General features: G+C 32.5%; 28 protein-coding genes, 2 long non-coding RNA genes, 2 other non-coding genes and 2 pseudogenes across 45 annotated transcripts; 17 read left to right on the top strand and 17 right to left on the bottom strand.

Moving 5' to 3' along the window:
• Positions 1-4,583: 4,583 nt before the first annotated feature.
• LOC11422391 (uncharacterized) lies at positions 4,584-5,142 on the bottom strand. Its single transcript, XR_003010312.2, has 2 exons — positions 4,982-5,142; positions 4,584-4,879 (listed from the first exon to the last, which is right to left on the bottom strand). It is a non-coding gene; the product is annotated as an uncharacterized lncRNA (long non-coding RNA).
• A 2,833-nt stretch (positions 5,143-7,975) lies between these two features.
• Positions 7,976-8,453, bottom strand: LOC11416298 (uncharacterized). Its single transcript, XR_003010313.2, has 2 exons — positions 8,293-8,453; positions 7,976-8,190 (listed from the first exon to the last, which is right to left on the bottom strand). It is a non-coding gene; the product is annotated as an uncharacterized lncRNA (long non-coding RNA).
• Positions 8,454-10,816: 2,363 nt separating this feature from the next.
• On the top strand, positions 10,817-14,935 carry LOC11420307 (pentatricopeptide repeat-containing protein At2g13420, mitochondrial). The gene is made up of 2 exons (XM_003598155.4): positions 10,817-12,438; positions 13,869-14,935. The coding sequence occupies exon 1, from the start codon at positions 10,897-10,899 to the stop codon at positions 12,406-12,408; it is 1,512 nt and encodes a 503-aa protein (XP_003598203.1). The 5' UTR covers positions 10,817-10,896; the 3' UTR covers positions 12,409-12,438; positions 13,869-14,935.
• A 1,098-nt stretch (positions 14,936-16,033) lies between these two features.
• On the bottom strand, positions 16,034-19,354 carry LOC112420432 (60S ribosomal protein L23-like; annotated as a pseudogene).
• A 1,974-nt stretch (positions 19,355-21,328) lies between these two features.
• Positions 21,329-21,973, bottom strand: LOC112420516 (uncharacterized). The gene has a single exon (XM_024780292.1). The coding sequence runs from the start codon at positions 21,971-21,973 to the stop codon at positions 21,329-21,331; it is 645 nt and encodes a 214-aa protein (XP_024636060.1).
• LOC11411787 (uncharacterized) lies at positions 21,677-23,090 on the top strand. The gene has a single exon (XM_003598153.4). It carries the CDS (start codon positions 22,122-22,124, stop codon positions 22,842-22,844), a length of 723 nt encoding a protein of 240 aa, XP_003598201.1. The 5' UTR covers positions 21,677-22,121; the 3' UTR covers positions 22,845-23,090.
• Positions 23,091-26,827: 3,737 nt separating this feature from the next.
• Positions 26,828-31,064, top strand: LOC112420341 (CHD3-type chromatin-remodeling factor PICKLE-like). Of its 3 annotated transcripts, none has more exons than XR_005645122.1 (7): positions 26,828-27,728; positions 27,901-28,033; positions 28,130-28,230; positions 28,349-29,027; positions 29,402-29,532; positions 29,924-29,997; positions 30,136-31,064. XR_005645122.1 is itself a non-coding variant. In XM_039831280.1 (5 exons), exons 1-4 carry the CDS (start codon positions 28,709-28,711, stop codon positions 29,952-29,954), a joined length of 384 nt encoding a protein of 127 aa, XP_039687214.1. In that variant the 5' UTR covers positions 28,245-28,708; the 3' UTR covers positions 29,955-29,997; positions 30,136-31,064. The 3 variants fall into 3 exon arrangements, 1 of the variants encoding a protein (XP_039687214.1); XR_005645121.1 differs by having other exon boundaries at positions 26,829-27,728; positions 28,124-28,230; XM_039831280.1 differs by lacking the exons at positions 26,828-27,728; positions 27,901-28,033; positions 28,130-28,230 and having other exon boundaries at positions 28,245-28,853; positions 28,951-29,027.
• Positions 31,065-33,382: 2,318 nt separating this feature from the next.
• LOC11410519 (uncharacterized) lies at positions 33,383-38,319 on the top strand. The gene is made up of 13 exons (XM_039832458.1): positions 33,383-33,804; positions 33,886-34,010; positions 35,013-35,291; positions 35,384-35,464; positions 35,566-35,666; positions 35,758-35,839; positions 36,050-36,154; positions 36,258-36,386; positions 36,503-36,784; positions 36,882-37,017; positions 37,621-37,742; positions 37,831-37,949; positions 38,043-38,319. Exons 1-9 carry the CDS (start codon positions 33,618-33,620, stop codon positions 36,599-36,601), a joined length of 1,188 nt encoding a protein of 395 aa, XP_039688392.1. The 5' UTR covers positions 33,383-33,617; the 3' UTR covers positions 36,602-36,784; positions 36,882-37,017; positions 37,621-37,742; positions 37,831-37,949; positions 38,043-38,319.
• A 2,017-nt stretch (positions 38,320-40,336) lies between these two features.
• LOC25490353 (uncharacterized) lies at positions 40,337-46,738 on the bottom strand. Its single transcript, XM_013603756.1, has 3 exons — positions 46,574-46,738; positions 45,523-45,733; positions 40,337-45,090 (listed from the first exon to the last, which is right to left on the bottom strand). The coding sequence occupies exons 1-3, from the start codon at positions 46,736-46,738 to the stop codon at positions 40,337-40,339; spliced, it is 5,130 nt and encodes a 1,709-aa protein (XP_013459210.1).
• A 3,258-nt stretch (positions 46,739-49,996) lies between these two features.
• Positions 49,997-53,032, bottom strand: LOC25490352 (F-box protein At5g07670). The gene is made up of 2 exons (XM_013603755.3): positions 51,736-53,032; positions 49,997-50,800 (listed from the first exon to the last, which is right to left on the bottom strand). Exons 1-2 carry the CDS (start codon positions 52,905-52,907, stop codon positions 50,527-50,529), a joined length of 1,446 nt encoding a protein of 481 aa, XP_013459209.1. The 5' UTR covers positions 52,908-53,032; the 3' UTR covers positions 49,997-50,526.
• Positions 53,033-56,796: 3,764 nt separating this feature from the next.
• LOC25490351 (zinc finger protein ZAT1) lies at positions 56,797-57,624 on the bottom strand. The gene has a single exon (XM_013603754.1). It carries the CDS (start codon positions 57,622-57,624, stop codon positions 56,797-56,799), a length of 828 nt encoding a protein of 275 aa, XP_013459208.1.
• A 2,408-nt stretch (positions 57,625-60,032) lies between these two features.
• Positions 60,033-60,105, bottom strand: TRNAA-CGC (transfer RNA alanine (anticodon CGC)). The gene has a single exon. It is a non-coding gene; the product is annotated as a tRNA-Ala (tRNA).
• Positions 60,106-63,620: 3,515 nt separating this feature from the next.
• Positions 63,621-67,116, bottom strand: LOC25490349 (pentatricopeptide repeat-containing protein At3g18970). Its single transcript, XM_024778336.2, has 2 exons — positions 65,033-67,116; positions 63,621-63,892 (listed from the first exon to the last, which is right to left on the bottom strand). The coding sequence occupies exon 1, from the start codon at positions 66,915-66,917 to the stop codon at positions 65,481-65,483; it is 1,437 nt and encodes a 478-aa protein (XP_024634104.1). The 5' UTR covers positions 66,918-67,116; the 3' UTR covers positions 63,621-63,892; positions 65,033-65,480.
• Positions 67,117-74,999: 7,883 nt separating this feature from the next.
• On the bottom strand, positions 75,000-75,809 carry LOC25490348 (zinc finger protein ZAT1). Its single transcript, XM_013603752.3, has one exon. The coding sequence runs from the start codon at positions 75,807-75,809 to the stop codon at positions 75,000-75,002; it is 810 nt and encodes a 269-aa protein (XP_013459206.1).
• Positions 75,810-90,032: 14,223 nt separating this feature from the next.
• Positions 90,033-95,568, top strand: LOC112419947 (QWRF motif-containing protein 7). Of its 2 annotated transcripts, none has more exons than XM_024778273.2 (5): positions 90,033-90,701; positions 93,605-93,841; positions 93,926-94,015; positions 94,285-94,395; positions 95,299-95,568. In XM_024778273.2, the coding sequence occupies exons 1-5, from the start codon at positions 90,072-90,074 to the stop codon at positions 95,362-95,364; spliced, it is 1,134 nt and encodes a 377-aa protein (XP_024634041.1). In that variant the 5' UTR covers positions 90,033-90,071; the 3' UTR covers positions 95,365-95,568. The 2 variants fall into 2 exon arrangements, with proteins under 2 accessions (XP_024634041.1, XP_024634042.1); XM_024778274.2 differs by having other exon boundaries at positions 90,040-90,701; positions 94,288-94,395.
• A 7,184-nt stretch (positions 95,569-102,752) lies between these two features.
• Positions 102,753-107,242, bottom strand: LOC25490345 (cell number regulator 6). 2 transcript variants are annotated; one of them, XM_024780226.2, is made up of 5 exons: positions 107,116-107,242; positions 106,925-107,028; positions 105,955-106,069; positions 105,262-105,530; positions 102,753-103,188 (listed from the first exon to the last, which is right to left on the bottom strand). In XM_024780226.2, exons 2-5 carry the CDS (start codon positions 107,024-107,026, stop codon positions 102,961-102,963), a joined length of 714 nt encoding a protein of 237 aa, XP_024635994.1. In that variant the 5' UTR covers positions 107,027-107,028; positions 107,116-107,242; the 3' UTR covers positions 102,753-102,960. The 2 variants fall into 2 exon arrangements, with proteins under 2 accessions (XP_024635994.1, XP_013459202.1); XM_013603748.2 differs by lacking the exon at positions 107,116-107,242 and having other exon boundaries at positions 106,925-107,109.
• Positions 107,243-111,801: 4,559 nt separating this feature from the next.
• Positions 111,802-115,356, top strand: LOC25490344 (derlin-1). The gene is made up of 7 exons (XM_013603747.3): positions 111,802-111,913; positions 112,331-112,466; positions 112,596-112,669; positions 112,942-113,035; positions 113,294-113,422; positions 114,118-114,278; positions 114,774-115,356. The coding sequence occupies exons 1-7, from the start codon at positions 111,897-111,899 to the stop codon at positions 115,003-115,005; spliced, it is 843 nt and encodes a 280-aa protein (XP_013459201.1). The 5' UTR covers positions 111,802-111,896; the 3' UTR covers positions 115,006-115,356.
• Positions 115,357-120,056: 4,700 nt separating this feature from the next.
• Positions 120,057-120,884, bottom strand: LOC11415208 (zinc finger protein ZAT4). Its single transcript, XM_003598143.1, has one exon. The coding sequence runs from the start codon at positions 120,882-120,884 to the stop codon at positions 120,057-120,059; it is 828 nt and encodes a 275-aa protein (XP_003598191.1).
• Positions 120,885-136,608: 15,724 nt separating this feature from the next.
• LOC11422389 (U-box domain-containing protein 35) lies at positions 136,609-142,234 on the top strand. Of its 3 annotated transcripts, none has more exons than XM_039831802.1 (10): positions 136,609-136,795; positions 137,039-137,275; positions 138,120-138,241; positions 138,324-138,445; positions 138,686-138,876; positions 138,962-139,284; positions 139,644-139,745; positions 140,010-140,438; positions 140,744-141,496; positions 141,813-142,234. In XM_039831802.1, the coding sequence occupies exons 2-10, from the start codon at positions 137,071-137,073 to the stop codon at positions 141,993-141,995; spliced, it is 2,430 nt and encodes an 809-aa protein (XP_039687736.1). In that variant the 5' UTR covers positions 136,609-136,795; positions 137,039-137,070; the 3' UTR covers positions 141,996-142,234. The 3 variants fall into 3 exon arrangements, with proteins under 3 accessions (XP_039687736.1, XP_003598188.1, XP_013458812.1); XM_003598140.4 differs by having other exon boundaries at positions 137,010-137,275; XM_013603358.3 differs by having other exon boundaries at positions 136,610-136,795; positions 137,010-137,251.
• Positions 142,235-143,772: 1,538 nt separating this feature from the next.
• LOC11420306 (U-box domain-containing protein 35) lies at positions 143,773-150,480 on the top strand. 3 transcript variants are annotated; one of them, XM_039831801.1, is made up of 10 exons: positions 143,773-144,013; positions 144,480-144,668; positions 144,969-145,090; positions 145,183-145,304; positions 146,235-146,425; positions 147,019-147,338; positions 147,716-147,817; positions 148,025-148,453; positions 148,960-149,712; positions 149,990-150,480. In XM_039831801.1, the coding sequence occupies exons 1-10, from the start codon at positions 143,941-143,943 to the stop codon at positions 150,161-150,163; spliced, it is 2,475 nt and encodes an 824-aa protein (XP_039687735.1). In that variant the 5' UTR covers positions 143,773-143,940; the 3' UTR covers positions 150,164-150,480. The 3 variants fall into 3 exon arrangements, with proteins under 3 accessions (XP_039687735.1, XP_003598187.1, XP_024633541.1); XM_003598139.4 differs by having other exon boundaries at positions 143,776-144,013; positions 144,448-144,668; XM_024777773.2 differs by having other exon boundaries at positions 144,002-144,146; positions 144,448-144,668.
• Positions 150,481-151,074: 594 nt separating this feature from the next.
• Positions 151,075-158,959, bottom strand: LOC11409122 (ceramide kinase). 2 transcript variants are annotated; one of them, XM_003598138.4, is made up of 12 exons: positions 158,553-158,959; positions 157,178-157,336; positions 156,928-157,095; positions 156,733-156,825; positions 155,534-155,626; positions 154,719-154,944; positions 154,192-154,285; positions 153,882-154,031; positions 153,627-153,728; positions 152,525-152,908; positions 151,644-151,710; positions 151,075-151,572 (listed from the first exon to the last, which is right to left on the bottom strand). In XM_003598138.4, the coding sequence occupies exons 1-12, from the start codon at positions 158,733-158,735 to the stop codon at positions 151,435-151,437; spliced, it is 1,857 nt and encodes a 618-aa protein (XP_003598186.1). In that variant the 5' UTR covers positions 158,736-158,959; the 3' UTR covers positions 151,075-151,434. The 2 variants fall into 2 exon arrangements, with proteins under 2 accessions (XP_003598186.1, XP_013458811.1); XM_013603357.3 differs by having other exon boundaries at positions 157,178-157,317; positions 158,553-158,691.
• A 3,606-nt stretch (positions 158,960-162,565) lies between these two features.
• LOC11420305 (prohibitin-3, mitochondrial) lies at positions 162,566-167,226 on the top strand. The gene is made up of 4 exons (XM_024779941.2): positions 162,566-163,048; positions 164,184-164,358; positions 165,749-166,035; positions 166,936-167,226. Exons 1-3 carry the CDS (start codon positions 162,670-162,672, stop codon positions 166,029-166,031), a joined length of 837 nt encoding a protein of 278 aa, XP_024635709.1. The 5' UTR covers positions 162,566-162,669; the 3' UTR covers positions 166,032-166,035; positions 166,936-167,226.
• Positions 167,227-178,981: 11,755 nt separating this feature from the next.
• On the bottom strand, positions 178,982-179,621 carry LOC120579766 (uncharacterized). The gene is made up of 2 exons (XM_039832488.1): positions 179,466-179,621; positions 178,982-179,364 (listed from the first exon to the last, which is right to left on the bottom strand). The coding sequence occupies exons 1-2, from the start codon at positions 179,526-179,528 to the stop codon at positions 179,113-179,115; spliced, it is 315 nt and encodes a 104-aa protein (XP_039688422.1). The 5' UTR covers positions 179,529-179,621; the 3' UTR covers positions 178,982-179,112.
• Positions 179,622-186,399: 6,778 nt separating this feature from the next.
• Positions 186,400-190,515, top strand: LOC11406972 (probable isoaspartyl peptidase/L-asparaginase 3). 3 transcript variants are annotated; one of them, XM_003598132.3, is made up of 7 exons: positions 186,400-186,543; positions 186,708-186,879; positions 188,217-188,281; positions 188,394-188,780; positions 188,868-188,926; positions 189,767-189,871; positions 190,140-190,515. In XM_003598132.3, exons 1-7 carry the CDS (start codon positions 186,490-186,492, stop codon positions 190,357-190,359), a joined length of 1,062 nt encoding a protein of 353 aa, XP_003598180.1. In that variant the 5' UTR covers positions 186,400-186,489; the 3' UTR covers positions 190,360-190,515. The 3 variants fall into 3 exon arrangements, with proteins under 3 accessions (XP_003598180.1, XP_024635520.1, XP_039688176.1); XM_024779752.1 differs by having other exon boundaries at positions 186,488-186,543; positions 188,383-188,780; XM_039832242.1 differs by lacking the exon at positions 186,400-186,543 and having other exon boundaries at positions 186,812-186,879; positions 188,217-188,282; positions 188,385-188,780.
• On the bottom strand, positions 190,490-193,369 carry LOC11410517 (hexose carrier protein HEX6). Its single transcript, XM_003598131.4, has 2 exons — positions 192,581-193,369; positions 190,490-191,971 (listed from the first exon to the last, which is right to left on the bottom strand). The coding sequence occupies exons 1-2, from the start codon at positions 193,034-193,036 to the stop codon at positions 190,895-190,897; spliced, it is 1,533 nt and encodes a 510-aa protein (XP_003598179.1). The 5' UTR covers positions 193,037-193,369; the 3' UTR covers positions 190,490-190,894.
• Positions 193,370-197,445: 4,076 nt separating this feature from the next.
• Positions 197,446-201,011, bottom strand: LOC11418396 (hexose carrier protein HEX6). The gene is made up of 3 exons (XM_003598130.4): positions 200,816-201,011; positions 199,683-200,005; positions 197,446-198,925 (listed from the first exon to the last, which is right to left on the bottom strand). The coding sequence occupies exons 1-3, from the start codon at positions 200,946-200,948 to the stop codon at positions 197,852-197,854; spliced, it is 1,530 nt and encodes a 509-aa protein (XP_003598178.1). The 5' UTR covers positions 200,949-201,011; the 3' UTR covers positions 197,446-197,851.
• An 8,100-nt stretch (positions 201,012-209,111) lies between these two features.
• Positions 209,112-212,164, top strand: LOC11410516 (eugenol synthase 1). Its single transcript, XM_003598129.3, has 5 exons — positions 209,112-209,354; positions 209,454-209,585; positions 210,511-210,739; positions 211,390-211,593; positions 211,932-212,164. Exons 1-5 carry the CDS (start codon positions 209,166-209,168, stop codon positions 212,126-212,128), a joined length of 951 nt encoding a protein of 316 aa, XP_003598177.1. The 5' UTR covers positions 209,112-209,165; the 3' UTR covers positions 212,129-212,164.
• Positions 212,165-218,121: 5,957 nt separating this feature from the next.
• LOC112420508 (uncharacterized) lies at positions 218,122-219,825 on the bottom strand. The gene is made up of 3 exons (XM_024780263.1): positions 219,702-219,825; positions 219,344-219,611; positions 218,122-219,133 (listed from the first exon to the last, which is right to left on the bottom strand). The coding sequence occupies exons 1-3, from the start codon at positions 219,823-219,825 to the stop codon at positions 218,122-218,124; spliced, it is 1,404 nt and encodes a 467-aa protein (XP_024636031.1).
• A 3,829-nt stretch (positions 219,826-223,654) lies between these two features.
• On the top strand, positions 223,655-227,903 carry LOC11422388 (eugenol synthase 1). Its single transcript, XM_003598125.4, has 5 exons — positions 223,655-223,907; positions 224,192-224,323; positions 224,617-224,845; positions 227,151-227,354; positions 227,440-227,903. Exons 1-5 carry the CDS (start codon positions 223,719-223,721, stop codon positions 227,637-227,639), a joined length of 954 nt encoding a protein of 317 aa, XP_003598173.1. The 5' UTR covers positions 223,655-223,718; the 3' UTR covers positions 227,640-227,903.
• Positions 227,904-243,188: 15,285 nt separating this feature from the next.
• LOC11409120 (F-box/LRR-repeat protein At3g26922) lies at positions 243,189-244,401 on the top strand. The gene is made up of 2 exons (XM_024780255.1): positions 243,189-244,142; positions 244,237-244,401. The coding sequence occupies exons 1-2, from the start codon at positions 243,189-243,191 to the stop codon at positions 244,399-244,401; spliced, it is 1,119 nt and encodes a 372-aa protein (XP_024636023.1).
• Positions 244,402-250,210: 5,809 nt separating this feature from the next.
• On the top strand, positions 250,211-252,229 carry LOC11420303 (protein TRIGALACTOSYLDIACYLGLYCEROL 1, chloroplastic-like; annotated as a pseudogene).
• A 1,924-nt stretch (positions 252,230-254,153) lies between these two features.
• Positions 254,154-254,240, top strand: LOC112420540 (small nucleolar RNA Z221/R21b). Its single transcript, XR_003010720.1, has one exon. It is a non-coding gene; the product is annotated as a small nucleolar RNA Z221/R21b (small nucleolar RNA).
• Positions 254,241-256,505: 2,265 nt separating this feature from the next.
• Positions 256,506-263,533, top strand: LOC11411786 (8-amino-7-oxononanoate synthase). Of its 3 annotated transcripts, XR_005645486.1 has the most exons (12): positions 256,506-257,051; positions 258,379-258,521; positions 258,643-258,750; positions 259,581-259,819; positions 259,917-259,958; positions 260,668-260,755; positions 261,055-261,188; positions 261,346-261,434; positions 262,000-262,150; positions 262,288-262,356; positions 263,129-263,400; positions 263,517-263,533. XR_005645486.1 is itself a non-coding variant. In XM_003598118.4 (11 exons), exons 1-11 carry the CDS (start codon positions 256,820-256,822, stop codon positions 263,253-263,255), a joined length of 1,422 nt encoding a protein of 473 aa, XP_003598166.2. In that variant the 5' UTR covers positions 256,506-256,819; the 3' UTR covers positions 263,256-263,467. The 3 variants fall into 3 exon arrangements, 2 of the variants coding, with proteins under 2 accessions (XP_003598166.2, XP_024633456.1); XM_003598118.4 differs by lacking the exon at positions 263,517-263,533 and having other exon boundaries at positions 263,129-263,467; XM_024777688.2 differs by lacking the exons at positions 256,506-257,051; positions 263,517-263,533 and having other exon boundaries at positions 258,498-258,521; positions 259,603-259,819; positions 263,129-263,467.
• A 1,434-nt stretch (positions 263,534-264,967) lies between these two features.
• LOC11406971 (7-deoxyloganetin glucosyltransferase) lies at positions 264,968-267,108 on the top strand. Its single transcript, XM_003598117.4, has 2 exons — positions 264,968-265,546; positions 265,997-267,108. Exons 1-2 carry the CDS (start codon positions 265,033-265,035, stop codon positions 266,929-266,931), a joined length of 1,449 nt encoding a protein of 482 aa, XP_003598165.1. The 5' UTR covers positions 264,968-265,032; the 3' UTR covers positions 266,932-267,108.
• The last annotated feature ends 15,733 nt before the right edge of the window (positions 267,109-282,841 follow it).

Genomic DNA, 282,841 nt, shown 5'->3' with positions numbered 1-282,841 from the left:
GTGTAACAAAAAAAATGATTGTTCCTTATCCTAAAGAAATTTGTTAATTGTTGGTTTGGAGAGTGTAACAAAAAAAAAAAGGATTGTTCCTTATCAAAGAGTGTTCAAATGAGATAACGCATCTTTTTTAAGATAATCAAGGTTGTGGGTCTCTTGCGCATGCAACATGGTTAAAACTTTTAGCGAAAGTTTCTCCTTTGTTTGGATTCCACAAGACTGATGAAATTAGAGTAGCGTGAAAGAAACCTAATTTACACTGAAAATGATAAAAAGATATTGTTCGGAGATCATCATATTGACCACTAGAGTTGAATCCAACTTTACTTAGTCCACTGCTTATCAACTAAAACAACATTTTTTTTTTTAATCAGCAAAATATTATTAAAACCGAAACTCTCGCAAGACGCGTAGAGACGGTGGAAGCGAATAACAAAGATGCCGCCTATATACGTAACATCCAAAACAAAACCCCGAAGCACTATGGGTCTATGGCGTAAGCTATGACACTGAAATCCGATAAAAACTACCAAAATTCAGGCCCATAGCCAAACCACCGCCTGCTAAACAACACTGCATCAAAAGGAAGTCACTAAAATGCAACTAACAGCGAACAAGGCAAAAAGCAAAGAAAAAACAGCAGCTATACGGTGCCAAAACAGCAATTGTGCAGAAAAAACAGCAGCTCACAACTGCTATCTGTCATGACATCATCTCCTCCGGCAGCCCAAAGCACCCCTATACCCACCAGACCGCGCAAAGCATCAATGGACAACCAAACCTTACCTCAACAAACAATCTTGGGGGCACCAACTCCATTCATAAAACATACACGCCGGAACATTGAATCTACCTAAGAGCAACCTTCAAGACATCACTTTTACCTCCTCCACCAACTCATCCCACCTCGCATTTTCATTATTAAAAATCCGGCCATTTCTCGCCTTCCAAATCACCCAAATTACCACCTCCCATATCATACGCAATCCCTTCCAAATTTTCTTGTTAATAGATCCCCCACTCCAACATTCCCAATGAATAATTAAATTCGGTGGCATTACAAAATTCAAATCTAACCACAACATCACATTCAACCAAACATTCCTAGCCATGTCACAATGAAGGAAGAGATGCGATGAGGTCTCGACTACCTCCACACACCAAACACAATTATTGCCAATATCATTAGGTAGACAATTTCTTTTCTCTAAATTAGAACGTGTCGGAATACGGTCTAAAAGAACCTTCCAAACGAAAGCCATCACCTTTGTCTTCCAAATTTGCCGAAATACTCTTCTCTCACCATACGGTCTAAAACAACATTAATTGACGATTTTGTGATTTGATTTGTTAAGGTTGATTTGTTTGGGGTTTTTCATTATGAAGGGTGTTAAATTACTTCGAACCTGGTATTATAGACATTGAATACACATTACTGTTGTAAACTTGATGGATATATCGTTGGTAGTCATGATTAAAACTGGAACAAGCAGCTATGACATGTGAACAAGGCTTATGGAAAGTCTGAAATTTCCCACAATCACACCACTCTACATGCAAGTCGACCTTGAAAGTTCCCTTTGGCCTTCCCTCCCTATGGTTGATAGTTTTACGGACAGAAAAAGTATACATTTCTCGATAGTTTCGTGAGTGTAAAACTTAATCACTCCGACTTTAAGTGTGTTTATGAGTCCATCATTTCAAAAAATAAGGGAAAAGGTCATCACGAGTCCGTCATTTCAATTGGCAAACTCGTTGCTACATCACCTTTGAGTGCGCCATTTGATTTGGTATATTCATGCTTCAAAATCTCACCTAAAACATATTGGTATTTAATTTTTCAAATGGGGCACATTGGTAATAAAAACTCACAAGTGGGGCAGACATAAAAAAAAAAGCCTGATTTTTTGTTGTTGAAGATTTGGGATCGTCCGTCATTCACGACCGTTGAAATAATTTGTAGTACGATGGGTGAGTTTGCAGCAGCAGCCAAACACGTGTCTTCATAGTCACGGACTATTTTATTCTTCTTGTTTTTTGTCCATTCAATGAAATTGGCCGACTCCATTTTTGTTTTTGGTTAAATAATTGGTCGACGTGAAGCAAAAGGTGAGTTGCTTTGGTAAAAACCTGAAGTGATACTATATAATTATGTAGACATAAATTTATAGGAGTTCCACCCAAGGTTTTAAGACTCCTGAGTTGCCTCAATTCGTTTGACTTAAATAAACTTGATTTGTGAATTTCGAGTTTTTGTTTTTGTTTGGTAATCCAATGGTTAGAGTTCACACAATTTAATATGGGGTTTAAACTTCAGTCCCTGTATATAATATGTAATATCCATATTAACTGAGTTAAGTTCACGTGGATAAAATTTCGAGTTTATCTAAAATTAAAAGACTGGTGCTAGTCACACCAAAAAAAAAACAAGTTACACCCAAATTTATTTAAAATTTTACAATAATATCAAAATTGCCCTCTTCATGTAAATTTTTAAAAACCCATCTTTTATGATCATTCTGAACCCTTACCCCCTTTCATCCACAAATCACCATAGATGTGCAACCAATATCTGAATCAACATCTTTGTTATTGATCTGTACTATATTCATAAAGGTTAGTGAATTTCATGAATTTCATTTTCGATGAGTTTCTATTTGTTTATTGTTTGTTTTGGTATGAGATATGTCTGTCAATTTGATTTTAAGTGAGAGGTTAGTGTAAATTAAGTTTACGTGTATGTATATAAAACGGGTTAGTGTAGTTTACGTATGTAGGTTAATGTAAATTCAAGTTTACGTATGTTCAATTTAGATTAGTGTAAAATTCAGTTTACTTACATTCAATCTAGGTTAATGTAAATTAAGTTTACTTATGTTCAATTTAGATTAATGTAAATTTAGTTTACATATGTATATAAGAGGTTAGTGTAAATTCAGTTTACTTACGTTCAATCTAGGTTAATGTAAATTAAGTTTACTTACGTTCAATCTAGGTTAATGTAAATTCAGTTTACTTACGTTCAATCTAGGTTAATGTAAATTAAGTTTGTAAATTTAGTTTACTTACGTTTAATCTAGGTTAATGTAAATTAAGTTTACTTACGTTCAATCTAGATTAATGTAAATTAAGTTTACTTCTGTTCAATCTAGGTTAATGTAAATTAAATTTACTTACGTTCAATCTAGGTTAATGTAAATTAAGTTTGTAAATTCAGTTTACTTACGTTCAATCTAGGTTAATGTAAATTAAGTTTACTTATGTTCAATTTAGGTTAATGTAAATTAAGTTTACTTATGTTCAATTTACGTTAATGTAAATTTAGTTGATTTGAAAATTTTATTTTAGTTAAAGGGTATATTAGTCATTCTGGGGTGTAACTTGTTTTTTTTGGGGTGTGACTAGCACCAGTCAAATTAAAATTACATATAATTTATTATATGCATGACATATGTAAGTTAATATAATATTGTAAACAGATGGCTTCGTTAGCTTAACTCAGTTGGTAGGGACAATGCATAAATGCAAGGTTTGAGGTTCGAACCCCGACCACCACAAAAAAAAAGTGTCCAACTGAGTTGGTACCCTGCTCTAATCTTTTGTCAATTGCTCATATATATTATTCAAAAAAGGGAAAAATGTGGGAACATAAAACTTGACCCAGTAAATTCATGTGAATAAACTCTAACGGGCAATACATCAAAAAAGAACAATGAATCGATCGTCAACATGAAAATCGGATCACGTACCATCAACTCCCTGGCGATCACGAAGCACCACTATTTACAATTGATGATAGAACATCAGCGGTAGAAAAACGCCGACTACGATCTGAAACCTACAGTCACCATCCACCATAAACCATAGGGGGAAGGCGGTGATGTGTCGAAGACAATCAAAGAACCACATGATGTGCGTGTATGCGGAGGCGACGACAAATCTCAACAACCCCAACGATTGTTTGAAATGCGTGTCAGTGGAGATGTATTCTCCCAACCTGCGCACCCTTGTTGAAGGCTACATCTTGAAACAAGGGTTTGGATGATGGAGGGGAGAGAAAAGGGTGGTGGTACTCAGTTATTCTCTAGAGAGATGGGAGAAATGAAAAACACAAATGGGAGAGATGAACTCGTTTAGAAAATGAATTGAATTTTAATAGAAAACTGGCCCAAAACAGGTAAACTCGTAAACTCGAACTTTTTTTTTATAATATCTATATTAATTAATATATTAAAATTTACTTTTAACTAGTAAAAGACTTGACCATTAAAGAAAACAGTAAAAGACTTTTGTGTGTGTTTGTGTATTTTTATGAAGTAATAATATATGTTTTAATAGTACTATATATGGATATATGATTCATTGTTTTGTTTATCATCATGTTAATTTGGTATATTATTCACATTAACTGTAGCTTGTATTGCATACAACTCTAAATCAGTAACAATAATGGAGTACTATATGCCAATAATTTTTTTTTTATATTATAATTGTGACATATTTAAATATTAATAGTTTAATTATTGATTAAAATCCAAGTACACAATAGAAACTATCTCTTCATTAACTTTCTAAGTCTGTAAAAGAAGTTCAAAGGCCAACCAAAGTGTAAATTAAAGTGTAGACAAATTATTAAAGTAATAACATTATGACATACAAATAAGTTGCAGGCTTAAAAGCAAAATATATTTTATCAAAATTATTACTATTTTGATTACTTTCATCATCACTAGCATGATATAGATTTTGTCCGTTGAAGTTACAATGTCAAACTCTTATCACAGAATACAAAAACATTTGAACCTCCAGCATTTTACTCTAAAACGACTAATGCAAAAGTTTTCTCCACAATCAATAGCTTCTTTGCAACTTGGCCACTTTCCTGTGATATAAAACAAGAAGAAACAAATATTATTTAAAGGGGTGAAAGATTTTGTATAAGATAAACAATAAAGTTAAGAAAAGAAAACATAAATTGATTTACCATTAACGTTAGTTACAACAAAAAATAACAAAATAAAGAGGACCATCACATGAACAAACTTAATAATTTTAGTCATATTTTTCTCCTAAACTTGCAACAAATAGAATTTTATTTATCTCTTATGTTGTAAGAATTACATGCTTTGTTTATTTGCTTAATAAATTTTTGCACATATAGATTATAAATTTGTCATGTTTGCCCCTTTTCCTCGCTCGATAAGGTAAAGTATCCATTATTTTTCTATTTGTTAAATTTCTAACCTTTTATGATAGGTAGGGGCAAAAATTGAAAAGGAGCAAAAATAAGAATAATAAAATACAAAGTTTTCTGAAGATAAGTTCACAACAGGCAGGGCCGTATTTGAGGAAGGCGAATGGGGAACTGCCCTAGGCCCCAAAAAATAAGTATAAAATTTAGGTCCCAATTTATTTTTAGGGGTCTATTAAGCCATAAAAAAATTGCTTAGTTTTTTATCAAATTTAATGTTTTTATATATTTATTAGTTAGGATTCAAATTGTAGGTTCGCTTTAGACCATCAAAATCTCATAAACGGCCGTGACAACAAGATAGGCCTTGAAGAAGAGATACTTCACTCGGTTAACAATAATATCTAATAAATGGATGAGATAAAGAATAGATACATTCACAATAAAATTTTATGTTCATATCTCACTCAGTCACTCCATTAGAAATTCAATTGAGAGAATTGTTAGGGTCATGACTTCACTTGTAACTTTGATATCCCAAATCCTTTTTCTTGAACAAATTTTTATTTGTTCTCTCAATAATAGGTATCTCTTTTGAAACTATTAACAAAGTTTTACTAGTTCTTTTCTCAAATCAATACCTTGTTCTACTAGTTAGTATTTATCTCAACTCATATAGATTAATAGTTAGTATCCATGAAGAGGGAAGAAAACGTAAATGTGTCTCTCGTCCGTAAGCCCGCCACACAAAAACCACCAATTATAGCTTGCTTTGCATAGTCGATAGTACCACGATGGTGGTAAATTCATACAACACCTAACTATACATCAAAATCAAATTCCCTACAATCACGTTGTTGTCGTAATCACATGCATTGATAGTCGTTCAATTTTGATCGGATGATCCAAATAAAAATAAATATTTAGTTTTTATATTTTAAAATACCTAAGCTTAAATTTGGATCGTAGATCAATAGTTTAAAATGATGGCTTATTGTTTTTTTTTTTTTTTTTTATTGTTTATTCTTTATCTTTTTAACTTGAAGTCATTTCCCCACATATTTTTTTGAGTGAATAGGTTACTTAGACCTCAAATTTGTACGCATCGATCAATTTGATCCTTAAATATTTTGAAATAGTCAATACGTCCCTAAATTTTATGAATGTCAGTCAATTTAGTCCTTCTATTAAGTCTTTCCGTTAACAATGTTGGTGTGTCACTGTCAGGATAGACGCTAATGTGAAGTTCCAAGTCAGCTTCCACGTGTACATGGACGAATTTGATCGAAATTTTTTGATATTTTTTTTCTTTTTAAATGAAAATCATTACAAATTGTTACAATATCAAATCAATCCCTGAATTATGTCACTCAATATCAAATCGATTTGACAATGTAACAATTTGTAACGACTTTCGTTTCAAAAATAAAATTCAAAAATTTTCGATCAAATTTTTCCTTATACACGTGGAAGCTGACTTGGAACATCATATCAGGACTTAATGTGACACGTCAACACATTAACATCTATACTTAATTGAGAGATCAATTTGATCGACGTCTGTAAAATTCAAAGACATATTGGTTATTTCAAAAAAATTGGGGACGATAAAATCAATGCATACAAATTTAGGGACAAAATAGGCCGTTGAGTCCATATTTTTTTATACTTCATCTTCTTGCTCGTGCTTTAAGTCTCATTCACTCAAAGATTTGTCGAAACAACTCGATGATGGTGTTTCTTCTCAAATCCTCACAACCCAATTTCACCTCCTCGATTCACTAAAAAAGACTTGCAGATTTTTTTATGGCAACCTTAAAATTAACCTCCCACCTACCAAAGACAACCTGTATAGAGGTCACATCTTGGCAAATACATATATTTTATGTTCGTTTAGTTGTGATATTGTGGAAAACCATAAACACTTATTCTTTCAATGTAACTACTACAATCAACTTTGATATTTGACTGCAGGGTTGCTAGGTATTATTTTGTATCATAGGGTAATCTACAAGTTCATTCTATTCAATTTAGTGGGATAGAGGATTCTCTAAAAATTCCCGCACAACTTTTAATATTCTCTGAATTTCGGCACTATTCATTATTTTGAAGGACCACAATGAGAGAATTTTTAACAACAGGACATCGACTCTTTTTTCCCTATTGAAAAAGTTAAAAATTCAAATCTTCTAATGGTTAAAATCAAATTACAATTTGTTTTGATTTTGACTACCCTACTTGAAAGTCGACACCTTTGCTTTGTTTAAAGAGAGTTTTTTTTTTTTTTCTTTTTTTTTTCCATTATGTTTTTGGCTACTTGTAATAGCTTCGATTGTATGATTGTATGATGTAATTCTTGAACTTTTATGTTTCCTTTAATACATCTTGTGTTAGACACTTATTTCTTTTTAATATATACTTTTTTAACCTTTTAAAAAAAATGAAGTACTCTATGCCAATATTTTTTTTTTATTATAACTGTGATTTTTTTAAGGAATATAATTGTGACTTTCATTAATATTAATAATTTAATTATTGATTAAAAACCAAGTACACAATAAAAACTATTTATTCATTAACTCTCTAAGTCTGCAAATCAAAGTGAAGACAAATTATAAAAGTAATACTCCCAAATTGTATGACGTTTTGGACATTTCACACATATTAAGAAATGTAATTAATATTGTGTGGGAAAGAGATATTATGAGTTGGTTTACAAAATTATCCTTAATAAATGATATGAGAAAAATAAATGAAAGAATTGAAAAAAGAAAGAGTAATAAATAGTTAAGGATATAATAGAAAAGATAACACTAATATTTCATTAATATTCTAAAGTGACATACAATTTGAGATAAATATTTTTTCTAAAGTGACATACAATTTGGAACATCATGGATTTTGAACACAAAAACAAGTGAACATCATGCATTTTGCTTTGAAAGGACGAATGCAAAAGTTTATTCCACAATCAATAGCTTCTTTGCAACTTGGCCACTTTCCTGTGATATAAAACAAGAAGAAACAAATATTATTTAAAGGGGTGAAAGATTTTGTATAAGATAAACAATAAAGTTAAGAAAAGAAAACATAAATTGATTTACCATTAACGTTAGTTACAACAAAAAATAACAAAATAAAGAGGATCATCACATGAACAAACTTAATAATTTTAGTCATATTTTTCTCCTAAACTTGCAACAAGTAGAATTTTATTTATCTCTTATATTGTAAGAACCATATCCTTTGTTTATTTGTTTATTATATTTTTGCATTTATAGATTACCAATTTGTCATTTTTTCCTCTTTATCTCGCTCAATCGATAAGGTAAAATAAAAATTATTTTTCTATTTGTTAAATTTCTAGCTTTTTATGATAGGTAGGGGCAACATTTGAAAAAGAGAAAAAATAAAAATAATAAAATATTAGAATTTATTTTCTTAAGATATGTTCACAACAATAATAAAAATAAAGTGATTTCTGTAATGCAGAAAAGCAACACCACATCTGAAATTATTTTCACTCTGTTACAAGAGCTGCCACAAGGCCAAGCATAACAGATTACAACATTATTGTGGAGTGTTTGGAAAAGCCGTAATTTACGTGTTTGGGAGAATGTTACGGACATTGGGCAGGTTATTGTTGAGCGCGCGAAGCAAATGCTACAGAACTGGAATTTCGCAAATTGTAAGAAGCAAATAAGTGGGGCTGCTGGAGCTGCACCACATACTACTGCTGTCATTAGTGGAGGATCTTGAACTTTTTTTCTGAGGGTGCCAAATATGTTTAGAATATATATAAATCCGTTTTAAGTTATTGACAAAATTATGAATTAGCCTAGTGGTTTATTTTCCTGAAACTACCATAGAGAATGTGGTTCAATTCCCATTGGAACCTCTTTTTTTGAGTAAAGTATTAATAATACAATGGATAATATAAAAAAAGAAGCTAACGAGGATCAAACATACGCCCTTGGGGGGTTTCCAAACTCGTCAATCCACTGCAACAACAATGTTCCGTTGGACATATCATGCATAATATGATAATTATAGTAGAGTTAGGGGATGCAGTGGCACCTGACACCTGCAGGTCACCACTAGCTGTCATGGCAGATTTTGCAGCTACTGTCATGATAAATTCTGCAGCAACAGTAACGCTGTCAGTTCAGTGCAAATGGCTGAAACCGCACCAAGGAAGGTTAAAATGCAATGTCGATGCGTCTTTTTCGGAAGCATTGAATTGTGTTGGTTTTGGGTTGTGTATTAGAGATGAATACATGAATTTTATCAAAGCTAAAACATTGTGGTCGATTCCCGTTTGCTCTTTGGATGTAGGCGAAGCATTAGGTCTTTACCATGCTATTCAATAGGTGCGAGAATTACAACTTTCGAATGTAGATTTTGAGTTGGATGCCAAGAAAGTTGTGGATTATTTCAATAAGGGCGGGAATGATATATCCGAGTTTGGAGATATAATGGATGAATGTAGGAAGAATTGCAATGATTGTTTTGAAAACTCTAAGGTGGAGTTTAGTCGGAGACAAGCGAATATGGTCGCTCATACTCTTGCTCCAGAGGCCATTTCCCTAACTAGTTCCCATGTTTTTGATGATGTACCTCTTTGTATCTCGACTTTGATTTTTAATGAAAAGTTATAAGCTATTTTCTCTATAAAAAAAAAAACAAATATAGGCCTTTAAGAAGTGAAACTTCACTCAGTCAACAATTCACAAGCTTACAACTATAATCGCTAATAAATGAATGAGATAAAAAAAAATTGATTCATTCACAATAAATTTTGATGTTAATAGTCTCGTGAGCATATCTCAGTTGGTAGACATGGTGCATAATTTATGCAAAAGCAGGGATTCGAATCGTTGACACTCCACTTTTCCACATTTAAAATGTATGAGCTCTAGCCACTAAAATATTTGAAGAAAAAAAAAATTGATGTTAATAACTAACTCATTCACTCCATAGGAATTCAATTGAGAGAATTGTTAGGGTCATGACTCATGACTTCACTTGTAACTTTGATATCCCAAATCCTTTTTCTTGAACAAATTTATATCTGTGCTGTCAATAATCGGTAATCGGTATCTCTTTTTTCCTTAAAAATAAATAAATAATCGGTATCTCTTTTGAAACTATTTACAAAGTTTTACTAGTTCTTTTCCCAAATTAATACCCTGTTCTATCAGTTAGTACTTATCTCATCTAATCTCATATAGATTAATAGTCGGTATCCATGAAGAGTGAAGAAAACAATGCAAATGTGTCGGTATTAATAGTATTTATTTTTTCCGCACATATTTCTTTAATAAATAGGCTATTTCGTCGACTAATTTCATCCCTGAATATTTTGAAAGAGGCGATATGTTCCTGAATTTTATGAATATCAATCAATTTAATTCATCCGTCAAATGTCTCTGTTAACAATGTTGACGTGTCAGATTAGACGTTGACGTGAAGTTCCAAGTCAGCTTCCACATTATATATACATAGACAAATTTGATCGATTTTTTTTTTATGAAACAAAAATCATTACAAATTGGTAAACCGATCCCTGAATTATTCATTAAAAATCAAATTAATCCTTAAACTATGTAAGTCACTATAATTTGAAACGACTTTCGTTCGTCCATATTCAGTCCATATTTTTTATACTTCATCTTCTTGCTCATGCTTTAGGTCTCATTCACTCAAAAATGGCGTTTCTTCTGAAACCCTCACACCGCAATTTCAACTCCTCCATCACACGCTTCTTCTCTTCAATCTCTTCACAAACCCAAAACGACGCCGAATTAATCTCCAAAATACTCCTAACACACCACAACCCTTACCACTTCACAGAATCTTCCCTTCAACTCAATGGCATAACCCTAACCCCAATTCTCTTAACCCAAACCCTAACTCTCCTCAAACACCACTCCAAAATCGCTCTTTCCCTTCACAATTTCTCCAAATCTCTCCCAAACCCACCTCTCTCTCTTCAATCCTACAATCTCCTCATTGATATTGTCTCCAAAGTTCATCAATTCGACCTCGCTTCGCAACTCATTGTTGAAATGGACCAAATTAACCTCCCTCCTACACCCACCACTTTTTTCATCCTCATTAAAAGACTTATCTCTGCTAATTTAACCCGTCAAGCCGTTCGCGCTTTCAATGAAATCGAATCGTATACAGATACTAAATTAACATCAGACCATTTCACTTACTTGCTTGACACGTTATGTAAGTATGGTTACGTTAAACACGCTTGCGAGTTGTTTAACAGAAATTCTAATAGATTTGTAGCTGATGTCAAAATGTATACTGTTTTGATATATGGTTGGTGTAAGATTGGAAGGTTTAAGACGGCATTGTCGTTTTTGAATGAGATGAAGGTGAAAGGAGTTGAACCAAATGTTGTTACTTATAATGTGATATTGAATGGGATATGTCGAAAGGCAAGTTTGCATCCGGAGGAGAGATTTGAGAGGACTATAAGGGATGCAGAGAAGGTGTTTGATGAAATGCGTGAGAGTGGGATTGAGCCGGATGTGACTAGCTTTTCGATTGTTTTGCATGTTTATAGTAGGGCGCATAAGCCGCAGTTGGTTTTGGATAAGTTGGGTTTGATGAAGGAGAAAGGGATTTGTCCGAATGTGGTCACTTATACGTCGGTGATTAAGTGTCTTTGTTCGTGTGGGAGGATTGAAGAGGCGGAGGATTTGATTGATGAGATGGTGAGGAATGGTGTGAGTCCTTGTGCTGCGACGTATAATTGTTTCTTTAAGGAGTATAGAGGGAGGAAGGATGCAGATAAGGCTTTGAAGTTTTTTAAGAAGATGAAGGAGGATGGGTTGTGTGAGCCGACGACACATACCTATGGGGTTTTGATTGCCATGTTTTTGAAGGCGGATATGATTGGTGTTGTTAAGGAGATTTGGAATGATATGATGGAGAGTGGGGTTGGACCGGATTTAGATTCGTATACGGTTTTGATACATGGGTTGTGTGAGAGCAAGAAATGGAGGGAGGCTTGCCAATATTTTGTTGAGATGATAGAAAAGGGGTTTCTTCCTCAGAAAGTTACATTTGAGACACTATATAGAGGTCTCATTCAGTCTGATATGTTGAGGACTTGGAGGAGATTGAAGAAGAGGCTTGATCAAGAGTCCATAACATTTGGTTCAGAGTTTCAAAATTATCATTTGAAGCCATATAAGAGATGAGCTACAGCTACTATTGTTACACATGAGGAGGTACTTTTGACTTTTGAGACTTTTTATGTCTTAACTTAATTATATATTCTAGTGTTTAGTTTTGCTGCATATGTAGTGTTAAGTCACTTCTTTGGTCCAGATGAATGGGTTGTTTAGGTTAGTTGTATCTTTATCATAGAGACTCTGTGTTTATATCCCCTAAAAGCTGTAAAATGTGGAATGTCAATACTTCAGCAATAAGTTGTATTGTTTAATAATTGAGGGTTATTCTATTTGTTGTCTGTCATTACTGTAGTATGGGAAACTTTTGTTGAAATTCGGATGACACTTCTTTATCTGCATGTGAGGTGCCTTTTGGGTCAAGCGAGAGTGTGTTTTGCCTTTGATGTCTCATCGTGAATAACAATTGGTCTGACCTGTATTTATTTGATGATTTACTTTTTTTATGACAAAGAAAGCAAGGAAAAGAAGTAGGAAAACAGCTAAAAAGTACAAAAGAAAAAAAAGAAAGAAATGAAAACCAAGGATAAGGCTGGAAACAAATAAATATAGTATTAACTTGAGAATAAAATACTTGTTATGCTTTGTTTCTTGTCATAACAACACAATGAAGTTGCTTTGGTTTTTGTCTCAATTAACAATTTGGCAATGTTAAATACTATAAATTAGGGGTGTCACTATAAATTAGTTGGTGTTTAGGGATATAAACATAGAGATAATTTGTATCTCCAAAGAAAACTAATCTATCAGCTATGATGACAGAGGCTCAACCCGTTGTCATCCACTCTTATGATTTGATTAGGATTTAACATCACTTGCTCTGATTACCTTTATTTATTTATTTTATATAATTTTGATTTAACTCACCCTCACTATACTAGGAATCAACCACACCCCAGACAATATATTTTTTATATGTAAATTTTTTTTTCATATCCAACATAGAATAAAGATAGAGTCTGATTAGAGTATATAAAGAGTGATACCCCTCCCTTCATATTCTCTGCTAACTATTAACTTGAGAATGAATACTTGTTATGCTTTGTCTCTTGTCTCAACAACACAATGAAGTTGCTTTGTTTTTTTGTCTCATTTATCAATTTGACAACGTTAATACTATAAATTAGGGGAATCACTATGCGGTTTGTGTATAGTGTTAATAGCTTCTTTGGTCCAGATGAATGGGTTATTTAGGTTGGTTCCCATAAAAGCTGTGAAATGTTGAATGTCAACAATTTAGAAATAAGTTGCAGTGTTTAATTATCAAACGATATTCTATTTGGGGAATGTGAGTGTGTTTCACATTTGATGGCAAAGTAAGCAAGGAAAAGTAGGAAAATAGCTGAAAAGTACAAAAGAAAAAAAAAATGACAATTAGGAATGGATAAGAGATTAGGCTGGAAAAGAATATAGTATAATTTGAGCGTGAGTTCTTTCTTTGCTAACACTTCACCTATTCCTACTGCTAGGTTGAGTCAGAGAAGAAAAAACACATAATGGGATGGTTCTCTGTCTGAGGTGTTTTCATGGTTGTGCACTTGTGCTGTTTTATTAGCTTTTCTAAAACATTGAGATGGTTCTATACCGATGGGTCTGGGATCCTCACATATACACATACTACAAGAATAAATGGAGTTGTATTGAAAGCAAGGCACAAACTTGTCATCCACATAACTTATTACTCCTTCCCAATAACTTACAAGCTCTTCCTTTTATAGAAAGAGTTACAGATATTGACAATTGTTAAATTATACAAGATTCACGACAAATTTTTAGTTTCATGGATTTCAAGATACATCAATATTATGTCTAGTCTGCAGTCAAAAGATTGAAAATTATGCTTGTAGAATATTAACGTGTCTTGAGACCCACAGAAAGTCTATCAGGTTGTCACAATATTGTATTATGAAGTATTGTTGGTATGCATAACTCTTCCTTTAAGTGCTGGTGATCCACGGTTTGCATTGGATGGTCTACCTTCAAGAAGAACAAGGGTAGGGATTGTGAGGGGTACATTTTAAGAAAAGAGGATAAGGTGTCATTTGGAATGAGAAAGAGAATTGGAAATCTCTTGAAGTGAGCACAAAGCATGATGTTTGAGGAGACGAAGCATCAATGAAAAAGAGGCATTCTAAAATAAGAAAATCCAAGTTCTAGCTAGTTTGACGAAGGCTGAGCATCGAAAGCCCCCTTGCAATTGGAAGGCTATGACAACAGAACATACTTGAAGGATATTGGATATCTGAATTGGTTGCATGAATTTAATACTCGTTTGGATTTAGGTTTTATGTTTGGTTGATGATGGCCATGTTTCTCTGAATGTTTATCCATTTTTGGCTCTATGATGTCTTCATTAGGTTTACTCTTTTTGAACTTGTGTTCATATTTTGTTTCGTGTCTATTTTGTAGTCCTTGAGATCCTTTACATATCTGATGTATATGGTAGGGGGAGCTTGGTTAATTTGCCTTGTTAACTTTAGAAATATCCACATTATATTTGGCCGTGATAAATACATATGATATGCCTTTAGCCTGACTTCTTGTGGTTTGATTGAATGAAATACCTAATTTTGGAAAGAAAAATATTAGTCTAGCAGCTTGTAAAGTTGATAGCACCATTCTGGAGCATATGTTGGTCAGTTTTATGAAACTCGATGCAAAGAAACAGTTAAGGCATTGATCACTTTAAGCTGTGCAATACTTCCAAGTTCCAATTATGACAGTAGCAATTGTTATCAACACATCAAAAGGTTCATTGAATAACCTGATGAATGAAAGCCATAATGTGTTGTAAAAAGTACATAGGAAAATGATGATTCTCTCATATTATTTTTCTCTTATGTTTCAGATCTCACTCCTTATCAAATTCTCATTTCAACAATGAAAAATAAGAATGAAGTGTGTTTTTCTCTATTAAAAAAGCAACATCAGATCTAGTATGTGATAGGTATATAAGTTTTTCGACTAACCTTTTATACATTTCTTTATTAACTGCAACATTTTATTATGCATTCCCAACTTCACATTTGGATCAATTGGGGTACTTGCAAGCTTGCATGTTGTCTTGCCAATCTCTTGCAGAAGATCTGTAATGTATTTATGTTGAGATGTGAAAATTTCTTTCTTGGAGTGAGCCACTTCAATTCCCAAAAAATACTTTAATTTTCCCAAGGTATTGATATCAAACTCTTCGGCTAAGTGTTGGCCTAACAGTTTTTACTTCTCTTACTAGACTTTTGACCCGTGTGCCGCACGGGTCTGATGTGCTATTTAATATTTGAGTAAATTATTATTTATATAAATCAACATATATTAAATAAACTTTCTATCACATAAGAAAGAGATCCATGGTTCAATTAGTAAGTAGTTGAGTAGAAGTGTATTTAGACCATCCACAATAAGAGAATCTTGCTCTGTAAGTACCTATTACGGAGACTTGGTACCAAATAATATGATTGTGTTATCGAATAATTGATGATTTCTTGATATAGTTTAACTTGTAATATTTCAGCATAACTATAGTTTACATTAAAAGAATAGTTGATAATTTCTAAATTCATACTTGCTAGTGTACTGCACGTAAACTAAACTGAAGTATAACTTTCAACAAAAATAATGTAGTAATTCATCTTGAATTAATGGAAAATCATCCATAATTACATCAAACTCAATAATCCAAGGATTCATCAATCTCTTAAATAACTTACCACAATACAAATATACAATTGAAATACATTAGACTACCATTTTTGCTATGAAGTTATTCTTAGATGGAAAATTGACACCCTGTTAAATAACTTTCTCGTTTTGATATATAGTTGTCATAAACACGGCAAGCAACTTTCAAATCTCTTGCAAATTCCTTTAACAAAAGCTAGGGGCATTACTTGACATTATCATCATCCTTTACCAATACCTGCAAATTCAGCCAAACAGTTAGGATCAAAAGTTGTCACACTTAGACTTTGCCTAATTAGCTTTGTGGATCACATGATACTGTAAAACAAAAATAAAGAAATACTATTTAACTTAAATTATGTGTTATAGATCTATAAATAAATTATCATATTATAATAGATTATAGTACTAAGCTAGTAGATCAAATATGAAGTAGACACAGTTTCTTAGTTTCTGTCATTCAACTAAGCAAGTAGATCTTTCATTGTATATAAGGTAAAATGACCTCTCTTATAACTCAGTTCTGTTAATTCAATAACAAAAGAATTAGAGCACATTGTTCTCTAATCTTTACCAAATGTTCGCTTCAAATTTTAAATGAAATAGCATATGTGACTCAAGTATAAAACAACTCACTTAATGAAAAAAAATAAAGCCAAACTGCTACTTTTAATATTATACCTCATTCTTTACAGTGTAAACATGGTGTTCACCAAGATAATTTCAATAACATTTGTAGTGCCACAATTTTTTTCCAAGCAACCAAAAAACAAATTAACAAACGTTAACAACATGGGTATTATATTTGGCAGCAAAACATGGGAAAACAACTGCACAGTTTATGATAGACTCAAGGAATAAAATGTTATCGATGAGTAACCTATCTGAAACACCTGAACATCTCAAAAAAAAAAAGGAAGATCGTGCTAAGCGGAAAGAATTATGATGATGCAATTGCTGCCTCTCAACCATGTATCTACTAAACCATCATGAAAGGAAATAATTTGCTAAAGAAAATAGTGCAGAACATAAGTATTTGGAATCTTCAAATTCAATAGACAACTTTTGCAGAAAATGCATACAATCTAAAAAATAAAAACAATTTTTGTTCCGCATTAAACCATAATCACTCAACCCCAGACATTGAACATATTTTTACCAACTATAAATAAGTACAAATGCAACTTCAATCATTTTTAACTTGTATTGCAGGACTCTCAAACCGTTTTGTTTAGTCATTGGTTCAATGACAGATAAAAAATTCAACGTCAAAATAGCACAAATAAACCCAATAACAAATTCAAGTAACCTAAGAACATTTAACCTTTCTCTACGTTACAATTCCGTCAGCAAAATAAAATTTAAACTATGCACTATTAATTCTATACTGACATAGACTAAAGATTAGGACAATATAAACAAAAAAAAAAATACCTTTAGAGTGGGCCTTTTACTTGAAAAGCAGCAACATAAAAAATCTGCAACTTCAATTAAAGAGTTTTTGTAATTCTTCACACCCCTGGAACTTGAAGCTTGATTGACTTATTCAAAAGTGATATTCTATTACATCAAAAGCAGAAAAGTTATTATTCTAAATTTGCTCCAATAGACAGGTGCCTAAGTAGCATGACTAATTAACCCTACACATGAAAAGGAGAAAGCATGAAGTATACCCAAAAGTTATTTGAGTTCTTCTGATGGCCAGTAACTAAATCATGATTGGCATGCATCTTCTTTGCATTGTCGGTTGAGTTAGAAATCACAACCCACCACATTATCATATACATTCATATCATCTATTTAGATTTGTATTAAAATTTCCACAAAATGGCATCAGCACTACCTGCAATCTTGAAACATAATCCACACTCATACAATGGCATTGGCAGCACTTGCAATCATAGGCCAAAGCTCAGCACACTCGTTACCAATTGGTCCAGTGATAGCATAATCTTTCATTTCTCCCTTAGGATTCACAATAATGCCGTCATTATCTTTGAAGTACATGAAGACACGATCCTTTTGGCGCCAAGGCTTACGCTGACGAACGATGACAACTGGCAAAACCTTCTTCCTGAGATCAGGTTTCCCCTTCTTCACAGTAGCCATCAATCACCATGTCACCAACACAAGCTGAAGGAAGACGATTCAATCTACCCTTGATTCCCTTCACGGAGATGATGTGCAGATTCTTTCCTCCGATGTTATCAGCAGAGTTCACCGTTGCCGCCACTGATAGACCCAATGACATACGGATGGTGCATATTATTCTGCAAAAATTAGGCCAAATTGAAATGAACATAAATATAAGAATAGTGCATATTATTCTGCAAATCCATCCTAACTAATTCATAATTAATCAAACAATCTATTCCTCCAACAAAAAACACTACTTTTCAAACCAGTACATATCAATCAAATACCAAATTCCAAAAAACACAAATTATATACAGCTAAAAATAACTAACATCTCAATAATCAATCACCATTTCACCACTCAATAGAATCCAGCAAATTATCATCAAGCATACTCAGAACCAAGGATCACTCTGATAAATTAAAAAAACAACAATCATTAAACATGTTTAAATAGCAATATTTATCAAATTCAAACTACTATTCAGATTTCAACAAACCCAACAAAAAAAACTCAATTTTTAGCACATAGATCAAAAGGGGTTTTCAAATAATCATTAAAAAAAAAACTGATTAAAAAAAGAAGAAGAGATACAATGCACAAATCGACCTTGAGATGAACATAAGTATCAATATTAGAAGATTTCATATAACCAAATAATTAGAAGGTTGCAATTTTAAAATTAATTTAGGGATTCTTGATGTTGTAACAGCAAAGTAATGAAAGAATAGACTCACCTTTGAAGCAAAGAGCAAGGACGACGGAGAAACGATTGTCGGCGCAACACATGTTGTCTCAGACGAAGCAAAAAACTGAATGAAATGAAGAAACGTGAAAGAAAATAAAAAATAAAACAAAACGTTATGCCGAACATGGCCGTCCCGGCGAGGTTTTATCTGTACATTTTTAGATGGCGAAACAGTGTAGATAGTGCCGAAAATAGAGGCGATAAGGGTGAATGGGTTGCTGTTCTATGAGAGATGAAATTTGTGTGGAGAAGAGATTGTAGATCTGTAGTGCAGAATTTTGAGAATAGGTGAGAGTAAAAGAATGTGATCTATAATGCATTGGAAAAGGCAAAGCAAGTTGTTAACAGAACATACATGTAGATAGTGGCATGGGAGGCACATTGGAAACAAAGAATAGGTGAGACGCTATTTAATGCAATCATCCATATGCCTTAGGTAGATGCATCGGCAGACTCAATTTTTTGTGGGAGGGAAATTTAAAATTTGAACTTAGTTTGATGAGTAGGAAAAACATTAACGAGAATTAATTGCTTGTATGATGGAGGGAAAAAATTAGGTTAAGAATTAGGGTTACTAATAGCTTGACCAAACAAGCTTTAGTAAGAAAGATGTGAAGCTCGGATACGAGATACGATACGGATACGATACTGCACCGATACGTCGATACGGAAAAATTTCAAAAATCAAGATACGATACGGCTGGGATACGTTAATAAAAAAAATTATATAATTAAATGTATTATATAATTATAACCATTTTTTTATTATGCAAGTATATTAACAAACACAAGAAACCATAGCACATTAATATAAATATAATATTGACGATTAAGAGAGTGGTCATTAGGTAATTACATACACAATATATACCAAAAAGAGCACCAGCAGTGTTATGCATCAATGCTACACTATAAAATGAACTTGTTAGTGCTATACTATATCGATCCAAAAAAGAATCACTATATCCAAAAAAAAAATCATTATATTCAAAAAAAGAACACATCAATACCAAGAGTTAACACTAACAAGTAACCAACGTTTATAATGTTTTTATTCTTATTTTTTACACAAAAAAAAAAAAAACAGAAATCAAAATAATATAAAAAACACAAGTATCCGTGCGTATCGAGATATATCGGAAAATATCGGATAATTATTTTTTTAAAAATAAAATTTAATATTTGGATACTCTCCGGATACGTATCGGGCAGGTATCGATGCATGATACGCAGGGGATATGATACGTCATCCATTTTGAAGTATCGGAGCTTCAGAGCTCCTCTTCATCATCATCTGTCACTATAATCTCATCCACATATACCAGCAACACTGTTACTCCCCTTGTTTCGGAGTGTTTGATAAATAAAGTATGGTCTCCTTGGCTTTGTTTGAAGCCTAAATCTACCATAACTTTGATGAACCTACCAAACCATGCACGTGCGGCGATTGCTTAAAAAAATTGTCAAGGTTATGAAGTTTTTCTGGTTTAAGAGGAAGTAACTTAAGTGTGTGTTTGGTTCTGAGGTGTGTAGAATTGATTCTGACAGAATTGATTCTGAAAGAATTGATTTTGACAGAATTGATTCTGACAGAATTGATTTATGTTTGGATGCAATAATGCAGAATTGATTAAACAGAATGATTGTTGTTTGGATAGTTTTGATCAAAATTACTTTTGAATGTATAATTACCAAAATAGACATAGTTAAATACAAATAAATAGAAATTACTAAATTAAGATAATTAAGTGCAATATAGTCCTAAAATATAAGGTATTACAATACTAACATCATGAAAATAAAAATTACAAATAGATAATAGAATTTAAAGTGCAATAGAGTATTAAAATATTATTACAAAACTAACATAATGTGTATTATAGTACTAAAATATTGATATAATAATTTAAAGTACAATACTAATTATTTTGCCTGTGCTCAATAATTTCAATAAATGTTATTCTCTTCACCAACATTTATTTTAATAAGACTGCAGAAAGAAAAAATTCGGTTGGAGAAGGGTTAGAAAAATTAATGAGGGCAGGAATGGAATTAATAGAATTGAGGGTGTAGAATTGATTCTAGGAAAGTAAGAAGCTAGGAATTGTAGCTTCAACTAGAATTGCTTTCGGAGGATAAAAGCTAGTTTGAAAAGTCAAACCAAACATGTTAAATATTGCAGAATTGCTTTTGAAATGCTCCAGAATTGATTCTGGCTTTGCAAAAGCCAAACCAAACAGAGGCTAAAATGAGTAGTATAAAGGTAGGTGAAAAAGACGCGCATGAGACAAAATAGTAAATTAAAAATGCAAAATGACAGTTATATCCATTAGTGAAAAGTTTTTTTTTTTTTGACAACAAAAAACTCATATCATTTCATTCATCACACAATTTGGAATACAAGATGGAATCAAATCAAAGACTTGGTGACGAGCTTGAAATATTGACACCCTAGCGAAACTATGAGCGACAACATTCGCTTGTCTCCTAACAAAACTTATCTTAAAGTTTGTAAATTGTTGTAATAGTGACCTGCAGTCATCAATGATACTACCAAATTCTGCCTGGTTGTTATTCTTATCATATATGCTATCCACCACTAGTTTACAATCTAGTTCTAATTGCACATTTGATAATTCTAACTGTCCAAGCCACAAAATGGCATCGCGTAATCCAACTGCTTCCGCTTCTTGAGGAGGAGGACAACCTTCATACCAATTTGTAGCAGCTTTTAAGAACCTGCCTCGCTGATCTCGAACACACATACCTGTCCCAAACCGGTTCTGTTCACTGAAAATGGCTGCATCTACGTTACATTTCAGAAATCCCGCGGCTGGTGGCTGCCACGCAATTGTATCTTGCGGTGATTGCTGAACTTGTGTAGTAGCAGAATTTCTAGCAGCTTGCCATTGAAATAACAACTCGCGCGCTAGCTGGACTGCTATGTTACTCGGCTGCAGCTGACCATCCCATACCTTGTCATTACGACGTCTCCAAATACACCATAACATCATCGCCAAGTCCTTGCATTCTTCAACTGTCAGCCTGCACAGTAAAGAGAAAATACAAGCTGCAAAGCTCTCGGCAACAGCATTAGTGAAAAGTTTTTAAAAGGTTGAATGTGGCCTAATTTTTTAACCAAAGTATCGTAGCAAAGCAATGGTATTCATTGTGCCACCGAGCGGCGAGAAGTTTTCCTTAGACGTAAACCCTAACGCCACCACTGTCCATCAGTTGAAGGTCGCGATCCAACAATTCAACGGCATGCCTGTTTCCAATCAGCGTCTCTTCTTTTCCGGAAGCCTCGGACAAAACGATTCCGATCTCATCTCTAACCTTGGAATTGGACCCTTCTCAACCCTAACCCTGCACACCCCCTTTTATGGTGGTGCCGCCGACGACGACACAATAGGGGCAAACTCCAGTACCACAAAGGAGGAATTAGTCAAGGAGACGGAGGTGGAGTCTGATTCTGAGTCTGACAAAGAGGCCGAGGCCGAGGCCAAGGCCAAGGAGGAGGCGTATGAATATTTCTTCAAGTACGCAGATCTGGAAAGTAAGATGGAGTCGAATTCTGATGATGATCGCATTTTTGAAAGCCGTAGGAAGAGACTTGCTGCCGAAAATGAAAAACAACGAACGCGTGTCATAATTGACAGAGATCTGAAGAAGATCTTTACTGAGTTGGATCATGAATTGGATCAAGAATATAAGGAGGGTTTAGAAGAAGACAAGAAGGTCATGGAGGAGTTGCAGAAGGCCGAGGAGGCTTGGAAGAGGACCAAGGCCATGGAGAGGGAGAAGGCTAAGAGGAAGGCTAACAAGAAAGGCAAGAAGGAGCTTGACATGAAGATCAAGGAGGCCGAGGCGAAGGAGGGATGAATATTTCAAGAATTAGAGAAGGACTACTAAGAAGATTTGCACTGTTATGTTTTTAATAATTATTATTAATATTAATTGTACCAGCTATCCTTTGTGTATCTCTCTTGGAGAATTTTGATATGTTATCTCTGTTCTCTGGGTTGTTTCTGTTTTCCCAAAATACTACCTTCATAAGGATTTATAACTATTTTGGATTCATTTTTTTACCATGCTTTGAATGTTTAATGTTAGTGTTCATACCTTCCACATCAACTGCATTGGTTCTTATATGAAAAAATTTAGACCCCGGAGAGTCTTCTGAATGAATCATCTGAGGTTTTTCCTTCATACATTTCTATTGATTGATATATAGTTCTCATGGAGACACAACTTTAACTTGAGTTCTGTTTCCATATTCTGTTTCCATGCTGTAGGTTACTGAAACAACAAATGGACTCATAAGAAACTTTTTCAGAATTTGTTTGAATTGACTTTTTAGGTCTGCACTTACTTGAAAAGTTATTCTATGCAATGTGATGTGGATTTTAGTCACAGATGAAGATTCTTAACTCTATGCTTCTGGTCTTCACATACATGGTATGATATCACATTAAATTTAATCTACAGCAATTTCATGCCAGAACTGTCTCTGCAAAGATTGAGGATATTAACGATCCATTCAGTGCTACATGCTATGCCCTTTGAGAAGAGATCATGATTTGTAAATATCCGTCTGCTCATTGGGATAACGTTAATAATGAATGTGGAAATGGTCAATTTTTTCCCCCTTGTCCTGAAGGTAATCTAAAAATCTCTACCATCACTCTTGTTGGATGTACCCTAACCTTGATTTTTCGTATGCCTCATCTCGCTCATTCTGTTAAAAGAAGGTCCCTGCTCCCTAGATCACTCTTGAGGCATCTAAGGGATTTGTTGAAACAAAAACTCCCTACTCACCCCTTTTTATGGCGCCATTCCCACAACACTTTCCTGTGTTGCCCCTGGTCGATCCATGGACGACACAATCGGGGCAACCTTAGTGCCATGACAGACAAGCAAGAGAGGAATTAGACAGGAAGGCGAAGGAGGAGGAGGAGGAATTAGAGAGGAAGGCGAGGGAGGAATTTGACATGAGAAGTCTGAATCTGATGAGGATGTAAAGCTGTGTGACACCAGTTTCAAACGTGCTGTCAAGAGATGTCCTGCCAAAGCGACGAAAATCATAGAGGGCCGACATGAAGCTGGAGCTTGAGTTTCATGGGAATGAGATTAGAGAAAAAGAATGTAAGCATCGCCGCTTGATGATAGAACAAGCACTTAAACCAAATACCTAGTTTATAAAAATGTCTTGTTAATTTGCGTTGCTTCAAGACAAATTGCTTATGTTTTCATAATTTTAATAACTGTACTAGTATGTTCTCCTTTATGTACCTATCCTTATCTTATCTCTGTGGTGTGGTGTCTGGATTATTTTTCCCTTAATACTACCTTTCTAACTAATTTTTTGTATTCATTATTTTTCTAGTTTTTACCATGTCCTGCATGCTTAATGTTGGTTAGTATTAATACCTTTCATATCAACTGGTGCTATTCCGTGAAGGAGTCGATAGACAAGGAAGCGAAAGAGGAGAATACAGGTGTTAGTTGCAGATGATGATTCTTAGCTCTATGCTTGGTCTATGCCTGAGGTAATCTAAGTCGCTGCCATCGTTATGTTGGATATGCTCCAACCTTGATTTTCCTGTGCCTAAGTTTTTTGGAAGCCAAGTCTCTCAGAAATCATATATCAGACAACTAATCCTATATGGCATTTTCTCTTCATTTATCTGAAAGATTAATGTTCATGCTCATGTTCCAGTTTTACTTGAGAACAAGTCATGTCCTTGATTTTCCTGCAAAATAACTTAAATATTGTGCTGCATGTTTCGAACAAAAGCAATCATGTCTTCAAAAAGCTGTTTACAAATGTGTGCATGTAACTTGGCTAAACTAATTATTCTGCTGCTCGATATATAATTTAATTGAAGTCTGAACGTTTTCTGTTTGTACTTTTAGGCTGCTGAATCTATATTATCCTCTACCTTTAGGCTGCTCAATAAGCTCCATAACCAATGTATCTCACTCTGTTTTGTCTGTTGAAAGGACTTCCTTGCTCCCTAGGTCATTCTTGGAAGCTTCAAAGGGATTTGTTGAAACAAATCTTCAGGTTTCTAATTGCTCCCGGAAGACTAAAAATAGGAGTTCAATTAGTCTAAAAGTGTTGCCACTGTAGTCTAAAAATAGGATCTGCCTCACTTGCTGACCCTGCTGGGTTATAGTGCGAAAACCCAGAATTGTACTTGGCTCATATTTTTTTGTTCTTATTGCCACCTTGTGAAATACAAGAGATGTTATTGTTAAGTCCATATTTTTTGTTCTTGTACCAGTTACATTTTTAATCCCTTGCTTGTTTTATGTGTGATTAATTATCTGGCATTCCTGAATTTTGATTGATGTTTTATCAAAGAGTCAAATCCATCCACAAAAATAGACTAACCATATTTTTTCTTCTTCAATATAAGCAATTAAGGTATTCATTTGCAAAAAGTCTCAGTCTATTTTGATTTTGAACATTGTCTAGACTACTTTCTTTGCTGATAAAGTTCTGTATGTAGTTGTAGAGTTCATCGAATACTTGCTTGCAGGTTCAGCTATTAGGTATATTTCTCTCTCCTTGCTTAAATGAAAAATAATATGAGATGATTATGTTACTGGTTACGTTAAATGTTTTTGAATGAATAATCTGAGGTTTTTCCTTCATACATTTCTATTGATTGATATATAGTTCTCATGGAGACCAAACTTTAACTTGAATTCTGTTTTCATGCTGTAGGTTACTGAAACAACAAATGAAACAAATGAATTTATCATCAAGTAATAGTTTTGACTTGAATAGTTCAAATTTGGAGCAGGTACTAGAGAATCTACACGAGTAAAATGAACACCACATATTTACTCAAAATTTAAATAGCAGATATATCGATTCTCTTACTTATATGGTTCAATATCCACTTTTTCATACACAACAATTGATAATAGGCTTCCCCAAAGGCATTGACATTAACTTTGACAATGTTGGGGGAACATGCATAAGGAAACCCTTATTAACACGAGAAAATGTTGTTGAAGTACCAACTGTAATTAAATATAGATTAGTGATGTTGTAACCACATAGTTGAGTGCTTTCAAACCCACCTCTTTGTCACACAACACCATCTCAATATGCTGTTTCTTCTTTGAATTTGCAACAGTCCACATGTCAACAACTCGAACAACAATTTTCCAGGGATTTGGAATCATTGAGGTTCTTGATCTTTTGCAAAGGCCTAGCCATTGTTTCTATCAAAACAACATGTTATTAACAACAAGAGTATCAGGGACATAGTTTAAAACATAAGCATGTAAAATACCAAATGTTTTTCAGTTGACAAAAACATAATGTTAGACACACAACTCAAATTTTTTGAAAGTTAAACATGAAACAAAACCTAACTTTGACTTACATGGTGATTAGTGATATTATTTGCATTATTTTTTGAAGATGAACATGTAAAACAACCAAACTTTGACTTTTACATGGTGATTAGTGATATTATAAACATGTCAACAACACAAACTCCTCAAGCATAAATGATGAATGATGAATGCACTTCAATAGATCTATGATATGGTTTGTTCTTAAAATCACTTTCCCGAAAATATTACTTTGGGAAACTGATTTCATGCAAGCAGGAACCGATCTATGGAAGTGTTGTTCTCAAAAAAAGTTTGAACAAAAGTGAAAATAAGAACATGATTATATACAAATTTCAAGCAGAAAAGCAAAAAGATGTTACTGTAAAAAAAAGATAAAATATCTACCAGGATGAAGAATGCTTGAAGGAACCTGCAAAATGAAAAAATCGGAACAAAACAAAATGAGAGAGAGAGAGAGAGAGAGAGAGAGAGAGAGAGAGAGAGAGGTACAACCCACTTCCCCCAAGGAAGTGACATATGCTTTTTCCAAAGCCATTTCAAAATCTTTCTGAAGATTTCCCTCTTCACGACACAAACAACCTTTTCTCTTTGGAAGCAAATGGTTAAAACCCAACTGGACACGAGGCATGAATTGAAGCTACCCACTTGTCAACCAAAGGCGCGGCCAAATGACACACACACGCTGCCAGAGGTCAAGCTGTGGTTGAGTGTGCACTCCTTTCTTATATTATAAGAGATTACAAAATAATGCAAACTAAACTATAACTCTATATATGCATTCCTTAAACTCACAGATTTTCCATACCCCCCTGAAGTTGGTGAATAGGTATTCTAAACTCCCAGATTGGATATTTTTGTTTCAAAAATTGGGATATTCAATCAATCCTTTAGCGAGAATATATACAAGCTGTCCTATTTCGCACATATAGAGTACAAATCAAGTAACCATTCTGCTTCTTTATGAAATATCTGTCAACCTTGACATGCTAAGTTCAATCACGCTGAATTGGATTGTGTGCTGAGCTGTTTTCTTATTTATTTTCTCATTAGAGCTTCATAGTCCTTCCCATTTTATCTTCAAATCTTCTAAAATAATCTCAAGTCAAAGTAGTTGCACAATTCCTATAATCTTAATTAAACATCAACTTTTTCTTTATAAAAGAAAGTAGTTGCACAAAATCATTTTGCGCTCATTATTTAGGTTCTGTTCTTTTCATTTACCTGATAGATAATATGTTCTAGGTGGCAAATTTTGAATACATTGATAAAGTTGAGGCTTCAGAAGGAAAAAACTTTTGGGAGGAATTGCTAAAAGACAAATACCAAGAGCAAAAACTTGAAGTGCAAGATGCCTTGGGTAAAGGGAAGCGAAACCGCACAACATTACTGGTATGCCACCGTGTTATTTACTTGTATAACTTGTATTAGTATACAAGGGAAATTGTTTTTGTTCTTGTCTACTATGCGTTTGTGCTAATGTATATTTTTGCTCTCCTTTTGATTGTGTTTTTGTTGAGGTTGTAGACGTGATTCACTGACTTTCCAGATGGTTTCTTTTAAGGGGGAGAATTTTGCTCCTCTAGAAGGTGTAGGCTCCGACGGCGAAGATGATGATTGTGAAGTGGATCTTACCGACGTTGATTCAAATTCAACAAGAACCACTACTTCCAGAAGACCTTCCAAAAAGAAAGCTCGTAATACATATCAATTTTCACTTATCATTTCATTGATAATATTGGAATTCATTTATCTGTCTTTAACTGTGATGTTAATTTATACATTAGCTGCAGATAACACAAATCCACCACCTTTAATGGAAGGTGAAGGAAGATCGCTAAAAGTTCTTGGTTTTACTCAACGTCAGAGAGCTGCTTTCCTTCATATTAACGAGGTTACATTCTAGTTGTTAGTTTACGATTAGGTCTAGTCTTTCCCTAACCCTTACATATTAAAGAGGGTTTTTTCATGGAAATATTTGCAGTTTATCTCATTTGTTTAGTCAATAACAGGTTTGGGGTCGGCGATTTTGATTGGAAGGATTTTATTCCCCACATGAAGCAGAAGACTTATGAAGAAATCAATGAGCAGTGCTCTTATTTTCCATGAACATGTCTCACATTCTAATTTAGTTTTATTTTGATTAATCCAATTGTTATTTTATGCCAGAATTTGTAGCTTTTCATATTAGCTTTTGTTTTGTTGGGGGGAGGGGGGAGGGGGCGGATTAGAGGACATTTGGGTACAAATATGACCAATGAGAACATTTAATGTTATAGTTTATTCCAAATATGTCACTAAATTAAATACTCTTGGGGAATGGTGAGACCCCCTTATATGGGATAGATGCATAATTAGTTGTAGAGTACAGTATGATATGGTTTTACCCATTACATGGTTTATTGTATCTTAAATCATTATTTGCGAGTGAATTTGATCTATATATTTTGAACAGGCATGGAACCCTTTTCTTGTCTCATATTGCTGAAGATATAAATGATTCCCCTACATTCTCAAGTGATAGATCCCTTATTCCTGTAGTATTTCTCTCAGTACCATCTTTCCAATATTTTCAGTTTACTTATTTTTCCCTCCTGTTGAAATGTGTCTGTAGATGGTGTTCTGAAAGAAGGACTTCAAATAGATGAAGTACTTGTTAGAATATCGGTTTTGTCATTGATAAGGGAAAAGGTAAGTTCTTGAAATAAACTTGCTGTATATTTGTTGCTTGTTTTTTGTATACTATTGTGTCATGATTGCTTTCTTTCTTCCCTCTCACACTTGGTTTAACTGTTCATGTGTCCAATTGTTTCAAAATTAGAAAACTTTTACCTAGAATTACTTTCTTGAAATGGTCATAAACTTTCAGGCATAAGTTATATTTCATTAGCGTCTGTTCTATTTACATTATTTTTTACATGACACCCATAACTATTAAATTATAAAGCTACCATATTTACATCACACTAGTAACCCATAACTATCCTGTTTACATTATTTTTTACTATTAATATTTCCTTTAGTTGATGAATATGTTCTCCTCGTCTTCAAATATGGAATGACAGGTGAAATTTGCATCAGAGAATCCTGGCACTCCACTTTTTTCAGACGACATCATGTCACAATATGCAGGCTTGAGAAGTACAAATAGAGGGAAGGAGGAGAATGATTTAGTCTTACTGCATGCAGTTTTGAAGTATGTCCTTTTCTTTCTTTTTTTCTTGACAAAGTGTCTTTTAATAGATATATAGATAATTGCATTGCATCTATCCATAATGTCTGTGTGTGTGTGTGTCTACGTATGTTACCTTCCATTTTATGTCATTTAATGAAAAACGATTTTGCATGTTTTTGCTTTTTTGTAATCTTTATAGGTTATGTAATCCTCTAACATACATAGTTCTTTTCTATTAAGGCATGGATATGGAAAGTGGCCAGATATTGTTGATGATAAGGATCTGAATATGTTTTCTGTATGTCATTTGGTGTTTTTTTTCTTTTTCTTTGAAGACCTTTTCTCACATTTTTCCTTTGTTATCAGCATACCCAACTCAAAGATTTAATTCTAATTCTTCCATTTTTTGCAGTTTCAAGAGATTTCTCTATTTCTGCTTGTGACAATGATCCTAATCGGTCAACGCTAGCTCATCTTTACAATGAGGTAAAAATGTGTTTGTATTTGTCTCTCTTCAGATGTGCTTTATATATGAATGATGGCTGCATGATACAATAACGGTAGGAGCTAGGAAACAGTTATCTGCTGAGCAACTTTATCAATTATATTTCCCTCTATTCACAGATGTGCAATGTTGTGGAGAAAAATACTGAGGATTTGGTTCATACATCGATGTCTAGAGAACTGACAAAACTAGAAATCATTGTTGGACTTGTCCACAATCTGACACCAAATCAATCTGCTCAAGAGCCAATAACAAATTCTGATAACGGATCAGTTATCATACCACAGACTCAAGTTTTGGATTCTGAATCCATTTCATCATCCCTCAAGATGATGCAAATCTAGATGTAATGCAGTTGGAATCCAAAAAGTAAGCTCGCAGCTCGAGTCTGATGGAGAGAGTTATGAAGCAGTATGTCTTCCAGATATAAGGAAAAGAATGGTACCAGTTTGATGTCATGACATACCTGATGCGGCGGTCATTTTTTTGGAATGATTAAATGCAATACCTAATAGGCAGATATTTTATACATGGTTGTATTTTATATATACTCACTCTATTTCAAATAGTTGGTTTTTTAAATATTTTAACTTTGTTACAAAACTTTGTCTGTTTTAGATATCCAATATATATTTATCATTTTTCTTTAAAGTATCCCTCTATTAAAAATTGAGGATTCAATTCAATACAAAGTTTCTAATAGTGCAGAATGAGTCACACTATTCATTTTATGGTAACACTACTTGTAATAAAGTTGGGAAAAGATGAAAGAATATGGAGACAGTCACCTCTGATCATCCCAAAATCTCAAACATAGAGTTTAGGATGATTAACAGTTAGTGCCACAATTTGGGAATGAGCGACTTCAAATAGGTTCATTGCTCCGGCCCAGAATACTATTAATCCGGCATGGGCTACATGGCCCCCCAGTAGTTTACCGGATAAATTGATAAGTCGGGCATTCCCGGCCCACCAAGCAAAACCGGTAGTTTCTTGGTCACGGCCCGTTAAAGCTAAAGTTCCATTAAAGAGCGTTTCCACGTGGTAGAACCTCCTCAAGGAATATAAGGTTTTCATGAGGCTGATCTTGAGCCGCCATCCACGCACGAATACCTTCATTTAAGAGAATATTTTTTGTGTAGAAAGTCTCAAATTCAGGATCTTCCGCTGCGCGGATTTCTTGAGAACGAAGTCATAGGCACGTAGGTTCAGGGCCATACCGACTACTCCAAGAGCACTCATCCATAAACCAGTTACTGGTACAAATAACATAAGGAAATCACTTTCAAGGATAACCTTAGAATAGCCTGCTTCCACAATTAGGAGATAATAAGGAAAGTATTCGATCCTAATAGAAATAAAGTCACCCAATCATGATCCCTCAAACACATACCAAAGCCTGTACGACCATCAGAAAACACAACATCCATGGTTTAAAGTTGGGTTATGGTACGTCGACTATTGTAACATGCACGATAGAGAAACAACTTAAGACAAGGTGGAATCTGCAAATTCTAAATAAGATTCCAACACCGAGCAATATGAAGTTCACTTGTGTCCACAAGATGAGCCGTAGCTAGCCTATATGCCGACTTCATCAAATAAGAGGCGACAATCTCAGGATACCAAGTAATCCTATTTTTTTTAACTGGGAATATAGCAAAATATCATTAATATTATAAGCCATAGTGGTATGGAACATACCTCAAATCACTTCAACATGCCAAGACTTGGAATGGTGATGTAGCAAGTCTTCGACACAGATCTGACCATGATGGAGAAAGATGAGCCGAGCACTTAAGAAGAGAACCTTTTCGAAGCCATGGTGCCTTCCAACCTGGAATCTGATCGCTCCTTCCAATACTCTAAGGAAAACCTTCTTTCAAGGCACTTAGTCGACCAGATACTAGACCATGCATAAGAAGAATGATGACCAAGCTTGCGTATCCAACATAGCGAGTTTGAAAGCATAAATATTACGAAAGCCAAGATATTTAAACTTCTTAGGCACAATAAGCTTTCGATAAGAAAATACCTATTTTTAATATTAAAAAAAAAGAAAGATATCATGGTATTGACACCTTTCGAGAAGTCTCTCTAAAATCTTGAGACATGTTCTATCATCATCGACGGCAAGAACATACATTCCAGTAAGAAATTGATCATTCATCTTATGAAACAAAAGGAAAAAAAATGTTTTTTAAGAAAATTTTCGTTGACAAAGAGAAAAGGAATAATTCAAAGAAAGAATAACTAAAAAGATTTGAATGATAATTGAGAATGTTAAAGAAAATCTTGAACTACATATATATTAGAAAAAGAAAAAAGAAGGTACCATGAAACTATATGGAGAGTAAAAAGTGAAATAGCGTGACAAAAAAGATGAATTATATCGGTGATTATAAGCCTTCCTTTCTTGTTAAATACCAATCAAGGAACAAAAATCATCAACTCAAAATTTTATCTGAAAATTGAAATTTAGAGAAACATTAGTCACCTAGGCCCATTTAGATTAACTTATTTTAGAGCTTATACAAAATAACTTATTCAAATAAATAACATTTATGTATTATTTATAAGTTTGTTAAGGTATTTTATGGAAAATCAGTTTATAAAGATACAATTTTCATTAGTGAGAACTTATAAATTAAAATAAAAACTTATTTATTTACATAAGCTCAATCCAAACGGGACCTAATATGTAAAATTGACTGGCTTATTAGAGTCGACATTAGAGTTGAAAAAGAAATATTTTATTTTATTTTCAGTTTAATATGTGTAAAGTCTATTTATTTATTTATTTAATGTAAGTATGATATTATTTTTGCAGATTAAAAAAATATAAAGAAAATACAATAATTAAGTTGAAATTGAGTAATAAAATAGAGTTGAAATTGCATAATAATATTTTTGTTTGTACAATTTAAAACATTAATTAAGGTAATTATTATTATTTTTTGAAATAATTAATTAAAATATAATCTTATTCTTAACTATCTTCTGCACTTTTAATTAATTGTCATTTACCTCTATTTGTTGGTACAATTTAAAATAATTAATTATTGATGATTTAAAAAATTGTAATTAAGGTAATTTGCTTATTTACATGTAAAATACATTGTCACATGTGTGTACACATTTGATGTATTGGAGAGGTAATTAATGCTAATAAGAAAATTAGAAAGACATGTGTAATTTATAAAATCAGCTAATACTACTAAATAAATAATTTTAATTTTTTTTATAAAAAAATATGAGTAACTAAATTAATATATATTTATTAAAAAAAAAAATACTATATATTTTTGGACATGGTAATCAATCATACAAGGGTTTTTTTCTTAAAAAAAGAAAGAAAAGATAATCATACAATTACAACCAAAAAAGAAATAAGATAGAAAGAAACAGAGATTGTACCAAAAAAAGAAAAAAAAGAATCAGAGAGATAGCGAGCGACGAGGTCAAAGCAAATCGTGCAAAGAAACCCTAATTTCTGTTTCTTTCTATCTTAGGCAAACCCTAATAAGATAGAAATTAGGGTTTCTCAGCAAATCGTCTCAGGCAAACCCTAATTTCTCAGCAAATCGTAAACCCTAATTTCATGGCTTCGAGTTCCGTGAAACGGAAATTGGACGGCGAATCGTCTCATTCACGGAAACGGAAAAAGGCCGAGGTCAAACTTGATGAGATTTTGGCAACTTTGAAAGATGCTGACGTTAAGGACGACGCCGCATACATGTCAAAGTTGAACAGCTACAGAGAAGCTATGAATCTTCTCCTGCTTTCTGGTAAAATTTTCTTCAATGTTTTCTTCAATTTTTTCGTATAAAATTTTGTTTAACAATGCATGTTGTTTTATGGGTTTCTAGATACTGCAACTCTGAACTTGATTGTGGATGAAGGGTTACTAAATGTAATAGTAAACCACATCAATGGGCCATCTCCGCTAATGTGTAGGCTTTGCTGTAAAGCTCTTATGCGGTTCCAGTCTGAGGTATGTTTATATAATTATGGTGCTAGCATTGGTTCATGTTCATCGATCAACGGACCCCGACACTTATAATTACACTAAATTATGCGTTTCTTTCAAATTATTAGCGGTGTCGGCGTGTCCGTGTCATTAAGGACTGTATCACACTATTAGTTATAGGATAATAAGTGTGCGAAATATTTTTTCGCACAATCCTCGCGAATGAGATGTAGCAATAATGCCAGAAAATGAGTCTTTAGTTGCAATCCATGGGAATATTATATTTTGAACATGAGTTTGTAGTTAGCACTGCTGTTAGTTATATACCTTTGTATAATTAGTTTGAAACAATTAGAGTTAACTATTTTATTCTCAATTGTAAATAGGGGTATATATATTAGAGCACCATGCTTTTTTTTTTTGAACTTCAAATGCTAATATTATAAGCAAATAGCAAATAAAAAAGATGGCCAGTCCAAGGCATATAGGGCATTCCCCACCCATGAACGGTTACCACAATGTTTTGCAGCCTGTGCCAAGACATGAGCTGCTGAATTACAATTACGGTTCACAAAATTAACAGAACTACATTATACTAAAGATAACAGGTTCTTACAATCTAAAATAAAATGATCAATAGCAGCTATGCTATGCAAACCATTCACACAGTCAACCGCCAGCTTTGCTATGCAAATTACCTTGGGAAGATGATGCTTCAGGTTGATGAAGGATTCTTTGAGTTGTTTGCATATGATAAGATGAGCGGACCGAGAACATACCATCTTTGTCACTATGCCAAAGTTGTTTATTATCCGGATGGCTCCAAGGGAGAGGAATGCTAAGAATTTGTTGCGCTTCGAAACTGTTGAAAATCTGATTGATCAAAACCGGCTTCCACTTCTTTAAGTCCACATCTATAAGCTCACTTGCTAACGCATTATTAGAGCACCATGCTGATTGTACAGTAACTTGAATATTTTTCTCATTTCATCTATAATGAAATACCCTTTTTTTTTTTGCCAACAGGAACATAAACGGCTAATTTGTGATACCAATGTGATCAATAACATCATGAACGCTCTAAAGAGGAATCTACTTGTGGAACCCACAACTGATGTTACCAAAGCAGTTTGCATAATGATGGATGCAGTTGGCCATCTTGCTGATATCCCAGAAAGCTTTCAGATAAATGGTGTGGTTCAATTATTTCACAAATCTTTTGAAAATTCAGTAAATATAAAAGAGAAAGTATCTGCGTTGCGTGTGCTAGAAAAGCTTTCATCTCACGATGCCAATTCCAAGGAGGTAATGTACCAAGTTTCTTGACAAAAAATAATAAAATGAAAGATATTATATTATATATTTAGTATCTTAATATCACTATCTACTATATTCAGATTATTGCTATCGCTCCGAATATTTTTTTGCCTTTGGTTGATATGTTGGTGTGTAAGGATGAAGAAATTCATCGTTCCGTGGTACGTTTTGAATTATTAATGTCACCAAATTATCCCTATTTCATTAAATTTATTTTTGACCGTATCTTTTTTAACATGTACATTAACTTGTTTTATTGCAGTTTCGGTTGATTGTGAATCTATTGGTCTTTTCTCCTGATTTAGTAAATTGCGAGGGTTTTCCAACGATCCAGATATTTCAACTTGCTATTAACCTAATCGGGTATACTAAGAAAAGCATATTAATTCCTTTTCATATTTGGATTATAGGATTATTTATTTTTCCCAATAACGATTGGTATTTTCTTTTACAGAAATGTCAAAACCTCCGAAGACACGGTAACTTTGGGACTGAGTGTCATTTTTCAGATAATCAAAAAGACAGGAGAATATAAGGTTCATTTTATTTGGCCTATTTTCTTTATTATGCAGATTTACTCTCTTCATATCTAAGAAACTAAAACCTATAACTTTAACATGGCATTAGAGCCTAGTTCAACGGTCTTTTGTTTCTGTAATATGTCGTGTTACTATTCATCTATTCATTTGCCATTGTGTTAATATCCATTTTGAGGGTAACAAACTGTTTTGTATATTTTTTTTTAGAGTGTAGCACAGCTTGGACTTATTCCATTGTTGATGCAAACACTTAAATCTGGTAATGAAGAGATCAGACTATATACTCTCGGGTTATTGTGGATGTTAGGAAAGGTAATTTTGTTCTTTTACCTCTCTTGTGTTTTTAATTAGTAATTCCAAAACCAATATTAGATTGAAACGATAAATGTTATATTATTTTTCAATTTAATTTCAGGATTTTCTTAACCAAGTAGCAATCGTAAAAGGTGGCGCCTTAATGGAATTTATCAATCTTTATGGCGCAGAAGATGAGCTTATGCGAAGAAGAATCCATGCGCTTCTCTTTTGTTTGGCCAAGAATGAGGTATTTTTATGACTGAAAATTTAAATAAACTATTTTTTTATTTTGATTACTTTAACTACTTGCAATTTCAAAGCAAGGCAAGTGATACCAGATTTTTTTTTTCTTTTTCCGTGTAGGTTATCATATCATACTTCGTTACTGAAGGTTGTGTTGAGAAACTTTTGGAACTGCAAGGAGGGGTTTACGGTGATTTTGTTAGTATCTCATACACCTAGACTCATCGTTTATACTTCTATTCCTCAGATACCTATAACAACCAATTTATCCCACTAAGTGGGGGTCGGCTACATGGATCAAATTACGCCAATAAAAATTAAAAAGTGGGGGTCGGCTACATGAATTTTGTGAAGAGCAATGCTGGAAAGGTGCTTCAAAGGCTGCAGTTCTACCACCATCATGTATGTCTCGACACGAATTAGTATAACTTGTATACAAACATAAGTTTCTTTTTTTCACTTGTTCAAACTTTTGATTTATTTGTTTTTATTTATTTAGGTGTTGTGGAAATTGTTGCATTTGATGAGAGAATCAAAAAAGCCATGCAATAAGCATCTTCGACTACGAATTGCAGTGGCTCTTGCTCACTTTTGCCGACCGATTGATTTCAAGCTAATTTTTATTGACAGTCTAGGTAATATATTTCTGCTCAGTACTAATAGAAACTAGGAGTAAAATCAAAAGAGAAGATTTAGGCGAAGAAGTAGCAGAATTTGGTGAAGCAGAATCTGTGAACCTTGTGTGATTTTACTCTTTTTCTGGAAAAAAAAAATAGATAACATAAATAGATAACATTGTTTTGATCTACCCTCAAATACTTGGGGTCTGTTTGGTTCAACGGAGGAGAGGAGAGGAAAGGAGGTAGAATATTTTAACTAAATATTTTGGGAAATGTTAACCGGGGGCACTCTTTAAGACCTTTAAAAGGTAACTTTTTTTGAAAATTAATGTAATCAATGCATTGGAAATTGAAATCTTTGACATTTTTGATGGAATAATTTCTTCTTTTGGCATGCTTAAAGAGTGCCCCGGGGTGGGTTGGTAATTCCACCTTAAAATTGATTGTAGTTTTTTTTGCTTCTTAGCATATATGCTGAGATTTGTTTTAGTTGAGTTTGGTCATAGTTGGCCTTCATGCCTACTCCTGCTTTGCATTTTAATTTTTCTAGCTTTGATAAAAAAAAAGTATACACTAGATTTATTTAACTGTGCTGGCATTGATAATTTTATTATGTAGGTTTGGAGTTTCTCACTGAAAGCCTTCTTAGTTCTGGACAAACTAATCATATAGCTATGGCATTACACAAGTTGGCAATTAAAGTCTTGCGTGCAATGAATGTTCAAGCTCCTCCAACACATGTAAAATTTAACATCCCCTTAATCTCTATTTTATCTTGCCTTCAATTTTCATTCAATTTTCATAATGTTATGAAACAATAATTTTCAGAATATCACGGTGGAGAATGTTTACGCGCAATTGAAAGCTTCCATAGTGAATTCTGACCATGGAGTTACAGAAGCATGCATGTATTTTGGGTTAAGGAACTTTAGAGAGCTTGCTATGAGGTATTGGAATTATATCTTAGTAATGTAATTTTTTAAATTAATTTTTAGAAGAGAAACATTGCAATGCTGTGACTGATATCTATTGTTTTGTAGGGAACCATTTTTTGTTGAAGAGTTATGTGAAGTGAGCAGAGATTACTTGGAGCGGTGCATTTTACAAATATAAGAGAAGTTGGTATTGGATGAAAGCAAACTCTTGTTTTGTTTTACTTGCATTTACTAAACAATTCATTTGAGATTAGGTCTAAGGATTAGTTCTTGAGATTATGCCTTTAGTTTTCTATGATAATTAAAAATTTCTGACTTTTGAAAGTTGCAATACCAATTAAATTTCTGTGATTAGTAAACTGTAGGATTTCTTTGATTATTACTGACTTTAATTAGTACTAATTTAAGTTGTGACGATATTTGTAGTAAGTTTAAGATTTGTCATAAACTTTAACTCCTTGTGCAAGCATCAAGCATGTCTCTGATTTTGCTCATTCCTGAATATTCATGCGGCAAGTAACTTGTGGATGTTCTTCTGCATAAAATATTTTAGGAAGCTTATATAGTATACCGATATTAATCGTAGATACGAAATGTTTCAGACCAATAAATATACATGCGTTATTCTTACAGTTTATTGTTATTGCAATAAGAAATGTTTCAAAATTCAACCGTGCTGAAAATAATAAATATTTGTTATATATGTGCTAAAAAAAATTACGTGAGTGAGAAACTGCTGGAATTTAAATGAAAGAGTTTTTAAACACTTAATTTTAGCGCCAAAATTTTCAGCACAAAATCAGCTCAAAGACAATTTTCCGAACATTTTCTTTTAGCTTCATTAGAACACCACTATAACTATGATCCATAACACACACCAAGTCACCAAGACACCAACTCTAATTTTGTATAACAAACTAGAGGTGTGTTGTGTGTAACTGAGGGGAATTTAGTGTCTTACTGAATTGCCGTTGCAATTACACAATTGAAGTGCAGTAAAATACGGATAAATGCGACCGCAACTGTGTTGTGATACCACTGCATAAACTTCTAAAACCTTATATTTATGATTGCAATTGCATACCGCAATTTAGAACTATTTGTTTAAGTATACCTAATAAGCACGGACACTCCTCCGATTAGGCGTGTACCGGTGTCGGACACTCCTCCGATTAGGCGTGTACCGGTGTCGGACACCGAAACGACACCGACACTTGTAATTACACTAAATTATGTGATTTTTTCAAATTATTAGCTGTGTCAGTGTCCTGTCTGTATCCGTGCTTCATAATACCATTCAACTCTCAAGGGAAGTGGATGCAATTCCCCCTTACGATGAAAAAGAAAGAACGGCCAAACACAAATATAAAGTGAATAATAATACATACCATCTTGAAGCAACATTAAGGGTTTGTTTGGTTGGGAAGAGAAGTTGTAAAGAGAGAAAAAGGTGAGCGAGAACAAGAGAAGAGAGAATTATGCGAGAAATATAGTAGATTTGATGGGTGGTTTGGTATAAGAGAAAGATAAGAGAAAAAATGCCATTGAAATATATAATAATAATATGATTAAAAAAATCTCCACCCACTTCCTTCTCAATTTGGAGAGAACTCAAAAAGGTATGGGCTCCACAGTATTTTATTCTCTCTTCACAATTTCATTGATGTTCCAAACAAGAGAAGTTGCCTGTTTCTCTTCAATTTCTCTCGCATGTCGGTGTTTCTCGCCTACCAAACAAGGCCTAACAATCAAAAGAACCTTCCCCTTGAATTTGCTAAGAGGCACATCCTTCTTATCAATATCCTGCACTACATAATAATAACATGATCGTCTTATAACAAATAAATTAACATTTTTTTCTTCAATTCCAAAAAAATTGTTCCCCCCTTCAACAAAACTATGTGCCCGTTCCAATTGGCTTATCTACACTCATCTACTAGCATAAACATTGTGAGACTATTTGGGAGAATTCACAAAAAAAGCTTATGACAAGTTCATAACCTGTTTTCATATTATCAAGGGTTTGGAAAAACAGCTTATTTGCAACTTATAGCACAAGTGCTTATCATGATAAGCGCTTATGTATAAGCTTGCATAAACTATTTTTTAAAGCAAAAGATAAAATATTGTTAAATTATATTTGTATATTTATAGAACATATTTTTCTTCAAAAAGCTTTGCTAGAGGAATGCTGTCTTACAAAGTGCAACAAGTGCACATCATACAAAAGTAGGACAAGCAGAACATTGTAAACATGTAGTTCAGTCATACAATAATAACATGTTATATGTCTAAACATCATCACATATCCATCCATTGAGAGAACAACTTCAAAATTACATAAACAAGTAAACTCAAAAACAAACATTCAGAAAACACAAGCAGTTGCAATATAAGACTTAGTTAGAAGGGAAGGCAGAACTGAGGAACTTCTCATCCTCAGGGTCGATCTCCAGATACTTGGATTCCATAAGAAAATCAATTTCTTCATTCTTGAATTTCAGAAAAAACCCTAATGTGATTAGTTTAGATAGTGCAGGAACATGATCATGATTTTCATGCAAAACACCCTCAGATATTGCTTCAGAGAAATTTGTAACATATTTCAATGAATCCTCACCATCCATCTTCTGGATGATAAACTTGGAACTTTGACTTTCCCAACGCACCCTTTTGTTTGCTTTCTTTGTAATGATGTCTCCGGATGATAGTGGCAGACTATAGCTTACATTGATTGGTTCCATTGTCTCATGGAAGCTTAAGTTGAGAAGAGTTTGAACAGCTTCATGTCTCTTACTTGGTTCCATTTTAAGGTTAGAACATGCAAGAAAACCAAGAATAAGCTTAGCCAACCCCTTTAAGTTGAAAATATTGTTTGGATCGACATGCTTCAGTTTAACGCCATCATTCACCAAGGATGATTCTTCTTTGCATAATGATTCAGAGATATTTCTAGCACCAATTTTTCGGTAAATTTCAGATAGTTCACCCTTGGACAATGGTGTCATGTTATGATGAGGATACCAGACAAAAATTTTCTCCCTCTCAAAAAGCTTCTTCATATGAAAGTTATCAGGAATAAATGCATCTTTCTTATCTACCAGAAATATTTTATTATTTCCTGATGTTGCAGGCAGTTTCATCAAACTCTCAGCAAGTTTTTTCTCTTGTTTTGTGCTTAAATGTTTCGAGATAGACATCCAGAACCTGCAACACTCATCGTATGACAATTGCTCCATTGAATTCCCCCAATCATTCCAAAGGTCAACATAGTCTTCTAGTGAGGGCTTGTTCTTGACTTCCATTGCAAGATACAAAAAAACAAGAATATTGCCATCATAGATATCTTCAAGAATATAAAATTTTGAACCGAAAAGTTTAGCAGGGTCGTGTATGACACATTCCTCAGAATCAACCCACTTACCACCACCTTTATCTCCATCAAGAATCCAAATCTTGTTTGCCTCTCTCTTCTCAGGTTTCCAATTGTGTTCAAATAAGTAATTATATATTTTCACAATGGTACCATGATCAGAGAGAGAGTTAAGGTGGTCGGCAAGCAAAGAGCACCCCTTCTCAACTTCACTAGTGACCCCTATTGCATTGAGTTCTTTCTGGTAAATTGCAATTTTAGGTCCGTAGAAATACTCATTGATAAAAGGCCCATCGGTTGGATTCAAGAAAGAGCTCCACTTTGAATCAAAGAACAAACATTTGTCTGGAGGCCTATAACCAGCATGTGTCTTCAACCAATTTTGGGACATTCGTTTTCTGAAATCATCATCTTCAATTGTAGGCGTGTGATTTTGCATTAGAAGTTGGATCCATTCCAGCAAAGAAAACACACTTTCAGGAGTAATGGTGGAAGGATTGGAAGGAAAACTCAAACATTCAGGCAAAAACCTCGCTCCATCTTTCAATTCAGTAACAACACCAATGCTCTCCAGCTCTTCCTTGTACTCGTATATTCCCATACCAGACTGTTTGTCACTGTTATAATGAATGAAAGGGAGACAAGTTATGGAAGATATTGATTCCCACTCTGGACCATATAAAATGCACTTTGTTGGGCACCGAAAATCACCAACCTCGGTACGCAACCACTTCATTTTCCGTATGATGGTTGAGAAATCAGAAGGAAAACTGTAGTCAGTTCCTTTCAGCAGCCTGCAACAAGAGAGAAATGAGATGACATGTTGTCCGTTAATTGAATTTTCCAATGCCTTTTGTTCAAATAGCCTTTCAATTTTTTTGATGGCATCCTTAAAATCAACCAGCACCCCTACTTGCATCAATTCATCTTTGTAACTGAAAATTTTCTCCCCATAAAATTCATGATCAATAACAGGAAGACCATCGAACACCTCTAAAATGCAGCCCCACACTGGATCATACAAGAAACATTCACCTGGTGTTTTGAAACCCATGTTTGTCCACAAACAGTCCGTTCTCTTTAGCGAACTTAAGAGTTTAATAGGGGAATTCGAGTATTTGATGCATTCCATTATCAAAAGAACAGCTTCAACCGTCAAACAGGACAATCTTGATGGTGACTTTAAATGTTCAATGACAACTTGGTAATTTTCACTTAAGTCAGCTATCACTCCCAGCAACTTGAGCTCCTCTTTGTAATTATGTATTTCCTCACCATAATAATCATTATCAATGATAGGGATATTACTAATCTGTGATGCAACTTGCCAGCTAGAATCATTCAGTACAGATCCCACAGGAGACCTAAGACCACAAGATGTCTTTAGCCAACTTTCCTTTCTTATGCAGTTGACAAAGTTGTCCAAAGGAAGAAGGCTTTTCCTAAGATATTGGATGAAGTTAAGCATCAAAAGAACATGACTTCCTCTTAAAGAGAAAGAAGCAGCACGAGACATTAGTTCTCTTGCAATGAAGTCACATGCTTCCTCATAACTGAACATAACTCCGACTATTTTCAACTCTTCTGTGTACTCATTTATTCTATTCCCGTAGAAGCTCTCGTCAATCAGGGGAATGTCAACAAGAAATGAACCACTTTGCAAAATTTTCCGCAATGATGAGCCAATTAAGAATGACTTTGAGGGAGGCATGTATCCATTACTACATGTAACTTTAAGCCAGTTGCCCTTTTTTATGCATTCCAAGAACCTCTGTGGTAGGTGCACTCCCCTATACTTCAGATTCCGAATCCAATCCAAAAGCAAAAAGGCATTGTCTTTGGTAAGTGGTGTATCTGCGGCTGAAAACCCAGCATTTGGAGGAGATATGTAAGGTACATCGGAAGCTCTAACATGGGCTTTGAGGAAATCAATAAGCATCCTAGAGCTTGAATTTTGACCTGCATAAGAAGATGCATTTAGGTACGCCTTTCCTAGTTCAACATAACCTTCATTTCTCCATGGATTAGAAACAATCAAGTCAGCCCATTTGCTCACATTTGCAGGCAGAAGAACTCCTTTTCTACTTCTAGCTATACATCCATAATTATCCACAAGTGGCATAAAACTGCATAAGCCATCAACTTCTCGACTCGACAAGTAACCCTTTGACAAAGAGTGGTATAAGAAATGAGCATATGCAATGGCAAGTTTGCAGTTATTATTAATAGAACTGCGGAGGACACTAGCAAAAGTGTAAACATTCGTAGTAGCAATATTAACATCTTTTGCTAACCAATCCAATAAAGTATACTTATTGGGCAATTGAGAGATAGCTTGTTGAGTGCTTTCTGGCATAAAAAACTGCTTTGTCTCACATGCGAAGACATTATTCCAGTTGATCAGCCAAGAACAAGGACAAGTTTGACTTGAGGCTGCTAATTTTACTCGCTTGGCACCTGCAACTAGCTGTCTGCATTCATGAAGACTGAAAAAAGACGGAATCCCGTCAGCAGCCATATATTTAATCAATGGAATATTAATGATGTTGGAGCCCTTAAACTTTGAAGACCAGTGTCTAGCAACAAACATTAAAAGCTCAAGATAAACATCTTCTGATACTTCATACACAAGATTAGAACTCTGGATACACTTTGCATACCAATCAATATTCACCAGTTTCACCCCTAAAAAATTGAGTATCCCACGGTACTCCTTTTTATCGAATGAAGAACTCAAGATTTTCATCTCATCATGAGAATTTAAGTCAAGCAAGTATACTCCTTTCTCATGGGCCTTTGTCAAAATCTTCCAAAATGTAGGCAGTAGCCTGCTAACTTCACGAGGCTTAAAGAAGTGCTTCTGATTTGTGAATGTCTCAATAGGTACAATTTTTTCTTCATGCAGTTTTGCTTTGATTTTATTCCTCATGTGATTGAAGCTCTCAAAAGGAGAACTTTCAATTGGAAGGAACTTGAACAAATTAGGCAAGCTGGATGCTGGAGCTTCATCTGATCCTGCGAGAAGTGTTTTGAATGCATCTATAAAAGCTGACGGAACATATTCAAGTATCCCTTGATTCCACTTATTATCCAACATAATTGTCTCCCTTGATGAAGCAAGGAAAAAATCTGCCTGAATTATGAAAGGAAAATTAGTGACCATTTCTGTAGGAAGAAATGCATAGACCCCTGGCAAGGTCTTTCCCCTGTAAAGCCTCTCCTGATTTGGGAATGCCAATGTCACAACCCACTCCTCGACATCCTTTTTTCTTTCGACTAAATTTTCCAACCTGACCGGAAACTTTTGCTTCCACATGTAGTAGCTGCATTCCTTCCCGGCTTCACTATTTTCCTCGGCGGAGAGATGGAGTGTGTAAGACTCAGCATTAATGTTTTTCCTAGTCACAAAATTAATCTCGCTTGAAATAGATACGGCAGTTACGGTATTCTGTTTGGGGTCCTCATTAACTTCTCTGACAGAAAGGTGTCTGATTTTAGTAAGAAACAAAAGCACTTCTGGATGAATGCTTGACAGTTGATGCTTAACAGGTTGGACCTTCTCCGGCTTAAGTGGTAAAATGACTATTGTAGTTGGAAGGGAATTACAAGCACCATATATATTCTTTATGTCAGCAAGGGTTGGCTTCTCCTCAACCCACTCAGGAACTATATAGCCAATACTGCAATGTGGACATGGCTTCTCATTGAACCTTATCTGATATCCATTGCTAAAAATATAAGGTTGAGCAGTAACAAGAAACACACTCTTGAAACCAATTCCTGAAATTCAATCATAAAAGAGATTCTGTCACATATTTGCATCATCTTCTTCAATTTGGCTTACTATAATCAATGGATATCCAAAGTCAAGCATAATTTATATCCCTTGATTACCAAGGATTTCGAAAAGAGACAAAGTTGTCTATTGCTACCGAAAAGCAAACATGCTTAAACTTTATAAATATAAATTTTGCACAAGAAATATAGCCAAAGAAGCACAGTTTTATAATAGATTGAAATGCCATCTTTACAAATAAGATTTATTCAAACAAATCAAATACATATACTGAATTATTTACAACTCAGATATTAGAATACCAATGAAAACATTCAACTAATCTTCATCAAAAGTGAACATATTAGCACAAGTTCTTCTTGAGTCAAAATTACATAACACTTAAAGAAAAATTTAAATATAAAAATGTAATGTACCTTTCTCTCCTATGTAACCACTGCTCCTATTGCCTTTCTTTGTAGATCGTCCAACACTGCAAATGGACTCGATGTTTTTGGGAGAGAAACCCTTTTCATTATTGAAAATAAGTAACGTGGCTGGAGCACCAGTAGCAGTTATGTCATCAGAAGTTATAACAAACTCAAGTGTTGGATTCTCTCCTTCAATGTAATGATTGTCTTCTGCATTCTGTTGAAATTAACAAGAAATTAACCATGATGATAATTTGACGGCATGATTGCATCATTCTGGATAGAAATAAGGTAAAACTACACTAGGAACTCAACTGTCTTATAATGTCCTATGTAGCCATTTTCTACATTAACCCAAATCAAATTGGAAAACAAGAAAAAAAATGAGAATAATGGGTTGTTCATCAAAACCAAGGGAAATTCCCAATTACGAGTTAAGTGGAAGCCAAAGCAACTGGTCTGGATTGTGTCCAATCACAACCATGTGATCGCATTGACGGTCCAAATTTTAAGCTCGGATTTTTAGATTTAAAGAAAATCAAAACCTATGTAGCACCGACACTTCTGATAGAAGACGTGTTCTGTGTCCAACACAGACACATGTGATTACATTCAATTATGTCATTTTCTTAGATTATTACCAGTGTCGTGTCAGTTTCATGTTAGGTGTTCATGTCAATACTTCATTTATCCAAACCACATTTAAAATCTACATGTGAATGTGAGGCATGCATGGTCTAGATTTTAAGCTCGATTTTTTAAATTTAAAGAAAATCAATACCAGCTTTAAAATCTACATGCAAGACATGCATACCGTCATCTCAATCATGCATATTATATCCAAACAAAATAATGAAAAAAATTAAAATAAAAAGTAAATTAGAAGAAAGAAAATCCATCTTCTCGCTATATGTAACTCAACCTACACTACACCAAAAAAAAAAACACAATGAAATAAATTTTCATAATACTAAGTTTATGAGTTAAATTTTTGGATTTAAATGACATGCATGCATGTTATAACATAAGAAAGAGGTGAAACAGAAGGTAACTATACTTGAATAAGCTCCATAAGAAAATGAACATCTTTTGCATAAAGTTCAGCTGAGAGATTCTTGACAGCATTATGAAGATCCTGAGTCAAAAGATTAGGTTCCCCTCCAATAGAGAACTTTGTCCTTCGTATATCTTGAATGTGTTCCTTCGGTGAACGTGTACCCATTCTTGTTCTATACTTCAAAATGAACTAGCAATGACTGAAAGTGAACATACTTGGTGTGAAATGAAATGTGTGAAGAGAAAACAAGAAGAAGAGTGTACTAATCCTAATACGTGTTGGCTTACTTGAAATGTCACGTCAAAGCAAAGAGAAGACTCCTTCGAGAAGTAATGTTGAAAAAGGTAAAAAGTTGATCATTATATATAGGAAAATAATCAATAAACATCCAAACACTCATTCTATAACTTGAAAGAGAAAAAAAAAAAAAAAAAAATAGAGAAATTGATATGATATATTTGTGATGCCATAAAAAAAAAATGAAAAATAGATGTTAAATAAATGTTGAAAAAATTGGGGTGTCCAAACATAATTACCATTATATATATAGTCTGTTGCTTCTTAGTTATGCGGGAAAAAAAATTCAATACACAGTTATTTTTTTAGGAAATACATAGTTAATATTGTTTTATCTTTTTTTCTGTGGTGTTCAGTGTTCGAAACTCAGACCTTATATATATTATGCATTGTCTTTATTAACTGAGCTAAGTTCACATGGACTAATTATTGTTTTTATCAATAATATACCTAGGAATTTATCACTACTTCAATATATATATATATATATTTAAGAATCTATCACGGATACAAAAATAGGTTAAATGTGATAATAAATATCTTCTATGTCTCAAATTATAAGTCATTTTTAACTATTTCATTTAAAAAAAGAAATGTAATTAATTTTGTATGAGAAAGAAAAATTATAAGTTATTTTACAAAATCATCATTCAATAATGATATGAGAAAAATAAATTAAAGAATTTATAAAAAAAAAATAATAATAAATTGTTACTGGTATAGTAAAAAGAATAACATTAGTGTTTTATTAGTATTGTAAAACAATTTATAATTTAGAACAAATTTGTTCCTAAAACGGCTTATAATTTAAGATGAAATGAGTAGTTGAGAGTATTATTCCAAAGAGTAAAATGATTCCATCAAAGATATATTTTTGTAGTTTTTATAAATTAAAAATAACTCTGTCAAAAAATAAATTAAAAATAACTCTAAAACACATTTAGAAGGGAAACGAGAGAGTTGTACTCCCTCCGTCTCAAAATCAATTATTACTCCCTCCTTTCATTCCGGTCAATATAAACCAATTGCTTAACACTATTTTCTTTTTTGCATAAATCAAGTTTTAATCGCGTCTAATTGTTGAGATTAATTCATCGAGCTTTGTATGATTCAAATAGACGACCAACTCTCTCTCTAAAAGTTTTAACGTTGTTGCATACCAAAAGTTGTATTCTACCATGTAAAAAATAAATTTTGATAGAATTGATTAAAAGTTAGTTGAAATATTGACATGAATTATATTTGTTACATTCATAGAAAGAGTATAAATTTATGTTGTAAATAGTTTTGATCAAAATTACTTTTGAGCATACCCTAACTTAAATCATATAAGAAAAACAAAATAAAAAAACTTAATCAGATATTTTTTATTTACCTCTTTTGGAAAGGGTGATTTTTATTTATCTTTGATTATTTTGCTTTAAGTTTATTTACTAAATAAGAAGTAAAATCCGATTACATTCAGCAATAAAAAAAAAATCCTATTACTATAAATTTTTTATTTATATATTAATAATAACCTGTTCTAAACAAAAATTAAATATGAAGATATTTTTTAGCTTTACTTTATTATTTTTCCCTACGATGTTTTTTTGACTATGTGTAACTCAAGACGACTGCAAAGGTAACCGCAACACATCGCTGAAAGGGCAAAGCAAGGATGAGAAATTAGAAAGTGAAGTTATTTATGAGGAGTTAAGGATAATGAAAGAATGCACCATGATAGCACCATAAATAAACACACGTTAATTAATTAATTATAAAGTTTGAGATAAAATCGATTTTCCTTTCAAACAAACAACCGAAACAACTTGGCGTCATAGAACATGTCATGCATTAATGGTTCTTAACGCACTAACAAGTCTTTTAATAGTCACTCCTTTACTTTTTCCATCTCATAATAGTGTTGTTAACAATAAATAAATAAAAAAGTGAGCTTCATTCATATATCGAAAGAATCATTACACCAAATTTATTGTGCAGTATAAGTGCATTCCCCATTCCTTAGAAGGATATGTAATTAACAGATAAACTAAATAAATCAACTACACTCGAAATCATATAATGAGTATAGAGCCTAGGGCATCAAGCCAATTTTTGTATCTAGCATCCAACAAATCAATCGCTTCCTCAGTCGATCTTGGACATAGAAGAGATGAGACGCCACAGTCGTAAAACTTATTCAGTTATGACAAATTGTATTCGTTGCAAACACGATTTGACTTTTAATGGTTTTGCAAAAGTCCATCTTAAACCTTTGATTAGAAACCAATTAATTGTAGGAGAGTAACCAAACAAAAGGATTCGCTCACAAGATTCTTTGCGCACACAATGGTTTGTCGGTGTGTTGATTTTATGGCCATTTCCACAAACAACTCAAGAGCATCCTTCACAAAATGAGAAAAAACACGAACAAATGCAATAGATCTCAAAATATGGAAAGATGAAATAATCAAAACACAATGTTGCCATGGTGGTTTCTGAGAGGGGAGGGGGCTCGGATGTTGTGTCAGCAATTGAGATGGCAGCCCTATGAATAAGATCCGGAGGCAACGGATGAGATGAAAGACGGCCAATCAGAGAAATCTTAGGAAAGGTACAACTCCACAGCGGTGAAAGCTTTTTGGGGGAGAATCTGATTTTAGGGCGGAAGTGATTTGGGGTTGAAAGCAATTATTTTCAACTTAGATTACAGTATTAGGAGTATTAATTTTTGATACAGGAGAAAAAGAAAATGAAATTAGGCTACAACCTTGCACTTATCATTAAGTAAATCTTTCAAGTCCGGGATGGAGTTCTTATAAGTAGTTTTTAATACAACATTAATTATTTACTTTTTATATAAAAAAAATACTCTTGACGTTATTTTCAACTTATTACATTCTACCAGTGTATATTTACAATAATAATTAATAAAAAAAAAAGTATAAAATTGTTACACTCATTCATCTATTCAATATTTCTCTTAAATCGTAAAAGACGGTTAAGAGGGTGGCAATTAATAAGCACAAACTGCTAAGTTATAGCATTCAAATGGACCATAGACCCAAGACAGCTGCAGCAATGGTGCTTTTTCTACCATGAATAATAAAGAAAAAGAAAAAACAACAACTACTACTACTGCAGTAGCAACAATAAAGTGCTGCATAACATAGGTACCATAGTGAAATGGGTTATTCTTACACATAATTACATCTCTTATTTAGTCCCTTATTCAGATGGAAGACATCAAAGAACAATAAAAAATGCTGGGAGTAAAGTCACTCAGCATGGAGTGAGCTGGATTATGCTAAACATAATTACATCTCTAAGTGAAGGATACAACCTATAATAGTATCAGATTACATCTCTAGGTGAAGGATACAACATATAATTTTGTCGGACTCAATGCAGTCAGACAGAGATCGGATGACTCACTTTGTGTCTCAGTCAAATACGACACTATGAATTTCAAACGTATGATCTCCATCAATGGTCAATCAGTATCAAGTGACTGGTGACTGCTTCGAATTCATTTCCAGTAGTCGTCAACTTTCAGTATCTAATTAACCATCTAAACTAACTACATGATTACGTAATGGTACAACAAGTTTCACTGTGTCAATGTGTATCTGTTTCTAGATTGTGTTTCTAGATTCTGACAGTATATAGCAAGTTCAGGCATGAGTCCACTTGAAAAATTTACCACCTTTTTTTCCCATGTTTACTTCCCTAAGACTTGATGGTAGAAGATGTTTTGTATCAGGCCTCCATTTCAACTCTTTAAGCGTGGGAAATAAGGTCGCGAGTGCCGGAGAGATATCGCTATCCTTTATATTTTTACAAGAGACAACTCTAAGGCACTCGAGATCCTTCCATGATTCAATCACTGACTCTAAACCTTCGGTTGAAAGCAACGAGCATCCTTCTATGTCAAACAGTTTTACTCGCCTGAAAATGAAACAGAGCAACAACAACCATTAAGTAACTCATAAGTCATAAGTAACTCATAATTAGTCCAAAAAAAAAAAGTAACTCATAAGCTACCCCCAGAGATTAGACACACTTTCATATATCTAGATTGTCAATTAAGAATACCACAACCACCTTTAAACATTTGCCACAACATGATTTTAACATTTTTCTTCTCATCTATATATAAAGAAAATTCCAAAACTATCAACTTGATCGGACTTCTTGCAGCACAAATTTGTTTTAACAGCATAGTAATTATCGAAATTTAAATTTAAAAACATATGATATGAATATTAAAACTGAACTTAGATAAATTCATGTAACATAGATATTATCATATGAATATTGAAACTGAACTTTAAATAAATTCATATAACATAAATATTATGAAATTGAAACAAGCAAATTAAAACTAAAACCAATATTATACAATTATATATATAGACACACACACACACACAACGAAGCGTAGTAGAAAAGCAATTAGACAGACGCATTAGTGCATGTTTTTCCGCTAATATTGATAAACTAAGTAACTCCCATTTGAGCACAGAAACTGTCAAGCATAATCAATAAATAACTCAAACTAATGATAAAATAAGTTTAGTATGGTTTTTAAAGTATTTTTTATAATTGTTTTAATTTTAATCAGGTGTGCTTTGCCTGAATACACGGTGCTTATAGGTTTAATTCCTAACAGAGTACGATCTATTTGATCTTGATATAACATCGGAAGATGTTCTCACAACAACAATACGATCTATCAAAAAACGTGTTTTTCCAATGTGAACGGACCAATAAATAAACACAAGCTAGATTGTCAATGCATGCGAAGCTATCAGACAATTTTATAAATCTCAACAGCAACAACATCACTAACCAATTCAAAATTTCAATAACTTTCACATTACCTGCAAACAACCGCCAAACCGAAAACGCCATCATCCAAACCCCAACAATCCTGAAGAACAACCTCCTTAGCAGCTCTACAAACCGAAAAAACAGCTGACATTGCATTCTTATCCCTTAATTGACATTTCTGAAAATGCAAACTTTCGAGTGCAACACAATACCCCAAATGTTCCTCCAATCCAGGATTACCATCAATCACCTTACAAGACACAAACCTCAAAGTCTTCAAATTCTCACAAAACGAAACACCAGCTAACCACCCATCATCCATCCTATGATCAACAAAAACCAACTCTTCCAACATCAAACAACACGCCCCAATGGCTTTAATCCCATCGAAACTACCTTCACAACCAACAAGCTCCAATTTCACCAACCTCTTACACCCTTGAGCTAAAATAGTCAACCCAATATCCGAAACCACAGATTCATAAAACCCATCAACACTCCCAATTAACTTCACCACTTGCAAATTCTTACACGCCGCTACACCACGTAAAACATCGTCGTTACACTTCTGCAACTCCAATTCCATCAATGTAACACACTCTTCCCCAATACTAACCAACCCCTCTTCACTCCCACCTGTTACCTTCAACTTCCGTAAATTTGGACACCCTTTTGCTACTTCTTTCAACCCCTTATCAATTGCTTCAACCGGTAACAAATTTTTCCCTTTCACTTCCTCAGAAAAACCGAAACACCACTCTGTATCAACCCGCATTGAAACTACACGGTGTGTGATTAAAACGACACCGTTTTGAGGATGAACAACGAAAGTTGAAGGAACTAAATCAACATGAGTAAGATTTGGAAATCTATAAATTAACCTACCTGATAAAACGAAGTTCAAATCAAAGATTTTTAACGAACGAATCAACCTTCCTTGAAGATTCAACCACCGTTTAGAAACGAGGAAATTTGATTTGGATTGTGAATTGGGAAGCTTGGAGAGGATTTTGAGGAGAATTTCGTCGGAAAGAAGAAGAGTTAGGTCGAAATTGGGGATCAGGGTTTTGGAATTGGGGTCAGTAAGAGAGTGAAGTTGCATGGCGAGGACCATATGGTTGAAGGATTCAGTGGTTTTGGAGTTCAGCAAGGTCTTCTTCAATGGCGGAGAAGTGAAATTAGGGTTTTTGTTTTTGTTGTTGTGGAAGGGTTGAAACGACATCGTTTGGTAGCATTCCCAGTTTTTTTGTATATATGTAAGAAAGTTCAGTGAAGATGAGTCTCTTGTTGTGTTTGTGTTTATGCTTTCTTCTGCATTTTCTCAATAAAGGGTTCAAAATTGATTTGTATTAATTTTTATTTTTATTTTTATTTTTGAGGTTAAAGTAAATTTTTTGAGTTTGATAATGTTTGATAAATATAGATGTGGATTTGTGTGGGTCATTTTTTTGTATGAAAATTATTTGCAATCATTTTATTAAATTTGCTTTTTGTTTTTCTTGGTAAAAAGGTTTGGACTAGATGCTACAACAAGTGCTAGATGGCCTATTGAGATCCACTTGCTGACAAAATTTATCCTTCCACTTTTTATTTGTTCTTTTTTTTTAAGGCTTGTATTATTTTTGTTTGTTTTGTTATGTTTCCTTTTGTTTTTATTGTTTTAGTTTTTCAAAATGTTTTGATTAAATTTTAATGTGAGTAGATAGAGGACACTCTCATCGCATCAACTAGTAAGGTTGAGAATAGACATGGTAATGGTTGATGTACCATCACAAGAGACTCTGAATGATTAGCATCTAATTTTGTAAGTATATCCGCGCAAGAGTTTTCTTCTGAAAAATATGATGAATGAAAATATTCCACTCCTTATCCAAATACATCCAAATGAACTCCAAAGAGGTTCGGATAGTGAAAAATGTTATTTTGACAAGTTTTTAGTTGTTCAATACCATTTATGTATACGATTAATTTACAAGTTATTTTTTAATTATTTTTCTATCTTTTCAAGTTACATTAGCAGTTATAAATGATATATTTTTATTTAGTGTTAAAATCTATTGATTTTTAGTTGTTCGAATAACATTACTTTATGTATATTTTAGATGATTTTCTTTTTACAAAATGTATATTTTAAATGATAAAATCTAATTCGTTTCATTTAAAATTAAAGAATCAATACAATCTTTTATGTCAAAATAAAATTGATAACTAACGTTATATATGGTCACCTTTGCATGGTTCTCAGAAGCCATATCAGCCTATCTCCTAGAAAACTCGACATCAGAGTTATTATAAATAGAACATAACAAAATAGATCATAGTTTAGTATTTTTCTTGCACAATCATGTTAAAAAAATATAACATGTCTTTATGGTCTTTTTCGTTCAATAAAGGAAAGGGGAGGGGAGATGATTTTTTTTAATTACATACATGTTTGGTTTAAGAGAGGGGAGTTTAAAATTAGTTTATCATTTTATCCTTATAACCTTATAATATTAGCATCATTTAAAAGTATTGACTTTTTAATTTCAGCCGCATTCAATGCATAATCATAAATATACTATTATACATGGTTCACGGCTCTCCTTTACCATTATGGAGGTGTACCTGCGAAGAAACTTCAACGCTTAAGTCAGTGAGGTCTTAAAGTGCTTTGAGTTGATATCTCAAAATGAAAGTCTGTACCTAATTTTTGTCTGAATCAATTTATTGATAGACCCGTGAGATGATAAGTTATTTTTACCTTTATGGCTCAATGTCTATGTGACTGTTTGATTAGACAAGGGGCTCAAGTGTGCTATGAACTTATTATCCAGTGCAAGTGTGGATAGACACCTTATTAGCATAAGATGGGATAACACAAAGATTAGGTATTGGCATGGTCCGAAATAGTAATCCCCCAAGCCGTTGTCTCATTGCTCAAGGCGAGGACTTTGAAGTGTTGAGGAACCTAGGGTATTCTTGATGTCAATGGTCAATGTCAAGCGAATAATATTTCGCTCTTTGTTCATTTGTTTACAAAAAGGAATGCCAAAAATGTGTAGGTATAAGCGTTGGTAAGACAAAGCTACCAATCTATTTATGTCTAAGAGTATATACTAGTAGTCTATAGTAGTGAAAAATTAGAGGGCTAACTCCTGAGACATAAGTTTTATTGGACTTGCATGTTCAACGACTCTAAATTCAAGGTTTATCCTATCTTCACAGAAGAAAATCATTATGCTAATAAACTTTTTAGTAAAACAAACTTTTTCTAAAATAAATTTAGTCTTACTTGCTTTTCATTTTTTATCTCTTCCTACAAGTTTAGTTTTTATTCCTTTTTGTATTTTTTTTTCTTTCTTTAAATAATATTTGAGATGTATGTAATCACAGTGTTGATCTTACATGTCTTATGTTGCTTACATGACATTAGATAGAACAACACTACAATTTTAATATTTGGATATTTATATTGAAAATTTCTGGCAAAAGAATGTCAATTACATGAAATGGAATGAAGTGCATTCCATCATATATCAATGACCTATGGTCTTTAATCCCGTAATAGACCTTCAAAAGATGTTAACCAAATGATTGGAAATATATCAACACTCCTGCCACTGTGTTGCTTATATCATAATATTTGAAACAATTGAAGCAATAGATGTTAACCACATGGTTGAAAATCTACCAACATGTTTAACTTCTTTATTCATAACTTTTATGTCCGGTATGATGCAGTTTATTTAAAAAAAAAATATATATTTTTATTAGTAATTTTATCCATTTATTATAAAATTAAAAATTGCTTAAAATAAATTACTTTCAATTGTTTCTCTTAATTTTTTTTTTCAATAAATACTATTTTATTCACAATTTCCATTGTGATAAACAAACAAATATAAAATAGCATATATTTTTCTTAAAATCTCTAAAAAAAAAATAAGATATAAATTATTGAATCCTAATTTTTGATTTTTTAATCTATAACAAACTTGCCTTAAGTATATATCTTTGGTGAAATGGTATTATGTGAATAAAATAGTAGCTTTGGTTCTATTCAATCTACTGATTTTAAATTTTATGTTATTGCAATTGAAACTTGTTGTAAGCATGTGTTCAAATATTTTTTTTTTAGGAGTAGAATCATGAAATGAAATGAAACTATTACTTTGTGTTTGGTTCTATGATGATAAAAATTGATTTCTACTAGGTTTTAGTTGAAATGAAAATAAATTATGTTTGAACTCATTCATGTAAAAGTTAGTTGGACAATAAAATCAAAATAAAATTTAGAGACAAAGCTTTGAATTCTTACTTACAATTAGAATCGATTCAAAAAGCCAAATTAATTATAATTGAGAATATTCAAACATAAATATCAAACATGTATTAGTTGTGTGCTACCACATGATACATTGCTAATTTATTGTGATTCCAAATCCAACAAAAAGTTTACATGCCTCACATCATAGGGAAGCAAGTGTAGTTTTAACATCATAGGGAAGCAAGTGTAGTTTTATTGCGAGTGCTCTTTGAAGTCTAATGTCTTTCTTACCTTGAACTGTGGTACCGATGATCGTAAATTTTTATCATAAAAAAGCACTTCTTCTCACTTGGTCACTTAGTTGACATTAATAATACTTGAATATACATGAACATTGATAGAACTCGACAAAGGTTCGATATTAATTTTAGCTATGTTAACCAACAATTTCAAACTTTTGTATATAAAAATTTGGATTTCGACCTGCAACTATGTCAGAATGTTATAGATCTTGATCGTCTAATCTAAAGTCAATAGTTGAGATTGTTTAACATTAGTTTACTAACGGTGTAATCTACACCATATAACATTAAATCAATGATTGAGATTGATTACTGTTTGTAATTGCATGATAGTTTTATTGCAAGGAGTTAGTGTCTAAAATTGAAACGTCAAAACCAATAGAAAATTCTTGCGGCCAACAACAATAAGTAACACTATAAAGATAAAACTTACCAACAAGAATTCTTACATGATAATCAAATGAAGTAAATCCAACTATTTAACATTATTCAAAACAAATAAAATGCAATTACATTAAAACCTAAACCAATGAATACAATCTCAATTTAAAATCATGTTTCTATGGGTTAGAATCAGAAAAATTGGATAAGTGTACCGTTTTGTGTTCCTCAAGTACATGATCAAATTCAAAAAATTTCAAGCAATATGTGCACTTGTGAACTTCTTCATTTACAACATCATATTCCTTTCCACTTATACCAATTTCTTCAGATAGATTGTTATTTTTCTTATGGATTGCTTCATGTCTAACAAGATCTTTGCAATATTGAAAAACTTCATGACAAATATCGCACTCAAACATGATGTTGCCATTTTCACTAACCTTTTTCTTTTCAATATAGTATTTCTCCTCAACTTGTTTCCATTCGTTCACACAAATAATAGCCAATGTTTCAGCAGCTTCTGTATCCAAATCACTATACACTAATTTAATTTGTGTATTAAATCGTGTATCCTCTTCATTTTCTTCAGCCACGTTAAATCTTGTATTTTCTTCTTTCTTTTTAGCCACATTGAATATTGTATTATCTTCAGCCAAATTAAATTGTCTACGACCACGTTTCGATCTTTTTCCAGTTGGGTTTTTTGGAAAAGAATCAAACACACTATTCTTACCGAAGTTTAAAAGGGTATGATAAAAGTTCCTCTTCAAAGCTCGGAGATTATGTATAGGGTTTTTTGGATTGGAAATTGATGAGGAGGATGTAGAAATAGAGTGAGTTTGATGTTTGGTGGACTCAACTGAGTGTTCAGGTGCTTGGTTGTTGATTGGAGATTTTAGAGGAATTGGTAATTTAGCCAAGTGAGTTTTCATGTGGCCTCCCAATGCTTTTCCATTAGAAAATGACTTGTTACAAATGTGACATTCTCTTCTATTGTTCTCCATAGTTGGAGAAAATCCTACACACTGCCTACGCTTCTGATATCTCTTTCTTTTGTGAAAAGCTCGGAAGATTTTGACCTTTAAAAGACAAAATGTATAAGCAGAAACCAACTATTAGGTGCAACTCAATGTAGACCGTTCAATTAAACGATGTTGATTCCTTAACAAAAAGGAAAAATATCAAACTTGCAAAATATAAAAAATGGTATTATGTTATTGTTTTAGCATATGAAGTTTTTCTTCGCTAATAAAATAATTTAACATTTACCAATTGATGATATTTATACGAGGAATCTTTTTATTCAACTTTTAAGGTATTATATTACAAGTTTACATATCTTTTTAACATGGTACAATGTATTTTATGTTTTTACTTACTAATATTTATTTATTTACCCATTTACTAATTTCTTCATTATATGTTTAATTTTAATTTTAATTTTTGATATGTATATCTATTGATAGTGTAAACATTTTTACATTCTTACTCAATCATATCTCACCATATAATATAGAAAAATGATATAATGGTGAAATATGATAGGTTGATATTGTAAAATATTACACTCGAGGTGTTAGCTCAGTACTAAGAGGTAGTATTGTAACCTCGAAGTACAAAGTTTGAATTACTTCGAAAACAATTGCAAAATAGTTATTTGTGTAACTTTTTCGTCTTCTTTTGTATTTTTGTTTTGTAAGTGTAGTTATAGAAATTTTGACTAATTCAAGCAAGGTTCTAAAATTACAATTGTAATCTTTATATGTGGTCAAATTATTTTTAAAACTTTTTAAGGTTTGAATCTCAAATTGAAAGATATCTATATTTAGTGTCTAAAACATATTAACTAAGATCACATTCGGTGAATGAAATCTTTGGAAAACCAAAAATAAAGTTACAATATTAAATCAAAACATATATTGATAAATACTGATCAATCATAATTTTTTCGGTAATCATCTAGGTCATTTATTCAACTTATTTATTTTTATTTTTTATAAATCATAACATCTATACACGTAGCGGTAGAGATTAATACATTTAGATAATTGTGATCTATTTAGATAATTTTTGATAAATCCTAACAATTCTAGCCAATTTTACATCGTTCTTCATAGTTTTCTTATGGTGCTTCCATAGAACCTCCACACTCTAAAGTCTAGCTGATCCATCAACATCTATTAGGCCTTCTTGATTTTCTCTATATTATCTTATACCATTAGTTGTAAAATAGGACCAGGAGAATATTTTATTTTGATTTGAGTTTGTTTTTTTTCTTCTTTTTTTTGAAGTATTGATTTGAGTTTGTTGTCGTTAATTAAATTTAATAAATAATATTTTGTTAATAACACACACACACACACATATATATATATATATATATATATATATATATATATATATATATATATATATAGAGAGGGCATATCAAATGAGAGGGCTTTTTATTGTGAGAGATGAGAGGAGCTTTTTACAACCGTTAGATCAAAATCAATGGCTTATATTAAACCTCTTAATTTAAGAACTCGCACACTTTATCTTTCAGCACCCTCATCTCCTTACATGACTTTTCCCTTCATCACAACAAGATTTTTCGTCTTCTCTCCCATTTGGTTGTGAATGGTGATTCTTTTATTTCAAATTTAACAATTTGAGTTCTAATTAGGCAAGCTATTTTGTTAAATCAACTCTAATTTTGCTATATTAAAAAAAATGCTTTTAGTCCAACATTGAAAGAGAAATTGGGATTATAGAATATTTTTGATGTTCATCTTTTAACTATAGAATTCAGAATACATCTTTTATATATATATATATATATATATATATATATATATATATATATATATATATAAGTTAGGATCCGTTAATACCAGGTGTAAGTAAAAAGACTTATATCAAATTTGAACGGTTGAATCTAATTAATCCAACGGTTTAAAATACGGAAACTAATTATTTGAAATTTGTGTGTATCACATGATAATAATTTGGTGATATAAGTTATTCCCTGAAACTTTTTTGCTATGGATCACACATATCACCAAATGTATTGAAACTTTTTTCCCATTTTGGTCCAGAAAAAAGAACGAATTAAGTTCAGCATAGAGGAATTTCTATCTCAATATATTGGGGTGGGAATCAAAAGGGTAGTCAAAGTGAAACTTAATCGAAGCACCTTACTGGTCGATTGAAATTTGGAAAGGAATAAAATAAATCTTTTGACTTACACCTGGTGTTAACGGATCCTGCCTCATATATATATATATATATATATATATATATATATATATATTTTAAATTGTTGGGAACCCTCTTGGTTAAAATCAGAAAAGATAAACAATGGGTCAATTGTAACATCTTAAAATCTTTCACAAAAAAAAAATGTTAATTAAAAGTTAAATGAGTATTTTGTTGGAGGTGCGGGGAATCGAACCCCGTGCCTCTCGCATGCGAAGCGAGCGCTCTACCATATGAGCTACACCCCCTTTAATAATTAATATTTGACTAATTTAATTTTCTTAAAAACAATTCTAGAATAGTAAAGAAAATAAAATTTTAATTTTTTTTTTCTTTTTGAGTAAAATTAAATTTTGTTATCATGTTACGATATAGTATTTTTCTAATTTTTAATATTTATTTTCCCTAAACAAATTAATATTTATTTTCTCTTCTATATATTTTATTTTGGTGGTGGCCGCAGTTCGAACGGAGGATCTTGCATATATTATACATTATCCTTACCTACAATATAGTTTTACAATATATTTTAATTAATATTTAAATAACTTTATTATTATTTATTTATATTTGAGTTTCTTTGCTTGCTAAAGTAAAAGCACAATGACATCAAAGAGAATAAAAGAACTCTAATGCTTGGAAAATGCTCATATATATTATTAAGGGTTAATTAAGTTTTTGGTCCCTATAAATATCTGCAGTTTTGTTTTTGGTCCCTATAAAAATAAATCACACTTTTTAGTCCCTACAAATTTTTCTGTTAGTGTTTTTAGTCCCTGTTAAATTAAAATTTGTTTAATTATGCTTAAACTTCTAAATTTTTGAAAGATTTTTTACATACATGTTCATAACATCATAAGACACTCTTTTGTAAAAAAAAAATATTTTTTTAACATGTAATGAATTAAATATAAATTTTTCTAAAAGCCAAATTTTCAAGATTATATTTATGAAAATTTGGACCAAATAATAAAATTTTAAGTTACTTTTTTGCGGAGGAACTTTGTATAATATTCTAAGTAAGTATGTGAAAAATATGTTACAAATTTAAAAGTTTAAGCACAATTAAGAAAATTTTAATCTTATAAGGACTAAAAGTATGTGTTGGTCCCTGTTAAATTGAAATTTGTTTAATTATACTTAAACTTTTATATTTTTAAATGATTTTTAACAGACATGCTAAGAACATTATAATAATCTCTTTTATAAAAAATTAGAATTTTTTAACATGTAATGAATCAAATATAATTTTTTTAAAACGCCAAAAATTCAAGATAAAACTAACGAAAATTTGGACCTAAAAATAAAATTTTGAATTAATTTATTGTGGCAGAACCTTTTATAATGTTTTAAACAAGTATGTAAAAAATCATTAAAAAATTTAAAATTTTAAGCATAATTAAACAAATTTTAATTTAACAGGGACTAAAAACACTAACGGAAAATTTTATAGGGACTAAAAAGTGTGATTTATTTTTATAGGGACTAAAAACAAAACTACAGATATTTATAGGGACCAAAAACTTAATTAACCCTATTATTAAAAACATTAAAAAAAAATTAGAAAAACACAAATTCTAACCGAGTAAATCAACAAAAAAATGTAGGTCAACTCAAATGGTCATTACAAACATTTTAAACCACACAAGTGGATCCAAGTTAATCCTAACAAACACTAATCAAAGGTCTGCATATTGGTGTGTGGAACGACTGCCAACACGGAGCGAGTCAAAGAACCAAACTCCCTACAATGACGACAACAAGCATTACCGACTCTTTCAAGCCCAATTTGTCCTGTGTTAATTATGCAGATGACTAGGATATTAAAGCAGTCTGAAGTTAGTCACAAGGATTGAGACAAATATTCAAACAACAGTGACGCATAACCTTATCCTTGGAAACCTACATATCTCACTAGATATGGAAAATAATCAGGGAATTTCGGGGGAGGAACAAGCGTAGCCTGTAGCAATGATGCAAGCTACCCCACCTTCCGGTGCAGAGGAGACAGTATCGAATACTAGTAGAGAGACCACAAAACCACCACCAACCATCCAGATTCAGAAAAATCCAGATGCATCACTAGAGACCCGACCATTTACACACCTTGTAGAATGACGACAACCACGAGGAAGACATTGCCGAGAGGTTGGGAAAACAAGTTGGGGCTTGGACCATCAGAAAGGGAAAGGGTCTTAGAGAACAACCACCTCCTTATAAGGGTCAGCGAGAACAACGAGAAAACAACACAAACCACAAGCGAGGAGATCTAAAACTGTCGAGATCAATGAAGTTCACATATGAATCAAAGTAGTCCTGCTTGTCTATTAATTTTTTTTACCCAGGCCACTTTTATTTAGCAACCAAGTGTGATCCGATAAACAAAAGGTAACAATAAAGGAAGACCTAAAAAAATAGTTGCATTCTACAAACGTTATTAATTTTACAAAACTGCAGTGGCGGATTTTCAGATTATAGAATCCGAAATGAGTTTTCCCCCTGTTTTTGGATGGAAAATGAGTTTTTCCATCTATTCGGATTATACAAGCGAAACACAATAAGCAATTCAATTTTTATAACTTGAACACCCAAAATAATAGGGCACGTTCTTTGTTTTTCTTCTTCCAGATTATAAAATCGTAACACCTCATATACCCCCTCTTGTGTCAAGAATTTAGGGGAAACCAGACAATCCGAACTATAACAGCACAAAGATCGAGTATGTTCGTAACAGGGACAATCAAGTTAAGAATCATACTAAACATCATAACTCATATTATTGTGTTTTAGGTTATTGTTAGCTGTTTCCGTCGTGACCTAGTCAAAAATCCAGTTTTTGAACTCATCGGATTGCTCCGAAACTTGCCCAAAAAATCAGAAGAAAAAAAAATCTAAGACCAAATGCCCCCTAAAAGGGACCAAGTATATACAAACAAAATAACTCACATAAAAACACCAACCAAGCTTACACTTTTCACCTTGAGTAACCTAAGCAATGATAACTTTACGAGCCAACCGCTCTGTCCCTCTACACTCTCTTAAACACTCACTTCTATTTCCAGTTTCACTAATGTTTCTTGGCATTGCAGATGAAGGCACAAATCATCTCAATGACCGAGCTTTGGAACCATCCGTTAAGAACTCATAAATTGTATTGAAATAGAAAGAACTTTGTTTGCAATGTTTGCAGATCTGAATGCTACCTCCCCTAATCATATATCCTTCTATTTATACATGATAGCTCTACAACAACTTCATTAGTCATTAATCAATAACTTTCCTTGCTAACTCCTCCTTATCTCATATCCTAACCTATATCCCGACAATACACTTATCCTATATCCTAACACCATCACACAAGAAAATGTCTCAGAGAATATAGAACAGAACAGATGAATTCACCAAAAGAAATTAACACAAACAAAAATTCATCCAACTCAGCTTAGAATTGGTATCAATTATTTATATCTAGAATTCACCAACTATCTCGTTAACTAACTCATGATGGATTAACCGATTCTGAACCTAAACTAACTTAAGTAACCGAATAACTTTGTAACAAACCCCAAACTCTGCACATCTGACACTTCAATAAACATGATAAAAAAATGGACAAGACAAAACAGTAAATCAATAAAATTTTAAAATTATTGATTCAGTATAATTTGGCACTTGGAGGCAGAAAGGTGTTGTCTGCATAGGCGTCCTACATGTCCAAGGTAACACAGGGATCTTAGCCCAAAGGTATAGGACAATAATTCACTATCAAGCAAAACTCCAAAATACATTTTACTCTTTTGGATGTTAACAATTGTACTTTATAGAGTCTGCATTTCTAAATTAGTATGCTCAGTGTTGTTAGCAGAAGAGGATTCAGGACTTTTCTTTTCTTTGGTAGACTTCATTTCTTGAATTGGAGTAGCATTCATTTCTGAGGCAATACATTTCGAGAGCCGCCCCTTCATCTCCATGTGCTCTTGACAAGGTACGCCAGTGCAAGCAGCAGAGTACACAACAAGGATCACCAGGGGAATTCTGGAATCATCAAAAGAATAAGACACTTGTAAAGAAAGACAGGGTTTTATGTTCTCTGTAAACCAAACCACAAAAGCTGGAGGAAGTCATATCAAAATAATACGCAATACAAGTACAAGTTACTAGGAAACACAGGTAAAATGCTTTGATTTACACAGAATGCGTGTGACACTATGAAATTTTAAAGCAGCCATTAAACCTTTGGCCACCACCTTGAACGTGAAACTCTCATTTTGATTTATAAACGGAAGATGCATTAGTAGCAGGTTATCAAACAGAATAATTGATTATCAATTTTGGTTTGGCTCTTCACCTAATTTTAATTGTATGAACCGAAACCACTCCTCCTATTGGGAAACTTTAGGGGAGACTATACAAGAGTGAAGATGATATGCAAAACAATAAGGTGTAGACGAAGGCACCAAAACTTGCTTTTACTTAGGTGAGGCAAACATGTCTAGCATTTTCGCCATATAACAACCGAAGTCTTTTCTCACATGGAGGTGTAACATAGATATCATCATCATGATGCCATAACTTCATGTCATGAATAACGTTGAGATATGGTAGGAGTGGGGATCCTCTTCAATTATTGTGATAATCCCTTCTTTTTGTTGTTGTTATAAAAGTTCAAAAAATGAAAAGAATTATAAAATGCAACCAGGAGTATCTGAGGTGTCCAAGAAGTGTGTAAATACAGCTACTATTTTGAAGTTTCTGAACTGTGCTCCTAGCAGCGAGCAAGCAGCTTAAGACTTTATAAATTGGACATCATAATCATTTATAAGCTTTGAAAACAGGTCCTTTTATTATATATTTCCCTTTTAAGATCTTCTCTGAGCTTCTTTTCTTAAACTTCCAATAGAAGCACCAAAACAATTTTATTCCGGAAAACCTCATTATTCATTAAATAGCTCTTTTAACATGTTTTTAGACCAGTGGGTACATTCTTGTTAACTTTCAAATCTAGAAGTTTAAGATATGCATGTATTACAACATACTGACAAGGTTTGATAGTAGAAAAAACTCCTACAGAAGGGACATTGCTTTTAACATCTAATGAATTCTACATTACACATCAGCAATAATCAGATCATGCAATATTTACTAGTACAAGTGAAGAAGAAATTCAACACATACCTTTAAATGATAATTCTTCTGTAAGGATTGCCGAACCTGACCAGAGTATATGTCACACACATCGACCAATTAAATATAAACCCTAAAAAATGAGAATGATGTCCTAGGATCAATGCTACAATTAATAATTGCAGTCACTGTTGCAAGAGCAATATCACCCTCAATAAAAATGGCATGACAAATGCATGGTGTAATCCAAGGAGCGTCTTTATTCAAGCTTTCTATGTAGCGTCAAAATAAAAGACAGGGACAAAACAGTCCTGTCCAACTTGTAATTAAAAAGCAAGTGATTTCTTGCTTAATCATTACAGTAATGAATCATACTAACATAGTCATACAAATAAGTACTTTATGAAGTGTGTGGCACCGTTCAACCATAAATCGCGAAATGCAGAAAATAACAATTTGTTCAAAATTATTGTCTTGCTGTCATACTTTTCTTTGTTAATTACAATGTATCATTGCTCAAAGTTTGAACTGAGCTAAGACCAGATTGATTACAAATACCCTTAACCTTCATTTTCTTCCTTACAACTTCAACAACATCCCATCTTCCTGCTGAAGCATAGACATTTGACAAAGCAACATAATCTTCACTCTTATGAGCCAACTCTTCAGAACTCTTCTCTTTAAACTTCAGAAGAAACCTACCCACCTTCTCTCCCATCACAACATCCCCATGAATCCTACAAGCACTGAGCAAGCTCCTCCAAATTAAAGTGTCAGGACTAATCGGCATTTCCATGATAAAATCATAAGCTTCATTCAAGTTTCCATTTCTTCCAAGAAGATCAACAACACAACCATAATGTTGTATCCAAGGCACCACACCAAATTTCCCTTCCATATCACGAAACAATTGAAGCCCTTCTTCAACAAGCCCTGCGTGACAACAAGCAGACAACAAGCTCGTAAAAGTTGTTTCGTTCGGCTTCACACCATCACTTCCCATCTCATACAAAATTTTCAACGCCTCTTCCCCTCTCCCATGAATTGCCAGTCCCGTAGTCATCGCAGTCCAAGTTAAAACATTCCTCCATTTCATCCGCCGGAAAACAGACAAAGCACTCTCAAGACACCCGCATTTCGAGTACATATCAACAAGTCCCGTCCCTATAAACACATCATCTTCAACCTTACACAACACCTTCACCGCAAACCCGTGTAAGCAAACACCAATTTCCACCATTCCCAACTGAGAAGCCGCGGAAAGCAAACAAACCACGGTAGTATCATTTGGTCTAACTTCACTGCCACCAACCATCAACATTTCCTTAAACAAACACAACCCATTCACAGCATTCTTTTCATTTCCATCTTTTAACGAACAATAACCGGTTATCATCGCATTCCACGTGACAACATTTCTGTCAGGCATTTCATCGAACACCTTACGTGCAGATTTAATATCTCTATTGTTAGCATAAAAATGAATTAACGTAGTTGGAACTAAAACATTGGAACCAAACCCTTGTTTTATAATTAAGGAATGTAACTGTGTTCCTAATTTTAACGTTGGATATGAAGGTGAACGAGCACAAGCACCAAGGATGAAATTGAAAGTGTTATGGTCAAAAGGAATGAGTTGTTTTGAGAAGTGGGTTTTGAAAATGTGAATGGAATGGTTAAAGGGGGTGCATTTTATGAGAGTGTTGAAGAGGAGTAAATGTGGGGGGTGAAAGTAGTAAAAGATGGAATTAAGAATGTTAGGGTTTGATGAAGTGGAAGAGTAATAGTCTGTTAGTTTGGAAAAAAGTTTGGGGGAATTGAGGTTGTTGGTGATTAGTTGAGCATGAATTTGTTTTATGTTGTTGTTTGTTAGGGTTTGTTTGGGAAAACAATTTAAGAGTGAAATGCATTTGAGTCTTGGAAGAGTTGTTGGCATGAGATTAATTGGAAAAGCTCTTAAAAAAAAATATAGAAGAATGAATGAGTTTCTGTGAATGTGGAAATTCTTTCTGTTTTCAATTAGCTTATTTGGAAATTGATTTTCACTCTAAGCGTATCACGTTTGAATACGGAAGTTGTGTCTTGTTTCATTGTTTGGCAAAGGTTGCATTGGAAAAATGCTATTTACCATGTTGCAGCCATGAAACCAAGTGATATCATCATATCTCATTCATTGATTCATTGAAACTGTCAAGAATAAATTTTGGTCTTCAACAAATAAGGTTGACAAAAACAACTATTATTTTTTGGCAAAATTTCAGATTATGTAATCCGAAAATACCTTTTTTTAAATTTTAAATATACTTTGCTTTGTTTTATATTATTTAGATGCCAAAATCATAATCATAAAATAAAAGAAAATATAAACAGAAATAAAGGAACAAAAATAATACACTAAATCTCATTTGATTAATATAATTGATATAAGTTGAAGCTTAAAGCTTATTACATAGAATTATTAAAACACATAAAGTTTAAAACTAAATATACAACACAAGAACTTGTATCGGGGAAGCTAAACCAGTGGGGCAAGCTGATGGGGATGAAATGGGGAGGGGAAGGAGGGGGAGAGTATTGGGGTAAGGTTTGTTTCCGGGACAAAAGAGACCTTGATGGTCAACCTTGCACCTAGACAGATCAACCTGACACCCAGACAAACCGTGCTTCTTTGCAGCGCGGTGCCATCCCCATTGACCGTTGTGCTCCCCGATTTTCGGATATCAAACCATTGATTGATTTGAATCGTCAATCTTTGAACTCTCAATTTTTATTCGTGGGAAGGGAAAAAATGAGTAAAAACCCTTATCGAGACCTTGGATTCGGGGGTTGGTTTCGAATAGGGAAGGTGTTAAGCACCCTAAACGACTTCGGTACTCCGAAGGAACCGCTTACCTAGATTATCTTGTGCTAAATTCATTTGCTTACTTGAAAAATTATTACCTAAAAATTTATGTAAAAGAATGGAGGGAGAATAAATATGTTTTGGTTATTTTTATTTGATTTGGAAGGACAAGTCCTCTGCCTACGTACCCTTTTTGGGAAAGGGATCAAAACCGACGTAGTTCCACAAAAAATTCTTTGGTGGGTTAGGTTGATTTTAAGATTTTTTTTTGAAAATGGTTTTAAGAAGGTAAAGAGGCCTCAAGGCATGAGATAAACGAAATGAGTGAGGTTAATTGAAAGTTTGATTAAGAAATAAAGGAAAAAAAAGTTATTAAGAAAATGATTTTTGAAGTTTTGCATATTTGATTTTTTTTTGAGAAAAATGATTTTTTCTAAACTAACGGTGAAAACTAACGTAACGTCGTAAAAACGAGCGGAAAGCGGTAAATAAATTGTGGTAGTGTCGGTGCAAGTGTCGGTGCTTGTGTTACCTACATTATTACATCAATTCCTAAATACAACCCTAAGGCCTTTATGCCAAAATAAAATGCAAGAAATAAAATTACATCAATTCCCTATTTATACACACTAAGTCAATGACGAAATAAGATGATGAGAAAATTAAATGTGCATGCTATGATTCAAGACAAAAATTAAATCGTTAGTAAGCATAAGAAATATCATGGTGAATGAGACATAAGAAATAAAAAGCAAGGAATAAAGACAAGCAACAATTAAAATCATCATATAAGAAATAAATAAGAAATTTTTAAAAGAAAACAAATAGGATGGATTTTTAAAATTAGAGAAAATTAAGATGATAAGAACAATATTTTTGGAATTTTTAAAAGCATTAAAATGTAAAAAAAAAAGTGTAAAAAGTATTTAAAAATGATAAAGAACAATTAAAAAAAGAAAATACAAAATTGGCTCAGCAGGATTTAATCTGGACCGTTGGATGAATCCAGAGGTCCAAATCTGCATCCCAAGATCTCATCACAGCCATAGGATCTAAGATCCAATGGTTTTAAAAATAAACAGAAAAAAGGAAGGATATACTGGAAGCACAGTGACCGTCAGATCAATGATCTGACGGTTCAATCAGCAGGCACGCAGTATTCCACACAAAAGAAACAAACACTTAACCACATACGAGATGCATCATAGGCCGTTAGATCTACGATCTGACGGCCTAGCTATAATCATACACGGTAATACGATGGAACAACACACATGGAATTAAAATAAAATGATGAGGCTATATAAATGGTTTCACCAAAAAAACAAACATAAAACAAAAAACCTTCTCTCTCTAAGTTAAACTTAGAGAGAGAAGCTCTCCCTTCTCTCAAGAACAAACCGCCGGAGAAGATGAAGAGGGGCGGCCGGAGTTCCTCCGGTGCGGTGGTGGTCCATGCCGCCGCCGCGCCGGAATTTTTTTTACTTCTTTTTCGAAAACAAATACTCCAAACTGCTCCTCTTTCCCTTCTCTAAACGAATCCACACTCAAAATTTTGAAAACAAACCACATAAACACTAGATCTAGAAAAAGCTTCATCAACAAAATTTTTCACAAATGTTTTCAAACAAACACGAACCAAGCAGATCGGAAGGAGAGAAAGAAGAACGTATTACCTCTGGTTTCAAAGCTGAGAGGAAGGAATCTACTACTTTAAGCTCGGATGCACCTCTTTCTTGCTGAAATTCTCCGATCCGACTTGAATCCGGTCTGATTGGCTTTCTTTTTGCTCCGGTTCAGTTCGTTTTGCTTAGATTTCGTTCGGTTTTCTCTCTTTGATTTTGGTCCGATCTGAGTTGTTGCCGTGTTTGTTGTGGTATTCTGAGCTGTTGTTGTTATGCGATTCGGATTTGTAGTGATACAGATCCGGATTTGTGTTGTTGGGTTCGGACTTGTATTGATTTGAGGTGTTTATGTTGTTATTGTGTGTTTCTGGAAATGATTGAGGTTCATGTTCATGATGAACAGCTATGAACATTCATGATGATTATTGTGTATTTTTTATTTTTGATCTGAAAAAGTTGAGAGAGATGAAAGATTAGGGTTTCTGATGGTGATTGTTGCGGCTGCTACAGTGATTCTCTCTGACTCTCTTCCCAATGATTGGACAGTGTATTTATAGTGACAAAATAGGGTTGGCTCTAGTACAGATCAAAGACCAAAATACCCCTGCAGCTGAGACTTGGAGAAAAAGACTAGACAAAAAATAAAAATAAACAAAAAAGCAAAAATAAATAAAAATAAAAGTAAACAAATAAAAAAGAAAAAAAAGAGAAGAAAGACCAAAGTCACTTACGTGACTGTCTTCTCTTTTTTTTGAAAGTAAAATAATAAAATAAAAATAAAAATAAAAATGAAGATTAAATAAAAATAAAAATAACGTCCCTTCGGAACCAAATGAGGTACTTCAAAGTAACCTCCCTGCCGAAATTTTGTCTGAAATGATAAAAATAATAAAAAAAAAGACGCGACTTTTAAAATATGGTTAGACCTTCTCTTTTTTTTTTTTTATGACATGACCGTTACGATTAAAAAGACTATATAACAAAAAATGCGTCATAAAAAAGAAAGTGAGACGGTTTTAATTGTTGTGAAATGCAAACGTTGATTTAAATGTAAAATAAAAAACTTTTTGAATGACTAAAGACAAAAAACACGAATTTTAAATGGTAAAAAAAACGAATAAAAGGGAACGTGAACCATTTTAAAATACGGACAAACGATCTTAAACGGTCCAAAATTGGGGTATGACAACCGTTCATATAATCACTGAGTTTCCAAAGGAGCCGCATTTTATGAAAGACCAACGATGGAAACACATTGTGCATAGAATGAAGAGGATGACAGGGATGAGAGAGTATGAGATGATGGTGTGAGAAATGTGAAGGTTTGAAGGCTATTTATAAGAAAAAATTTGCTTGTAACCCCCATTATGTTGGTCAAAAAACGTGTTGAAAGGGGTTTTACCAGCCATTAATGCTAGTGAAAACCTTTGAAAACGTGTTTCTTGTGGTGCAGGCCACCATCCAAAAACAACTGACTCAGTTCGGATTGTATAATCTGGATTCCTCTCATGGATTCCAGATTATGTAATCCGAATTTATATGATACTGGGCAAAACTGAAGGAAGCCGCGCACCTTATATGGGGTGAGGGACATTTCGGATTATATAATCCGAAACATGAATTTTTTTTTTTTTGTGGTGCACATTGCACCCACAGTTTCTGTGGTCCAGGACGCCAGAGACCTCTATAAATAAGTGTCAAAATCACTTTAATTTTAATATGTAACAAACGGGCCTCTAAAGATTATTTTTTAGTGATGTTTACAAAAATCAGAATTTATTTTGTGTTTGCTTATAGTAGTAATAATCACTTTTTATTAAAATATAATTTAATTTGTTTGGATGCTAATATGTAAAAGAGATTTTTTGTTACAAAATTATCTAAATCTTTTGACATTTATTTTCTCTCTCCTCTAAAATAAAAGGATAAAACTTAGGTACAATTCCTTAGGTGCTTTTCATATGGTTCTTAACTAAAAATACAATTTTTTTAGAGATAACAAACTTTGAGAGAATTATGGATTTAAGGAAATCATGGTGAATTTAGGTTAGAACCATACCAAAAGCACCTAAGGAATTGTACCTAAGTTTTTTCAAAAAAAAAATCTATTTTTTGAGAAGGTGCTATTAGAGCCCGATTTTTATAGAATTTTTAAGAAAAAAATAAAATCACTTTTAAGAGTATTGCACTTGTTTGTTACAACTTTTTTAAAAAATACGAATCTAAACAAAATTAAAATAACTTCAAATGAGAATATGTTCCGGCTATAAAGACAATCTAACGCTGACACGTGGGCAAGAAACCCACCGAATCAATTCACGTCACTTGGGTGAACACCCTAACTCTGTTGCACACCATCACACCTAAGCACACCTTCGGGCATCTAAAAAAAACTTCAAATGAGAATATGTTTCGGCTAGAAAGACAATCTAACGCTGACACATGGACAAGAAACCCACTGAATTCATTCACGTCACTTGGGTGAACACCTTAACTCTGTTGCACGCCATCACACCTAAGCACACCTTCTTGCATCTTAAAACAACTTCAAATGAGAATCTTAAAACAACTTCAAATGAGAATATCTTCTGGGTAGAAAGACAATCTAACGCTGACACGTGGACAAGAAACCCACCGAATCCATTCACGTCACTTGGGTGAACACCCCAACTTTGTTGCACACCATCACACCTAAGCACACCTTCGTGCATCAAACAACATACATGTGTCCTTTAACGGTCTCCTGATGAGGCTCCACACTTCACTGAGACGGTTATTCTCACATATGCCTTTATAAGGATAACTTAGTTTCATCCCCAAGGTACGATTCACTTTCCCCACACATTTCATCTCATTTCTTACACTGACTTGAGCGTTGGAGTGCTAGCATGCCTGCAGACACCTTTCGTCCCACCGTGAAGACTATTCGCCACCGTACCGGAGCGCTTTCTGCAACCGTTGCCTCCATCAGTTTCTCATCGTACAGATCATAGAAGATGTTAACAGTAGCTTATCAAATAATAGATTTTTTTAGAGGAGAAAAGATAGGTGTCAACATATTGAAAGAATTTTGTAACAGAAATTCCCTTTTTTATAGTTATTTTGTAGTTGATTTGACGGTGGAGCTGTTGGGGGTTGATATGATTGAGGCTGAGTACCTGGTGAGAAAAATGAATGGTGCTTGATGACATAGCATCATATGACATTTTGGCTATGTTTTTAGTACTTTTTCTTTGCATTTGAAGTCTAATAAGATGAGAGTTAGAGGAGTTTTCAATGGTTTGAGGAATATATTGTATTATTTTCACTCGAGTCGTTGTAATTCAATTATATCCTAGATCATGCAACTCCATGGGTATATTTGAGTGTTTCGTAGTGAAGAATAATGTAAATCATCAAATCAAGACATCATGTGAAGGATCAAGGATGAAGAGTTGAAGATCAAGAGTTCTTAGAAGGTTATTGAAGATAATACAAAGTGAAGAAAATTTATTTCAAGTTCCTAGGAGTTTTCAGACGAAAGAACGATAAAAAATGGACAAAAAACGCAAGATATCGCACATGAGGGGCTGCCTCAGCTCTTTCAAAACAACATTTTTCTATAATCGGACCATTTAGTGATACAAACCTATTACTTTGTGTTTGGCTATGTGATGATAAAATTGATTTTGATTATATTTGAGTTAAATGTAAAATGAATTATGTTTGAATACATTCATGTGAAAGCAAGTTGGACAGTAGAATAAAAAATAAAAACCAATTTTATAGATAAAAATGTAGATCCTTGCTTCAAATTAGAATCAATTCTAAAAGAAAAAAAACTTGTAATTGATAGCATCCAAACATATAACATCACACATGTATTAGATGTGTGCTACCATGTGATAAATTTCTACCCAATTGTGATTCTAAATCCAGCAAAATGTTTATACAAAGGTTTTTAAACTTTATTTTTTACATAAACTCGTCTTGCCTAGGTGGAATCGACTCGTAAACTCGTACGAGTTTAACTCATGTTAAAATAACTTTAAAATTATTATACAATGACATATATACTTATATAATACTACAAATGCATCAATAATCCAAAATTCAAACTTAATTATATATAAAAAAAACATAAAAAATAGCCATAAGTGTCATGTTTTTGTCATATAAGTATTTTGTCATATAAGTATAACTTAGTTTGGTAGCTGCAAGGACAATGATATGCAGAGGCTTAGACTCCATGCTTCTCCGTATTTAAAATGTGTGCGCCTCAGTCAATAGATTATTTGATCAAAAAAATTTCATGTTCATAAACTTGCATCAAATATCATAAATTATCCCACCAAATCATAAAAAAATTGCAAAAAACCTATCGAAAAAGCAAGAGTTTAATAAGTTTCCGAAGTTATTAAAAGTTAAAATAAACTAAAGAAAAAGATTAGAATCTTTCTAAATCGTAAAAATTGAAATAAATTAACTCAATTTCACCACAATTTAAATCTCTTAAAATCAGGTTAAGTTCCGATTTCACTTAAAAATGGTTTTACTTCCGATTTAGCGTGAAATTCACAACTAAAAATAAAACTATCGGGTAATTTTACGTTTTAACGTGATTTTGACAACATTCATCCTCCTCACATAATTCTCGTTTTAAAAAAAAATGAATGATCTATTTAGAGAATAGAAAACAATATTTTATCAAAATATTTGAACATATGACCAACTTAAGTTGGACTATGATCCAAAAATTTCAATGTTATTTTTTGTTATGCTAATGTTTAATTTTGACTTGAGATTGCACCAACATAATTTTATATTAGAAGTTTAAGTCATCACATGTGTATGAAAATGAAATTTTCCAACTCGTCTCAGGCCTAATATTCTCATCACAGTTTGTGAGTACTCTCGAAGTTTTAATATCTTCCTTACCTTGGACCGAGGCATCCCTGACCCTAAATTTTTATTATGAAAAAAAATATATTGTTTATCTTCACTTGGTCACTTAATTGACATGTATACTTGAATATACATGAACATTGATACACCTAAACACAAATTCAAAATTAATTTAAGCTATACTAATCAATAACTACATTTTTTTTTTGTATTTAATACTTAAAGGTTTGTTAGAAATTTGGATTTTAAGCTGTAACTGTGTCAAAAAGAAATAGATCCTGCTCGTCTGATCTAAAATCAATATTCAAGATTGTATAACACCTATTTACGAGTGGTGTAACCAACACCATCCCATATCAAATCAATGAGTAAGATTGACTACTGCTTGTAAATGCGTGATAATTTTATAATAAGAAATTAAGTTTTTTTTTTTTTTTTTTTACAAGAATAAGAAATTAAGGTTGAAAATTAAGATGTCAAGCTCAATATGACATTCTTGTAGAAAACAACGATAAGTAATATTCATAAATAAAAAAATTACCAACCAAAGTTGTTACATGATAATCAAATGAAGTAAACCCAAATGTTTAACATTATTCAAAACTAAGAAATGCAACAAAATTTGAAACTAAACCAACGACCGCAACCACAATTTGAAATCATGTTTCTATGGGTCAGAATCATAATAATTGTATAGGTGTACCTTCGTGTGTTCCTCCAATACGTGACCAGATTCAAAGATGTCAAAGCAATATTCGCACTTATGCACTTTTTCATTTACGACATCATATATGTTTCCACTTCTACCAATCTCTCCTGCTAGATTGGTAGTTTTCCTATGGATCTCTTCATGTCCGAAAAGATCTTTGCCAGATTGAAACACTTCATGACAAATATCACACTCAAATACGGTGTTTCCATTTTCACTTGCTTTTTTCTTCTCAGTGTAGTATTTGTCCTCAATTTGGTTCCATTCTTTCTTAAGAATAACACCTAGTGTTTCAGCAGCTTCTATATCCAAATCACTATACACCGATTGTAATTGTGTATTATCTTCTTTTTCTTCAGCCATGTTAAATTGTGTGTTCTCTTCTCTTTCTTCAGCCATATGAAACTGTCTTGGTTTGCGTTTTGATCTTTTTCCAGTTGGGTTTGTTGGACAAGACTGAAACACACTATTCCTACCAAAGTTTGACGGGGTACATTTGAATTTCACTTTCAAAGCTTGAGGATTGTATGTTGAGTTATTTCTTGGACTAACAATTGATGGTGAAGATGTAGAGATAGAGTGAGTTGGATGTTTGGCCAAGTCAGCTGAGTATTCAAGTACTTGGTTGTTGATTGGGGGTTTTGGATGGATCGGGAGTTTTGGATGGATTGGTAGTTTGGCATAGTGGGATTTCATATGTCCCCCCAAAGCTTTTCCATTAGAAAATGACCTGTTACAAATGAGACACACTCTACCATTGTTCTCCATAGTTGGAGAAAATCCTACACTTCCACCCCCTTTGCTTTCTCTCTGTGTTTTATGTCATTGTGGTGAAGTTGTAACATTTTGGACCTTTATAAAGACAAAATGGATCCTTTGCATCTAAATTTTTAATATAATTGAATACAATCCGTTGGATTAGGTCATGTGTCTTCTTTGACTAAAAAGAAGAAAAGCTTGGACAAAAAATTTAAAAAATGGTATCGCGTTATTACTTTAGCATATTTGAAACTTTCCTTCTCTAAAATATTATTTTACATTTACCAATTGCCGATATTTTTATATAGGAAAGATTTTTATTTAATTTTTAAGTCATTTGATTATGCATGTATATAGTTTTTTTTTTTAACTTGACATAATACAATGTATTTTATGTTTTGTTAATTTTCTTCATTTCTTTACTATATCTTTATAAATTTTAATTTTCAATATGCATATCTAGTGATATCGTAAAAGTGGAGACCCCAAAGATTTTTTTCATAATAATAGGATAGCATTAAGTTTCAACATTAAGGGTGTGTTTGGTTGTGAGAAGAAAATGAGAAGAGAGAAAGAGGTGAGAGAGAGTATGGAAAGAGAGAAATAGATAAGAAATAGAGTAGATTTCACATAGTGTTTGGTACAAGAGAGAAAAGAGAGAAATAGAGGATAAAGAAGTGTGATTAATTTTTAAAATGACTGAAATATCCTTATACAAAAAACTTAATATACAAAGTTATTTTATTTGAATTTAACTTCATATAAAAATAATGTAAAAATAATAATACAAAAATAATTAATTTCTTACATATAAACTAATTAACTTATTTTCTTAATTAATTATTTAAAATATTTTATTTTGGTCAATTAAATCAATTCATAAGCTAAGTGGTGAATTTTAGTAGTTTAATTATATATATATATATATATATATATATATATATATATATATATATATATATATATATAAAATAAAAGAGGGATAGAGTTGCGTTTTGATTTGCTTTCATTCACGACCAGCTAAACCAAAAAAAAACTTGAAAACATAATTGATAAAATAGTGGCTGCATGTGATCAAAAGCAAGGAGAAATATGGAAAATAAGAAAAAATTAGCGGGTCCACTCCATTTCTTCGCACATGAAGAGAGAAATGCAAAAGGCATGGGTCCCATCAAATATTATTTGTCTTCCTTGTCTCTCTTCTCAACCAAACATGAGAGATTAGCTATATCTCCCCAATTTCTCTCTCCCCTCTTTCTCTCTTTCTTATTTCTTCTCTACCAAACACAGTGTAAGAGCTCATGTTTTCATTTGAGTTTTGAAATTACTTACGGAACACATTCAAGAGCGAGCACAAAGTTGTATGTTTTTCACAGAAGATATAGTCCTACTTGGAGAGTGTGGAGAAGAATTCCTAGTGAGGTTAGATACTTTTAGAAAATTCTAAAAAACGTTTGGGTTTCGTATGAGTAGAATAAAGACAGAGTATATGAAATAAAATTTTAGCAAGAGGTGAATCATTTATTGCTTAGAGGTGAAAGTTGGAGATCATATCATACCAAAAGTTGCATGGTTTAAATATTTTTGGTTTATAGTGAAAAACAACAAATGAATAGAAGGAAATGTAAATCATCAAACCCTAGATGGGTGGTAGAAATGGAGGAATGTCTTGTGTATTTTATGTGATGCAAAGCACCACTCACATTGAAAGAATTTTTTTTTTTTTTTTTATCGAACATTAGTAAAACCAACGATGTTTGGTGGTAAGCAACCAACACAAACATAAATTAAGCATAGTAGAGATACAAAAGTTGTGTTGGGTATGTTGTAAGGCTAGACATGATAGAATTAGACCTAACATGAACATAAATTTATGGGGCAATACTACTTAGGTTTACTTGATGACTGAAGATTACTTGGATCTAAACCTAAATCAAGACCTTATAATACTTCCATCAAGTTATATAATGATGATAATACACCCATTGGTGATATTCCTACTTACAAAAGACCCCTTCATTGAATTCATTATCTCAACACCACACATCAAGATATTGTTTAAACAAAATGAGTTTAACAATGCCTCTTAAGTTTTGATGATAACATGGTATTAAAAGTTCAATTGGATATGCTAATATTTGTTCAAGTGTACATGATCATATACTAAAATTTATATGTCATAAAGCAAATCATTGGTTTTGGAAGAACAAATTAGAGTAAAGGAATTTACAAGAGAAGCTTAGTTGCTAGTCAGAAACTGAAGAAGTCAGAGTCTGAAGTTTATCGAGAAGCTGAGTGTCAGAGTCTGAAGTTTGTAACGCTCCTATTTCTATTAAAGCAATTAAACATGCGAATAATACATTTATTCAAGAAATAGAGATTACGTCTTATTCAAAATTCAAAAACCGATAGACATGTACGTAAACCTCAACAGTTACAGCGGAATATAAATCAGAGTGATCAAATATATACATGCCATGAGCAAATAAATCATATCCAAAAGATAAATCTCAAAACCCAAACATCGGGTAGTCATCAACAAAATAATAATCCCAACGAAAATATAAACAACCTAATCTAGACCGACACGACAAGCCTAGTTCAGAGCCGACACGACACCGATATCGGAGGAAGCTCCCGATATCCCAAGCAAAGACTCACCGAGACTACTCCTGCACAACGTCTACTCACCCATACAGGCAAGTAGGCGGTTAAAACCACTGGGGGTAAGCATTACATTATCATAATCCAGATAATAATCAAATCAAATAATATCATGTACTTGAATAATAATAGTCATGCATAAATACTTATATCACAACTTGATAGTTCATATCCACAGATATCAATCACATGAATAATTATCCAATCATAAATGTTCATTCACAACATCAATCACGAACAATCATTATCAACTTTCATTCTTCTCTATTCATCACCAATCACATATTTCACATAGGACTCATGCTATGATATGCACTTATTGACACATAAATGCATGTGGTACCAAATCTCAACAAGGTCGTCACCTCCGATGGACAAGTCAACATCGCATGTAAGGCTCACCTCTGCCTTACAATAATCTCGAAGTAAAAGATTCATCCCTTTTACAGCAACAACGACTATGATGCATGGACATGTGTAAGGACTCGATAATGCGACAACAAATCACAATCTCAACTCAATATATAGGACAACACCCAATTATATTGATTATCTCCACAACATTGCATTATCAAGAAAACATGCCCACACAAATAAATCATAGTATTCATCATCACACATCAACATATTAGCAATAATCAACAATGTCATTCAACATCAACTATATCATATAGTTTCACCAATTCAAGCATTCTCATATTCCAAGTAAGATAGCAAAATATATCTCATGATCATTATCACATCCAATTACATATTTACATACTCAATTATTCCCTCTAAATACTTCATTAAGCCCAATATCAAGTTCGGAAAAGTTTCACGACTTATAGAAAAAGTTATGCTAAGTTTTCACAAAAATTCACATGACCCATGTGTAGTAATTTGATCATAACTCGAGTTCTAAAAATCATTTGGACCTGAAACCAACGCCATTAGAAAGCTAACAAAATTATCTAAAACTTTCATGTTTACACCAAAGGCCAATTCGAAACAGAAATAGGTGAAAAAGACGCAAGAACGCGAAACAGGAGATGCTGGAACTGGCCTGCTTCTGAAGTGTGCTTCTGAAGTATGCTTCTGAAGTGTGCTTCTGAAGTTTGCTTCTGAAGTTTGCTTCTGAAGTGTGCTTCTGAAGTGTTCGCTTACAGCTTTTCCAAAAAGTGCGTTTTTCACTATTTCGCGCGTAAAATGCAAACCGTTAATCGGATTTTGATGCCGTTTTCACCTACACGATCCTGACACTTGACTCTAACATAATCTATAAAAAATTTCATGTTTCAACCATCCCAAAAGTCATTTTCCAAAACCTCACATAATCACTTATTGGCGAAAACGCTTAAACATCGACATTTCACACGAAAAACCCGTTTTCTCCCAAACGACTCAACTAACATAACCACAACATGAAAACAGAAATTCTCATAGGTTCAATTCATCCAACAATAACAAAATTTCAGTCAACAACCATATATATATCAAAAAGTTCATTTTGGTCCTTCACATGAACACTTAACTCAACTTCACCAATTTCACAAAACCATCAACAACAATTTATTTCTCATCATCAATCCACAATTAAGTATACCCAAATCATAATTCACTTACAATAGCATCAGTTAACAATAACCACATTGATGGAATATGAATCACATCTCTTTTCAATCAAAACATATCAAATTTCATCAATTAAGCATAATTTCATAACTTAACATTTATACATACTTTGAAACATGTAATTTCACCCATAAACATACCATAATCATCAATTCAAGCACAAGAAAATAGCATCACAGCAAGAGCACGAATTTAACAACAATTGTTCACCAACCCATTTTCATACGACATGAGAAAATGCAAAGATTGTACATGATTATGATAATAACTAACCCCCTTACCTTTGAAGTTGATTATCTCTAACCCTTGCTTCAATTCAGCTCCTAGGTCACCCAAATTGATTCCCCAAGCTTTCCCTTCAACACTCTTGTTCTTCTCTTCACCTCTTTCTCTCTCTATCTCCCTCTCTCTCTAGGAAAGTGTTTTGTGAAGTGAATGAAAGATATTTTCCTATGACAACCCTAATGTTATCTCCCTTAATGGGCTCAATTCCAAATTCTAATGGGCCTAACTCATCCTAACATAATTCCAAAAAGTTTCTATCCACTCAACGGTAATTACTAACAACGGTAAAATATAACGAACGGTCACTAACGATAAAAACTAATCATTACACTAGTAACTTGGTAAAATAAGGGTTCTCATTAAATATTAAAATGATTCTCACCAAAATTACTATTTTACCCTTACCCGTCAAATGACTAAAATACTCTTCTAATACGGTAATCCACGTAAATGCACCCGACAACAATTAAATACACACAAGCACAATTAATCACCCACAAACACAATTAAAAGTAATTAAAATAAATCTAGCTAAAAATTGGGCTGTTACAAAGTTCACCCATAGTTTGAAGATTCATCAGAAGCTGGAATGAAGAACATGAAGTTAGTTATTATGGATATTTGAAGACACAAATACTGAAAAGGAATAGAAGACTGAAGCAAAGGATATTTTAAAAATTTGTAATATTTTGGCTGCTTATTAACATAGAAAGGACAATGAATGACATAATACAATACAACCACTACCTCCACTACTCCAACATTTCATACACATAGTGTAACACCCCGTTTTTTCCAACTTAAAAATTTCAAACATATTATCAAAGTAATCAGCATATAAACGGAATGCTACACTTCTAAAAATCATAAATGAGATAATTAACTAATTATACTTCAACATAATTCAATTCCAAAACATTGCGGCAGATTTAATTCAACATCATAAATAAGTCTTGGCACGCAGGCCTCATCAAATATCTCATAATTATTCAGTTAAACAACTTAATCATAAAATCATAATCAAATACGTAAAGGAATAGAAAATAACCACAAAAGATTCCATCCCGTTACGTATCAGAGCACCTAAGCGACTCAGTGAGGGATAGCCACTCACGACAGCAAAACACAACAACCTAAACTCGATCACCTGCAAGTTACTCATACGAAGAGCAACATTTCCAAGCAGAAGGGGTGAGATTTCACAAAACAATAATATCAAGCATATAATTCATTAATTATATTTAACAACATAAATAACTTCATCTATTAGTAATAATAATCCTTCATGTAATAATTCTTAATGACTCAACCAACTTCTAATCAGCATTAACTTCATACTCATCACATTATACACCTTATCATATAGCACATAACAACCAAATCATAACCAACATAGATCATCACATCATAAATATCATCTTTAACACACAACATAATCATCATCTCATTAAACACAATATAATCATCACCTCATAATAACATAGACAACATAATCCTCACTTCATAATCATATAGACAACAACATATTCATCATCTTATAATAATATAACAACAACACAACAACATATTCATCATCTTATAATAATATAACAACATAAACATCATAATAATAATACTTCATAAAATACTTCATTAACAACTCATTGAAAAATGTCAACTTAAAGACAACGACAATGAAACTTCAACTTGACTATGCAACTTCAACTTCTTCAACTTGACTATGCAACTTCAACTTCTTAGTCATGCATGTGGTACCAACCAGGGCATCAAGCCCCCAACGTATTGAGCGTAAATAGGCTCACAGAGCATCAAGCCCTCTCCCTTCACATATTATGTATAAATATACATTACAGAGCATCAAGCCCTCACCCAACGTAAATGAGTATGCAATGGACTCAACATCTTAACAACTTAACAACTTAGACATCTCTTATGACTCCAATAATTTGGATCAACATCTTACAACTTAAACAACTTAGACCAACATTAGATCTTCATGATATTAATACGCCACAACCACAAGGCAACACCATTAAATAATATGCAGCAAGTCAACATCAACAATAATCGTCAAATCCAACCATTACGACTTCATATAAGCATCTTTCACAATTATATAAATATTCATCAAAGTCAATCATATTCATCACGGCAGCAAGACAACATCATTTAAACATATAGAGCAAGTAACCATCATTAATAATCTTCATGTATAACAATTTCAACTTCATATCAACAACATCTCAAATATCAACATAATTCATGTAATGTATATACAATTGTATAACATTATCATCAACATTAGAATAAACAATCCAGGCTTACTGGAATGACAGCATCAAGGTAAATAACTTAGTTTCTAACCTCCAAGATCAACTCACATCAACTCGTGCGACAAAGATTACTTTTAACCTAAACAAGGCATTCTGTAACTGGTTAGCTCGCGAGGCGAGAGCCTCTACTCGCCATGGCAAGTTCAGGTGCAACTCACACAAATTCGTTCTTAAATTATTCCAGGTTCAATCTCAATCTACAATCTTTCATAATCATCATCATACAAGTTCAGGCACTCAAAAACATCTAAGGTTCGACTTAAAGGTCAAAACTACAAAATCATGTTAACATTCTGGTCACACTCGCTAAGCGAGTTAATCTGCTCGCTATGGCGAGCTGCAAGGTATGGCTCGCGAGGCGAGCGATGAAGTTGCTCACTCGCTATGGCGAGGATCATAGCTCGGGGGGCGAGTGATGAATGTTGGCTCGGGCAGAATCACAATTTTCACGAAAATTCATCTAATCACTTGGTTTAAACCTTAAAACTGATTCCTGTAATCACCCTATGGATTATCTAAGGTCTGTAAACAGTTTCTACATCAATCTAACCATTCTACATCAATTAACCCTCAATTTTCCTCATTAACCCTAGTTTTCCAACTCCTCTAATTCAATCCTACACTTGTTAAATTTAACCATCAGAATCATACCGATTAATAAAATTGATTGCTAGTCTCACCCTTACCTTAGAATCAGAAATCGCAGCACTCTAGATCACTTTCTCTTCTCTTGGCTTTTTCTCCCTTTTCTCCAAAAACTGATCGTACGTATTGTTTTTTTCTAAACTAGGTCTCTCCTATTTATATCACCTCTATCTACTTTATCTTATTTCTCTTTCTCCCCCAAAACTCTCTAAAATCTCAAAACAACCCTTCAACTCAATATTTATTTTATTTTCAAATCTTATTATGTTAAATACTAAAATAAGCCTATCAATAAAATATCAACACATCACCTAATCATATAAAATCACGTAAATCATCAAAGTGGACTCTAAACTCAATAAAATAATTAAATAATTAAAGAGGGCGTTACACATAGTACAAGCTAGAACTGTGTCTCTGCTAGATTGGAACAGTTAATTCCCTATCAAGGAATGATTTTCAAATTATTCCCTCCTAGGACATTAACCAAATCAAGCAACAAATCAATGTTGATTGATCAAGCTTCTACAACGACTCTTTGATGTGCTGGCACCTCTACAACGTCTCTTTCATACCTCCATATAAAGAAATGAAGACTTGAAGACATATTGAGACTCTGAAATATTTTACAAGTGCCAAAACATTGTCAAAATCATTGTTCATCAAATCACTTAGAATTTCTTATCAACTTTCATATCTTACAAATTCTTAAGTCTTAGAGTCTGAACTGTTTTATATTGTGAACACCACTGATTGTATATCAAGTGTTCAACCAAACTTATTCTTTGTAATTTGTTTGTTTAGGAAGTCTCTTGCTTGTGTGCTTGAGCAATTGTAATCTTGCATGATTATAGTGAAAAATATCTTTGGAAGTGCAAGGGGGACTAGACTAATTCTTGATTGTGGAAGAAACCATGATAATTGCTTGTGACTTTTTCTTCTCTATCTCTCTATCTCTTTTATATCCACTGCATTTGACTCTGAAATCTATCAGATTTTGAACTTTGGACTTAGTTAATATTGAAGAAAAAGCTAACACAATCCAACCCCCTTCCTGTATTTGTCTCACCTTCAGTTGGTACCAAAGCACCAAGTTATGTTGTTCTAGCACTTAATAGTGAAACAGAAAAGATCTGAGAAAAACATGTGTGCTAGTGCTGATTCTAAAATTCCTGGAGCTGATGTATCATATGATTATGGTACTGATGATAAGTCATCTAGTTCCCACAAGCCACCTATGTTCAATGGTGATCCTGATACATTTTCTTGGTGAAAAAGCAAAATGTACAGTCACATTATTGGCATAAATGAAGAGTTATGGGATATTCTCGAAGATGATGTTGATCTTACTTTGGATGAAGAAGGTGTAGCTATTGATAGAAAGAAACACAATGTTGCTCAGAAGAAGCTCTACAAGAAACATCACAAGATCAGAGGAATTCTTGTTGTTGCATTACCTCACAAAGAATACTTGAAGATGAGTGAAAAATCTACTACTAAAGTTATGTTCAAGTCCTTATGTTCTAACTATGAAGGCAATAAGAAGGTTCAAGAAGCTAAAGCTACTATGCTTGTTCAGCAATATGAAATGTTCAGAATGAAAGCATTGAGGTTATGTACTCAAGGTTTCAGACTCTAACATCTGGACTTTAGATTTTGAAGAAAAGTTATGTAGGTGCTGATCATGTGAAGAAAATTCTAAGGAGCTTACCTGCTAAGTGGAAACATAAGGTGACAACTATTGAAGAAGCTAGAGATCTAAATACACCCATTCTTGAAGATTTTATAAGTTCTCGTCAAAAGCTCTCAAAGCTGATGAATCTGAAGACGAGTCTTCTTCTGGAGGTTCTGAAGAAGATCTAGAAGCTGAGGAGATGGCTATGCTTTCCAAAAGACTTTAGTATCTTCTTGTTTTGGCGAAAAATACGTTATTAGAGGGGGCGATTTGCAGCTGTTAGAAAACTAGCTCAAAGACTTCATAAAGGCATAAGAGTTCGAGTGCAGTAGGGAAGGGGACAATTTCGTCCATCAGAGCACACTCCGATGAAAGTTGGAAAAAGGGAGTTTGAACTCCATATCTTTGAAAACCACTTCGTACATGGGAAACTTATTTTCTGGATAAGGCGAACACACTAGATCTGAAGTGCTCGGGAGAACAAATTCCACGTCCTTACTCTTCCCCACAAAACTGAAAGGAATCTCTGCCATTCTGTTCGACGCAAACGACTATACTGACTCCAGGGGCTAATCTCTTATCTAGGAATGGCCGGACTCCACAACCTCATCTCCATTGGGATTGTTAGCCATATCAAACCTGAAAGAGAAGGAAGAGAAAAAAATGAACCTAACATTTAGATCCTTCCTTTGTTCACCTGTCAGATTGATCGTGACAAGGAAGGGATCAAGCATCGTCACTAATGAAACAGATCGGAGAAAAATAATAAAAGTTGGCAGCTTTCTAAAGAAAAAGAAAAAAAATGGTGAAACCCACCCCTTCTACGACGGTGCAACATCTTTACGGTGGCAACAATGTGAACTTATTGATAAGTCACAACCCATCACCAGTGGTTTCCCAAAAACAACAAAGCATAGACTCTAAGTCCTAAAACTACTTATGTACAGTGGAAACCGTCACCACTAAAGGCGGAAACCACCGCAACCGGAGTAACCATAACCATAGCATGCAATTTACAATTTTCAACAAAACAAAAACGATCAAAACACAGGAAATAAACAAGAATGTTGAGAAAAGCAAACCTGTTATGTGTAACACCCCGAATTTTATCAAGAACATTACTTCAAAACATTAACTCTTTTGAAAAATGAAGCTTTTAAAAAAAAATTGTTATGTGTAACGCCCCGAATTTTATCAAGGACATTACTTAAAAATATATACTCTTTTGAAAAATGAGGCTTTTAAAAAAAATTGTTTACTCAAATTCTTAATGGAATAAATATAAACTCTATAGTAAATTTCTAAAATATTTAAATTAAAATTACAACTAAATAAAAACTAGTCTTCTTTTTCATTGAAAAATTCAATGTTCCCCGTAAGCGTTTTATCACACATCAACCTTCATATTTCATCTTTGGTACTTACATCATTATATTAATGTAAGAGTCAATTTCCTTATCCAAATTAGTTCATACTCAAAGCACAAGAAACAATGCCCTAAAATAGATAATAAAAAACCTCTCGATTAAAAAGAAATAAAAATACATTCAAGCCATATTATAAGAAAAGAACGCAAATAAAATTATGCATTAGATGTATGCTCTTAAGTACTACATGATCCAGATATAAACAAGCCACATAGGCTAAATGAGCCACATAGGGTAAAACGAGTCACATAGGTTAAACAAGCCACACATGCTAAAATGAGCCACAAAGGCTAAACAAGCCACACATGCTATGCAAATGTATGATAATGAAACCAGCCACAGAGGCTTTGAAATATAATGAATTTCAAAATATATATTCTAGCCACTTAGGCAAATGCAAAATAAAACTCAACCACTAAGGCAACCACACAATTAACTCGTAAAACAAATTACATCTTTTTATTCTCAAACATCACAAAACATATAAAACATAATAAATATCAAATATCACAATCTTATACAAAAATATCATATGGGTCATGATAAAAGTCTTAATTAAATATTTTAATTATTTTTCTTTTCAAATATATCATGGACGTATGGAAAAAAACTCTTACCTTAAACGCTTTCCTTCCTAATAGTACATTGCAAAGCCGCACTAAATGTTGGGTTCAACATTTAAAGCTACACAAGTTTGGAACAAGACTTATAACTTATTTAAAGAAGGGTTTTAAAGGAGATGAGAACAAACATAAGGAGAAGTAAAACCGCATTACACACTAAAGGAAATAAAGTGGAATTAGTAGGAAATTAAACTGGTGATTATTGTGGAGGACAAAAACGAAATGCAGTTTTAAAGACGTATTAATTTAGTCAACCTATTTATCTGAAATTATGGGTCGTACCGTCGTAGAGGAACCAAATAAGGAAAGGCAGGTAAGGCAACTGTTTGAAAAGACGCTATGGAGAGGTACTGTAACGTGCAAAAATAAAGGAGAATAATTTTTTTTAAGAAATAATAAAGGAGAATAATTATAATTGCCTCTTCTAGTAAATACACCCAGAACACAAGATAGGATTAGACCCCATTTTGATATAATACTGATTTGAACATCAGAGTGTCTGCAGGTATACACCTAGAGCTGTCAAAACGGACCGGGCCGTATGGGCCGGCCCGTTTAGTCTGATTAAATATAGGGCTTGGGCCTTAAATATTGAGCCCGAATTTTAATAGAGCTTTTTAGCCCGGCCCTAAAAAGCCCGCTATCCGTTAGGGCTAGCCCGAACGGGCCGAGGGTAGCCCGCTATCCCGAATAACAAAAAAAATCATATAAATTAGATATATTTTTTAAATAATTCTTTACTTATTTGATTATCAAAGTAATAAATAAAAGTGAAATTTCAATAAATTAATACAAATATACATGTAATATAAAATTATATTTACTCGTTTCGTTATTTATAATTTTAAAGATCGAATATATAAATATCTATAACCATAACGTATCTAATTTATTTTAAATTGTTTTCCTCGCCGTTTTAGTTTACGACGTTTGTACGAAAATGTTTATGATTTATTTTTGTTCTAGGCATTATTTAAACATATTAAAAATATTATTTATAAAAAAAATTAATAGGAGTATTTTATAGTACTTTTTTAAAAAAAAATATATATAATTTTTAATACGGGCCGGTCCGTTAAGCCCGCGGCCCGTGTAGGGCCGGGCTCAGGTAGCATATTTCAAGCCCGTTTTTCAACTGAGCTTTTTGGCCTGGCCCGATAAAGCCCGAAGCTCGTTAAGGCCGGCCCTAAACGGGTCGGGCCGCCCGTTTTAACAGCTCTATATACACCCTCCGCCGTTTCAGTTATCATTGAAACATTCCACCACTCACGACAATCATTTTATAATCAGGTACGATTAAATTATTAAAGAAAAAAAAATTGTAAACCAAAAGGCTTGAGTTGGGCGGGCTCTTTAAAACAATTATGGACAGGTAATGAAAGAGAATGGATGAAAAATAAAAAACTTCATTAGACTCGGCATATAGAGACGGACATAGTCAGAGATGAATTATTTCCGTCATTATCAAAAGTTTGACTATTTTAATAATTACCTGACCACTTAGTGACGAAAATAGCGACATAATATATTTGGCACGGAAAAAATCTTCTTCAAATTCCGTCTCGAAATGTCCTTTTGTACCAATAATTATAAAGCTAGTTATGTTGAGACGGAAAATATTTGAGTCCGTCTCTAAAATCGTCACAAATACTTAAATTATAACTTTCATCTCCCGTTGCTAAAGCAGCATCGGGATCAATTCGGGATGTTTTTTCTCGCAATATATTGCATTGCTGTTTATTAAAATAGGAACATATGTGTACACAATAGTTGTCTTCACCACCAACTCAAACACCTTTTATATCTATAGTTACGTTCATATCACATCACCAATCTATCATATATCTATCACAAGGGTCTCTATGAAAATTTTAGGTGAGTTGGATTTCGGAAACTAACCAAGTCAGACATCAAGGTTAAGAGAGCACTTAATTACAAAGATACTTACAAATCATCGACCAAAGAGATCCTCGTGCTAAAAGTAGAAGTTGAACTGGTCACCATTGTAAAGTACGAGTCAACTACTTACCAGTTGAACCAACGTTCACCTACTCCATTTCAAGGTGCTGAAAATGGCGTACAAGTTTTCAAAAACCAAATAATCCATTTTAAATTGTTGTTAATAACCACATTATTACCGTAAATATTGCAATAACAAATCTTTATTTTTAATTTCTTATAGACTCTCTCAGATGGTATTCGAACCTTGTCGTATTGTAGTCTTTTTCTTTGCATGCTATATATATTCGTTGAAGAATGCTAACAACACACATTCTAACAAACACTTTTCAACACACTCTTCTTGATTGGTTTAAATTCATATGGTTCCACTAAATTTACATGGGTTCCACCAAATCATGTGGGTCTCATATGAATTTCAACCAATCAAAGAGTGTGTTGAAAATTGTGTGTTAGAATATGCGTTGCTGACATTTCTCTATATTCGTTAGTCGGTCTATAACCAAGTAACAAGTAACACCTACAACATATAAACAACATTTTTTTTTTTTGATAAATAAAACGTACAAACAACATAAAATCTCGAATTCAAACCCAATTTAAGATGTCCAATCTAAAAACACCGGCATTGCAAGTTGGCGTTAGGGACTCTCTCATATTAATATATATGCACATTATCACTAGAATTTTTTTTTTTTTTTTTTTGCATGTAGTATTACTAAAGTTGTTAGTATTATATATATATATTCAAACTTGACTTTAATAGGTAGAGAGAGTTAGTTAGAAATTAGTCAACAGTTAATTGTCACTTAAGAATACTACCCACCATTAACAGGCCACATGCATATAAATATCTTTAGCAAATAAGAAAAGACATGTCCCGTTGAACTTTCAACAAATACGTGCTTACACTTTTTGCATGTATATATGGCGTGGGGTCAATTATTCCATTTCCTTAGTGTATCCTACGTGCTTTCAACTTCTAAACCCTAACTCTTATTGTCAAAATAAGAAAGAAAAAAATATAACTCCTACCTCTTCTCTTCATGTATATGTATACCGTTTCCTATCTAAGTCATACACATTTATCATTCATGGAGAAAAATGCTCGCACTCTTTCCGGCCGCAGCCAACTCACGGTGGTGCCGCCATCACGACGGCTTGTCCGTACTCAAAGCAGTGGGAGCCTTGCGAGTATAACCACCCCAGAAAGAACCTCACGGAGGTTCAGCTCTGGTGAAAAATTAACCAATAGTCACCGTTCAAAATCAACATCGAAAATAAGAACTGAAAACAACGAAGGGAATGCAAAGTTTCTTGATAAGAAGAAAAGTAGCAAGTTATTACAATACGGGGTTAGCCCTGATCGTAATGGAGCTTCAAAGAGGACCACATTGCCTTCGGCGTGGGCGCTTTCACCGGGAAGGAAATCCCTTGGCTCTCCGATTTGGTCAGAGTCACCGCCTAAAGCAGTCGGAAGCAACGGTGGCAATGGTGGTGGTAGAGTTGGTAATAGTGTCAATAAAGTCTTGAATTACTTCAAACAAAGGAAAGTGTCATCCATGCAAGAAGAAGTGTATCATAAGTTCAAGATTTTGCATAACAGACTTTTGCAATGGAGATTTATTAATGCTAGAGCTGATACTTCCATGGCTAGGGTAAAAAATGCAGCTGAGGTATTTTTTTTTCTAATGAAAAATATTAGTAATTTTTTGTTTGAAATGTTAGTAGGAAAATTGAAGTATAATATTATTTCTTCCACCCTTATATTTCTCTTTTTAAACCCTCAATTCGCTTTATCACTATGTTTCATGAACATTTTTTCTATTTTCTCAACGAAAGAAATTGGTTAAATACATTTCTATGTTTTTTCACATTATAGAGGCCAACCATACAAACATATTTCTTATAAAAATCATATACAAATTAAAATACTAAGTTATTACAAATTTTGTTTAACATATATATAGTAGTCTCTATATTATATTATCAGTTATATATGAAAAATGGCAACAACTTGTGTCCCAAAGTCAAACTTTTGCCAAGAGCCAAAACCACATGGGCAACAAAGAAAAATGGATATCGTTAACAAAACAAAAACTAGTATGGTATTTGAGTGTTAAATAAGTAGAGACAATCTTCCTTTCTTTATGTTTTTTAAAATGAAGATTTCCATTATTAAAATTTTAGTATATAAATGATATTTGCAAATGGAGCTAAAATCCATTTCAAACATTTATATTCCGAGGTTCGAACTTATTTTCTTCAAAGGAAATAATTTTTTTTTTTTTTTGTGTCCAAGGTTCGAACCTTGTATATATTATGAGTTGTTCCTACCAAATGAGCTAGGCTCATGAGGACTTCTTAAACTTATTTATCATATTATTATACCGTATTTATATTCAGTTGATAGGGACAATGTATAATATATGCAAGGTCTGAGGTTCAAAACTCGGCCACCACAAAAAAATACCGTATTTATTTTTTATTAAATATTTAATTGTTCTAATAGCTCTTATTTATATTTTATGATAAGCTCTTTAATTTTTATTTTTTTTTAATTTTCTCTCTTTCCTGGCCTAGGTTTATGTGCCTAGTTTTTTTCTTTCTTAAATATTTTTTTAATCAGAAAAAAAACTTTAAATTGTAAAGAAAATACCGATAAATTTATGTACAGGTGCAAGTGTATATATATATATATATATATATATATATATATATATATATATATATATATATATAATTTTACAAAATCTTTTCTCTCAAAAAAAAAAAATTTTACAAAAACTTTCAATTCAAAGTTAATTTAATTTTAACTATATATTCATCTTTGACTAGTTTAATGCAATTCCTCAAAACAAATTGTACAGATGCATGAATGGGTATATATATAATATATATAGTATCAAATGATTATATTGAAATAATTTTTCTTTTACAAATTGTACAGATGCATGAATGGGGCATATATAGGTATTTTCTTTAATTCGTTTTAATACATAAAATATTAATTACATATTGAAACATATATTATAGTAGATAATAAGTATTTGACTTTAGTCAACAAAAGTATTTGACTATATTGAATGTGATTTTAATATTTTTAGAATCTTTTTGGGTCAAGTTATTAGAATATTTTTTTAAAATAGTTTTTGAAGGAATATTTTTATAGTGTTTAGAATATTTTTATAAATTATGTTTTGAAGGAATATTTTTATAAAATAGTAAAAGGTAATAAAATGTAATTAAAGTTTAATCATATTTTTATGATATACTATTTTTATAATACAAATATTTTTTCCTACTATTTATTATTTATATTATATTTTTACTATCTTTTTTGAGACACGTACATTTGATAAATAATATTTAGATAAATTAAAAATGTACACTTGTTTTCAACATGATGATCAAAGAAAATACTAACACAACTATGTCATAAAAGGTTAACGCAATCCAACGAAAGATGATTAAAGTAAAGGATAGTTGTAGGTAAAGAAAAAGCATAACATGCACGATAGTCGACAACCTTGTGATTGATACTCTTTCTGTTTCATAATACGTGTCGCATTTGAGAAATTTACACATACTAAGAAATCAAATCAAATTTACACATACTAAGAAATCAAATAAATTTTGTTATTTTTGATAAAATTATTTGTGTTTCTTCTATAATTCTCTTCACCATTTATTATTTAATTATATAATTTCCCTCTACGGTAGATAGGTAAGGATGTTATTGACAAACCAATAATTAATGTTGCATTGAAATTGGAAAGTGACAAGTAAAGTAAAACAAATTTATTCTAAAAACGACAAATATTATAAAACAGGTGGAGAATACATATCCACGACTCTCTTATTTTAAAGCGATTGATAAGAGAGGCAATAAAACACAACAAGGAGATGGAAGACATCTCTTATTAATAAAAGCTACACAAAGACTTAAAATTGTACACTTATTTAGAATTGGGAAATTTGTATATTATTATCCATAAATTCAATGTCTTAAGATTTTGGGTAAAGATGTTGTGTTCAATCTCACTTGTGTTGTTGTTTTTAGTCCATTGTGAGGATCTAATCCAGTGAGACTCTCCCTCATTGCCCGAGAGTTGAATCAGAACCTTGCTTTGACTTGATGAGGGAGCGGGAGAGGTTCTTGGTGTTGGATCAAAAACGTGGAGAGTCTCACACTTGAGGGAGAGATGTTGTGATGTGTCAAATGTGTGAGTTAAAATCTCACACTGAACAGAAGACTTGAAGTTGAGCAAGATATAACCGAGAGGACCTATAAACCCAATGTCTTAAATTTTTTGGGTGAAGATGTAGTGTCCAATTTACTTGATAGTTACTTTTAGCTCAATGTGATGATTCAACGCAGTGAGACTCCCTCAGATGGGCCAATGATAATAGATAGTGAATGAGTTTACTATTGTTTAATTAAGACTTTTAAGAGTATAAATTAAATATTTAAAAAACTCATGATAATAAAATAGCATGTGTTATCCTTCTTCTTGGCACTTTACTCTTTCTAATCGAGTTTAATTTTCTCTACTGTTACTTTTTCCTTAAATTTCAGATAAACTTGTTTTCTGTATGGCTTGGAATCCTAATGCTAAGAAAGATCATAATACAAAAGAGAATAGAAGTACAAAAGGTCAAACATACGATCAAGCTTCAACATATTCTGATTGGTCAACTCTCCCTTCTAATTGAATGGAAAAAATTGGAAAGAAAGAATCAAGAATCAATAGACAAATTAACAAAGAAGTTGTTAGCATTATCCACCATCGTGCCCTTAACTCATGGTCTCAAGGTAATGCTACTATATTTGTGTACATAACTCATAAAAAAGAATAAAAAAAATGGATACTTTCTTCTAATTTAATTCTCTTTACAGGTAGACACAGATGCCATCTCTGAAGCCTTGAACACAGCCACTAAAGTCATGGATAGTTTTGAGCCATTGATCATGAAATATCAGCCTCAGGTTCTTTTTCCCTCATTTTAATAATTTTAGCTTATGTTTTGTACCACCAAAAACCTATATAGTGCTTAGTTTTCAATTTTTCCTATACGTCAAAGTAATACATTCACAAAAAAGAATGTAGGAAAAAATCAAATTGTAAATCATAGTAAAGAAGTTGTACCATACTAATTGTATGTAAATGTAAATTTAATATTAATATAATAATATTGCATGTCTTGATTAAAATAAATTGCAATTTTGAAGACAAGTAATGATTGATGCTACTTCAGCAGGTTGAGAGAATTCTTTATCAAGTTACAGAACTAACCACCACATCAAGACAAGAAGAAGAGTGCTTGCATGAACTTGTGGGCATTGTTCCTATTATTACTTATTTACTAGTCAGTCTTCCTATTTCCTTCTTTCTCATTCAATATTATTTTCAATTTTATTTTTAATTAGCATCTAGAACGAATTAAATTTGAGACTTATTATTCTCAAAATATTACTCCCTCCATTTCAAATTATAACTAAATTTAATTTTTTAGGTTCATTCAATTAATATTGTATGTGAACCACATACATCATTAATCGAATGAACCTAAAAAATCAATTTTGCTTATAATTTAGAACGGAGGGAGTAATATCTAGAGGTATTTAATAATTGTATACTTGTGTGTGTATGTATAATTATATATATATGGAGCATATCTAGTGAGAAAGAGTGTCCATATATGAGAGTGAGAGGAAGACATATCAACCGTATGATTAAAATGAAGGGATGAGATTAAATGATCATCACGTGCTCCTCTTTTCAATCATTTTACACAAACTTGCAGAACTCGTCTTTGTTTCAAGTCATCTAACCGGACGCCGCATCGAACTCATCTCCTCAAATCATCCCACATATGATGTGTAAATTGAATGTTCCATGGTCATGTTTAGAAACATTGTGTTTTCACAATTTTTTTTTCCACTAAATTAGAGAAATTTTATATTATGAAGAAAACTAAACCGCTCAAAGTCCTCTTCTAAAGCTCTCTATTCTTTCCACTTCTCCTTCTTTTTTTTAAACCCTTCCTTCCCCTCCCCCTCTCCTACAAACTCGCAACTAGAGCCCTAGAGTATTTTTTTTCTTCCCCTTTTAGGGGAGTTTTAGAGTATTCTTTTGTTAAAGTACAATTACACACTCAATATTCTATCCATCTATTCACTTAGTTGTTTTGAAGTTTTATATTCTAACTTACAAATGTAGCATTTTTTGCTAAAAGATAAACAATAATTTTACATATACTTAATTGCAGGAAAAGGAAATTGGCATTCAAGTGCATCTTATTCAAACAAACATGGGGTCTGATGCTGGCAACTAAACCTGTAGCATTGTTCAATCATGTATTTGAAATGAGATCTTATTTCATGTGTTTAAGGACAAATATTTTTCTAATGATCGATAAAAATGTGTTAGGTAGTGTACCAAAAAGAATGTGTTAGGCAGTAGTGCTACAATTCTGTGAATAATCAAAATGTTGTGAGCGCACCCTACAATAGTTACATGAATTTGTGGAATTTAACGACATTACTCTCAAACATTCTCATGACAAAGATGAAAACTAATACGGAAAGGCTAATGCTTCCCATAAAATCGATTGACTTCATAGTCTAATTTCTTTTTTTAACAACTTCGTATTTAAAATTTGACTTGATTATATATTTCATCTCCCTATTTTTACTATTTTGCATATTTCTTCCCACAATTTTAGAACAGGGTTAATACATGTTTACTGCTGTAATATTAATGTTTTCTAGTTTACTCTTCTAAAAACAAATTAATTCTTTGGTTTTAGACCTTCATGAATTTTTACATTACAAAATCGATGATATCACATGGGGTAAATCAAAATTCGCTCAAATTACAAGGGGTGAAAACACCTTAAATTTTGAAATTCCAAAACTAAAAAATATTCAAATTACAGGGTTGAAATTTAAGAAATTAGTAAACCAGAAACCACTAGTATTATAGGGAGTAAACATACATTAACCTTTTAGAATATGACAATATATTGGTTCTCAAAGTATTTCGTTTAAAATATGGTGATACAAAATGTTTTAAATGAAGTTTTTAAGAGAATATTTTACAATTTCATCGATCTTGATTTTTCCATCATCATATCATATATTACGTCATTTGAAATAGGCTAAATTGTTGTTTTGGTCCCTTAACTATTTTTAAGGTTTCTCTTTAGTCTTTTAACTAGTTTTAAATATGAAAATAAGAGTAAATTTAAATATTAAAATAGATAAGAGTAAATTCAAATATTAAAATAAAAGTGTAACAAATACGATATGAGTGTGTGTGTGTCCTTTTTTCCTTATCCTTTAAAAAGTGTAATAAACTAAATCAGTATATTTATACTTATTTTTTCATTATTCCAATTATAACATTAAACAATTTTTTCTATAATGAAGATTATTGTTAATGTCATTAAAAAAATAAGAATAAATATTTTTTGTTATATTATTGGTGTCATTGAAATAGATAATCATGATTAGTTTGATTTGTGATAATTTGAAAGCAAAAAGTATTTATATTTTTATATTTAATCAAAATAAAAATTTTATAAAAAAAAAAAACCAGTTCAAAATTTTTAAATGTTAACGCAATAAAAAGAGCGGAAAGTCGAGCACGTGAATTCCCGTCTTTTCGCTAGTATGTAATATCACCACCTAATTTTATTTCACTTTTCTTCTTCTTCGTGTTTATCATAAATCTTCATATAATCTTCATGAATCTTCAACACAAAAACCAACCAAAAAAAACTGAAAATCAATGGCATAACATCGTCAATAGCCAATTTTCCACTCAAAAATCACCATTTTGATCTCAAAAAACACAAGTGCTCAAAACCCAAGAACCAAATCAACAGATAGCTCCACATTCATTTCTCAGTTTTCATACAAACTAAAGATCATGGAGGTTTTAGCTTTCATCTGCTTTTGCGGCGTCACCTATTTCTCTTGCTCATTTGCATTAGGTTTCACCAAATTAATAAAGAGCTTCATTATCTATTACCTGAAACGCAAGATTTCTACAAAATTCTTTTTGATTTGATGTTATTGTTGAAGTGGATATCTACAAGAGCGAACATTATTAGCCTTTTTAGTTGTAATCTTTTTTAAATTTTTGTTCAATAAAAGTTTGATTTTTGATAATTATTGTTTCTGGGTTATTTCTGGGCTGGTTTGGTTTAGGTTTGTATTAATGGGGTGGGTTTTTTTTCCTTCAATTTTTTTAAATTGCTATTGTTTTTCTTATTAATTTTAAAACATTTTATTGAAAAATTGGCTATTGATTGAGTTATGTCATTGATTTTTCACTGTGTTTTTGTGTTGAAGATTCATGAAAGTGAATGATGAACATGAAAAAGAACAGGAATGAAGATGAAGAAAAGGGGAAAGCATTAGGTGGTGAATGTGCACTATTACATACTACATCTGTCCCTAATTATAAGACCCTTTTGAAAAAATAACGGGAATTAAGATAGTGGATATTTGTATTAAATATGTTTGTAATTACTATTGTTTTTACAATTTTAGCCTTTAAGAAAGAGGGTTGGCTTATGTTTTCAACATTCTATTTATTGCTGATTGAAGAAAAAGATGTATAATAAATAGGGGCATGTATGTAAAGAAATAATTAATGTAGTTGGAAATAGAAAAGGGGTCTTATAAAAAGGGACAAAAAAAATTCTCAAAAGAGTCTTATAATTAGGGACGAAGGTAGTATAGTAGACATCTAAAATCCAATAGTTTCTTTTTTCATAAATAGATCAAACGGTTAAAATTTAAAAAAAAATAATGAGGTCTTTGGTGCACCACCTACAATGTTGGTCTACCTTAAACACGTACCTTCTTGAGTAACAAAGATATAATTAAGTGACTCAAACAGAGCAAAAATAAGTTATAATCCGAGATTGTATACCACTTATTTACGAGTGGTGTAACCGACACCATCCGATATCAAATCAATGGGTGAGATTGATTACTGCTTGTAAATAACCGGTACCATCCGGCACCATCAATTGTTAATCCAACTCTCTAAATTTAACACTTACTGTTGATTCCATTCTTTCTTACAAATAACACTTAGTGTTTCAGCAACTTCTATATCCAAATCACTATACACTAAATTTAATTGTGTATTATCTTTTTTTTCTCCAGCCACATTAAATTGTGTGTTCTCTTCTTTTTCCTCAACCATGTTAAATTGTGTATTCTCTTCTTTTTCTTCAGCCATATGAAATTGTCTTGGTTTGCGTTTTGATCTTTTTTTAGTTGGGTTTGTTGGATAAAACTCAAACACACTATTCCTACCAAAGTTTGACGGGGTACAATTGAAGTTCCCTTTCAAAGATTGAAGATTGTGTATAGAGTTATTTCTTGGATTAATAATTGATGGTGAAGATGTAGAGATAGAATGAGTTGGATGTTTGGCCAACTCAAGTGAGTATTCAGATACTTGGTTGTTGATTGGGAGTTTTGGAGGGATTGGTAATTTGGCATAGTGGGATTTCATATGTCCTCTCAAAGCTTTCCCATTGGAAAATGACCTCTGACAAATACGACACACTCTACCATTGTTCTCCATAGTTGGAGAAAATCCTACACTTCCACCCCCTTTGCTCTCTCTATTTTTTTGTTTGTGTGGTGAAGTTGTAAGATTTTCAAACCTTTATAAAGAAAAAATGGATACTTTGTATCTGACATCTTAGTATACCTGAATATAGTCCGTTGGATTAGGTCATATGTATTCTTTGACTAAAAGGAAGAAAAGCTTGACAAAAAATTAAAAAAATGGTATCGCGTTATTACTTTAGCATATTTGAAACTTTCCTTCTCTAAAAAATTATTTTACATTTACCAATTGACGATATTTTTATATAGGGAATATTTTTATTTATTTTTCAAGGCATTAAATTATGCAAGTATATAGTTTTTTTTGGTCAAATGCATCTAAAGGTCCTTTAAGTTTTCCGTTTTTCCCAAACAAGTCCTTTAAGTTTTAAAAGTCTCAAACAAGTCCTTTTAGTTTTTGAATCGTTTCAAACAAGTCCTTTTAGAGGATGATGGTGATGATTCAGATGATAGCAACAAAGAGCATTATCCACCATTTGCCATGCCTAAAAAGATGACTAATTTTAAGTGGGTGTTAGGAGCCAGATTTGATACTAAAGATGAGTTCAAGGAAGCAATTACCAACTATGGTAACAATAGGACTTCTTTGAAACGATTCAAAAACTAAAAGAACTTGTTTGGTACTTTTGAAACTTAAAGGATCACTTTGAGAAAAACGAAAAACTTAAAGGACCTTTAGATGCATTTGACCTTTTTTTTTTAAACTTGACATTTTATGTTTTTGTTAATTTTCTTCATTTCTTTGTTTATAAATTTTAATTTTCAATATGCATATCTAGTGATATCATAAAAAGTGGAGACCCCGAAGATTTTTTCATAATAATAGGATAGCACTAAGGTTCAACATTAAGACCTCATCTTTTCATCTTAGTTTTGGAATAACTTACGAAACACATCCAAGAACGAGCACAAAGATGTATGCGTTTTGAAGATATAGTCCTACTTGGAGAGTAGAGAGAAGAATTACTTTTGAGGTTAGATACTTTGAGAAAATCTTAAAAAACGTTTGGCTTTCACATGAGTAGAAGAAAGACAAAATATATGAAATAAAATTTTAACAAGAGGTGAAACATTTCTAGCTTAGAGGTAAAAGTTGGAGATCATATCATATCAAAAGTTGCATGGTTTAAATATTTTGGGTTTATAGTGAAAAACAACAAAGAAATAAAAGGAGATGTAAATCATCAAACCTTGCATGGGTGGTTGAAATGGAGGAATGCCTCGTGTGTTTTATGTGATGCGAAAGTACTACTCACGTGTTGAAATAAATTTTTATCGAACATCAATAAAACTGATGATGTTTGGTGGTAAACAACCAACACAAACATAAATTAAGCATAATAGATATGAAGAAGTTGTGTTGGATGTGTAGTAAGACTAGAGGGGATAAAATTAGAGCTAACTGAACATAAATTTATGGGACAATACTACTTAGGTTTACTTGGTGACTGAAGATTACTTGGATCTTAACCTACATCTAAACCTTCTAATACTTCTATCAAGTTACATAATGATGATAATACACCCATTGGTGATATTCCTACTTACAAAAGACTCATTCATTGAATTCAGTATCTCACATTACATAACTAGATATCACCTTCATCAGTTAACAACTTAGCTAATTCTTATCCAAACCCACAAATATTCATTGTAGTACTGCTTGTAGAGTTTTCAAATACCTTAAGCATTGGCTAGTCGATGGTCTTTTTTTTTCCACTAGACTATTGTATACAGTTACATGGTTTCTCAAATGAAGGTTGGAATGTATGCATTTATTATACGATATATTTCTCGGGCTCATGCTTCATTTTGGTTCTTATCTCATTTCATAGAGAACCAAAAAGTAAAATACCATTTCTAGATCATCATTTGAAGTTGAATATCGGACATTAGTTGCTGAAACGTGTTAACTTATATATCTCTTACTATATTTACTTGTTACTTAACCTCGTCCTCTCGTTCTCTATTGTGATAATCAGAGTGCACTTTATATTGCTGCCAAACCTGTTTTTCATGAGGACCAAACACTTGGAGATATATTGTCTACTTGCATGTGACAAAATTCAAGATGTCACGAAGATATAAAAAATTCAAGATGTCACGAAGATATACAAAATTCAAATAGATCAAACGGTTAAGATTAAAAAAATTAATGAGATTTTTTGGTGCACCACATATAATGTTGGTCTACCTTAAACACATGGGGTTGAAAGGACCTTCTTGAGTAACAAAGATATAATCAAGTGACTCAAACAGAGCAAAAGCTAGTTAAGGGACCAAAGTGAAACCTCAGAAATAGTCAATGGCATTGTTCGGGAACCATCATATACCATGGGCAAATGCGAAAATCTTAGAACTATTTTTCATGTTTCTTTACCATAACAAACTAATACATTTTCACAGCAAATTGTTACAACAACAAAAAAAAAACCAATACTTTCTTCATACATGGGTCATATGATGAATATGAAATATAAATCAATTCAGTCTTTTACCTTTTTTATCAAGTCAGTATGTTGCCTTTTTTCTCAAGTCAGTATGGGAAGAAAAGTGGAACGAAAAATGGAGAAAGAGTGTGCTAAGATATCAATGAAGATTCTTAGAGCCAAGAGATTGAACCAGAAACTTGTGATACAGGTGGAGCGACTCACTGATAATTCAAAAGATTTACTAACAGGGTCTTGAAACATTTCAAGTCTTATCGGAGATATTATCTCTCTTATCACGATGTAAGACATATCTTTTTTGCAATAGAGAACTCAACTTTGTGCAGATTAGGAAAAACTTGTGCAAAGAACATACATATGTAGAGCAAGATACGTCGGATCTAGCTCTCGAGTTAGATTAACACAAAGTTGGTGCGATGTTGCCCATGCGCAATCAAGATAAGAATTGTGGTACATGTTATGCAAAGGAATCAATAACTTTCATTGAAAGCTTAATCAAGATATCTACGGGCTCGTGGGCAAGGTTGTCTCCAGAAGAGATTGTAGATTGCGATGACCAAAACTCAGGGTGCGTAGGTGTAATGACATTGCATTAGAGGACCACAATTCTTAAATCATAATCGTGGTTATTGTGTAATAAAACACATCCCCTCTTGGTGGTAGTACATGGATCTTTTGGTGGAAAAGACTTCTAGATCATCCATAATGATATTGAATAGGACGACGGCCACCATGTCGAAAGAGCAAGTTACATGTATAATTCTCACAAGGGTGATGATGTAACATGAATTCTTTGGACTGAATGAATGGTCCTATTTGTTCTCTCTGTCTTCCTCCTTAACACAAAGATTACTGACTGTTTCATTCTGGTTGGTTTCTTGTTGCTTCCAAGTTGAATGAATTTATCAAAGCCTTCTACTTCATTGTCATGTGAGCACTCCTAAACGACCAAGTATACCAACCAAATAACTCACATAACATACCTACCAAAATAGTTATTGTTGATTTCCTACCACTAACAAGTAACAACAATAGCACACCACTTTGTCCCTCTTAGTTACATATGATATAACTATCCATTCTTCCATCACCTTGTTGAAAATCAATCTTAATGACTAAAATATGAAAGAACCTTTTTATTGAGAAAATATGGAAGAATGAGAGGAAACTCTCCTCCAAGGGTTTCCCTTTTACAAGCCACTACGCTATTCACAATGTTTACAAATTTGAATGATATTCATATTCCCCCTAACCATATATCCTTCTACTTATACATGATAACTAAAACAAAACCTCACTAACCACAATACACTTATCCTATGTCCTAACAGCATCACACAAGAAAATGGTCAGAGAATATAGAACAGAACATTAACTACACAAGAAATTAACACAGGTGAAAATTCATTCAACTCAGCTTGGAATTGCAAAAGATCAATTATTTATAACCAGAGTTCTGTCAACTGGATCGTTAACTAACTCATGATTAACCGATTCTACATCTAACGCACTTAATGAACTGATGATTAACTGCTTGTAACAAACCTCCAAATTCTTCACAATTGACATACACTTCAATAGAAATAATAAAAATAAAAGATGGATAAGAAAACGGATTAAAAAGCCCAAAAATCAGTGAAGTTTTGAAAATATTGATTCAGTATAATTTGGCATTTGAAGGCAGAAAAGTGGTGTCTCCATATGTGATCTACATGTCTAAGGTAACACAGGGAACTCATCCCAAAAGGTATAAGAAAATAATTCTCTGCCAAGCAAAATTCCAAAATACATGTTACTCTTTTGGATGTTAACAATGTTAATACTCTATAGAGCCTGCATTTCTAAATTAGTGTGGTCACTGTTGTTAGCAGAAGAGGATTCAGGAGTCTCCTTTACATCAGCAGACTTCATTTCTTGAATCGGAGGAGGATTTACAATGGTGGTTTCTGAGGAAATACTTTCCGAGAGCCGTCCCTTCATCTCCCTGTGTTCTTGACACAAGGCACACCAGTGCAAGCAGCAGTGAACACAACAAGGATCACCAGGCGAATTCTGGAATCATCAAAAGATTAAGACAGTTGTAAAGAAAGACATGGTTTTATGTTCAGTGTACACCATAAAAGCTAGAGGAAATAATTTTCAAAATATTATGCAAGTACAAGTTACAAGAAAACACAGGTAACATGCTTTAAATGAACATAACTTGAGTGACACTAAAATTTTAAAGCAGCCAAACCTTCGGCCACCACCTTGAATGTGAAAATCGGCTTTTGATAAAGGGAAGAAGTATTAGTAGCAGGTTATCAAACAGAATAAATGATTATCAATTTTAGTTTGGCTCTTCTCCCAATTTTAATTGTTCTAACCTAAAACACTTCTCTTTTTGGGAAAAATAACATCTAGCAAAGGAAAAATAGCCCTGTTCCCACAAGGATTATATTTTAAATGTTTAAATGAGGAAACTTTAGGGGACGCTATACAATATGGTGTGGACAAAGGCACCAAAAGGTGTGCCTAAGGCAAGGCACCAGATGAGGCCAGCCTCTTAGAACAGTGCCTCTTGCTTTTGCTCGGGTGAGGCAAACATGTCTAGCATCTTAGCCATGCAACAACAGCCAAAGTCTTTTCTCACTCGGTGGTGAAATATCGATAACATAATGCTATAATTTCATGTCATGAATAATGTCGAGATACGGTAGGAGTGAGGATCCTCTTCATATCTCCAAATAAATGAAAAACTCTATTATTATAATATTAGGTGTATAAAGACACGCATTCTAAGAACTTGACATAATTATGCTTTTAGACGCACCCAAAACTACAGTAAGCAAGGCCTCCATTTCTTTTGAGAAATGAAGAGTATCCCCTACTCATATAGTAGACCTTTACATCCAAATCCTTAATAATTTGGGCATATAACTTTTCTGTCTCTCCGGATCCCTACCTAATGGAATTGGACTATCCTTCATATGGTTTACCCTCCTTACTGATGCTTCTGTGGGTCTTTTCTTCGATGCTCAAACCACCTAAGCATCTTATCTATATCACTATAAGGAATCTCTAAAAGCTCAGCCATAGAACATGCAAAGCGAGATGCTAAAAATGTAATATATAGTCAGAGTATTAAAAGACTAACGAGCCGGTGGTGTTTGGGGTTCTTAGCCTAAGCACAAATACAACATGAGACACAAATACAATTTGAAACAAGTATATGTCAAAATTAAAAAAATACAGGACACATCACAATTATAGTACAACAACAAACAACAATTATAATACAGCACATACTATTTTTTAGCAAAATATGCTCAAAATATTAATATAAAAACACAAATCTGTTTTTTTAATAATTAATATGAAAACACAAATCTTAAATCCAAAACGAGTGCGGATATAAAAGTTCGCATCAGTCATTGCAAACAAAATAAAAATACCATTGTTTGACTAATTATTGTGATAGTCTTTATAGATATAAAAGTTCAAAAAATGAAGTAAAAAATTCAAAATGCAACCAGGAATATTTGAAGTGACCAAGAAGTGTTTGACAAAAATACATGCTAGACACGAATATGGCTACTATTTTAAATTTTCTGTACTGTGCTCTTAGCAACAGCAAGCAGCTGAAGATTTTATAAACTGGACATCATAATCTTTTATAAGGTTTGAAAACAAGTGCTTCTATTATATATTTCTCTTTAAGAACTTTTCTAAGCTTCTTTTCTTAAACTTCAGATAAAAGCAGTAAAACAATTTTATTCCAGCATGTACATTAAACAGATATTTTAAGTTTTAACATATTTTTAGACCAGTAAGCACGCCTTTGTTAAATGATTAAATTAAGAAGTTCAAAATATGCTTGTATTACAATATATATATATATATATATATATATATATATATATATATATATATATATATATATATATATATATATATATATATATATATATATATATATATATATATATATATATATATATATATATATAGAGCCAACGCTTAATAGTATGCAAATTCGTACAGAAGAGACATTGATTTTAACATCTAATGGATTCTACATTACACATCAGCAATAATCAGAAGTAACATTTACTAGTACAAGTGAAGAAGAAATTCAACACATACCTGTAAGTGATAATTCTTTTGTAAGTTTTGTCGAACCTGACCAGTGTATATGCCACACATCCACCAAGTAAAAAATAAACCCTCAAAAATTAGAAATGATGTCCCTGGGTCAATGACACCATTCAAGATTGCAGTTGCTGTTGCAAGAGCAATGCCACCTTCAATAAAAATGGCATGACAAATGCATGGTCCAGTCCAAGGAGTGTCTTCATTCAAGCTTTCTACATTGCGGCCAAATAAAACACAGGGACAAAACAGTCCTGTCAAACCTGCAATTAAGGTGGAACAGTAACAAAAGCTAGTGATTTCTTGCTTAGTCATTACAGTAACAGATACTGCTAATACAATCATACAAATAAGTCCTTTATGACGTGTATGGCACGGTCCAACAATTGTTCAAAACCGACACACAACAGCGCTATAGCACTGCTATTTGACAACATTTCAACTAAATAGCATATCTCAGAACAAAAGCTGTTTGTTAAAATTCCGCTATGATATAGCTGCTATTTAAAAACACTGATTTTACATATAAAGCATGAAGAGATTTTGAAGGTAACGATTACTGGTCAAATGAAACACAGAAAGTTAGATCACTTTCAGTACAAAGGCTCAAATGACCAGTCCAATATAGATAATATATTACACCCTAATTCAAGTAAAGTTTGACAGCTTAGTCATGCAATAACTTACAACTCTCCCTATCTTCAGCACATCCAAAGATCCCAGTCATCCAAGGCTCGTCAGCAGGAGGTGCATAGCTTTCGGGTAGTGGTTGTCCACATTCCATGCACTTCGGAACGGCCAACTGCAAAGTATTATTGAAATGAGTAATTACCCAGATACTAACAAAAAAATCAAAACTCACCCAAAAAAAGCACAATCACACTTTTTCAAAATTAGCATTTTGCTTTCTGTTGCAATGTCATAAAATCACAATTGTTTTTATCTCAGACAAAAGCAGGTATATTGACATTGGTATTAGAGTCAAGATCTGTTGACATTGGTATTATGTGAAAGTATTAAATAAACAACATATAAAGTATTATCAAGATCCATAGTGAACACTAGATTTGGGTTTCCCTTTCTCTCATCTTCGTAAAAAAATATTGCAAAAATCAAACCAAACAAACTAGTTTTTATTGGTTCGGTTTTTTTCTCCCAAAAATCGAACCATTTCAACCTTTGACACCGCTAACCCCAGGTACCCCCACATGCTTCGTGTATGTTTGGTTCCACTTTTGGAGTAACCAAAATTATTTCTAGAGGTGTAGAATTGAGTTTGACATGTTTGGTTTCTTTTGAGTAGAATTGATTTTGTCTCTATAATCGACTCTACTTGAAACTAGGATTTGTAGCTTTTGATTCTAGACACAAATCACTTTTACGTGAATGTATCTAAACACAAATCACTTTACGTTCAACTCACTTTTAGACAGAATCAATTTTACAAAATTAATTCACTCAATATAAATTCTTGCCACCGCAAAACAAACTATCTAATCTCTAGTCTAGGGTTTGCTCACACTAAAAGCACCTCACCCCTCTCCAAGGACGTGTTTTGTGAGAATCAAACTCATTTAGTGTCTAGTATCTATCATAAGTTACAGACATTGAAAGTGAATTCACTAAACAACACATAACATTGTTGAAAATAAAAAACCTGAGGAACATGAATGGGTTGATTAAGTTCACCAGGCTGGATATCTTGTTCAACAGGTTTCTGATCTTTAGTCAGTTTCACGTAACGGCTCCGTTCATCCATCTCTGATCCAAATCAACAGTTAGTTACTTTCTTTTATGCTGAGAAAGAGAAAAATATCAGTGCCAAAAAACACGCAAAGAGAAGCGTACGGTAGATCTAAATTAATGAATAGATTGCGGTGTGGTGGGTCACCAAAATTAAATATAAGATCTGAAAATGAAATTTCGTCGCAAAGTGGATTATGGCGTACTAGGAACGTTATTAAGACAAAAGGTTATTTATAAGAATGTGGATGAGGCATATGTCCCAACTCATAGTCAATTTTTCACTATATACTTTCTTTATTTTACCATTTTAATGAAACTTATTTTGCTGTAAAAGAATTAATACTATTTTATGTAATTTTACATTTATTAGTTACTTAACCGCTAATTTTACTGAACAATTTAATTAACTTATAAGTAATTTGTCATAAACTATTCGCTATCAAATATCAACCATCAGCTACCAATTTATGATTTTATATAAAGGCAAGAGTTAAAAGAGGGACATGCATTATTATATGTAGGGGTCGGGTTTCGAACCTCAGATACCCCCACCTTAAAAAATGTGAATTCTAACCACTAGACTACCTAAAAAAAAAAAAAAAAAAGAACATACATGTATCTCTAGACACTTCTTTAAAAATAAAAAATAAGTATCTCTAGACACTTAGGGCGTATTTGATATTCTTTTCAAAAACTGTTTTTGAGTTTTTAAAAGAGAAAAACGGAAACATTTTTAGATATTTTTTTGTTTTTTATTCCAGTTTTTACTCTAAGGGGATGTATTGGGTCATGATTCTAAGAGATTTTAAAATACTTTTTATCATGAAAAAGTCTTGTGGTATTCAATCAAGACTATTTTCAATTTAAAAAAGTCTTGTGTTATTCAATCAAGATTCTTTGTCATTTAAAAAAAAGTTTTGTGGTATTCAATCAAGACTCTTAATCACTTAAAAAAAGTCTAGTGGTATTCAAAATCATTCAAATTTGGAAGGATTGTTTAATAAATCAGATTTTGATGGATTTTATGGGATTTTCTAGAAATTTGGAAGGATTGTTTAATAAATTAGATTTTGATAGATTTTGTGGGATTTTCTAGTAAAATTTTGGTATGAAAAAGTCTTTCACGAAAACATGAGATTTTTTAGGATTGTTTTTTTCTTTTTAAGATTTTACTATCTCTCCCTCTCTCTCCTCCCTTATCTCTTACTCTCTCTTTTCCTCTCCTCTCCATCTCTCTCTAGCTCTCCCGTAAAAAATAATGTAAAATAAATAAAAAAATCTTTATTGAGATTTTGTGAAAGAGAATGTGTTATGATATTTTTTTTTTCAATTGTTTCTTAAAATTCATAAAATTTGTTGAAATCTCTTGAAATCCATAAAATCATTTCAAATCCTTTAAAATCTTATAAATTAAATACATTGAAATCCTTAATAGTCTTTTAAAATCATCCAAATCCTCTAAAGTCTTTTAAAATCCTTAAGATTTTTTTAAACAAAAATTGTCCTTTAAAATCCTAATCCAAATAGACTATCCGAATAATCTCTACAAAATTGATGGCAGTTTCGATCATCAAGTGGATTTTAATTTAATTTTTTTCTTTCTTAAAAACAGTTTTTAAATATTGGTTTATAAATAGTTTTTAAAAACAAAAAAGCAAAAGTCAACCAAACAACCCTAATTTCACTACTTTACCTTTTGACCCATGTGTTAACCCTTGCTAATGTTTACTCCATTAGTAAATCTCAAACTAAAACTCCACAACAAAAAGGAAATCATAATAACTAATCAAAAAAAACATGAATAAAAAAGGACATTTAACAAATGTCAAAGCACACACTCAATTTCTACAATCTCTTGCTCTTATTTCTCTCGATATGATCTGCATATGGTGTTCAAAATATTGAGTAGATTAGGCTCAGTATCCTTTAACAAAGTATATAGAACTTTAGATAAGAAAACAAGACACACATTCTAAGATATTTGGCAGAAACAAATACAAATAGTATAAAATGAGTGTATTATTTACAAATGAGAATGATTACAAGAGTTTGATACAGAAACCTAACTCCACCTCAAAATGTGCAATCTTTGACTATCTCCTTTATCACAATGTACGAAGCATAAACACATCGAATTAAGCGTGTCCTAGTATCGGGCACGCATCGCGTACGACACTGACATACATCAATACATATAATTATACTGAATTATGTGATTTTCTCAAATTGTTAGCGATGTCGGTGTGTCAGTGTCGTGTCCATATTCGTGCTTCATAGAAATATGAATGCAAATGTAGACCAAACATCAGTACGCAGATCAAGCTTCCCTTCCTTGATCCTCATAAACCTATATTGTTGAGGACCATCTTCCCAAAAAAAACGATGACAATAGGGCAGCAGGTTCCATCTCACATCACAATTCACAACAATAAAAAAAAACATAAATTGAAACATAACCATACCTGTAAATGACATATATAGTTGAGCAAATATAACAATAAAGGACCTCATCATGCTAACCAAGTACATGTCTAAATTATCCTAATATCAATTGGATCCCAATTTGAATTACTTAATTGTATTTACCAATCTCATAAGGATTCCATCAAATTTTCATAACAACGGAAAATTTCCAACCTAAAGATTCCATCAACCATTAATTAACAATAATTCAACAATACATGCAAAAATAAATAACATAAACATAAATTAACCATATTTATTTTGCAGTTGAATCTCATGCTCAAGTGATACAGCATAGCATCAACATCTTGACATTAAAAACAAGGTGATATCAAACTCTCAACGTAGACTTCTGGTTCAATCCAACGAAATATGTTTTGATTTTTGGGAGTCTCCAAAGTAGCCTATTTGAAATCGTACAACACCAACGTCAATTTAGGATTTCCCAACTCATTAAAATCCATTAACAATCATCCTCAGAAATATATAAAGTCCTCGTATCCAATTTCACCATGTAACCGTAAGAAATATGGTACAATTTAATCCAAGAGTCTTTATTTCCATATTCCTTCATAACCAAACATCCAGAAACATACCACTATTTGCACAAATACTCAAGCAATTTTTCAACACCCCCAGTGTCTGCCAACTCATCTCCAAATCAGGCGGCTGCAAAAGCTTTTGATACGTCTCCTTCTCTAAATCAAGAGAAACAATAATACTCAAATCACCATTGTATGACAACCAATTAACGGTGCCGCTTACAAATACTCAATACCTCTTTTGTATCAAGAGATGAAGCTACATATATATATATATATATATATTTTTTTTTAAGAGAAAGAGACGAAACTATATGTAGGTATATATCAACAACAGCAAAAAATAAAGTAATCGAACGGGTAATACTACTTTTTTTTCTTCTTGAAATTAACTATTATCATTAAGGAAATTGCTAAGTACAGCGAAAACATTTTCACGAATTTATCCCCAAGTATGTTTTTTAGCTTCACATGCACTACCCACCTGATGGCCATAAAAACCGGAAATAAAGTAGAACAAGTTTTTGTTGCTTTAAGTCTTCTTTAACTACAATAAACCATCGTGGGATCTCGTGAAAACATAGTTCGCATCTTATAGCATCACTTTATCATTAATCAAGCAATGTTCAATACAAAAAGGATAAGAATAAAAAATAGGCTAAAATTGTACGTTTCGTCCCCTAAGTTTCAAAATGCTGCGATTTTGGCCGCTATTAAAAAAACTGGCAAATTGGGTTTTGCCCAAATGTTTTTTAGATGCTCTGGCTTGGCTTCCGGGAAGTGTACTTGCATCGCGTTGTTCCGTTATAGTATAATCATGTCGAAAACCTACAAAAGGTGCGGGAAATATAACGTAATATGTTTCTTGTATTATTTGTAATAAAAATTATATTTGCATATAATTTGGGGTTTTATACTTAGATTACTTGCAAAACAAGTCGATAAATGTTAGAGATAATAAGTAATTGTTGTTTGACACTTATCATCTCCTTAAGAGAAATCTTGAATTACACTTCATCCATCTCTTATTTTAAGATAGAGCAATGTTATTTGAACATCAATTTGGTTTACAACCACATTGACAACCATATTTTTACAAAGAAAAGTATGTGTTGGCACAAAAAATAAAACAATAGAGAGAGAAAGTAAAAATATAATGTGAGTATAAGAGAGAATGTTGTCTCAAAAGTTATTAGGAAATGGTTGTACAAATATCATTTTTCTTTAAGATATACATTTTTCTCTCTTAAAAGTAAAAGCCTAAAATAAATTATACTCTCATCCCCCCAAAGATATGTTTAGATTACAATCACCTCACTTAAGAATTAATTCGCATTTCAATAAAAAAAAAATATTTCATTCCTTTTTAATTTCAATGTCAATGGTAATTAAATTTGATTATTTCACTATTAACTTAATTATATAGAATATAAAATACATTTTAAATACCCATATTTTATTGAACTGCTATTATACAAACTAAATTTATAAAGTTCTATGTTAATCTAAAATATTTTATTATGTGATTTGTATTATTGTATATGTCCATATGTATTTCTTTCTTATCACAACCTTTAGTGGGAGAATGAGGACACAACTATTTGACGGAGTAAGAGTAGTGGCAAACTATGCAAAGATTATTTCAAAGTCAACCAAGTCAATTTCTATGATACCAATCCAGAAAAAAGACATTGGAGTGTCATTTGGTGCTAGACTTTTTTGAATGTGGAATAATCTCTTCTTTCATAATTACCAAATATATAAACTTATCTTCCATTGCCATTCAAAAAATAAATAAACATATCTTCCTTTAATTTCTTGTGCTTCATATTGTTCAACTCTCTTTGCACTACTAACACCTAGCTATTTCGTTCAATAATGTCTACACCAGCAGAGTAATCTCTTTCTCACTCTCTCAACACAACAAATTAATTTAATGATTATTGATAATTCATAACATTTATATGTATTTTCCTTTTAGTTGATTGCATATATGAAATATAAATGGAAAATTATGTATAGAGTTTTTATAATCAAATGTTATTTATATACTCAAAATTTCACCAAAATTATGTATTGGTTATGCATCAATTTTGCTTATCATATATCTTATTATAATCAAATGTTATTAATTTATTATCCATGATATTGAGACATGCTTAGTATGGCTGCAACTTAGTTTTTAGATTAATCATGAAGTTTGTGCTTAGTTTTAAATATAATATTTACCTTGCTATACCATATATTTTGTTATATGAATTTGTCTAATTTTCTTAGACAAATAACTAATGAAAATTTCTTTAATGTTTCAGATACTTCTGGTCTTTACCTCCAGTGAGCAAGACTTTTGGAGTGGCATGTTTCATGACAACTGCTGCATATTATCTGAATCTTTATGATGCAGAGAGCATAGCACTATTTTATGGCTTAGTGTTTAAACGACTTCAAGTTTGTAATCCAAACACTTTCCTTATCCTTAAGCATAGCACTACATACTAATACTGAAAATTCATTTTCTGATTCATTCATCATTTAGTTTTCTTGATCATGTAACATTTTTGTTTATATTTTTTGCAGGTTTGGAGGCTTATCACAAATTTCTTCTTTCTTGGACCATTTTCATTTCCATTTGCAGTTCGTCTTATAATGATGTAAGTAGCTTATGTGACTCACTTATACATCTCATTCTGCAGTATTTTTGTGAAATAATGATCATAATTCATAACCATGTTACATTCTCTTTAGTCCATGTAACATTATTTGATCACAATTTCAGGGACTAAATTATCATTTTGTAAATTTGAGGGATTAATTGTCCAAACTTACCATGTCAAGGAAAAAAAAATTGATTTACTCATCATATTGCAATATATATAGTCTCAATTATTTATCTTTTTGTAATGGTCTGAATAATGAATTGCAGAGCAAAATATGGTGTTTCATTGGAAAGAGGTCCATTTGACAAGAGAACTGCAGATTTTGTTTGGATGTTGATATTTGGCGCACTCTCACTTTTGGTACGTGCGAACAAATACAATTTATTCAACTCTTTTTTTAAGCAGATTAGTGGTTAAAAGTTCACCTCTTAGGATGAATAAATAGGTGTTTGAGATTCAAACCTCGACCCATGTATATGTTATGTAATGTTTATACCAATTGAGTTAAGCTAACAAGGACAGCTTATTTAACTTTTTTTTTTCAGTTGGAGAAATGAAAATGACTTTTCTATTGCTCCCTCTTTTTGTTCCGTTAATTTAGTTTCATCCTTTTCTTAGGTGATGGCTGTTGTGCCATATTTATGGTCTCCATTCATGGGAATTTCTTTAGTTTTCATGATTGTCTATGTTTGGAGCCGTGAATTTCCAGATGCAAGAATCAACATTTATGGTTTGGTATCATTGAAGGTAAGATGAATTTCCAATGACTCTTTTGTTTTGAGAATGAGCTAGTTCACCTCACATATATAGTCTTAAGTATTTGTCTGGCTTCTACATTTCTTGCATCAAAATCAAATATGTTTGATGAATGAGCATATTGTAAGAAAGGTTTGTAACAAGACTTTTTCTCTTGTGAGTTGAGAAGAAAAAAAAAAAAAAATTAGGATTATGCACCACCAATTTAAGAATATAAATGCAAAATATTAATAATGTTAATTAGAGGGTGCAATTGAGAAAATAAAAGTGTATTGGGAACTAAAAGTGACACTCTTTTCAAAATATTTTTGTGTGCAAATGTCACAATAATTATAGGACTGATCGAGTAATATTTTTAAAAATATTTCAGTTTTTTTATCAACTCTTCAAATTTTGAGGAAAATGGATATTGGTAATCTAGTGTTCAATCATAAGATAAATAAAATCTAATAAGTAATTGTTTTAGTTAAGATTCCAACTCGGTTAGTCTCGACCCATTTGTTCTTCACAAAAACACATCAATCAAATGAGTCCAACCAATTAGTTTTAAAAATATCTCAACTAATTTTTTAATATTTATGCATTTAAATTAATGTGGTGCAGCATAATGTCACTCATAATGTTTTCTTTAGCAAAGAACCATAAATGAATATATTTAGATTTAATTAATCATTTTTCTTCTGTAGGGTTTTTACCTTCCATGGGCTATGTTAGGTCTTGATTTGATATTTGGAAATCCTTTAAAGCCAGACATTCTAGGGATGGTTGCAGGACACTTATATTACTTCTTAACAGTGCTTCATCCTCTTGCTGGTGGAAAGTTCAAGTTCAATACTCCTCTCTTGGTGTATCCTTTTCTATTACTATATATATTATATCAGCTTGCAATGATTATATCAAATTGCTCTCATTTATTTTTTTGTCCACACTTACCATATTCCCTTTCAAAATATCACTATGAAAATTTAGAAATAAGACACTAAGATCATTGAAGAGAATCCCTGAAGCACAATTTTATGATCTTGATAATTTTTTAATCTCTGATTTTCAGGGAAAGTGATCTGAATGTAAGTAAAGTCTGACTATATAATTGTTCTGATCAGGGTTTAAACTCGGGTTTTCTCTATCGATTCGAACTCAAGAGTCAAAATCATAAACAAAGCATATTTTTCAACACTAAGATCCATAAAAAGTGTTACTCAAACACAGTTCTATGCTAAATTAGCTTATAATTTTACAATAGGTTAGTACATTCTTATAATATCTTACATATCATTTATGATTGTTCATATGTAACATGTTGATACATTCTTAGACAATCCTTAACTTATGTAAACTATAGTCACAAAATAGTGGCATATTGGGGAGAAGGTACCCAAATAAATGCTCCAGTGCAATCTAATCCATCAGCTGGAATTATATTCAAAGGAAGAAGCAACCGTCTTGGTGGAAATCAAACAACAACAAGAAGCACTTCACAGGAAACAAGCGGCATTAATGCTTCTTCACCTCAGCAGCAAAATCAGGGTGATGGAATTGCTTTTCGTGGAAGAAGTTACCGTTTAAATAAATGAATATATGCTAATATGTCTTATCGATTGCAGTTTTATTCCGTTTCAGACGGTTTAAAGCAGTTGAACTATAACACGAAGGCCTCATGAGTTAGATGTCTGGTTTAGTTTTTAAAACATTGTCTATCGTTTTATGTTAATCAGTTAGTGTGCTACATTATGTTAATCATCGGAATTAAATAACAAATGATTTAGAGAATCATTTCATCAATAGAAGGTGATGTTCTTAACATTTCTTGGGACCATGAATTTAATTTTCAATGTACTTTATCTCTTTTTCTCCATTGGGATTAACGTCTTAAGGAATTGTATCGGATAATTGAACAACAGCTAAACTTCTTTAATTATTGTGCATATCCAGTTTATTGAAAATGAAATTCTGATTCTTTTATGCCACCTAACATTTAACGGTGTTGTCGAGTGCGTTCCTCTTCAAGTCCTCAGTTTCGATTCTCTCCGATGCTGATTTAGATGAGTTAGTTTAACTTCTTAAAAAAAAAAAAAAAAAAAAAAAAAAAAAAAAAAAAAAAACATGTAAGTCAGATGGGTAGATCTGAAAAAAAAAATCATGGTTATTTTTGTCTCCAAAGTGATTAAATCTGAAGAAAAAAAATTGAAGGAAAATCTGAACAAAATTTAAATTGTGTTTTTGTCCTATATGAATGTGGACTTTATGTAACCAAAAAGAAAAGTATGTGGACTTTCAAATGAAGGAGGGAGAGGGGGGTTAAAAGTATAAAAATCCTCACACAAACTGGAATATATGTTAGTGTTGATGTTTTTTTATATTATAGGGAAATGTTAACGATTTTTTTTTTCCAATGTTATTTTACAAGTGTTAAAGAGTTGAAGTTGGATCCATAAAAATTGTTGGACTCTTATTTACGGTTGTATCGATGCTTTATTTTTCTTAAAAATAGTTAAAATGTATTTTTTTTTTTTAATTTCAACATATAGTCTTCATTGCACTTTTCACCTCCAAGTTTTACAATTATGCTTGTTTTTTCTTCTTGGCAGGGACAAGCCATGTGTTAATATTGGAAGAAAAACTGCTACATGTTAAGGGTAAATCTCCTATCTTTTCTATGTATTTGTTCTCTCTATTTTGTGTTTTCTTCTCTTAATGTTGCTGTTATTTCTCTTTTGAAACTTTGTAATTTTAGGGCTTTTGTTGAAACATTTTAAAAGCTTTTCCATTTATCATTTTTTTTTTTTCAATTTCACCGCCTCTGTCATAATAGTTTTCTCAACTGCTTCTTGGTTTCCCTAGATGTTTCTCAAGTTCTACAAGGTAAGTTTAAAATTTAATATTGATCAATTCGTATAGGATACTAATTAGTAGAATTTTCTATTTAAATAACTTATAATAAATTACAATACAGTGCTAATTTAGAAAACCTTGGCTACACTGCCTCTACTTTACTTTCATATATCTTTATTAAGAGATGAAAAAACAAATAGAATAAGAGATGAAAAATATCGAGTACGTAAACCACTAAATTGGTTCCTGCATCTGTAATTCACTCTCAAATTAGTCCTCAATTCTATTAATATCTCAAATTAGTCACTGTCTTTGTCAAACATTTTTCAGTTAGATCTTTTTCTTATGTTTTTGTCACTAGACAGATACTAACAAAGGGACCTAACTGAAAAAAGTTTGACAAAGAGGATGACTATTTTGAAATATTAACAGAGTCATATACTGATTTAAGAGTGACTTAAAGAGACATCGATCAATTTATTGATTTACTGAACAAATATCAAAAAAAGAAATAGAAATAAATTGCAATGGATGCATACGTCACAGTTGTAGGAAAATAACACCATATATTCAAGCTTATTAATAGTAAAGTGACTATATCCAAGAACGCGGCTAGAAATTAAATTTAGAGGGGACCGAATTAAAAGTATAATTTAGTAAATAAAAAATAAATTTTTAAATGCACAAAGTATATAAAATATTTAAGATATATTCATATTAATGTATACCCAAAATTATAAGAAATGTCAAAGATACAAGCGTTAGCGCAACAAGTGTTTCTTGCTTCACAAGGAATCTATTAGAATGAATGAAGAATGAAAAGAAAGAATGAGATTTAACAATGAAGATAAAGAGAGATGAAAGTTTGTTGTAATTGTGATTTCATTGGTTGATGAAAGTTTAGAGCTTACAACTTATTTATATACAAGTAACTTGTTGGTCAAGTAACTATAGAGTTAACCAACTAACTAGAGTTCAACAAAAACTTAACAACTTTTTAACAAACTCTTATTCTCTATTATGGATTAACTAACTAACTAACAATATGAAAGTTAAGTACATTATGGCTTCCCAAAAACTGTAGAACTAAGTAGAGAAAAATATGAAACAACAAAAATGCAAATGTAGGAGGATGAATTCATGATGAAATCGTGTCCAATGAATCATTGGTGGTGGGCTAGAGTACGCAAACAAAATCGAAGGTAATGATTCAATATGAAATTGCAATGAGAAATCATAAATTGGGATTGTCGTTGTTGAGGATTAGTGCAATTAAGCTTATAAACATAGTTGTTGAAGGTCAAATATAATGAGTCCAAAAAAAGGATTGTTATCCAACATCAGTCCCTACTTAAATTTTATTAAATTTTTGGTCCCCGACGTTTTTTTCCGTTAGCAAAATAGGTCATCGCTGTTAATTGTTGCTGATTGAGCAAACGGTGAAGCACACATGGATGCCACATCTGACCTTTTTTTTTTTGGTTAAATATGTTTTTAGTCCCTGTAAAATTGAGGCATTTTAAGTTTAATCCTTACTTAATTTTAATAGTTGTTTTAGTCCTTTCAAAAATACTATGCACTCAGTATTAGTCCCTGCTCAATTCAAATTTATTCAATTTATGCTTTAACTCTTGTATACTGCCACTAATTTTGCATGAAATGAGAGCATATGAGTTGGTTCAAATTAATATGAAATTATTTTCCCACGCTTATTCAGTATTTTGCCCCTGGTTAATGATATTAGGTTCTATTCAAATGACCTATGCTGATTCAACATCTTTTGGTCAACATAATTTTAAAAAAAGAATAGCGTATTCTTCGATATCTCATATGAGTTTCATAATTCTAGGAATTGGTTCTATAAGTGATATTGGGCTCAACGGGACTGTTTTACAAATAATATCTCATGGATTTATTGGCGCTACCCTTTTTTTCTTGGCAGGAACTAGTTATGATAAACTACGTTTTCTTTATCTTGACGAAATGGATGGAATAGGTCCCAATGCCAAAAATATTCAAGATCTCAAGTTCTTACGATTTAAATCGTGATTTTGAAAACCTTGATATCATGCACAAATTCAAATTGACAATGAGAATGTTATGGTTTTTATGTTTTATCTCTTGCTTTTTGATAGTGTTTAATGGATTACAAAATAACCTATTTTTTTAAATTTTTTGAAGTTATTAAAATTTAGACTTAATAACAGTTTTGACCCTCTAAGCATCATGAACTTACGATTTTGGCCTCCTAAGAAAAACAATTACAATCCAGCCTCCTAAGTATAAGCCATTTTGCAGTTTTGACCCCCTTGCAAATTTTGACCAAGTCACGCAGCCACATGTGTAATTTCAATTTAAAAATAAATAAAAATGTCACATGTATAATGCTTTAATTAAAAAAAATAATTTAAAAAAAAAAACTCATTTCTTTTCTCTCTCGTATCTCTTCTTCTTTCTCTTCTCTAATCACAACAAATAATTAGAATTGAATTCACAAACCCTAATACCGAAATCACATTCACAATCCAATGTCAACTTCTTGTCGCTGCACAAGGTGCACCAAAACCTCATTCACCCGCCACGATGAAACCGGCGGATCATTCTGCTCCTGCTCCTCCTGCGGCGCAGAACAACCCTTCGATCAATTCGAAGTTTACACGGGCGGAATCAACGGTCCACAAGGGGATTCGGTCAAGGGGATTGGTTTCAGGTTTTGAACCCATACCCAAATTCACCAAAGATTAAAAGCCTCCCAACGATTATGGCGCAAAGGGTTACAATCGCAACAGCAAAATCATGATCTACGCTAAAGTCCTTCTCTTTTTCAACATCATTTTAATGCTTTGTCTCCATATTTATGCTCGTTGGTATCTTCTCCAATCTCGCCACCGGAGAAACCGTATCCGTCATCGTGCTCAGCTGGTCTTCTTCACTGATGATCAAACAAACGTCGTCGTCACCACCGTTACATGCAGAATCGATGCCACATCATCGCTTCTCTTCCCTTGTTATTTTACGATGCGAAGAATCACCTGAAAAATGCACCATAATGTGTTGTTTTTCTGTTTGTCAAAATGTGCTGGTTTTCTGATATCACTGATCTTTGAAAAGAGACAAGACAAGAGAAAGAAGAAGAGATTTGAGAGAGGAGATGAGAGGGAAGAGAAAGAAGGAGTATTTTTTTTTAACTATTATTTTTTTAATTAAAGCATAACACATGTAGAAAATATATATATGAATATACATTGTTTATGAGAATTTTTTTATAAAATACTCCTAAATTTTTCCTAAATATATATTGTTTATATTTACTTGGTCACTTGATTTTCTCCTAAATTTTTATTATGAGAAAATATATATTGTTTATATTTACTTGGTCACTTGATTGACATGTATACTTGAATATACATGAACATTGAGAGTATTGAGACCCCAAACACAAATTCAAAATTAACTTCAGCTATACTAATCTATAACTACAATTTTTTTGTATTGAATAAAAAAAGGTTTGCTTAGATATTAAATCAATGAGTGAGATTGATTACCGCTTGTAAATGCGTGATAATTTTATAGTAAGACATTAAGGATGAAAATTGAGATATCAAGCTCAATATGAAATTCTTATAGAAAACAACGATAAGTTATACCCATAAATATAAAAATTACAAACCAAAAGTCTTACATGATAATAAAATGAAGTAAACCCAAATGTTTAACATTATTCAAAACAAAGAAAATGCAACAAAATTTGAACCTAAACCAACGACAGCAACCACAATTTGAAATCATGTTTCTATGGGTCAGAATCATAATAATTGTATAGGTGTACCTTCGTGTGTTCCTCCAATAGCTCACCAGATTCAAAGATTTCAAAGCAATATTCGCACTTATGCACCTTTTCATTTACAACATTATTTATGTTTCCACTTCTACCAATCTCTCCTGCTAAATTGTCAGATTTATTTTGGATCTTTTCATGTCCGAAAAGATCTTTACCAGATTGAAACACTTCATGACAAATATCACACTCGAACACTGTGTTACCATTTTCACTTGCTTTTTTCTTCTCAGTGTAGTATTTATCCTCAATTTGTTTCCATTCTTTCTTAAGAATAACACCTAATGTTTCAGCAGCTTCTATATCCAAATCACTATACACCGATTGTAATTGTGTATTATCTTCTTTTTCTTCATCCATATTAAATTGTGTGTTCTCTTCTTTTTCTTCAGCCATGTTAAATTGTGTATTCTCTTCTCTATCTTCAGCCATATGAAATTGCCTTGGTTTGCGTTTTGATCTTTTTCCAGTTGGGTTTGTTCGATAAGACTGAAACCCACTATTCCTACCAAAGTTTGATAGGGTACAACTGAATTTCCCTTTCAAAGATTGAGGATTGTATGTTGAGTTATTTCTTGGATTAACAATTGATGGTGAAGATGTAGAGATAGAGTGAGTTGGATGTTTGGCCAACTCAGCTGAGTATTCATGTACGTGGTTTTTGATTGGGGTTTTTGAATGGATTGGTAGTTTGGCATAGTGGGATTTCATATGTCCTCCCAAAGCTTTTCCATTGAAAAATGACCTGTTACAAATGAGACACACTCTACCATTGTTCTCCATAGTTGGAGAAAATCCTACACTTCCACCCCCTTTGCTCTCTCTATTTTTTTGTCTGTGTGGTGAAGTTGTAAGATTTTGAACCTTTATAAAGAAAAAATGGATCCTTTGTATCTGACATCTTAGTATACCTGAATACAGTCCGTTGGATTAGGTCATATCTATTCTTTGACTAAAAGGAAGAAAAGCTTGACAAAAAATTAAAAAAATGGTATCGCGTTATTACTTTAGCATATTTGAAACTTTCCTTCTCTAAAAAATTATTTTACATTTACCAATTGACGATATTTTTATATGGGGAATATTTTTATTTATTTTCTAAGGCATTAAATTATGCATGTATATAGTTTTTTTTTAACTTGACGTAATACATTGTATTTTATGTTTTTGTTAATTTTCTTCATTTCTTTACTATATGTTTATAAATTTTAATTTTCAATATGTATATCGGAGAATTAGTCATTTTAATCCCTGAATGCAGAGAAATTGCAAAACAGTCACTGAATGTAGACTTTGTTGGTCAATTTCAGTGACTAACGGAGTCTACATTTAGGGACTAAATTGACTAACGGAGTCTGCATTCAGGGACTAAATTGACTAACATAATCTACATTCAGGAACTATTTTGCAATTTATCTGCATTCAGGATCTAAAGTGACGACTCATTTCCTATTCAGAGACTAAAGTGACTAATCTCCCTATGTATATCTAGTGATATCGTAAAAAGTGAAGGCCACAAAGATTTTTTTTATAATAATAGAATAGTACTAAGGTTCAACATTAAGACCTCATCTTTTCATCTTAGTTTTGGAATTACTTATGAAACACATCCAAGAGCGAGCACAAAGGTGTATACTTTTTGCAGAAGATATTATCCTACTTGGAGAGTAGAGAGAAGAATTACTTGTGAGGTTAGATACTTTGAGAAAATCTTAAAAACATTTGGCTTTCACATATGTAGAAAAAGACAAAGTATATGAAATAAAATTTTAACAAGAGGTGAAACATTTCTAACTTAAAGGTGAAAGTTGGAGATCATATTATACCAAAAGTTGTATGGTTTAAATATTTTGGGTTTATAAAGAAAAACAACAAATAAATAGAAGGAGATGTAAATCATCAAACCCATGGATGGGTGGTTGAACTAGACGAATGCCTCGTGTGTTTTGTGTGATTCGAAAGTACCGTTCACGTTGAAAGAATTTTTTTATCGAACATCAATAAAGCTGATGATGTTTGGTGGTAAACAACCAGCAAAAACATAAATTAAGCATAGTAGATATGAGGACGTTGTGTTGGATGTATAGTAAGATTAGACGGAATAGAATTAGAGCTAACATGAACATAAATTTATGGGACAATAATACTTGGGTTTACTTGGTGACTGAAGATTACTTGGATCTTAACCTACATCTAAACCTTCTAATACTTCCATCAAGTTACATAATGATGATAATACACATTGGTGATATTCATACTTACAAAAGACTTATTCATTGAATTCATTATCTCACATTACATAACTAGATATCATGCAACAACTTGGCTAATTCTTATCCAAACCCACAAATATTCATTATAGTACTGCTTGTAGAGTTTTCAAATACCTTAAGCATTGGCTTGTTCATGGTCTATTCTTTCCACTAGACTATTCTATACAGTTACATGGTTTCTCGAATGAAGATTGAGATGGATGCATTTATTATATATATAGGATATATTTCTCAGGCTCATGCTTCTTTATTGGTTCTTATCTCATTTCATAGAGAACAAAAAAGTAAAATACCATTTCTAGATCGTCATTTGAAGTTGAATATTGGGCATTAGCTACTGCAACTTGTTAACTCATTGTTAGTATGTAATTTTGACAAGCTCAGTTAATGCAGTCAATGAGGTTTCACTTTTGTTCATTCAAAAATGAAAAGTGTTATCTTTAGCATGAATATTTCGACATGGTCTAAGACTTAGCAATTGGAAGAATTCAAGAGCTTTGAAAAGATAACACATCTTTGTAATATATAATGATGATTAAGAGCAATATCTGGACTTTCAAATGTTGCCTATCAGGGCCGTTCCTAGAGTTTTATAGGCCTTAGGCATGATATGAATAAAGGGCCCCTTGCATATTATATTATAATTTTTATTTAGCTCATTGTTGTGATTTTATCAGGTCTTTTCGTTTTTTTCCCCGCTTTTTACTACCAAAAAAAAATGAGTGGGCCACATGATCCTAAATGTGTCCCACATGAATGCGTATCGCATGATTTAGCATTATCAAATTCAATTTTGCAATCCTTTTTATCAATTCTAGAAAGTTGACATTACTATAACGATATAATTTAATTTTTTGGAACCTTTGATAGACAACATTAAGATTAATTTCTCTAGTAGGCCTATTTTCAACTAAAATATATTTTTTTTGTTATAAAATTATCCCAATTTCTTGGATAATAAATACGACTAATATATAATATTAGTGAGGCACATTATTAGGAACAAAGGGTCCCAAAAATATCATAAATTTCTTTGATAATAATTTTTTTGGCACATTTTTAAGAAAAACCAATTTTTTTATGGGGAGGGTGTATATAGAAATCTTTGTATATACGAGGGTATATATAGCAAATTGAGACAGAAGGGCAAAATCATCAACAGACTTCAGCTCAGCCTTTCATCATGTCAATGTTTGGGCCTTTTAGTGAACTTTACTATATACACCCCGTAAAAACCAAATATTTCGATATACACCGCCCACCATAAAATTTTTTTAGGGCCCCCTACCGGCATGGGCCCTAGGCCGTCGCACCCCCGGCCTATACCTAGGGCCGGCCCTGTATGCCTATAGCTTAGATTGGCGATTGTGTTTTTCAGGTAATTTTGATCTTTACAACATATGACCTTGAAATTGTAGAATTTTTATGTAGGAGCTTTTCTTTAGTCCAAACAAAACTATAGCTTGACATGGTTACAAGAGGTGAAGTCAACATCTAATAGAGCACCTAACTATTCTAATGTGGACTAATATCGGCACTGATATTTTAAGTCAAAATATTATATATGACTAATATGATCGGCACTGATATTTTATGTTGTAAGATCCTATGCATGATGGACTTCTGCAAGTGGATCCTTTCCGAGACAAGCTGGGTATCACGATGAGGTGTTGCTAGACTGATTGATTGTTGCAATTATAGCTAAATACAAAATATTACTTTTGGAAGCATTCTATTTGTATTTCTCTCAGAAATTCCTCATATGTAAATTGTTCTAGATATTTATATAATCACTTTGGTGATTTGGATTTCAGTGTTATAACATAGTGTTGTTTTGTTTGTGAGTGAGTGCTTATAAGGTAGAAGGCAACTTATGGACATACTGATACAAGCCTAATAAGGTTGTCGAGGTCAACTTTTTATAATCAATCTTGTATTTTGCAATTTGAGAAAATGCAGCTTAGCATTTGTGTTCATTGTGTTTTTAAAGTTAATATGATATTCTAATATATGTTATTTTAACAGTTTTTTAGATATTTGGAGACAAACTCAGTTATGAAGTTACAAATATTCAAGAACACTGTTCATGTTTGATTCTTGAGAGAATGTAATTTGATTATGTGAAACAATGATGGTTAATGTTTAGTTTGTCTAGTTTTATAGTATTAATTAATGAATGATTTTATAACTCTGAATTTGTTCACAATTTAATATGAAGTTTGGTTCAATGATATTTTATAGAAGTGGTTGTGTGTGAAATTTTAGATTAATTTATGAAATTCTGAACCTTTTTAAGTTGGATGATCCCATTTAATTAAAAGCTTTTAAATGGGGTGACCCGATTTAAAAAGTGTATTTTAAATCGGATGAATCATAAGACTTAAAATCAAAAAAGTTATTAAATCGGCCACCTATAAGTCGGATGTACAACCGATTTAAAAAGTCATTTTCACCCCATTTAAAAAGTGATTTCTGTACTAGTTGGGTATTCAGAGAGAAGAATGGTCGAAGCCTCGGAAGGAAAAGAATTCAAATTCAAAAACAGCAATTTAGATCAAATGATTTCAAATTGTACCTTCCATTGTAACCAAAAAAATAAAATAACGATGAAGTATGAAATGATTAAAACGTTCGATGATTGTTTTTTTTCTAATAATTATTTGTTATGTTTAGAGAAAGACAATGTAATCAATAATGATAACAAAGTTTGTTATGATCTAGTCTATCAATAATAGAAATATAGTTTTTATGATCTAACAATTATAGGGAATGCAGTTTTTATATTTTATGTATCAATAGATCTATGATGCTTTTGAATAATCAAGAGTAACTAGTGAATAAATTGTGGATCACACTTACTAACACCTATTTTGTTCAATAATGTCTACACCAGCTGAGTACTCTCTTTCTCACTCTTTTAACACAACAATTATTTTTTTTTTGGCTATAACATGTGCATAATTCACAACATTTACATAGATTTTCCAGTATTATGGATTTTCATTTTTGTTTAATGCATATATACATATGAGTTAATATAAATGATTAACTATAGTACTTTTTTAATCAAATGTTATTCGTATGCTCATACCGAAAATCTCATCATATTTATGTCTTGATTATGCAACAATTTTGCTATTGGAAACTTACTAGTTACTATTGTAGGTTATTTGGAAACTCAAAATCTCAATAGTTCGATCATGACCAATCGATTGAGATGACTGACTTTTGTGATAACTGACTGCAAGGAATCTATTTCATTCATCTTTTACTATACTGAAATGCATAACATAAGTTAGCTTATATTTTTACAATAGCTAGGTGGATACATTCTTATAATATCTTACGTATCATTTATTATTGTTCATATGTTGATGCATTCTTAGATAAACCTTAACTTATGTAAACTATAGTCATAAAATAGTGGCATATTGGGGACAAGGTACTTAAAGAAAAGCTCCACTGCAACCTAAGATGAAATAATTGGAATTTGTATTTTTTGTGATGATTTGTACAGAACACGACATACACATATATACAACATTGTCTTGGAAGACATAATCCTAGAATCATAATAGTCATGATGAATATTTGTTATACATTAATAACAATTATGCTAGGCTATAATTAACAGATAAATGTTATTATGGTATATGATATGTTATAATGAGTTGACCCTAGTATCAGAGAATTATGTTTCTAACTACCTAATCCATCAGCTGGAATTATATTCAGAGGAAGAAGCAACCGTCTTGCTGGAACTCAAGCAGCAAGATGAAGGCGAAGTACTTCGCGGCAAACAAGTAGCAATGCTTCTTCCGCTCAGCAGCAAAATCAGGGTGATGGATTACTTTTCGTGGAAGAAGTTACCATTTAAATGGATAAAAATGTGCATATGCTCATATGTTTTAATCAATGTTTTAAAAACTAAATCGGACGGTCCAACAAGTTGAACTGTGAATGGTGCGGTTTACATTATTTGAGCATATTGATTACAGTTTCATCCCAATTTGGGTGGTATAAATCAACATAACAATTTCATTAACTTGATGTCCGATTTAGTTTTTGAAGTATTGGTTTTTAATTTTAGGGTTAATGGTGATGTACCCCCTGTAATATAGGTCATTTTTTGTTTTCCTCCTGTAAAATATTTTTTTGATTTCCTCCTGTAAAATATTTTAAAAAAATATTTAAATATTTTACAGGGAAAAACAAAAAATGACATATATTACAGGGGTAAAGCACCATTAACCCTTAATTTTATGTTAATCGGTTAGTATGTTACATAATGACAATGTGCTTAAACCCACGAATAACAAATGATATAGAGAACGTTTCCAACAATAGAATGAGATGTTTTTAACAATTCCTAGGATGGTCCAAGAACTTCGTTTGGTAGTTTATCGGATGGTCCAAGTCTTTTACCACGAATAGAATATAAATCTCTCATATATATATATATATATATATATATATATATATATATATATATATATATATATATATATATATATATATATATATATTTTGTTACAACTTTTTATCAAATGATGAGTCTTTTTTCTTTTCTTGAGAAAATCAAATGATGAGTCATTGTTTGATCTATAAAAGTCTATTTAGGGGTCTTAATGTTTTCCTATATACAATCAAAGAGATTTTAATCAAGTATTTTTCGCAACAAACATTGAGATAAATCATACCCTGCCTCTACAAGGCAATATATCTTTCAAGTTCCTTTTATATAAACTATGAGATAAATCGTTCAGCCTCTACAACAAGGTACATTTTTCAAGTTCATTCTCTACTTGAACTTTGACACCTTAAACATCACAAAAAAATAAAAAATGAAGTAGTATAAGGTGTGAAAAGACATCAAGATCCAATTTTTCATCTCCATTCTTCAATTTCCTCATGTAACTTCAGAAATAATCGCAATTTATTTCGTTATTCAAAGATTAAATCTCATATACTTTTTTATTTTGATATTTACAATAGAATGGACATATTCCTTTTCAACAACAAAAAAAAAAGTAAGGAAATATTCATAAGTTTGAGTAGTTGAGATGATATATATATATTTATAGCATCGAATATATATAAAAATTCATTTTTAAAATCATAAACACACGTCAAAATTGTTCTCTACAATTTTATATATAATGATAATATGTAATGATTTCCTCATTTTAATTGTCAATAAAAATATCATTCTATATTTTTAGATCCATTAGCTTCCTTTGATACACCTTGTGCTAGAGGAGCTTAGTTTTATGATATATTTTGTTTAGTTTCTTCAACAAAAAAAAAAACTAAACATTCACGAGAATGAAGAAATTTGCAACATGAGTTAATTTTTCATGCGTAAACAACTTAGTCAATTAGTCAAATTATCTTTATGTGCGATCAAGAACGGATGGAGAGGGAGGCAACAGGGCCGGCCCTAGGCATAGGCTGCGAGTGCGACGGCCTAGGGCCCATGCTCGTAGGGGGCCCTAAATTTTTTTTACAGGGGGGGTGTATATAGCAAAGCTAAGGAAAAAGTGGGGTGTGTATAGTAATTCGTAACAGCAGGCCTTCTGAATCAATTTTTGGGCCCATTAGGAATAAAACAGAAAAAAAAAGTGGAAAGGCCCAATAAAGAGGAAAATAATGGAATTGGCCCAACTAACACACAAACAAAAATTTCTTTTGAACAATTAGAAAGACAGATGAAAAAAGAAACCTAAAAAGAAAAACCAAAAGTTCCAAAATCAGTTCTTCTCTCCAGGTGAATTGTTTTAGGTTTATTTTTTTTTTTCTTTCTTATTCCAATTCTATTTGATAATATTGTTTCAATTCTCTAATTGCTTCAAGTGTTGAATTCTAATTATGTTTTTTTTCTTATTCCAATTCTCTTTGATAATCATTGTTTCAATTATCTAATTGTTTCAGGTGTTGAATTTTAAAATTCTAATTGAATGATTTATGTTTTTTCCAATTGAATTTTTTATTTTTTCATATAACATGATTTGTACTGTACACCAAAAAGCTTAAAAGCATATAGCATGATATTGATTTAAGAATTCTCTTCACGTACTGTACATATAACAGTCATTTTTTATTTTTGATATATTTTTTTAATTAATTGTTTGTACACTGTACACGTGATTTTTGTATTTTTTTTTTCAATTCAATTCTTGATTTTTGCTTAATTAAGTGTTGATATATTTCTTTTTTTTTTGTTGCACTTTTATTTTCAGGTGTTAAAACTTCGGTCTATTTTAAGGTGTTATTGCTCTCTACTTCACTTACTACTGGTACTAATATGGTTTTTCTTTTTTGTTTGTTTGTTTGTATTGGTTTATATTGAATATCTGATTTATTTAAAGATGTTGCCTAAAAAACATTTGTCAGGTAGTGAAAAACGAAAAAAAAAAAAAAAAAAAAACGAAATGAAGAGCTAATAAAATTACAACAAGGAGCTCTTGATAAATTTGTTTTCAAAAAGGTAGATACCCAAGAAAATGTTCCTAATGATGTGCCAAATTTGGAAAACAACAACAATGAAAATTTGGATCATGAAAATGAAAATGAGGAAATTGATGATAATTCAAATGTTCATAATGATGTGCCAAATGCATATAATATTGAAAATTTTGGTGATGATCCTCATTTTGATATTTATGATCCAACAAATTGGGAGAATCTTGATAACACCTCAAGGGATATTCTAGTTGAAAAGGGACCTATTCGAGAAATGAATCTTAATTTTCCCAATGACAAATACTCTAGGCATTTCTCATATGCGAATTATTCAAGAAAATTAAGTAATGGTGAGATTAGTGATCGAAAGTGGCTGGTTTATTGCAAACATGTTGACAAAGTATATTGTTTTTGTTGTAAATTGTTTAAATCTTCTACCTCTAGTAACTTGAGTTTACTTGCAACCGAGGGTTTAAATGATTGGAAGCATATTAGTCAAAGACTCAAACAACATGAAAATGGTGTCGAACATATGACTAATATGAATACTTGGAATGAATTGAGAATGAGATTTGATAAAAATCAGACAATTGATAGACACTTGCAAGAAGAAATTGTGAAAGAGAAAGAGCGTTGGAGACTAGTTTTACGTAGAATAGTTTCAGTTGTGAAATGTCTTGCTAAGAATGATCTTGCATTTCGAGGATCCAAAGAAAAATTAAGTCAAGATAGTAATGGTAATTTTCTTGGATTAATTGAAATGATTGCGGAATTTGATTTGGTAATGCAAGATCATGTGAGATGCAAGATAGTAAGGCTATTTCTTTCTTTGGAGTTATTCAGCGCTTATATTCAGTGTTTTTGGGATCTACAAAGCATAGCTGGGATGTCAACCACTATAACTAATACATGTCTCATTCATCATTTATCAGAAGAAAAAAAAAATGATGTAATACAAAGGGCCCTTTTTTCATATTATGCCTAAGGCCTGTAAAACTCTAGGAACGGCCCTGGGAGGCAAGCATGGGCTCAAGCCCCTCCCTCCCATCCCACCTTATTGTATGTGTGTGTCTTCTTTAGTTAAATCTCTCATGTATATATTCTTGAATTAATATACACTTCCTCATGGTTTTAAATACAGACAAAATAATGTATTTGCTCTAAATTTATATATAGGTAAAATATATATTTTTTGCTTATTAAAACCGGAGTGAATACTATATATAATTTAAATATGTATTATTTAGAATGAAATTTTGTTAGCCTCCGTCTAACACACTTTTGAATATGTCCATGAGTGCGATCCTTTTTTGAAAGTATGTAATATTAACATTTTTTCTCCCCAAAAAACATGGGGGCTCTAGCACATTGTAAATCTAGGTCCGTCCAATGTCGGTTTACTCCAATGTGCATCTACTGTAGAAACTGGAGGTGGATGGACTTGTTGTCAAACTGTTGTGAATTTTGGACAAAATCACACCAATGAAAAACAAAGATGTGTGGAGCAAAGGAAGTGGTAATCAATAGATAAAGTGTCTTCAAGCAACAACAACAAAACATACATAAATCTAAGTGTAGAGTAACATCACAAGCATAATCAAAGCAATAAAGATAAGCAATGAAAGAGAGGAACAAACACACCAAGATTGTTGACCCAGTTCGGTCCAATATGACCTAATCTGGGGGAGAGAGCATCCCTCCAATCCACTAAGAAGAAAGTGTTACAATGAGTTATAAGAAATTAGCTTATAAACTTACAAAAGAACAAGTCCTAATTTCTACCCATTTTTCATATCACCCACACTCCCAATGAATCCTAAGAGAAAACACAAAAGAAAACTTTTTGATCCTTTCAATGGTGAAATCTCACTACCTAAAGTGTTTACAATGTTTCCCAACCCAAGATAACCTCACTACAAAGACACTCAACCCTAAAGTTACCTCCTTTGTAATTCAAGTTTTTCTCTCTAAAAACTCTTTTTTTTTTTTTATTGCTTTGATTATGCTTGTGATGCTACTCTACACTTAGATTTAGGTCTGTTTTGTTGTTGTTGCTTGGAGACACTTTACACATTGATTACCACTTCCTTTACTCCACACATCTTTATTATTCATTGGTGTGATTTTGTCCGGAATTCACAACACTAACCTCTTAAGCGTTGTTCTTGGAGGTGATCCAATTTCTCATATATACATATATGATTATTATTATTAACAAAAATTTATTTTGACTAAATTAAAAAATGGATTTTTGTTAATAATAATGATCATAGGATAGGATGTAGGTCATATCAATCGATCTAGTTTTTGATTGATTTATAGTTTTTTGGTTGATATCAATCGATCTGGTTGGATATTAAAAGTCAATTAATCAGAACTATGAGACTGCATAAAAAAAAAAAAACCTAGAAGACTGTTCCTGGAAAATGCTTAAATTAGGAATTTTGGACTACCATGTATGTAAGTGTCCTTACTTCGAAAAAAAATGTATGCAAGTGTCCTCGCAAACATTTAATAGTTTCAGTGTCCCACGTCATTTTTAAGTGTTCTTTTCATTTATGTCTTAAACGTCATTAAACCATTTCAATAATCTCAATTTGATTTAACCCAATATATAATTGGCTCATTAACAACATAATTCTCAACTAACCTTGTAAGAAAGTACAAAACAAAAAACATGTTCTCAACTAACTTTCAGCCTTCTTCTAAGTTGGGCCACCAAATTAGGTGGTCACAAAATATCACTTTGCAATTTGTTTTAAATTATATTTTTTTGAGAAAATTTTGTTTAAAATTATTGATTCTTGCAAGTCTATCAAATTTAATAATACACTCCACCTTCCAGCCAGCTTCATCTCTTTCAAATAACTAACTTTGTTTTTCTTTTTTAATACAATGTAAACCAGATATTCTATATGCGGAACTAGAGAGATAAATATATCCATCAGAATAGAACTATAATATCAGATAAAATTTACTTCAAAATTTAACACTGCTACGTTTTCATGTCTATATTCGAACCTAAATCTCCTGTTTAATTTGAAGATATCTTTTACCATCTCATCAATATTTGATTAAAATAATTAACTTTGGATTTGTCTATTATCTACACTAGATTATTCTTTATATTAAAATTAAGTGATAATGATGAATTAAAATAAAAAGTCGTTGATTTCTTGTTGCTTTACGGGAGTTCCAAAGCATGCAAGCAAGAACAATGTAAACGCAAGCATTATTATCATTTCTAGTTGACCATCACTGAACCATGAGGTTGAAATATATAAAATTGAATAAGGATATACCCCTCAAGAAGAAGAAAAGTAAGGTGTTAGGAATATTCTTATTCTAGAAGCAGACTAAGTAACTATGAGTTTACTTTTTGTTTTTATTTTTATTTATTTATGAATTAACATTCTACCTTTATTTTAATTGTAAATTTGAAGTTAAATATTAAGTAACTTTCCGAAAAAGAATAAAGAAAGTATTAGTTGTGCGTTGTTTGATTCTGAAAAGTAAAACCGGTCATGGATGGAGTAGGCAAAACAAGAGAGACAATACAAATCCAATACTTTCTTCCACTATAGTTTCCCCCAAGCATGTGTTTTCACCTGCTATACTCGATAGGATCTCACTCCTGCTCTCCCACTAAGTAGTACCCATAGTCTGAGGTCGGTGGGTGTTTGTTAGTAGTCTACGTATTTTAAAAATGTGCATATAATGTTTGGAGAAAGATGTGATGTCTCCATCTCTTTGGTGTCGCGGCAATGACTCGTTGATGCTTTCTAAACTCCCTGATGAGTGGTATTAGAGCATGGTTAGGCTCGACAGGATAGCAGTAGCAAGATCCTAGTGTGGATAAGACTAATGATGTGGTTGTGTAACACTTAAGGGAGATATTATTTGAATTTAATTATATGAATGATTAGTTTCACACTGAATGACGTCTTTAGGTTCTATTTTACATGGTTTGTTTTGTCTAAAGTCTAAACCCTTTAATATTTTACATGGTTTGTTTATGTCATAACTAATTTCAAATTTGGCATGAAGATAAGTAAGATTTGCTCTATAATTAAACTTGATACTGGTTAACAATTCGACATTAACAAGTAAATTAGGTTAATTCGTGTATGGTCATAACCAAATCCATATTATTAAAACCCACATACAAAAATACACACACTATTTAGTTCTTGCAATAATAATATTAATGATTTTTTTATCTTTCTATCTTTTTTCTATTTGTGTGTATCTAAATAATTTAAGTTTGTGTTGTGAGTTGTGACCCTCCATGGTCTTTTCAACCATTATTGAGGCCTAAACCAAAGTTTAAGAATATTGTCTTTTAAAACAAATATTTTTTTAATAAGAATGTTTATGTAAATTGACTTTTTTTTATACAAAAATTGTTTATTAATTATCATAATAAATTTCATTTTACATTGTTTTTTCAATAGATAATTTCATTTTACATTGTTTTTTCAATAGATAAAAAAGCCAAATAATTTGATATTTGTTGCGACATTGTCAATCTTATAAGATTTATTAATTTTAGTTTTGAAAAAACTACATTACACAAAAGCAACAGTTACAAAAATTATTTAACTATTCTATAAGCAATATATTCATTGGGAAAGAATCAATTATTTTTACATAATTACGTACGTCAATTGGTGTATCATTTTCTACTTGTAGATTTTCACTTAAGATGTTTATTTCAGTATATAAATATAACCTATCGATGTTCAATTGTGAATTGCAAAATTGACCATAGAAAATTGCAATGTATAGCAAAGGACACACGTTTGTTAAAGCAATACCAACCATAATTAAGAGTGTTATTTATGTGTTAAAAAAAATGGTGGCTTGTGAATCACAAAATTAATACTTTCGTGGCAACAACAAACGTTATAAAAAGATAGTTAGTATTTGAAAGTGTAATCCATTAGTTAGTTAGATAGTTACCTTGATTAATGGAGTTTTAGAGACTTTACTTATGTTACAAGTAATTGCCTTGTTTGTTAAAAAGTTTGTTATTTTTTGTTGTATAAATAAGACTTTCCCTTCTTCTCAAACACCATAATTTCTCATTGTAATAATAATACAAACATATATCCTGAGTCTAAAGCAAGAACTTAGGGTCATTAGAAATGCCAACACCACCAGTGCCTATATCGATGTTAATGCGTCGGCTTTCATATTTCTTACCTTTTGTATCCATATTCATCTCTCTTATGCTCCAATATCACTGTCGTCAATGACAACTCCATCCTCCTTTTAACTTCTCCCTGCCTATTTCTCTTGCAATTCTTTTCGTCGTTGGTTTGCATGATTTGAAAGCTCCAAAGAAAACTAAACATAAACATAGAAGTTTAGTTGTCGTGTCTCTCTACTCCGGTGGTTTTAACCCACAATCCAAAACTGAAACTTAAGTTGGACAATAAAATGGTAAAACAGAGTAATAAAAAGAGTCACCTCTGATTTCACCATCCATACAAATAGTCGAGTACCCAATGTAGAATAAGTAGAAATGGACAATATTCAATAATTTTAAAAAGGAAAATGGAAAGAAAATGACCATGGTGAAGGTCGTTCATTACAAAACAACTTCCTACATATTATTGTTAGTGTTTGTGTGCTTCCAAATTGAAAACAAAATGACTACAAACTGGAACTTAAAAGGAAAAGGAATCATGGGTTTGTTCCTTTTTATTGTTCCAAAAATTACTACATATGTATGGCAGTGGATTTTGTAGATACTTAAAAAGCAAATTCAAGTATGAAATGACAACCAACTTTTAAATTACTTTAACTATATTAATTTCATTTTCAACTCCTCTCTTATCTTTATTTTTTTTGCTTATCAATTTTAGTTTTAGATAAAAAGTCTAAATCTAAATAGACATGAATGTAGATTTTTAAAAATTATAATGAAGACCTGCTCATATTGCACCTTGTCGTCGCAACATACATATCTGCCTTTACCTATCTCTCTCTCTCTCTCTCTCTCTCTCTCTCTCTCTCTCTCTCTTCCTCTTTTGTTCAGATCACTCATATATGTTTCATCCATTTATTTTATTTGATTTGATAGTGCACTCCCTCACCACAATTATGTATGTGCAGAGTGTTTATTGATGTCGGTCTAGTTTTTCACATTTGAAATAACCACTATTAGACATAATAAACTGTTAACTTGTAAATGTTGTACTTCTGGTTCTTTCAAGGAAAATTTTGGAGCAAAAACAAGCCATACCAAACTTTATGAGCACTATTTCAACAATTGTATTCTTTAACGATCCCTTTCCACAACTGCTTTCACTTTTGTTGAGTTTGGTGCAAGTATGAAATGAATTAATGAAAATACACAATAATGATTAATAATGAAAGGTAGAACACTAACAATAAAAAGAAGGGTTCCCTAAAAAGGAGGGAACAAATAGTCTTATAAATTACGGTGTTCATTGAAGAAACATGAGAAAATTATAAATAGAAAACAAAAGGATAATTGAAATAAATGATAAAAGCAAATTCAGTACGCATGAAACTGCCAAATCCATAATAAATAAAGTATTAACTGCAAACAACCTCATATAGAACCTACAAAAACAAACATAAAAAAATAATCAATGTTCAAAACCTTGTAAATTCTCTTCTCCCACGTGCTATCCCCCCTGTATCTACCAAAAATAATGGTCATCATCAATCAAAAGAGAAAATAAAAAAAAAAGATTGAAATAGAAAAGAAAAAGAAGTTGGAAAGAAGAATGTGTAGCCTGATCGTAAGCATTAAAAAACATAGAGAAAGAAACTTAGTTTGGGGACAATGGAACGGAAAAAAGACTAATAAAGGGTAAGACTGATTAGTTACCGCCGTTTTTGGCAAGATGTGGTGCTTCTCTCACATATTACTGTCTTGCTATTCTCCCTTCTTTTTCACATATCCATTTTGAAAATAAAAATCTATGTATGTTATAACTGCTGCCAAGGAGTTATATTTTTGTTTTTGATAAAACTGCTAACTATTATCAAGTAAAGGCATTTTGGGATTTAAAAAAAAAGTTACGCCAAAAAATATCATTGTATAGATATTTTCATGTCTAAGTTTAAACTTCTATTATTAGATTTTTTTTTTGTTGAGGAAATTCTATTATTAGATTGTTATTATCACTATTCACGAATAAAATACAAAGAGATTGCCACTGGCGGCTGGCACTTTGACTGAGTTGAAATGTCATGTGACAACTATTTTCAAAATTGGAAGCTCTTACCACTGATGCATCCGTCCTTTCTTATAAGTCAAAAAAATACTTTTTAAATTTTAATACATTGATTACACAACTTTCAATTCAAATATTATTATATTTGCTCTCTTAATTAGTGTTCCGAGGGTCCAGGACCCTGGTTAACATTTCCCATGAATTATTTGTCAATTTTTACATATATTAAAAAAATAGTAATATAATAATTACCACATACATATAAATATTACTAAAATTTTCAAACACAAATAAAAAGAACACAAACAATTTCTAAAAATCAACAATAAAAAAAAACATAGAAGTATTGATAATTGATTTGAAAGAGTACTTATATTTAGACATATAAAATTTTATCAAATAGAGATGGAGTGAGTATGAAAGAAAGAAAATGATATGAAAATAAAATAGCTGCACTGACTTGACATTAATGGAAGTAGTTGAATTATTTAATCCCCACAAGCCATTGCCATTAGTTGAAAAATTTAATTTCAACGTAAAGCATGATGGAATTGTGGGGTCCATTATTCACTTTGTCACGTTTCACATTGTTTCTTGTCAATTTCCTTAAGACTTTTTTTTTAATATCAATCCAAACCTTGTTTCATGTTTTGTAGTTTTTATTTGAAGCTGAGAGATAAATGGTTTCATTCAACACAAATTTTAACCTCTTGGTTTTTTCCAACACTCAATAATTTCAAACCTGGTATGTTTGTTTTGTTAGTTAAAATTCTGTTAAGGTAGTTATTTTTTCTTTTTGTAGTAATTTTTTTTGCATTTTAGGCTTCTGAATCTACCTACCCTTCTTTTCTGAGTGCTTTGTGTTCATCAAGTTCAGGAATTCAATTATTTGAAGTTGAAAGTTGAAAATTGAAACCATTGTCCTTTATTTAACTGTTTATGTTGTATGTTATATGTAGCATCGACGCTCCAGATTAAACTGTTGCAGATAATTCAATTTGTTATACTTAAGGAAGAGAGATGGATAGGATTCAAAGGATTCAAGAGGGAGATGAAAGTAAAAGGACTCGGCATTCATCGTCTTCGGTTGTAGCTCTAGCAATCAAGGGTAACAAGAAAAGCAAATATGTTGTACAATGGGCACTTAACAAGTTTGTTCCAGAGGGAATGATTATCTTCAAGCTCATACATGTTCATGCTGGTATAGTTGGCGTTCCCACACCAAGTAATATCATTGTTTATTGTGTTTAACAAATTAACAATTTTTGTTTTTCTTTTACAATACAAAGTAACAATTTTATGCATTTAAAAGTTGAAAATTACTTTTTTGTTAAAGGCTTTTTAAGTGTCATGATAACTGCAAAAACTTGCATTTGTACCTTAAAGAGATTGGTTAATGAAGTTTGATATATTTCCAAAATATTCTGTTGAGTATGGCTTAAAAAGCTTGTAGTCTGTAACCCTAAGCATCGCCTAATAGGAAAAACTATAGCAGCCATTCTATTGTCGAAGACGTAGGAACAATTGGCTGAACTCTATGATCAATTTTTGTGTTTTTTGTGCATTTATTTATATGTTTACTTAGAACCAAGTGTGCTGATCCAATGGCCGAACTCAACTCTGATCAATTCCAGGGCTGTTATGACTTATGATTGGCAGTCCTGCATTCTGTGTCAAAGTCAGGGAACTTTTATATATCCGTTACTTTTGCTAACATGACTCAACCTCACAAAAACCGACTTTTAAGGTGAGGAGAACTGTCCAGGCCTTATAAACGCTCCATGCGCCCAACATGTTCTGGGCCAAACATCTGAAGCGTGAAATAATGTGCATGGAATAAGAGGATCTCAACAATGATAAAACTGTAGAATATGTCTTTGGCCATGTATAAAGTTATCACTTATCAGCATGACAGGAATAGTAATTACATGGCTTAACTCTAATATTTTCCATATAACAAATGATTTTATTATAGGTAAGTGACTATAGCTGCTTGTTATGATATAGCAATGGAAGATTTTACAAGATTATTATTTCGTTATGATAATTCAACATTTTTGTACTTGCAGTGGGAAATATGCTCCCAATTTCACAAGTGCGTGACGATGTAGCAGCTGCGTACAAAAAAGAAATAGAGTGTGAGACAAATCAAATGCTTCTACCTTTTAAGCAAATGTGTGAGCAGAGAAAGGTAAGATATTGTTCTTCATGAAGATTAATTTGAACAAATAGTGCACTATAGGAACTGCATTCTTATACTATTGTTGAAACAGGTGCATGTAGAAGTTGTAGTGATTGAATCAGATGATGTGGCATCTGCGGTGGCAGAGGAAGTAACCAAGTATGCTGTAACGAAATTGGTCGTTGGAGCTTCAACCGGTGGCTTATTTAAAAGGTACTAATAAAGATTTATTATCACCAATAGTTCTAAGATCAAACTGCATTCTTCCTCAAATAATTTGTCATTTTTATCCTTTAGAAACATATATTTTTTATCATATATTTTTTAGTATGACTATCCAACGCAAATTCTCATCTTCTCGACACCATGTTTCATATTTCTCTGCTTAATGCGTACACTCTTCATCTGGTCATATACTCCTTTTGATTTACGCCTTCATTGCCTTTCTTTCAGTAAACATAAGGGTATGTCTGCAAAAATCTCAGTATGCACTCCAAGATTTTGTACGGTTTATGCTGTTTCAAAAGGAAAGTTGTTGATACGGCCATCAGACGTGCAGATTGATGAAAGCATTACAGATGACACAAGTGAAATCAGTTTTTCCTCAAGCAGCTCATCGAACTACACTTCTACCACTCAGACAGGTATATAAGTAGGAAGTTTTGCAAAACTGGTTAAAAACGATTTACGCGCCTTTTATAGAATAATTAATCCGTCGATGTGTATCAGACTCTGGCTCGGTTGCATCGTATGCTGCTTTACATTCCTCTTCCTTGGCAACACAACGATTTCAAGCTCTTTCAAGTATGAATCAGAACCTTCTAAGCACAAATCCTAGTTTGAATGAAACTAATCATTCTAGAGGTCAGTCCATTGATCTTGGAAGAGGTAACGTTGCTACAAGTTCTGCTAGAAACTCAGATTTTGATCGTGGTCTGAGTCGGGCCTCTAGTTTCAGAAGCATCGTTTCAGACACTGATACTTGGATTTATGATCAAATTTCTTTAAAGGATGCTCCACTAACTTCTAAACTTGCGTCACCTAATAGGCAGGTAATTGAAATTTCTTTCTTTCTTTAGACTTGATGAATAGTCCTTATTATATATATTTTCGCGGTTAGAATAAACTTTCAGATAAATAAATAAAAATAAAAAAAATTATGTTTTTCACTGTGTCACATAATTGAAAAGAATTCCATACAATAAATTTTCTTCTTAACTAGAATCATTGTAAAAGCCCTTTGGAAAATATGTTTTTTATGTTTCATCATATCAGAGTATGATAAATGTAAGGTTCACTTTGATCAATATGCAATCCTATGTATTGAGCTATATGTTATATGCAAAACAGCTATTGCTTCATCAAACTTCTATTTGCAAATGAACTTTCTTTGTGGTTGCTTATCTATCAGGAAAATTTTAACCTTGAGCTTGAAAAGTTGAGAATTGAACTAAGACATGCACAAGGAATGCATGCAGTAGCTCAAACTGAGAACATTGATGCATCACGAAAGGTAATGTCAATTTTCTTTTCGCCAGAAACACTTCTACCTTCTTTTTTTCAACAATTTGTACTACCTAATTAGTATAAACTATAATCTTTTTTAGGAACCCCTTTCACCTAGTTTCATCCTTTTTTGATGTTATTTTCTCTTCCGTTCCTTTTTGGTTGTCATTTTAAGGTTATTTACACATACAAAAGAAACTAATAGATTTTAATACTCTTGATGCAATCATTTTTAAATGGAGTAAGTAACATTTGTTATTGCTTTGATCAGCTTAATGAACTAAGCAAGAGGAGATCAGGAGAATCCATGAAAATGAAGGAAATTATTGCTAAGGAAGAGGTGGCGAAGGAATTAGCAAGACAAGAAATAGAGAAATATGAAGCTGCAGCAAGAGAAGCTTCGTATTTGAAAGAATGTGCTGAAAGAGAAGCTTCAGAAAGAAAAGAAACAGAATTGAAAGCTATTCGTGCTGCCAAGGAGAAAGATAAGCTAGAGGATGCTCTAAGTGGTTCCACGCCTCAGTACCGAAAGTTTACGTGGGATGAAATAGTTTCAGCTACTTCATCTTTCTCTGAAGATCTGAGAATCGGAATGGGTGCATATGGAATGGTGTATAAGTGCACTTTGCATCACACAACTGTTGCTGTTAAAGTTCTCCACTCTGCCGGAATCAGCCAAAGCAAGCAATTCCAGCAGGAGGTATTGAAGCTATATGAATATATTGAATATGCAAAATATTGTTCTATAATATAAGAAAAAACAATAAGTATATAGTTCTTTAATTTGCTGAAGGACTTTTATACACCCTTAGAGTGTTGTTGGTGAAGGCTATGTGTTGTAAAAAAAAATTACATAATGTTGTTCTTTGGTTGGCATTAGACAACGAGCATGGTTTTTATCCGGTTTTAGAGTTTTTAACAATAAAGTCTTGTGCGGTTATTGTGTTCCTAACTTCTCTATGATGTTTCTTCCCAACAAGACTAATATCTTCTCTTTGCTTGCAGTTAGAGATATTGAGCAGAATCCGTCATCCAAACTTGCTTCTTCTTCTTGGTGCATGTCCTGATCATGGATGCCTTGTGTATGAATACATGGAGAATGGTAGCTTGGAGGATAGACTATTTCAGAAAAACAGCACCACCCCAATCCGATGGTTTGATAGGTTTCGAGTAGCTTGGGAAATTGCGTCAGCTCTCTCCTTTCTTCACAGCTCAAAACCACAACCTATTATCCATCGCGACCTGAAACCTGCAAACATCTTGCTTGGTGGTAACCTTGTCAGCAAAATTGGTGATATTGGTCTTTCGACAGTCCTTAATTCAGATGAGTTATCTACCATGTATAAGGACACAGCGCCTGTTGGGACACTCAGCTACATCGATCCTGAGTATCAAAGAAGCGGTTTAATATCTACAAAATCTGATGTTTATGCTTTCGGATTAGTGATGTTACAGTTGTTGACAGCAAAACCGGCGACAGCACTTACTCATGTGGTTGAAACAGCAATCGAAGACGGTAATTTAACGGATATATTGGATCCAAAGGCAGGGTTATGGCCATTTCAAGAGACATTAGACTTAGCTAGATTAGCTTTGAGTTGTGCAGAGCTTAGGCGTAGAGACCGACCTGATTTGTTAGATCACGTGCTTCCAACGCTGGAGAGGTTGAAAGAAGTTGCTGATAGGGCTCATCATTCAGCTTCAATGGTTGCTATTAAACCCAAACCTCCAAACCATTTCATTTGCCCTATACTTCAGGTAGTCAAATAATACTCCATGATGGCACTACATTCATTTTCTAATCTACTATTAGTGCTAATTATTTGTTATGAGTTTGTTAATCCTTTCTGAGTTGTTAGTTCTAGTTATATCAGTTAGTATTTTTTATGTCAGTTGGGAGTAATTATTTGAATTAGTAGAACTAATGACCGTTTTATAACTAGAAGAATGGAGATTTGAACTCCGTCCCTTAAAGTTACAAAGTCAAACTATTACCACTGGACTAACACCTCGTGGACAATAGGTTGTTAATATTTTGGATGATGCTTATCATACTTCATATGATTTGATGCAGGATGTGATGGATGATCCTTGTGTCGCCGCAGATGGATATACGTATGATCGCAAAGCGATTGAAAAATGGCTTGAAGAGAAAGACAAATCACCAATGACAAACATACCTTTGCCTCATAAGATTCTAATTCCTAATTACACACTTCTATCAGCAATTTTGGAGTGGAAGTCCAAAGAAATATGATTACTTCTTCATTGTTCCTTTTTCAATGTTGATATTGAGAAAAATAGTTAGTTTCTCTAATGTAGCTTGGCTTAAAAGTTTAGTGTGTAGGTCTATATGACATGTGTTAGTTCATATATTGGATGCAGATTTTTGTTAGGGAGATTGAATTTTCATTGTAGATAAATTTGATTCTATTGTTTGATTCTGTATGTAATATGTATTAAAGTTCATATATCGATTAATCATATCCAAACTAACATTTTTTTTTTTATACAAAAATGTTACTAGTATATTAGTTGTTATGTTAATACTTTTCTTCTTCGTAATCAAGGTTTGAATCTCAAACTTTTAGCTCTTAATTTAACTTTAACTTCAAACCAATTTTACTATCTAACTTCTAATATTCAAACTAACACAACCAATGATAACTTATAGACTATAATTAGCTCCATGCCCAACAAAAGGGTGTCATTCAACTAAAACAAAGTTTGGGAATTAACTGATTTGATTAAATAAATAATTTAACCAGCCAGAAATTAATATTCCTCTCCTACAAACTACTTCATCCATTCCTTTTTAAAGTGTTATTTTGGAATATTAACACCAAATTAATGAAGTGTATTTTTGCACTTTTACTTCCTATTATACCCTTATTTTAATCCACTAATAAATTGCTTTTTTTTTTTCTTCACACACTATCTCTTTCCAATAAATTTAATATGTTATCTTTCTCTCGTAACAAACAATTGTTAGTTACTTCTTTTTCTCCAACAAATTCCTTAATCATTTTATCAATAGCATTAATTAGTGTTATTTAAAAATATTAGAGTAATTGACAAATGGTATAATTGACAAATTGTACCTTTAAAATACCAAAACGGTATTTAAATAAGAACGTTAAATCCGCACTCAAACGACTTATAAAGGAACGGAGGAAGTATCAAGTAAATTACTACTTGAAACCAACATAATGTGACATTTTATGTAATAGATGTTTAAGTTCCTTAATCATTTGATCAATAGTCCAATTCTTAACTTGTGTGTATGAAAAACGTATGTTGAGAGATTCAAACTCCTTAAATAGATCTCATTCACCTCTTGAAGGATCAATCTTACCGGTTACACATGGGACAACTTTATTTTACAACAACAACAACAATAATAACAACAACAACAACAATAATAATAATAATAATTATAATAATAATAATAATAATAATAATGATAATGATAATGATAATGATGATGATGATGATTCAAAATACATTATTCCCTGACAAAAACTTAAACATTAAATCTGTCAAATAATTAAAAAAAACCTTTGGTTGAGGAAATAATGTTTCCTGTAAAAGACTATTTATGAATTTTGGAAGAGATTAAAAACTAAATTCTAATGTTGATTATTTGTCGGCTGGCTCCTTCATAGAGTAGACATGACATGTCAGTGATTAACTGCATCAACTTGAAGCCAGGCTTGATATTAAAATATTTGAAGTTATTTAAATCTTAAACTAAAGTCCAATTTATTTAGACAGTGACACTTTTCTCCTTTATTTTTTTAATTATTAATTGCATGAATGGATTGGTTATTAGTTGTGGTCATTAATGTAACAGAAAGTGATGTCTTTCTTGGATTTTTCTTTTTTTAAAGATAGGAGTTAAGTTTCATTTTGAGTTGTTGAATTGAATGTGTCACATGTTACTATATCATTCTTTACTTTAATGTATATTCTATTAAATAATTTGATCCACACAATTAATAACAGAAGATATAGTAAAAAAAATGTTTTTGTAATTTCATATGTTACTATTACATTCTCACATGTTTTAGGACCAAAAAACTACTGTAACTGTAATAAGACAAACTAAACTTTTCAGAGGTTTTGGATTATCTAGTACTATTTGTGTTTTTATTTGAAGTTTGAAAAAATTGTTTCCTTGAGAACAAAAGTGATGATGGGAAATGAGATTATCTTCTTTTTTGGCTAAGATTTTGAGCCAACCACTGAACAAGTTCAAAACAAGTTATTTCATTGGTTAGTTTTTAAATCTGTTAATATGGTTATTAGTTTTTTTTTTTTTTCTTTCTTTTTTTGTGTGTATGAATGAACATGAGTACATGAGCATGCTAAGATTTGAGGCAATGAGTAATTCAAAGCTGTTTGATCGGTTAGTTAGTTATCTGTGTAAATTTTCTGTATTATAATCATATGGCTATATGTGTTTCTGAATCTTTCCACTCTCTTTGTTCCTGTGTTCACTTAGTTCAAATTTCCATTTTAACCTTGAGGATTTTCATTATAAAAATAAAAATAAAAATAAAATCCTTGAGGATTTAATGTTTATTTCACTTCAACTAATTGTGACTTTTTTTTTTCTTTTTGAGATCTTCCCACAATTATGTTTTTGACTTTACTTGAGGATTTGATCTCTGCTACTAACAAATTAATAGGGAATTATGTTTTTGTAGGTAATTAATTATACTTTCTTCTCAATCATAAGGAAGAGAGATGGATAGGGTTCAAGAGGCAGAAGAAAATAATAAATCTTCAGTTGTTGGTCTAGCAATCAAAGGTAACAAGAAAAGCAAATATGTTGTACAATGGGCACTTGATAAATTTGTTCATGAAGGGATAAGTATCTTCAAGCTTATACATGTCAGAGCTGTTATAACAGGAGTCCCAACACCAAGTAAGATATAATTGTTTTATGTTTGGATTTACTCCTCTAGAAGAGCTAGTAAAATGTAAAGTGAAAAAATAATATATTACGACTGAGATGAAAACAACAAGACGAAAACCAACTTTTTCCAATGTTTTGGGGGACTAAACCCGAAAAAATTATTTTGAAGGGACTAAATCCGGAAAAGATACATATTGCAAGGACTAAACAGTTCTTCATTCTTTTCTATAAGCTGAGAGAAACAATAAAAAATGAGAGTACAAGGTTCAGCAATTTGAATATGATAGTTCAAAATTTTTGTTTTTCCAGTGGGAGAAGTGCTACCTCTTTCACAAGTGCGTAATGATGTAGCAACTGCTTTCAAAAGGGAAGTGGAGTGGCAAACAAATCAAATGCTTCTACCATTTAAGAGTTTGTGTGAGCAGAGAAAGGTTATACATTGTTGTTAATGGAGATTAATTACAATAATTAATGCACTATAGTATAGGATCTAATCTACATTGTTATACTATTGCTTGCGTAGGTGCATGTAGATGTAGTAGTGATTGAATCAGATGATGTAGCAACTGCAGTAGCAGAGGAAGTAGCAAGGGAAGCTATTACCAAACTTGTCCTTGGAGCTTCATCTTCTGGTATATTTAGAAGGTACTTATATAATGAAGAGAGAGAATAAGAAGATAATGTGAGTATGAGAGAGAAGGTTGTACAAAAGTTGTCATAAAATGGATGTACAAATATCATTTCTCATATTGAAATGTCATTATCATATTAAATACCATTTTCAAAAGTCAGAAAAAGAGTACCTTAACTTGAACATCTTAGAGTGGAAGCTGATTAACATAATAGTAGATAGATCAACTATTGACAGTTTAGGGTATTATGGATTGGTGGAATGAGATGGAACGGAGTAGGGTTATGTTCTATTTTTGGAGTTTAGAGTAGTTTTTGTCTAACTCAAGTAGAATGTTGTCACAGCAGCATAAGAACACTTAGCTAGTCGCACAACTGTTACTGATGTCTTGTTTTATTCTAATCCGCTCCATTTCATTCTCCTCCACTCCGTTCATTCTAAAATATCCAAACATACCCTTAAGGAATGTGTAGTGAGGCACCAGTGATGGACCTTGGTGTCACCGCACCAATGTCAATATCCAACAGCTCAAGAGCCTAGAGCCATCATCATACTGCACCGGAGGTTTGGAAATGAAGGAGCAGAGATGTAAACACTTCAAAAAGTAGGTTACTTAAATAATTTCTTTTTGGGAAATGTTAACAAGTGCCCTCAAGGCACTTGATAAGAAGACTAAAGAAGAAATGTTGTCTTGGAAATGGTGCATTCAATGCATTGAAACTTTAAAATGTAACTTTTTCTACTTAAAATTAAGACCCTTTCTTTTTTTAGAAAATGAGAGAAATATTCTAAGCATTACGTTTTACCGTGCACAAAAGCTTAGAATGGATATATCTATATATTTACCAATATTTTATCTCTCTTTTATTAATAGGCACTTTTCTGTCATTGACTTCTTTTCTGATCTTTATCTGATCCTACTCCTTTTGAATAACTCCTTTCAGCAAACATAAGGGCATTTCTGCAAAAATATCGGTATGCACTCCAAGATTTTGTACAGTTTATGCCGTTGCCAAAGGAAAATTGTCCATACGGCCGTCAGACACAGAGATTGATGGAAGCATTATAGATAATACCAGTGAAACCAGTTTTTCCTCCAGCAGCTCATCAAACTACACTTCCACCTCTCAGACAGGTAAATACGTAGCAAGTTTTGCAAAACTGTTGTTTAAAAGGTAAGATTTTCAGTATGATTCAGAACAAAATGCCTTGTCAGAAGAATGAAGTTTCCTAGCACTATTTTTCAACCCTTAATAATTGTCAACAGAACATTCAAGTTCTTTTTTCCCTAATATCTTTACCATGACAGTGTAAATATATTTTACATAGACAGGCAGTAATATTTTATCATCTTATGACATCATAATATTATTCTGTATACATGTTTCCACTATGGTAAAATGATGAAATGTAACCGGATGTTTGTGTAAAATGTATTTACACTTTCTTTGTACAGTTATGAAACTCATAGCATAATCTATAGATATCATGTAAAAATTGTCGTTTCTATCATCACAGAAGTATCAGTATTTCTAATACTTTAAATTTTATAGTACGTAATGTTCATATAACTCACATAGATTGTTAACGAAAGCGAAACTCTAGTATGCTTGATTTCAACTTTCAAATATTTGCTTACAGATTGCGTGGAAATTTAGCAAGTATTACATAAAAAGATCAAAACTTACTTCTGTTGTGTAGAATAATCAGTGTTTGAATGTATATCAGATTCTGCCTCAGTCGCATCATGTAATGCTTTACATTCCTATGCCAAGGAAACACAACGAGTTAGAGCTCACTCGAGTATGGATCAGACCCTTCTAAGCACAAGTCCTAGTCTGAATGAAACTAATCATTTTAGAGGCCAGTCCCTAGATCTTGGAAGAAAGAATGCTGCTGCAAGTTCTTCCAGAAAATCAGATATCGACCATGCTCTAAGTCAGGCCTCTAGTTGCGGAAGCATTTCAGATACTGAATCTTTCTTTTATGAACAAAATCATGCCAAGGATGCGACACGAGTTAATAGACTTCCCCCATCAAATAGGCAGGTAATTGAATTTCCTTTCCTTTCTACTTAATGAAATGGTACTTACCTACAACCCGCTCTCTTCGTGAATGGATCTATCTTGATATGCATTGTCATTCAATTTAACATTGGGATATGTAAATCATTTAGTTTATGTTTTTCATGGTGTAATATAATATTTGACAAAACTCTGGTACAATAAAGTTTCATCTTTACTATAGTTTTATTTTTGCTCTCATTTCTGGCAAATACAAATATGTTTTCTCATCATATCGGAGTATGATATGTTCAAGGCTTACTTTGATTAGTATGCAATCCTATGTTGAGATATATATGAAATTCAAAACATCTATCGCTTCAATTTGCAGCTTAATTTCCTCTGTCGTTGTTTATAATCAGGAAAACATTAACCTTGAGCTGGAAAAGTTGAGAATTGAACTAAGACATGCACAAGGAATGCATGCAGTAGCTCAAAGTGAGAACGTTGATGCATCACAAAAGGTAATGTCTTTTTTCTTATTGTCAAAACACTTATAGCTTCTCTTTCTCTACCATTTGTGCTACCTAATAATTAAGGAACTCCCTTCCATCTTCGATGCCTCTAGTTTAGTTCATTTTGAGTTATCTTATTTTATAAAATGTAATGGAATAATACTTTCTTATTATTATTTCTACAAAAGGAGTAATAACTATTATTTATGTGAACAGTTGAATGAACTAAACAAGAGAAGATTAGAAGAATCCATGAAAGTGAAGGAGATTATGGCTAAGGAGGAGATGGCCATGGAATTAGCGAATCAAGAAAGAGAGAAATATGAAGCTGCAGCAAGAGAAGCTACATATTTGAAAGAATGCGCTGAAAGAGAAGCTGCAGAACGAAAAGAAACAGAATTTAAAGCTATCCGTGCTGCCAAAGAGAAAGAAAAACTTGAGGATGCTCTGAGTGGTTCCACACCTCAGTACCGAATTTTTACATGGGATGAAATAGTTTCAGCTACTTCATCTTTCTCTGAAGATTTGAGACTTGGAATGGGTGCATATGGAATTGTGTATAAGTGCACTTTGCATCACACAACTGTTGCTGTTAAAGTTCTCCATTCTACTGGAAACTGCAAAAACAAGCAATTCCAACAAGAGGTAAACATTGTTCCATATTGTAAGACCAAACAAAAAGTATATAGTACCTTAATTTTTTGTCGAGTTTTCTTACACATCATATGACCGTATATCTTCTCATTTGTATACTTATGTTTGAAAATCCTATTTCAAGTATGATGTTTTCTTGTTAAATTATGTAATAGTGCCCCTAAGATTAACCATTCAACATTACTTCCATTTCCATTTCATTAAAAATGTTCTGTATGTTCATTGTCGTATCCCATATGTTTTTGCAAAATGTGAACCGACCAATTCAATCAAGCTGGTGGAGACATTGTAACTTTGAGAAATGATAGCAACGCACTCTTTTCAAGACACTAATATTGGGTGAAGTTCATCTCCAGAAATGGAGTGGCTTCCACAAATATCCCATAACTTCACTTGAACAAACTTTACAAATAATAATAAGCAATGTTCATCTAGTAATGAGTATGAGACTTGAATTGAACTGCAAAACAAGACTTATATCTTCTCTTTGCTTGCAGTTAGAGATATTGAGCAGAATTCATCATCCAAATTTGCTTCTTCTTCTTGGTGCATGTCCTGATCATGGATGCCTTGTGTATGAATACATGGAGAATGGTAACTTGGAGGACAGATTACTCCAGAAAAACAGTAATAGTCCAATCCCATGGTTTAATAGGTTTCAAATAGCTTGGGAAGTTGCGTCAGCTCTTTCCTTTCTTCACAGCTCAAAGCCACAGCCAATCATCCATCGTGACTTGAAACCCGCAAACATCTTGCTTGATGGTAACCTTGTCAGCAAGATTGGTGATGTTGGCCTTTCTACAATCCTTGATTCAGATGAATTATCTGCCATGTATAAGGACACAGCGCCTGTTGGAACACTCAGCTACATTGATCCTGAGTATCAAAGGAGTGGTTTAATATCAACGAAATCAGATGTTTATGCTTTTGGATTAGTGATCTTACAGTTACTGACAGCAAAACCAGCCATAGCACTTACTCATATAGTTGAAACAGCTATTGATGGTGGTAATTTAGCAGATATATTGGATCCAAAAGCAGGATCATGGCCACTACAAGAGACGCTAGACATAGCTCGGTTAGCATTAGGCTGTGCAGAGATGCGGCGTAAAGATCGACCTGATTTGAATGACCATGTCCTACCAATGCTAGAGAGGCTGAAAGAAGTTGCTGATAAGGCTCAACATTCTGCTTCAATAGTTACTATAAAATCCAGACCTCCAAATCATTTTATATGCCCTATACTTCAGGTAGTCAAATATTCCATAATGGCATTACACCGATTTTCTAATATGCAATAAAACGAAATGGATTGTGGTTGAGGTTCCATTTTCAGTAAAGGTGTTTTAGACTTTGGTTAATACGTAATAAACATATGTTCCCTATTGATGGCTTTAGCTATCTTGTTGAGCTATGCTTTTTTTATTGGTAGAAATGGAACCCGATGTCCTAGGGTTTACGACACTCATACACACTACACTCCATGCTTCGGAAGATGCTCATTGTATTTTATTTTATTTGATGCAGGATGTGATGGACGATCCTTGTGTTGCTGCAGACGGATATACATACGATCGTAATGCAATTGAAAAGTGGCTTGAGGAGAATGACAAATCACCAATGACAAATATGGTTTTACCTCATAAGCATCTAATTCCTAATTACACACTTCTATCTGCAATTTTGGAGTGGAAGACCTGATAAAATATGATACTGGCATACTACATTATTTTTCTCAATGTTAATCTATTTAGTTAAATGATTCCTTCATTGTAGCTAGGCTAACTAGAAAACTCAATATGTGATAGTTACTTGGTTACAGACATTGTGTGTACCATACCTATTGTTTGGTTACATGAGGAAGATTGAATTTCAAGTGTAAATAAATTTGATTCTATTGTAGGATTGCGTATGTGCTTAAGGGATTAAAGCTGGTCCTTGTCGTATTATTGAAGATTTTATCATCTTCTGTTATTCGAATACATATGTACAATTCGTTGAATTGCTTGTTTATGTCACATTTTGTAGGTTTAATTGTAGCTCTAGTCCGTTACGTGTCACGATTGTGCGATTTTTATTTTCGTTTTCAATTGTACCGTTGAGTTTCCATAAGTTTTGGACATGTTGCAATCAAGTCATCCCATCAGTCTTCATCCAATTGCTAAAAGAAAATGAAAAATCATGTACCATGTAAGCATTTTGTTAGCAATTGCAGCAAAATCTAACAGAAGGACTTGATAGGTAAGATGATGAAAAGTTGAGACCAACTTTGCAGAATTGAACGCAGGAGCCATACATCAGACAAACGCAATATTCGATGGAGCAAAACTACAATTTAACTTTTTTCCAAATACATTTTTGTGTTCTGATAGTAACTCATGGTGCCTTAGTTTTAAGATATGGATGCTAGGAACAAAGAGATTTTATCCTATAGAGATTTGTCTTGTTCCATATTCACCATCCATCCTTCTCCACATTTTCAAAATCAGGCACATCTTTTTCCCCCAAATCTCAGGCCATATTATCACATAATTTAACCCTGAAAGCAAACTCATAATTCATATATTGGTTAATCTAATTGCAACTAATAAAACTAATAATGGCCTTTCGTATATCATCAACTGAAAATACTCATGCATTGAACATGATTACTGCCTAATTGTCATCTATATTTATTCATTAGAAATTACAATATCCATAAAAGATCACATGCTCCCACCCAATATTAAGGTGACTTGCATTTTGATCCTCAAGAATTCCCCTTATAAAAACATAACAATCATGAACCAAGGGTTACATACATAAATTCAAATGTAGGCATTGCTACAGATAAAGGAAAAAGAGGCATCATTCAAATCCTCCACTTAAAGGAAAATTAGGCATTGCTACAGATAAATATATACACAGAATTGTTTGGTACTAAATAAGCTTTATCATGGTTCCATTTAAGACCATGGCCAAAACTCTTTCAATTAAATTTCAGGACCAGTTGCAAACATGCATACGAGACCGCGAAACACTTGAGCAGAGAGTTGGTGTGCCTGAAACATCTCACCATCCACATTCCATACACTCTCATTGCCAGAAGAAGTGAAGGTAAAAGCAGGGGTCTGCAGGTGTTAGGTAACATTAGTAAGTTGGCAATGGAATAAGGTGTCGTGGATTAGGGTGAAAAACTAACCTTGCAATGTTCGACAAACTTAAAATTCAAAGGGCTTCCCCCTCTTTTTGTAAGTTGAGTCAGGTGCCTGTATCATTCAGCAAGCAAACAAAGAAATGATATTGTTATCAAGTGTGCAACCTATATTTGATATTTGTGAAATAATGAGGCATATACTATATATTTCATAAAACACAAACAATTAAACTATGTACAATACGTGAGAGGGAGAGAATAGAGAATTAAATAAAGAGGACTTGGCTTTTTTCAGAATTACTTGGAGTCAATACGTACTCCTCACATGGTTGTGCAGCAAACATTTGCTATTTCAGGTTCAGGTGTTAAAAAGTAGCGCTAAAATAATTTTAATTTATGGTTGGTTGGCTAAAAATTACTTCCTAGAATGGAAATGAGTTGTGTAATTTTTTAATCTTATAATTTTTTACACACTAAGGAACTGTTATGTAATTTTCAGTTCAAATTTTCCACAAACTCAACCTAGAAAGACTGTAAATGTTCACAAATCCAAGTGTCCAACAGATTGGTATGATATTGCATTATTTATTTTCCAACATAATCTAAATAAAGATCCTATTCTGTATACCAGGGAAGATCCGTAAGATTTTCAAGTGACTTGGGGTCTATTTGTATTGACTTATTTGAGCTTATCTTATGACGTAAGCACTTGCGAGACTGTTTGAGAGAGCTTACAAAAACAACTTAAGACATGTCCCTGAGTTTCTTTTATGAAAACAGTTCATAGCTTATATGAAAATAATTTGACTTTATTTTATCTTTTGTTATAGAAATAGCTTATACATATGCACTTTTGCTATAAGCGCTTAAGCAAGGTGATTATCCAAACATAGCCTAACGTGGAAAGAAAGAAAGACATTGTTTACCATAAATAAGAAGCGTGAGGACATTCTTTAATCATTATGAGATGAAGGAAGCCATCTGAAAGGTGTGCATCAGCAACCAAACCATCGGGTGCTTTTTCATTTCTGTTAGAGATTACCGCAGCTCCAACACTAATAAACCGTCCTTTTGATTTCACCCATCTTCTCTTTTCTGAATTTAAATGAGGTGTTAAGCTGCAAGTTCCAGCAGCTGCATTATTTGGCTTTTCATTACAAACTTTGCAATTAATACGGCAGATACATCTTTCTGATCTGCGTGGAGATTTCAATCCCCGTAAAAGGCTACTTTCACGACTCCTTTTGGAAGTCGTCGAATCGGTTTCCTCTGATTCATCATCTAGGAATGATATTTCTGCCTCATATGACCTGAATAATATTTAGACAGATTATGAAAAATAGAAAGGTAAAGGTAAATAAGCAAGATGTCAAGAAGTGCCAATAGTTGAAATAAGTACAACACAACTGAGTGATACTGGTAATACTGCTTTCGGATACAAAACGAAACTTCTATACGGAGTGACAACCATTTGCATATAAAATAAATTTTCAAATAAGTCTAAAAAACTAAACTTGCATAATTAGATGGAGAACCCCTTTAACAAATAATGCAGGTTAACAAGACATTTGAATTTGAATCTGAACCTCAAGAAGAGAATCTAATAAATGGATTGAATTTTCACATAACCAACCAACATGTTGGATCTAATAAAGTCAATGGTTTGAACATTGTAATTACAAAATCCATGAGACGTGTGTTGTTTTAGCTTTGTGATAGGTTAGTAGTTTGAATTTGTTAGAGATATAATATACAAATCATTAATGTGTCTTCACCCAACAGCTTGAACTTTTAGGATAGTTTGATAACATGATATCAAAGCATCTATGACCAAGTGATCTAGATTAGATTCTTGTAGCCCATATTCATCTAATATAATAAGTTCAATTTCAGCACGTAGTAGGGGGTATAGTGATTCAAGAATCAAGACTAAAATAACATTCATACAGCATCGTTTATTATATTCAAGGAAATAAAAGGCATAAAAGAAGAAATTTAGAGCTGGGATTATATCCACTTGGACAATACCTGTGCCTTAAAAATACCACTGTTCCAGCATAATCATAACGTTTGGGACCCATCCAGCGATACTTCTCACTCTCTTTGATAACATCGCCATAAAATCCATACCTTTAGTCATTAATATAGAATAATAAATTACCATTAATATAGAATAATAAATTACTAAAGAAATCTTTAAAATAACTGCAAGTTGGTATGTAGTATATAATAAAAGAATGCCTATTTGCTTTTCATCAGGTAACAAAAACGAAGGAATATTACCCTGAAAAGGAAGCTGCATAGCGCACTAAAGGTTCAACCTCAGATCTAGGAGTTTTTTTCCATCGCACAACTTGAGCTATGTCAAGGTGTACCCTTTTACCAAGGACAATATGCAATGCAGAAGTTATAGGATCTCGAGCTCCAGTTGTACTACAAAATACACAGGGTTGTATTCAGAATTTCAAATAAACCACAAGAATAGTAACAGAAAACTACAAGGATAGACTAAAGATAGACTAATATCATGTCTTTTGTTTGTGCAGAACTAGAACTGAAAGGTCGTCAAAAATACTAGTAAGAAAAAAGTTACCATATCACAATGGCATCAGTTGAACCTGCGGGAATGATCCCAAATCTAAACCATTCATTTGGAACAGGAAACTCAGGAGCCTTATCTTCCGAACCTTCAAAAGCCACAAAAAAAAAACATAAAATTGTAATTATTATTTTTTACATTTTGCTTTTCATTTTGATTTTGTATTCAATGAAATAAACTCGATCATATAAAGGGGGCATAGAAATGGCTGTTGCAAAAACACTAACAGTTCACAGTAATTACTAAAAATGTAAAAAAAAAAAAAAAACATAAAATTAATGAAACGTTGGAATGAAGATTGTAACTAAAACAGAGAATAGCTCAATTCTTGATTATTGTAACTAATACACAAGTAATTGTACTTATTCCTTCCAATATATCAACATGCTGATGCAAATCACAAGCAGTTGACAAATTATTTTCTAAATTTATCCATTTCACAGCTCATTTTAGTTACTGTAATTTCGAAGACATCCAAAAATATAAAAAACGGACTTGAAGTGCAGATAAACTGAACTCACTAGAATTTGATATTCTCAACCCAGATTGATTTGCACTTGAAATCAGAGGAAACTGGTCTTCACTTTGACTTGAAGTCTCCTCAAACACTTCATTTTCATCAACAACCAAGGAATCGCCTTTATCTTTAGCCAAATGAACAAAATCTGGAGGAGTTGGTGGGTAGGGAGCTTTAAGCCTGGGAGAAAGGAACCCATTAAGGATTTCATTGAAAAATCCATCACCACCCTGGAACCACCTCCATTAGAAGAATACAAGGAACTTAAAAATCATGGTTTAAAACTCCAATAATATGAAGCCTCGTCATAAACATATCAATAACATATCGAAAAATTATATTCATAATAGGAATATGCATATAATATGATCCTATGGTAATAGCCCTAGTCATACCTAATTAGTAGGATTAATCAGTCGAGACAAGTATGATAAAATCAAACAATTAGAATAGTCATCCTTATGAGATTAAACTGCATAAGATTTAAAACATGAGAAGGAATTGGAAAGAAAGGTATGTAATGAAATCCACTACATTAAGAGGAATGATGAGAATGTGTGAAGGACTGAGGGCAGGAAATTATGTGGTCAGATAGTGGAGAGAAAGCATAAATTGGGATAACATGAGAACAAGGCCTCCTGAATTTCCTAAGGTATTATATATTTTGCCTTTAAACTATGAAGTGGGGAAGAAAAAAACATCTACCATCTACTATTTCTGTATAAACCTACCTATCACTGTTTGTCATATCACACTGACTGATATCAATATTTCAATATAAATATAGTACAATGTAAAAGGTTAGAGTTAAGTTCTTACAACAGCTATAGCACCATCATATGAGTTAAGCTCCTTATTTGTTAGAGATGACATCATATCAAATGCTTGGCCTGCTCTCTCTGTCACAATCACCTGGTGAAGAAAAGAAAAATCGATTAATTGGACCCCGTCAAGTGTCAACAATCTTATTTGATCATCAGTTACCACTTAATATATCATAAAGCTGATATTATCTGGCTCTAGATTGAAATAACGGAGGGAGCAAAAACTTTAGCGTCAATGTGAAAATGAATAGAGTTATGTACACAAATACTAGCAGAGCCGAAAGTAGGTCACTAACTAAGAAAAACCAAGTTAAATACTACTCCCTCCGCTCCTTTTTAGTTATCGTTATAAGATTATTATGTACACATACCAAGACAATGAATAAACTCTGTTACTTTTGATGGAATTATTTGTCTTTTTTCTATAACACCCTTGATAATCTCATTCCATTTATTTCTCCATCTACCATAAATAGTAAGGTTATTTCGGGCAAAACAATAGTTAATATTGTATTAAACTTTGAAAATGACATATAAATAGGAATAAATAAAATTCTTCTACAAAAGTGACAACTAAAAAGGAACAGAAGCATTAATCAGCTCAAACTGATTCAAAAAAAATATATCAATTTTAAGCAAACCATCAAGCATAATAAGACTACCTATCAATCTTTTTGTGGTTAAACAGGGATCAATAGATCTCATTTTCAAAAACAAATGCAGACATGATATCAAATAATTTCATTGTGACCTCTCCTTCAAAATGTGAATAGATGTTTGCATTGAATAAATTTGTTTTACTAGTAATTATCAACAAATTCATTTCATTTCAATCATATATTAGGTCACAAATATTAAATATGCATAACATAACATATCACAGAGTAGTTAATCATATCATTACTAAATGAATTAAAGCATGTTTCCCAAATTCAGTGCCATGAAATCAATGCAAATGCAGTTATTCATTTTTCAGTCACTGACCACAATTTAAAAATAAGACTTGAAAAGTTATTTCATAAGGAGTTGAAGGCCCATTTGAAGACTCTATGAGCTTCTTATACATAAGCAATTAGATGATAAGTGCTTATGATATAAGCTATTAATTAAATTGTTAATCCAAACATGTAAACATATTATAAGTTTATCATTAGCTATACATTCAGGAAATTACTAGAGATGCTAAAGTTTCACCTTTGTTTCTACTTTGGCGAGTGCGAATATAGGAGCCACAGCTTCCCAATTTCTACAGCCATTACCTTTCCCACTCCTTGGATGAACAAAAACCTAGTGAATCAGAAATAACATCTGGGAAAATTCATTTTAATTAATCAATGAAAATAAAAAGAAAAATTATAAAGCAAGTGTTTGATCAATATCGCAGCATACCAGAAGACTCCTTGGTCTTCCAACTTCAAGTTTCAAAGATGAATCAAGTTGATTTACCCACATCAGACATGTTTGCAAATTTGTATGCCCGAAAGTATATTCAGCCAGGATCCACTGTGAAGGTTGATTCTTACTCTTTATAAAACCGTGCACAGTAAAGTGGAACATCTGCATAATTGTAAGAAGAAAAACTATGAAACATGGTAAACATTTAAAGAACATAACTGCATACCTAAGAACAAGAACAAACCTTTCTATCATGACTCGAAAGTGTACGTTCAGTGCCACGAGGGAGATTTAATTTGTGAATCGAACTGTTATCAATCAACTCAACAGCATATATGTCCGAAAGTTTGATCTCAGAAGCAACCTTGGAAACGTATTTAATGCCTAAACAAGTTGAAACATCCTGTTCCATTAAATATTTAGAAAATTGATGAAGTTAATCATTTAATTAGAATTTTGGAAGAAGCAACATGTAAGGAAAAGTTGGTATCAACTAGTTCATGAGAAATTTATGGTACTAGTTAGTGGAATTGTGACATAGGTTCCTTTCAGTGACTAAAATCATCATACTTCATCCATGGATGCATTTTATAAAACAAAAACTGGATTTTTTTATCGTAAAGTATAAAATGGTGACTACATCAAATGCAGTCGCAGGCCGACTCACAAGGAAAAACGATATTCAATTCATGCACAACTGACATAATCTGAACTTGGGTTCAAATCAATCATCCACAAAGTAACAACGAACATGTGAAACATACAACTTTGCTTTAAACAGAAAAATTAATCAAGGTTCAAGACTACATCCTTTACCCCTGAGTATAATAGGTTTGAACAAACAAACACAAAAAGCTACTCAAAGCAAAATCATTCTCAATCATGATGAGAACCAGATACCACCAATAACAGAATGGCCTTTAATTCCAGTCATAAAATTAATTACAACATGCCACAACACAACATGTGAACCATCATAAGCCCTTAGACCTACAAACAAACTCCACCCAAATATTTGCCCCTGGTCAAAGAATGACGGGCTGTTTGGATCGATTTATTCAAGCTTACTTTCTGCTATAGGGAAACTTAAGAAAACAACTTATCTGTGACTTGTTTTCCTTATGTTCATAATATCTCTATGATAGTTTACGAAAACAGCTTATTATGAAGCACGGACACTCCTTGGATTAGGCATGTCCTGGTGTCGGACACACATTGGTATCTAACACCGACCCCAACACGACACGTATGATTCCATAGAATTATGTGATTTTATCAAATTATTTATTATTGGTGTCGGCATGTCAGACATAGTCTGTATCCGTGCTTAGTAGCTTATAGCTCATATGAAAACAATTTGACTTTGTTATAAATAAGCACTTATGATTGGTGTTATGCTATAAGAGCTTAATTAACTTGTTTATCCAAACAAGGCCTGAAGCAAAAAAACATTTCCATCCAAACATAGTTGAATGCTTAAACAAAGGGTGCCAATTGCCAAACCAATCCAACATATACCAAAACAATATCCATATACAATTTAACAATCTAAGCCAGAAAATTTCACAAACATGTTAAAAGCAATAAAACAAAACAAAAAAAAAGAAAAGAAAACATACATTTTCCAAAGGCTCCACCGATTTCCAAGACAACCCATCTGAGTTTAAGCTAAGAATGACCTCACCAACATTATACAACAAAAGGGTTGAGTTAAAAATGGATGGTTTACGATCCAAAGATGTACCTGGGAGAGATTTGTCTCTCTCTCCTCCCAAGTCACCATCGTTTCCCTCTCTCTCCATTAACAAATGAAGAGTCAAGGAAACGAGATTATATGTTTTTGTTTAGTATATTCAAAGACAAGATTTTCAATAATTTCAGCAAAGATTGAAAGTTGCAACAATCAGAAAAAAGTTTTCAAAGGTTTTTTTTTTTCTTTCTTTCTATGACTTGATTGAGATTAAGGTTGAGGTTTTTCGAGCAGACACCAATGTTTTGTTTTTGTTGTTTTTTTAGGCGGCTTCTATCTAAACAACTTGTGGGTAAAATAATTGACTAGATTTAGCATTAGACAATGGTCCACATAAGTTTGACATCAAATATTAAACAATATACTCCAATCAATGGATGTCATAAGATATTGAGCAAAATAATTAGTCTTAATTAATAAATCTCGATAATGAAATGAGACTAATGATGTTTTAATGTCTATTTCGTCAAATTTCTTTTTTAATTCGATATTCAGCTCAATAATCTACTAGTCTTAGTAGTTCAATATCATTGTTCACTTGTGGAATGATTCGTTTAAAGTCGAAACATAGCTCTGGACTTAGTCCACCATAATTGGCAGCAGAGAAATCGAACATGAGACTTTGAAAAAAAACATACTACAATGTTAATATTGCTAGATTGAACACCTACATTTAGGTTTGAATTGAGACATCGCAGTATTTGCAAGTATCATGTGGTGTAAATGGTGGGAGTAATCTCATTTTATATACACTAAAGCGCGTATAAAGCGGTGGGACTCATAATTTCATTCAATAGGAGAATAAATATTGAAAAGAGAGTGTAAAAATGGAGTATTTTTAGACTACTCCTTTTTTGTCAAAAAAATAATTTATATTTTCTTAATGATTTAGATATTTAAATACTTATGTTATGATATTAGTGAACTAATAAGATGATAAGATTACTACTTTAATTAATAATACTTCAAATAATATATATAACACTAGCATTTATCAAACTAAAGAAATCAAGAGAGAAGGAACTAGGATGATATATTTTGATATCTCAAAAATGGTGTGTTTTTACATGAATTAAAGTGTGGTATTTATACTACTAAATTTACCACTATTACATGAGTGAAATTAGAGAATTGTTGTTCCCACATTACATAAGGCTGTGCCACACAAGTAAATGACATTTTTGCCCCTGCAAGCTGCGGCAGTTAACTACCGAAGTTTGGAATCGGCTGCAGTTAACTACCGAAGTTCCTTCTGCAACTGCCGACGAAAAAAGTAAAAAAAAAAAAAAAAAACCTCGGCACTTAAGTGCCGAAGAACTCATATCAAATTTTTAAAAAAAATACTCCACACACACACTTGGTAATTATGAGAGCATAGCATAGTATTCAAAACTCAAACTTAACTCAATTAATTATGAGAGAAAGAATAATTATATAACATTTGTTTGTCTATATATCTATCACATACACTTGGTAGTTCCTAGATAACAGCAATTCAAAGACTTGCAGTATGAAATGAGTTTTCCCTTTCTTACTTAAACAGAACCGTAGAATTAGTTGGTTAGACTTGGTAATTAAGAGAATGCATAATCCCGTTTCAGCATAGTGCCATAATTAAGAGAATGCATAGTGGCATTTCAGCATGCCACACAAGAATCAAAGTTTTACCATAGTTTTTCTAGTAGATGTGTGAAGATAGCATAGCATAGTATAATATTTTTTTTTAAAATTTGATATGAGTTCTTTGGCAATTAAGTGCCGAGGTTTTTTTTTTTTTTTTTTCGTCGGCAGTTAAGGAACTTCGGTAGTTAACTGCGGTCAATTCCAAACTTCGGTAGTTAACTGTTGCAGAGGCATTTTCATCTTTTATTAGTATTTTTCAGTCTTATAGCATGTGTAAACAGCAATTCTCGTGAAATTATTTGTTTCACTATTCTAATTTGGCATTTCTCTAAGTAATAAATATTATTTACTATTGTAAGTTGATAATTTGGATAGATATTTCAACCTAAATAGTAAAAATTATAATCATTATCTTTTTATAATTTCTTATAACATATTTTTATATTTAGTTGCAAAACAGTTTCTTAAATTTTTAGAATTTGATGAAGATACACGGTTAAAAGATACTCTAATTGTTATAATCAATGGAAACCAAGATTTTGAAGAGTAGCAATTCCAAAAATAAAATGATTTCAACATTGATACATAATCTAAAGATACTCAAATAATAATTGTGTGTTGTAATTATTAATTACTTTTTGATTGGTTACTTTCATAAGAAAGATTTTATTGTCTAACGTTTCTTTGCAGTATAATGTAAGATACATGAACTTTGGATCGTCTTTGCAGGACAATGTAGAAGATACATTAACTTTGGATCTTAATTTCAATGGTATGTATTCAATAAAAGAAGCTTTTTTTGTGTAAATCAGATATCATAATACTACTGCATGCCTAAGACTGAATTCGAATTCAAGACCTTGATTAAGTTAGAAGAGACATGTGTCATCACATTTATCTAAGCATTTAATTTTGTAGAAATAGCATATTTTCCTTTTTATAAGGTCATTTGAAACAATTTGGTTTATCTTTGCTTAGAGATTACTACTTAACAATATTCCCACCAACGATAATATACTATGAAAAGAGATGCAAAATTTAGCATCGATTCCTTGTGTGGCTGAGTGTAATCTTAATGAAACAACTATTCATTTGTTCCTTTATTATTTGATTTTTGGGAAATTATGAGAGAATGTTTTATCTTGGTTAAAATTTAGGTCTGTAATGACAAAAATGGTTTTTGTCATGCAGTTTAATTCATATGTTTGATTTTCAAAGAAAGAAAGTGGATGAATGTTTTCATGTGATTTAGTTAATATGCATTTGATAAATTTGGAATTATCGTAACTATGTTGTGTTTTGCAATTAGATTTAACCCTTATACCTTTGGATATGGTAAAACTTTTGGTATGATCATAAATAAAGTCCAAACAAAATATTTTTCACGTGATTTCTATCGATGGAGTACTCAACTATTCATATGTCTGAAAGTGGTTTTTCGATTATATTGTTGTTGACTCAAATATCAAAACTTACACCAATAGAATTTGATTTGTGGGCCGTGGAGCAATGGTCAACGACAACCAATAACCAAAACAATCGCAACCGATCTAACAATAGTGTAAAGCAAAACCACAATTGAACCAAAAAACAGCAAAACCAAATAATAATAGAGAAAAGAAACACTACACTGATATTTGCTCGCTTCATTCGGCTCGAATTTAACTTACGTCTTAAGGAGATAGATCTCTCCATATTCACTTTCAAAGAGTTTGTTAAAAATAGATACAAGAATTACAACAAATTAGCCTTCAACCACCTCTTCAATAACAAACCTCAAGTTTTACCATTTTTTCAAATTTCTTTCATTTGCCAAAAGTCTTGATGATTTCAATATACCCAACATGTTTATAAATTTCACTACACCCAACATATTTATAAGTTTTACCATTTTCCCAAATTTCTTTCATTTGTCAAGAGTCTTGATGATTTCACTATACCTAACATATTTATAATTTTTTTTTCAACTCTATAATCTATCTCTAAAAGAAACTCAACACATAACCTTTAATTTTTTTTTATAATTTCATACTCTCACATCTTATATGCTTACCATGCGATCACAACCATGAATCTCTCTATCTACAACCCACTTCATTCTAAAAACACACTTATTTCATTCAACTTTATTTTTCCCCTTCAACAAGTCACACTTTTATTTTTTTGCCACATTAATTAATTAATTTATTTAAAATAAAATTATTTTTCTTCTTCCACAAGCCGCTCCACTCACTTATTTTCATTTCTCATTAAAAAATCTAAAACAAAACCAAAACCCTTTCTTTTCACTTCGTTGATCTCTTCTTTCATTTCCTTCAAAACCCTAAAACCCTTTCTCTCTCTTCTCTCTCTCTCTCTCTAAAATGGGAAGCAATCAAGCAGCAAACATCCTCTCAAACCTAGCACGCGTCGCCTTCGGTCTCGGCGCCGCCGCAACCGCCGTCAACTCCTCTCTCTACACCGTCGACGGTGGCCAACGCGCCGTCCTCTTTGACAGATTCCGCGGCATCCTTTCCGAATCAGTCGGTGAAGGAACTCATTTCCTCATCCCATGGGTTCAAAAGCCTTACGTCTTCGATATCCGCACTCGACCTCACACATTCTCATCCATCTCCGGTACCAAAGATCTTCAGATGGTGAATCTCACTCTTCGTGTTCTCTCTCGTCCTGATACTGAACGTCTTCCTACTATTGTTCAGAATCTCGGTCTTGAATATGACGAGAAGGTTCTTCCTTCCATCGGTAATATCATTACAATTCTTAATACAACTTTAAAATATTGTTAGCGTTTAGGGTCTGTTTGGCAACAACATATTTGAGCTTATAGCTTATGTCTTATAGTTCATTTGACTAGAAAGGCCTCTTTTATTTGTCACAAACTTATAGTTTATTTCTTACTAGTTTATAGTGTTGTTTGATAAGGTAATTCAAGTAGCTTATGGATTAAAGCTTATGATTTATCATTTTTTATGTCAATTTTACCCTTCAGCCTTAATTAAAAAAATATTAATTCAACATATATTTGTAAGCTTGTTCAACCGCTAATTTTGGTAAACACTAAGAATTTATTGATCTAGCTTATCCACTCTTAGCTATAAGGTAGCTAGCTAATAGCTTAGAGTGGATGACTGCTAAACTAGCTTATAGCGGATGACTTATAAGCTACTTCCTCCATCACATAACAAATTATAAGTCGTTTTGACCTTGTCATGGGAAAGAGTAATTCAGAATAGTTTTGCAAAATTAAAGAATTGAAATAAGAAAAAATAATAAATAGGAAAAGTAACATTAATGCTTAATTGTTATTGTCAAGTGACATATACTTTGGGGAAATTTTTTTCTTTTGAGCGACTTATAATTTGTGACGGAGGGAGTAGTTGATATCAGATATGCTAGTTGGTTGAATTTGTGGTGTTTGGCTGTTGAAGTAGTTTATAATTTTTCCAATTAAGATTGCAGCGGTAAAAATGAGATAAAAAGTGATAAGTTATAAGCTTTAAGCTATAAGCTACTTGAGTTAATCTATCAAAAAACGCGATAAGCTTATAAAAATAAGCAATAAGCTTGTGATAAAATGACAGTTACCAAACGCCAAACAAGGTCTTTTTCATTCATACCAGCTTATAGGCTATAAGCTTAAGTATGTGCCGTACCAAACAGATCGAAAATCGCGCCATGCAACCCAACAAGTTAACATCAGGGTCTAAAAGCAATTGTTTTGTAATTTGTAGGGACTGAATCGAAGAAAAAAAAACAGAAACTTACATGGACTAAAAAAAAAATCATATTTAAACCTAGGATGATAAGTCTTATATGTAGCTCTTTAGAACAAGTAACTTGTCATTAACGTGTAACTAAATTTTACATCTCTTAACAGGTAATGAGGTTTTGAAAGCTGTTGTTGCTCAGTTTAATGCGGATCAGCTTCTTACGGATAGGCCTCAGGTTTCGGCTCTTGTTAGGGATAGTCTTGTGAGAAGGGCCAAGGATTTCAATATTCTTCTTGATGACGTTGCTATTACTCATTTGTCTTATGGTGGTGAATTCTCTAGGTACATTTCTTTCTTTTTTGTTTCTTGGTGTATATTGAAATTGTTTGTTAATCACGAACACTAACACTTAAAACTGATAATGATTAAAGAAATTAAAGTAGTTGTGGATTTGTTTGTTTAAGATTAAGAGCCTGTTTGTTATGGAAGTGATTATGTTTTTTTTTTTTTTAAGATTATAATTGAAGTGATTATCAGACAAGCCTGTTTGTTCAGCTTATTTTGTAAAAAAACCACGTTTGGAAATTTTCATGAGATTCTTAAAAATAAATAATCTGAAAATAATCTAAAAAATGCTTCAAATACAATACAATCTGGAAATAAGTTTACATAATATTTTTAGAGGTTATTTTTTTTTTTAAACTAGAACTGATTTGTCTAAAAAATGCTTCAAATACAATACAATCTGGAAATTAGTTTACATAATATTTTTAGAGGTTATTTTTTTTTTTTAACTAGAACTGATTTGTGTTTGTTTATAGTAATTATAATTTTAATCTACTCACTTTCATCTAATACAATCATTTGATTAAATTAGAAAAGGCTTAAACAAACATGATTAAAATCACAAAATGATTGATTGGTTGAGAAAAGTAACTTTACTTGCGAACGTGTAACAAACGGGCTTTGAATGTAACTTAATGTGTCGGTGTCGTGTTGGACACTCGACACACCTTAGTGTTGGTGATATATAGACTATATGAGGCAATCTCTAATTTTGGTCCTTGAAATTGTATAGTGCCATAGTACTTAGATTTTTTTTTTTTGTGTAATTTTAAGATATTGGTTATTCTAGTCCATACATTCGAGCAGCAAATCAAGAGGTAACAATCTGACATTTAGATTACAAATATAATGACTAATTTGATTCATGAGTAATCCTTAGGACTGATTTGATGTCAGGTATTTAAGTTCAAGAACTAATTTGAAATGTTTTCTAACAAAACATAACATTTGGACTAAATCACCGACACTTCATGATTTTCAAATGTTTGCCATTTTTTTTTTAATATCAAGAAGACAAGAACTAACTTAATGGTGCCTGTTAGGTGACCAAGTTGAGCTTTCACTCCTAACCATGCTAACTCACTATACTAGCTAACTGCGACAAATTGATTAATTACAAAGACTCTTAACTTACTCATTACCTAGAACCAACTTATCAATATTTTTAATTTCAAGAACTAACTTATTGGTGCCTGTTGTTTTAGGGACCAAGTTTAGCATTCACTCAACTATGCTAACTCACCATACTAGCTAACTGTAACAGACTGATTAATTTACAAATTGACTCTTAATTTACTCGTTAACTGGAACCAACTTACCAATATTCTAAACTAGCATGACATTCCTGACCTTTTCCAGTACTGATTCTCTGTATGACCAATATCAGGGCTGTTGAGCAGAAGCAGGTGGCACAGCAGGAGGCAGAGAGGTCTAAGTTTGTTGTTATGAAGGCAGAACAGGAGCGTCGTGCTGCAATCATCCGCGCTGAGGGAGAAAGTGATGCTGCAAAGCTGATTTCTGATGCTACTGCTGTTGCTGGTATGGGGCTGATTGAGCTTAGGAGGATTGAGGCTTCCAGGGAAATTGCCGCTACTTTGGCCAAGTCTCCTAATGTCTCTTACCTTCCTGGTGGAAAGAACTTGCTTATGGCTCTTAATCCTTCACGTTGATGAGGTTAATCACCTTTTTTTGGTTCTTGCATTTTTGTGGTTTTGATTTGATTTGATTTGCTTGCATTAGAGGTTGGGCATCTGTTGTATGTCTTATGTATTTCAATTTGATTTGCTTGCCTTGGAAGTCCCATCAGTTAGTATGAAAATTCCTTGAAAAGCGATGTCCAAATGCCCATACAACTTACTGCACTTCTGCCAATCTACTACACTGTGCAATAAGAAATGACTAGTTGTTTCTGAGAACTTGGGGGACATGACATTTATGTCACGGGAATAACCAGATCTGCATGCCCACGGCCAATATTTAATATTAATCATATGAAATATCATACTCCAAACAAAATCATTAACCTTAGTTATTAGTTGTCATGATAGTTAAATTGTCCAGCCATATTGTTGCATACACATAAAATCACCCACCTTGAGCCCAAGTCTGTATCTATTTTTACTTTTCCAGTTGACAGGATCTTTGCCATTTTGTTAAGTTAATGCATCCACACTACACTGTTTTATTTTATTTATATGAAAAAGTACATGTTGATTATGAAATATTGATGTATGGACAAACATGATTTCATTCAACTGTACTAAGTTGTTTTAGTTATACGTTAAGTGATAAACATCCTTGTGTTTTCCATTTACTCACGAAGTTATTGCCTTATTGGTATTAATTACTATCTTTTACTTTTTTAGACCAGTCTTACTCTCTTCTACCTATCCAGAATAACGGTTTGTTCAGTTGTTGTTTCAAGATTTTGATGTACATGTTCCTTTAGTGCATCATCAGCATGGTATATATTTAGGCCTGTTAAAGTCATCTAATGTTCGGTACTTTCAGCTAAATATATTTAACTATGTCTATGGTTAACCCCCTAATAATTTCCTTCTTCATTCATTTCAGGAATCAATGATATAGTGTCATGACATGCTTGGATGGGATCACTATCTTGAGGCTCTTGTTTGCTAGACATACCTTTATTTTTTCTTACTTTGTAGATCCTATCTCATTCATGCAGTTTCATATTAATTCTAAAAACAAAAGTTAGAAATGAATTTGGATCTTAAGGTTTGATAATTGCAGAATAACTAAATGCAAATTATTGCGAATGGTGAGCGACAAAATTGAATGCTCTCTTTGGCTTTTTCAGCATGACATGTCCTTTATGAAAAATTTAGCCATGATTTTTCGTTAGTGTTTGTTTCTGCCTTTTTAGAGAAAGAAATTGACTTTTCACATGGTCAAAATTTTGGCTTGGTGGTTGGATTGGGGACTAAGGAGTGATAAGGTCGAATGTTTGATCCCCAACCCAACATAAAAACTATCAATCTAATATTTTTCCTTCTAATTTTTTTTCAGAATTGTGTTATTTGAATGACATCCATAAATTTATAAAGAAAATGAGGTATTGACACAAAAACTGGAAAATGACTATACAAATATCATTTTTCATTTTTACTACTACTTTTACTTTATCATCAAAGTTTGATGTATACAGCAAATTAGTTTAGAATTTTTTTTCGGTGAAGTATATGAAGAAAAAATATCTATTTTAACTTGAAGTAATTAAATATCTATTTTATTGACAAATTTACATTTGGTTGTCAAAAAAAAAAAAAAAAAAGACAAAGCGAAATTTATTTAACGCACTTCATCAAGAATTTATACATTGATTTAACGGCGGTGTGATTGAAAAAACTTGTCTACAATTTATTTCAATTTGTTTTATGACATTTGTATGCAAGAGGGATCTCAATCCACTTTAAAGTTCAAAGTGGAGAAATGAACTAGATAAAAAACGTAACAAGGATGAATGTATCTCAACAATTTTCTTTTTATGGATACCTCTCAACAACTTTTGATAGGGCGCACCCATTATATTAGCATGAATTTAATTTGTACATGTTAATTATATTTAAATAATTTGATTAATATATTCGTCAAATGATGTGTTGCCACGACAACTTATGAATATAAAAAGATATGAGTCGTCATATTCATTAATTGACGTGACAAACATCATTGGATACTTGTGTAAAATAATTACACACTGTCATAGTATATTAATTAAACTATTCTACTTAATAACGTCACTTGTTAAAGTTAGTTTGTAAAATAATTTTATAAATATATGATCTAGAATGGACCTTGGTCGACGATATGAGATATGTTACGTGATTGAGGGTGATAATTTTCTTTATGGAGGGGATGATGTACTAACAAACACTATGACGATCAAATCAACAATTCAGTTGGAGGTGCGAGGTTTTAGGGTTTAAACAATGTGTACCTCGGCTTGAGTAACGAGTTAACATTTACAAGAGGATGATTATGGTTTTTCGGGTATTATTTTCAAAATCATTTGAACATTATATTAAGATCATTTTATGTCCACGGCCTTTTATTTCATCAATGTTTTAAAACCTGAATCAAAAATGAAACTGATTTGGATTGAACTACTCAAATAACCAATTACATATGGATTTGGATTTTTCAAAATGACTAAAGTGTAAAGTACGAAAATCTTATTTTAACAAGTTCATGATTTTCCCTAAAAAAAAAAAAAAAAAAACAAGTTCATGATTTGTTACATACTACTTATAATATTTACATTTGATTTGTTAATCAATGACTCGTATTACTCCAATTTTGTAGTGACCAAAAATATATTCACCCTATATTAATTAAAGAAAAGATAAAAAAATTTAATATATTATTAATTTTAAATTAAAAAACAATTTCAAATATATTAGATAAATTATATACAATTGATTTTCCCTCATTCTCAAGAATTAAAGACTCTTAGAGTCACTTAGAGTCATGTACTTCAATCACAAACACCACCACCGACTACATACAAGGATCACCAATATACCTTACAAAGATTACATCTCTCCCTCATTCTTCATATATTAAATATGACTGTTTAAGTCATTCATTTCAATCACAAAAAACATGTAACCATATACATGCACGAACTAAATATACATTTATTTTTTTAGGGGATGAAATACCAATGGATATCTCACTTAGTCTTCATATGTTAAATATGTCTATTTGAGTCATGTCTGTCATATGACAATAAATATTATATACTTTAAAATACAAAACAATTGTAAATTCCAACTTCTATTATATTTATGTATAGTTGAAGATGAGCACTATGTGCCTGTCTATCAACATTTTTTTTTATTATATTTCCTTGTATTTATATTTTATGTTGTATTTAAATTTAAATTTTAAAATATATTCGATAGTTATGGGAAAAAAAAAAACTATTTTCACTACATTCAATAATTTAGTGACCGTTTTTTAGAGATTTTATATAAAAAATTGAATATGTATTTTGTGTTTGTTTATCATAATAAAAACCACTTTTTTAAAAATAATTTAGTCTTTTTAGATATAATTATATAAAATGAAATTTTTGATACATAACTACATCCATCTTTTGATACTTATTTTCTATCTCCTATAAAAAAAATTATTTTTATACAAGTTACTCTTAATAACTTCTCATTTAAAGTTGTTTTCTTATTTTTTTTTATTGTGATTCGTTTGATACTTATTTATTTTTTTATTGATTTTGATACAAATGCGTAAAATAAAAAATACTTTTGTGAAACACAAGTATAAAAAATTGTTATCTCTCTAACTTTTTTTAAAGCAAAAAACAGAGTGCAAAAACATCACAAAAACTCTGATACCTCAACTATGTTAGCACCCTAAAATTATCAAATATCACTTGTAACGCCCTAAAAAATTTATAACAATAAAAAAAATTAATATACAACACTTGGATATGACTAGACCAAAACCCAAAATAACAATCAGTAGAATAAAAAACAAATTCCTTGTTAAAAACCTTTTAATGAAATCTTTGTGGAATGAAATAATTGTAACAGGAAAAAAAAGTGTAATGCAAATCAACAAAAATAGCAAATCTCCTGACTAACAAAATATAAACTTATAAAGGCCGAGCCTATTCCTAATAAAGACATCATCCTAAAAGGAATGAGGTTGTTTAATGGTGCTTTTAAGATAAGGAAGTGTGGAGCTTCGCTCTTGAAATAATAGGAGTTAGAAGAGTACCAATATTTAACTTTATTGAATACACCATTTTTTGAGATAATATCTTTTTTGATTAGCCTACGTCATTCACACCCTTAATGAGAGGCAAAAGTTATGGTGCATAAGGATTTCTTTATGCACCATACATAAGGAAATCACAACCATCGGATCTTGTAATAATCCTAGGGTGCTCAGCTCACACTTTCACAATCTGATTGCACACACTCTCCGACGTGCTCACTGCTCCGACCTGCTCACCGCTCTGACGTGCTCACCCTTTCTCGCCGCTCCGACATGGTTTCACCGGCGAGGTCACGACGACGTGATTTGACCGGCGAGGTTGCACGGATTTCACTCCTTGCTCGCACTCCTTGCTCATGATTTCGTACTGCATTTTGAAGATGTAATCATGTATATGATTTAGGTTTTGATTCAAATTTCTGATTTAGGTTTTGATTCAAATTTCTGATTTGTTAATGGTTTATGTTCTTAGGATCAATTTAGTGATTCAAATTTAGTGATTCAATTGGTGATATTAGGATCAATTTCTGATTTGATATGTAAAGGAACAATTTAACTTCAATTTATCATATCTAATGGTTCTTTGTTCTTAATAGTGTTTGTTGATGTTTTCAATGGATTTGATATCAACTCCATCTGAGAGTGGACAATTGAGTGTTGAAACTTCATTACTGATTCATGCTGATAGTTCTCAATGTTACTCCCCTAGCAATAAAGAATCATGGAAGTCTTTAGTCTTTAAAACTATTAAAGAGATTGAAGATTTTTATGGTAATTATGCATATAACATTGGATTCTCTGTTAGGACTATGTTGAAGTCGAAGAACAATTCACAAAATAAGAAATCAGATAAGGTACATTATGTGTGTTATGTTTGTAACAAACAAGGTTTCAAGAAGGGAAGTCTGCTTAATTCTAACAACATGCCAACATCAGACAGTCCAGTGGTTATTGAGTTTGTGAAAGTGAAAGAAAAACCTGAGGAAAGGGTTGGTTGTAAAGCTGGAATATATTTGAAGCTGGATAAAGTTTTTAATGTCTATAAGATATATAGATGGGATGTGGCTCACTGTCATCCATTACATAAACTAGAGCATTTGTGTTACCTGAGATCATTTCGAGAAGTAAATGAAGTTCAAGGACAACTCGCTTTGATAAATTCTAAAGCTGGAATGTCGATGAGAACGTCTTATGAAGTTATGGGTCAAGGAGTTGGAGGCACATAGAATCTTCCTTTTCGATTTTCAGACTTAAAGAACTATCTAATAACAATTCACTACAACCCTAGATAGTGGACTAACAAGAAGGTTCATGACTTATAATATTGCATAAATAGTAGTTATATCATTATTTTGCTCTCACCTTAGATAGTGGACATGTATCTGCATCAAAACACAATACAAGCGAACCTTCATCGATGTTGTACAGTCTGGTTACTCTGGCCGTCAGTCCATGCTCGAGTCCTATAAGGTCATGCACCTTCTGAAGGTCTTGGTTTGCCGTCTTCACATCCCAATCACTTCTGCCGCTTGTATTTCCCTGTCAGAAATGGGCTTCTCTTTTCCATTTTCTCCATGTAATTAATCTGCACAATAAAAACATGCACATACATATTTTAAAAATCCACCACTCAGTTGTTTTAAAAATACAAATATATATATATATATATATATATATATATATATAGGATTTGCTAGAACACACCCACTAGTTTTTATGTGGGAGTGTTTTAGCTAGCTACACCTTCAGGTATATTTAACTACTTTTTAGTTATAACTTGCTAAAACACACATTCTAAAAAATAAGTGGATGTATCCTAGCAAATGCCTATAGGAGTTGCTAACATACACCCACTTATTTTTTTAGAAGGTGTGTTTTAGCAACATTCACCTTAAGGTGTATTTAACAATTTTTTAGTTATATCTTTGCTAAAACACACCTTAATAAAATTTAGTGAGTGTATCCTAGCAAACCCCTATATATATATATATATATAATGATCACCATTAGGAAGTGGAAGTCCGCTAATGGATTTGCAACTTTCTGAGTTTGCAGGCCTTTTTCATATATCCAAGAACATGTGAGCACCAGTTATAAGATGATACCCCAACTGGATCTTCTAATATGTGCGCATATTGGAGAGATACAAAGCTACTATTAGTGGGACACAAAATTTTGTGAATGATAAAACAGATTGCACCCTTCACCCACGTTTTTGGTTTCTCTAGTGTCTTCAATATTCTCTCCAAATCTGCCACCTTCAAAAAAGGTGAATAATTTTCATCCAGTCCTAATTTTGTCCTCAATCTCTTTATTGCTGCATCAGAGCAGAGATCAACGTTAATCTGCTTCCCCGCCATTGGAAGCTCATACACCCTATGTACATCATCCTCTTTCAATGGAAGTACCTCGGTCTTGCTTAATGTAATCCACATGTGCTTTTTGTCAAAGTTTCTAACAACCCAATCCACAAAGAAAGTGTGGACTTTTGGTCCAGTTGCAGATATGCAACATTCCTCCAAAGCCATTGTCATTCAAAAGCTCAATTATCTCCTCTTTTCTTCTTTTGCCATGTATTGAATGCATAAGCTCATATACCTTAGGTATACTCATCTTGTGCCTCAGTCTTTGTTTCGCATTTTCATCATCCGAACTTCCTTCATCAGAATCTTGTGCTTCAGTCTGTTGTTTCTTTTTTTTTTTTATGTTTCTTTATGTGCTGCTTCTTTTCTTTACCTTTAGCCTCTCCTGTTTTCCGCTCCTTATTTTTATCACCACCGGATGATGAAGTAGTGACATTCCTTTGCTACTCCTCCATTTGTGTGAGTCCAAAACTGAATGATGGCAATGACTGTAGGTCCTTATTTTTTTCACCTGCTGGATCAAAGAAAACCATTAAACACATCTAATGGTTTTGACATAAAGAATTTCACTACAATGTGAAAGAAAATAATGTGAAAGAAAACAAAAGAAAGAGAGAATCCTTTCAGGGAATGATTGATTTTCTGGAACAGGCGCGACATTAACACCTTATTTCTTTCACTTTCATTCAGCGTTAAGAAGATTGAATTAGTGGGTACATGTATCAATGAAATGAATTTCTTGGGAAATGATTTCTTGTCAAAAGCAAAATGAATTTATGAGTACATAAACCATTTCCCAAGCAGAAAATAATGCAAAGTTAAAAATATCTTGATACTAATGTCTTTCTTTTGTTTATTTGGTCATTTCAGGCTGGTGGGTTCTGTAGAACAATCAAACTCTAAGCACAAGTATATCTCTCAAATGTTGAGAATGATTCTTATTCAATATGAAAGTTAACAAAGGCTAAATAGCTACAAGGAAAGAAATAAACTGCAACCCACGTTTTACAATCCTAGAACGTGGAAGTGGCTAAATAATAGCAACAACTATAACTGATGCAAATCAACATCTGTCACTCCTAATAATTAGGATTATTAACTCAGTAAAATAAAGACCAACAAACTAAACTAAAACTACTCCAATAACCAGCAATTAGACCCCACTTACTCAACATTTCCTCCCCTAAACTGAAACTTCTAATACCAATCAGTTTACATCTGTTGCTGGTCGAACTCCAAGTAACCCGCGAAGCCTTTCAAATACTTCTAATTTCAGTGGCTTTGTCATGATATCAGCTATCTGCTCATCAGTTTTGCAGTGCTTCAGCTCCAGCTCACCATCTTTAATTAGATCACACAAGAAGTGGAACCTCACATCGATGTGTTTGCTTCTTCCGTGCATAACAGGATTTTTGGACAACTTAATTGTGGAACTGTTATCACAAAATATTGTAATATACTTACAGTGAGAATGACCAATCTGGTTTAGTATTCTTTTCATCCATATGCCTTGACATGCACAAGCAGCAGCTGCAATAAATTCTGACTCGGTTGTGGACAATGATACAACAGGCTGCTTCCTTGAACTCCAACACACAGCTCCATTAGAAAATAAAAATGCATACCCTGATGTGCTCCTTCTGTCATCTATATCACCCGCGTAATCACTGTCAGTGTAGGCTAGCAGCTCATTCTTGACTCCTCTCTTGTAGAACACCCCCATCTCTATGGTTCCTTTTAAATAACGAAGCACCCTTTTTGCCGCCAGCATGTGTGCTTCCTTAGGCTTAGCCATATACCTACTTATGAGACATACAACATACATCATATCTGGCCGGGTGGCTGTCAAATACATGAGACTTCCAACCATTTGCTTAAACAACGTTGCATCCACGTCTGCACCTCCACATTCTTTTGTTAGCTTAGTACCTGGAACAATAGGATTCTTCACCGAATTGCAATTTTTCATTCCAAACCTATCAAGGACTTCTTGAGCATACTTCCTTTGGCACATATGAATCCCTTCAGAACTTTGTTGTATTTCAACACCTAGAAAATATTTCATTTTTCCTAGGTCTGTCATGTCAAACTCTAATTTCATAGAGCTTTTGAACTTCTCACAAATGCCAATATCATTCCCTGTAAATATCAAGTCATCAACATAGAGACTAATAATAAGAATTTTAGCTCCTTCAATCTTGACAAATAGAGTAGGCTCATAGTTGCATCTTTCAAACCCTTCTTTAATAAAGTATCCTTCAATCCTGCTATACCAGGCCCTAGGTGCCTGTTTTAATCCATATAAAGCCTTCTTAAGTTTGTAAACTTTGTCTTCCTTTCCTTCTTGCACATACCCCATCGGTTGTTCAATAAATACAGCTTCAATTAGTTTACCGTGCAAGAATGCACTCTTTACATCCAACTGAAACACTGGCCATCCCTTTTGTGCAGCCAAAGCCAAGACAACGCGAATGGTATCCCATCGTGCCACCGGAGCAAATACTTCATTATAGTCTACCCCGTATTTTTGGGCATAGCCTTTCACCACCAAGCGTGCTTTGTATTTATCAATCTCCCCGCTTTCATTCAGTTTGGTCTTATATACCCATTTGACACCAAGTTTTTTTGCTCCATGTGGTAAGCTCACCAACTCCCATGTGTCGTTTTTCTCTATGGCTTCAATCTCTAAATCCATCGCATTCTTCCACTTTTCACTCTTTGCAGCCTCTTCATAATAAATTGGATCTTGTGACATAAAGAAAGCTAAATCTTGCACATTCTCCTCCTCGGACAATTCTTCTCCAGTTACATAATCTTGCATCCATATTGGTGCACTTCTAATTCTTTCTCTGTTTGAGTGCAGATTATTTACTTCAGGTGAGGTTGATTCACTTCCTTCATTTGAGTCACTTGAGGTTGATGCTTCATCTTCTTGTTCTTCCTCAACATTTTCAATTTCACCAATGTCACTAAATTCATGATTTATATCTCCCGAATCAAACTTTACCTCTTCATTACTCCTCCCCCAATTCCAGCTCTCATTTTCTTCAAATACCACATCTCTGCTTGTCACTACAACCTTAGCAATGAGATCAAAAAGTCTATAAGCCTTAGACTCATTACTTACACCTAGAAGCACACATTTGTAACTTTTGTCATCCAACTTCAATCTTTTTCTATCCGGTATATGCACATGGCCAATGCACCCAAAAACCCTGAAGTGCTCTACATGTTAATTTATCACTGCATTCATTTATTCATGTAGAGGTATTTTTTTTGCAGATTTATTGTTGACAGATGAAGAATTGCAAGATTTAACCCTCACAGAAATTGAGAAGCATTTGCAATCTAACGGAAGAAGCTTAAGAGAGTTCAAATGTATGCCATATCCAAGCAATTATGTTCCAGATTTTTTGGGAAATAGACTGATATACGAAGAAAAAAATTATGATCCTGTTTTCCAAAAACAAGTTTTTGAGCAATTGTTTGGATCTCTTACAGGTTAGAATCATATCTATCTTATTTAAATTTGTTTAAAAAAAAAAAATCAAACTAACACAGAATAAATTTCTATGTTTTATGTTTTTATGTTAGATGAACAAAAAAATATTTATAATAAAATCATGGAAGCAGTGACAAATGAAAAAGGTGGAGTCTTTTTCCTCTATGGTTATGGAGGAACTGGTAAAACATATATGTGGAATACTCTGTCTGCATCTTTAAGGTCCAGAGGTGGTATTGTTCTCAACGTTGCAACAAGTGGTATTGCTGCCCGGTGGGAGGACTGCGCATTCAAGATTCAAGATTCCTGTTCCTACACTAAAATCATCAATCTGTAACATAGAGAAAGGAACTGAATTGGCTGAACTTTTGAGACAAACAAAGTTAATTATATGGGATGAGGCACCAATGGCGAATAAATTTTGTTTTGAGGCTTTAGATAAATCACTGAAGGATATTATGAGTGTAAGAGGAAAACCTTCAAAACTCATCTTTGGCGGGAAAACTATTGTATTTGGAGGTGATTTTAGACAAATACTACCAGTAGTGCCAGGGGGAAATAGATTTGATATTATCCATTCTACAATAAATGCCTCATATATTTGGGACCACTGCCATGTATTGAAATTATCCAAAAACATGCGTCTTTTGCATGGTCAGGCAGAATGTTCAGAGGATACCAAAAAATTTTCTGAATGGATTTTGAAGGTTGGAGATGGAAAATTGGGTGAAGGAAATGATGGTTACAATGATATTGAGATTCCAAATGAACTTTTGATATCAAATTTTACAGATCCCATTGAAGCAATTGTGCAAAGCACGTATCCGAATTTGTTGGAAAATTTTCAACAGGAAGATTTCTTGAGAAATAGGGCCATATTAGCTTCAACCATTCAGGTTGTTGATGATATCAACAACTACGTTTTGAATCTTATTCCAGGTAATTCACTTATTCATATTTTATTTTTAAAAATATAATATAATAAATCAACACTTATGTCTCATTCATTACATAGGCGAGGAGAAGGAATATTTCAGCTCAGATTCAATAGATCGCAGCAAAGAAAATGAAAATGATGCCTATGAGCAGGTAACACCAGAATTTCTTAACTGTCTTAGAACATCTGGATTACCTAATCATTCTATAAAACTCAAAGTTGGGACACCAATAATGTTATTAAGGAATATAGATCAAGCTGAAGGTTTGTGTAATGGAACTCGATTAATAGTCACAAGGCTTGCAAATCATGTCATTGAAGCAAAAATTATAACTGGAAAAAATATTGGAAATCGGGTATATATTCCGAGAATGTCAATGTCACCTTCAGAATCGCCCTGGCCGTTCAAACTTGTGCGAAGGCAATTTCCAATTGTTGTATCTTTTGCAATGACAATTAACAAATCGCAAGGCCAATCCTTGGATCATGTTGGTTTGTACTTGCCTAAAGATGTATTCAGTCATGGACAATTATATGTTGCCTTATCTAGAGTCAAAAGCAAGGAAGGTCTAAAGATACTAATACATGATAAATCCAAAAAGAGGCTATCTAATACAACAAATGTTGTGTTTAGAGAAGTATTTCAAAATGTAAACTGAGGTTAGCATCTAATGAGTAAATATTCAATTCTAAATGTTTAATTTTACATTGTCATTACATGATAAATATCATTTTCTAATACACTTTCCTTTTCATAACTTAACTATGCAGGACACACAATGAGCAGCTGCCAGCTTTTTTTATTTTAAAGATAAAAAAATTCAAAGGATGTTCCTCTCATATTTTGCCTAACTGGTACACTTACTGTCTCTGTTTTATTTGATTTCCATTTGTGGCGATAATGATTCAGAACAGTTTGGAAGCTGCGAAGTGTTCTTGTGGTGAAAAATATGGTGATGGTATTGCATCTCATGATTGTAATCATACACAGTTTTCTTCCACCAAGTTGGCCAAGCAAATTAAGAGGGAGTGATCGGTTTTATCCTTGGGTATTTTTTGGAAGATATGCCATTGTATCTTGCGAAGTTATTTGATCTATGGTCTATAGTAGTTTTATCCTTCGCATAATGGCTTTTGGTTTTGCATCAACCATGGCTGCTTTTGGTCAAGTGTAATATATTAAGTTTGACATTAGAGCTTGCTAGAATAAATGTGTTATGGTCAAATATGATGTACGAAAATATCCACAACGTTGTACTTATAAATAACTGTGTTTATATTAGTATCTGCTAAGCTTTTGTTTATCTTTAGTATTGGCATGACTAACAGAGAGAATGGTGCGAATACTTGGTTAAGGGAAATGGATTAAACCTCAAGAAATTGGTTGCTAAACTCACTATCTATATATGTTGTTCCTTAACTGTCCCTTTTTTCTTTTCTTGAACAACCTGTTCTAAATAATAACTAAATGTAAAGTGGCCGAGATTGAGGCTATCATGGCAAATTCCTTTCAATTTATGCTTCTGACACAGATTTAAAATAGAATTGCTCAAATAGTCTATCTATGTTGAAGATTCGGCCGTGTTTGTGCTATGAATGACATTGGAATCCAAAATGGTGTCTTGGCATTTAAGGCTAGGGAGTATCTTCTGGGCGCAGTAGTGGTTCTGTTTTGGGCTGGGGGGCTTCTGCTGTTTTTTAACCTGCACGAGATCAAGGGAGATTGTTGCACTGCTGCTGCTATGGTTGCGGTTCTGTCATAGGCTGCTGGGAGGCTGCAGTTTTTTATCAGTTTGATCTCTAGCAGGTTTGCTGATCTGCTAAGAAAGTTGTGTATTTCCATTGTCTCACTACTACTTCTCAGTTATCTTTCACTCTTTATATCTAATGTTTTTTTGACTTAACCTTTGACAATTGCTCTTAACAATTTTGACTTTGTCCAATGTACTATATTTTTAATAACTGCATAACTTATGTATATTAATTATGTATTTAAATTGAATACTGCGTGATAATCATAACCATAAAAATAATTTGAATCAAAACAAAATCTCATAATATAAAACAATCAATATGTATTACACAAACATAAGAAAGATTTAACATTACATTAAGGATAGGAATACAACTTTATTAGTTTAGTTTCGCATTGTACCTTTATTCTTACAATATATTGCTAACTATCTCTACGTACGTTCAATAAGCGTCACATACAACATGCGTGATTCAATCGTATAAATAAATATTAAACTAGATCCAACTGCAAATTTCTTTGAGGCAATATACTCAAACCAACCATCACCAATGTACCTCAAATTTTCATCTCTTGGATCGGTCACAATAGCACATTCATATAATGTCTCTGTTTCTTCATCTACTAAAGTTAAGCTACTGTGATCGTTCATAATTAGTTTCTCAGAAACATTTTTTGGAAAAGGCTGTAAAAAAATTAACCATATACAAATCAACATTATCAATGATCGTATAAAAAAAATATAGATAGATTGGTGTAGAAATAAAAAAAAAAAAAAAGGATTACCATAGCAGTTGTGCCATCAATACACCTTTGAGTTAACTTATGAGTCCAAGAAATAGATTCCATCTCAATATTACTTTGCTATCATTTAGTGTACATGCACATGATACCTCATTCAAAGGTCTTTAAATAGATACTAAAGAGATTAAAAACAACGCTATAAACATCCAAATTATTTTTTCCAATATCATTATCTTGCATGTATAAATTTATACATTTGTTGTTGAGAGAATGAAATATATTACACTATATATGACACATGTAACAACCTAGGAATGCAGAATCAATCATTTTTATGATATGTAGAAACTATCAAATAAACAATTCATGTGACATCATAAACAACAAAATTGCCCCTTCCAATATCATTACAAAAAATATTAACTTATATTCTCAAGATATAAATTAATAGTTCAAATACAAAAATCATTTATTTTGTTTTTTAATGTTTCTTAACATGTGTCTATAAATCACAAATAAGCACTACTATATTATTAATCGTCTTAAAAAAAATTAAGATAAAACAAAATTTATTTAATTTCATTATTTTTTTAAAGTAATTTCAATGTCATTTAATCATTACAACTTCAAAAATATTTTTATACACACTATCATACAAAAACATCTTTTAATTTTTCAATTAATGCTATATGGAAAAAAATATTGACATATTATTATAATAACAATCTATATTATATAATATACATGTGCAACAACGTATAGCTTACACAAATAAATTTGCACATTTGTTGCTAGGAGAAAGAAACACATTAACTTGCATATGGAATATGTGGCAACTTAAAACATAACAACTGATGATTTTTACAACATGCTTCCTACAATTTTTGAACAAAACTACCTTCTGTAGTCATCTCTCACTTTTCTTCTCTCTCCTTTTTTTTTTTCTCTCACACAATCAGGGCCCCAATAAGGAGCTCTGATACCAGATGTAGAACAATCAAACTCTAAGCACAAGTATATCTCTCAAATGTTGAGAATGATTCTTATTCAATATGAAAGTTAACAAAGGCTAAATAGCTACAAGGAAAGAAATAAACTGCAACCCACGTTTTACAATCCTAGAACGTGGAAGTGGCTAAATAATAGCAACAACTATAACTGATGCAAATCAACATCTATCACTCCTAATAATTAGGATTATTGACTCAGTAAAATAAAGACCAACAAACTAAACTAAAACTACTCCAATAACCAGCAATTAAATCCCACTTACTCAACAGGTTCCCTGAGCCAGAGATCATTACTACAACCCTAAAGACTTTGATTTTGAAAAAAAGAAGTCATTTTCATTTCGTGATCAGGTGAAATAACAACAAAATTAAAACAAAATACCAATAACCAAAAGCAAAATTACATGAACTAAAACCAAAAGATGCTATATTTTCAAGGGCTAAAATTATGTCAAAACCAATATTAAAACATTGGTGATATTGTTTTAGACACCCCTTCTACATAAAAAAATCAACATAAGAAAATGTACTTTGTTATGCATATAAAGAAATAGATACTAACATCGAACCTTCTAATGGAAATGACAATGTAATATAGCAACACCACGTTATGCATATAAAGAAACAAATTAAATATTATAGAAAATAAATATTACTCACACAACTAAAACATATTCTGCAACTAATTTACATTTTCATGCTATGAATTAGTTGGAGGGTTCAATGTTAGAACAACCTGTAGCCACATCTTTGTCCACCATTTCAGGAACAGAAAATGCTATAAAAGTCATTGATCATAAACAAAAGGTATTTCCTCTTTTTTGCTTGTATTCTTTCTGGAACTTACATATTAACATTAAAATATTACAAATGAGTTATATGTACATGGGAGATATGCTTCGGCCTCCAAATGAGTTGTTGAAAGATGTGTAACAAACTATAAACTAACTAAGAAACATATTAGGAATTAATTTATACTTTAAACACTTTTAAGATATATGCTTCAACTTATTTACATTTTCAGGATCAAAGCATTCATTCTCTAAATGACAACGCTGTCATGAATGTAAGCTCAAATATTTTGTAATTATTTTGTAGTATTTAGAATTTGAAACGCATGCAGTCTGAAATCCGACGTAGTCAGTACATGTACATCGGTGGTTGTTTGATCGAGATAGGTCTAACTCCAAATCTAAGTACAGAAACCATTTCCCAAGCAAAATGGTTTTGGGATAAAAAATCGGTTGAATGTCATAAAAACCATGAATGAATTAATCCACTGGATACCAAATCTAAGAGATACGTAAGCTATATTTCTGATAGATACATGACCATCAACAAATACGATTGTTAATCAATATATACTAGAATCTAGAAGGGAAATTTTGACGATTTTAAACCAAATCTACGAGATACCTAAGCTATATTTTATACCTAATCTATGAGAATAGAGTCAAATAGAACTTATGAAACCATTTCAAAACCTATAATCAATCAACATTTCCTAATGTGTTATAAACCTATAATCAATTTCAATTCAGCTAATGTTTCAAATCAACACTCTGAAACCATTTCCAACTAACATATACAATTTTTAAACTATTTATGTGAGTTGATTTTGCCCAATTCGAAATTAAACTGTCAATTTGAGATGATTTTCCCCAATTCGAAATTAAACTGTCAGTTAGGGTTACACAAATGCAATTACTTTCCAAACTAAACAAAACCATTTCTAACTAACATTTCCAAATTGAAAGCACAAGATACACTTTCAAAACTATTTGAGCAAGAAATCATATATGATAAGTTCGAACCTGTTTTGTTTTCATCATTTTGTTGTTTGTTTCGCTTGAATGGTGATGATGATGCTTCCCGTGATGTTGAATGGTGATGAACTCTGTGATGGCGATCAGTGACAGCGACAGTGATGGCGATGAACACAGCGACGGTGGGTCTAACATAGTGATGATAATTTCGGTGACGGTGATGGCGATGAACACAGCGACGGTGGGTCTAACACAGTGACGGTGAGCAACTGACCGGCGAAGTTGTAAGCAACTGATCGGAGACGGTGAACGTTTGGTTTCGTTTGGTTTTGGAGAGAAATGAGCTTTCGTTTTGGAGAGAAATGAAAATAGATGTATGACAAATGGACTTTCAATTGGTTTGGGGGGGGGGGGGGGGGGGGGGGGGTGTATGATAAAATGGGTTGGGTGTAGGAAGCAATTATGCATGGTGCATAACATAACCCCTCCCTTAATGAGAAGTTGAATATCTAAGAAAACAATTTTCTTTGAGTGAAAATCTATTGTGTTAATTATGGGGTCTCAAGAAGGGAAAGCAAACACATTCAAAACTTTTTAAAAATTTGTAAACAAGATATGAAACTGTAGCTTGAAAAGAATGAAAGGTGATTTGTTATGTAAGATAGGAGATGGTATCTATTGATTAGATAGGTAGTAGTGAATATGATCCCATAATTTTAAAGACATTTTTACATGAATAGTGTCAGTGTTTTCTTTATATTTAACCATTATGATGGTGTGGTGTGTAGGAGAATGAATGTAAATTTGTGGGTGATTCTTAATTCATTGTGATATGTGATAGTGAAGGGAAGAAATTCACCACCAGCATCAGTTTATCCAGACTCAAGCACCAGTTCAACGAGACCGCAACGAGTAACATGATCTCCAACAGGTGCAAAAATTATGAAATTACACGAATTTGAGAGAATTCTGCAATTGTACGAGAACCCTTTTGCAATAGATTTGAGCTCATATTAAATTTGACGAGATCGTATTTTCATCCGCGTAAATCAAATGCAAGGAAGAAATAAAATAGAGAGCAAGGAGGACGAAATCTTAGACATACTCCATGTGCACTTGTTAACAAGATAACACTGGTGAGTATATATATATATATATATATGCTATTTAACAAAGATTTACAAAGTAGCTAATATAGTTAACGGTTTAATTACTCTTTTAGTCCCTTAATTTATTTTTTGGTTTCATTTTGATCTCTTAACTATTAAAAGTTTCGTTTTGATCCTTTAACTTAATTTTTGGTTTCGTTTTGGTCCCTTAACTCTTCCTCCGTCAACCACTTTGGTCCTTTATGTTAGGATGAATGTATTAAAGTTAAGGGACCAAAATGAAACCAAAAAATAAGTTAAGGGACCAAAACGAAACCAAAAAATAAGTTAAGAGACTAAAACGAAACTTTTAATAGTTAAGGGACCAAAAGGAAACCTAAAAATAAGTTATGGGACCGAAACGAAACTTTTAATAGTTAAGGAACCAAAACGAAACTAAAAAATAAGTTATGGGACCAAAAGAGTAATTAAGCTTTACTCTCTAACATGAAAAAACAAAAATTAAGACAGTAATTGGTGTACCTACGACGTTAAATTTGAAAGCATTAAATTAACAATTGAAGAATTGTGTTAAATGCGTTTTTGGTCTCTCCTTTAAGTTAAATCATAGAGTAAATTACACTCCCTTCTTCTCAAAGATGTTTGAATTACACTCCCATCTCCTCTTATGTTAAAATATACACTCCCCTCCCCTTGAAAGTAAAATCTACAACCCCTCCCCTATAAGATGCTTGAATTACAACTCTCTCCCTTAATAGTTAGATATGCACTACATTTTAATCTATTTTAACATAAATAAATATTTTTATGATATATACTAATTTTGAACCACCATTTAAGAAAAATAAATTCATTTCTTTATAATTTAAATGTCAATGATAATTAAATTTAAATATTTTGTTATTAATTTTATAATTTATAGTATAAAATTAACTTTTAAATAACCATACTTTATTTTCTTTAGTAATTTTTCACATATTTTAATTTTATCTTTGGTTGTTTCATATTTTATAATAGAGTTTAAATATATATGTTAATGAAATCGTGAATAAAAAATAGCAAAAAATATGTATTCAAATTTTGATTATATTAAAATAGACCTGCAATACTATTTTTTCCAAAGTGTGTTAGATAATTATTTTTTGGCTAGATTTTTAGAAAATAAAAAAATATTAGGGGAGTAAAGTGTAGATTTTAACATAAGAATGGAGATGAATGTAATTCAAGCTTCTCTTAGGGGAGGGGAGTGAAATGTTTTCTAATATGCTTTGAATAAGAGGGGAGGAGAATGTATATTTTAACATAATAGGGGAGTGGAGTTTAATTCAAACATCTTTAAGGGGAGGATAGTGTAATTTACTCTAACTCATATGTAGAATTCATATTTTTGAATAAAATTTTGCAAATAAATTTACAATATTAATAAAATCTCTCAAAAGAAATTAGATTTTTTTTAACAATACATGAATTAAGGGCCCTTTTGTTTTAGATTTAAAAAAAAAGTTTTTTCTTTGTATTTCTAAAAATGGATTTTTTTTTTAAATTTATTCAAAAATAGTAGAAGTTATTTTAAACTAAATTTGTATTAAGTTAAAAAAGAAACTTTAATATTTACTAACTTAAATATTCATGGTTCGAGATTTTACATAGTAAAAATGACATCTTTCAAAAATGATTTTAATGAAAATCTATTTGAAATAGCTTTCTTTTAGAGATTTTTTTTAATAAATTTTAGTATCCAAAAAAATTATATCAAAATGATGAAATACTTAAAAAGACATTCTAAGATAAGCTGTTCAAACGAATTATTCATTTGGATTTTTCCTTAAAAATTTATTTGTTAAAAAAATTATAACAAAAACATATTACATTACAAAAATTTATTTTAAAAAAAACTATAACAAACAGACCATAAATATGAATTTTATATTTTTGGCAAAAAAAATCATATTTAATTCATATTTTTTTAAATTCTATTTTTTGAGAGAATTTTACAATATTCTACATATTCCTACACAATTTCATTGCATAACACAAATGCTACAAATGAATCGACTTAAAAATAAAGATAAAAAATAGTGATTGAAAATTTTAATTTTTAAGATTAAAAGTTGAATGAAAATTTTAAAAAAGTTAAAATAAAAATTTGATGTATTTTTAAAGATCGAAAGCATGTTTAACATGCCTACGATAAAAGCCACATATATTTAGGCTCTGTTTGGTAAAATAAACTATAAGCTAGCTGATAGCTTATAGCTGAAAAGCTTGCTTATTAAAAATAATGTGTTTGGTAAAATTAGCTGTTGAAGTGGCTGATAAGTATAAAATGACATAAAAGGACATGTTTTTTTTTTTTTTTAATATACATATAGACACACACATTTTTTTGTAATGTATTTATTTTTTAATATTTTTAATTATAGTTAAATATGTTTTTGGTTTCTATAAATATTCAAACTTTTGGTCTTAGTCTCCATAAAAAAATTCTCCGACCTTTAATCGTAAAAACAAAAATTAACTGACAATTTTGATCTCTGCTTTATGAATCTCAAAAATAAGAGAAAGGTGGAAACAAAATGTGAGCTAAAATATATAAAATTTTACAACATACAATAGACTAGTTATTTTTTCCTTTAAAAAAAATAGGCTAGTTATTTTTTGTGGGGTGGGCAGATTAGTTAAAGCAAAATATAAAGCATTTCCTTAAAAAAATACATATTACATATACATACATATATATATATATATATATATATATATATATAAAGTGCTCCTTAAAAAAAAAACAACGTGACATTTTTTTTAAGGAAAAAATGAGGCGGTTATAAAGATGAATATGAGTAGTTGTTTAATTAAAAAAATAATTAATTTAAATTAATAGGGTTAAAGTTGAAAGAAAATATAAAAAGCTACAAACTATAAGCTAAAAAACTACTTGAAATAGCTTTTCAATAAACGTTATAAGCTCATGAAAAAAGCTTGTTATCAAACACGCCACATTTTTATCTAACGAGCTTATAAGCTAATCCAACAAGCTATAAGCTAGCCTTTTTGTGTTACGAAACACAGCCTAGATTATAGGCTTAAATATGTATCTAGTCCTGCAAATAATTCTGGGTTGAAGTTGAATTTATGTTCACGATCCTTTCATTTCATCAATGTTTTAGAAATCTAATCAAAGATGAGACTGTTGTTGATTGAAGTACTCGTATTCCACCTCTCTTTACTCTCTCTGGTACACACTACTATTTCCATTCTCGTTTTTCTACTGAGGAACTCATTTTATTTTTCCAATACTTAAATTCAACAACTTTGGAACAAAATCTTAATTGGGTTTTCCATTTTTTGATGAAAATTTAAATTTTGGGTTTTGTTTTGCTTGTGTTTGATGATAATAAGGTGATGGGGCATGAAAGTGTGGAATTGGAACAGTATCCATTGGTTGTGAGCACATGGCCGTTTATTGAAGCTGTTAGAGCTGCATGGAGAGCTGTTGATGGTGGCTCTTCTGCTGTTGATGCCGTTGTTGAAGGTTGCTCCACTTGTGAGGAACTTAGGTGCGATGGAACAGGTAGTGCTGAACTTAAATCTTTGGACTTTTCAATATATTTTTTTGTTTGTTTCTAAACTCGGTATCCAGTCCAAAAACCAACTAATTGGAGAGGTCCAATCCCATCGTCCATTTGTAAGGTGCCATTTAAAGCTAGAGCTGGAGAAAAGCTCTACGCACCGGTGGGAATCGGACCTTGATAGTATACTTTAAGAGTAATACACTCTAAGCTCCCAAGCCAATAACACCAGGCCAACCCAAGTGGGTTACTTCACAAGTGAATATTTAATCGTATTACTTCCTTTTAAACTTAATTAAGCACTTCTTCAACAAGCGCTTATCTTATTCAATAAATGCATATCGTATAAGTTCTTATGTATAATTAAGCAGTTTTTATAAGCTATTGCTGTATTGCAGTGGACTTATGAAAATAATTTGAAAATACCTTATGGACATAGCATAAGTTATTTTCATAATAAGGTTTTCTAAATTGTAAATACTAGCACTAGTGTTTATGTTATGACTTATAAGTTTAGAGTTAAGCGTTTAAATTGTCTTATTTCTTTTTTGAGTTGACTAATTATACTGATAGGGTAAAGTCAAATTGTAAACGCTCCTAAAGAGTTTGTGGAAATAAGCTGAAAATAGCTTATGGACATGTCATAAATAAGTTTTTCTTTATGCTCTCTTAGACAGTCTTACTAGTGCTTATATCAATAGATATGTTCATATAAGTCAATCCAAACAGACCCTTGTACCGATGCATAAACTTTACCTATAAGTTATGGGTAACTCATATAAGTGTAAATAGAAGAAAACTTATGTGCATATTATTAGCTATTTTCATAAATTTTTCCAAGCACTTAACACAAGTGTTTATGTTATAAGGTAAGACCAAATAAGCTTCTTGAAATGCCTTAATCATATAGAACGAACAATAACACACTTTAAGAATTAGTATTATGATTTGGTTAGAAAATGGAAAGTAATATAATCTCTCCTTAATGTCCTTTTGAAATTTTTGATCATTGATTTTGATTAGCAGTGTTCTATTCTTGTCGAGTGCTTGATTTGATTGGAATAATACTAACCATGGGTTCACAAAATACTATCTACAAGACTTTATAGAATCTTGTTATTTTCATATGCTTTAGTATTACTGGCAATTTATATATTCTTTGTAGCTCAACAAAATTGTTTTTTGTTAATAGAAAGAGGAGAGTCGTGACAATTTCTCTTTATTTTGCCGTTATAAGAATGGCTCAGACAAATTAAGAATTGGTTCTATCAAGATTGATTTTTTTTCCTTCATGATGAGTGCACTTGAGCATGCATTTTAATTATCCTATTCTAAACAGTTGGTCCGGGTGGGAGTCCAGATGAGAATGGAGAAACTACAATGGATGCTTTGGTCATGGATGGGGTAACTATCAATTACCATGTTCTGTTGCTGGTAATTATTTTCTGTCTTTCATTCTAATTGTTCATACATTGGCATGATATTTTGTTCCATCTTCTGCTAAGGAAATATATAGGTGACTATGGAAGTAGGAGCTGTTGCTGCCATGAGATATGTAAAGGATGGAATCAAGGCTGCTAGGCTAGTGATGCAACATACTGAACACACTTTGCTTGTAGGAGAGAAAGCATCAGAATTTGCAATTTCAATGGGTCTTCCAGGACCTACAAACTTGAGTTCATCAGAATCTATAGAGAAATGGACCGAATGGAAAAATAGTAGCTGCCAACCGAATTTTAGGAAAAATGTATCACCTGCAAATAATTGCGGTCCTTATCGTCCTACTAACTATCTTGAACTCTCTGATGAAACATGCTCCAATACTTATGAAAATCAAATATTAAGATTACCTCATGTTGGTCTTCACAGCCATGATACTATATCAATGGCTGTTATTGATAGAGTAAGATCATCGTAACAACATAAAAATTGATTTTTTACAAAACAACTTAAAGTCGTTGCAAATGACAGTTCTTCATTTGTGGTTTAGATGGGGCACATTGCTGTTGGCACATCGACGAATGGGGCAACGTTCAAGATTCCTGGCAGGTAATCTTGTCGGTGTTAATATTAGAAGTTGGAAGATCTTCCCATTTCTTGAATGGCCAAAAGTTTATTTCCTTTCAAGCTATTTTTTTTTTCTTTTTAATTTTTCAAAAGCCACTATCCATTTATTTATATTTTAATTTTATCTTTTCTGTTGTAACAAATCCATGTTAGCTCTCATCTCTGATGTACTCGAGATAGGATGGCTTTAGCAAATAGACCCGTTTCATTATAGTTTCAATGGCAGAAGTTATTCCACTTGAGTTATGCAAATTGCTTCTATCAATTCCCAAATACACATGCTGATCAATGTATATGATAGAGACCAACTGGTATTACTAGAAGAAATAGGGAAAATCCCAAATTACTGTAGAACTCCTAGAGTATTTGAGAGACTCTAGACTCTCCCAATGCCAAAAGGTCCCAAGTCTATACAAAATGACAGGATGATCCCCTCTCTAATAAATCCTCTCTATTTATAGGAAGCATGCCTTATTTAGCCTAACTATCTCTTAACAGACCCACTAACTAACCATTAACTAACTAACTAACAAGTTGACAAAAAAGTGCTGGCTAAACTAAATTTAGGTAGTGCTTAATTGGAATGAATCCGATTTCTTCAAGTGAATCGGGATTCAAAATGTGATTCATATAATCCAAAATGGATACATACTAGAAACTTGTATAGACTGAGTTCAGTTTTGTATCCTACCGACGAGACGACGACTTGCATGTCTCGTAAGATACCAGTAACCATGCAAAATATATTAATCACTGTTATTTTTTTTCAATAGATACTTCTTATAATTTAGTTTTCTTTTGAATTTTTTTTCTTGATTGCAGGGTAGGTGATGGTCCCATAGCTGGATCCTCAGCATATGCAATAGATGAAGTTGGCGCATGTTGTGCAACTGGGGATGGCGACATCATGATGCGCTTCCTTCCATGGTAGTACGGAAACTCCGTAGTTCCTTTCGTTTAGACTCTGAACTGCTTTGCATTTGATTGTTTTTCCTTCTCAATATTAAAATTGTATAGTAATATTGGTCCTAACAAACGTGTAGCTAAGCTACAAGTAGCCTGTTGGTAGTTTCTTTACCCTGTTGATAGTTTCAACTTCGAGTAGCGTTTTTCTTGTATAGTTACAGCTTTTATCAATCATTTTATGTGTTTTCTCTTATGAACTTTCAAGATTAACACTTCATTTCAATATCAGCTATCAAGTTGTGGAAAGCATGAGGTTGGGAATGGAACCCAAACTTGCTGCTAAGGATGCAATAGCACGAATAACAAAAAAGTTTCCAGACTTTGTGGGAGCTGTCGTTGCCCTAAATAAATTGGGGGAACATGCTGGTGCCTGCCATGGTTGGACATTTAAATATTCAGTAAGGAGCCCTGCAATGAAAGATGTAAAAGTCTTTACTGTGCTACCCTGAACGATAGCATGTTCGAGAAATTGGTACTGTTCAACATTTAAATTTAAGTGATTATTATGCTAATTGTATTGGTTGAGGAAATTTGATGCAAACAAATGTGCTTAAAATGTTACAACTTTTGTGATATTAATTGAGCATTTAACATGGATTGTGCAAGATCAATCTTTTCTCATTTCTATCAACATCAATGCTTGCATGAAGATTTCAGACTACATTTCAATTTTCCCAGTGTAAGAAGTGAAACTAATCACACTCACTTGCATAACTATTTGCACTAACATCTCTCTTCCGTGATATGGTTGTAGAAGTGAAAAACGGAGGGACAAAATTGAAAAGGGTAAAAAGGAAATCTTGGTAAAATAGGGACTCAGGTATTCTGGGGTGCTCAAATAGTATGTGATGTTCGGTCGAGTATTTAAATAACTTGCTTCTTCTCCTTGATAGCTAACTTCTAAGGCAGGATTAACATGTGCATGTGCATGTAATATCGAAACATTTTCTGCTATCATCCATATAGCATTAGAATTGGATCTCATTATACTTCCCCTTTACCTCTGTCATCACTTATTTTTCCCACTATTTTCTTCCAAAACCAATGTTCCTGCCACACTTTCTCCATCTGTTCAAGTGGCACATTTTTTGTCTCTGGTAGGAAACAATACACAAACACAGTCATCACCACCACCCAACCTCCAAAGAAGAAGAAAATCCCAGACTTGAAGTGGCAAAGCATGGATAGAAATGTCTGAGCAACAATAAAAGTGAAGAGAAAACTCACTGCTACTGTGATGCTTTGTCCAGCTGATCTAATCTCCAATGGAAAAATCTCACTTGGTACTAACCAACCTAGTGGACCCCACGACCATCCAAACCCAGCAACATAAATACATATCATTATTAAAACCATATAAGCATACCCTTTACTTAATCCACCATGATCTTTCAGATGAACTGCCATTATGCCTCCAACTATACATTGTGACACAAACATTTGAATGCCTCCGACTATGAACAAGGTTCTCCTTCCAAGTTTATCTACTATGAACATTGATATGAACGTTGAACCAGTACCTACTATGCCTGTCATGACAGATGATAGAAGCGATGCACTTTCTCCTAACCCAATTGTTCTGAAAAGTAAAGGGGCATAGAAAGCGATGACATTGATCCCTGTCACTTGTTGGAAAAATGGTATTGCTATTGCCATTACAAGTTGAGGTCTATATCTTCTTTTCATTATAATCTTAAATGGTTGCTGTGAACTGGTTTTTGAAGTAGAACTTGCTTTAGTGAGGTCGTCGAGTTCTGCTTCCACGTCTTCTATGCCTCGGATTCGTTGAAGTATTCGCTTCGCCTTTTGATGGTCTTGGGTGGTTTGGATTAGGCTATTGGGAGTTTCTGGTAGGAAAAGTGCACCTAGTGTTAGGAAAGAGGCTGGAACTGCTGCCATGGCTAGGGATACGCGCCAACCCCAACCGCCTTCAATCTTTTCTGTTCCATAGTTGATTAGATTAGCAGACAAAGCACCAATACCAATGCTTAATTGGAAGCCATTGTTTATTGCCCCTCTAAATCTAGGTAATGCCATTTCTGAGAGATATAGAGGAACTGCCTGCAAAATTAGGACATAATGTGAAAGAAGTTGAAGTCCAACTGTAATTTGAGCGTGACAATTGATGTTAGACAAGTCTATGTTAGAGATTTAGATAAACTTCTTAGATATTTGCTTGGCTCGGGTTGGATTAACTTATACTTTAAGTGAAGATGTGACACTTGATGTGAACTCCATATCACTGCCATGTCTCTACGAGAAAAAATGTCACGTCTCCACATTACTTGACATGATTTTCTATTGGATTCGATTAGGGTAAATGTTTTTGGGAAAGTAACTCCTTGCCTTATACCCAACAATTTATAACAAGCAATTTTCTCCTTGGAAATGTGACATTGACGTGTTACAATTTCAAGGGCGAAATTGATAGTTAATAAAAATCAAGGACTAATTTGATTGATAGTTTCAGGGACAAAATTCCCTGTTCACACCCTTCTTGTAAGCTTCAGAAGTGGTAAATGAGAGTTACTGAAAATTGAGATGTAGAAGTTAATTTCAACTTATTTGAAAAGCTATTATTCCAAAAAAAAATTGATTATTGTGAAATTTGTTTAGTATTTCTGTAAGTGTTTGGGAAGAAAAGGGTGGCAGGAAAGAAAGATTGGCTACCTGGTTAGCAAAACCAACCCCAACTCCAAGCAAAAGTCGACCGACTATGAGCATGTACACGTTAAAAGCTGCACCTCCAAGGGCTGTACCGGCGAGGAACGCAGCACCACCTGCAACGATAGATGGCTTGCGACCAAAGACTCTGGTGACATAAGAAGCAAAGAAGGAAGTAACAAAACCAGCAACATAAAGAGAAGATGTAAAAGAAGTCAGTAGTTGACTGTCAAACATGCAATAGTTGCTAACTTTATCATCTGATTTCATCTTAAGGTATATGTTGTGGAAGAATTTATTCAGAAATGGTTCCATTGATGTCACTCCACCTGTTATACCAATGTCATAACCAAATATGACACCTCCCATAGCAGCCATCATACAAGAGAGAACAACATAAAGGGTTATCCTGCCATTATTCTTCTGTTCACTTGGACGTGTTATAGCCAATCCAACTGCCATTATTAACTTTTTTCTTTAAGCTTAAACAAATAGAAGCTTAGAAGAGAGAGAGAATTCGTGGTTTGCATATACAAAGATAAATAAGAAAACAAAGTCTCTTGACTTGCATAGTCAATTGGTAGCAATGAACATGAAGTCCAAGTGGGGTATGGTAAACTTCAGAACGTTCATTGGTTTGAATGTTCAACATATTGATCATTTAGTGTAAGAATTTATTTAGAGTTTATATAGGCTTATATGATAACATAAACACTTAATAAAATAGCGTATGAGATATATACACTTAAGTTGATTTTAGCTTATTTCAATGTAAGCCTTTTTTGAGTTCAAATTATGATCGGAGCAATCGTTAGCCTGACTTTATTCTTAACCCAATTTCAGATTACTAAGACCCTGTTCTTATGAGTATCGAATGGTTAAGATAAAAAAATGTAAGTTTTTCAGATTAGTTTTTAAATAATTGCTTAACTAAGCTTTTGCAAATACAATAGGTTATTAAATAGGTTGTTTATCCAAATACAATTATAATTGTGTTAAATTATTCTTGTAGGTTCTAGACTGTGATGCACAAAGCAATACAAATTAAATTAAATTAAATTAGAGACTAATCTTTCGAGGTACGAAGATTCATTTAAAGGGTTGATCTCTTTCAACAAATGTTTTTTTATACATCCTAATCAGAGATTGAATTCATGACGATACATTTAAGAAACTCAGTTATCTGCCAACAATGTCCGTAAATTAAAGCTAATATTGAAATAAGTTTAATATGATTATTAATGTACTTTTATTATGATTTAACATTTAAAAAATGTGTTTTTGATACTCAAGTGAAGTATGATGACAATGTTATCAAGGCATAAAATAACTTCCTTGCATATGACGTGTCTCTTTCAAAATAGTGGGGTGCTAATTTGCTACTTTGTTGGGTCAAAGTTACACACCAGCAATGCCTCTACATACAATAATTGGAGAAAAATAATTGTATGTATCGTGAGTGTGACAGGGACTTGATTGGTGATTTATTTGACAACAAGGAGATGGTTGGCTGGTTGGGACCAATTTTATCAAGGATTTATGGATTTTGGCATATTAATATTCCAATTTTACATGGAACATAACACGCTTAGTTGAGTTTCTATGAATATAAGATAATATTAGAAAGGAAGGATTGAATCTTCAATTGCAAATCTCACCAATCATATCTATTCAATAAAATTTTGTATGACTTCTAATTTGATGATAGGCTGGACCTAGTCTCTATTTGCATGACCTTGATGTTAATTAAATAGTTAGAATTAGAAAGAGATAAAGGAAAAACTATCATTTTTTTTCACCCTAAAATCCGTATGTCATATTTAAATTTTAAAATCCGTAATAATTTTATATATTTTTATAGGATTCTATAATCCGAACTGCATAAGACGCTTGAAAAACTTGTAGGATGAGAAAAAAATGTGTCTAAAGGAAAACTATATGTTAGGAATCGTGGTTGGGCCTAACACAACCCCACAAAACCGGTTTGTAAGGTGATGATTACCTCCTCTTTATATACTCATACTCTTCTCAAGAATCTTGTCTATGCGATGTGGGACTTGGGTTTTTCCTAATACTATATGTTTAAAAAAAAAAAAGGAAAACTATATTTTTGAGAATATAATTCGTGAGATTTATGATCTACGATTACAGATCATGTACCCATATTATTTATCTTACCTGGTAAAACAAGACTATAATTCGTAATTGTATATATACATTTGCCCTAGATTTTTATTTTGTCTACTGGTTTTGTTGGAACTATGATTTAGCATGTGAAATTTGAAGTACTTTGGACTCAAAACTAGTCTACTTGAGATTTGTCTAACCTTGATTCCCTACGGTTGGATAAACCATACATTTACATAGTCATGCAATTCATTTGAGATACTCGTTTTTCTTTTCTTTTCGGAAAGGAGATATACTCGTATTTTAACTTTATAAAATAAGTTCGAAACATAAACTCTTTTTATATATGAGATCGGAGGAAATATTGCTTAAACAAAAGAATCATATTTATATTGGTTCTTTTAACCTGGGGTCCAATTTAAGTGTCTTCAAAGTATTTAAGATATCATGTTAGTGTTCTACATGTAACAAATGGTGCCATATTTTCTAGTTCTCATTTTGTTACCATTAGTGTAATGTGAGCTTTTCTTGTATCCTCGTTTAGTATCAATTTATCCACCAACATGTAGTTGGTTTGAACGGTAAGGGACTTGAACATTTTTAAAAAATGGTGCTGGTGAAGATTAAATTAGTCGCCATTGAACAACAATAGATATTTTATTCGAATTAAAAAAAGTATATCAATTGGTCCAACACACAATATGAATGCAATGAGTTGAAAATAGCTTTTGTTTTCTTTGTTCTTTCTTGCAATTTTCTTCCAAAAACAAATTTCTCTCCATACCTTATCCATTTGCTCAATTGGAGCTGTTGAAACATAGAATGTGTGTAAATTGAAAATATTTTTTAACATTTTTTTTGTAACTATTGTTCCAATAGGAACATTCTCAAACTCAAACAAACTATGCTACATCGTGAGACATAATTGCAAACATCAAACTTGACACTTTTCAATGATATTCCATTCTTCAATATTACGCTACCTTTGGTCTTTGGACACTACAAAACAATTTCTTTATTCTCCTCCAAGAAGCCTCTTTGAGAAGAAAAGAATCTTTCATGTCTTAGCCAATACTCCCTCCATTCCTTTTCTTTTGATGTTTTAGAACTTCAACTATATTCCAAAACTTTTGATGTTTTAGTGAATTTGTTATTGTTTTCTCAAGTTTACCCTTGTTGGAAAACACAATAAACTATTAAAGTAGTTGTGACCTTTAGTTTATCACATGTGAATTTAATGATAAATAAGGACATTTAAGTAAAAAATACACAAATATTTATATACTTTAATTACTCCTTAAAACTTGTGTCAAGAGCTAAAACATCAAAAGAAAAGGAATGGAGGGAGTACTATATTTTGATTCCTTTGTCCTTTCTCTCTCTCTCTCTCTCTCTCTCTCTCTTTATAAATACACTCTTTCACATCTTCATTCATTCATTCTTTCATTCCCAAACAGTTTCTATTTTCTCTCTAAAAAAACCTCATAGCAAATTCAAAATTTTCATTACTCTCTTCTTCATACTTCTTTTCTTTTTCCATCTCGTCCCGTCTTTCTCCGTAGTCTAGCTCTATTAACAATTAAATTCACCGTTGAAGGTAGATTTAATTGTTGATAGAGCTAGACCATCGGAGCGAGACCCTTATTGAGTATCATTTCATTTGGTGATGCGATATTATGCAAGGAAAGTAAGTAGATGTTTAGTTCTGTTTTGATCAAAATTGATTTTGATTGAATTAATTTTTGTTGAATTGAGTTTAGTTAAGATTAAGTTGAATGTAAAACCATTTTGTTAGGACACATACATGTAAAATTGATTTTAGGGTTAATGGTGCTTTACCCCCTGTAATATAGGTCATTTTTGGTTTTTCCCTTGTAAAATATTTTTTTTTATTTACCCCCTTGTAAATTTTTTTTTTTTTGGAATACCCCCCTAATAGGTCATAAAAAAACGAAAAAAATTCTAAAAAATAAAATAATAAAGTCGTTTTTTTTATGACCTATTAGGGGGTATTCCAAAAAAAAAAATATTTTACAGGGAGGTAAATCAAAAAAAATATTTTACAGAGGGGAAAACCAAAATTGACCTCTATTACAGGAGGTAAAACACCATTAACCTTTGATTTTATCAATTCATGAATGTAAAAAATTGATTTAGCTCGCCGTAAAAGCTAAGAATTGTAGCTATATTAACGCGCCAATAAGGCTGAAATCAATTCATGTTCTTTGAAGCCAAATTTGATATTTTATTGTCAACTCACATTTCAATACTATCAACATGCGAAATGGGTGTCTAAACGTAGTTCCAAACATACCATAAAATATTTTGGAATGGTGCAAGCTTTGAATCTTGGATTTTGCTAACATTAGTTCATCTAGTTGTTTACAGAAACCATGCATTCTTTGTTACTTTGATTTGTTTATAAGTATCATTTGCTGATGAAATTTTCTGATTTGTTACGGTGTGTATATATATATATATTTCCTTCTTGTATAATGTATTTGAAAGTGGATATGAGTTCTTGCCTAATTTCTGTTGGAGATAAATCATTGTATGTACACTTAGAAACAAAATCAACAATTTGAATGGTGATTTCTTTGGGAAGGATGGGGTGGGCCAGTTGGGACCAATGTTATCAAGGATTAATTTATGGATTTTATTATCACACATTTATTGAATTTCTATGAATAAGATAAGAGTGGAAGAGGAAGGGTTGAATCTTCAACTGCAAATCTCACCAATAATATCTATTCAAATAAAATTGCCTGAGACTTTTAATATGATATATATGAATGAACATAAATTAGCAATCAATATTTATTTATTAATTACAATATACTAATTGTGTCATATGATGTGCTGGACTGGACTTTACCTACCATCTATTTACATGTTTATCCACACACATATATGTATGTAATAATGAGCTGAAAATATATATTTTTTCTTTCATTCTTCTAGAAAACCAGTAGGTCTGAGAAGACATTTTGGTACTTACTACACTGATTAACTATGTAGCACTGAGACGTGTTTGGTGTCCGACATTGACATATTTGGTTACATTCAAATATTTCACATTTTCTAATTTTATCAATGTCAAATGTGTCAATATCAATTTCGTATCCATATTTTGTTGTCGGTCGTAATTAGTTAAGGCACCACAGTTTGTTTGCCTTCAATCTTGTCTCCAACAATTCTCTTCCAAAAAAAATGTTCTCTCCAAACCCTATCCATTTGCTCAATTGGAACATTCTTGGTTTCTGGTAACAGAAAATAAACAAACACTGTCATAATAACCACCCAACCTCCAAAAAAGAAGAAAGTTCCATACTTGAAATGACACAGCATGCTAAGAAAAGTTTGAGCAACAATGAAAGTAAACAGAAAGTTCACTGCAACTGTAATACTTTGCGCGGCTGATCTAATCTCCAACGGAAAAATCTCACTAGGAACCAACCATCCTAATGGCCCCCATGACCAAGCGAATCCGGCGACATAAATGCATATCAAAACTAGAATCAAGTATGCATATTTCTTGCTTATTTCACCATGATCACCAAGTTGTGCTGCCATTATACTTCCTATTAGAATTTGTGAGAAGAACATTTGAATTCCACCTGATATGAACAAAACTCTTCTACCTAGTTTATCAACTATGAGCATTGATATGAATGTTGAAGTAGTACCTACAATCCCTACCATAACTGCAGATAAAAGTGAAGCACTTTCACCTAATCCAATGGTTAAAAATAGGATTGGAGCATAAAAGGAAATGACATTGATTCCTGTGAATTGTTGGAAAAAAGGTATAGCTATTGCCATAACAAGTTGAGGTCTATATTTTCTTTGTAAGATATTCTTAAATGGATGTTTGATAGAATTTGACATGATACTTGCTTCAATAAGGTCCTCAAATTCTTGTTGAACATCATGTGTGCCTCTTATTGATTGCAGCATTAACTTAGCTTTTTGATGGTTTTTGCTGTTTTGAATTATGCTGTTTGGTGTTTCTGGAAGGAAAAATGCTCCTAAAGTGAGGATTGTAGCTGGAACTGCTGCCATGGCTAGAGAAATTCGCCATCCCCAACCGTCTTTGATCTTTTCTGTACCAAAGTTGATTAAATTTGCTGATAGAACACCGATTCCAACACAAAGCTGGAAGCCAATGTTGATTGCTCCTCTATATCTTGGAAGTGCCATTTCTGATAGATATAATGGGACTGCCTGCAGAAGAAAAGAAATTTCTGATCAATCTAAAGTTTATGTTAATGTTACCAAGATAATAGTTTCCAATCCAATGAATAAAGAGCTTAATAACTATACATTCACTCCATAAACATGTTTTACACTCGATTAGAAGTTCAAAATTGGATGAGATATTACCTGAAAAATGAGTTTAAAAGTGAGAGACATTCCTCATCTCACAAATCGGTTTTGTATGGTTGAGTTAGACTCAACCCAAATTTTAAGATGATATCATAGGTTATCTGAAATCCGTTGAGCTATCCGGCCCGCTATCGGGCCACTCACGTCACACTCTAAATGTTTAGGCATGAGGGGGTGTTGAGAAGTTCGACATTTGATGAAATATTGTACGATAATTAAATTAAGCGGGAGACATCCCTCACCTCTAGTTTCACATGCTTAAATTAGATCCAACACAAAATTTAAGAGATCCTATCATATTTCACCGTTTTACTACATCTATCATAGTCTAAAATTAAAAAGTGAAGTGTGTTAGGAGTTCTACACCGACTAGATAAAAATATTCATTGTGATAGTTAAGCCTTGAAACTCTTCAACCTAATAGATTGGTCTTGTCCTAGCAACGTGTCATAAAGGCAACCATATATTAACTTACATATTTATGTCACTTTCTAAATATGTGGCCTAAAAAGTGCCATTATCTCTCTTTTTCATCATTGACATGTAAATCAAATAAATTTGAAAAACATTGTAATTGGAGAAAGATTGATTATACCTGATTAGCAAAGCCAATTCCAACTCCAAGAAGAACACGACCAAGTATTAGCATGTATATATTAAGTGCAGCACCACCAAGAGCTGCTCCAATAAGGAATGCAGCACCACCTACAAGAATTGATGGTTTGCGACCAAAGGCTCTTGTGATTGATGATGCAAAGAAAGATGCTAAAAGGCCAGCTATATATAGTGATGATGTGAATGTTGTTAGAAGTTGGCTATCAAATTTGCAGTAATTGCTAATCTTGTTGTCTTGTTTCATCTTGGTGTATACATCTGGAAAAAACTTCTCCAAAAATGGCACCATTGATGTTACACCACCTGCAAAAAGAGAAATAAATTGAAGGTTCTAAGTGTTGATGTATTCATTTTTTCTTTTTCTTTTATTTTTATTTACAATTTCATCTATCTTTACTTAATCAAATAACATTCTTTTGAGTTAAATGGTGTTTATCCTCTGCCATTTGGGCAAGTTTTGATTTATCTATCCTATGTGAAAAAAACTTTGGATTACAACCTCGTAATTTGAAGATTATTTGGTTTTTGGACTTTTATAACTTTAAATTTAAAAATTTAAGGTGTTTTCGCTCCATGTAATTTGAATGGATTTTGGTTTACCCTCATATCATATCATTTATTTTGTATAGTTAAAATTCACGAAGGTCCAAAATCAAAGAATATTCAAATTACAAGGTTGAAATCCACAACTTTTTTATAGAGGATAAATCAAAATTCGTCCAAATGACTATGAGGTAAACACCATTTAACATTTTTTAAATAATCGCATAACATTTCGTAATTTTCATGATTTTTATTGAGAAAAATGGACAAAAGTTATCCACTTGCACGCTAGTATCTATGATAACTATATAAGGGATCGAAAATATTGGACTGATCTTTTCGTTCTTCTAATTATGTATTTCATTTAAACTATTGTAATCATAAGATTAACTAAAAAAATATGTTAAATCTCATTATAATAGAAATAACTCAACTATATTAGTTAAAAAAATTATAGTACAAATGTCACTTAAATCTTTATTTGATTGTGGTGTGTGTTTCAAAAAAGCAAAGTGTGATTTAATAATTGTAAGAAAAGATAATGAAGTTCATTAATGGTATGAGATTCACCTGAAATTCCTATATCATAACCGAAGATAATGCCTCCAGTGGCAGCCACCATACAAGAGAGAATCACAATAGGAGTCATCTTTCCATTGTATCCTCTTCCATTGCTTGGAATTGGGACCTCTACTACTGCCATAGCTTAGCTCTTCCTGATAAAAATTTCAATTATGTTTCTCCTTCATTATTAATACATATAAATATAGATTTATAGTATGTGTCCAAATCCAATCCTCAAGTGTACTAGTAGACTAAAACACATGTAGTGCAGCCTTTCTTGACTATTATATACTTTGTGTTATGTATTGTCCATAAGTGGATTGAACGTTGAAATTTCTTATGATACTTCGGAGTTTGGGTTTCTACTAATCTACTGACTATATACAGTACCGTTTCTAGATTCTGGTAGCCTATGAGCGAACATACAATTTGAACCCTAATTAATAAGTATATATAAAAAAAGAAAATTGAATTCCTAAAGTGTAAAAATAATTTTCTTAAAGATGATAGTTTTTATTACATTATGAAATGTGATATTCAATTCCCTAATATGTCATTTTTCAATTAAAATGTATATGGTTTTAGCATTCCTCAATATTTATTTTACTTAACGGACCCTTAATTTTATATTTTATGACCCAAATTTTAAATTTAATTGTTGGAGCCTAGGACGGTCATCCTACCTCAGATACGACCGTATCTATCTATCAAAATAATATATAAACAATTTTACCATATTGTTCTCAATAAGGGCATTTTAATAAACTGCTATAGAAAATTCAATTCATGCTCCCTATTTTCCTTGTTGATGTCATTGGCATGCATGTGAGCTCTTTCCCTCCTCCACATCATATATTAGCTATTCCCAACACTAAAATATAAACTTTCCAATTTTTTAATCATATCTTTCATTTTATTATTAGAGCTCAAGTTCTTCAACTTCAAAACCGGTTTGATCTTTAACAGTTTTTGAGGAGGTAACCTTCTTTTTTCCCTTTATCTACATCATTTTCCTTTCTATAACCTAGCTATGCATTTTCAAGTAAACAAGTTCATGTTTTTTTGTTTGAATTTCTTATTTTATTTTTTGGTTTCAATAAAATTCAGTTAAACATGTTCATTGAAATTTGGACAAGAAATTTCATTTGGAGTGGTGATGTTTCAAAAAGAAAATTAGTGACTATTTCTTGGAAAAATCTTGCAAGCCTCTCTTTGAAGGTGGATTAGGCATTAGATCTCTCTCTACTCTTAATGAATCAACAAATTTAAAACTCTGTTGAGACTTATTCAATTCTAAGGAAGATTGGGCACTTCTTCTCAGAAGCAAGGTTATTAGAGGCAGAAGAGTGATTTGTCATCACATTTTCTCATCTATCTGGAGCAGAATAAAAAATGAGTTCTCAACCATTCAATCTAATTATGGTTGGCAGCTTGGTAATGGTAATGAACTAATGACATCAACTTTTGGCTTGATAATTGGTGTGGTGTCTCCATAGCTTCTCAGTTAAATATCCCTCATCTTGATGCAAATTTAACAAACAAAGTTAAAGATTTCATTTTCAATGGTCAGTGGAATTTTCCCTTCTCAATGCTCATCTGCTTCCCTCAAGTCAATTTTATTGCAGAACAAGTAACAATTCCTTTTGAAGCCACTGAAGACAAAATAATTTGGCAACCTAGCAACAATGGAGATTTATCTTTCGAACAAGCTTATGAGTTCAAATATGGGGTTGGTCAGAACATCAAATGGGCCAAAGATTTGTGGTGTCTTGATATTCCTCCAACCAAATCTCTATTGGTTTGGAGGATCTTGCATAACAAAGTTCCATTAGAGGAAAATCTTTTGTCTAGAGGTTTTCAGTTTCCATCATGGTGCTCTTTTTATAATATTCTGTGTGAATCTACCTTCCACTTGTTTTTTGAGTGCTCTTTTGCTATGCATTTGTGGAACTGGCTGCTCTCTATTATAAACATAAACATGCAATTCGCCAACTGTTTTGATTTTTTGAAGATTTTAGATAGAAAATGGTCTCCTCAGTGCAGGACTGTTTTAAAAGCATGCATGTTTAATATAATTTACACTATATTGATTAGAAGAAATGATGTGAGATTCAATAATCAGTCTTTGCACTGGAAGCTTGCACTCAACATGATTATTGCTCAAACTGGCCTAGCAGGTAACATCACCACAGAAGTCTACAGAGGGGATATGCAGGAATTCAGGATTGTTAAAGCTTTTAAAGTAAACATTAAACCCCCCCAGTGCCCCCATCATCAAAGATGTGATTTGGACCCCTCCTCTGACAATTTGGATTAAGGGTGTGTTTGGTTTGCAAAATAGCAAGTACTGGACAAAACAGTACAAGATAGAACAGTACAACACAAGACAGAACATCACATGACAATTTTTTTATGGCATTGAGTAATTTTTTGTTTTATACGATTTTTGAGGGACAAAATGCTATTTTGGTATTTTAGACAACTTGTACGTGAGACAAAAAGTTGTGCTGTGGTTTGGTGAGGGACAAAAATATGAGTTTCTGTCCTGTCCCTTGCCTCCAGTTTGTCCTGTACCTGAAATAGTTTTACAAATCAAACACTGGACAACTAGAGTTGTTCTGTCCTGTCCTTCATTTTTTAGCAAATCAAACACGGATGGAGCAGCTACAAAGAACCCTAATAGAGCAGCTGTAGGAGGAATCTTCAGAAACTATGATAGCTTATGTATTGGATGCTTTACTCAATATCTGGGGGAGAAAAATGCACTATATGCTGAATTAGTAGCTGCTATGACGGCTATTGAGATTGCTCACATCAATGGTTTCTCAAATTTTTGGTTGGAAACAGACTCCCAATTGGTCATTTTAGCTTTCAAATCTTTTTCTGTTGTTCCTTGGGTTTTAAGAAATAGGTGGCTCAATTGTCTGGTTAGGATTAGACATATGAGTTTTGTGGTGTCTCATATCTATAGAGAGGGCAATGCTTGTGCTGATAGTCTTGCATTAACCTCGTCTGACTTGTTTTGGTCTGATGGCTTACCTAACTCCATTAGAGGAGAGTACAATAGGAACAGGTTGAGTATGCCAAACTTTACTATCTTTTGAAAAGGTTTTGGTATAGTCCCCCTTTCTTCTTTGTACTTTTTCTTTTTTTGGTTCATCTAATGGATAGTTACTTTTAAAAAAAAAGACTATTAGCCAGCAAAAAATACAACATAGCGAGTCGATTCACTAAATATGTATAACACCCAAAGTATTGAATAATTTGCATCTATTCTCTCTAGGTCTCAAAAATTCATTGTTCATAAATTCTTCAAGATTAAACACTTTTTCTTAGAATCACTTTGTACTTTTGAGTCATATGATTTGCTAGGATGCTAATAGGGATTGTAAGTTGGTTCTTTCAAGGAAATTGGTTGGGCTTAATCAAGGTTTTAAAGTGAAGTGAATAATCTCATTCCACCTCCAAAGGTCTTGAAGGTTCTTTCTAATTGTTCTTGTGTTCAAGGGGATCCATTTTTCGGACGTAGCATCGAAGAGCTTGAGTGAAAAGTTCGAAGGGTTGTATGGGTGATTGAGGATTTAAAGACATCAAGAAGCACCAAATTCAAAGGTTATTTGAATTTTGTGGGAGTGTTTACATAGAAGTTGAAGAACTAAGATAGTTTTAAGGAACTCTTGTAATCACATTTGTATTCAAGATTGTTACCATTAGTGGAAGTCCTTGGTGGAGGTGTTTTTCACCAAGAAGAGTAGATGTGGCTCAAAGCGAGGACAAAAGAGCGAACTACTATAAAAATCTCAATGTCTTTCTCTTTTTTCTTATCCTCTTTAATTTTGATAGTTGTATATGTTTAATTGATATATTGACAGAAAAGAAATTGATTTTGATCTAAGTTGTTTTTGATTAAAATTGGCCTAATTCCTTGAATTAGGTTTTCACTGTTTTTACTTGGATCAATTAGTTTCAATTCCTAACCAATTCATGAATAGCATATACATTGTGTTTTTGATTGGTAGCTTGTTATATTCTCTAATAGGTTTGACTTTGAAATTGTCTTGTTTTGCAAATTGTTCAAGTACCATTAATATTTGATTGAAATAAGATTTATCTTGTAAATCACTCAATTCTATTGTAAATCTTATTAGTACATAATATTAACTTTTTTTGATTGTTTGTGATTGTTCAAGCTTATTTTCAATTAGTCAAAACATTTCAAAACACTTTCGCCGAAACTCCGTAAATTTTTTAAACCGCTATTCACCCCCTCTAACGCGCAACCTTATTGGCCATATAGACCAACAAAATCAACAACATATTAAGCTAATTGTTGTTGATGCCAAGGTTCTATTCATATAAAAGATTTTTGTTTATTTCTTGATATGAATTTATTTAAATAAAAGTTGATATAACTCGTCAACTAAATTTTAAGGTGATCGAGTTCATGTCATCACTCAATACATAGAATTGGAGCATTGGAAAGATCTTATTGAGGAACATAAGACTTATAATTTTTTTATCTATAATACTTAATAAGCATTCAATCACTTTAACCCAAAACCTTTATTTTTTTTTTCTTTTTAAATGAGCCAAATCAATAACTTCATATCATATAGTAATAGCTTTAGGATTACGCAAACAAGTGCTGTAAGCACTAGTTAAGAGGGTAAAAATAAAAATAAATTATAAATTTGATATAGAAAAAGTTCATTTTAAAAGTTTTAAGTTATTGAATAATAATATTCTCAATATAACACTCTCTTTTAAGCTTCTTAACAGAAATCATTTTCCATAACTTTATTTCATTATATTTCAATATTTAATATTAAAATATTATGAGACCTACGGAAAAAGTGTGCTTAAGTGAACACCCTTGCTAGTTAAGCACCAATTAAATTTTTTCTCATATAAGGATATCTATTAGGTACCAATCTATGAAGTTTGGATTCTCCAAAATGGAGACGTACCCGTATCGAATACATATTAGATACCGATATTCTGTAAAATTACACAATTTATCCCTTAACTTAATATTAAGTAACACTTTCGTCCTTTATCTTTTTTTTTTATCCCAATTTAGTCCTTTATGTTATTAAATGTCAACAAAATTATCCTTTTTAATTAAAATAATAAAAAAATCTAAAAAAATCATCAAAACCTCATTAAACTCATAAACAAACCCAAAACCTCATCATACAAATCAAGAAACTCAAATTTCATTGAAAAAGTCTAATTAAAAATGATAAGATATTGTCATTTTAAAACATAAAGGAATAAATCGGGACAAAAAAAAAAAAGATAAAGGACGAAAGTGTTACTAGCAATTAAGTTAAGGGACGAATTGTGTAATTTCGTTTTATTTTAATTTATAATATATTTTTAATAGAAACTTACAAGATAATCGACATATACTTATATGATACTTCACAAAGACGTATCTTGGAGAAAAAATGAAGGGTAAAAAAGTTATATTGTGTTGTGAAAATTCAATAGAGATGCATATGATTCATTTTAAGATATGAATCATTATAATTGTTTTTCGATTAACTAATTAAAAATTATGCTTTGGGTGGATGAAAGTAACAAGTGAGGGAGGAGATTCAATAAATCAACATTAACATATGAATGAAAATAAAATATGTTTTATATGAAAACTTTACATTTTTTATTTTGATCACGTGTATTATTTTTTGTAAATTGAGATTTTTATGATTATGTAGTACTGAAGATTAATTTTATTTTTTTTCAAGTATTTTACATGCATATAAATTTTAGTATAAATATATAAATATTTTGTTAATGTATTTTAGTCGTATCATATCATGAATTTTAAAAAATTCGTGTATCCGTGTACCTGTATTGTATCGCACCCACACTCATACTACGTATCCGTACATCATAGGTCAATGCTTAATAAGTCAGACATCTCTTATTGAAAATAATCTTAAAACACTTGTTAGTATGATCCTAAATTTAACATGTATCTTTAGACATTGGTGATCATATTAATTTTAAATCTCTAAAATGAATAAATTGACATAATTTTTTTATATAAAATTTTCAATTTAAGTTCCTTAACATATGCCCCAAGGGCACAAGTTAGTATTCCTCTTAAAAAAATACTCCCTTCGTTTTAAAATGAGTGTCATTTTAGTCAAAAAATTTATTTTAAAATGAATGTCACTTTACATTTTCAATACAACTTTAATTTTTTTCTTCCAACGTTACCCTCTCCAACTTTTCTCTCACACAATTTTCAATGCAACTTTAAGTTTGTCTTTTTCTTATAAAGTAAAGACACTTTAGAAAAAGTGTTATGTCTAATTATTATTTCATTCCATTCTTTAATCTATGTGCAATTTGCTAAAACGATTCATTTTGAAACGGAGGATTTTCGTTTAACTCGAGCTGACGTAAACCTTCAATCTGCATGACACCTACGCTGACGTAAACTCTTAATCTGCATGACACCTATGCTGACGTAAACCTTTAATCTGCATGACCTATTTTCATCCTTGCTAGTACTACTATATTAGGGTCAAAGTTGGACACACGCCTATGCTATGCTTCTAACCATTTTTTAATCGGAGAAAAGCCATCTTATTTTTTAATATGTAGAAAAACCTGTCTTCTATTTGGTGAATTTTAGAGTTTTTGTTAATGAAGAATTGTTTATAAGAATTCGAATTTAAATTTTAATTAAAATAATTTTTGATCAGTTTTTATTTACCACTCGACTGAATTTTGGTTATAGAAAGGACTTTTCTCCTAAAAATTAGAGAGCTAAGACCTGAAATTTTTTTCATGGTCGAATAATTTTTTTTGGATAAACGAATTTTCATGTTTTCATAAAACTCAAACTACGATTTTATTAAAAATAAAAAATTGAAAAACGATTTTGTTAAAGAGTGTCACATTGTATAATTAAGAGATGACATGAATGAACATGTGTATATAAGTGGGAATAGTTTTTCTATAAAAAAAAAAAAGAGAAATGATATTTGAACAACAATTTTGTGAACTTTTATGACAACTTTTTTCTCATACTCACATTGTGTTTTCATTTTCTCTCTATTGCTTTGATTTTTGTGTCAAGATCTACATTTCTTTATATATTTTGGTTGTCCGCTAAGACTTTGTTGCGAGCTTGGAGGGGAAAGGAGGGAATGATTTTGAAAAAAAGGAATGAACAAGTGGAATAAAAAGAAGAAAATGAAGGAGGAGGGCTTCAGGGGGTTAATTTTTCTTCATAATACATAACTCTCATCATTTGAAGGAACTCAAAAATTGTATTGGAAGAAGGTTTTGGAGGGTTTGAAGGATTTACATGAATTCTTCAAATTTAATCTATTTTATTATAATATTCTTAAAATTTAAAATATAGTAATCATACACACATTTTTGTGTTCGACAATATATGGAATATAAATTTTTGTGTAATATATAATATCCTCTAAAAAACACAAAATTTATAATATTCTCTAAAAAACACTCTTTAAAAAAATTGAAAGATTTCTCCAATTTCCTCCCATATTTCTCACCCCCTTTAACCCCTCCCTTCTGTCATCCAAACTCCCAAACAAATCCTATGTTGTCATATAAAATGGTTGATCAAATAACATTCCTCTAAAAAAATAGGAACAATTCTCGTCTTACAAATCGGTTTTGTTGAATTGTGTTAGGTCCAATCACAAATTTTAAGAGTTTGTTTTCTAAGATTCTTTACGATCAACTTCAAATTCTATTTTTTTTGAGCAAGTTCTAATTTTTTTTTTAACAAAGTAACATTGAATTAATTTTTAGAAAAATGTGGCCGTAAAAGTACAATCGGTGTGGGGTTGAATTTTCGACCTTATGATACTTCGAATCCAGTTTTTTTGTTTTATTTTGTAGATAGACGAAATGACAAAACCATTATAAACTCACACACACAAGTGGAGGGACCGGGGTTCGAACCCCGATCATGACATCCGATCAAACAATTTCGACATTTTCTATTTTAACCATGATTGTAATTCAATTAAAATATAAGATCATCCCTTTAATTAGGAGTTTGGTGTAGTCTAAATATTCCAGCCACAATGAAGCCGGCTTAATGGAAATGTCACACTTCTGTCATGCATGTTTTGATAAAAAAGAATGCTCTGGTCATTTTTGTACCGATATATCTTGTTTGTTTCCTACAAAACAGAAAAACATTTTTTTAATAGTAATCACTTTTTAAATGTTGAATGATAGATGCCAATGTGACACTATAAATATTTGTTCGAAGTAGAGTAAGATAACAAGCATTTACAAAGAGCATAGAGTACACAAAAGATTATCATCAAAAAAAGAAAAGAGTACACACAAAAAAATGGAGGCAAAGAAGAATAAGATTCTTGTATTTGGTGGAACTGGTTACATAGGAAAGTATATGGTGAAGGCAAGCATCTCATTAGGTCATCCAACTTTTGTGTATACTCACCCTATTAATTCAAAAACTCCTAACTCCAAGATACAACTTTGCAAGGAATTCAATTCCATTGGAGTAACACTTGTTGAGGCAAGTCTTATTTCTCTCTATATTATGTAATGAAATTAAATAATTCTTGTTAATGAATTAATTTCTTGATAAGTATATATCAACAATAATTGATTGCAGGGAGAACTTGAGCATGACCAGATTGTGAAAGTGATTAAGCAAGTAGACATTGTGATATGTACCTTTCCATACCCACAAGTGTTGGAGCAACTCAAAATTATAGATGCTATTAAAGTTGCTGGCAATATCAAGGTGATAAAAATTCCATTGACTAAAAATGTTTTGAATGACATCTCCTTAGGTTAATCACAACAGCCTTCCACTCATGTAATTTTTTGTATATATACCAGCGGTTCACGAGCACTTCGTGCCCGTTTATACGCTTTTTTATTACCCTAACACGTGTAAATTATAAATGATTTTTTATAAAATTTAGATTTAGATTAAAATTATAAGTAGAGATGTTTGTGATTTATTGTAAAAAATCATGCTTATATTTATCAACTACACAACCATATTGCAAATATAGTATAAACTCTTATCATTTTCAATGACACCAACAATATAACATTTTTATACAAAAATTTGTTTATAATTTGAATAATGAAAAATCCAACCCAAAATCTCATATTTCCTTAATAAATTTTTAATAATATTGTTCCCATTGTAGTAGGGTATTTTAATGATATTTATCTATTTTTTAATTAATAATTTAAATACTGTTATAAAAAGGATAAAATAATAAATAAAATATTTTAAATGAAAGATATAATTGGAAAGGAAAAAGTCAGCTCAAACTCGTCTATTTTCTTTATGAGAAATGATATTTGAACATCCATTTTATGACAATTTTCTATCTCATACTCACATTATTTTTTACTTTATCTATTGTTTTGGTTTTGGTGCAAATATCTACATTTTCTTTATAAATTATGGTTGTCTCATAAGTTGTTAACCAAATGGTTGTTAAAATAAAACTCATCTTTCTTTATATATAGTGTATATATATAACATGAGGCATTGACATTGTATCCTCATCTTTAAATTTTATTTTCTTTTAATTGTTGCTGTTAATTTTTTAATATAACTAAATATCTTGAAATATTTGACCAAAAAAAAGAAAATATCTTGAAATATGGAACTATATTTATTTAATAAGTGTATATATTCCCTACAGAGATTTCTTCCATCAGACTTTGGTGTAGAAGAAGACAGAGTACACCCTCTTCCTCCATTTCAAGCTTTTCTTGATAAGAAAATAAAAATTAGAAGAGAAATTGAAGCAGCAGGAATCCCTTATACTTTTGTCTCAGCAAATTGTTTTGGTGCATACTTTGTGAATTTCTTGCTTCGTCCTTATGAAAACAAGAAAGATATTGTTGTCTACGGCAGTGGTGAATCCAAAGGTACATATTTTTCCATTAGCTAGATAGTTGCACTTGCAGGAAGTACGATTTATCAGACTAGGGTTAATCTGTTTTGATCATGCCTTGAGAATGCTTGGTAGGCATGGCAACAAAACCCATACCCGTGGTTAATTACCCGCCTGAACTAAACCCATTTTGACGGATTTCCCCGTTTTGACTGGGTTTGGGTTTTCACCGATTTCAAAACAAGTGTATGGGACGGGTAACAGGGTATTGGATATCGGGATTTCTAGATGCTTCTAGAAGGCTTCAAAGATGGTGCCTGCTTAGAGGTTGCCTAAGGTCTCATTGGCCCCTATGAAGGGCGCCTTGGCCCTTACGAAGGACGCTGTGTTCCTTATCCGGATTTCTCCAATCGAATAGTCATGACTCATGTGCTAAGGAAAAAATGTGATTGAAAATACACATAATTTACCTTTCAAAATTTATGGACTTTGAGTGTAATAGATGAGGGGTAAAAATAGTTAGCCTATAATATTATTTATCCCTACACTAAACCTTTAGACTAACTATAGGAATTATTCTTAACATAATATACCTTTCTATTCAACTACTTTTTTCCATATATTTTTGTTGCATTCAAATGAATTTATTTAGTAATCTCACGAGATAATTTTATATTTTGTTAGCTATACTAAATTATGAAGAAGATATTGCTATGTACACTATTAAAGTGGCAAATTATCCAAGAGCACACAACCGCATTGTTGTGTATCGACCTTTGAAGAATATCATATCACAAAATGAGTTGATATCACTATGGGAACTCAAAAGTGGTCAAAACTTTAACAAAGTATTTGTTCCAGAAGAAGATATTATCAAGCTATCACAAAGTAAGACTTTGTTTCATTCAATATTTTTTTTACTTTATCTAAAATTTCGGTATGTAAATGTAAATACATAAGCTTACATTCTCATTATATAAACCAATTAGCTTTGTCACCAAAAATTAATTAACTAATTACTACTAGGTTTAGAGTTTAAAATTATTTAGTGATGATAAACGAAGTTTTATGCAAACTCATCATCATATTTATAATCTATATATTGTCAAAAAAAATCATATTGATATAATCTTATCAAATCATAATATTATTTTTAAAATATGTTTCTTTTAGGGCAACAAAATTGTGAAATATACTAATGGTAAAATATGTCTTTTATGATGCAGCTTTACCCCCTCCAGAAGATATTCCAATTTCCATCGTTCATAGCATATTTGTTAAAGGCGACATGTACTTTGAGCTAGAGGAAAATGACCTTGAAGCTTCACAACTATATCCAAATTACAACTACACATCCATTGATCAACTTCTTGATAAATTTCTTGTTGATCCTCCACCCCCTGTATCTGCTGCTTTTGAATGAACCTATTTTATTGATAGTGAGCTTTGATGTTGGTTAGATTAATAAATGTCGTTCTCGTGAGCTTAACTCAATGGGTATGAATAATGCATAATAATATATAATGTAAGGTTCAGAATTCAAACCCTGGCCACCACTAAAAAATAGATTAATAAATTTCGTAGGTATACTAAAATATTGATTGTACTATTAAATAATTTGAGAACGCATAGGCTTATTGTGAGTTCTATTGAATAAATTGAGATTGAGTAAATATATTCTCTTTGGTAATACCAATTTTGGTCCATTATCAACGTGCAGCAATTGCATATTTTTTTTAAAGTTTTTTTTAGTATATACCTATACCTAAATTACAAATTGGGAACGACATCCTGATTCACCAGTCTCTTCCTAACGACCTCCAAACTTTGTTAAGAAATGATGCATTGGACCCATTTACAAATTTTATGATATGAAGAACTTTTTTTTTTTTTTGAAGGAATGATATGAAGAACTTTATTATTTCACCTTTTCCAACGGTTCAAAACAATTATTTTATATGAATAGTTCCTCTCAAAAAACGAAAGTTCTACTGTTTAGCTATAAAATAATTGAACCGATCATTTTTTTCTTCATAAAACATACTTTATAAGAAAAAAACATTAATTCACACTTATTAAGAAAACTAATACTTAGTGTTTTGAGATATTATTTTTTGTGTTCTCCTTGGAATAAGTTTCATGGAAAGATGTAAAAATAATTTTTATTGGTTAAAAATTATGGAGAAAATAAAAAGAAGAACAAATTGAATGCAATTTGCATTTAATTTTACATTGAAAAAGATGATTTGTTTGAAAAAACATAATAATAACATAAAAATTGGTCTTTTTTGCTTATATTTTGAGACAAAGAATATGAGATTTTTTTGCTTATATTTTAGGACAGAGGGAGTATATACTCCCTCCGTCCCATAATAACTGAGTCATTTGCAAAAAAAAGTTGTTCTAAAATAATTGAGTCATTTCACTTTTCAATATTAATTACTTTTTTCCTTTATAACTCTAATTAATACTACTTTCACCACTCCCAATTCAATATATTCTACTTTACATTTATGATAAAGAAGAATGCACCAATACTTGATAAAGGCATTCAAAATTATTTTTCTCTCTCTTTCATTTATACGCTTTTCTTAATCTGTGTGAAATGAGAAAATGACTCAATTAAACTGGGCGGAGCAAGTAAATTCTTTTAAAAAATTCATTTCTAAGAATGACCAAGGTTAGATTAAAATAACATTATCTAATTTGTAGTTCTCATTACAAAAAAAGAAGGAAAACGAAAATTTGGCAAACCGAAGCGTCTCTAAAAATACCTCCTTAATAAAAGAAGGCACATCATCCCATCCAAGAATGTCAACTATATTGTGTTGTGTTGCTATCAAATCCGCACACTCAATACCTTTCATGAATATTCATTGAGGTGAACCCATCGAACCGGTTTGGTAGGCCAGCTCAATTAAGTTCGTTTTTTTGGCTCTTCGAGACGCGAGGAGTGAAAATCTCAGAGTCAACATTTTCATTGTTTATATTCCCTCCGTTCCGCAATAGATGACCCATTTGAAAATGTGTAATTTTGATCTAACTTAATTTTACCATATTTTTTTACTAATATACAAAGATAAATGATATCATATAAGATGTCGTTAGATTTTTCTCAAGTATTTTCAAAATATCAAATTTTTATAATTTTTTCTAATATATTATTTAAGATATTTAAGCTCAAAATTATGCATTGACATGTGTAATAAGGTCAACTGTATCAAATATTATGGACGAAGCAAGGATCTACGCCAACACAAGGTCTTTTTGTAAAACATGACAACTATGTGGAGGGTAGTTGGATAGATTATGAGCAGGCTTGTTGTAACACCCCGTTTTCCCAATATACAAATTTCTTAAACAATTATCAGAGTAAAAACCATAAACGGGATATCACATAGAAACGTAATCCAAAAACAGTTAAATAATAATTTAACCTTCACAATATCTTTAACATAGCAGCGGAATATTTAATTCAAAATCATAAATCAGTTTGGCACGTAGGCCCCATCAAAATAGTTCATATTCCATAACATAATAAAAATAACATATTATCCACGTAAGAGAATGAAGCATGTTATAGCATATAACCCCATCCCGTTACGTATCAGAGCGACCTAGACGACACAGTGAAGGCAAGGCCAACTCACGAAGCAACTGCACACTAAGCACGATCACCTGCAAGTTACCCATACGAAGGGCAACATTTTCAAGCAGAAGGGGTGAGATTTCATAATAAAATAACATTAATCAATGTAATTGCGAATCATAAATTAACATCAATCATTCCATTATTAACTTTGCATAAATGCTAAACAGTTATCACGTAATCATATAACCAATCATTATAAACAACATAACATAATCAAATAACACTTATCACATAATCACATATCCATTCATTATCAACAAGGCATCTTAATCATGACAATGTGACAATGCTCCTAGACTCCTTATATGCATGTGGTACCAATCGTCATCATAAGTATTAATATACTTTAATCGTGCGGAGGACAAAGCTCCTATAAAACGTGCGGAGGACAAAGCTCCTAATTTTCGTGGTGAGGACTAAGCTCAATGTTATGCTATGCATGGACACATATGAACAAAACATCATAATCATCGTAATCATGTGCATTCAATAACTTGATGCAAAACGTCATCATTTTCATTATATTCATATATAAACATTGCATACTCAGTTAAATAACAGCAGCAGCATAGTCAAGTCGCATAACAGCAAGGAGATATCAATATATCAACAACAATTTACTAGAATCATAATCATTTCAATTATATCTTACATATTGCATAATACCTTAATCATGCTCAAATAATATCAACTTAACTCAATAGCTTTACAGACTGCATTAAACGTTATCATAAGGTTTCATTACCAATTAGGGGTTCACTCTGGACCAAAAAGCGCGACACAGATCGCACAAACACATAATCAAGTTCATCCTGGTTGTACTCGCGAGGCGAGAGTACTTACTCGCCATGGCGAGCACCACTCAACTCACAACTAAGCTTGTTCTGGGTTCCCTCTGATCCTACATTCATTCCTAATCAATACTAGGTAAGTTCAGGTACTCAAAGGCATACAAGATTCAACTAAAAAGGTCGAAACACGAAATATGACATGCACTCTGCCTAAGCTCGCGAGGCGAGGAAGGTTGCTCGCCATGGCGAGTTGAACCAAACAACTCGCGAGGCGAAGGAAAGGGGCTCGCGTGGCGAGCGATGAAGTTCATCACTCGCGAGGCGAGGATCATCACTCGCCGTGGCGAGCGATGAACAGAAGCACGGGCAGACTAGGGTTTTTCTCAAAAATCCCTCACACAACATGGTTCAAAGCCTAATTTTGATTCCAGAATTCATCCTAAACATGTTCTAAGGTTATAGGACGGTTCTTACATCAATCTAAACAAGTTTTACCGTTTGATCATCAATTTTTAGGGCTTTGACCTAATTCCAAAACTTCTCTAAATCAATCCTAACTTGGTCAACTAATCATCAGAATTACAACAATCAATGCTATTGAATTACTAGTCTCACCCTTACCTGGTTATGAAGAAATCGCAGCTCTCTCTATGCTCTTCTCCCTTCTAAGCTTTTTCTCCCTTTTCCAAAAGTTTTCACGTACAATGAGTTTCTAAAATATTAGGTCTTCTCCTATTTATATCTTTTTCTAATTACTTATCTTATCTCACTTTCTCCCCCAAGACTATCTAAAATATCAAAACAGCCCTCAACTAAATATTTTATATTATTTTCAAATCTTTATTTTATTCAACAATAAAATAATTCCCATATCATAATCAAATCCTTCAATACTCATAACTTAACACGTCATCGATCAAATCACCAAAATCACCACAAATCATCAAAACATATCAAAATCATACATATATTATATAAATATAATATAATCACCTAAACTCGATTAAATAAACGATTAAACGAAAGTGGGCGTTACACTTGTTGGTCACACTTTCCACTTATACCAAATCTCGATGCATATCAACATATGGAATAGGAATTTCACATGCTTCAAAGTTATATGGGGGTGGCCTCTCAAAAGGAGATTCAACTTCAACGGTCTCAGATTGCACCAGCTCAAGAATAGGTTTTATACCTGGTTGGACAAGTTGTCCAACCAATGGGGATATATCCACAAATTCATAGGTGATATTTAATAAAGCAAATTGGAAAGTATTGCTTAGGCCTTAGGATGCTGCTCAATTTGAGTAAACATGGTTGACGTTTGTGTTGCTTGTGCATCTTCCTCAGAGGCAGTAAACAATTCAAAATGAACCTTTGTGTCACGATTCAAAGGAGGTGCTTGAGGTGTAATATATGTTTCATTAATAGCGATAGTTTCATCATTAGTAACAACATTTGCATCATAGGTCACACCAATTGCATCAACATTAACGTCATCAGTACCATCATGAGTCGCGTCATTTGCATCAACAATGTCGTCATTATCAACAAAATTTTCAACATGAGTAATAACAAGTGGCACTTCAAAAGCCTTGGAGGATGCTATGCCGTATGCATTCTCCTTGTCAACATATTTATGAATTGTTTTCTTCGAAACATATGCAGGTTTTTTTTTACCATGATCTACATTTTCCACAATCTTCCGAGGGATCAACCAACGAAATTTAGCAATGTGAAAAAATTTAGCGGCCGAAAGCTCGCTTCTTTATTGCATCACCCCACTTATTAAGAAAGTGTTTGAGTAGACTCACATGTTTTACTTTAATATTTTGTAGTTTCATAGTTTATAATATACTACCTCCGTCTATTATTATAGGACCCTTTTAGAAAAAAAATTGTCCCTTTTTATAAGACCCTTTTGATATTTTCAAGTGCATTAATTTTTTCTTTACACAATTACCCCTATTTACTCTACATATTTTTTTGAAAAGCAATAAATTCTTTTTTCCTTTGATAAAAAAAAGAGCAATAAGTTTACGTGGGAACTCTCAATTGATGCACTGAAGGCTGCCTTATATTCATGTCCCAAACAGTGGTAACTCCCAAGATTTTTTTTTTTTACGTGAGAATTTATTCATGTACCTCTTTGGTTCAATTTTTTTTTTTTTTTTTTTTACTTATAATGTCTGTCAAAGTGCTTGCAATGGAACTTGCTGAAGATTCTATGGAAGATGTTGAAGTGGAGATGGTTGAGGATTCCTTTGAAGGTCTTGAAGTTGCTGATGATTCCTTTGAAGATCATATAATGGAAATTGCTGAAGATTCCATGGAAGGTGTTGAAGGGGAGATTGTTGAGGATTCCTTGGAAGTTGTTGCATTTGAAGAGCTGGGTGATGAAGTTCAGTCCAACAACATTGAAGATTGTCCCTTTCCACACTTTGATTTAAACAAATTTCCCGAGGATGATTATGAAAATGACAGCTAAGAAGAAAAGGAGAAGAAACAATTGTTGATGACTTTTTGTAGGATTTATCTTGATAGGTTTTATTAATGGTTATATTATGTCAGCTGTATCCATTTTCTGTACTTTGTTTTGAATGAAAAGAGACACCAATTATGAATAAAAAGAGTTTTGGATGCGCACAGAATGTTTGTGCTGACATAGTGTGAGAAGAGCAGAATAATTGAGGAATAAAAGAGAGAACTTTTAGCAGAAAAGACTATAGCTATACTAACATCTAACTTGATTAATCATTTGCTTGCATTTTATTGAATAAAAGAGGCATTATATAGCCTAGTGATACAACAGCATTCCTTGTTTTCAACACATGATCAAACGGTTACACACAGCTGTCATACACAGTTCTAGTACTACCACTACTAGCATTATTCCTTTTACTATGCAAGTACTTTGTTGTTATCTATTGCAGCTTTTCTGGGATCAAAAGCAAAAAGTACAAATCAAATATACTAATGCGAATTCAAATGATCAAGCACTTCTTCCACTAATGATGAATCACATTTGATAGACACCGGTAGCCGTCCTTGTCTTTGCATAACATCTTTCTTTATATGTGGAATACTGAATTTGTTCGAACCTTTTGCCTTCATTATTTCTACCATACATGTTTGTAGTGATATGAAAATCTTATTGCTCAAGTGGGATGGAAATATTTCAAATGATTTTTCCACTGCCGCAACTAGATCATCAATAGTCTTCGGTGCTTCCTTATGTTGCAGTGATTGAATGGCACTGAAGAAGCCAAGGTCTAAGACATTTAGTTCAGGGGAATTGGGAGGTTGACACATCAGTCGAATGTCGAACCCATCTTGTGAGGCAGCTTGACGAAATTCAATGTCGTTCTCATTGACGTGACATCTTGCGTTATCCTGTTGAATGAAAATTGGTTGGCCTATTTCATCTCTTGGCCACTTTTGTTTTATGGCAGGAATAACTTTTTCGATCAAAAACTTTCTACAAATTTCTCTATTGACTGAAGTGATGGATTTTGTTTCAAGAGTTCCTGCAACTCTATTTACACTATTTCTCTTTGCTGGCTCTTTGTAGATGAACGGAAAAACACCTATTTTACCAGAAAATGTTTCGTTCCCTTCAACATCAAATCTTGGGCGGGTAATTGCAGTTAAGAACATTACCTTTCCGATAAAGTTCTTGCTCTTGCAAGTGCGGTGTGGCTCGTCTTCATCCGGTAGCAAGTAATACTTCATAGATTTTTTGGTCATATAAAACCACTTTTCGTCTATATGTACAATGTTATGCATTGTTTTGAAGGTTGGATCATGTGGCATTGTACTACTATCCAACATTGACAAGCAAAACTTTAGTTTTTCTATCTTGTTTGCTTCAGTCAAGCAAGGCTTAATTGCACTTGTGTGGCGTTTTATACATCCACGCTTCTGCATTCTCGATAAACTGGACTTGTTTATTTTCAAAGCTTCAGCTAAATCTCGCAAAGTGGACCTATCCAACAATTTCCAACATTAATACACAGAAGATAAAGTGCAAGCAATGTTAAGCATAAATGGTAAACATTGACGTAGTAATTTAAAAAAAATGATAAAGCTAACTGAAAGTTAATGATTTTCATAAAAACAAAGTTACTTTGTGGCATGGCATCAAGATCATTATACCCCCACAACCAATGTAAAGCTAAGAGTTGAAGTATTGGACCTTTTTGATAATGGAACTTGAAGAAATTGATCATGATCCAGTTCAATCCTTTTTCGCCCACAATTTGTTGTTTTCCTATGAGACACATCTCCTGTGAGTTTTGCTCTCTTCCAAATACGTTTAATGACACTAACAGAGACTGAATACATTGACGCAATCAATTTTCTAGTCCCTTTTTTCAGTCTTCCTACATGGTTGTGCTGCAAAAGAAGATGAGCAATGGCCTTACGCTCTTCGTTGCTTAAAAACTTGCGTCCATTATCTGTTCCTTCATATTGAAATGCATATTGTGTGTAATTACTCCTAACAAATGATAACAAAAATTTGAATGAAATTAAATAAAGAAGAAATACATTACCATCAGCATTAAGGACTCCTTCAGGTTCACTCTCATTAACATGTTGAACATTATCTTCAAAGTCATACTCTATATCTGCAATGTTGGTGTCATAAACTTCTTGTGGTTGGTCTTCATCAAACATAACAATCTCTATTTCCTATTCACTTTCTTCCACATAATGTTCAGGATCATTATTTGTTTCCTCTTCACTTTCAGGATTAAAAGGGATGTTTAAATCTATGTTAAGAGGTGGTTCCATGGCTTCCTATAATTTTTCATGAAGAATATGTTTAATTCTCTATATGTTTATATATTGTTGTTTCATGCTCCTTGTTCTTAAAAAAAAAAAAGCGCCAAAAATTTGAAAATAGCGCCAGAAATTTGTTCGTAAAAATTTTAAGTTTGGAGCTTCAAATTTGAAATTTTGGGAAAAAAAGAATGATTCCAATTTTTTTTGTAGACAAAAAAAAAATGGAATGGTTATTCAAGTAGTAGTGGTTGTTATTCACGTTCATTTTTTTTTATGCAATGGCCTTCCCAACTTTACATTTAAGTAGTAGTGGGTAATTAATATGAGGAAGTAACTAAAAAAAGTAGTAGTGGGTAATTAATATAGGAAAATAGTGAATTGTGATTTCAATTATTAGAAGAGCAAACATGGAAAAAAAATGTCATTTGTCAACAAATTTAACAAAATAATCAACTTTCTTAAAACCCGTGTTTTTTTAAAAGGGTCTTATAATTAGGGACTGAGGTAGTACATAAAATATGTAGCTCAGTTTTTTCAAAATACTCTTTCCGTCCCTTAATAAATGACCTAGTTGACAATATGCATTATTGACTTGATATACTTTGACCATACTTTTCTACTAATTTACAAAGATAAATAATATCATGTAAGATGTTGTTGGATTCGTCTCGATGAGTATTTTTAAAATATTAAATTTTTATAATTTTTTTTTAGTAGAGAATTGAAGATATCAAAGATAAAACATATGCATTGGTATGTATGTAAGAGTCAACTAGATCATTTATTTAGGGACGGAGGGAGTATCGTCCAAAGATTCTAAATAAATTTGACTTTGTGTTTAACGATTATTACAACTTACATTTTGTGTATATATTATGACATTTTTAGTGACTCATCCAAGTTTTTTTTTTGCATAGGTTGGAGGATTCCTTGTACTCTCTCTAAGAATCTTTTGCTTATGAAAAAAATGATATTGATTCAGTGAAGTTTGAACGGTGGGTCCCTTGTTAGGAAAGAAATCCGTGTTTTTCAGGAGTGGTGAACAAGATATCCAACTTTATACACAGGAACGTATTCTAATAATATTTGCTTTTTAGAGATTAAGAAAAGGGAAATGGTACACCTATAATTTTGAGTGTACCGGTACTTTTGTTGCACAAAATTTATAAATTAACGATCACTTTAATGAAATAAAAATGTATTTGTCAATATTTATATTTTAAAAAACATCATTTCATAAGAAAAACCATCATTTCATTATTTATAAGGATTATATTAAAAAAAATTACATTTTGTCATAAAAAATAATCAATATTCATTGTTATGAGTAATAAAAATTCTTAAAAATTAAATTTTATTTCGTCGAAGCTTTTGGTAAATAAAATTTAATTATCTTAGTTGTCAATGATAGAAAATAATTATTTTTCTTCAAAAAAACAACTGATTTATTATTAATTTTACAATTTGGTGTACCGATACATCCAAATTCATTGGGTGTACCATAGAATTTGCCTTAAGAAAATGTAAGATAGTCCAAGAAAGGTTATAATGATAAAATAGATGCAATATTTTAGGGAAAAAAAATACATAGACCACCCTTTTGGTACACTCTTTTGTACCACTGCTGATGTGGCAAGGGACATTTTAGGAATTTCATCTCACAACTACTCTCTTCTCATCTCCAAACAGATCTCTCTCACTTCTATCTATCTCACCACCACAACCTCTCCACACTCCTTAACCACCACCACTCCCTCTTTCTTTCTCGTCGGCCACCACCACCTCCGTCACCGGCTACAATCTTAATCACGATCTTACAACACATGTCCCTCACAATTTCCTACGAATAAACAGAAAAATGCCATGGATGAGGTGCCAAAAAAAAAGTTTCAATCATTTTCTTTTCTCCCAAACACGTTTGAGGAAGAAAGAAGGAAAGTTTCGCGGAGTGTGTAATAGTTTAGGGGAAAAAACCCCAATTACTCAACAAAATCTATAATTCAATTTTGATATAAAAATTCAAACTTTTGAAGATTTTTGGAATCTCACAACTGTTACCACTGTTTATCCATTTTCCCCAGCTAGATCTGATCCACAATTCATTCTGCTTTTTCCTATCTCAAAAGGGTTTCTCCTTGTTCAAACCGTTTTTGAAAGTGGTAGTGGTTAAGGAGTGTGGAGGTGAGATAGAGAGAAGTGAGGGAGATTTGTGGCCGCCGTTATGGTGGCGGTCGGTGACGGAAGTGGTGGTGGCTGACGAGAAAGAAAGAGGGAGTGGTGGTGAGATAGAGATGAAAAATAAATGAAATCTGAATATATATATATATTTTTTTAAGTTGGCACTTTTTAAGAATATTTTATATATTTTTTTGACATGTTGTTGGAAGGTGTATAAGATGGTATGCCACCAAAGGTGGTTTACCTATCATCACTCATATTTTAGTCATCTTTTATTTTAATTTACTCCCTCAGTCTCCGTTCATGTATGCAAGTCTTCTTTGCTTTTATCATACTCCCTTTGTTTCGCAATAAATGACTTTGAAAATTTGCAATTTTAACCTAACTTACTTTGATTATATTTTTCTACTAATATATAAAGATAAATAATATCATATATGAACGGAGTATATCATTATCAACAAAAATAAAGTTAAATAGATGTTTAGATATAAGAATGGAGGGAGTGTCCCATAAGCTTATTTGGTAAGGGATAATGCACAATATATACAGGGATCGGGATTCGAACCCCGGACACCCCCATTTATTCATCTTTAAGATGAATTTCTTTAGCCACTAGACTACTTGACAAAAAAAAAAAAGAATGGAGAGAGTATATCATTAGAGAATAGTAAATACACTTGTGATTTTAAAGTTGAATAATGAATGTGAATTAATATGATAAGATATAGTACCACAAATACTCAGAGTAATAAGTAAATTATTTGCAAGAACAAAGAGTACCAAACAAAAATAGTACCAAGTTGAATGATAAATGTGAATTAATATGACCTTATTTTCTGTGCATCACAAGTGGTGAGTTTTTAAATACCCAACTTTGTGCATGCATTCACTATTATTGGTGTGCATCTATTGCATTTTCTTATGATGGCCGATGTACCCGTGCTGTTACAGAAATAGTACTGTATTATTTTCTTTTTTGGGGTTGTGGGATTTGTATAATTCTAGTACATTCTGTCTTCTTTTGTCTTCTCGGCCTTAGTTCAAGGTTGTAATGATAAAAAAATAGACCCAATTGACCCTTTTTTTTTTCTATTTTATTTTGAATAATAATCATTTTGATTCCTGATTATGTAACGAATAGTTATGATAATTTTTTAATGTATCGAAATTTTAAAATAATCATTGATTGTGTACTTCGCTATATTAGTTAATATTGTCATGTTATTTATTCAATATACTAATTTGAACTCCTAATAAGTATTTTACTTATTGTCATTTCAGTCCTTATATGAAAAGAGTTATTGTGAGTATTGAAAAATTATTTTTGCGCCGGTGACTATTTTGCCTATCAAAGTGCATAATCATTGACTATTTTAAAATTTTGATACATCGAAGGATTATTGTGATTACTCATTACACATTCAAAAACTAAAATAATTATCATCCCATATTATTTTCTATCATCATAAAAGAAGTTAGACATTTGTACTTAAAAAAAAAAAAAAAAGTTAGACATTTGTACTATTTAATGTTGAGTAAGTGATTTGATACAATACTACAAATACTTTAGGAATTTGCAAGAGCAAAGAGTTACCCAAAAGAAAATGGAGGCTAATAAAAATAGGATTCTTGTATTTGGTGGAACTGGTTACATAGGAAAGTATGTGGTGAAGGCAAGCATCTCTTTAGGCTATCCAACTTTGGTGTATACTCGCCCAATCAATTCACAAACTTCTCCCTCAAAGATACAACTTTGCAAAGAATTCAATTCCATTGGAGCAACTCTTGTGGAGGTAAGTCTTCTTAATTCTTTCCTTTATTCTTCTTCTTAACCGTGAAAATCCAAAGTTCGGTCAAGAGTTGACTAATTAAAGTCTAGCTGATAATAATTTCAACTAGAACTTATACTCAGATTCTTTTGAATGATTCATCATTAATTAAAGTATATTAATCATTTATTTTCAACCACTTGGTTAAGGCTTAATAGTTATTTTTCTCTCTATGTAGTATATGCAATGAAAATAAACAAGTCATTTTAATTAATTTCTTGATAAATATAAAAAATAATTAATTGCAGGGAGAACTTGAACATGACCAGATTGTTAGAGTCATAAAAGAAGCAGACATTGTGATATGTACCTTTCCATATCCGCAAGTGATGGAGCAACTCAAAATTGTAGATGCTATCAAAGTTGCTGGTAATATCAAGGTATAATAAATATTTCTATAAACCAAAAATTTCACAAGTCAATAGAATCTCTATCTCCACTCTATATGTTAGTTTTTTTTTTTTGTCTCTGATTTATTTTTTGTAGTAAGGCGTACTTTGGATGTTTGTCAATATCATCTCTCTAAAAAAAATAATGATTATTACCAAGGTTTTAAAATAGTACTAGTAGTATCTGATACCATTTTTTCTCCGTTTCAACAAAGTGAACAAAAATCACGGAAATGACCGTTGGTAATCAAATTCATTTTATAAATGTATATATATTTTTGTAGAGATTTGTGCCATCAGATTTTGGTGTAGAAGAAGACCGAGTGCATCCTCTTCCTCCATTTCAAGCTTTTCTTGATAAGAAAATAAAAATTAGAAGAGAAATCGAAGCAGCTGGAATCCCTTATACTTATGTCTCTGCAAATTGTTTTGGTGCATACTTTGTCAATATCTTACTTCGTCCGTATGAGAAAAATAAAGATATTGTTGTCCACGGCAGCGGTCAAGTTAAAGGTACATATTTGTTTTTAACCGAAGAAAAAATGTGATTGTTTTTACAGAAGAAATTTTGAAAGATTCTCATCAAAATCAACCTTTCAAAATAGTGGTAGATTATAATTATTTTATTTGTTTTTATGAAAGGCTAATTTTCATGTAAGAAAATATAAACCATATATGCATGACAAAGATACCAAAAGGAGTGAAATAGATGAAGGGTAAGTTTTTATAATCTAAAATATATTATTAGGGAAATGCAAATGGTACCGGTCCAACATATTTATAAGTCTAAAACAAATTTTATAGTGAGATATTTTAAAATAAAATAAAAATTAACATGAGATTAACAATATCAGGTTTCTGTGAGCATAACTCAGTTGACAGATACAATATATTGTTATATGTAGGGGCTGAAGTTTGAACCCCAGACAATTTAAAGAGTTAGATGAGTTAAAGGAGATTAATTCAAAATTTAGTAAAAAGAAAACTATTGAGAATTTATATTTTCACACCTTTAGCTCGACACAGCTTGTTTAGTAACAAGACCAAATTTATGCTGTTAAAAATAAAAAACTATCTACTTAAATAGGATAAACATTAGCTTTTAAAAAAACCTTGCTTACATTCTTTTTTATAAATTATTATCTATCACCAAATAAATTATAAAATAAAAATAGTTAACATATATATTATTACATCGACTGAGGGCCTATTTAGCATAGTGATAGTAGATTGGAATGACCTTTTGACCTTTGGCCTACTTAGTTTTAGACCTATTAACGTATTTAATTATGTTTATATTTAAAGGCATTAGTATATAAAATAGACTTTATGTCAATATAGCTTTCCAATAAGGTCAGAATAGACCTTAAAAAATGGCATATGACGGATAATAGACAAAGTTTGGGATTTTAAATTTTAAAACAGGTCAGACCTATTTAAGTTAAAGTTTAGTCTGATCTTCCTACTTTCATCCTTGCTCTCTTTTATCATGAGGCATTGGCATGTTTCTACTTCTATGCTCCTATCAACTGGTATCGGAGTTCTGGTTCAACTTGTGGGGAGTGGGATCATAGTATCTGGATCAAGTATTACGATGTGGGAGACTATGACCCATATACCAAATTTCTTATCGTTTTGGGTGAAAATGTATGTTATCATTTTAAATGAAGATGTGACATCTTTCTCTTTTGTGGTCTTGGAGCATTGCCTCATTGTTGCTCATGACGGTCCCTTAGACTCTCCCACAAGATGCATTATTATCCTGGTTTAGCTTGGGGAAAGGGGGAAGCGGGAGTGAGCTCCCGGTATTGGATCTTGTTGCGAATTCGATGAAAATCACACCAATAACAAACTTGATGTGTGGAGCAAGGGATAATCAGGCAACCAAAACAAAGTGTATGGAACAATTAAATACAAGCCAAAAGTAGAAAACAACGGCGAGAAGAACACAAAGAAGAGAAGAACACAAAAGAATTTGTTGACCCAGTTCGGTCCAAATTGACCTAGTCTGGGGGAGAGAGCAGCCCTCCGATCCACTATATGATGAGTAACGTTACAAAAGAGAAATCAATGGGTTACAAGAATAAGTCTCCCGCCTAATTCTACCCAAAGTCCCAGCCTCTTCCTGTAACCAAGAGACTCAATCCTAATAGTGTTTCCCAAGGTGAATCAACCCACAAACCCTAGTGTTTGTTCCCAAGAGACAAACTCTATACAAACCCGAGTTTTGTATACTCTGGTACAAGGTCTATATTTTTCTAAACCCACTATATGCCTTTCTAAACCCTTGTTTCAGCCCCCTCTATCTCAAAGTTTGCTCTGATACAAAGTCTATATTTATAGTAAAAGTATCGCTTAAAATTTGGAACAAATCTGCACTCAAAAATATGTTTCTGTTTTTCGCTGCCAGCACACCATCGTGCCACGATGCGACCCCATCGTGCCACGATTTTTTCAGTGCTTTGCCTCAAACTTGAAACCTCTAATCGTGCCACGTTGCCCAGCAATCGTGCCACGATTCCTGCAGATCTTGATTTTAAGTTAACTCTCACAGATCTGGTATATGATGTTGGAGACCACATTTGACGAGGATATCGTTGGGTTCAAATCTTAGTGGTTAGCCTCACAACAACTATCAATCAATGTTAGTTACATAAGAGAAATGATTAATATGCATAACAATTAGCATAACACATTAGCCTTGAAAATATATTCAATTAAACTTTAAGTCATCATCTTTCTTCTATTTTCTGGTTGTCCAAACTAATTATTTAGTTCGCAATGTTAACAAATCTTGTGGGACATTGATTTTTCTTAGCGGTACTAAATTATGAAGAGGATGTTGCTATGTACACTATTAAAGTGGCAAATGATCCAAGAACACACAATCGCATTGTTGTGTATCGACCTTCCAAGAATATCATATCACAAAATGAGTTGATATCACTATGGGAGCTCAAAAGTGGTCAAAAATTTCATAAAGTTTTTGTTCCAGAGGAAGATATTGTCAAGCTATCACAAAGTAATACTTTAATTTGTTTTTACTAATGTTGTGTAAATATAATACATATACAAGCTTACATTGGTAATATATGTTTATGATGCAGCTTTACCCCCTCCAGAAGATATTCCAATTTCCATCATTCATAGCATATTTGTTAGAGGTGACATGGCAAACTTTGAGCTAGAGGAAGATGATCTTGAAGCTTCACAACTATACCCTGGTTACAACTATACATCAATTGATCAACTTCTTGATAAATTTCTTGTTGACCCTATACCCCCTGCTTATGGAGCTTTTGAATGAGGTTATTGATTAACGTTGGTCAGATTAATAAGTTTTAGAGACTACTCTTATGTAATTTGATAAAGCATATGCTATCTGATGTACGAGGGTTTCCATACTATTTTTTTAGCCCAATTTTAATCATTTTGTTTTATTTTCTATTTTGGATTTTAGGCCCATTAGCATTTTGTTATTTCCCTACTTAAGTTTACCAGTTGTAGGCTAAGAGATAACTTTTATTCATTCAATAATATTTTAGAGAATTTTCTCTATTTCTGGTGGATTCTGGAACCCTATTTTCACATGCTTGCAAACTTGTTCTTTTTCTATTTAGGTTTAACACTTTTTTTTTTTTTTGACAAGAGTTTTAACACTTTTTAGCCTACGCTTCCAACTGCGTTACTATCTGTTATGAGTACTTCCATTGAATAACTTGAGATAATGCTGAATATATTATCTTTTGTAAGACTAATTTTATTCCATTATCAACGTGCAAGAATTTCATCTTTTATTTTTTTTATATACAATTGTTGTACGCCAACAGTGTAAAGGCAGTACTTTACACGGTCATTCAATAGTAATCGATCTTTCTGCCACCCGTGAAATAACCTAAATATCTTGATTTCAATTGATGTTGTTTACTTCTCTTTCAATGCCTTGATCAAAGTTTACATATTATAAAAGAATGAATTTTTTCCTTACTTCAAAGTTTTATTGTCGATAATGCATTGAAACGAAGGTGACAACTCTTTTTTTCCTCTATTTTTTCAATGAGGTCAATCAATCACACCTCCATTCAACCATCATTTTCAAAGAAATATAAATCAATTGTCAACAAGCTTTTCTTTCATACATAAGGTTTGCACTATAAGCATGAACAACACGTCATTAAAAATTGAAAACTGTTGGGAATTATAATAATTGGGAAGGTTGTAAATGAGTAAGTTGGTTATTAGTAGTTATTTGATGTAAATAGGACCAATCCCTCCTATAGTGACGTTCTTTTACCACATTGTTTGTTAGTAGATTATGAAATGAACTTCTAATGCACATGACACCATACTCTCCAGATTAAACAAAAAAGGTTCAAACACATGATACAAAAACATTGAAATATACAAATCCCTTGAAAGAATACATGGATCAAAATAGGAACAATGATATAGTAAATGCAGCGAAATAAATAAGTCTAGCAAGTACAGCCACTACTAGAAACTCTCGAATTTCCTGCGGAATTACCTGTGGAATATAGGTATATTTCCGCAGGAAAGTTATTTCCTGCGGAATTTGTCAAGGATTCAGGTTCCCAGCTAATACCTTCGTGGGTAATTGTTTCCTGAGGATTTTAGGAACCGCAGGAAAAGTTCCTGCGGATATTCTCTAATGATAATCCGCAGGAATCTTCTGGGAAGCGTTTGCTGGGTTTTCCTGCTTGTGTACATATCCGCAGGTACTTCCGCAGCAAATAACACAAAAATCCGATTGTAAATCTGCAGGAAAATAATATATTATTTAAAAAAAATTAATGCACATAAATGCATTCCTTATTAAATCATTTTATTTATTTTACTAGTAACATACCCGTGCATCCGCACGGGTATTGGTTGGTCGGGGATGATTTTTGGTAGTTTAAATTTGACAATATGTATTTGTAAAAAGTTGAAATTTATACCATTTTAAAGTTAATTATCATTAATTTTAGTTTATTTATGTCTGGTTGTATAACCTTATAGCAGCCACTACATTCCAAACTAACAGATTGCTGCATCCACACGGGTACCTGTTGATATGGATGATTTATTTCAGTTAATTTTTTTATTCATATGTGACTTTGTTTTAAAGTTGTCTCGTGTATGATTGTTTTATTTAATCAATGTCAACTTCTCCGTTGCATTTTGTTATTTCTAAATTTTTAGTATGTGGTGACTTATTTCATGTATTTTAGTTGACGAGGGTTCAATTTCATTGTAGAATTAGAGTGAGGTGATATTCCAAAGAGTATAAATGTTTAGCAGGAATAATATTTTATAAATTACAATTTGTCTCATGTATCAAAGTTACTTTAGTCAGTGACTTTTGAAAATTTTGTCAATGCCCACTTCTCTCATGCATTTTAGTTATTTAGAAAATTTTGAAAATATCCACTTATCCCTTGCATTGTAGTTGATGAGGATTCAATAAAATTGTAAAATTGAAGTGAGGTGATATTCTAAATAGTATAAACGCTTTATCATGAACAGTTTTTATAAATGACAACTTGTCACGTGTATCAAATTTAGTTTACTCAGTAACAACTTACACCGTTTATTTGAGTAATTTTGAAAATTTAATAGTGAAAAATTGTCAAGTGCATGATAGTTTAATTTAATCAATGTTAACCTCTCTCATGTATTTTATTATGGACAACTTGTCTCGTGTATGATTGTTCTATTTAATCAATGTCAACTTCACCTATGCATTTTGGTTATTTTTGAAATTTTAGTCAATGATCACTTATGTCGTGTATTTTAGTTGATGATAGTTCAATATCATTGTAAAATTTAAGTAATGTCATATTCTAAAGAGAATAAACGTTTTAGCTAGATTTTTTTTTTGTGTAAATGACAACTTGTCCTGTGTATCGAAGATAGTTTAATCAATGACAACTTATCCCGTGCATTTGAGTTAGTTCTGAAATTTTATTCAATGTCCACTTCTCCCAAGCATTTTATTTATGTATGGTCTTTTAGACAATCCCACTTATCCCATTCATTTTAGTTGATGATGGTACAATATCATTGTAGAATGATATTCTAAATAGTATAAATGTTTTATCAGCAACAATTTTGTATAAATGAAAACTTGTCCCATGTATCAAAGTTAGTTTAGTCAGTGTCAACTTATCATTTACATTTGAGTTAATTCTAAAATTTTAGACAATGCCTACTTATCCCATGCATTTTAGTTGATGAAGGTTCAATATAATTGTAGAATGATGTGATATTCTAAATAGTATAAACATTTTTGAAAGAACAATTTTTTGATAAATAACAACTTATACCGTGTATATAAGTTGGTTTAGACAGCGACAACTTATCCAGTGTATTTGAGTTACTTTTGAAATATTAAATCATTTTATTATTTTTACAATATAATCCGAATGCATTCCTTATTAAATCATTTTATTTATTTTACAGTAGATACAATTTTTAAACATTGCACCAGCTACGACAAGTTAGAGTGTGTAGGAGCAGACCCATAATGTACTTTCCTAAAAAAAAAAAAAAAAACTTGTACTATATACAACCTTATTATAGGCATAGCCTTTAAAACTTCGATGAGGTAAACTTGGAAGAAAATTTGAAGAATGCTGCCAAATATGTTAAAGGCAGGTAAGAGATTGATTTGGGGATTTGTTTCTTTCAAGAATTGAAACAATAATCCTTATAATCTCTGGTTGCAGTGTTCGCAAAGCAGCAACTAGAACGAAAAGAAAGACAAACACTCAGAAAATTAACAGATCACAATAACTTTCAGATTCAGATAAGTGATACCTGCAACCGGAGGAGCTGCTTCCTTCATTTCCAAAGCTGCACATGCTTTAGATATATCTTCAATGGCATCACTCATGAAATATGTAGGCAAAACCATGAACTACTTTCATGTTGCAATAAATACTTTCCTAAATTACTCGATTAGGATTTGGCATATAGCAATGTATTCAAAACCATATTCCTGTCTGTTTGAGAGATCGATCAATCATTTTGCAATAAACACTTGTCTAAATAACTGGAATAGTCGTGTCAAGAAAAGAAAAGACGAAAAACTGGATTAGGATTTGGCATATACCATGGAGGCATTCCCGTGACCTTGAGTTTATGAAAATAGGCTTCCAAATATAACAACTAGGAGTGATAGAGTGCCTGGGAGGCAGGGAGATAATGCTGGAAAAACTAGTTATCTTGGTTAAATTTAGAAGACTAACACGACTGATAGCACTTACGAAAAAAAATTGTTAGGCTCTGGACAATATGTTTATGTAAAATTGCATAGCTTGTTCGATTTTAATGTCAACTCAAATACATTAATTGCTTCAATAGTCCTTTTGAACTCGTTCATTACTTTTTCGACCTCTTCAAGAACACGTTTCAGGATACCTACCTGAATCTAAAGAAATACAACAAGAATTAATTTTAATAAGTAAAAGCATGTGACAGAGTAAATTGGTACAATAACCAGAGAAAATCCACAATCATTATGTACCCTAATATATGCTTAGAGGGAAGAGCAATTGACTTGGCCTTCTTGTACTCCCTGACAGCCAAATCATATTCACCCTTGCTAATGTTCCCACGGATAGTACTTGGTAGGTTGAAAAGTGTACGGAACCTCTGTAGCATTCCTTGGACAGTCCTAATTTTTTCTGCTTGAGCCTACACAACTCATAAGAAACCATGAATAAACAACATATTCCAAACTCTAGAATAAAAGTCACAAGAAAATCTAAACTTCAGAATTCACCCACCTGGCACTCGAATAAAGGCTTAAAGGCATAATTAGCCTGCGAACTAACTCCTTGAATAATATTAAACAAATGGGAAGTCCCAGACCCTTCAGGTTCATCCTCAATTCGTCTTAACTTTGACTCAATATCTGTAAATTAAGAAAGAAGAGCTTCACATTAAAATAAAGGAGGTGAAGGCACCGTTGATCTTAAATTGTTTGCCCAAATGCAGGGAAAACTAATGAGAAAGAGAGTATGAACTTGGGCCATACCGTCGATTGTGGTTTTACAAGAGACAAAACAGTTAAAGTGGTCCTTAACCAACTGCTTTCTCTGCTCAGTACGACTTTTATAATCGATTTTCAAAGCCAGTGCACCAGTCTCCAGATCGGCAGCACTTGTATTACAGTGTATCCGTGATAAGAACATTTTTGCATCAATGTTCTCCGAAAAATACAGAAATTTCTCTGTACATTTGTACCAAAGAAACTGTCATATCATCATCAACACTTGGGTAGAAGCACACACATGCAAAGGTATAATATCAGAAAACTTTATTCAGCATGTATATAATATCATATAAGAAAACTTTATTTTGTTATTTTGGAAAACCAAGAAAAGGTATAAAAGATGAAATTATGTTTTCCATCTTTGAGACTAACTAAGTTTTTTAGATTATCCTATTTCAACTCTAGTTCCTGTACTTTTACATGCATTATCAAAGATCTATAAGCTAAACCCCATAAAGTTATAGGTGCAGCCTTGCAGGCTACAAAGTTATTGGTTGATTTTAACATTGTTAAATTATATATTTATCCATGTGTGTTGAAATAAGCTATTCAACATGCAACTATTAAACAACATAAGGTCATATCCACACATCAAGTGCTAATCGAGTCTTATTTCACTAAGTGTAGTCGGCTGCATGGATCAAACAACGCCATAAATAAATCTAGCAAGTATAAATGGGCAAAAGTGTTCTTGTTATAATGCATGTTGAAGATGCATTCATGATCATACATGCAAACAAACGCACATTCATGGAAAATCAATTTCATTACAATTATTCACATCCTAGTTTCTCTGTTTCTTCAAAGTATAGGTTTTAGTTCTTTAATTTATTAATATCTTCTTCAACATATATAAGAATTATTTCTATCTTCCGAAGAACCTTTTCCCTCTGACAAAGTATAGTGATTCTAGTAGTCAGTAATTCAAGTTCTCCTATTCTTTGGCTCACCATGTAAGGGTTTTCAAGACTAATCTCATTATACTCTATGAAGACAAATTCAGTTTACAAAAACTAACAGAAAGTTATCACGGTGTATAGTTAGTGTGAATTACACCAGAACTAAATAATATGAAAAATCTTATTTATATAATATGACAATTTACCACTATTTTGTGGAACTGTACGAATGAATAATTAGAATTATATAAAGAAAAAATCCATAAAGAAGAAAAAATAGTAGAGCTTTCTTGTCAAAGTAATAATGTAAATCTAAATGTGTAAGTTGTGCAAGAAAGAGGGTCTTGTCTTCCTCTCAGATATATCATCCTCTTTGCCATATTTTTTGTTGTAATTTGCTCAAAATTGATGATTGAAGGTTCAACAAAAATCGTGGCGCAATTTGGCTCAAGTTTTGGAGGTTTTGGTTGGACAAATTTAGTGGCACGCAGTGAAGAAATTGTGACACAATTTTGAAGATAATGTTAGTAATGTACCATGTACTAACGTGAAATCGTGGCGTGATAGGTATATATCGCAGCACAATTTTCTTGGGACATATGCACTATATAAGGTTTCATTTCATGTTTTGGGTAGGCCTTTAAGAGAGGGAAACTGAGGGAATCAAATGAGGTAGCTTTATGGTTAGTGTCTTTGAAGAGGAGTTCTCTTGAGAGGACCTCTTGGATTGGGAAACATTTGTAAACACCTTGGGTGAGTGAAATTATTGAGTCTCTTATTCTTGAGAAGAGATTGAGAAAAGGGTAAAAATTATGTTTTGTTCTTGGAGAGCTTGTTAAAGCTAATTTCTTGCAAGCCTTTTGTATATCTTTGAAAAGAACTCATTGATATTGGATTAGAGAGATTAGAGAGATCAATATCTCCCCTAAAGTAGTGTTGCGAATTCGATGAAAAACTCACACCAATAACAAACTTGATGTGTGGAGCAAGGGATAGTCAAGCAACCAAAACAAAGTGTATGGAACAATTATAAACACAAGTCAAAAGTAGAAAACAACGAGAGAAAAGAAGAGAGAACACAAAAGAATTTGTTGACCCAGTTCGGTCCAAATTGACCTAGTCTGGGGGAGAGAGCAGCCCTCCGTTTCACTATATGATGAGTAACGTTACAAAAGAGATATCAATGGATTACAAGAATAAGTCTCCCGCCTAATTCTACCCAAAGTCCCAATCTCTTCCCGTAACTAAGAGACTCAATCCTAATAGTGTTTCCCAAGGTGAATCAACCCTCAAACCCTAGTGTTTGTTCCCAAGAGACAAACTCTATACAAACCCTAGTTTTGTTGTTGCCATTGTAAACCTTGTTTCAGCCCCCTCTATCTCAAGGTTTACTCTGATTCAAGGTCTATATTTATAGTAAAAGTATAACTCATAAATTTGGAACGAATATCACACTAAAGATACTTTTTTTTTCTCCTTCAGTGAAAGAATATTTGCATCAAAAATATAATATTCCCTTTCAAAATATATTTGCATCAAATCGTTCTTCATACGGTACAGAAATATATTTATTGTCCATAAATATATTTTCAACACAAAATATATTTGAAACAAATCATTTATATTTTTAGCAACAATATTCTCCATCCATCAAATTTTGAGTCATACTACAACAAGTAGGTTATTGTTGGACCAAATTAGGTAAACATTTATCGGTGTGTTTGTTTCTTTTCTCTCTTTACTTGTGGTTTGGTGTTTTACACTTGGTTTCTAGATTAGATCTAAGTTTGTTATTATCGTTGTTGTTTGATGTTACTTTGATATTGGTCACTACTTCCCTTTTGCTCCACGCGTATAAGTTTATTGGTGTGATTTATTTGTCTGAATTCACAACAATTGGTGTCCACCGTAGGGAAAAGAGGTGAATTGGTTAAGTGAGTAGCGTGGGTTTCAAAGTGGATATCGAGAAATTCACATGAAGCAACAATTTTAGGTCATGGAAGGTCAAGATGGAAGAGGTTTTCATACAACAAGAGTGTGCACAAGCTTTGAAGGGTGAGGTTGTGTTGTCGATCACTGTTTCACAAGCGGAGAACGCTAAAATGGTGGACAAGGTCAGGAGTGTCATTGTCTTGTGCCTCAGGGGCAAAGTTTTGAGAATTGTCGTGAAGGAGACAATCACATCAGCTATATAGGAAAATTGAGATAGGCTTTGTAACGACCCGATTTTTCGGACGTTAATTACCAAAATTCTTAGTGAAAAGTCGAATAATTTCTTTAAAAATAATAATAATATTAGTAATGTGAAACTCATCAACTTTAAAATAAACAATAAATAATCTTCTCTTTGAATTTCCAAAATAGTAAATTTTACATCAAAAATATATTATTCCTAATAGCAAGGCTCTTGGCCTTTTTTTTCTACCCAAGACTACACCTAGCTGGTCAAAGTTCTAGATGCTTGTGAAAAGTTTTCTCAACAAGGCTAATACCAGTGTCGGAATATATCAAGCCTCCAAATGTGTGCCACCATTTTACTTGTGTCTTCTTCTACTAAATCACTTTGCCTCCCCGGCGTCACCGCCAAGGAGGAAAGAAGAATTGACGGTCATCTGTCCAAAAGTAAGGGTCATCTCCAACTAACAAACATAGTACAAATATGCATGCATATATAAATTTACACAAAAGATAACCAAATAAATAAATAGACCGTACAAGACACATTACTCAGTTCCATAATCACCACATCTCGTCTTAAGTTACAACCTGACTAAAATGCGTTAATTTCTATTGGTCAGTCTATATGCAAATGCTCATGATCCGGATTTCACCTCTAAACGGAGCCAAATGTCCCACCATTGGGTAATAACCCCTAAAAATTCGATGTTCAGTACCCCACCATTGGGCATTATTCTGAATCACCTAATGCATATGAATCGCCACTACCCCACCGTTGGGTAGTAACTCCTAAAACTCGATGATCAATGCCCCACCATTGGGCATTTGTCTGAGTCATCTAATGCATGAATGTCTCTGTAAATACCCCACCTTGGGTAATCTCCAAAAATCAAAAGTCTAATATCCCACCTTTGGATATAGTTTTGAATCATCATTTTAGTTACTTAAGGTTATATATTCACCCATAAACAAATAGTATTTACATTAAAACAACACCACATAAATAATACACATAATATTCATGCCAAAACAACACCACCAAGATAATTATCACATCACCAATATATAACACATAGTATTCACTTCAAAACAACAACACTATAATAATCATCACAACACAAATATATTCACACATACACGTACGGAAGCGCGTGGAGTGATACTCTTACATTTGCTAGAACAATCCATAAGCAACGGTCTTGGCTCTACTACCTCTATACCTTCACAATTAATTATTTACTATATTAGTTTCAAATACTACTACATATTGCTAATTATGGCTACTCAAGACTTGGGTTTGGTTGAAGTATATGATTCACTACTATTAATCATTATGTTGTCGAAGTAAAACACCCTATTTTCTTATAAATAATATCTAGAATTTTAAAATCTATTAGACCAAGCCGTTCAATCAAAGAGTGCTAAATTGAACAAATTTGAGTCCCCAACTTCAATGGTATTCTCACTACTAAAAAAACTAATAGTGAGGGAAATTTAGTGATGGAAAACGTAAAATCCCTCTCTAATTCCGTCACTAAATTTTGCGACCAAGGAATTTGTGAGGATTTTCATTTTTTCCGTCACTAATTTTCCTTGCTAATTTTGCTTTTTCTAGTAGTGTTCTACGAACAAACTCTATGTTTTCACCCAAGGATTACAATTACATCTCCTTTACTTTTATTTCCAAAATACATTTTCTAAATTCATCTTAAAATAAATCAACAAAAAATCTTAATACTAATTGAAAAATATATTTAATTTACCTCTTGAAAGTTTCAGAATTAAGTATTATAAATATAAATATACTATCTATAATAAGTTCAGGAATATACCAGTAACATATTTTCAATAGCAAAACTATTTCAACACTACTTAATTCAAAATATCATTATTCTTTCTTTTCTATAAACATGTTATGTACGTGATGCCTTGAATTGATAGAAATTCTATACAGTTTGTTTGCTAAATATCATAGTATCTTCAAAGTCATAATTCTAATTGAACAAAATTCAAGTTTCCAAAACCAACATTTCAAACGAAAGAAAAGAAATCTACACTTAGAATAAATCAATGTTTTCTCAACAAAAACCAAGATTTAATTTGATGGTAGAAAAGGTAGGTTCTCTAGAAAGGAATAGTTTTGGTCTAATAATAATAGTTATGAAATTGTAAAGATGAAGGAAAAGAGGTTGAAATACTTCTTACTTGTCTCTTTGGGGTGAATGTTTGTTCTATCTCTTCCTCCGTCAGACTCCCTCTCCATTCTCTTTCTCTCTATGTATTTCTTGTTCGCAGAATAGAAGTGGATGTGTGTGAAAAGGACTAGGAACCGTTATTATAATCAGATCAAACAATTATAACGGTTAGTGAAGTCTTTAAACTTACACTGATATATATATATATATAAATGGATCACACACGCATACATACATATAGATTCATACATACATATAACCTTCATGTGTGTATAAAAAAAGCTTCGTGATTATTTTGCTACCTACCTTGACTAGGAGAGGGTGATCATCCGTTAGGACATAACTGAATAGATAAAACAAAATTACGTAAGGATTAGCATGCAAAGTAGTAAGTAACTTCTTTAAATTTGAAATATCTATTATATGTTGTTAAAAAAATTGCAATAATTCATCAAAACTATAATTTAAATTTCAACAAAATACTCCCTAACAATCTGATATAAAGTTGGCTGAACTGGGTCAACAATCTTTTGGTGTGTTTGTTCTTCCTTTCTTGCTTATCTTGGTTGCTTTGTATTTGCTTGTGGTGTTGCTCTACACTAGACTAGGGCTGTTTTTGTTGTTGTTGCTTGAAGACACTTTACACATAGATTACCACTTCCTTTTGCTCCACACATCTTTGTTTACATTGGTGTGAGTTTTATCCGAATTCACAAGGCATGGGCAACGTCCAAGGCATGGGCAACGTTCGTCTAAAGATGTTTGATGGCCGTGAATTCCTTTTAAGGGATGTGAGGTTTGTTCCCGAACTTAAGCGTAATTTAATTTCCCTAAGCATGTTTGATAGCCTAGGTTATTGCACTAGAATTGAGCATGGGATTTGTAAAATTTCGCATGGTGCATTGATTACGGTTAAGGGATCTAAAATGAATGGTTTATACATTTTAGATGGTTCCATAGTAATTGGTAATGCATCGGTAGCTAGTGTTGTACCTCATAATAATTCTGAATTGTGGCATTTGAGGTTGAGGCATGTTAGTGAAAGAGGTTTAGTTGAACTAGCTAAACAAGGTTTGCTAGGAAAAGATAAATTGGACAAGCTAGAATTTTGTGAGCATTGCATACTAGGAAAGCAACATAGAGTAAAGTTTGGTAGTGGTATGCATCATTCTAGTAAGCCTTTTGAGTATGTGCATTCAGATCTTTGGGGTCCTTCCAAGACTCCTACTCATGGGGGAGGTTCCTATTTTCTTTCAATCATTGATGATTATTCTAGAAGAGTGTGAGTCTTTGTTTTGAAAAACAAAAGTGACACATTTGAAAAGTTGAAGGAATGGCACACTCTCATAGAAAATCAAATGGGAACTAAACTAAAAGGTTTAAGAACTGACAATGGCCTGGAGTTTGTTTCAGAGCAATTTAATGAGTTTTGCATGTTGAAAAGAATCAAGAGGCATAGGACCGTACCGAGAACATCGCAACAAAATGGTCTTGCTGAACGCATGAATAGGACCCTTTTGGAGCGTGTGAGGTGTATGATTCTAGGAGCTGGGTTACCTAAGAGTTTCTGGGGTGAAGCAGTGACAACTGCTGCTTATTTGATCAATAGATGTCCATCAACGGGGATAGACTTCAAGACACCTATGGAGGTATGGAGTGGGAAACCGGCAGATTACTCTTCTTTGAAGGTTTTCGGAGCTTTGGCATATGCGCATATCAAGCAAGACAAGCTTGAGCCTAGAGCTTTGAAATGTGTCTTCATTGGTTATCCGGAAGGTGTGAAGGGGTACAAGTTGTGGAAATTGGAATCTAGTGGAGGATCAAAAGTCTTGATTAGTAGGGATGTTACCTTTGATGAGACCCGTATGGGGATGAAGTGTAAAGACCTAGAGACTTTAGTACCGGAAACAATGGTGGAGAAAACTCAGTTTGAGGTGGAGCTTCCAAATGAAGAAGAAGAAGATGTAGAAGATGAAGCTTCAACATCGGATACAAGTGGAACTCAACCGGTAGTGGATCCGGATTATCTCTTGGCTAGAGATAGAGAAAGGAGGACCATTACGGCCCCTAGTAGATATGGTTATGCGGACTTGGTGTGTTTTGCTCTAAATGCAGCTGAAGATATGCAAGACTCGGAGCCTAGAAACTTCAAGGAGGCATTTGAGAGCAAAGAGAGCAAGTATTGGTTAAAGGCGGTGAATGAAGAGATGGATTCATTGGAAAGGAACCAAACTTGGAAACTTGTGAAGCTACCTAAACACCAAAGGGTAGTTGGATGCAAGTGGATCTTCAAGAAAAAGGAAGGTATTCTGGGTGTTGAAGGTCCAAGGTACAAAACAAGACTTGTGGCCAAGGGTTTCACTTAAGTGGAGGGGATCGACTACAATGAGATCTTTTCACCGGTGGTGAAACATTGTTCCATAAGGATACTTATGGCTATCGTGAATCAATTCAATCTTGAGTTGGAACAAATGGATGTGAAGACCGCTTTCTTACATGGTGACCTTCAAGAGACAATCTACATGGAGCAACCAGAAGGTTTTGTGGAGGACAAGTCTAAGGTATGTCTTTTGAAGAAATCTTTGTATGGGTTGAAGCAAAGCCCTAGGCAATGGTATCGTCGGTTTGATGAATTTCTTTTGAAGACCGGTTTTGTGAGAAGCGGATATGATTCTTATGTGTACATGTTGAAGAAGAGTGAGAAATTCATTCTCTACCTTCTTTTATATGTGGATGATATCTTGATGGCGAGCTCTAGCAAGGATGAGATTATGAAGCTCAAAGAAAAGTTAAATGGTGAATTTGAGATGAAAGATCTTGGTCCGGCAAAGAGAGTACTTGGAATTGATATCTTGAGGAATCGTGACAAAGGCGAACTTTTCTTATCTCAACTTAGTTATTTGAAGAAGGTGGTGGAGCGTTTTAGAATGTCAAACTCTAAAACCGTGAGCACTCCCTTGGGGCACCACACAAAGTTGTCCATACAACAATGTCCTCAATCCGAGGATGAGAAGCAATTGATGGAAGGTACTCCCTATGCAAGTGGGGTTGGAAGCATCATGTATGGAATGGTTTGTAGTAGACCGGACTTAGCTTATGCGGTTAGCATTGTGAGTCGGTTTATGGAAAATCCGGGTATTGTGCATTGGCAAGCTTTGAAGTGGGTATTGAGGTATTTGAATGGGTCTTTGAAGGGCGGTTTGAAGTACACAAGAGCAGCTCAAGAGGAAGACGCTTTGGAGGGGTATGTTGATGCGGACTATGCGGGCAATGTGGACACTAGAAAATCCTTATCGGGTTTTGTGTTTACTCTTTATGGCACGACTATTAGTTGGAAGGCAAATCAACAATTCGTGGTTGCATTATCTACCACTCAAGCGGAGTACATTGCCCTTGTTGAAGGGGTGAAAGAGGCCATATGGTTGAAAGAGATGATTGGTGAGTTAGGAATTACTCAAGAATGTGTGAAGATACATTGTGATAGTCAAAGTGCCATTCACTTGGCAAATCATCAAGTGTATCATGAGAGGACAAAGCACATTGACATTCGCTTGCACTTTGTTAGAGACATGATTGAATCAAAAGAGATTGTGGTTGAAAAGGTGGCATCGGAAGAGAATCCGGCGGATGTGTTCACCAAGTCATTGCCTAGATCAAGGTTCAAGCATTGCTTGGACTTGATCAAGTTTGTCGAAGAGTAATTCCCTTCTGGAGAGAGCAGCATGGTGGTTGATGGTTAAATTGACATCACCACCAAATTAGAAGTCAAGGTGGAGAAATGTTGAGATTTGGCTTCAAATTTATGGTCTGGAAGAACAGAGAAATCGTGACATGAATTTGGCATCGTGACACGATTTCGTGGTGTCGTGAGCTGGTTTGCAGGGTGCCAAATCGTGACACGATCTTGGGAAATCGTGACACGATTCTCAAACTTGCTCGTTAAGTTTCCAGGATAAGGACAGGTCGTACCTTGTGACGTACGTACCAATCGTGACACGACTTGGAAATCGTGACACGACTTGGAAATCGTGACACGATTTTATCAGTGGAAGACTAGTATTTAAGTGTTCTTGTGCAGTTTTTGGAGGAGAGCTTGGAAGAGCTTAGAGAGAGAAACTTGGATTATAAAGGAGGGAACTCTAGAGTTGAGTGTCTTTGTAGTGAGGATCTCTTGGGTTGGGAAAAACATTGTAAACACCTTGGGTAGTGAGATTTCACCATTGGAAGGATCTTAAGCTTCCTCTTGTGTCTTCTCTTTTAGGGTTCATATTGAGAGAGTGGGGAAACACAAATGGGTAGAAACTATGACTTGTTCTTGTGTAAGCTTGCAAACTATTTTTCTTGTAACCCTTTGTAACACTTTCATCGTAGTGGATTGGAGAGCTGCTATCTCCCCTAGATTAGGCCATATTGGCTGAACTGGGTCAACAATCTTTTGGTGTGTTTGTTCTTCCTTTCTTGCTTATCTTGGTTGCTTTGTATTTGCTTGTGGTGTTGCTCTACACTAGACTAGGGCTGTTTTTGTTGTTGTTGCTTGGAGACACTTTACACATAGATTACCACTTCTTTTTGCTCCACACATCTTTGTTTACATTGGTGTGAGTTTTATCCGAATTCACAACAGTCCTGATAGATATTAGCACATTTATACATTGCATAGTCTAATTATACCAAAGCCAATCATAGGAGTAAATGGAAACAATGCATACATGTATGTGTTAATGATAATATATCTCACAATTGTTAAAAAGGGCTAGAACTTTGTTCTATTTTGCAATTTGGGTTTTTCTTTGTGCAAAAAACCTGCAAAATGATTTAAGATGATTTTGATTTTCTTAATCCAAAGGTAAAAATATATTATTCTGAAAGTTAACAAGTACCTTTCCAAAGGTTATCAAGTGATAATGCAATTCATACCTATAACATGGAAATTTTACTTGATTAAAAAACACTTGCAAAAAGAAAAGTTGCAAACGAACATATAATGTATAGACTTACTACTTTGCTTCCTTTGCTGGAATATCTCTTAGCCATTCTACAAACGTACTAATTATAATTAACCGAATAATAACATGTTATATTTTTCTTTTTAAAAAAATTATATTTTATTAACAACGAACTAAATCTTCTAAAAATAACAATGAACTAAATATTTTCTACCTGCATACGTCCAGCAATAACTTTCTGCTGACCACGGTTTTTAATAGCTTTAGCCACTTCTTTAGCTTTTGCATTTCTTACCGTTTCCCAATCAACAGAATCCACATTTTATTAAAAAAGTTAAGATATCCTAAAAAGTTAAGATTAGTTATTGGAGTAGAGAGAGGGTTAACTTAATAACCATATGTTTTAAAGATTGTCGTAAAAAATAGTAATAAAGGAGGGGCATGTAAAGCAATTGTCATTTCTGGAAAAATGAATGATCGATCCTTCCAAGCCCACTAAAAGTTGTATAGTTACAAAACCCTAAAAATCAATCAAAATGCAATTGTCTATCCTCCCTTAGCTTCCTCCCTCAGGCAACAATGGTGGAGACACGAAGGCAAATTGAAGAAGACAGGATGAGTGAATTGAGCGACCATCTTCTCAATCACATACTCTCCTTTTTGAATGCCAAAGAGGCAGTTCAAACTTGCATTTTATCGAAAAGATGGATCAATCTCTGGAAGACTCTTTCCACTCTTACATTAAGTGTTGATCATTTTAGTACGGAAGAAAGTTTTGAACAGTTCATATCTATGTTGTTGTCTCTTCGTGATCACTCAACTGATATCCATTCTCTCGTTTTCCACTTCCAATGGACTCATGTGCTCAGTCGTGACCTATACCTAAAGACTATAGAATACGCCTTTTCGCACAACGTTCAACACTTTCAAATCCTTTACACCGCTGTTAAACACCTTCCCTCCTGTTTCTTTTCATCTCACACTTTAACGTCTCTTAATCTTACTGGTAAAGATTTAATGGTTCCCTCTGGTTATTATCAAATATTCCCATCTTCTCACTCTTTCAATCTCCCAGCATTAACCACTCTCTATCTAAAGCACCTTTCCTTTTCTTGTAACGATGATGATGATGGTTCTGTCGTCGACCCCTTTTCCACATTTAACATGTTGAATACTTTGATCATTGACCGCTGTGTACTTAGGGGTAATGCACAAAACCTTCGCATTTCATGTACCAAGCTTCTCAATTTAACTATACGTATGTATGGTTGCTATTCTACCATCACCAAACCGGATTTCAAAATCTTTTTCGGACTAGAGTTATATGCTCCAACACTTCATTCCTTTGTTTTCAATGGTGCTGATTATATTCCAAAATTTGTTGGGAGCAAGACCGTTCTCTCTTCTATCAAACATCTAACTATTCATTTACAATATTGCTCGTGTTTCGAGGAGAACCCAGTAAATTTATTCAACTTGCTGGTTGAGCTTGCTAATATCGAATCATTGACCATCACTCATTGCGTTCTTAAGGTACTTTATACTCAATGCTGCTTTTTTTATTGTAATTTTAAATTTTATCATTGACTTGTTGCAACTCTGATCTTAATACTTCCTGATTGCTTAGGTTCTTTCCCGCTTTCATAGTTTATTTGAGGTTGAGTTCCCTTCCTTGTGTTACTTGAAGTCGTTGAATGTACGAGCGTTCGGATCTTCATGGATAATTGCTGAAATGGTGGACTTTTTGCTTCAAAACTCACCCTCAGCAAAGTTTCGCTTCATCGAGAGGTGAAACTTTTTAAAGATACATTGTCTTGGTTTCATAGTGTGTGTGTGTGTGTCTTGAATCGCAAATCGCAAAACAAAAGACATGTGCACAATTAAATCATATGTCCTTAAATTTCCCCAATATGTAATAGTAATACAATCGATGCCTTTTAATAAACAGTTGCTCTCATGAATTTGTTTGATTCGTGTTGGAATGTCTCTTGGGCCGTTAAAATGATGACTTAAGATCTTCAATGATTATTTTTTTTTTAGTTTATTATTTTAGCAGCTTGGTTTCTGTTTGGTATGTGAGATATAGACCTTAAATTATTGGAGATATTGTCTGAAGGATTAAATTTCTTATTTATTTGTCTGGTTAAATAAAAATCAACAGCTTGTTTGTGTTCATGCAAAGCTCATAATTTGAATTTGTTGGAAAGTTAATACAAGTTCCTGAACTTAACTTAACTGTGTGTTTTTTCTCTTTGAAGACCTACTGCATTGGTGATTACAGGATGTTGGGTTGCAGACTATTGGAATCTCAAAGTATTGCAGACTATTATAACTAACAAGGACACGCTATTGCTTATTTCTACTTGTTAGACTTATTTATGGTGTCATAGATCCTTGTAACAGGCCCCCACTTAGAGGGATATGGTTTTGTTGTTGTTTTTTTGTACTTGCTAAACTTATTTATTTTCTTGCATTTTACTATATTATTGTTCCTATTTTATTTCATGTTCCTATTTTTTTTTTATTGTTCGTATTTTATTTCATGTATTTTACTCTCTGGTGTCAATTTTATGTTAATCTCTGGCTGGCAACAAATAAATAAATATGCATGTTGTATATGCATGTTGATGTGTGCATCTTGAATCACACCAACTCTAAGTTTGAGAATTAACTTCTATAGCTCACAGAGAGGTAAAGTAAACAGACCATGTTATAAATCACTATTTTTCATACTACTTAGTTCTGGTGTAATTTGTTATATATCTTGTTTGTTGGGAAGAGGCTGCTGCACTTGAAACCTGAAATGTTTAATGATCATGCATGTAAAACTCAAAGCGTATGGGGTTGCCACACTAACCTTTAGGTTCGATACGCCCCCACCAATAAATGTATATTGGATGCAATAGGAATGACCGGCGAATCCCCTTCAGGATACTATGAGTTCCTTGACGTGTATTGCACAACCACACCAAGCGTATCTCCTAACAGTATTTTACAGATTTATGGTTCCAGCAATTCACTCATGCATTAGAGAATTGATGGATGATTTAGAATAATAGAATGGTGAAGAATTATGTTGTTAATGTAACAAAATTTTGTCCAAATTGTGTGTAGTTGTGTGGTTTTTTGTATATTCAACTAATGCCCAAATGTCAAGCATTTATAGTGCATTATATGACTCTTCACATGAGAGAAAGCACCTCTTTAACTTGAATCAATGCCATGATTCATTAAGCACCCTTTTGCCAAAGGTTATAACCATATATACTTGAATCAATGTCATGGTTCATTATTAATAATAAATAATAATGTTCCAATATATATGAATGGTTCCCATGAAGAGTTACAACTTTTGGTTCTAAAGTGATTCCATTATTTTGGAAATTACCAACATAATTCACACCAACTATACATCATGATATAATAAGATTTACTGTTTGTTTGTTTGTGTAAATTGAATTAGGTTTCGTAGGATATATCATTCGTCTAGAAAAGCCAGCCTTATATGGTGAGCCAAAGAATAGCAGAACTTGAATCACGAGAATGTGTATAATGGTATTAGAATTGATTTTCCATGAATGTGTGTGTGTTTGTTTGCATGCATACAACTTGAATCACATGATAGAGTAGCTTGATTGAATTACTTTAGGCCTCGTAGATGCTTGCTCCTAACCTCTGTGTGTGTGTGTGTGTGTGTGTGTGTGTGTTGAATCACAATAAAAAACTTGTGCACAACATAAATCATATGTGCTTAAATTTTCCCAATATGTATGTAATACAAACGATGCCTTTTAATGAATAATTGCTCTCATGAATTTGTTTGGTTCATTTTGACTGTGTTTGAAGATATCATGAGCCGGAAATTGAAGACTTATTATGTTCTGCTGTTTGTTTTCTCCTTGGATTGAAGCTCTGCTTGTTGATACATCTTCATTGACTTTTTGTTTTACACTTTGTGCCTCTTGTTTGTCTTACCTGCAAAGAAGCCAAAATCAATACTTTTGCAGCCTGATTTCTGGAAGATTTTATTCTGTTCCCCTTACTGTTTCGATAGATAGAATTCTAATCTAGTGTCTTATTCCTTTGCATTTTTTCCTCGTCCCTGTCTATTTCCTTTTTTAGTGGCATCTGTCCTTAAGTTATTGAAGAAATTGTCTGAACGATTAACTTTCTTTTTTCTTGATGATTTATTCAAAAAAAATCAGGTGTTAATCATTCACCGTAAGTTACAATAAACTTACACGATCCAACGGTTTCTATTTGAAAAATAGATCAAACAGTTAAAATGTAACAGATAGGACCAAAAGAGGTAACGGTAAAAGACATAAGGGACCAAATTGAGACACTTTATAGTTATGGGACCAAAATAAAATTCGAAAATAAGTTAAGGGACCAAAACATGTATGCATTTGATGCTAAATCAACAAGATACAAAGTCCAGAAAAGCGACCAAAAGGAGAAAGAAAGATACAAACTAAGTAATAGCTTTCAAGCATAAGTTTGGATTAAGCCACCAAGAATGGTAATCAAAAGAGAAAGTAGAGTACTTTACTTTCAACCACCAAAAAGTTTGAAGCTTAATTTTATTAAGTAGCTTAAATAAAGAGTGTCCTTATACTTGAAAATTCGGCTGTTTCTTTCACTCCAAATTACTCAAACATAAGATAACCAAAAGAGATGCAGAGTTGACCGCTAATGTGAGACCTTCTATTAATTTTAGTTAAAGCCTTTTCTTAGAGGTAATTTTAATTAAAGTACTTGAATATTATATAATTAAGCAGACAATTTAAATATGAGAAAAATGCTAAAATTTAATTTTTCCATCTTATATTTTGTATGAAAAAAGATTTGTATTATATTTACTAAGAAATTTCCATCATCGTATTTTTATTTTTGGTACAAACCAACATGGTATTGTAATTAATCCCCTTTAATGAAGAAAATGTTCAACAAATTAAACCCACTGAAATGTTGCATGATCTAATGCCTCTGCTAGGACTTTGCATGTAATAATGATAAATAAGAATTTGCCATAATAAATACCACATCGCAAAACATTATGTCCTACAAAAGTTTATGACAATATTGCATCGACACCATTTACATATGGAAGATAATGCAGAGATCAACACCTTAACCGAAGAAGAGAGAGATGAAGACCAACAAGATTTTGAGCTTCCTTTCTTCAATATTTCTACAATGATAAGTGCCACAAATCACTTTTCAGACTATAATAAACTTGGAGAAGGTGGCTTTGGACCAGTATATAAGGTAAACATGCATGCAACAACTTGAATACAACACATGAGAAATCTCTTAGAGTCTCATTTCCTAACAATTTTTTCCAACTATAATATTTAGGGTACACTAGCTATGGATGGGCGAGAGATTGCCGTCAAAAGGCTTTCAGGAAGTTCAAAACAAGGATCAAAAGAATTTAAAAATGAAGTTATATTATGTGCAAAACTTCAACATCGAAATCTTGTTAAGGTTCTTGGTTGTTGCATTCAAGGAGAAGAGAGAATGCTTATCTATGAATATATGCCCAACAAAAGCTTAGATTCATTTCTTTTTGGTGAGTATCTCTATTAAGCTTGAACATTAATATATATATATTTGAGTTTTGGAAAGAAAATAATAATTTTTTTTTGATATTTTTAATAGATCTCCATTCAGATTTTGACGATCCATTCTCCACTCACCCGATTCCAACTCAAGGTTCGCTTCTTCATGCATTTTACATGTTCGATCAAATTACTCTTCCAAACGTGAAAATCTTATTAACTGCTCCACTTCCTTATGAGTCTAGTTATCCTGTTTGCATATCAGCATCTTTTTTTATAAAAAATCAAATAAACAACTATTTAGATGAAACTTTGTGAACTTTCAAAAAAAAAAAGATGAAACTTTGCGAAGGATTGAAATTTACTACTACTATCCAATTTATAATTATCCCCTTGTTGTGTCGTTGAACAGTGTTGGGTGGGGGTTTAAAGTTTGAGTGGGTTGTATTTCTTCTAGCTTCAAGGTGGAATTGGCGTTTCAGGTGGAGAGTGATAGCGTAGCAATGCTTGCTTCTAATGCAAGCAATGATTTTGGTTATGAAATTGAGAGGAATTGAGAGGAGAAAGAGAAGATTATTGTTGTAATCTTATGAGTTTCATTAGTAGTGAAAAGTTATTACAACATGCGGCTATTCACATTGCTTTCTTAGCAAGCTATCTAAACAAACTCAAGCTAGTTCTCTATCTAACTTGTAACAAACTCCTAATAATGTGTTAACCTAAACAAACTTAGATTAACACTAATCAAAACTAAGTGAAACTTGAATTATTTTTCAAAAAAAGTGAAACTTGAATTAGAAACTAACATCCTCCCTTAATTCAAGTTTCCAATTCTACCATACCAATCAAGCTTTTAAGCTCGTTGAATCTGTCAAATTGGGGGAAACTTGGTAATTGATAGATTTTGCACTTGGCAATTGGGTGTGTAGTTTTATGCTGCTATTGTTGGTACGGTTTTGCTTGCATTCGATAGGTTTTGGAGTTAATGCGACTTCTTCATTTTAGCGATTAAGTGTTATACTGGTTGGTTATTACTGGTAATTTATTTTGGTAATTGATGTTATCATAATTCTTGCTAGAGTTAGAAATTACAATTGATGTGTGAATTTTCCTAGTATAATTTGATTGGTTTAAAGTTCCGTGCTCTATTAGTAGTTGATTTGTGAATCGTGCATTTTTTAGAGTGATGCAATGGTCAAATATAAGAAAATTGATGCATTTTTCAAAAGAAAAATTTCAAACAAAGATGAAAATTGTATAGCTTCAATTCAACATCTACCCTTGAACTTCGACTTCGACACTTGTTAATTTCAGCATCACTTGAAATTTACACTTGAATCTTGCAAGTCACCATGGATACATTTGGCTGGTGTTCTATGGCGTTTTTGCCTTGAATCGACTGTTTTTAATTCTTTTTTATCTAATATTATTTGATAGTAATATTATTTGCAATTAAAAAACAAAGTTAATATTTAAGTGATTTTGTCGTTCTTTTTGATTCAAGTTTTTCTTTGAATTCTGGCAACCTGTTTTTTGTTTGTTTTTATTATTCAACGGAATTGCTTTACAAATATAATGACAGTAACACAAATCTGACAAGAGAAGTGAATGGTTATGACACGAGTCACATGCCTTTTGGCTTGCAAGTATTCTACCCATTTTTCCTTCCATAGCAGCGTAATCAGTTTGTCCGGCTCTGTGCTTGAATGGGATAATGCCTTTTCTAGCCACTAAATGGCCACACCGTACTATTTTGTATCCATGATTGTTTGCAGCTTTCAGTTCTGAATGAATTGTCATAGCTCCATGTGATGGGGCTGGTAGGATACTCTATAATGTGATGCCATTAATTGATGAGTAACTCTATATTGTTACCTTTTGCTTTTGTAAAAATAGGTTTCGGTACAGTTTCATGTGAATCTTAGTGTGGCAAAATGTGGCATTGCATATTATTTTATATAACATTTTCTCAACCCAGTCTCTTATCTAACTAACCTGTGATATCATTTATTCATTCTTTTTAAGGAAAGATTCGTGTTGTCAGTTGTCACAAGATCAAAGATTCAACTTCCCACACAGGTTGGTAGAAAACAGAGAAATTTTTGCGTTCTAAATTAAAACTTATATGTTTGTTTTGAACTCTGTGTTTGTGTGTTTTGATGGATAGGAATTTTGTTTTAATTGTATTTGTGTTATTCTGCTTTGAAATGCTGTAATAGCTATTTAGATATTAAGGTAGATGACATAGACTACATTTTTTTCCTATTAATGAATTAGTTTTTTACTTTTGTGATTACTGATTAGTTATTGCTTAACCCTTTGAGCTATAAAATTAACATTGTCAAGGTTATTACATAGTTTCCACAATTTGCTTTTAAGGTAACTGTCTTTAGGTTATTAAATAATTTAAACAATTAGTCTGTCCTTGTGGTGCCCTCTGGGTAACTTGTTATATAATCAAGCTTTTAGCCTATGTTTTGGTCGCCTCTCATTGCGGTGCCCTTTGGGTAACTTGTTACACCAATCACATCTATTCATACAATTATAGTGAAAAGCTTTGCCTTTTTGAAAATGAGTTTGGGTATGAAATCAATTATAAGGTTGGAAGCTAACGTAACAAATATGTAGTAAACCACGTTTGACTGATACAAACGTGATTTAGGAGGTCAAGACGTTGAACCAAAATATAGGCTAGTCTTACTACCTACCTCCTTTTCCCCCTTTTCAATAGAGAAATGAAATAGTCAAGAATGTAGGAAGGTTGTCTAATCACTCTGTATGTCAGAGGTAATCTTACTACTTCCTTTATACTTTTATAATATGTTTATTTTATCTTATCTTTTTTGTTTACCTAGATTTTGAAATCGTGACATACGGATTGTAGAGATTTGATACTTTTAGTCTATCATGCTTTGTATATTTCTTTGATGTACTAAATTGGACTGCCTCTTAAATTCAAAGAGTCTGTAAGTCAAGGATCAGACCATGCAAACAACATTTTATAGCCATCCTGTATTCTGCTTCTCTTGCAGGTTCGTTCTCCCTTAATTCCTCGGTTTTATAAGGTTGGTTTTCTTTAGCAATAATTTAACTGAATGTAACAATGTTGCAGAAACTTAAGTACAAATCCGAAGAGTAGTTTGGTGAAAATCCATGCACCTTATCTCTCTCAATTGAATTCGAAATGTGAATTCAATCGGAGGCCTCATATTTATAACTCTCCCATCACAATTAAACCAAACAGATTGTTTGCTTCTACCGTGGATGACAAAATGAACACAAACCATGCTCCTAATGTTATATCACCCATGTTTCTCAGCAATTGGTCGCTGCCAAGGTACCTATGGAGGGACTTGTCAGTTTTAATCCTAGCAGGGCAGGAAATTATGAAGATTTTAAAGGGAAAGGTTCATTGGAGGAATACTCTTCAACAATTTGAAAGAGTTGGTCCAAAGTCGGTTGGAGTATGTCTTTTAACCTCAGCCTTTGTGGGGATGGCCTTCACAATACAATTTGTGAGGGAGTTCACTAGGTTAGGATTGAATAGATCTGTAGGCGGTGTTTCAGCTCTGGCTTTCTCTAGGGAACTACGTCCTGTGGTTACAGCAATAGTTGTCGCCGACCGCATTGGAAGTGCTTTTGCAGCAGAATTAGGAACTATGCAGGTTTCTGAACCAATTGACACCAAGAGTGATTGCTTCTTGTATTGCCTTACCTCTGTTGACCCTACTGCGTTTTACATTAGGGTTGGCATCTAGTGCCCTACTCGCCGATGGTGTTTATGGAATTAGCATTAACATTATATTGGATTCGGCCCAGAGATCTCTCAGAGCATGGGACATTATTAGTGCAATGATCAAGTCAGGGGCTTTTGGTGCTATCATATCTATTGTGAGCTGTGCTTGGGGAGTTACAACAATAGGAGGTGCTAAAGGTGTTGGAGAATCAACAACTTCAGCTGTTGTGATTTCTCTTGTTGGCATCTTCATTGCTGATTTTGCTCTTTCTTGTTGTTTGTTTCAAGGAGCTGGAGATCAGCTAAAGAATTGCATTTAAGCAACTGATTATGTGTATGCAAATTTTGCTCGTATGTATAAAAGAGTTTGGCAAGATCGTGGTATACAATCTATTTTATCCCTAAAAATAAGAAAATGATCTTATCTTATCCATCCATAAATCTATATATTGGCTTAAAGTCGTATTCAACATATTTCCTCCCCAATTTGAAAACCGATTGAAAGTAACTAATTTTTAATTTGTTTTGGTTTATGTAAATTTGCTGTAGATCCCATGCTATCAAGCTCATTTTATGCCTTTATAGCGAAATAATTGTACATTTATTTGTCAATAATATTTTAAGAGCAATGATATTTGAACAACCATTTGCTACAACAATTTTGACAACCTTCTTTTTCTATCTTTTCATTGGTCAAAAACAATAGAGAGAGAAAAAGGAACAGAGAGAGTAAGAATATAATGTGAGTATGAGAGAAAAAGTTGTCCAAAAGTTATCACAAAATAGTTGTACAAATATCATTTCTCATTTTTTAATCCTAATCCTAGATGTTTCATGTGAGCACCATCCCTTCTCTTAATTTTTCTTGTAAGAAAAATACTGCCCAGCAGTTTTCATTAAATAAAAAAAAGCAACAATTCACATTTCTATTTTGTTTCTCAAAGGAATGTTTCTTTACTATCATTTAAATTGTTTTTCAATCAAATTTGCCTTTACATTTTTTTTAGAGAATTTGTCTCTGGATTTGGATCATCTTCAACTATTTCTCTCATACTGTTTCTCAACAGTTTTTTTTAGTTCTGGTAATAATTTAAGTCATGGGTAATGTTAAACAGTACCCCTGTGCCCTCAGAGACACCGTTAAGAAGTCAAATGTAATAAGTATTACATTGAAATTTGTGCTGTCAGCTCTTCATAAACATAAAAAATGTTACTTTCATTTTAAAACTTCTTTTTTTCTAGTTTCCTTGGGGTACTGGTTAACATGACCCTTAAGTCATTTATTCACTTTTTTCTCTTTCTTTGGTGTTGTGTATTGTTCATTATGAGTCAATCAACCATTGGATCAGAAAAGGAAAGGGGGTTGCATAAAAAAGGCGCAGGAGAGGATACATTTCCTTTGCCTCTCGCTGAGAGCATCCACAATGGTAGTTCCTTAATAAGGACTCCTTAAATGGACCCCACGTGACACATCACTTATTTATAATTTTTTAATAAAAGTACATATTAAGGACTCAATGTCTCCAATGACAATACACTAATAAGGACTCCAATGAAAAGTACTTACATGCTCTGTTGTCAATAGCGGCCGCTCCCGACGCTATCGTGGCGCGGAGCGGCCAAAATCAAGGTACTGCGTCACAACGCCACCGAGTCACGCGTTTGTGAAATGCGGGTTTTGCAGCCGCGTTTCTGTGAGGTGGAGCGGGTCAAAAGCGGGTCAAAGCGGCCGCTTTCTCCAAGTTTTGGTGTTTGAAGGTTGTTTCCGGCTAGTTGCAGGAGAGAGGGACACAAAACGACCTTATTTTGGTGTTTTCATGGTTTTTTCCGACGAGTAGTGGAGAGAGGGACAAGAGAAGAGGAAAGAGAATATGATATGAGATTAAGTTAGATGTAACAGTTAAAATGGCATTCGGATACAAGAGAATTGTTGTTGACACATGTTGTTTGACTGAGAAACACGAGTAAATTACCCAAATACCCCTCGGCAGTTAACTGCCGAATTCTGAAGAAACCGACTGCAGTTAACTTCCGAGGAAAACCTCGGCAGTTAACTGCCGAAATTCAGTTTCACCCATCTCCATCGGCACTTAAGTACCGAGGAGTTGTAAACGCCACACCCTTCTTTCTTCATTGTCTTCTTCACAAATATCTCAATCTCTAGTTTCTTCTCTATGCTTTTTCTTTTTGCAATCTTAATTATTCCTTCTCAATTATAACATAGTATAAAGCTATTAATTTCATAGGCTATGATGAATCATAGAGATAGTCATGCACCACTTTGATTTCCTGTGCTGATAACTTTCTTATACCCATTATTTTTCAGAGTCTTTTATTCCTTCAATTATCATAGTTCTTTTGACTCAACGCCACACCCTTTTATTTCCTTCATTTTTCTGATGGTTCTCCCATCAGCAATTAACTTGTGTCAATTTTCTGAACAATTTTCTTCAATTCATTTTCCAATTTATTTGTTTCAATGAATCTATAGAATTTACAATCTTTAATTTGTGTTTGGATGTGGATTTTGTTGCTCTTCTTCTGTTACCTCTTGCAAAATGTAGGAGTGTTTGATTTGGAAGAAGAAGAAATGTGAAGTTTGTGGTTGTGAAAGAAAGAAAACAAAAAAAAAGCTATTGAAGTGGAAGAAGAAGAACACGTTATTTTTCCTTCCTTTTTTTCATTCCTCGGCAGTTAACTCCCGAGGTTTTCCTCGGCAGTTAACTGCCGCCAGTTTATTAAAAACTTCGACAGTTTACTGCCGAAGGGCATTTTCGTAAAGTATTTATGTGGCACAACCAAAGCAAATGTGGGAACAGCAATTCTTCAGATACAAAGTGGGACAGGCAGTAACCCACCACCACCTACTTTTTTTGTCGTTTTGCTCTTATCACTATAATTATTATTATTTTTAATTGAATCCTCTCTTGACTCTGTTCATTTAACTTTACAATCTTTTTGTATTTACTTTACATTCTTTTTTATTTTCAATAATTAATTGCTAATGTGATTTGAAAAAGTCACACTCATATAATAAAAATAATAATAATAATAATAATAATAATAATAATAATTTTGTTTTACTAAATTAGTAGTAATAATACTTGTTTTAAAGGAATAATAAATAATACATAGTATAGTATATTGTTTTTAAATTATGGCATGATATATTATTCGTCTTTAACAAAAAAATATAGTCTAATATATAGTTTTTAAATTAATACGTATATACATTTAATTTGTTTCTTAAATATATTGTTTAAGGTATTTTAGTAATTTTTTTAGCATTATGGTACTTAAGTATATTGTTTAAGTATATTATTTAAGGTATTTTAATATTTACTTTTTTAACATTAAAAGTATTTAAGTATGATAGTATTTAATGCTAACAACAATTAACAATCTTTAATTTTTCAATTATACTAATACTAAATATACTTTTTCCATATTTTATTAGTCCTTTATTAATAATATAATTTTTAGTTTTAGTGTTCGCGTCATGTAATAGCGCCTGTGTCGCGCCCGAATACCGCGCCGCGTTAATTTTTGGGGTGGCCGCACCGCGCCGCGTTTCCACTTTGACAACAAAGCTTACATGTGGGATCAAGTAGTACACATTTTATTACTCCTTTATGCAAGTGGGACCAATTAGTACACATTTTATTACTTTTTTAAATGTGGGACCCGTTAGTTACCTAGGAGAGAGGGTCCTTATATAGTTGTTTGTTCCTTAACGGGGACTCATTTTTTCTTCCTCGAATGGAGGGCCCTTAAAGGGGAGTGTCCTTGTTAAGTAAGGTACCCATTGGAGATGCTCTAAATACAATTTAAATTCATTTATTCACTTTTTTCTCTGTCTTTGGTGTTGATTTTTGTTCATTTATGAGCCAATCAACCATTGGATCAGAGCATCTTCAATGGAAGATCCTTACTTAACAAAGATCACTCTTTATTAAGGACCCCCATTGGAAGAAGAAAAAATGAGTATCCATTAAGAAACAGGTAACTATATAAGGACTCTATCTCTCCTAGGCAACTAACGGATCCCACGTTTAAAAGAAGTAATAAAATATGTACTATTTGGTCTCATTTCCAAAAGAAGTTATTGGAGTCATTGAATCCTTAATAAATATTTTTATTAAAATATTTTAAATAAGTGATGTGTAACATGAAATACATTTAAAAAATCTCTTTTAAGAACTACCATTGTGGATGCTCTAGATAAAGGAGAGGGTTTGCACAAAAAAGGCATAAATTCCTTTGCCTCACGCTTTGTTAAAAGAGTAAAAATAGGAGAAATTTTGTGTCGCTTGTAAAAATATTGACCCTTTAACACTAGATAAAAAATTTCAAAAATAACTAAATAAGTTTGTCGTATGCTTACCGTTTACCTTTAAAATATAACTTCTTTCGTAAAAGAAATTAAATTTTAAAATAGAGGAATGATATTTTGACAACTAAATTTTAACAATTTTTAGTGATAATCTTTTTCTTCTCTTTTAATTGGACAATAACAACAAATGACGAAAAAGAAAAAGAGAATATGTTTAAAAATGGTTCTTCAAATATGAATCATTTTTGTATTTAAGCTTAGCATTAATGTTAGTTTTACTTGGAAACGGATGAAAAGCTGAAAACCAAACATCTAATTTAGTTGTGTGTGACCGTTAATCACGAGGAGGAAGAGGAAGAGGAAGAAAGTTGAAAAGTGTGTATATTTAACAGTTATCACAATTCTGACTCTTAGAAACAGCTACTGGTTAAAAGGATCATCCATGTTCCACGTAACAACCAACCAGTGACTAAGTCCATGTTAGCAGCCAAAAGCCAAACCAACCAACCAACCAACAAACCAAAACCTTCTTCTCTTCTCTTCTTTTGTTTCTGTCAAACACTAACTTCATTCAACAATGGAGACACCGATACCAATTGCATGGTGGGAAAAATGGGTCGAAGAGGCACTAACAACCCTTGATTCTCTCAGAGTGCTTCGATCTCTTAGACCCATTTGTCTCCAACGTGTGGTAGATGATCATGCGTTTCAAGTGTTTGATGAAATGCATCAATGGGACCGTTCTTCTGTTGAAGTTGAAATTGGTGAAACAACATTTAGGAAATGGATGCATGATACCCCAAGTTCAGGTATACTATCCCTTTGCACTACACTTTTTTTGTTGTATGTTTTTGCATGTGCAACTATGAATGACAACACATAAACACCTATAATAGTTTGAGAAATAACATAATTCAATGTAGTGTATGGTGATAAAGAATTGGTTTTGAGTGAGTTGAAGGTAAAATGATTTGGTGTTTGAATACATTCATGTAAAAGCCAGTTGAACCGTAAATGTGTGTGTTAAAATGAATTCTAGAATCAACTCAATAGCAACCAAACAAATCAAAATCAATTCTACACCTCTAGAATCAATTTTAGTTCCTCTAGAAGTGGAACCAAACATACGCGTAATTACATGTCTCGGTGTCTATTTCAGACATTGACACGTGTCGAGACATCACCGGGCACACACCATAGAGTGTCAAAGAATGTTTGCAGTGTTAACCCTTTTAAGATATTTTTTCTTCTTCGGTTTTAGTTATTGTTCAAAATTTTTGTATATAGGAAATTATTCATTTATTATTCTTCATGTTTATTTGCTTGAAAATGATAATTTATGTACGAGTTAAATATGTTTTTTGTCCCTATAATTATTTTGAATTTGTTTTTTTACTAAAAGTATGTACTTTTACGATTTGTAGAGACTAAAATGTGGGTACAAGATAAAAATAAAATATACAAATTTTATAGAGAATAAAACCATATTTAGAAGAATTTACGGTGGAAAAAAAAACTTTGTAATTATCAGCTATAAGACAGGCATTGTTACAAGACTAAGTGTTGGTAAAAAGCCAACACAATAAACTCAATGTAGCAAAGACGAGACTGTTATGCTGGATGAGTGGAAATGTTAGATGAGATAGGATTATGAATGATAACATTAGAGAGCAATTGAGACTAGGGGTAGCACCTATTGTTGAAAAATGGTTGAATCTCGACTTTGGTGATTTGGGTGTGTGTGGCAGAGACCTGCCAATACCATTGTATGAAGAATAGATCAGATGGATGACAAACCAATTGTTAGAGGCAGTAGAAGGTCAAGAAAAAGTGTAATTAAGATAGATTTAGAGGCTAATTGTTTAATATAGACATGATTTACGATATAACATTATGATGTCATTTGATTCATATAGCCAACCGAGATAAGACTTGGTTGTTGTTGCAATTATCATGCAAATATAATCGTTAAATAAAGAAGATTTGGTTTAACCTTTAGATTCCACCCTATTATTGTTATTTGCATAAAGGGAATTTACTTTGTTTCCTCAAGTACCATTGCTCGTATTTGTGTTTTGTTATGATGTCTGGCATTAACCTTGAATCTTTTTTTTTTTCTTCTTGTGGTGAGATTAGGTGAAGAGATTGTTTATGGTGCAGCTTCTGGCGATAATGAACCAGGGGTATGTCATGAGAAGTTTAGAAAATTAATTTTATTTTCTGGAAATGATTATTTAGGCCTGAGTTCCCATCCGACTATTGGAAAGGCTGCTGCAAAGGTATGCCTTGTGAATTTTGAATGATATTTTTATCTTATTCTGAATTTTAATCTACGGGTCTTTGTTTCTTCAGTTTTCTTAGTCTGAGGTTGATGCCATTATTTTCTTTGTTCCATATTAGGCAGCTCAAGAACATGGGATGGGACCAAGGGGCTCTGCTCTTATTTGTGGATATACCAATTATCACAGGCAGCTAGAGTCGAGCTTGGCAGATTTGAAAAAGAAAGAGGTAAGGACTGGCCGTCGACAACTCCTTAAACTGTTCTGGTTTTGTTTTTGGTTCTGCTATGTACCCTAAGTAAAGTATACTTAATCGACGGCTTTCATTAATCTTGAGAATGAAGAATCACTATATGCAGTTTTTGGGAATGATTAAATTCTGTGAAATATGCCCATTAGACTAATTATGCATACTTGCGAATGTCCTAGTTTTAACATTGCTTGATCTTGGTGATTATTTGCAGTCTATATGGGGGAAAGTGATGTTCAAGGTGAATGTTTTATTGACTAACCTAGGGGAATTGTTATTGTTTTGTCAATGTTGGTGAACAACTTAGTTCAGTGCTTATAGCGTAAGCGTTTATCATATAAGTGCTTATGTATACGCTATTTCTACAACCGACGATAAAATGAAGTCAATTTGCTTTTAAATCAGTTGTTTGGATAAGCTATAATGTATAAGCTGTTTCGTGAGCTCTCCCAAACAGTCTCACGTGCTTATGCCAGTTGATAAGCTCAAATAAGTCAATCCAAACAAACTCTTAATACTTGATGTGTGTGAAATAATAACATAAACCTTCCTTCTATTGCCATTTTCTATTATTTATATTTCTGGGATCAGTGATCAAGATTGAATTTACATATCAGTGGCTATGTATAAAATAATCCTAACGGAGTCACATATTTTCCCTGCCTATGTTCTTTTGAATTTAAAGAACTTAGGGTTTACGTTCTTCTCAGACCCACCTAATGAATAGTGAATTGAAGGATGGGAAAATGTGTGTAAGTCTAGATTGTATGAAATGCTGACCTGTTTTTGGTTTAAAATCCCTGCTATAGGATTGCCTTCTTTGTCCTACAGGATTTGCTGCCAATATGGCCTTGATGACCGCAATTGGAAGTATTGGTTCTCTCTTAGCTGGGAATAGCATACCTTCAGATGATGAAAAGATTGCTGTCTTTTCTGATGCACTAAATCATGCGTCAATAATTGATGGTATTCGTCTTGCTGAGCGACGAAAAGGTGTTAAACTATACGTATATAGACATTGTGACATGTCCCACCTCCATACACTCTTGTGAGTATTAGCTTTTCCTTATATTTGCATATTATTCATTCCCTATTCACCCTCTGGTACAGTCTATACTAACATTTATGACTTCTATGTTTTTTAGATCTCATTGCAGTATGAAGAGAAAAATTGTGATAACCGATAGGTTAGTCATTCTGCTACTAGTGAAGTAGAACTGGAAAATTTGTTCAAGGTTTGGAATAACTTGTGTTATATACATGCATTTTCTCACACATAGCCTAAATAGCATTTTTGCTAGACTGCATAAATATCTCCTGCATTTATTTTTGGATAATCTCTGGAGTATTTAAAAAATTAGTGGACTACACATGATGGATTTTATTTATCAGACACTTGTTAAATTTTCTTTGAAGTTGTTATTTATCCTTGCTGTTGGCTGCATTTCAATTTATGACCTATTTTATTAATCTTAATAGTCAAATCTATGCTAGTGGAATACAATTAGCTACAGTACATTATAGTTGACACTTCACTATATCTTGAATTTCTCGATATAAATGTGGTATTTGTATATCTAGTATCACCATCGCATCCGTAGAGAAGAGACAATGCTTGACAAACATCTGTTCTGTTTGTTGTTTATAAAAAGCTTTTACACGGAGTACATTTGTTTTGAATGATTCCTCTGCGATGCTTCAATAAAATTATAAAAGTCAAAACTGTTTCATGAATATAAATCAAAACCTCTCGATTATACATCGCATGAGCTAATTCTAAACAAATGTACTTTGCAACAAATGCAATAAGGGAAAAGGAGGACAGCATATCATTATGCTTAGAAGATATTTTTACAGTGATAGTGTGTGCATTATGGTTCATCTAATTTGTTGCAGCTTGTTTAGCATGGATGGGGACTTTGCACCAATGGTTGAGCTTGCAGAACTCCGCAAGAAGCATGGTTTTTTGTTAGTCATCGATGATGTAAGACCTCTTAGTGGTTTCTTTAGGCAGACTTCTTTTTCTTCTGACAACTGTAATGTGTTGTTATGCATATGGTTCTGATCCCCGGACTAAGGTTAAGACCTAAGGGCTTAAAATAATAAACATCGAGTACTGATTCCGTACCATTTACTCACTCTAAGTAATTACTCACTCTACTATGTATTGTCTTCCTGAGTAATTATTTATGTGATACAAGCAAAATATGTCTTCTCTTTGCTTAGCTTGCTATTAAGTACAATGCAACTATACACTAACAAAATAAAGATGTGCGTTTCCAGGCTCATGGGACATTTGTTTGTGGCAAAAATGGTGGCGGTGTTGCTGAGGAGTTCAATTGTGAGAAGGATGTGGATATTTGCATTGGTACACTAAGTAAAGCTGCCGGCTGCCATGGAGGATTTATAGCGTGCAGGTAACTAACTATCTGAGTACACTTGGTTTTGAAATTAACACTAAGGTTGATCGATTTCATGCTTTTCTTATGTTTCTGCACTACATCAGGACAAAAAAGCAATAATGTTTCATGAATAGTTCACCAATAAATTTTGCTATTCTATGAATTCTTATAGCACATCGTGGAAGTTATTAATACAGTCAAGAGGTCGTTCATTTATATTTTCAACTGCTACGCCGGTTCCAGTTGCTGCTGCTGCTCATGGTGAGCTCTAGTGTTGTACTTGAATTGATATATCTTAAATATTGATGCTTTCCAAAAAGCAAAACATTTACCATTTGTTACTATTTCTCAATATTTTTTCTTGCCCTTATCCTTCATACTGATCGTTATATCCTTATATTATCTGTGTAACATGTGATACATTTCTTATCTATCCCTCTCACTTCTAGCATGATCTTATAGATTAGTGGGTAGTTCTATTTGCCTGATTGTTGCTTGCATTCACAATATTGGACTGCTTGAGTTCATTAGTTCATATGAAGGAATCATTATACATTTTTTTTTTTTTTGAGGGAGAATCATTATACATTTTTTTATGCTTACTTTTGAATACAAAAATTGCTAGATAAGAATTAGTAATTTTTCCTTTAAAAAAAAAAAAAAGAATCAGTAATTTTAATCTGATGCAAAGAAAGAAATGTTTGGTATGTGATGGTTCAAATATTTGTTTGGAGAATACAAACATACCATCATTTCTTTTTACAACCGTTTGAGTCTCCTCATGTGAGAATCACTTATTTGTTAAAAATATGATTTAATTTTGCAGCTGCTGTTAGAGTGGCAAAACACGAGACATGGCGTAGAAAGGCCATTTGGAACCGGGTGAAAGACTTTCATTTGCTTACAGGAATCCCTGTTACTAGTCCCATCATATCCCTAATCGTTGGCACCGAAGACAAAGCACTGCAAGCAAGCCGGTATGTATCCCTCCCTCTCTTTCTCTCCCATCATTTTTGGTGCCCAAAGAAGAACTAAGTATTACATGAGTTCACTGCTTCAGAAGCTGATCATGCAGGCATTGCAACACTAAGCATTTGATGTATTTCTGGAACAGGCATTTATTACAAGCTGGCTTCCACGTGACTGCAATCAGACCACCAACTGTGCCTCCTAATTCCTGCAGGTTAGTACCTTTTATTTACTGGAATTACAATCTAAAAGATAAATAGAACTTATTAGAGGTGTTAAAATGGGCTCAATCTTATTAGTTTGATGTAAAACATGAATTGATTTAACAAAATTTAAGCTCATAATCATTTCTACCTCGGCCTGCCCTCACCAAAAACTTCATCAGCCAGACACTGATGACTCGGTTAACATGCGTTGTCAACCAATATTTTATTACTTAAATCCATAATTTTATTTAAGTTGAACTTGAAAGTAAAAAAATAAGAATTTTTGTGAGAAGCGACTACAGGATAGAGTAAGGGATAACTTTATATATATGACTTAACATTAAATAACTTATGTTGTTAGAGTGATATTTTTTCAAAGTGTCCATGGTCTCGTTTGCTCGAGTTCCATAAACAGTTAGGTTAGACTAGCAAATTATTGAGGGCGCTACCTTCTACCCACCCTCACTACTAAAAAAGCCACATCTTTCTGGAATTGCACATTCGGACTGCACATATTGTCCAGAAATTTGGTAGTTTTTCTAGATGCATACTTCCAAACTGATGTATGGAGTGCTGAAAGTACCATGCAATTATTGACCCACAATAAGTTGGCCTAACCTTGTCTGGCCCAAAAATAAGCTTTCCAGCCGTCGAGGCCGACCTGATGTGCATAGTCAACTATAATTTTGGGTTATTGAAGTTGAAGCTTTTCTACCTCTGTGATTATATATTTTTCCATGCCTAAATCTTTTACTTTTCTTTCTTGCCTCTATGTTTTAGGTTGCGAGTGGCCCTCAGTGCAGTCCATACAAGGGAAGATTTGGAAAACTTAGCAGCCGCACTCTCCAATTGCATCAATTTCCAAGACACACGGATTTACGGCTGCAATGGCTATGCAAGACTATAGCTCTACATTCTATCAGGATGAATTGCATCAGTATGATTAACTATCCAGGAACAATATATAACCATTACTAGCATTATTAACGGTCTAATTTAAGGACATTGCTATTGTAGTGGTTTTTTCTCCTCTCATTTTATTTTCCTTATTGGTAAGCTATTTTGTCAACATTTAGATAAATAATTTTGTTATATGAAATCATATTTACATGTTTTTTATTTTGATAACTGTCATTTTACATTTTTCATACACTATATCATTTGTTAGGCATAACTAGGGATGGACACTGGAAAGAAGAAAAAAAAACTATCCTCAATGGATTTAGTTTTTATTCATCAAAGTCAAATCTTTGGACATTTAAATTGAATTTGTCGTGGGTTATGATTGCAAAGATGTTCATTTCTTGATTCACATTAACAACTCTTGGTGTGATGGTGGCTAGAAAATAGTCTTATTGGTCGATAGAGGAAAAGATAATAAAGGCCACCTCAGCGTTGGGGTTAAGTTTGAACCAAGTGAGAGGGGAATGGATTCTCTCCAGTGATTGGGGAAAAGATAATACACATTCCCAAATTATTCAATAGTACTATCAATAGAGTACCTACATACTTTATTGTTACCAACATCCAGCACAATGATATTGTAAAAGAACTTCATTCAAATGCAGCAGATGCAGGGGGTGGAGGATCAACAAGAAATTTGCCAACATTAAGTGTAAGTAGTTTATGTCACTTTCCCTAGCTCAAAGTTCACAAGGTCTCCTTTAACAAATAAGAATGGAAACTGGTATACTGTGTGGAGGGGGTAAAACTGCATCACAATGATTTTTTTTTACTATTAGTAAAATTTGATTGCTCAATTTTAACATCATCATAATAATGATTAGATACAACCATATAATTAATTATATTTTACCATTTTATTACTTTTAAGAAATAATTTTATCGTTGATAAGATGATCAAATAAGATTGTCTGTAGTCTTGGACTCTAAAATTAATTGACAATAAAGAAAAATCTGAACTTATATGTGTATTATTATATTCAGACATTATAGATCAAAACTTCATCATATAAAGTTAAAAAAAAAATAGTATGTTGAATAAAACGGTCTTACTGACTTTCTGATAGTTTGAAGATTCGAACTTTAAAAACTAACGGTACAACCAATGGATGAAGACTCTCTCCGGTGAACTTTTTTACTGAATACAGTCCATTGTAAATCTCCTACCATCCAATGGTTATTTGATGATTTTTACCAAGTCAAGTAGAGGAAAATGTGTGGTTGTGATTCCACTGCACTCTTCCGTCATTGGAGACAATCTTGTCCCCAATTACATTTGGCGATAAAAAAACAATGTAACTTTGTAGTACCGACACTTCTGATCAAAGACATGTTCAGTATCATGTGTAGTTATTAGACCAAACACATTTGGCGATAAAAAAACAATGTAACTTTGTAGCACCATATCCTATATGTAGTTATTAGACCAAACACATGTAATTACATTCAATTAATTCATTTTTTTTTTTCAAATTATTACTTGTATGGAGATGTCAATGTCATCATCCATGTCCTTATTTATATGTCCATGCTTCATATCATTGTAAAGATCACCAAATTAATAATTGAGTTACGTGAACGTATTTCCTTTTTTTAGAACCTCCTAGATTTTATCTGTTTGAACCTCTTCCTTTTTTGTTCTCTATTAAAGCACATGCTTATCACTTGTTTCTCAACCTCATATCTTGCACGCATAACATCCAAGTAGAGAATTATCAAAAATGGTCAACTTTGCAAACACAAAACCACATGCTGTGTTGATTCCATATCCAGCTCAAGGCCATATCAATCCATTGTTCAAACTAGCAAAACTACTTCACCTTAGAGGCTTTTACATAACCTTTGTTAATACTGAATACAATCACAAACGCTTGCTCAAATCAAGAGGTCCAAATGCCCTAGATGGTTTCACTGATTTTAGCTTTGAAACCATCCCAGATGGTCTAACATCACTAGAAGGTGATGGTGATGTTAGTCAACATGTACCTTCTCTTTGTCAATCTATAAGAAAGAATTTCCTTAAACCCTATTGTGAACTTATTACTAGACTTAATCACTCTGCTACTGTTCCACCAGTTACTTGCTTAGTTTCTGATTGCTTGATGAGCTTTACTATACAAGCTGCTGAAGAATTTGCACTCCCTAATGTTCTCTTTTTTCCATCAAGTGCATGCTCTTTATTGAATGTTATGCACTTTCGTTCCTTTGTAGAAAGAGGTATCACACCATTCAAAGGTACTGCTAAGTCTATTTTCTTGGTAGATAATAGCATGTGTACTATATATATATATATATATATATATATATATATATATATATATATATATATATATATATATATATTATGTGTGTGCGCGCGCGTGTGAAAGTCAACTTACTTCACGAGTAACTCTTGACATATAGTTATTCCATTTTATTTTTCAAAAATTATTATTTCTAATGATAGATAATATTACAAGGTCAAACTCTTACTACTGAGCTGACACCTCATTGATTAGTTAATCGAGTTAATAACAACCCAACCATCAAATTAGAACCTCTCGCTTAGAAGATGACATGCATAAATTTTTATAAAACTTCAAAACTAAAATTTATATTTCAAATAACTCTCATTGAATGTATAATACCTTATATGTGTGTGTATATGAACCTTCAAGCTATTAACTTTTGTACTTATGATTGCAGATGAGAGTTATCTAACAAATGGATATTTGGAAACAAAAGTAGATTGGATTCCAGGTTTGAAAAATTTCCGGTTGAAGGATATTGTTGACTTTATCAGGACAAGAGATCGAAACGATATTATGTTAGAATTCTTTATTGAAATGGCAGATAGAGTTAATAGAGACTCTACTATTCTTTTGAATACTTTCAATGAACTTGAGAGTGATGTAATAAATGCTCTCTCCTCTATAATTCCTTCTGTTTACCCGATTGGCCCTTTACCTTCATTATTAAACCAAACTCCACAAATTCATCAATTGGATTCTTTAGATTCCAACCTTTGGAAAGAAGATATCGAGTGTCTTCAATGGCTTGAATCGAAGGAACCGAGATCTGTTGTTTATGTGAATTTCGGAAGCATTACAGTTATGACTCCAGAGCAACTTCAGGAATTTGCTTGGGGTCTGGCTAATAGCAAGAAACCATTTTTGTGGATCACTAGGCCTGATCTTGTCATTGGCGGCTCAGTGATTTTGTCATCTGACTTTGCGAATGAAATTTCAGATAGAGGCCTAATAGCAAGTTGGTGTCCACAAGAGAAAGTGTTGAACCACCCTTCAATCGGTGGATTCTTGACTCATTGCGGATGGAACTCAACCACTGAAAGCATATGTGCTGGAGTGCCAATGTTGTGTTGGCCATTTTTTGCTGATCAGCCAACAGACTGTAGATTTATTTGTAATGAATGGAAGATTGGTATGGAAATCGATACAAATGTGAAGAGAGAGGAGGTGGCTAAGTTGATCAATGAATTGATAGCCGGGGATGAAGGAAAGAATATGAGAGAAAAGGCCATGGAATTGAAGAAGGCGGCGGAGGAGAACACTAGACCGGGTGGTTGTTCATACATGAACTTCGACAAAGTGATTAAGGAAATGTTGCTTAAACAAAATTAGATAGAATGATATTGTTTTCTGCAATGCAGGAATTTTAATATTTTATTGTGTTGGGGTTTGTATCTAAAATTTCAAGCTATTATTATGCCTTGTTGCACTGTTTTAATATTATATTTAAGATTAACATTATGCGAAGCTTCAATTTGGGATAACCGGCCGATTTTCCAGTTGGTTTGATCTTGGTTATATTGCAGTTTGGTTGAACCGGGGTTGAACTAAGGGAGAAGGGTCCATATATACAAAATTTACTAGTGAAGATCCTTCTTATCTTACTTTTAAATCATTTATTCCATTGAATTTAGAGAGAAAATAAAGGATCAAATGAATTCTTAGAAGAAAAAAGCTCAGCAACATATCAAACAATGTTTAAAAAATTAAACTAGAGATCGAACCAATGAAACCTCTAGAACCAGATCTCACGTACATTGATTTTAACATGAATATTAATGAAAATAAGGGATCATTATTAAACCACCAATAATGACCATTTTATCACTTTCTACACGAAAATTTGAAACTTTATCCCTTAAAGTTACTGGCCTAAACACTTACTATAGATTTGATAATAAAGAAATAAAATACATAAAAAAACAACCTGAATGAAGTGAAAACGTACACAAGTGAAGAGAATGGAGGGCTATCTTGATGATAGGGACAGCATATCCATCACTCTGCACAATAAAGGTGAATTTGGCATTTATGCAAATTGTTATTTATGCCTGATTCAGCATGGGAAATGATAACCAATAGACTGATAAAAAAATAAGTGGCCATTGTTGTTTAATCAATTTGCTCACGTTTCTTCTGTACTACTAGAATTTTCTATGTCAGAAAGATCTTATACTTGTTGTTTACCTTCGACAACCACTCTTTTGATGACCATGTGCTCATTCTTCTCTATTATATTTTAAAGAGAAATATATTTGAATATCTATTTTATGATAATTTTTGTGACAATTTTCTATTTCATATTCACATTATTTTTTATTTATCTCTATATTGTTTTGATTTTCGTAAAAATAACTATTTTTTCTTTGTAAATTATGGTTGTCGTATAAGTTGTCAACTAAAAAAAAATGTTTGTTCAAATAACACTCATCTATTTCAAAAACATATTTTCTTATATTAAGGTACTCTACTACTCGTTACTTACCTCAAGATCGAATTCTGAATTATCATGACATGTTTTCTTTAAAAATTGGAGAGTTAACAAAAAAAATAGTTACTAAGGTACCAACGTTCCAAGTCATATTTCAATTTTAATGCATATGTGAATACATTTCCTTGTGATTTTTGTTTTTCTATCCTCCCATTCAAAACTCTGTGTCATTCTATCTTTAGTTTTCCCATTTTGAGTGTACTAATGTTGATATTATTTTTAATTCTCTAGAAGAGAGGTAAATTTTTTGAGAAAAAGAAAAAGCAAAAGGCAAACTCGGTGCGGTTGTCGCTACCATGAGTATATAATAGCTAATTAATTTAGATTGTAGCTTAATATTTAGACAATAATTATTCTTATCAAAGGCAATACGATTTATACATTCTCAAATTTCTTAAAAGTGTTCTAAAAACACGTTTCAGGTCTTGTGTTTTTTCTCAGATATTATCGTCATGGGTTTTTTATACTCCTTTCGATTTCTATTATGTTAAATATCCTTTATAATTATAATCCTACAAGTTCTCTCTAAAATATTTCCCTCCAAAACTCTAACTCTATTAATTAATTAATCATTAAATTAAAAAAATAGACATTTAAATTTAAAAATAGAAAAAATAACTTTTATATCTCCACTAACTCATGTCACTCATACATACAACACACAAAAAAAAAAAAAAAAAAAAAAACCTGCCTATTATCTCACTAACCCACCATCTCATGACCACATTGTTCACAAACAACATCACTCATAAATACATGAGTAAATTCATAATCAACAAACTCTTCGAACCACACCAATTGTATGCATCAGTCACAACAATTTCATGTTTACTTTCCTCTTTTCTCAATACATTTATCTTTTTCTTTAATTGTTATTTCCTTCTCTATTCATGTATCATCGCATCACTCCCTCTTCCTTATATTAGAGTTGTTGCTTGGTGATTCTTATTTTTTATTTATTTTTTAGAGGCAACACTTTTGATGTATGCACACAATCTTTGATGAGAAAGTTCAACAACTTTATTCATATTTATCTCATGTTATTACTTTGTCTTATAATCTGGCAAAAAAAATGAAGAGAAACATTTTTTGGTTATCATTTTACAATGTTTGGTACAATCTTAGTCCATCTTTTTCTTCTTGAGGATTTCATTTTCATTTTTCCATATTCCTTTTGGTTTGATTTTAATCGGTTTGATACAATGTTAATCTTTCTCTTTTGCATAATTTCAAAACTCATTTTTCTATCATTATTATTTTTATATCTATACATTAATTACGATGAGATTTTACGAATGTGTTATTTTTTTTAAGCAAAAAAGCTAGTGGTGCCGGGGAAGGCAAACAATCTTAACTATATTGGCATCCAACGTTTTACAATAAATTTTCCCTTTCTTATTCTCATTCTAATAATTAAATTAAAAAAATATCATTTATAGTTATAATCATATAATTACGTGGCCTCCACAACTCTATTGTTATAATCCTACGAGTTCTACTTAACTTTTCCTTTAAAAGCTCTCATTTTATTAATTAATAAATTAAAAAATATTATTATAATACTCACTCTCCCCAGCTTTATTTTCCTCTTTTTATTAAATGAAAAAATAGAATTAAAATTAAAAAAATAGGAATTTTTTTAACGATTAAAAATAGGAATTAACTTAAGAAAATAGGTTAACAAATGATAGAAAATGGTAACCCATGATTTTACCCACATTTTTTACTTTTTTAGTTTTATAACCATACAAATTCTCCATTAAATAGAAAATCATTTTCCTTGATGTACTATTTAGTTGTGTGTGTAATTCTTTCATTAAAGTCCTATGTTCAATACAGTTTTGATATACTAAATGATTATTATAATTTGTAATTTATTGTATGATATAGATAGCATATTCTTATTTCCTCATAAGATGTAAACTTTTTAAAATGCTGCATATTTTTAATTACAAAGTTGTCTTATGTGTCAATTCGAATGAGCTCTACAAATTTCATGATTTACCTTCAACCATTTATGAAGTTTTGTTTTTATTCAATTTTCATTTCACTATTCTACTTGTCTTTTACTTCATTTATTTTTCTCTTGAAAGTGTAACCAACATTACATTACATGTAAGTAGTTTATGTCACTTGTTTATTAATTTTATACCATTTTTATTTTCAATATTCAAATAATATTAAAAAAAATATTAAAACAATTAACTTATATTCTTACTTAAGAAAAACTTATATTCTATATTGAAAGCATAACCAATATAACAAACATTCATATCAATATATTCCATAATGTTTCTTTAAACTAAAGTAATTCGATAAAACTTACCTGTATATTGCACAAGCATACGTCTATTTGTTTTTGTTTTTTAACTTCATTGAATAAATGCCTCTTAAAAAAACTGAATACATAATTGAAATGAACTATATTATAAGTCATATACATTAGTTAATGTATAGTTTAAAATATTCATTCGACCACCAAAGAAGTTATTGGAAAAGTAAAAAAAGTAATAATGGATAAAACATAAAACACATATTTATTTATTTATTTATTTATTTATTCGATAACGATTTACTATAACACATATCTTGGAAGACGTGGTAATACGTATTGATAATGTAACAGATCTAAGCAACACAAAAACAAAACAAATTTAAATATATTATAAAACCTCTCACGATGGATCATTTTGGAAGTTGTTCGATGTCTTCTTCAACATTCAGTGTTCTGATCAGTACCGTTGTGACATGATTGGCAAAATTCTTCACTCTTGATGATATATATCATTTGTTGTTAATTCTTGCTTTTGTCCAATTGAATGGTGGATGGTTTTAAGTATGAATCTATTCATTTCGATGAAAACTTTCTCTCGATGACTAAATATCAAACCAATTATTATTACGATGCACGAATTAAAAGTTTATTTTCTTTGTATATTGTATATAATAATTGAAGATCAGAAGAAGGCATTTCTTTATTACGGTAAAAGAAAAAAGTATATTCTTGTTGCTTACAAACAAACGAAAGTGAAAGAAATTATGAAAAATGTGAATAGTGCGCTTTGAAGGCTCACATCAAAGGTCTGTTGATCAATCTAATCCGCTACATGGGGCATTCCTTATTGAAGGAATATCCTAACTTTTTGTATCAATTCATCACCCCTAATATTCGGGTTAGGCCAAAAGACATGTGTGTTTATATGTGATTAATAATCTCTGTGTGTAATTTTATTCGGAATTAGTGAAATTTGGCTTAAGAAGGGTATTTTAGACACATGGTATTTTGCTCATTTGGTGAGTAAGGATAAATTAGTCATTTTGTTAAGAGGGTTATTTTTAGTGTTTTAAGCGGAAATGATTATTTTTACTAAGTTACTAGTGAGTTGTGCTAGTAATTTAAGAGACGATAATTATTCGTTATTTTGACGGTTTAAGTGTGTAGTAACTTTGGTGAATGAAAATGGCTTTTCTGACATAAAAAATGTCCTAATAACACATGGAAAAACCAAAAATACCTCCATCAGTAGTTAACTACCGTTGGGCAAACCGGCAGCATTTAACTACCACTGAGGCTACCGGTGGTTAATTGTTGTCCTGTTTCCCCCAAAACCAGTACAGCCCTACTTCCTATTCACTCATCACCTTACATTACCTATACCATACCTCAAAAAATACCCATTTCAATTTTTGTTGTTGTTGAAATCTTGGTTCCAAATCATTGTTGATCGATTGCTAGGACGTTTCTACACACATTAGACATCAAAGAACATGTATTACAACGTTAAACTCGTTTCCATTTGATTGAGTTTTCTGGGTTTTTTTTTCCTGATATGCAGGTCAGTGGTAGTTAACTATCGCTCAAGTTGAAGACCCAGTGCAGTTAACTACCGCTAGAGATTTAGAAAAAATTTCAGTTTTATCCAAATCATAGCTACTGCCTCAATTTTATTTTTTTTGGTTTTTTATGTTCTTAAATGATATTAGATGCATGTTAATTAATTAATTTATCAATTATATGTTGTTTATTTATAGATATGGTTGAGAATGCGGTTGATCAAAAACCTAATGTTGACGATTCTTTTGTCGAGATCAAACCTCCGAAGCTTGAAGCTTCAATTAAGGTTGAAGCTTCCATTGAGGTTGAAGCTTCCGTGAAGGTTGAAGCTTCCGTTAAAGTGGAGGCTTCAAGCATCAATTCCAGTGTGTGGAAACTTCGTGACAACGAAGTGGACACAAGTCATTTCCTTTCGAGCCGAGAGAGATGGAAAGATAAAGACGAATTGCTCGGCTGAGCTTGTCGACAAGCAAATAGGGATGGATTTACGGTTATCATTAAAATATCTTGTGCAATTAGAAATCCTATGTTGGAGTTGGTTTGTGAACGGAGTGGAGAGCACAAAGTACCGAAGAAAAAAGTGAAGCATGAAGCAACATGATCAAGAAAATATGAGTGTTTGTTCAAGGTGCGTGGATATGTCGTCAGGGAAGACAGTGCTTGGAAATTGGCTATTATTCTTAATGGTGTTCACAACCATGAGATAGTGCCATATTTAGTATGCACCTTCTTGTGGGAAGATTAATGGAGGACGACAAGAAGATTGTACATGACTTGACCAATAGTTCGATGAAACCAAAAAATATTTTGACAAATTTAAAGAAAAAAAGACAAGAGTCCATGAAAAATATCAAGCAAGTCTACAATGAACGTCATAAATTCAAAAAGGCAAAAAGGGGTGACTTGACGGAGATGAAATTTCTAATATCAAAGTTGGAAGAGAAAAAAATATGTTTATTTCATAAGAGAAAAAAGTGAAAGTCAGACTATTCGCGACATATTTTCGTGGGAGACTATTGATTCTTAATTTCCAAAAAGTCAATCTTCACCACCAAAAAAATCTTCACAACCTAGAAGAAAAGGTGCTCGCCTTGGCATTTCTCCACGTTCGTCGATTCCAACGCCAACTCCGGTTCCGGTTCCATTTCCAAAGCCTATCTTGGTTCCAAGAATTCATGATCCATAGAATCTTATGTATTACATGCCAAAATTCATGAGACCATATATTTTAAAAATTGTGGATGTTATTGGCGATAAGAATTGTGGTTTTAGGGCTATAGCCGAATCCATGGGTTTGACGGAATAAAGTAATGTTATGGTGCGAAGAGCACTTATTCAAGAGTTGAAAGAGCATAGGAACGACTACATCGAGATATATGCGGGCGAGGACCATTATAACTAAATCTTGAATGGATTGCATCCTCGCAAAAATTGTAGTGGTTTTGCACCTCCCGATAAATGGTTGACATTTTCGGATATGGGTCACATCGTTGCATCTTATTACAATAGGCCGGTGGTAGAGATAACTACCCTTGATATTGGAATCTCAAATACTTTTTTCCAACTTAAAGGTAGGCCTCCGGTTAACCCGAAAAGCAACATCATTTGCCTTGGTTTAATCTCAAATTATTTTGTCCTTCTTTTGTTGAAAGATGATTGTCTACTACCTCCATCATCTACGGAGTGGAAGCTACACAAGAGAGAATAGGCGGCAACATGGGAGGATGAATTTTTGGATCAACAAGATTGTTTTCGAACACTCATTGAGATTGAGAAAGGAGAGAGATCGGTTTCACCCAAAAATGATTCAAATCAACACAATCCTATTTTGTGTGACACTGATAGTGAAAACAAACACTTCAAAATATATAGGGAGAAAAGAAAATAAAAATATGAAAAACCAAAAGAGAATATCATAAACCTTGCGAAGGAATAAAAAAAGGATTTGAAGGGAATAAAATCTAACTCAAAAAGCTTCTAAAGGATTTGTGTGGCGGCATGGATGAGAGAGAGAGAGAGAGAGAGAGAGAGAGAGAGAGAGTAGAGTAGATAGGTTGAGAGAGGGAAAATATGAATTTGTGTGGAGGAAAGGAATAGGGATAGGAATTATGAACAAAAGAAAGAGAATGAGAATAGGAATTGTCAAGACTGAATGTATCCTTAATTAATTTTTCCTCTTTCCAATAGTCAAAGCAAATAAGAGGAAGAGAGAAATATTGCATGACTTACATTGAAAACAGGTGTGAATTGAAATTTTGCATTGTAGCCCAAAAGGAAAAATTCGAAATTCAAACTGGCATGGATTTGGGAGGGAAATATTTTTAGGGTTAGCCTGATTAGCGTTTAATCCTGCGAAATTAGAGCCAAAATTTTAGGGTTTAGTGATTGCAAACCTAATAACATTTAAGAATAAGGGATGCTAGAAATTTGATGAAACATAATATTGCAATAGATATAAACAAACAAACATAAATGAATTCTATATACTTCTGTTATTTGTTTGAGAGAAGAAGAATCTATAAAACTTGTTTTTGACTTGAGAAAGTGAGATTTATATGATTACTCACAATCAAGTGGATCCCAATTAAATTGGAGACTATGCTCCAATATTAAAACTGGACTCCTAATAAAAAAATTATTGATAATTTGAGCAATTACGAATTAACATTAAGAGTTATTTTGATTTCAATTTGTTTTGTTGATTTTGTTTTTGTTGGTGGATGTATGTGAGTTGAGTCTACTTGTTCATTTTTTCTCTATTTTTTTTTATTAAATAATAAGTGTTTGGTTTAGACTTTTTTTATTAAATAATAAGTGTTTGGTTTAGACTTATCTACCATTATAACAGAAGAAAATGTATATATATTTTTTTAACTTCATTGAATAAGCCCCTCCAAAAAAAATTGAATACATGATTGAAATGAATTATTCCCTCTGTTTCTTTTTAAGTGTCGTTTTGAAATTTTAACATCAAAACATTGAAGTGTATTTTTGCAAATTTTCTTCCTAATATACGACCTGTAATTTTATATGAAATACCGGACAGTATCGATTTTATAAAACTTTTTCCCCAAGATCTATTCCAGGAAAGGGATAATCTGGAACTCAAAGTTGTCAATTATATTCTTTATGGAAATGGAAAATCCATTCGGGGAATTTCCGACACAAGGATTCAATTAGTTCGGACTTGTTTAGTCTTGAATTGGGATCAAGGCAAAAAAAGTCCTTCTATTGAGGAGGCCCCCTCTTCCTTTGTTGAAGTAAGTACAAACGGTTTGATTGAGTATTTTCTAAGAATTGACTTAGTAAAATCGAATACTGCATATATCAGAAAAAGAAATGACCCACATTTTAATCCAGTAATATATTCCTTTTTTTTTTGCACACACCCTCTCTTTCCAATAAATTTAATATGTTATTTTTCGCTGGTAACAAACATTTGTTCGTTTCTATTTGTTCTTTTACTTTGCACTTGAAATTTTCAACATTACTACTCATCTTAAGGTGACAAAATATAGGGTAGCACTTGGGTGACATAGAGTTGGGTGACATTGGTGAACACAAGCATTGTGACAATTTGATTGGCCAATGTCACCAAACTCTATGTCACCTAAGTGCTATCCCAAAATATATAGCATTAATTAGTTTTATTGAAAAATATAAGAGTAATTGACAAAGGGTATAGTTGAAAAATCATACCCTTACTTTTTTTACTTTTCCAATAACTTGTTTGGTGATCAAATAAATATTTTAACTATACATTAACCTCCGACGCTAAATGTATATTCCATCTGATCATTATTATAAGTAAATATATTTTGTTAAATTCATCTAATAATTAATGTATCTTACTTATAATATACTCTCTTCGTTCCTTTTTAAGGGTCGTTCTAGTGCGGATTTAGCGTTCCTATTTAATTGTTGTTGAGTTTAATGGTGGTGGATCGACAGTCCAAAACAATTTTAAAACACAATCAATCAAAATATTTAGAATTGAAATATCAATTAATGTTTCTAATTTATACGGCAATTCTGAATATTTTGATTGGTTGTGTGTGCAAAATTATTTTGCATTGTCAACCCACTACCATTAAACTCAAAAAGTAATTATGTATAAAACATAAAACACATTTATTTATTTGATAACGATTTACTATAACACATATCTTGGAAGACCTGGTAATACATATTGATAATGTAATACATTTAAGCAACACAAAAATAAAACAAATTTAAATATATTATAAAACCTCCCACCATTGATCATTTTGGAAGTTTTTTTTTTTTGACACTAAAAAACAATAGATTTATTGATGATCAGAAAACCCATATCTTTTTGTATATGGTAGCTATACAACTTGGGAAAAAAGGGTCCATTCCTTGTTGGGATCTGACCCGGCCCATCTAGCTATATGGTGAGCTGTTCTATTACCAAATCTCCTAATCTAGCAAACACGCACCCTGTTCAGCTTCCCCATTTCTGCATGGCTCTCCTTCAACATTTTTTCCCAATAGCTTCTGTTGAAAGCTCTCAAATTTTTAAATCCTATCCCTCCTTTGTGTTTGTGCTTGCAAAGTTAATTCCAGTTTATCCAGTGAGTTTTCCCTTGATCAGTGTTGCTACCCCACCAAATATTGCATATCAATTTTTCCAACTGGTTACAAAAGCTTTTAGGTAAAAGGAATCCACTCATGATGTAGGTAGGAATTGCTTCGGCTACAACTTTAATTAAAACACTTCTTCCAGCAAAAGAGAGGTTTCTTTCTTTCCAGCCTTTTAATTTCTTCCAAATCCGGTCTTGCAAAAATTCAAAAACTTGTCTTTTGTTCCTTCCCATACCAGTAGGCATGCCTAGGTATTTAGTGAAATGGTCAGCTTCTTGCATCTGAATGATCTGAAGAATGTTGGACTTGTTTGCATTAGGGACTTTTTTGCTGAATATAATCTCTGATTTGGACAAGTTCACCTCCTGACCAGATGCCTGTTGATATTGGCTCATCAGATATTTAATTTGAGTGGCTTTCTATGTGGTTGCTTTACAAAAAGTAAGGTTGGCATCTGCAAAAAATAGATGGGTTATCTCAGGAGCACCATTAACTATTTTGACTCCATGTATGAGTTTATTGTTGTTTGCCTTGTTGATGAGTTCAGAGAAAACATCAACACAGATGATAAAAAGGTAGGGGGATAGGGGGTCTCCTTGTCTGAGGCCTCGTTGAGGTTGAAATTCTTTAGAGTTTGACCCATCAATAAGAATAGAGAAAGTGACAGTAGTAACACAACGCATAATGGTAGAAACAAACTGATGTGGAAAACCCATCTTAAGCATGGTTGCTTCCAAAAAGGTCCATTCCACCTTATCGTAAGCTTTGGCCATGACAGTTTTCATGCCCATATAGCCTTTCTTGCTGCTAGTATTGGAGAGATAGTGAAAAATCTCATAAGACATAAGCGTATTGTCAGATATAAGTCTTCCTGGAAGGAATGCACTTTGATTACCACTGATGACTTCACCCAGAATTGGTTTTAGTCTGTTGGCTATGGTTTTGGTGATTATTTTAAGGGCAATAGGCCAAAAATCACTAGGATGGGAGGGGTTATTTTTCTTTGGGATGAGACAAATGTTTGTTGAATTAAAAGGGCTAGGATCAGCGTTGTTATTGAGAACATCTAAAGCAGCCTCTGTACCAAGAACATCCCAATAGTGATGATAAAACAAGGCTGGAAGGCCATCTGGACCAGGGGCAGCTAAGCTCTTCATATCTTTTATTGCACAATAAACTTTTTCCGCAGTGAAAGGTGTGTTAAGTTGTTCCCTCATATCAGGGTTCACTTTATCCTTGACTACTTCAACAGTCTTCTCAATGTTAGACGCTCCTTGACTTGTGAAATTATTTAGAAAATAATCCACAAAACAGTCTTCAATACTACTATGTTCAGTATGCTCCACACCCTATTGGTCTATAATGGAAGAGATCATGTTCTTCTTCCTTCTTTGGCTAGTCTTTTGATGAAATAATTTCGTATTTTTGTCACCATGTTGGAGCCACATTGTTTTAGACCTTTGGCTCCACCATATTTCTTCACATTCAAGGAGTTCATCCAGCTCTTTTTCCTTATGTTTGATCAGGTTCATACCCTCTTGTTTGTGGCTGTTGTTAATAAGAAATTGAAGTTGTTGCTGGGTTTCTTTGATTTTCCTAGGGATAATGCCAAATCTCTTGTTCCCCAACAGGTGAAACTTATTTAGGACCTGTTGGAGCTTACTTATGATAGTGCCATGACTGAAGTTCCAAGCTTCCTTCATAACTGCTTTATTATTTTCATCCCTTGTCCAAAATATTTAAAACATTTTCCGGAACTTTGGGATGTGCCTACAGTGAAAGTTAGTAGAAAAATTTAGCATAATATGACAGTGATCAGAGCCAAATCTAAGAAGATGGGTATTATTATAGTTAGGGAAAGTAGAGATCCACCATTTGGAAGCTATAAATCTATCCAATCTAGCCTTAATGTGCTGATTGTTCTGTTGGTTATTAGCCCACGTGAAGTCATCCCCTTTATACCCAAGGTCATGTAAGTCACAAAGGTTTAAAGTGTTGTGAAAGTGAGTAACAATGTGAATATCAATATGATTACCCTCTAATTTTTCACTGTTATGGAGAACAATATTAAAGTCCCTAAAGACAAGCCAATTAGGGTTGAGATTCAAAGTAGAGAAATCAATGATGAGATTACAAGTTTTAAATTTGTCTGGCTGTTTAGAATAACAATAGATCCCAATCCCCCTCCAAGTAATATTCGTAGAACTATGAGAAGCAATAAAATCAATGTAGTTCAAATCATAATGTTTTATTTCAATATGGATTACATCCTGGTTCCACAACAAAGCTAAACCACCAGATTTGCCTTTACCATTAGTAGTACAATCAACAACAATTGATTGGTACACATTTTCAAAAGACGATAAAAGGTAAAAGTTTTTGCTGCTTTTTTTTGTTTCCATAAGAAAAATAACATCAGGTTTCAAATCAGAGATGAGCCCCTTTAGAGCTCTAACTGTCAGAGGGTTACCCAGCCCCTGACAGTTCCATGATAGCACTTTCATGGCTGATGGCTGGCCTATTTAGCAGGACATGCCATTGAGTTGTTTTCCAAGGAAAGGGTGTTAGCTTTTAATCTCTTTGCTTCTGTTTCCTCTGTCTGATTTAGGTAGTCATAAGTTGCAGGAGTGAAGTTGTGTGTTGTCTGTGTTGGACTGGTCACCGTAGCATTGTAGTTGTATCTGGTATTCCCATCATTGTCATGATTTGATGAAGCCTCTTTCTGATCTGCATGTTGTCTTTTTAGGTTGTTTATGGGGTGCTCTTCAGGTGTTGTATCTTTCATCTGTAAGTCAACCAGTTGGGAGAGGAGCTCATCAGGTACAGGTGGGCTAGTGGTGCCAAAATTTCTTCCTTTTAAGGGATTACTGAAGTACTTTCTGTCTTTTACATCCATAATTCTCATGCCATAGTGAGATCATCTAATCCAGGGACCTATAGGGTTAAGATTACCCATTTCAATAGCTGAATTTGACACCACTTGTCTCCATGTCCTATCAATCCACACTTGAAGCATACAAGAGGTAGGTTTTCATACCTATAGTCAATCCAACTCGTACCATCAGTAGGGTTTTCAATGTGGATTCCAATTGTTAGTGAGTTTTTTATGTCAATTGTCACTTTGATCTTAACTATGATATTTTTTCCGGGGTATTCATAGAGTTCAGCAACATCAACTTTTCCCATTAGAGCACCTAAGCTTTCACCCATCAGTTTTGTTTTACAATGAATAGGTAATCCCCACAATTGAACCCATACCGGAACATGGTCAAAATTGATTGATTTGGGATCTACCTTTCTATCCCACGCTTTAATCACCAACCAACAATTTCTGAAAACCCAAGGGTTGCCAAGTAGAATTATATCATGGTCAGATTTTTTCTCCATGAAAAACTGAAAAAAATTGCCTTCTAATTCCTGTATTTGTAATCCTGCAGGTGCGCCCCAAATGTTTGTGAGACCGGTGTTCAAAGCACTGACTGATATTATCTTGTCTGATATGATTTGGCCCTAAAAACTCCTTTTGCAGTTTTGTAACCCTTCTTGGATGATGTTTTCTGAGTACACAAAGAAACCTGGGAGTGGGCTAACATGTGTGCTATTTCTAGGTGTGTGATTGTTACCTGATTGATTGTTTCCTCCTGAGCTTGTTGGGACGGTGATACTGGGTGTGGTTTGGAAGAAAGAAAGGTCTTTTTGATGATTGGGGCTCTGGAAGGAGGGGTTAAAGGTTGATGGTGAGTACTCAGAGATGATTTTCATAGTAGTTTCTTCAATGTACGCCATGACAGATTTGTTCTTGTGGAGATCTTTGTTATCTTTAGAGGTAATCAAATGGTTTGGGTTAGACTTATGTGGGGGATTAGTCATGGTTCAAGAAGGTTGGTTTGGCAGAGGGGAAGGTTCAAAATCAAAGAGTAGATAAAACCACTCAAGCTATGGTACATAGAACAGGATTGGAGAAGAAATCAAAAGGGGTCAAAAGGGAAAACTAAGAGACCCACAACATCCACAGAGGGAGATAACAAAGTAATCTCAAACACTGAGAAGAACAAGCAGGAAAAAAAAGAAAAAGGAGAGACCTTTAGCAGATCAAAACAGAAGGTGAATCAAAAGAAAGAGGGTGGTTAATCAAGCTATAGGTAAGGGAGGAGAAAGAAAACAGATGGGAACAAAGGGGATTAGAGGCGTGAAAACATCTTTAACCGCACAAAGAATTGCAATGAAGATGAGTCTTGAAACTCAAATCGTTTTCTTGGAGCGTTCTTGAAATTGGTGCGTGAAGTAGGTTGTGGGTTGTTACTTTTACCGATCATTTTGGAAGTTGCTTGTTGTCTTTTTCAACATTTAGTGTTCAGATCAGTGTTGTGACACGAATGGCAAAAAATTTCACTCGTGTGATGATATTTCATCAGTGTTGTTACGATGCACAAATTAAAGATTTATTTTCTTTGTATATTGTATATAATAATTAAAGATCAGAAAAGGCCATTTCTTTATTAATTTAAAAGAAGAGAGAATATTCTTGTTGCTTGCAAACAAACGGGAGTGAAAGAAATTATTAAAAATGTGAATAGTGCGCTTTTCATACACACACATACTTATTTACCGGATAATAACAACTAAGATAATTGTTTTCCTTGCACCGTGCATATACTTAACGGTAGGAATGACAATGCTTTTTTCTATGATTTTTCACTTTTACCTCTACTATAAAAAATGTGAACCAAGTTTTGTTACCAAGATTAAAAATGTTAATGAAGAATTTTATGGGACTAAAAATATTGTCGGAAAAAAAAAGATTCTCACTTTGTAGCTCCCGTAACATTTTCTTTAATTTGTTACATTTTCTTTTATCAGTTTAGGGATAAAAAATGCTTTCTAAATTTTGTTACAAGATTACAAATGGTAATGGAAAATTTTACGAGGACTAAAAATAGGGGTGGAAAACAAAAAGATTCTTGCTTTGTAGTATCTATAACATTTTGCTTTATCATTTTAGGGATAAAAAAATGCTGATAAAATTTTGTTAGAGGGATAACAAACACTAATGGAAAATTTTACGAATAATAAGAGCATGTTTGATTCAATTTTCGGAAACAGTTTTTTTATTTTTAAACACTTAAAATTGAAAAACTTGTTTGATTGATATGTTTTCAAAAACCGTTTTATAAAACTATTTTCATTTTAATAGTTTTAAAACTGAAAAAGCAAAACAGCTAAAAGATGTTTTTAGATTTCTATTCTCCAGCAGCCAAAGTGAAAACTGAAAATACGGAGAGAAAAGTGACAGTTTTTATTAATGACAGTATTGTAATATTTGCCAATGCACAATAGAATATAATATAAGTTTCTTAAAAAAAAAAAAAATATAATATAAGTGAAAAAATTGCTTTGCTAGAGTAAAAAAGTTGGAATTGAATTAGATCAACATCGTCAAACTGTGTGATATGGCTTCTTATTGTACCAACTTAATAATATTAAAGGCTTAAATGCACTTTTGACCTCTTATATTTTTCTTTGTAGTAATTTTGGCCTCCTAACAAAAACAATGCAATTTTGACCCTCTAAACATGACAAAAATAAGGGGTCAAAATTACAATTTTTTTGTTAGAGGGTTAAAATTGCTACAACGGTAAACATAGAGAGGCAAAAATGCATTTAAGCCTAATATTAATTTGTAAAAAAAAACGTAATAGTATTAACGATACAAAATTCTCTCAAATAATATTTGAGCTTATAGGCGCCAAAGGCACATGCCTTTGACCAGACCATGCCACTTTCTCCCTTTGCTACTTCAACCTTTAATTCACCACCACCGTTTTTCCGCCACCTATGACCGCTTCCTCAAAGTCGTCATTATTTCATGTTCTGCTATCTTAAAGGCACTGAAGTGCTGCCCGAGCTTATAATATTATAACTTATAAGATTAACTTTGTATGACAAAAAAAAAGTTTGGTAACTGTCATTCTCTAACGAATTTATAACTTATTTTTTATGAGCTCATGTCGTTTTTTAATAAGCTACTTTAAATAGCTTATAACTTAAAGTTTACATCTTACCATTTTTTATTTCAATTTTGCCCCTGTAATTTTAATTGAAAAAATTAATATGAATTAAATATACATTTTTTTATGTCATTTCATAGTCTCGGTCATTACTTTTATCAAACACTGCAAATTCAATCAATTAGTTTATTCATTATAAACTAGCGTAAAAGTGATATGTTATAAGTTCTTTCGTTATAAGTTAGTTTATCAACTATTCGTTATTTTTACCAAACACAACCTATATCTAAAGTTTAATATGAC

Source organism: Medicago truncatula, chromosome 3, assembly GCF_003473485.1.
Source record: "Medicago truncatula cultivar Jemalong A17 chromosome 3, MtrunA17r5.0-ANR, whole genome shotgun sequence".
Classification (NCBI taxonomy): Eukaryota; Viridiplantae; Streptophyta; class Magnoliopsida; order Fabales; family Fabaceae; genus Medicago; species Medicago truncatula.
This window is presented reverse-complemented; position numbering and strand designations above follow the sequence as displayed.

Excerpts from the sequence above, each read along its gene's own strand:
- LOC11420307 (XM_003598155.4), top strand. The coding sequence starts at position 10,897 with ATGGCGTTTCTTCTGAAACCCTCACACCGCAATTTCAACTCCTCCATC.
- LOC112420516 (XM_024780292.1), bottom strand. The coding sequence starts at position 21,973 with ATGTTATGGTGTATTTGGAGACGTCGTAATGACAAGGTATGGGATGGT.
- LOC11411787 (XM_003598153.4), top strand. The coding sequence starts at position 22,122 with ATGGTATTCATTGTGCCACCGAGCGGCGAGAAGTTTTCCTTAGACGTA.
- LOC112420341 (XM_039831280.1), top strand. The coding sequence starts at position 28,709 with ATGATATGGTTTTACCCATTACATGGTTTATTGTATCTTAAATCATTA. Across the intron at positions 29,028-29,401 it reads TGTCATTGATAAGGGAAAAG|GTGAAATTTGCATCAGAGAA; the intron begins GTAAGTTCTTGA and ends ATGGAATGACAG. Across the intron at positions 29,533-29,923 it reads TTACTGCATGCAGTTTTGAA|TTTCAAGAGATTTCTCTATT; the intron begins GTATGTCCTTTT and ends CATTTTTTGCAG.
- LOC11410519 (XM_039832458.1), top strand. The coding sequence starts at position 33,618 with ATGGCTTCGAGTTCCGTGAAACGGAAATTGGACGGCGAATCGTCTCAT. Across the intron at positions 35,667-35,757 it reads CTTGCTATTAACCTAATCGG|AAATGTCAAAACCTCCGAAG; the intron begins GTATACTAAGAA and ends TTTCTTTTACAG. Across the intron at positions 36,387-36,502 it reads TTTGTTTGGCCAAGAATGAG|GTTATCATATCATACTTCGT; the intron begins GTATTTTTATGA and ends TTTTCCGTGTAG.
- LOC25490353 (XM_013603756.1), bottom strand. The coding sequence starts at position 46,738 with ATGGGTACACGTTCACCGAAGGAACACATTCAAGATATACGAAGGACA. Across the intron at positions 45,734-46,573 it reads TTCTTATGGAGCTTATTCAA|AATGCAGAAGACAATCATTA; the intron begins GTATAGTTACCT and ends TAATTTCAACAG. Across the intron at positions 45,091-45,522 it reads TGGTTACATAGGAGAGAAAG|GAATTGGTTTCAAGAGTGTG; the intron begins GTACATTACATT and ends ATTGAATTTCAG.
- LOC25490352 (XM_013603755.3), bottom strand. The coding sequence starts at position 52,907 with ATGTCGTTTCAACCCTTCCACAACAACAAAAACAAAAACCCTAATTTC. Across the intron at positions 50,801-51,735 it reads GGTTTGGCGGTTGTTTGCAG|GCGAGTAAAACTGTTTGACA; the intron begins GTAATGTGAAAG and ends TTTCATTTTCAG.
- LOC25490351 (XM_013603754.1), bottom strand. The coding sequence starts at position 57,624 with ATGGAGAACAATAGAAGAGAATGTCACATTTGTAACAAGTCATTTTCT.
- LOC25490349 (XM_024778336.2), bottom strand. The coding sequence starts at position 66,917 with ATGCCAACAACTCTTCCAAGACTCAAATGCATTTCACTCTTAAATTGT.
- LOC25490348 (XM_013603752.3), bottom strand. The coding sequence starts at position 75,809 with ATGGAGAACAATGGTAGAGTGTGTCTCATTTGTAACAGGTCATTTTCT.
- LOC112419947 (XM_024778273.2), top strand. The coding sequence starts at position 90,072 with ATGTATATGTATACCGTTTCCTATCTAAGTCATACACATTTATCATTC. Across the intron at positions 90,702-93,604 it reads GGGTAAAAAATGCAGCTGAG|ATAAACTTGTTTTCTGTATG; the intron begins GTATTTTTTTTT and ends CTTAAATTTCAG. Across the intron at positions 94,016-94,284 it reads TCATGAAATATCAGCCTCAG|CAGGTTGAGAGAATTCTTTA; the intron begins GTTCTTTTTCCC and ends ATGCTACTTCAG.
- LOC25490345 (XM_024780226.2), bottom strand. The coding sequence starts at position 107,026 with ATGGATGAACGGAGCCGTTACGTGAAACTGACTAAAGATCAGAAACCT. Across the intron at positions 106,070-106,924 it reads AACCCATTCATGTTCCTCAG|TTGGCCGTTCCGAAGTGCAT; the intron begins GTTTTTTATTTT and ends AATACTTTGCAG. Across the intron at positions 105,531-105,954 it reads TGCTGAAGATAGGGAGAGTT|GTTTGACAGGACTGTTTTGT; the intron begins GTAAGTTATTGC and ends CCTTAATTGCAG.
- LOC25490344 (XM_013603747.3), top strand. Across the intron at positions 112,467-112,595 it reads TAGTGTTTAAACGACTTCAA|GTTTGGAGGCTTATCACAAA; the intron begins GTTTGTAATCCA and ends TATTTTTTGCAG. Across the intron at positions 114,279-114,773 it reads TTCAATACTCCTCTCTTGGT|TCACAAAATAGTGGCATATT; the intron begins GTATCCTTTTCT and ends TGTAAACTATAG.
- LOC11415208 (XM_003598143.1), bottom strand. The coding sequence starts at position 120,884 with ATGGAGAACAATGGTAGAGTGTGTCTCATTTGTAACAGGTCATTTTTC.
- LOC11422389 (XM_039831802.1), top strand. The coding sequence starts at position 137,071 with ATGGATAGGATTCAAAGGATTCAAGAGGGAGATGAAAGTAAAAGGACT. Across the intron at positions 138,242-138,323 it reads AAATGTGTGAGCAGAGAAAG|GTGCATGTAGAAGTTGTAGT; the intron begins GTAAGATATTGT and ends TTGTTGAAACAG. Across the intron at positions 139,746-140,009 it reads ACATTGATGCATCACGAAAG|CTTAATGAACTAAGCAAGAG; the intron begins GTAATGTCAATT and ends TGCTTTGATCAG.
- LOC11420306 (XM_039831801.1), top strand. The coding sequence starts at position 143,941 with ATGAGATTATCTTCTTTTTTGGCTAAGATTTTGAGCCAACCACTGAAC. Across the intron at positions 146,426-147,018 it reads CACTTCCACCTCTCAGACAG|ATTCTGCCTCAGTCGCATCA; the intron begins GTAAATACGTAG and ends AATGTATATCAG. Across the intron at positions 148,454-148,959 it reads ACAAGCAATTCCAACAAGAG|TTAGAGATATTGAGCAGAAT; the intron begins GTAAACATTGTT and ends CTTTGCTTGCAG.
- LOC11409122 (XM_003598138.4), bottom strand. The coding sequence starts at position 158,735 with ATGGAGAGAGAGGGAAACGATGGTGACTTGGGAGGAGAGAGAGACAAA. Across the intron at positions 154,945-155,533 it reads ATGATGGTGCTATAGCTGTT|GGTGGTGATGGATTTTTCAA; the intron begins GTAAGAACTTAA and ends AGGTGGTTCCAG. Across the intron at positions 151,711-152,524 it reads CCTCACGCTTCTTATTTATG|GCACCTGACTCAACTTACAA; the intron begins GTAAACAATGTC and ends TGAATGATACAG.
- LOC11420305 (XM_024779941.2), top strand. The coding sequence starts at position 162,670 with ATGGGAAGCAATCAAGCAGCAAACATCCTCTCAAACCTAGCACGCGTC. Across the intron at positions 163,049-164,183 it reads GAAGGTTCTTCCTTCCATCG|GTAATGAGGTTTTGAAAGCT; the intron begins GTAATATCATTA and ends ATCTCTTAACAG. Across the intron at positions 164,359-165,748 it reads TATGGTGGTGAATTCTCTAG|GGCTGTTGAGCAGAAGCAGG; the intron begins GTACATTTCTTT and ends GACCAATATCAG.
- LOC120579766 (XM_039832488.1), bottom strand. The coding sequence starts at position 179,528 with ATGGAATCTATTTCTTGGACTCATAAGTTAACTCAAAGGTGTATTGAT. Across the intron at positions 179,365-179,465 it reads TTGATGGCACAACTGCTATG|CCTTTTCCAAAAAATGTTTC; the intron begins GTAATCCTTTTT and ends ATTTTTTTACAG.
- LOC11406972 (XM_003598132.3), top strand. The coding sequence starts at position 186,490 with ATGAGACTGTTGTTGATTGAAGTACTCGTATTCCACCTCTCTTTACTC. Across the intron at positions 188,282-188,393 it reads ATGCTTTGGTCATGGATGGG|GTGACTATGGAAGTAGGAGC; the intron begins GTAACTATCAAT and ends GGAAATATATAG. Across the intron at positions 189,872-190,139 it reads ATGATGCGCTTCCTTCCATG|CTATCAAGTTGTGGAAAGCA; the intron begins GTAGTACGGAAA and ends TTTCAATATCAG.
- LOC11410517 (XM_003598131.4), bottom strand. The coding sequence starts at position 193,036 with ATGGCAGTTGGATTGGCTATAACACGTCCAAGTGAACAGAAGAATAAT. Across the intron at positions 191,972-192,580 it reads GGGTTGGTTTTGCTAACCAG|GCAGTTCCTCTATATCTCTC; the intron begins GTAGCCAATCTT and ends CTAATTTTGCAG.
- LOC11418396 (XM_003598130.4), bottom strand. The coding sequence starts at position 200,948 with ATGGCAGTAGTAGAGGTCCCAATTCCAAGCAATGGAAGAGGATACAAT. Across the intron at positions 200,006-200,815 it reads TTATGATATAGGAATTTCAG|GTGGTGTAACATCAATGGTG; the intron begins GTGAATCTCATA and ends CTCTTTTTGCAG. Across the intron at positions 198,926-199,682 it reads GAATTGGCTTTGCTAATCAG|GCAGTCCCATTATATCTATC; the intron begins GTATAATCAATC and ends TTTCTTCTGCAG.
- LOC11410516 (XM_003598129.3), top strand. The coding sequence starts at position 209,166 with ATGGAGGCAAAGAAGAATAAGATTCTTGTATTTGGTGGAACTGGTTAC. Across the intron at positions 209,355-209,453 it reads TTGGAGTAACACTTGTTGAG|GGAGAACTTGAGCATGACCA; the intron begins GCAAGTCTTATT and ends AATTGATTGCAG. Across the intron at positions 210,740-211,389 it reads CGGCAGTGGTGAATCCAAAG|CTATACTAAATTATGAAGAA; the intron begins GTACATATTTTT and ends ATATTTTGTTAG.
- LOC112420508 (XM_024780263.1), bottom strand. The coding sequence starts at position 219,825 with ATGTTTGATGAAGACCAACCACAAGAAGTTTATGACACCAACATTGCA. Across the intron at positions 219,612-219,701 it reads AGGAGTCCTTAATGCTGATG|GAACAGATAATGGACGCAAG; the intron begins GTAATGTATTTC and ends TTCAATATGAAG. Across the intron at positions 219,134-219,343 it reads CAAGTTCCATTATCAAAAAG|GTCCACTTTGCGAGATTTAG; the intron begins GTCCAATACTTC and ends ATTGTTGGATAG.
- LOC11422388 (XM_003598125.4), top strand. The coding sequence starts at position 223,719 with ATGGAGGCTAATAAAAATAGGATTCTTGTATTTGGTGGAACTGGTTAC. Across the intron at positions 224,324-224,616 it reads AAGTTGCTGGTAATATCAAG|AGATTTGTGCCATCAGATTT; the intron begins GTATAATAAATA and ends ATATTTTTGTAG. Across the intron at positions 227,355-227,439 it reads TATTGTCAAGCTATCACAAA|CTTTACCCCCTCCAGAAGAT; the intron begins GTAATACTTTAA and ends TTTATGATGCAG.
- LOC11409120 (XM_024780255.1), top strand. The coding sequence starts at position 243,189 with ATGGTGGAGACACGAAGGCAAATTGAAGAAGACAGGATGAGTGAATTG. Across the intron at positions 244,143-244,236 it reads TCACTCATTGCGTTCTTAAG|GTTCTTTCCCGCTTTCATAG; the intron begins GTACTTTATACT and ends CTGATTGCTTAG.
- LOC11411786 (XM_003598118.4), top strand. The coding sequence starts at position 256,820 with ATGGAGACACCGATACCAATTGCATGGTGGGAAAAATGGGTCGAAGAG. Across the intron at positions 258,751-259,580 it reads CAGATTTGAAAAAGAAAGAG|GATTGCCTTCTTTGTCCTAC; the intron begins GTAAGGACTGGC and ends TCCCTGCTATAG. Across the intron at positions 259,959-260,667 it reads AAAATTGTGATAACCGATAG|CTTGTTTAGCATGGATGGGG; the intron begins GTTAGTCATTCT and ends AATTTGTTGCAG.
- LOC11406971 (XM_003598117.4), top strand. The coding sequence starts at position 265,033 with ATGGTCAACTTTGCAAACACAAAACCACATGCTGTGTTGATTCCATAT. Across the intron at positions 265,547-265,996 it reads AGGTATCACACCATTCAAAG|ATGAGAGTTATCTAACAAAT; the intron begins GTACTGCTAAGT and ends TTATGATTGCAG.